The sequence below is a fragment of the Calypte anna genome, chromosome Z, assembly GCF_003957555.1.
Source record: "Calypte anna isolate BGI_N300 chromosome Z, bCalAnn1_v1.p, whole genome shotgun sequence".
NCBI lineage: Eukaryota > Metazoa > Chordata > Aves > Apodiformes > Trochilidae > Calypte > Calypte anna.
Window position 1 is genome coordinate 57913482 of NC_044274.1, and position 239926 is coordinate 58153407.

At 38.1% G+C, this 239926-nt stretch overlaps 3 protein-coding genes and 1 long non-coding RNA gene across 9 annotated transcripts; 1 reads left to right on the forward strand and 3 right to left on the reverse strand.

Moving 5' to 3' along the window:
* Nucleotides 1-4439: 4439 nt before the first annotated feature.
* Nucleotides 4440-56634, reverse strand: HSD17B4 (hydroxysteroid 17-beta dehydrogenase 4). The gene is made up of 24 exons (XM_030466899.1): nucleotides 56503-56634; nucleotides 53250-53303; nucleotides 49586-49693; nucleotides 49035-49094; nucleotides 48024-48045; nucleotides 47867-47913; nucleotides 47025-47109; nucleotides 45585-45772; nucleotides 44257-44348; nucleotides 43649-43673; nucleotides 41866-41994; nucleotides 37340-37446; nucleotides 36417-36650; nucleotides 35940-35991; nucleotides 34501-34572; nucleotides 32902-33005; nucleotides 30180-30245; nucleotides 22962-23031; nucleotides 19753-19859; nucleotides 19377-19463; nucleotides 16933-17022; nucleotides 15136-15274; nucleotides 7808-7935; nucleotides 4440-4871 (listed from the first exon to the last, which is right to left on the reverse strand). Exons 1-24 carry the CDS (start codon nucleotides 56558-56560, stop codon nucleotides 4782-4784), a joined length of 2214 nt encoding a protein of 737 aa, XP_030322759.1. The 5' UTR covers nucleotides 56561-56634; the 3' UTR covers nucleotides 4440-4781.
* Nucleotides 56635-69324: 12690 nt separating this feature from the next.
* TNFAIP8 (TNF alpha induced protein 8) lies at nucleotides 69325-128750 on the reverse strand. Of its 6 annotated transcripts, XM_030466901.1 has the most exons (3): nucleotides 128687-128740; nucleotides 116940-117007; nucleotides 69325-71157 (listed from the first exon to the last, which is right to left on the reverse strand). In XM_030466901.1, coding segments are annotated over exons 2-3 (567 nt in total). In that variant the 5' UTR covers nucleotides 116941-117007; nucleotides 128687-128740; the 3' UTR covers nucleotides 69325-70591. The 6 variants fall into 6 exon arrangements, with proteins under 6 accessions (XP_030322761.1, XP_030322760.1, XP_030322763.1 ...); XM_030466900.1 differs by lacking the exon at nucleotides 116940-117007 and having other exon boundaries at nucleotides 128687-128750; XM_030466903.1 differs by lacking the exons at nucleotides 116940-117007; nucleotides 128687-128740 and adding an exon at nucleotides 128458-128511.
* A 132-nt stretch (nucleotides 128751-128882) lies between these two features.
* LOC115599878 lies at nucleotides 128883-143188 on the forward strand. The gene is made up of 3 exons (XR_003988657.1): nucleotides 128883-128969; nucleotides 133768-133877; nucleotides 143044-143188. It is a non-coding gene; the product is annotated as an uncharacterized LOC115599878 (long non-coding RNA).
* Nucleotides 129677-217472, reverse strand: DMXL1 (Dmx like 1). Its single transcript, XM_030466930.1, has 45 exons — nucleotides 217327-217472; nucleotides 208462-208587; nucleotides 202429-202506; nucleotides 200353-200431; nucleotides 199613-199745; nucleotides 196901-196967; nucleotides 192666-192841; nucleotides 191709-191898; nucleotides 190387-190555; nucleotides 187163-187375; nucleotides 186291-186541; nucleotides 185511-186195; nucleotides 184764-184885; nucleotides 184123-184212; nucleotides 183721-183823; nucleotides 181469-181585; nucleotides 179996-180220; nucleotides 177702-179354; nucleotides 176867-176977; nucleotides 174396-174565; nucleotides 173075-173172; nucleotides 172277-172442; nucleotides 170218-170467; nucleotides 167568-168646; nucleotides 167116-167307; nucleotides 165787-165863; nucleotides 164623-164750; nucleotides 162642-162890; nucleotides 162250-162363; nucleotides 155940-156103; nucleotides 154848-154990; nucleotides 154426-154511; nucleotides 150045-150246; nucleotides 148752-148869; nucleotides 147017-147079; nucleotides 143413-143499; nucleotides 142654-142775; nucleotides 142403-142544; nucleotides 137926-137986; nucleotides 137270-137397; nucleotides 137005-137097; nucleotides 136476-136567; nucleotides 135644-135696; nucleotides 133748-133965; nucleotides 129677-133330 (listed from the first exon to the last, which is right to left on the reverse strand). The coding sequence occupies exons 1-45, from the start codon at nucleotides 217411-217413 to the stop codon at nucleotides 133106-133108; spliced, it is 9195 nt and encodes a 3064-aa protein (XP_030322790.1). The 5' UTR covers nucleotides 217414-217472; the 3' UTR covers nucleotides 129677-133105.
* Between the last annotated feature and the right edge of the window lie 22454 nt (nucleotides 217473-239926).

A 239926-nucleotide genomic window follows, 5' to 3' on the forward strand; every position in this document is an offset into this window, starting at 1 on the left:
CGCCATTCTAAATCTCAGCATACCTATAATTATGTGTTACACATATATATTGGAATCCCTACACTTAAAATCCTTAGATGGAAACCAGTGACCAAGTTTGGGACAAGGAGTGGGTTCAGCAGCACCTAGATTCCTCTCTGAGAAGGCATTTTCTCTGAACCTTGTGACTCAACAGGAGGGCTTTCCTCATTCTTTTCCCCAATCCCTGTTCAATCTGTTCCTGATTCAGTTTCCTGTATCCCTGTTTATTAATCTTTCCCCTTGATTCCTGTATAAATCACTACCATCCATTCCCAACCTCTGTATGCCCCTTCCTCACAGTAACAGAGTGAACCTTGAGTGAATTCTGTTAATTCACTTTTTTGTAAATCTGTATTAAAAATCACCATTTCCTATGCCAGTGATTCTTTAAGTGACCTCAAGGCATTCTTGCCAGTGACACCGAGGTGTCAGGCAAACAAATGGCCCTTTCCAATCCAAGGTAATGACACTTATTCCTAGCAAAGAAAAAAGATGCAAAGATCCAGCTATCCCCCTTGGGGAGTTAAAAAAAAAAAAAAAAAAAAAGGGTTGCTGTTCCATGTGTATAGGTCCTGTGTGGAAAGAGACACAATTACAAGAAAGGATAAAAAAACATGGATAGGATTGAAATGTGAGCCTCTAAAACAGAATGACACCATTTTGGAGAATCATTAGGACTGAACAACCATCTTATCAAATGGGTTAACATTCCCTGTATGGATTTTCTTTCAGTATCCTTATACTTACGTTTGTTACTCTTTTCAGAGAATGCTCCTCTTGAAACCTAGCAACTACAAAACAGGAGACTTTCACATAGGAAGAAAACAGAAGCCAAAGCCTCCAAATCACTTCAGATATATGCTTAGCATACCTAAGTGGCCTTACTTTCAAGAGAAATGGGTTAAGACCCTAGTTACTGTGAGTTAACCAGAACATTCTGAAGGTAACCAAAATGGAATAGGGATTAAATCAACATACCAAAATCATAGAATCACAGAATTTCCAATGTTGGAAGGCAACTTTAAGATCATGTAGTTCCAACCCCACTGCCATGGGCAGGCACACCTCCCACTAGATCAGGTTGCTCAGAGCCCTGTCCAGCCTGGCCTTAAAAATTTCCAGGGATGGGGCTTCCACGACCTCTCTGGGCAGCTGGTCCACTGTCTCACCACCTTCATGAAGAAAAACTTCTTCCTAACATCTGATTTAAATCTCCCCTCCTCTAGTTTTAATCCATTCCCTCTAGTCCTGTCACTACTTGACATCCAAAAAGTCCCTCACCAGCTTTCTTCTAGTCCCCCTTCAGATACTGAAGACTGCAATAAGGTCTCCCTGGAGCCTTCTCCTCTCCAGACTGAATAACCCCATCTCTCTCAGACTGTCTTCACAGGAGAGGTGCTCCAGCCCTCTGATCATTCTCTTGGCCCTTCTCTGGACATATTCTTCTCTGGACATATTCCAGCACATCCATGTCCCTCCAGAACTGGATGCAGCACTCCAGCTGGGATCCCATGAAAGCAAGAGTAGAGGAGGAGAATCACTTCCATCGACCTACTGGCCAAACTTCTCTTGATGCAGCCAAGGATCTGGTTGGCTTTCTGGGCTGCAGGTGTACACTGACAGCTCATGCTGAACAGCTCACCCATCAGCACCCCCAAGTCCTTTTCCTCAGGTCACTGCTCAGCCTCTATCAGTGCTTGGGATTGCCCTGACCCAGATGCAGGACCTTGCACTTGATCTTGTTGAACTTCATGAGGCTCTCATGGTCCCACCTCTCCAGCCTGTCAAAGTCCCTTTGGATGGCATCCCTTCCCTCCAGCCTGTCAGCCACACCACACAGCTTGGGGTCATCAGGGAACTTGCTGAGGGTGCACTCAGTGCCACCGTTCATGACACCAACAAAGATTTTAAAGAAGAGCAGTCCCAGCACTGATCCTTGAGGGACTCCACTTGTCACTGGCACCACTTGGACATGGACCCATTGACAGCCACTCTTTGGGTTCGGCCATCAAGCCAGTTCCGAATCCACCAAATGGTCCATCCATCAAACCCATGTTTTACCAGCTTGGAGACCAGGATGTTGTGTGGGACTGTGTGGAAGGCTTTGCTCAGGTCCAGCTAAATGGCATTGGCTGCTCTTCCCTTGTCTATTGTTGTTGTGACCTTTTCATAGAAGGCCACAATGTTTGTCAGGCACCATTTGCCCTTGATGGAGCTGTGTTGATTATACCCAGTCACCTCTTCATCATTCTTCTGCTTCAGCAGTGCCTTCAGGTGGATCTGCTCCACGATCTTACTGGGCACAAAGGTGAGACTGACTGGCCTGTTGTTCCCTGGATCTTCCTTCTTTCCCTTTTTGAACCTTTTCCAGACAGTGGGGACTTCACCAGACTGCCATGACCTTTGGAATAGACAGCAGCTTAGCAGCCACATGTGCCAGTGCCCTCAGTGCTGTGGGTGTACCCCATTGGGTTCAGCTTCCTCAGATGTCACAAACCTGATCTTCACTTACAATGGGATTCTTCTTTCCAGCCCTTGCCATTGTCTTCTGTGACTTCAGGAGTGTGGCTGGAGCCCTTGGCAGTGGAGACTGATGTAAAGAAGTCATTGAGAACCTCAGCGTTCTCTGTGTCACATTTCATTAGTTCATCTGTTTCCTTTCTGATGGGGCCCACACCTTCCTTAGTGTTCCTTTGGCTGTTAATATACATATGGAAATTTTTGCTATTCCCCTTGATCTCTCTGGCTAGATATAGATCGAATGGAGCTTTAGCTATTCTAACCAGTTCTCTTGTTGCTCATAGAGCTTAATAAAATCAATAAAATAATACAATTGAAATTAATATTTTATTAATGAAATTAATAAATTAATATATGAATATATAATAAATTAAATTAATAAAAACATTAATGGCTGCTCAGGCCACAAAGCAGAAAGTATTAAACACCTGAATTATGCTCCTAGAAAAGACTCTACCACAATACTTAGTGGTGTGCTCAATTAACTTTGGCAAGGAGAGAAAAAGGACGAGCCTTCAGCAGTTAAGTAGGAAGGCGTTTCTGTCCCCCTCAAGATTAATACCTATGACCAAGCCACGATGCAATGAAAACCTCACATCGGTCTAAAGTCTAGGGGATGTATATCAAACAGCAGTGTAACTTTGGGGTGTATCCTCTCTGTTTTTAATCAAGGCCAGTACTGGGGATAAAACTGGAGCATGTGGATTTTATGTTCAATTGAAACTACGCAGAACATAGATCATAACAAAAGTAACTATACTTTACATGGTTCTTGGGTTATTCTTTCATCCTTGTCCAACACATTTATTAAACTGATGTTCTTTAGTGGACTAAATTCCAATCTGTTAAATTACAACAGCTTTCAGCAGCACCAACTTCCCTTGCCCGAATATATTTGCTTTCAACTTTCAACAGGGAGAAAAATAAGCTTATTAGCAGTCTGTCCTTTCCTTGGAGAGCAGTGCTTTAAGGTAATAGTCAATCTATGGTGCTGAGAGAAAAACTTGTCAGTAAATATGATATTCCTAAAATGGGTGTATTGATAATTGCTTTTCCTCGTTAGTTAGTTAGTTTCTCACAGTTCTTTTTTCTTAATACACATTTTTATGGCATTATGTATAGATTTATCAAAAGGAGATATAGGCTGATAACTTTTGGTTTTGGTGTAGTATGTGCATGCATAAGCATGCATAAGCAACCAATTATACAGTTTTTTAGGGGAAAGTACCAGAAGACACCTTTATCTCTGTCACAGGATTACCCAGTAAACAGAAAAAAAAAAAGATTTTGTTATACTGAGCAAAGAGAAATGCCTTGGACAATCTTAATTCTTCCAAAGGTAAAAAACAAAACCAAGCATACAAAATGTCGGTCACATCAGTGAAATCAAATTTCCAGATGTTCATGTGACAATCATAATTAAGAGCATACTTTCTTCAGGAAAACATATGGCTGTAGTGGCTATTTCAGTTCTGGCCATAGGTACAAAATGAGCAATTCATTCTTTTATGTTTCCCTGCCACCATGACCTTGGCCCTCTTGGGAATGGATGTACATGAAGAACAATTTTGCTGCAGTGGCAGACTTCAGTGCAGTGTAATACCCCTCAGAGGAAAAAAGTTTCCTCAAAATACTTAATGCTTACAACTTCCCATGTAGTTTTCATGGAAAGGTAAACTTAGATAAAAATGACTGTCTATATAAGATGGGTGGAGCTAAAGCTCAAGGAATTTTTCCGATACAGAAACAATTACTTAACGACATATGTAAATAAATAGAACTGAATTTCATCTTCCAGTTGTTTTAAAGGGATCATGAGAACTTAAGATAAAAAATGTTAATAGAAATTAGACAGTCTATCTAAGGCAATATAAATGAAGACTGACATACACATAGAAGCAGGTATCAAAGATATGTATTGGTTTAATCTTTCTCAGAATTAATATAGAAATATATGCATCTTTGTAAGAAGTACATACATTTTATTTAGAATAAGATATGCAATGAGAAAAGTAGGATTCTTTGCCACTGCTAGGAAACAAAAAAAGTACAATATTAAAAGTTATGTTAATTTCATAACTTTGTCTACAGCAATTAAAACAGATCAGCAGGATATTAATATTATAATGAATCAGTACATTGCTGTTAAGTGGGTGGGTATGTTTCATTCATTGGTTCTGAACTAACTGAAGTTTCTGTCTTCCCAGGTTATTCACTGCTCTGGTAGGCGATCAAGCACTTCAGAGCTTGGCATAATCTTTCAGGATCATTTCCAACTTCTGGCTTAGCATGATATTCCCCTTCACTTTTAGTTTACCAGAAAAGAATGCCTACAAAAAGCAGAGGAGGAGAAAACACAAGTGTCAGGGGAAAAACAAATACACAGCAACTAGAGTGGCCTCCATTCCTTTTCTACAAAGGGCACAGAGCACTTTTTCTGGTATAAACTGAACTTCTTCACAGTATTTGATGGCACAACTTCACCAGGGCACAAAAAAAAAGCTCCCAGTCCTCCCCTCCCTATACTATAGATATCTACAGATCCTCAAATGAAGTGAGAAAATGGAATGAGAAGAACCATTTTATGAAAATTAAAGGCCTCATGAAAAGGTCAGCTACTCAAGAATTCAAATAGGCACTTTCATAATATATGCATGCATAATCCAAATAAATGTACTGGCTACATTGAATACTACAAAGAAACTAAACACAGAGTCATAAATCAACCAGTATTTTCACTGAAACACAAGTGTATTGCATTTTTATTGTCCCTGCTTCAAAGAGCTGTAGACCTTGTCTTAATGTAGTTCAGAAGTTTTTTAAACTAGTTTTACTTTACCGTGTCTTTGCCATTTGAAATCTCTTTGAAAGCTCTGAAACAATGTGCTTTTGCATAATTCCATTATCTTGAAATAAATTAAAATAAGGAACAGAAAGAGCTAGCAGAGAAGAGTCTAAATAGATGCTTTGAGCTTTTTTAGATTAAAAACTTGACAGAAAGTCGAAGGAAATACTAATGTCTATGAACAGATAATGTTCCTGAATTGCTGTCACTGTTCTTTATCACTCTGAAGATACATCAGACATCTTGTTTATGCTTTATGGCTGCTATATAAAGGGTCACAAGGGATTTTACTCATGTGGTACATAGGACTTAAAAAACATTTGCCACCACCTTTAGTCTCCAATTTTACAACCAAGTCTCAAAGATTCTGCTTGGGATCAAAGGAAAGGAACTGTCTGATATATGATGAGCTTAATTAAAGATTTCATTTGCTCAAGCTTTAATCTGCAAGCTGACATATTACATTTGTGAGAGTTTAATTTACTTTTACACAAGGCATTTCTATTCGTAAAATTAGTAGTTTTAAGGAGTTGCTTACAGAATCACAGAATTATTGAGGCTTGAAAATACTTCTGAGATCAAGTCCAGCCTATGACCTAACACCACCACATCAGCTAAACTATGGCACTAGGTGCCATAGCCATCCTCTCCTTAAACACCTCCAGGGATGGTGACTCAACCACTTCCCTGGGTAGCCCATTACCATGTCTGATCATCCTCTCCATGAGGTAGTGCTTTCTAATATCCAACCTGATCCTCTCCTGGCAGAGCTTTGGGACAAGAGAGCATGTCCTATCACGCGTTGCCTGGGAGAAGAGCCTGACCCTCACCTGACTACCTCCCTTCAGGTAGTTGTGGAGAGTGATAATGTCCTCCCTGAGTCTCTTCCAGGCTACACAATCCCAGCACCCTCATCATTTTCTCATAAGACTCTCCCCCTGGTCCCTTCACAGCCTTGTTGCTCTCCTCTGGACCCACTCCAGCACCTCAATCTCCTTCTTGAAGTAAGGGGCCCAGAACTGTACAGGGTACTTGAGGTGAGGCCTTACCACTGCTGAGTACAGGGGGAGAATTACATCCCAAGTCCTGCTGGCCACACTGCTGGCTCATGTTCAACCAGTTGTCAGTCAGTACTCCCAGGTCCCTCACTGCTGGACTGCTCTCCAGCCACTCTTGTCCACATCTATAGCAATGTGTGGGATTATTGTGGCCAAAGTGTAGGACCCTGCACTTTGTCTTCTTGAACTTCATCCCACTGGCCTTGGCCCACTGACCCAGCCTGTCCAAATCCCACTGCAGCACCTTCCTACCCTTCAGCAGACCAACACTCACCAAACAATTTGGTGTCACCCACAAATTTACTAAGGGTAGACTCGATCCCCTCATCTAGGTTGCCAATAAAGATGCTGAAAAGGGCTGGGCCCAGTACTAATCCTCGGGAGACACCACTGGTCACCAGATGCCAGCTGGATGCAGCATCATTCACCACCACACTCTAGGGCTGGTCATCCAGACAGCTTTTAACCCAGGGAAGGGTGTACCTGTGCAAGCCATGGACTGCCAGCTCTTCCAGGAGGATGCTGTGGGAAACTGTCAAAAGCTTTGATGAAGTTGAGATGGACCACATTCACAGCCTTCCCATAATCCACAGCCTCCCCCTCACCGACTAGGCAGGTCACCCAGTCATAGGAAGAGACAAAATTGGTCAGGCAAGACCTTCCTCTCCTACATCCATGTGGGGTGGGCCTGATCCCCTGGTTGTCTTCTACGTGGAACTTGATGGCACTCAGGATGATCTGCTCCATACAGGCACCAAGGTCAGACTGTCAGGCCTATCGTCCCCATGACTCCAAGAAGTTAAAAGTGCAGACCCCAGATTATATACTTTTCTCTCCTTGAAAATCTACATTGTTTGAGTGAATTTTGACTATTCCATGGATCTACATACATACATAATCTGAGATGCTCTTTGCTGCAGCAGTAGGAATAAATCAGAATACTGTAAACAAACACCAACTTCCTGCAGTACGGTAAATCAAAACTGCCTGACTGATCAAACTGACAAACCCTAGCCCTGCAAATCATACTGTGTCAGGAGACGTCAGGAACCATATGAACTTTGCTTTGTATTGCAGCTTTGTACTGTCAGACTTTATGTCATTCAAATTATCTTTGTCTCAAGATGGCCAAAATTCCTCATCATGTCTTCTGACTAATACCATAGAAGGCAATGATGTGTTCATACCTCTTCTGACTCTGGTTTGCACCATCAAAACATCTGGTGTTAGGGATTTCGGATGGACCAGAGCTTGATTTAAGGAAATACCTAGTGTTGCAGATTTCTGAATGAATCAGAACTTGATACAAGACAAATAGAATGTCCCTGTGCAACTGAGTATGTCTGTGACACACATGTTTTACCTTCTGTGGGTTGGTCTTTTGTTGTACCACGTCCATGAAATCCTCATCTGAGAGAGTGAAGGTAGTATCAGCAGAGCTTCTTGCAGGTCCTTGATACACTGCTCCAGAGCCATTCTTTAAGTCAATTGCTGAGAAAAAGCACAAATGACAGCGTATTTCAAAATACAGACAAAATTTTCAGTCTAGAGAACACTACCCTCCTTATCTACTATTATGAATTATTCATAAACTTAAAAACTTGAGCTAACACTCACTAATAAAATAAAGGTGTTTTAATTCTTTAATGAAATAAAATATCTGAAATTAGAACAGAAAAAACTTATTCTTGTATGAAGGGGTAAAGGGTTTACAGCATGGACTTCCATTCAAAAATTCTATCATGGATGGCAAAACCTAATTTTAAACCTTTTTGATTCACATGATACTAATTAGTGCAATTTGTGCAAAAATGTTAAAGATGGTAATAAAGCTCTAATGTTTTAAAATAGCATCCTTTATTCAGAGAAAGCAACATGTTGCTGCATTTTCCCTGTTCTACCCAACAGGCAATAAGTGGTTCTGCTACATGCAAAAAGCATTTGAAGCCTTGCCAATTATCTGTCTGTCTTTCTCTTCTGGAAAGCCAAAAATTTCTCAAAGTGTCTGGAGCTTCAGAGTATTCTTTTCCCACACCAACTGGCCTGCCAAAATAATCTATTACAAGGCTAACACTGCTCTGTCATTTGTTTAGAAGAATACTTTGACAGGATGCACTTCACTGAACCATTCTCAGATGCTGAAAATTCTCAGTCTTTCCCATTACACCTTTTTCCTCATAGTCCCCCCCCTAATTTTTAAGCAAAAAACACACATTATTCAGGTGGATGTTCCCATAAGGAAATGACATCTCTAATCAAGGCATCATGGCTGCATAGCCAATACTAATATTGTCAGCTGGTTCCTCTTACCTGCCAATTTTAAGACACTCGCCTCACTAAGGAGTCTTATTTCTGCATAAATTATTTCACATATTTTTTTCCCAAATTGTTTTTCTGAAAGGGTAAGATGAACTACACAGACTGCAAGTAGCTTTGGTCTGTTTGACTTAAATCTTTCAGTTTTGGAAATCTGCTCTAACTAATATTGTAACAAAACCAGGAGGGGAATTAAGTACACAGTGATGCTCAGTTAGAAGCGACATGTTGGATTATTATCCACTTGATTTGAAGGTAAATTATAATTTCAGGAACAGGTTTAATGGACATCACTAACTTGATGCATTAAGAGAAACAGAAAGAAAAAAACAAAACAATGAACACCAGATGAACAATCCACACCTTCTATGTTTGTGGGTGGAAGCTATATAACACTCTTGTGATCCAAAGGATCTAATATATCTAATAAACTTTAAACATTGCTCCTGTGAGAATGCCTTCTGGACCATGACCATTCATGTCTGTTATAATTCTCTTTTTTTTTTTTTTCTTTTTTTTTAAATTCTGATTTACAGAGTGTAAGTAACTGCAATACCAGACTTGCTCTCAAAACAAACAGAACAAAGTGTCACCTGCTCTTCATTACCTGAAGTCATATTGCATCATAAATTAAGCAGTATCACTGTAATTTTTCAGATGCTCACAATCTACTGCATAAAACAAATTCTCTCATATTCTCCTAACAAAGTTTCCTTCTTCTGAGGACTGCAAAGAATCAGCAGTGGCTTCAGAGCGTGACAAAAAAGCAACAGATGGGTAAATGCTTCTGAGTACTGCTCTAGAGACACGCTATCAGCTAAAAAATCTCAATGGCAATGCTTTCTCTATGGAAATAACACTTGAAATTAAGTAGCTTAACTCTGAGATAAATATCTTACAATCACTGAAAACAAAGGCAATTGTACAGTAATAAATATACAGGAGAAAGCAAAGCATTCTTTAGGGTAGTGAACCAACAGGAAAAGTCAAAGCTGGAGGGCACCCAATTAAGTGTGTTTGCAGGGTTATACCTGTAGAGGCACCACTGAGATACTGTTCCTATGACTGGAGTGTTGAAATGGAAGGACACAGGCTCTTTGGAATGGACAGGCAGGGGAGATGAGGATGGCGTCACCCTCGACGTCAATGACTAGCTTGAGTGTATGGAGCTCCAACTTGGACTAAAGAACTTATGGGTCACAATTAAAGGGAGGGCAGGGACTGGGGACATTACAGTGGGGATCTTCTATGGACCACCTGACCAGGAAAACCACACAGATGAAGCCTTTTACAGATAGATAGGAGCAGCCTCACATTCACAAGCCCTGGTCCTCAGAGGGGATTTCAATGACCCCAGTATCTTCTGGACAGACAACACAGCAGAGCATAAGCAATCCAAGAGGTTCCTGGAATGTGTTGATGGTAACTGCCTTCTCCAAATGACAGAGAAGACAATGAGGAGAGGTGTTATGCTGGAACTTGTTCTCACCAATGAGGACGTGCTGGTGAGGAATGTGAAGCTCAAAGGTAGCTTTGGCTGTAGTGACCATGAGATGGTGGAGTTCAAGATATGTAAGATGGGCAACAAGGAGGGAGATCATCATGCTGGTCCATCCTTGGACCTCAGGAGAGCAGACTTTGATCTCTTTGGGGATCTGCTTGGTAGCGTGGCATGGGATAAAGCCATGGAGGGAGCAGGCAGACAAGAAAACTTTAGTATTCAAGGATAACCTTCTTGAGACCAAGGAGCAATGAGTCTCAACATAGAGGAAGGTGGGCAAGGTTGCCAGGAGATTTGCATGGATGAACAAGGAACTCCTGGACGCAACTAGATGTAAAAAGGGAGCAGCCAAGGATCAGGTTAGGAAAGATAAAGGGCACACAGAATTAAATCCGGCCAGGGACATTAAGGGTACAAGAGCAGTTTCTCTAGGTCCATTAATGATAGAAGGAAGACTAGAGAAGATGTGGGCCCTCTCCAGAAGGAAACAGGAGACCTAGTCATGTGGAATATAGAGAAGGGTGAGGTATTCAGTGACTTTTTTTGCTTTAGTCTTCCCCAGAAAGGGTTCTGGCCACACCACCCAAGTTGCCCAAGTCAAAGGCAGGGACTGGGAGAATGACGCACCACCCATGGTAGAAGCATATCAGTTTGAGGGTGATCTAAAGAACCTGAAGATGTACAAGTCCACCTTTTTGTCTACCTAAGCCTTTTCCACAGGGCTGTTCTTAATCTCTTCATTCCCAAACCTATACTGATACCAGGGATTGCCCTAAACCAGGTGCTGAAATGCTCAGTATGAGCCAGCAATGTGCACTTGCAACCCTATCCTGGAATGCATCAGAAGAAGCTGCACAGAAGTCAAAGGAGGTGATTTTCTCCCTCTGCTCCATTCTTATGAGAACCCATCTAGAGTGCTGCATCCAGTTCTGGAGGCTAGAACACAAGGAGGACATTTGAGCTTTTGGAATGAGTCTAGAGGAAGGTGATGAAGACAATGACAGGGCTGGGGCACCTCTCTTACAAAAAACAGGCTGCGAGAGTGAAGGCTGATCAGGCTGGAGTAGAGCAGGCTCCACGGAAAACTTTTATCAGCCCTCCAGTACTCAAAGAGGACAGAAAGGAAAGTTCAGGAGGGACTTTTCAAAGGGCATGTACTGATAGGATGAGGGGGAACAATTTCAAACTGAGACATTTAGATTAGATGTTAGGAAGAAATTCTTTAGTGTGAGGGTGGTGAGACATTGGCAGAGGTGGCCCAAGGAAGTTGTGGCTGCCCCCTCCCTGGAAGTGTTCAAGGCCAGGTTGGAGAGCACCTTGAGCAACCTGGTCCAGTGGAAAGTGCCCCTGCCCATGTCGGGGGGTTGGAACCGTATGATCTTTGAGGTCTCTTCCAACTAAACTCTTCTACATTTCAGTGATTCTATGATTTTGTTAAAAAACACAAGAAGATAGCTCCAGTACTATCAGGATTATTCCTTAGGTTTTGATACAAAATCTGTATTGCTTTATCATCTTCAAAGTATTTTCAGCACCCACTTAAACTAGAACACCTGGCTGCTGTAAAGAAATACTGCTAATTCAGACCAGTTGTCAGTGGCTACACCTCAATGTAGTTTAGACAGCAAACAAGCTGTCCAAAATTTCACATTCTGAATGCAAGATCAGTCGTTCTAAACCTGTCCATGTCTTCACACTGACCACAGAGAACAACATAACAGGTCATTGCTAATTAAACAGATGTGTGTTTCTAATATTAGTGCTACCATGAAGAAGCTTGGTCTGTAACAAAAAAGAGCCAAAACCCAGTTCACAAATCCCTCTTCATTTAAAGTAATAAACAAAAATTTTGGCTTATTGCGAAGAATACAAATCCCAATATTAGAGATGCAATTAAAACAAAATACTAAAAATAAATACAATTTCTTAAAAAAAAACTTTTGGTTTCTGAAAGTTCGGAAAACACCAGAACGACTGCTTACATGGGAACAAATTTCACACCTGTCTGTAATACTGCTTCTTTCCCTCCTTTGCTTCACTCCCTGCTTCCTCGCAGATCTTAAGAGGCTTAAGGACATCAACAGAAGATGTTGGAGCCGCAATAACTGGCTAAGACAGTAGATTGTTTTTAGTGCTGTCAGCTGCTGCAGTTTTCATAGCAGCACAAAGCTGTGCAAAGTGTCAAGTCAAAAAATTAAAAGACAAGCCAGCACAAGTACAAGACACATTTAACAGGGGGAAAAGGCCCAGCAGGTAGCTCAAGAGAACCACAAACATCTCCTGTAAAGGGCTGGGAGGCCCTTAGAAACAAAGATCCAAAATGAAGATAGAAAATGAAACAACTGGCATCAACTCAAGTTCTAAAACAATCAAAGAACTCCCTCGAATTAATCTACCCCCTGTTGTACACAACATGTCAGTTGTTTCAGTGATAACATGTCGAAAATTCTGACTGTACATTGAAGGAGCATGTGGTATTTATCCACAGGAACCAAATTCCAAGTCAGTTTTCACTTTGCTTTATTGTGGCTATGTACATATAAGAAATAGCTCTCAAAACAGCATTTTTACTTTAAGAGATAAAGAAGTGAAATTGTTTAAACCAAACTTAGCATAACATTTACAAAACTGATTAAAAATTTCTGTCCACAGGAGATCACTTAATAATCAGCAGGCCAAACTTGAAAGCAGTGTTAAATATATGCAATTCTACCTATTTGACCAACATTGAAATTTGAAGCAGATTTGAAACTAGTCAAAATAGTGACATATAATTAGATTCAAGCTACAACAAAAGTAACATTGTACCATCATCTTCAGTTTCTGAAGTAAAAAAAAATACTTTCACAAAGGCTAAAATTTCTAATTAGGTACAGAACCTTAAATTCATTAGCAATAGAAAAAGCCAACATCCAAGTCAGTAAATGGCATTGGCAATGTTACATAATCTGATTTGTCATTGTTTCTGTGTATTACAAAAGTCTAGGTGATGATGATATAAAAATCTGTCAGAAGTCTTTTGGGTTATCGATGACAGCATAACTGCACAAAAGCTGTCTTTAAATGGAAAGCCTTTATGTCCTTTATTAATTATTAATGTCCTTTAAATGGAAAGCCAGAAACTTCTCTCTTGTTCCATACTGGCCATGTAAAATTAAATTATGTAAAATGAATTATGTAAATGAATTATGTTAGCATCTGGTACAAAAAACAGTACATGCTGATGCTCTTGAGTACCAAACAACAATGTATGCAAATAAGTAAGAATTTATAAGGCATTTGCTTATACATCTTGAATATTTGGCTGTAGAAGACCTGGTTTTTTGCTTTGTGTTTGGGTCATTAAAGAAAGCCCAAACAAATACTGTTTTTTAAAATCCCCAAAATAAAAATTCCATCATGCAGATATATGTATCTTGCCATTAGAAATCGGCCACTAGAGTAACACAGACAGCAAGAACAGTATGTTATTAATCCCCATGCAAACACTCTGCAAGTGAGTTTGGCCAGAACTTTGAAAAACTGATATGCAGGAGGAGTACTTGCATACCAACAATCCTGATGAGCAAAGTAAGCAGCATTTTGTATAGACACCCTTCTTGTCACCTAGATATTTACATTCAGCCTTGCATATTTACTGTAACACAGATTATAGTAATTCGCAAATGCTAGCCACTGCTTTGACACCTAAACTTGAAGGAATTGATCACTGTACAAAAATGTGCAGTAATTTTTCCAAGATTTTGAAAATGTTTTATTCAAATTCCTAATACCAGTCAGTGTTAGAAAACATTATATTACCTCTTCCATTCTGCATACTGCATTGAGTTTTAAGATTGGTATAAAAGTACAGATATTGTTCATTACAAGCAAAGCAAACAGGTCAGGACAAAGAAAAATTATGTTTATTTAATACCTTTTAACTAGGGAAATAAGCATTGGAAGAATGCACTGCTTTCGTTCCACCACTTCAGTAGGAAATAAAAGAGAGGACAAGCTATTTTTGGTAAACAGAATTTTGGTTTACCCAAAGCAGGAGTACTTACTGAGGATAGGCATGGGAAAGACTTATGTGAAAAAGTCACAGCCAGTAGGACAAAGCACAATGTTAAAATGTCAGTCTACCCCATCAGCCTGTTGGACAGCCCACCCTTCATCATTATCTCCCCCAGAACTGCTCTAATTGGATCCAATCACTCAGATCAATCAAAAAAAAAAAAAGCATCTATGAGATAGACTTGCATTTTTCCACAAAAGGAAAAACCAAGGGCTTGGAAGTTACAATATGACTATGGTTTATCCCTTTGGAAAAACTTCATGTTCTTTAATAGATCATTCAGAAAACCTCAGAAAAAACAGTTCAATAATTTAAAAAAAAAAAAAAATCCAGTTACTAAAATACACAATGGAAACAAACTGGGCTATATTTTCAAGTGACAAGAACAACACAGTAGAAACAAATAGTTATTTGTTTTACATTACTTAGTGTCTACATCAGCATTAAGCTAATTACTTTAATAGAGCTCCTAGTAGGTTAATTTAGCCTGCTTTTCTAAGTGCAGTGGCAGTCAATTTGGGAAAATGTAAATAGACATTCACTGAAGTTCTAGAGGCTGGTTTGCCTATGCCTGCATCTAAATAAACAGGTAACAGAAGAGTATTCCTAGAAAGGTTAGTAACTGCCATTATGGAATTTGATCTGACCAACTTGTCACTTGTGCATTCACTACGGAAACAGATTTTTTGGTTCCAGGTGAATATGTGTCTATTACCTGATATTTATTTTCAGTATGTCAGTTTAATTAGAATGAATATAATTAATCTCGTGCCATTAAAAAAGTCATCAAAGCATTACAAAAAAGCTACAAACTTACTCCACTGCATTGCTGTTTTTCCATCTTTAGTTATGTCCCATTGGAACACGGCATTTACTTTCTTTACCAATTCATTTCCAATCTCTTTTACACGACGACCAATCTCTTCAAACACAAGGTCACTCTGCAGCACTGCAGTCTTGAAAAAGAAAGTGAATTTCAACAATTTAGAATAGAAACTTCATTTTAAAAGTACTACAGTTTAAAAGAAGTTTAAAAGAAACTACATTTTAAAAGTCTATAGTTCAAGCACTGTGTTCAGGAAAGTCTACTGCAGACTTGTTAAATGCAACTGAGATTTCTTCCACTATAAATAATCAGCTCTAGCAACTATCAACATTGGAGTACATTTCAAGCAGAAAACACTTCATGGACTCTTGATTGAAAGTTATCAAATCTTGCTTTAGCAATTTTTATCATTTCTCACTAATAATTAGGGTTGTAAGGGCTTCTACATTGCCGTCTATTTCCTTCAGAGTTAAGCTATCATTTTTTTCATGATGAATGGCATGATTGTTTTGAGAACACATAAATGCTTTGACAAGTTTATTACTTTAATTTTACATGGAAGATGTGCAAAACATACTACTACGACTACTGTCAGAAGTTGAAACTTTGTGATAGACACAATGTGTTTATCATTTAAGAGTGGGATTTTCAATTTTTCTAAACACATATTACTTTTCAAGCCTTTCACTGTCTTTATTCAGTACAAATATTTGTTAAAGAAAGTGTTACATATTAGCAATCTGATCCAGTGACATTTTTGATTTAACTGAAACCAGAGCAAGGAAGCTCTCATAGCTTTATTTGGTCAGCTATACCTATAGGTACCTATATATACCTATATAGCTATACCAGGTAGTACATAGATGTGTGATGTCAGAGGACTAAACATTACCAGCAAAAAGAAACCAAGTCCCAGGAATATATCACATGCTTTATGCCAATACCACTACCTCAGTATTTCACAAATTTCAAGGCATTTACATTTCATCCTTTGCAGGCAGGAATCAATGAGGGAAAAAGTAATGTAATTTATTAAAGCAATGCACAGTGCACTGATGTCTTTTAGATCACATTAAGAACCCAGAATATCCTTGGTATTACAATGTCTTTTGCTGCAAGTTCAGTACTCAAGGCTTAATGCAAACATGCAGAGGATTTCTTAAAATATATATATAGTACAAAGCATATATCATGTGTTAGGCCTAACCATATGCACAAACAGCTGTCAAGAGCCTTCTTTGAAAATGATTCAATGACAAACCTTCCTTTTCTATGAGTTCACTCTCTTATTTGTTCTGCTCTTTAATGCCCTCCTGCCACTGTCCCCCTGCCTATCTGAAAAGCATTGAGAAAGGTCACACACTTTTATAATTTACATTGAATTTGATTTGCAACAACCACAAAATAACAACAAAAAGCTTGCTCTACCAGTACAGCCTCAAATTAAAAGGACTAATTTCAATCTCAAATTCTGCAAGTACTCAAAACAAGTTGCCCTCATCAGTGTATGCCTCACTTGTTTTGTTACATACAGCACAATGCTTAACCTAAGAGTTCAACTGGCATTAAGCACTTCAAACTTCACCAGCCTTTCTGTGTATCTTCAAACATCTGTATGTTGCTCCTAAAATAGATCCATGAGACCTCTGTGTGTTAAAAAATGTGTATTCAGATCTCTGAACTCATATACTGCAAAATATAAGTGATGCAGGTATTGTCCCAAGTTTTTCACAAGAATAAAGCCTAACTATGCTCTTTGCAAGTTAATAAGTTTATTGCTTTCCCCACCTTCAGATGCTCCTGAGCAAAGGGCTTATCCAAAGCTGGTACTATGTCCACATAGCCCCCTGCAATAGCAACTTCTCCAGTCTCTTTGACCTGTGGTGGGGGGAAAAAAATTGCATTAAAGAATTAGTACGTTCAAAAAAATTCACAACAGTAGGGCAACCAAGGAGTATGCCTTACATTTTAAAATCAGAGACAAAGAAAAGAGAAAACATAGAATTTCCAGAGTTTGAAAAAAACACTCCTTAAACATGTTGTGGTCTTGAGAAAAGTTAGTATACCCTGCTTTGTGAACACCTACTTGAACAAAATAACTACTCACTTCTGGAGGAATTATAACACAAATGTATTGCTGATTTTCTGTGCATAAAATGGTAGAAAAAACTCTTAATGTTACTGTTAATATTATTCATAAAGAGTTCTGAAAATTACATTGCTCTAAGATATTTTTTTTCCAGGAAGTAGATATGCTGGAGTTCATCTAGACAGTTTCACTATCTCCAGGTGGCTTACACTGAAACTTGCACTAGAAGCAACCTTTTACAAATTGTAAAAATCAGATATACTTCACAATGAATAATGAAAAATACCCGAATTCTCTTCTGTTTTAGTTATTTGAAACAGTTAATTCAGACAAGAAAATAGGTTCCACTTAGGCCTTGTCTCTTTAGGGTCTGCCAAACCATTCTGACTTACAGCAGGAAACAGTAGATGGCAAAGTGATTCACTGACAATGCATAGTTATATAATGAGCAGTCAAAGTGGAAGAACATACAGTAACTCAGCCTAGCTTATTAAACAAGTGAAACTAATACAGGAAGACTCCATAATGACTATTATTCTAATCACACCTAACAGCTTGTCACCTGCCACCACTGCACTTTAGATAAGGAAACCAGAATATAAAAGTTGTACCTCTCCTTTTAGTTGGATTTAACTAGACTTCATTGTAAGTACAAAGATTAATTCAAACTAATTCAACATGCAATAAGAAACAGAATTCTGTGTAATTCTTAACTGTTGAAACAATGTGGTTTCTTAGAATCCTGCCAAACATTGTAATTTCTCTCCAAAATAAGTTACTGCACACTGGTGGAAAAAACTTGTACCAAAATCCTCCCCAAACTCTGCATATTAGCTTGACATATGCTCTGCATATGCTTGACAAAAACAAGCATAAAAACAAACACAGCCTTTAAACACAACAAAACATCTCTCTTTGTTCACAGACTCCAAAGGGCCTGAAGGCATATGATAATTTATATTAATTTACACTGTACATGCAAATACTCAGAAGTAAATACCTGAACTGTAAATTTTCTGTGAGGACTGGGTGGCAGAACCTTTTAAATATAGCTATGCAATCTCCAATACAGTAATTTTGAAATCTTATTTGAGGTAACATACTGTCTTGTTTACTACTAGTAACCAGAAATGGAGTTTGTACATAGTAGTCTTGTTGTCATTCTGAAATTCCATAGCTGCCAACACTCACCACATCTGCAAACAAAATTTACCTCCTTCTGTCAACATTTATTACACAAAATTGTAACCCTGTGGAATCACCAATCCTATGACCTTATCATGCCCAGTCTTCCCTGCAGCTACAACTATGTCTGCATCTTTACTCACTCATCAACAGCTGACTACATTTTTATAGAGATGGGGATACAAAACTTCCACCATCCAAAGCAGTGTAAATCGTATTTGCATAAGCCAATACATATTGACGAATACCAGTAGCAACTTAAAGTTTAAGAAAGTAAAAGTGTTACAGGATACTACAGCAGATGTGATGAGAACGTACTTTGCTTCAACATGTAGTATTTTACCCGTAGGCTTCCAGTAAGTATCCTATCAAATGTAGGAGAGGGCTACAGCATATCCTCACATAATGCTAACAGCAATACCAAACAAAATAGAGAAATCAAAAACCTGAATTTATAAACACAGTTTTATAGTAGTTATTATGTCAAACTGCTATGAAACTTCCATTTTTAAAGTATTCAGTTCTGAGTAAAGGCAGTGTTCAACTTAAGCAGAAATTGTGTAAGTTTACCTGGTTAAACTAACTGTCAGGAGTTGATTTAAGATAAACAAATGTTAAAGAAAGGTTAGGTTATGATTAACTGCAGAAAACAAGTATAAACTATGCTGACCTGAGAATGACTGCTTCTTGTTCTTCCACAGTGGACAAACACAGAAAATGCAGTACAATAAAATGACTGTTTAACATTAGGAGTGTACTATGTCCTATGAGTATACTAGTATTTTTATTGGAACATCATAAAATAGGTATGACTATTTAATTCTATTAACTTAATTTCTTTACATGACATTCTTCAATGGTATGTTTGATAAGCCACATTTTTTGTTTTCCCCTTATATTCCTAGTCTTTAACACAGACATCTTTCTCCAAACCCCATAACAGTGAGTGTGTTCTAACCTTTGTCTGGAAATGGATTCTGCTTCCTTCCTTCCACATTTCTGTTTGTAAAGTTTGCCCTGGGAAGACTGGTTTTGCAAAGCGAACCTGAAAAAAATAATTTAAAAAGTAGGGTTGTGAACAGATCTGTCTTAAGTAGATGAAAAGCTTAAAAGCATAGGTTCTACTTAAATGAGAAGAAGCCAAGAAAAAGTCAACTGGAAATGCAGAAACCCTAAATATTTAAGTAAACATACAGACAGAGGCATTAAAATCCGGGCAGCAATAAAGTAAAAAGCAAATGTGGCACTTAAGATAATATCCATTGCCCACCCTAAAGAATTATTACTAAAACCAGAAATAAAGAAAATTAACTGCAAAGAATGATCATGCAGACCTTGATTGCCTTGAATCTGTTGACATCATTATTTGCAAACTGCTTCAAAACGTGTCTAGCAGCAAACCCAAAGGAGCACAGTCCGTGAAGTATAGGCTTCTCAAATCCTATTTCAAAAAGTAACATTTTAGTGTCAGCAATATTAGAAGTTTGCACGTTGCTTCTACAAATATCTGTATCTTACTGATTGTATTTTCCTCTAATAATGTTCTTAATCTTTTTTTAATTTTTAACCTGATTTACCTCACTGAAAAAGCATGCTTTACCATTTATTTTTTCTCTACTTTGAGGCAAAGGAAAGTGATTGCTGAGAAATGGCACTTCAACACTGCCTATGCTACGTAAGACCACCAAGTCTTGGTTCCACCCTGTGTAGGTGAAAAAAAAAAAACCAAAACAAGGAGACTGGCTGTTTCTGTACATCAGTTACATAGTAACACAGAACTTTATCAACAGTAGGAGGTATTTGTAATAATTAAATATGATGATATCAAAATTATTTGAGGCTTCCTGGTTTTAATTCTCAATTGTGAAAAGTCTTCAAATGCAGTGCACACTTTAGGATTAATTCTTCTCTATTTAAAAATGGAAAAAAATCCCAACCTGAAAATATTTCAGACATTTTGACCACATCTAACAAAGAAGAGGGGAAAAAAGTGTTTTGTTTATACTGACATTTTTTGTCCCGTTTCCTTGCAGTTTGGAACAGAAGTTGAACCTTGGCAGAGGATCATCTTTGTATTAGCACTGAAACTTTTCCCAGTCTTTCCCAAGTCTGACAAAATAAACCTTTGAAAACTGCCCTGAGATTTCTTGAAGTGCAACAGATTTTAATTTTTTTTAAACATACTGCTTGTACTGAGTATGTTCTGATCCCTTACACTTAACAGGTTGCTCTGACCTGACAGGGCTTGTGAACAGTAATTGATCACACTTGCAACAGCCCATGCATTTGAGACAGATCTGTCCAGCTTTGGCTCTGAAACCAGTTGCTTTGTCTGGAACTGCTTTGTCTGGAACTCTGCCACTCTCAGCTGCCAATCTGTTTTTCCTGAGCTCTAAACAACTCATAGCATCTAGAGAGCAGGAAAAGTTGTGCCAAGAGAAAAAAAAGCTGTGAGAAAAAAGCAGAAGCAAAAGCAAATCCAAACAACTGAAAAAGAGACAGAAGAAAGTCTAGACTGCAGAGAATCAGTAGTAGAAAAAACAACCACCTTCAAGACAGAGACAAAAAACCTAGTAGGACTCAGTGCTGGTAAAGATGGGAATTCAGAGACATGGCCAAAAGGAGGGAGGATAAGAAATTTTGATTTGTTAGGTTGGGAGAGGAGATGTGACAGAAGGACAGGTGGAAAGGAACATGAATCTGTTTTCTTGCTGTATATAACTGATCATTCTGCCATTTCTTCCCTGTAAAATATTTGAATATGCTCATTTTTAATAGCACTGTTCTTTCTACACTGTGCACAGAGTATTTCTGAAAGCACAAAGACACCATATAGTCCATTTTTGAACAGATTACTGGCATTATAGTAACAGTATCAGTATTTGGTATCTCTCATACAGAATGTTACAGTAACATTTAGCTCTTCAAAAGATTAGCTAAATTCCCTGTGCACGAACCAAAACCTGCCACTATTTTCAGAACTCAGAAACAGTAAAGTGTGTAAGATCCTATTCTCCTTGGCATTTTCTTTATAAAACTAGGGAAAATCCACAAGGCAATCAGGTTACTTTTTATCTAGGCTGAAACAAAACCAAAATAAATGTTGCTTAGACTTTCTAGTATCTCAGATATACTCACAAACTATAGGAATAGAGGCACAAGAATGTGAACAAGAGTTTTCATGCAGGGTATCTCCTGTGAAATATTACCCACAGAAAAGTTTAACAGTAATCCTGTAATAACTTGAGGTAATTATGCCAAATGCTTGCTTCCAGTGCACATTGGTGAAACAATGTCAAAGAGAACACTTAAAGTAAATAAAGACAAAAAGGTGTGTTAACATGCCCAAGCTAATAATTTTTTTATAACTATAAAAAATATTTTTTTAATATCTCTACAGTGATTTATTCTTTGTTCAAACTTGCATTTAATATAGGTGTTTGAGTAAGAGACTGCCCCAGATCCAAAATCCACTGGGGGCAGTTTTCATTTTTCACCGTGTCTAGGTGCCAGTGCTCTTTGTGTACCCTGTGGAAGACTGCTACTCCTTTTCTTTTGTATGGGTGAGAGTCTAAATCTTTATGGACTCTAGTATTTGATTATCATTATTTATCTCACAAATTTAAAAAGAAATATAAAAAACAAAGTTAACCAAACAATTAGGATGTATTTATGAAGAGAGACAATATGTGTAAGTATGAACTGAACAATGACACATAACTCTGCTCTGTTTATTTTATATATCAAAAAGAAGTCACCAGAATACTGCAGACCAGTTGCTGCAAATAACAAAAAAAACAGATCACTATATTCATGTAAAGCTTATGATGACAGCATACATATTTAAGAAAATTTCTGAAGTAAATCCAATTGATGTCTGCCTGGAACAATCACACTATAGTGCTTGCAAAGCCTACTCTGAAAGGTACCTTTACAACAGAAATTTAAGAAAACAGATCTGTCTTTATTAATCAGATCTCTGTAGGAATTACTTAATGTGGTTGCTTTGGCATGTACTCATTATGCAAACAACCAAGCTACTCGATTAGCAAGAGGAACAGTTCAGCATTTTTATATATAAAAAAAATAGTGCTAACATACTCCCTCTCTCCTGCACTCCTAAGAGCTACTGGAATTCAGAAGACTGATAGATGTATAAAAAATTCTATTGAGACCAACATAATCTCAAAATTATTTAGATGGAAACAATTATCTCCTAAAGAATTTATGGAATTCCCATGAAGCTTTTGATAGTCACTTTTTTCTGCTTATGAAAGAGATTTTAAAGATGGTATAGGGGTGAATAGGTAGGAGTGCAAGCATCATTCTGCATTCGTAGCTACAAGAAGCAGTGCTTTGAAGGGAAGCGACACACAGAGCTTTGAAGACATCTAACGGTGACTCTAAGAACGGCTATGAAAAAAGCACTGTTTCCTCCAGCTTGTTAAAGACTCTCTAAGTAAAAAAGAAATACAATAAAATTAAAAATACATTTACATCATCCTTTGTCCAGACATCAATACAATGGCATCCCCAAGCTCACCTCCAAGAGCAGCAAAACTTGGATCAAGGTGTAAAGGATTCAAATCTCCACTCAGACGATATAACGCAGCCTGCGGGAACAGAGAAACAAAAATGGGTGCCTAGCTCTGCTTGGCAGAAACAAGCAGGCATCTCTCAAAACATTTATGATAGTTTAGCAAACTTATCACTATTTATTTTATTACTCATTAGATTACATAAACACAAACCAGCAGAAATTAAATGTTGTCCAAACTAAATGTCCACGCTCCAGAGAGATGTGCCAAAAACTATGTATGGTCTTGGTACTTTAAAAAATACAGCTGCTTAATGGGAGGAAAAAACAATGGTGATGCTCTGAGATATCTCACTTAGTGAGAAGAATCAAGTCAAGATCTCCTGAAGGCAGTCTCCTGCAGTGCTAGGACTCTTAAACTAGCAAACTAAAAGCCAAATCAAATCCAAAAAAGCCTGTGCCAGAAATCCTGTGCCACAGAGGCCATTCCATAGGGGGTACCCAAGGAGTGTGTGGTGAAACACACAGTGCTGGTTAAGGGTAGAACAGGAAAGTAAAGTAAATATTTGCACTCCACTACACTACTAAGGCAAATGGAGTGAAGTGATGAGTGGGAAGAGACAGGTGGATATGGGCTACCAATTACCACCCATAGAGAGCCCCTGCTTCCTTCACTTACTGTTCTCTCTTATCTCAATTCTCATACAAATAGAAAAAACAATGGGGTACCGAGATGGCATCACATGCCCACTCACACACATAAAATCCCCACAACAGCAGGGGTTCAGCGAACATGCACATGCTACTATTCTGACTTGCTGTGCCTTTATTCAGTCCCATTCTTCCCAAGTAGCTGTTAAAACAGTGTTTCACTGTCAAAAGGCAGAGATGAGCAGCTCTGATGTATCACTACCTTCTTTGTTAGGAGCTGCCTAAGGTCTTACTGCCACCATGATCAAAGTTATAACACTTTGAAAGAGATTTCTAGTGAGGACCATACCCTTAGTGCCCTTAAAAAAAAAAAAAAGAAAAATCATATTATAGCTGACAATTTAATGATAGAACTCCACAAAGTAGTATATGATCCCTCTTCACTGAAGTTTTGTTTTAGTCTAAAATCTAAAAGTCTAAAATGTAAATCTTCTAGGTCTTAAAACCTAGAAAATAAAAATTACCAAATATTAGTAAATAAATTAAATAATAAAATAACTTTTATGAAATTCTAATGTCTCACTTTAATTCTTCCATTAACTTGGCTTTTTAAGAAAGCCGACAGGAGGTTATTACCACAAAGGAGCTGTTGTAATAAATTTCAATTCAAACTACATAACATTTCACTGCAAAATGAAAAAATTCTTTTTATGAGGATGACATTCCCATATAAAAATGACATTTCTGTTTTCAGCTCAAATCTCAAACCTGTCTTTGCAGTGTGAGCTTACTGAAGTTGTAATAAAAACTAGCCAGGTATCTGCTGTGATAATAAGCACTACTTGGGAGACAATACCTCTCTCAAATGCTTTTCAAAACATGGTGAAGAATACTTTTGCTTCACTAAGAAAATAAACATAGCATTTAAGAAATATCTAGATTCAGATAAATAAATGTGATCAATGTATTTCACTAAAAGTCTGATGCATGGCTATGGTAAACAACACTCATTTTTTCTGTGCCTGCAACAAGTTGAGTTGCACTAGTCATGGCTAGAAAACACACAGGCTGAACTGAATAAAACACTTCCAACTTCCATAGCAGTTACTTGAGATTCAGTGCAGTCACGTCAGGTCTGCCAAAAACATTCTTTTCATTTACCATTCTTTGGTATTACTTCATTACATAAATTACATTCCACATGAGGAAAGAATTGTTTTAAAGCCTTGTTGGCTCTACTTTCTATATCCCTCAAATTCTGATATTTCCTGAAGGCCTGAGTGATAGCAAAAAAACAACAACAACAAAAAAACCACCACCCCAAAACAACAAAACAAATAATAAAAACACCACCAAAAAGAAAAGAAAAGAAGAAAAGCTATGTATATTTGAAGGATGACAAGAGTCAACCGATGTGGAGCATTAGATTTAAGTCAGTTATAATATGGTTAGATTAACACATACTGTCAAGTCTCATTTCCTAACAATTTAAGAGTTCTGCCAGACCACAAAAGAAAAGGCAATATCCAACCTGTCTCTGCCAATTTTTCAGTCTTGCCTGCAGACTGCAATAAATGTCAAAGGTAAAGCTAACAAAAAAGGAACTCAAATATCCATATATTTTCTATTCTAAATGGGGAGAGAAAAATGCTCTGGTCAAAAGATTATCTTACTTTTATGTGTATATATAGGCACACATGTACATATGTGTGCGGGTATACGTGTACATATGTGTGCGCATACACGCACTTCATCAAACAGCTTATTTAGAAGCAAGCAGTCAAATAATCACATGAGGAGATACAAAAGTCAAATTACTTTGGTTTGGGGAACTTTAACTTTTTATATGCTTTACTAAGACATGAATAGGTGGAGGGAAGAAGTAAACTTTTGTTAATGAAAAGCATTTTTTAAAAAATTAAATTACTTCCAGGCTAATACTTTTTCTTCTTTTACCATCATACCACACAAAATTCTACTGTAATCCAAGCCCTCAGCTATTTTTCCAAGTTGCCACAACTAGAAAATTATATTCTGATCTTCCTAACAGAAACAAACACCATGTGGGTGAGTGCATAAATGTTGAAACTAGCTTACTAACATGTAACAAAGTTTTAAGGTAATTACTATTGCTCACTCTAAAGTGAGCAATCACCAAAGGCTCACTCACTACACAATATCAAGACTTCTGAGAGTATCATCTCTGCATCCTGAAATCTCTAGACAAATTAGGAAATCATTATGAAATCCTTCCAATGGCTGGATCTCCCTTTGTTTTGCTTGTATTATCCTTTGCTGTTAAACACCTTTTTTTCTGGCATGTTCTCCACATCTGTGAACCTACTGCAGCACTTTATTTTCTCCATCACGAAACACATTATTTATGCTACAAATAGAAAAACATCACTTTAGGCTCTCAGGAAGCTAACTTCAGAGAACAGCACATGAGAATATAAATTTATGTGTTTTCAGGCAACACTGTACTACAGTCCTTGCAGCTCAGGACATGAAAAAATACATTTGTCCTGTAACCATATTTTCCCCATCCCTGCACGTTTCCCTCATCTTCTCTTATACGACTCTACTGCACTCATTCAATCACTGGCCTAAACTCAAAACACCAAAACACCTTCCTACAACTTTTTATTCTGATCTGTTTAAAATAAGCATAAATTTTCTCCAAAAATCAAACAAACTAGATATAACTAATTTTTTTCCAAATAGAATATTAATGATTAAAATTCTATGTGTATGTTCTCTAAATACATGCACACGTATTTACATATTCTCAAATTGTAAACACAAATTAAAGTTGTGTAGAATAAAAGATGACATTCCACAGTTAAGTATCAACATGCCAATTACACAGAAGCTTTTAAGTGTTTTATTTCACTATCTTCAAAGTAAAGAACTAAATCACAAGACTGAAACTGCTGACAACAGGCAGAAAACATTTTACAGTGGGTTTTAGTTTAGTAATTCACTAGACTGTTAAATGTTTCTCATTCACCCTTTTTCTTTCAGGATGTCTGTTTAATAAGTTGGTATTGCCAAGTCCAGTCTTTTTACGACAAACTACATTAATGCATCGTTGCCTCCACAACTGTTTCCAGTAACATTAAGAACTGCAGTTTTAGCTTAACTTGACACAGTGAAAAACTAAACTTAGGTAGCAAGAGCACAGCACTATGAGACAGAGGACCTGTAGGACTGAGAATGGCTCAGGAAGGGAAAGACACTCCTGCAGACCTAATCACAGGATGCTGATGACACTACTTGAAACACAGCAGGTACCAATTATTTTCCCCTCTTCAGAGAAAATGCAAAATAACTGTATCTTATAAAGAAACCAAAACACTAAAAAGCAGCAATTTCTTAAAATCCTCAGTCAATGCACGGTCAGATTTTAAAGTGGGAGACCCTGATGCAAGCAAAGATTTCATCTAGCCACCAATTCTTAAAACTATTAGACACTTTACTGAAATGATCTTACAATTACAAAAAATCCCAACAACTTAGAAGTCCTGCAAATGTGTTATGTTACAAATAAAAATGTTACAGTTTTAGTTTTTCCACACAGACAAACAGGACAGGTAGCTTAAAGAAGAAAGTGGGAGTAAAATACCCTCTTTGCCTCCCTTTTTATTAGTCAGACCTGCTACCAGCTACCCTCATCCCCCTAAGATGAAGATACAACAGAGAACAGAACAATCCCATCATAATCCAGAAGGAAGCAGTTAAGGACCTGCTACAGCATCTGGACAGTCTATGGGGCTGGATGAGATCCACCCAAGAGTATGGGGGGAGCTGGCAGAGGAACCCACCAAGTCTCTCTCCATCATCTACCAAGTCTTGGTAAACAGGGCAGGTCCCAGATGACTGGAGGATTGCCAGCGTGATGCCTATCTACAAGAAAAGCCAGAAAGAGAATCCAGGGAACTACAGGTCTGTCAGCCTGGCCTTGGTGCTGAGACATATTATGGAGAAGTTCATCTTGATTGTGCTCATATGGCAAGTGCAGGACAGCCAGGGAATCAGGCCCAGCCACCATGGGTTCAAGAAAGGAAGGTCCTGCTTGATCAACCTGATCTTTGTCTATGACCACATGGCCTGCCTAGTGTAGAAGGGAAAGGCTTGGATGTTGTCTACCTGGACTTTAGTAAAGGCTTTGACAGCATTCTCCTTAAGAAGCTGGCAGTTCATGTTATAGCCAGGTGCACTCTTTTCTGGGTTAAAACTGGCTGCCTGACCAGGCCCAGAGAGTTGCAGCCAAGAGAGTTAAATCCATTTGGTGGCTGGTCACCAGTGCTGTTTCCCAGGGTTCAGGTTTTGGGGCTGGTCTTGTTCAGTATCTTTACCAATAATCTAGATGACACGATTGAGTGCTTCCTCAGTAAGTTTCCAAATGACACGAAGTTGGGTGGGAGTGTTCGTATAATCACAGAACATGAAAATTTCGAAGGGATCCATCAGGACCATCAAGTCCAAATCCTGTCCGTGTGTAGAGTATCCAAATTATTACACCATAATTACACCTACCTACAGAGGGTAGGAAGGCTCTGCAGAGGCATTTGGACAGGTTGGACCAGTAGGCTGAGGCAAATAATACCAAGTTCAATACGGCCAAGTGTCAGGTCCTGCACTTTAGTCACAACAATCTCAGGCAATGCTACAGGCTTGGGGAAAGTGGCTGGAGAGCTGCCAGACAGAAAAGGACCTGGGCTGCTGGTCGACACCCACCTGAATATGAGACAGCAATGTGCCCAGGTGGCCCAGAAGGTCAATAGCACCCTGGCTTGTATCAGGAATAGCGTGGCCAGCAGGAGAAGGGAAGTGACCATGTCCCTGTACTTGCCACTAGTGAGGCAGCACCTTGAGTCCTCTGTCCAGTTCTGGGCCCTTCACTACAAGAAAGACATTGAGCTGCTGGAGCAAATTCAGAAAAGTACAACCAAGCTGGTGAAGAGTCTGGAGAACAATTCCTATGAGAAGAGGCTGAGGGAACTGGTAATAAAGTTTAGTTTGGAGGAGGCTGAGGGGAGACCTTACTGCTCTCTACAATTACTTGAAAGGAGGTTGTAGGGAGGTGAGTGCTGCCCTCTTTCCTCTAAGGGAAATGGCCTCAAGTTGCACCAGGGGAGGCTTAGACTAGATATGAGGAAGAATTTTTTTACTGAGAGAGCAGACATGTGCTGCAACAGGCTGCCCAAGGAGGTGGTGGAGTCACCATCCCTGGAGGTACTTAAAAACCTCAGGACATGCTACGGTAGGCGTGTTGATATACATATTATTTTGCTGGAGGGGTGGATATTGATAGATGGATTCAGTGATCTTAGAGGTCTTTTCCAACCATGCCAACTCTGTGATTCTGTGAATTCCAGATGTAAGAGTAAAAGGCTCAGAAACTAAAATTACTGTATGAACAAGGGGATCATAAATATCATTTGAAAATCACAGCAGCTGTAATCAATTCTGATTTAATCAGGCAGAGAATCATTTGAACAAGGTTTTCAATATCAAAAGTAAATACTTGTAACTACTGGACCATTAAGGTCTCTACGTCTTACCTAATAAAATACCAGCTGCTATGGAGCACCTTCCACTGCATTTAACCATCTCCCAAGAATGAAGTACCCTCACAACATTCCCTTCTCCTTGGTCATCTTGCCAACTTTCATTAAAGCTTATTGAGAAGAATGAAAGACATCTCCTAGAGAAGTTCTGTGAATTTCAGGATGCAGCAAGTATATTAATAATAGCAACAGAAGTGCTGATATAAGCTCTTTCTGGGCTTAAGTAGGCAGGGCTACCTTGGACTTCAACCACTTAAGTTTAATTACTCTGTATCTCATCAGAAGGTAAGCACACATCAACAGTTGATGATAAGCTTATGCTCAGCATTTTAATTGTATCTCCAAATGCTCCACTCTTCTGCCATGACTGCGCTGCTTTCAAAAATACTTCTCAGTGTCTTAATACAGGTAGCATCAAACTTTCCTGGTCTTATTGTTCTGACACCTGCCATATGTTTACCTTCAGAGAAGGATATACTTATTTATTCAGTTTTTTGTCTACGAAAGTAGATGCCTGTGAACCTGTAGGACTGTGCATCCATGGAAAAGCACCTGGATAGACATCTATTTGTATTTCAACTTTCCTTGACTACTACTACAGAAACTTAATTCTTCCAAAATTGTGAACTTTAAGCACTTTTGTTTGGTTCACAATGTGTTTTCTTGCACCATTTGTAAGTTTCATATATTTTGAACCTGTTGGTTTTCGTTTCTTTAAACCTAGGACAGAATACAAGCATACATTTCCTCTGCAATAAATGATTATAAAATTGCATCAGCCTTGTTAAAAGAATGACTTAGTACCTTGAACACATGGTCACAACTTAACCTACCACAAACACTACCGTCATGTTTTACACATATATACCTACATATACATACACACAAATATAAATACCTGAGGTATATAATAAAATTTGAACTATTAGGTATCACCACATAATACTCCTTTCTCCAAAAAAACCAATTATTTCCACACCTAAAGCATCCAAAATTTTACCTGATCAACCGTTGTGACATCAGAAATTACAGCATCAGGAGGTCTCTTGGGTGGATTCACTGTTACCTAGCGCAAAAATAGTAGAATTATTATTTAACTCTAAAAATCTTTTATCTGTACTCGTGCCAGAATACATTGGGTTATGTATAAAAAGAATACATTGGGTTATGTATAAAAAGAAACAGCATCTACAGAAAAATACCTGACTTACCAAGTCATTAAGACATTAAAACTAGTGAACAGGTGGATAAGTATGAATCTGCCAGTAGGGCAAGAGCACCTCAACTTAAGAGAAGGGACATGATTTACATGTTTTGCTCATCACAGACCTAAATTTGGAAATTCTAAGTTTGCTGTTTAACGTCATAAAAAGACAGATCATAAAATATAGCTCGTCAGTTTGGGATTTCTTTTTTGAGCAGAGGGACATGTGTGTGTTTTTTAGAAAGGTTTCCATAGACAAAGCAGGAAAATTTATGAATTGAAACCAGCCTCTTGTATGCAGAGGCCTCTGTGAAATTCACTCTCTCGGTGTGGTCTTTACTAGACTACATTATGGGGATTTTTTCTGTCAGAAGGGCTACTGTCTGTAAAGGCTATTCTTTATGTTTTAAAATGCAAAATCATTTATATAGCATTCTTCTACTTCATTAAATAGTGGAGTGAAGAAGTTGCAATTGCATAAAGTGCAACATTTAACTAAAAAGTGCCGAGGAACTATGCTAGACTCACTGATGCCACCATTATAGATTTGCAACATTTCATTTGAAATGTAATTCTTTTACACAAACTACTACAAGATCTTATTATAGAAAATTAAAGTTCCCAAAGACTTTTATACACAATCTGAAATAGTATATGTGAATTTTTTATACCATTCAGAGGCTTTTCCCCATTTTTCTTTAACACAGGAGGCATTTCCATTTGATTTGTAAAGTGACATACGGAAATACTTCTTTACAAATGGTACAGATTTCAGTAAAAAACCTGGTATGATTACATCCAAAAATCCCCAAACAATACCTACAGTATTACAGATGTATAAAACCTAGGTATTTAATTCTAAATTTTCTAAAACACAGAGCTTAAAACAGCCTTTATTCAATAGGCTGCTAATTACTGTATGTAGTGCCTCAAGACTAGTTCACAATAACAACATTTGGCCACAGGTGGCACTACCTTAAACACAGTATGAAGGAGAAAGTAGTTTTATGTACCTGAATACCTATGTCATGCATTTGGATTGACACACTATGTGTTCATGTGACAGTGTTTGTCATTTGCTATCTCCTTCCTAAAATACAGTTCCCCTCTTCTGAATGTGAGAAACTATACGCTACATCTCTTTTCTTCTTCCTGCTTTTAAAACATCTTTCACACGAATATCTAGATTTATAATGAGTTACATGTAGAGATCTCTTCTAGAAATTGTAAGTTCTAACTTAACACCACACATTTCAATACTTCTCAGCTTTTTACTAAGCCAGTAATTATAGTAGAGCAACATTTTGCAATATTGGCATATGATCATACCTATTAGCAAAAATATAACACATGAAAAACAAGTTATTAAACTAAATATGAAAACTCTCTCTAATATATACACACAAAATTATCACTAAGTATCCATTTATTTTTTTTATTGAATTGACACAATCCAATAGTGGTAGGCCCCTAGACAAAGTACCTAGAATCTCAGCTTTGTCACTTCCCTTGCTGCTGATGCTCTATCAAGAGCAACCCAAGAATCTGCTTTAAAGCTACATAACAGAGGGAAAGCTCCCCAAATCCACTTGAGGAAACCACATTTTACAAATAAAAGCCACTTCCTGTTCTGATATAAAATGTCCTCTATAAGATTTCTAGCTCAAAAATAGATAGAAAAAATAAAGCCTTTCCCAAGATGGCTTTTAACAAGAACTTTTACTTATGGAGGGTGTGACTAGAAGTCACACAAATAAATAAATAAATAAATTTCAAACCTGTAGTTTCTTTTGGTTGCAAGCTTATGTTTGGGTTTTTCAAAGCCAAGAGTCAATAAAAGTCTTACCAAATAGGACAGCTGAACACTTGACCTGAGAATAGGATTTTAAGGAATTTAGATCAGCCAAAAGTACAGCATGTAGCATCTTCTATCATTACTATGGAATTAATTCTGTCATGTTGGGCCAGATAGATTCATATTGGGCCTCCAATACTGATGATTTCAGTACCTTCTGAAATTCTTCTGAATCTTCTAAAAGATTTAATAAATCTTCTAGAGGTGCATTTTTTCCACATCACCATTAATTCTGTATGACTTTCAGTTTCAATTATTTTAACCTCAGGCATAATTTTCAAATTCCAAGTCCACAGATTTTTTACACTATAAACATATTCCAGAGAATCTCCTGTTCTGTTTTCCATTATGGTATTTTATACCGTATATATATATGTCATTTAAAATATTTTAATACAAGAGTATCTCGTTAGTTGCATGTTTAGCAATTCACTTTTCTCTATAAGTGGCAAAACAAACCCACTGATCTTCCAGGCCCTGAACAGTACACTTTCATTCAGGCTCTTGAATGATGAGAGGTATTTAAATTTCATCTGAGTTTGTACCACCACTGCTTAATGCTAGTTTATCCTTCCTTGTTGACACAGCAAATATCTTTTCTCACAGTGCTGACAGCAATTTGTATGTGGGGTTTTTTTTAAATACGAATATGTGTGAATTTACCTTGGCCTTTTCTGATGTTCGTTTTCCACCAAATCCTCCAGCTCCAACAAAGAACAACGTGAACTGGTTATAACACACTAGGTCCTTACCACAATAGGTATTCACTGAAAGACAACAAAAGAGGAATGACAGCTATTGTCTTCAATCACTTCTTTCATATAGATAGCATGTATTCAGCTTCAAACACAAGCAGGTTTATTTAAACAACTGAAAGGACTACATTCACACTGCCATGTTGTAATGTTGCAAGAAACTTCCTCACTAGTGAAGACTACGGATCTGTTTCTAATAACATTATTATGAATTTTATCTATATGAAAGCATTAAAACAGACAATGAGCTACCAAAATGGTGATGATATTCAAAATACTAAATATGTTTCACAACAGAACTAAAATCAGTATTTATATCAGCATCTCACAATGCATTAGCAGTTTATTTCAATGTGATAGAACTGTATCATAAAATATGATGCATTAAAAGCTATTAAGAATCCCTAGTGGTTAAAACACATTATCACCTCACAGAAAACGTGGTGCCAGCACCTCAGCCCATAAGCAAGCTTTAGTTTAAGGTCACCTATGCTTCTTTTAAAGAAGTTAAACTTGTTACTCCAAATCAAGATTCAGCTTCCTTTTTCCACTTCACGTCTATTTCATTCCCTTACACCTCCAACTGAAGTTTGAGGCATTGTTAATGCTCATTTCCAATTCCAGAGGAAAGTTAAAACCAGTTACGACGTGGCTCATGAAAAGAACCGCTGCACACTGCAGAAGCAGACAGACTTTGCTAGCCCAGCATGCAAGCAAAACACAGCTAGGAGGAAAAATGGACAGTAAAGACCTTTTTACAACTTCATGTGTACAAAATGAAGCTCAAGAGTGTTTACAGATTCACTCTCCATTAATCTAATTTGCATTCTAACTTCAGAAAAGACCTTGGTATAATCTCAGATAAAGACAACAAAATTCTGAAAACAGTTCAGTGATTTCTGGATGCAATTTGATCCTTTAACTAGGACACAAAGGGATGGTTTGAGTTTTTTTCATTCAAAAAACAATAACCTTGGCATAAAATAGATATACTCTTAAAGATGGCTTCTTTGTATCCGAGTCTGTGCAACATAAATATACATGAAAAACTTTGCAAAACAACCCCACAAAACACAGGCACACATTTGCAAACATGCCCACTTGCTGATGGGTGACAGAATCTAAAATGGCTGCATTTAGTTAGGATTAAGTATTACTATTAAGGATTTTTATATTACATATATTTTATAATTATTAAATATATCGAAAGATTTTTTCAGTTTGTGTAGTTCACTATACCTCATAGGAAAGCAATCAAGCCTTATCTGAAATCCTTTTCCAAGAGGAATGCTTATTTCAGTACATTCAGTACATTAACTGCCCAAGAACAATTACTTCATACATTTAAACAGCTATTAGCTAATTAGCTCGTATCCCAGCTCTCACTGAGATTTAATAAACTAACTGTCCTTACGGAGTTAAAACTGGCAGTTATTGGTACAGCTAGTTTAAAACTGAGGCTGTAAAATTTTACTGCATCCCCTCCAAAAATTATAAACCCTCTTACCATCTATAAGCAAGACCGCTCCTGATCCTTTGTCAAGAATATCAGCAACAGTTGAAACTGAAGTTAATTGCCCTGTAAGTAAAGAACATACACATGTTCTAAGATTTTCCTTCAGGATAGAAATCTGCAGATCACCATACTTCCTTACTAACAATAACAACAGTGGTAATAATAATCATAGTACACAATTGGTTTGCAGATGTGAGGACTTTTTAAATTCTTTTACATTTTGTGGGGTTTTTTCTTAATAAAATCTTGCTACAGTTTATTTATTCGGAGCAATACACAAAGCACATTTCAGACACAAACACATCAATAACCTCAAAGATGGCTCAAATCCTTTACAGATTACCCACAAATTTCAAGACATTGTTGCTCTAGACAGATATCTAACCATATATATTTACTTAATGGAAAAATAAAAACCTTTATGAAGCAATCAATTACTAAGTATCAGATTTCTTTGAAGTTGATAGAATTTTCATATATCCTTTTGTTTCAGCAAGAAATTACACCTTTTTTTTTTCCCTTCTACACCCTGGAAAAGTTAATTTTTAAAAACTACTAATGAAGAAACTCAGATACATGCAAACATATTCTGAATGAATCTAACAAGCACCTTTCAAGAGTTTTAAACTGGGAAAACACAGCCATCTGTGAAAAGAGCTTGTAACTGCAGCAACTGATGTCTTGAGAATTTTGAAAGGAAGCAAGCTGGTTTTTTGGCCTCCTCATGAGGATATCCATTTCTCCTTTACATGCAGAAACAAAAACCATGTCTTCTTAAATCTTGTCCTCTTACAGGCACCCAGATGCAACCAGTGGTGAAGAATTTTTAGGCAAACATTGCAAAAGTTCTATGAATACAATCTTACAGAAAGAATTAAAAAGTTCTTCTAGTTAGAATAATTGAATCATCAAGGTTGGAAAGGATCTCTAAGACCATTGAGTCCAATTGTCCATCCTACCACTAAACTATCCACTGCAGCTCTTCATCTATCCTTCTTTTGAACACCTCCAGGGATGGTGCCCCCACCACCTCCTTGGGCAGCCTGTTTCACCACTATTTCTATGAAGAAGTTTTTCCCAATATCTAACCTGAAGCTACCCTGGAGGAACTTTAACCCATTTTCTCTTGTCCTAATATTAGTATCAAACTACATGACTGAAGCACCAGCACACTGTGTATTTGCTTATTATATAAAAGATTAGGCATGACTTAAGTATACTACAGAAAACCAACACCTAATCCCAACAACACAGAGGTGCAGAATTTCTTCAATAATATATCAGGTTCTCTCTTTTTTTGACCCTTTCCCTTGTCAAAAAAAAACCCAAAAAATCCTGCAGGAAACAGAACTCCCCTATTTCCATTTATAGTATGGCTACATGAACTTTTGTCACAGTGAAAAGCACATCAGCAGCAAAAAAGGACTGACCTGAGGTTGGCAATGGTTTATATAGTTCCAGATACTGCTCACCATGCAGCATCTGTGTAAAGAAAGGCATTGCTGTAACAATCATTGTCTTGTATTGCTTCCCCAACACAACTGCTAGGAAATACAGCTGTTTTAGAAAGTGGTCAGACCAAACAAATAAAAAAGAAAACTGCAAGTCTTTTGATTTGTATTTCCAATTTCATCCCCCATAAAAAATACTTTGTTTTAAAGTTTCAAACCCTAGTGGTTTAATAACAGCACATTGAACACAAAATTTAACAAAAAACCTGACCATTCATACCATCTTGGGAAAACAGGAGTTATACAAGTGAAGTAAATGAACAATTTCTCAGGGCGTTAGACTAAAAAACACTAGATTTTATTTTTCTACACCAAAGGAAACATATTAATATTACAAACATATTCATTAAAGTCACTTTATAGTTATATAAAGTCAGATACTTAACTCTACCATACCTTTGCAAGATCAATATTTAGTCCTGGAAGAGAAGGAACACCATCAAACATTGAAGTCTGAGCAGGAATGACTCCAAAACTAGGTAGACAGCAGAAATCTTCACTTCCTTCAAAGAGAAATTTTAGGTGATCTGGATCCTTTGTTGACATTCCCACACCCAGGGCATACATAATAGGTTCCAAGTGAGTATATTTGTACACTTGGGTAGCCAATTCCCGGCCAACAATGCTTGCCTGGAAATTAAAAGTTGGTATAAAATAAACTTCATAATAGTTAATATTACACTTGCATTCTTTCTGTAATTCTTGTATCTAATAAAGTTCACATTTGAGCATTTTCTTTATAGTCATTTGTAAACATAAAGTATGAGCAATAAACATACCATAAAATTCTAATGGATTTGTTGCATTACAAGCTACTCTAATATAATGCATTATATCTTACTGCAAGCAGTTTACTTCAAGAATAAGTAGTATAAATTTATATAGCTTTGCTCCCAGCAACATGTAAGAATTTTTCAAGAACAATGCATGAATGAAATAATGAACACTATAGTAAGACTGATGCGAGAAAATATTATTTATCTGTAGAAAAGGAGCCAGAGCAAAACCACATTGCCCAACAAGACCCATCTCCTGCCCCTTTTCTGAATAATATTCTAAGAGGCTTTCCAAATTTACAAGCATTATTCAGTATTCAATCTGTTCAATCAGAATTCAATTCAGTTTTCCCATTATCAATAAGAAAATAGTTATATCTAGAGATGCTTCTTATTCTGTTCCCTCACTTTACAGTTCAAAACAGTTTGAAACCTCTCGTTTTCCAGACAGCAAGCCAGAGGAGAAGCTGATCACCAACACAAGTCTCTCTGCTCAAGGTTTTTACCTAACTTTGAATGCATATGACAGAGAAAGGTACTTACTGTGTCAACAGATGAAGAGACCACAGATCTAGAGCTTGTTGAATTTAGAGCAATATTCCCTTGAGACTCTATCTGACTGAGAGCATCACTCAGTACACTTATGGACTCTAGAGTAAGGAATTAAAATAAGAAAAAACAAACAAACAAACACAAACAAAAAACACAAACAAAAAAAACCACAAACAAAGAAAACAAGCACTTATAAATAGCCATAACAGAGACACTGCAAATAGACACAAAACAAACATGCCAGGAAATGAGACTCAGCCTGGTACTTATTATTAGGTACTTATTATTTTTAAGCACAATAAATATACATCTGCAAATTGAGCATAGTGATGCATTTTTCAAATATCTACGTAAGAGTTTATAATATGTGATCTTTACACCAATTCCATCAGTTCTGCACCCAGCAGTGAACCATGACACCTATCTAATTAACATGCCTGACTTTTGTTTGTGTTTTGTACGATATGTCACAGTTCAAGCCAAGAGGAATGTGTCAGTAAATACATTGTTTTATTCCCCAAACCACAGTGTTAAGGAGAAGATAATAAGCATTGTATTCTGACTGGCTCAGAATTAAACACCTCAAAATTAGTACTATTTTTCTTATCTTGAAAATTATTTGCAAGAGAAGTAAAAGGTCTAATATCCTGTTGGTTACTCTCTGTCTGAAGACACATAAATAAGTCTGAGGTTTGAACAACAGCAAGATGGTAAGTGATGTAATACATGGCTGAGATACAGAACTATTGGCAAGGTAGGCCATCAGAACAGCTTGCTCCTTGAAGATCAATATGGCTAAAATCAATATTAAACACTTCTGTGTTAGAAAAAAAAAATCCAGAAGTTGGCAGAATCACAGACAGAAAAATTCAGAAGTATTTATATTACAAAAATGGTAAATCATCATTTAACAATCTTAATCTTGGAGCTACTCCCCTCGACTTCAATACCCTTATATTTACATACTGACTTCCACTTTTGCTTGGACTAACACCCTGTTGCCTTATAGGGCAGCATTAGCCTAGATATCCTGCAAGTTATAGTTAAAATTCTACTTTCTTGTACTTAGCACTGTTGAAATTCATGAAGTTTGCACAAGCCCACCTCTCAAGCCTATTAAGGCCCCCCTGGATGGCATCCCTTCCCCCCAGGGTCTCAACCTCACCACAGTTTGGTGTCATCAGCAAACCTGCTGAGGGTGCACTGAATTCCACCATCCATGTCTCCAGCAAAGATGTTAAACAGCACTGGTCCAAGCATTGGCACTTGAGGAACACCACTCATGACCGTTCTCCATTTTGACACTGAGCCACTGACCACAATCCTTTGAGTGCAGCCATCCAGCCAGTTCCTTATCCACTGAGTGGTCCAGCCACCAAATCCATATTGTTCCAGTTCAGACAGCAAACCATGGAATCATGTTACTGTGACAAATACGTCAGCTCTCTAGATCCAGCTGCAAATCAGAGCCTTATCAATTCATTTCTAGTAATTCTTAAGCCAAGCCTCATTATTCTGCAAATGTTATTGTCTAAGGGCATACAAAGAGCCAGTTACAGTGACTCACTGATGTACACTGTAAATTGATTCTGTGCCCTAACCTTAAGGCTCTGATTATGCTCTGCTTATCTTCTTGAAAGATTTGTAGATTGTTCTGAAGTGGTATAAAGTAAGCTGAAACTATTAGTTTGGTATAATCATTAGTAAGAAAATAACATCATCTTACAAGTCAGGAAAAACTCTTAAGTTGCTGCAGTTTCACTGCTGCCTCTGAGCCAGTAACATTTTTCATGTTGTGTTAAGTAAATTGCTACCTTTCTCTCATGGGAAGGGGAATACAGGAAAATGCATCCCAACAAAATTGCATCTTCAACTTCTCCAAAGTCCTAAGGCTTAAGCTCTCACATAACTTCTTAAAAAAAAAATGCAACTTTGTTCTCAGATTCTTCTGTTGTTAAAAAGACACAGTGTAGTAAATACACATTTAATTGTTTCTTTTACTAATTAACAACAGGATTATACTTGAAACTGTGCAGGAGTACAGAAGAATTGTGAGAACTTCTCCAAGTATGTTAAGGACTGAGCATATAAAGGTTAAGGAATAATTAGAGGGAACCTTCAAAGACACTTGAATTAAAAGCAAAGTGAAAAGGCATGCATAGTCAGCTACATTAACCATGTCAGATAGCTCTGGAGGTAAAGAAAGAAAGCTGGGCAAGACTGTACTGAACAATCAGCAGCAGCTTGTCTAGAAAGATGCAGGGCAACTAAAAAGAAGGATTTCTTTACTGGGCACATTATCATGATATCTATGAAGCTTCAATAAGTTACTAATTATCAGCAATTGCCACATCAAGTGACAAGCAGCTATTTCCTGTCAATTAAAATTGCACAAACTCAATAAAATCATATGCTAGTACACAAGAAGGATTTTTTAAGTTGTGCCAAGAGAAACACATTAAGCCTCCAAAATTAAAAAGATGCTTAAAATAGTAAAAAAATTTTTTAAAAAAACAAAAAAAGGAAAAATCTGGATGTTATAGCTTAAGCTGGTTTTGAGAAAAATAATTCAATGTTTTCATTCCTTGAAAGACCACAACTAAAACGAAGATGAGGGACAGCACTTCCATTTAGTCTTAAAGAGTTCAGCATCATCAGCAGAATGACCTTCGCTAAAATACGCAACTATGAATGTGCCCTGGTTAAACAGCAAATGAGTGCTCTGCTAGACACAGCTCTAAATCCATGATCATCCAGACATTGGATATGCAACATTTCATTTGCCTGTCTTCAAGAAAATTACTTTTTCCTATGCTTACCAAAAGGAGAATTCTAAGTAAAAAAGAAAGTCCAACATGCAAGTATTCAGTTAGGTATGACTGCTACATGTGTAAAAAACCCCTACTTTAAAAAAAAAACACCAAAAACAACAAAGCATCAACCAATATATGACACTTCAAATTTTTCGTAATCTAGAAGTAGTAAAGTCAAGCTTTTCTTATCAGTTTTCCCAAATGATGAAACACATCTCCAATTATGGGATGTTTTGTTATATTACCACAAATACTTTATCTAACTGGTATTTTTATATAACTATACAAAATGGTTAGTATGTGATTGCCCTTCCCAGCATCAAATAAATTAATATCTGCAAGTTAAAGCTCTGTTGTAGTATTTCATTAGGTATTGAAGCTTTTAATTTTTAATAAAAGTACTCTAATTACTTTACCTTATTTAGCAGTTGAGTACCTTCAAACAATAAAGTGGAGACTGCAGTAGTAGAAAAAGGTTTTAACACAGAACCAAAAATTCTGTGCAGCTAACTTCTTCAAGAATTTTCCTGAACCCTTCTGCTGATTTGCACATAAGATAAATCAATGCAAGAGTTTTCATCCAGCCTGGGATTATCTACAACTTGCTGTCACTGAAAGGACAATGCTATGGTTTGGTTAAGTTCATAACAAAATGGAAGCTAAGGTATGCACACTGCATAGGAGACTCATGCTAATATTCATAATTTTCTGACCTACTATGTTGTATTACAAGCATGTTTACTATAGAAGTCCAAAATCTTGTCCAGTTTTTTCTCCCAACATCATAACAGGCAGATGTGAAATATCATATGTAATGCTGAAGCAACTTTCAAAAGAAATTTCCATCTACAACGTTTTTCTGCTAGTAACCCATAAAAATAACACAGTGCACGTGACTGGCTGGAGAACAGAGAAGTTGCTATAAAGGTGGAATTATGTTGTTATAAATCTCATGCCATAGTAGGACAGAGAACATTTATAAACTGACACAGATTTGAGAATGGGACAGCTGTAAGTCAAAGATCAGTGAAAACAGTAAGGTGATATAGAACTACTGAATGGCTGGCTGCATTCCCCTACCAAGATCCAAGAGAAAGGACAAAGTGTGTTCTATTCTGTGTTTGGTTTGAGCATCTAAAAACATATCCCCAAGGTTTTAATGAAATACATTAATGGAATTCAGGACCAACAGCTTAAACTTCTGCTGTGTAATTATCTTTCAAATTCAACTAGAACTGAACGTAAGGTTATGCCACTATCTCTCCTCCCTTAAAACATTTACATCCTGGTATTTCCTACAATGGCAAATACCAAGTGATTTAAACAGATAGCATTTTGGAATGGAAATGTCTACCAAAAAACAAGATTTCAGGACTGAAAATACAATATCTCTATTACAATACTCAAATAAAATATTACCCTTAGTTTGGCTGTCGTACATGAAATGACAGTGATGTCACTTACCTAGACACTCTTAAGAAAGGTAAAACTTTCTTAATTCTACATAATACAAAAGGTAAGAACACAAAAGTTTCTTTAAAAAGACTGAAGTGACTGAAACAGTAATATACTAATGTTACATGTTTACAAAAGAATTCACCAGTTCTGTGAAGCTCCTGAAGTTGCAGCAAATGCCTGAAAATAAAGCATGCTCTTCTAAGTTTTGCTTGCCCAAACTATCCACCTTATCAAAGTCTCCTTTACCTTGGATGCTTCTGGGTTTGCTGGCATTATCAAAGTCACAGACCTTCTCCCAGTTATTTCTCACTGCTTCAGGAGTCATTGGCTGATTCTTTCCTCTTACAATAGCACCCAAGGATCGCTCCCAGCGCACTAATGGGAAACATGAGCCAGTCAGTTCAAGTGACAAAGCAACAATTTATTTATACCACTTTCATTCAGGTCACTACTTTCAAGATGGTGCAAGTAAGGAAAGGTTTTAAGAACTTCAATTTAACTTACCAGTCTAACTTCAAGCTGGACCAAAGGGCTCATTGCTTTTAACATTTAGAAAAGGAACATCACCAGTTTTAAATTTCATTACAGCCACAGACTGATTGCTCTTCTAAAACATTACACCAGTTTTAGAATTTCGTCTAGTGGGAAGTTGTAGTTAGTATGTATCTACAGACATGCTGTTTGACATGACTTTAGCTGCTAGTGTTTAAAAATCTTCTGAAAGCCTTGGAAAATTAGAGGGGAAATGTGAAAGACATTTGTTCGCTATGAAAAGCTGCTAATACCAGCAGCCAGCATGCCCAAATAGTCCTGAAGCTGTACTTCAATAGTTATTTCAGAGGATTCTCTGGTAAGAGGTGAAATTGGTTCTGAAACAATGCTGATAATCCGGATTGCAACTAATCGTCAATCCATCATGTTGGTTTTGCTCTCAGATTTTCAACAGAAAATGAATAAGAAATACTGGTACCTCATTCTATAGCTCATTCTAAAGACTTCAACAGTAGCCATTAAAATGATGAAAAATTATATTTACTTTTGACCAGAGAGAAGCCACAGATTTTTGTCTGCATTTAAAAAATTGGCTGTATTAAAAAGAAAACTCTGCAAGGTTTTAAAAAAAACAACTAAAGACATTTGACACTGTTGCCATGATTTGTTGCCATGATTTGTTTAATCAGTTTAATATACTACTTGAGAAAAGCTGTCCCAGTGCCACAAGAGCAACTATATTTAGTTAGAAGTATATTTAGTTAGAAGCATACAAAACCTTTATCAAGTGGGCAAAAAAGATGTTTTGGAAGGAGGGTGAAATACTTCATGAACTGATCATCCTACTTCCAAGCAGCTGGTGATATTCACATAAGTTCAGGAATATAATGTCAGTATGACAAGCAACATATTTATGAGACAAGTTAATACATTTCACACATTAAATTAAGTTTTCCATCTCGCAAGACCTCAGTTTTGATTGTAAATTTCCTTTGTGTTCTTACTTAAGCTTATTACTCTGTTTACTGGAGAAATATACTCAGCTACCATAATTACTAGTTAGAAAGAAGGCTAATTGTCTCTACATGTAAATGCTAATCACTAGCATTTTTTATAGAAATGTAAATAACAGTGGAAAAGAAATAAAACACAGTCTGTTTACCAGTATGTTCTAATTTTATACCATGAGAAACTGAAGAAAAGGCAGCAATGTATACTTAGCACCAAAAATGGAGACCTTTCTTAACCTCAATTATATCCTCAGGATCCAAGAGTTAAGGTCACTTAAGCAGATTTTCAGTTACTATTAGTCAGCTCAAAAGCATAGCAAGGCACATACCTTACCAGTTTCCCCATGTATAGTGAAACTTGTGACTTCTACTTAAAATAAACGGTCTCCTAAGAACCCTATGGCTCTTGCTAAACTTCTCTCCCCAAACAAAAATATCTTGAGCAAAGGCTAACTGCTCAGATGATCTGCACAGTTTTGTTGTCATTACAAAAAAATTTAATCAATGCTACAACACAAAGTACTTACATTTTCCAATCCACCCAGCTCCCACCTGCCAAGAAAAAAGAAATTCATCAGCTTCCCACATTACAAAGCAACATTCTGGTAATCTAGGGAAGCTAAACCATACTTCAGAAAAAAGCTCAGCACAATAAAAAATACTGTACTACTGCTAGTTATGCTTAACAGTTAAGCACTGGAACATGAGAAAGATAAAATTCCAAAATGAAGATAACAGCTTCCATCCAATTTTTGAGCTAGCAGTTTGATGCAAATTTCTATACTGTATTCCATAACTAATTCATCCTATGAGAGAGTTACTTTCTGTGTTTAAATGATTTAGAAACAAAAAACTACTTTTGAAGTAGTTGATTTGTTATCTTTTGAAATTTTTAGGAGTACATTAAGAACTGTAACAATCAATTCAGTCATATTTTGAATACACACCAGAATTCAACAAGGTTGTTACTGCAAGATGTCAAATATAACACAACAGGGTAAGCATTTACTCTGTCCTGAGTATGTAATATCTAATGTGATAATTCAGTTTCAGCAAAAAAGGTTAAGACTGGACTGGCTAAATCAGAGGAAGGAATAAAAGGAGAAAAAGAGGGGAAGGAAAAATAATCAATTACCTCAAACAGACTGCCATTCTCTGCACAGGTCTCGTGGCAAAGCCAAAGAACTAAGGGAGCAACATACTCTGGTTTGAAAGCATCAACCAGATCTAGAGCAAAATGCAGAAGGGAATCAGAAAATAGAAATACTGTATAATTTTACCAAAGTTCTTATTTATACCACTTTCATCACTTTAACACCTTCTGACAAATTGCAGAGCAAGTAACAAGGACTATTTGATAAGACGTGAAAATTTTTTCAATGTTCTGCTGTTCAAACCTTTGAACAGAATCTGAAAAACTGTACAGGGAGGGAAAGGGGAAAAAAACAAATGATCAGGGATGTCTTATACAGAGACCATAGGATCTCACTCCTCTTACAATGACCAAGAACGAAAATTAAGAGGAACCTACAACCTATGGAGACACTACATTTCCTGATCACTTGGATTATTTAGTCCTAACACAGAACTTCATTAGTCAAACAAAATTACGCATTTAAGCCATACGTAGCTGTATTCATTACTTTTCAACATCTTGTATGTCAGCCTGAAAAATACTATTCCCCTGGTTTAAAGCCTGTCTATCATTAGGAAATAGAAGGGCAGGAGAGAAATTAAACAGGCTGATTCTAGAAGACTTTCTGAGAGTGATTTCCTTTCACAGACTCCTTTTTCCATTTTTTTAATTTTGCCTTCTTTTTGTCATTTGCCAACGTAATTAGTAATTTACTAGTAATTAGTAATTTACCCTAAATTTACAATTTATACACAGTTGTCTCCTACAACATTACTTATAGCGACTTCCCAATGCAGTGCTCCGTTAAAACCTGTTCAAGTATTCAAAGGTTAGTAACTGAGCAATAAACATATTAGGAAACTCATTTCATAGTCATCTCCTGATGATCATGGGATGAAGAAATACATATGTGATGTATTGTGCAAAAAGGAGTATTTTGCAATTAGACAATATTTTAACAAGTGCAGATACCTTATGCACATACTTGATTCCACATCTGATGGAATAAACAAGCTTTTCCACTAGAGAAGGAGGATCTTGGAAGAGACTAAAATTAAGAACTCTGCCATATGGCATTGCTTCTGTGACTTAAAAAAGCTGCTTCTACCTTGTGGCACAAAAGAATTCCTTACAAAAGACAAATACTTTTAGTATTTGAACAAATAGTTCAGAGACCAAAAGGCAGTAGGAATAATGAATTAGCACTATGAATAAGTCCATACAATAAGTGTATGAAGTGTAAAGCATTTGAATTTTATAAGAGATGATGTCAGGTGTGCTTGACTTCACTGAAAAATATCAATATATGTACACCTTAGATGATTCACCTTGTGGCATGACAGTCTGGGTCAGTCTGGATCCAGCAGTAGGAGCAATTGTGTTGCAGTGGATGTTATACTTCCGGCCTTCAATTGCAATTGTGTTTGAAAGACCCAACAAGCCAAGTTTTGCAGCACTGTAGTTTGCCTGACCAAAGTTTCCATAAATTCCAGCAGCCGAAGACGTCATGATTATTCTTTAGGAAGAGAAGAGAAAAAAACCAAAAATTCAATTCTTTCTTCAAGTTTTTTAAATATACACAACAGTGTTTTCCAAATTAGTCATTAAACACTCCATATTCCACCTAAGTGCGAAAACATGAAAAAAATACTTGCTCAACTAAGAGATGCTTTTTTAATGTTTGATTGATAGCAAGCATCTGTCAAATCCTGAAGTGTTTTCATAGTAGCAGAAAACTAACAAAGTCCTGAAACGTTTTGAATTATACCGCAAAACTAGAATAGATATTCTGTGACAATGAAGTATTCTCTTTTCATGTTCTAACTGTACTTAAAACAGGTGTACTCTTATAACAGTGGCTTCAGTGGTCAAAAGAATTCTTTAAATTGAAAATGACTTCACCTTAATATCTATATGGTAAAATGTGAAAATGCATTCTTACAGTATTCACACTCAAATAACTAAATTCAGCTACCAGTGTTACCTGACCACATATCCTTACTCTTAGAGTTTGCTGGGTAGTTTGCTGGATGAGAATGAATGTCAGTTTGGATACAGAATGATACAGAAGCTCACATATGTTGTTAAGATTTATGTGATTATATTAGTATTTTGATAAGGAAAAACAACAATAGTAAAAAAACTTGAAGGGTCTGAATTAACTGTACTCTTTCAATGAACAGTAACTTAATAGACTAACAAAATAAGAGTAACAAAAGTATAATAAAATAACAGTAACAAAATTAACTAAAACCACTCCTGGAACTAAGACCAAAGAAACAAAAAATATCAAACAAAAAATAAACACACACCCCCCAGAAAAACAACCAACCAGGGAAAAAAAAAAGGAAACAACCAAAAAAAACAAACCCACCAAACAAAACACAGTACTTAGAAGCAGAATCTGCCATTTCAATAACGAGTGGGACAAGAGTCCCTCAGATCTGCAGTAACATACAAGTATCAAGCAATTCTAAACACTCCTGATGTAAAGAAATGGCATTTCCATAATCCTACAGCTCTTGTCTGCATCTACATGGAAAAAACCTTTGCACATTTTTAGTTAGGAGGCAGACAAGAGGGCAAAACTGAAATGATAAGGGTTTACACATCCAGTAGGATTTTTTTATCCCAGTGACAGTGAAAAAAAAGGATGCAGAACTCCTTTATTATCAGGGTCTTTTATACACCACTGAAAATGAAAAGAAAAACAAAAAACAAAAAAAGCATGCACACACACAAAAAAATACAAACCCCAAAATTTTTACCTGCCAAATTTCTGATTTTTCATATGATTCCACGCAGCTCGGGTGACCAGGAATGATCCTCTCAAGTGAATTCTATGAATTATATCTAGGAATAAATTAATGGCATGTTAATAACTCCTGGATTTTTTTCCCAATTTGAAATAACCCGTTTATTTCTTCTTCATGACAAGAACTGCACTCTCTTCACATTCTCAAACTGTTATAAAAAGTGGTGATTTTTTTTTCTTTTTTTTATAAACCATTTTGAAGTGCTTGCCTAAACGTACACTGATTATCTCTTCTGCCTCTTGGATGGGGCTGTCCTGTACATAATTCACAAATACTCAAAATTCCTACACTTAAGTAGTCAGCCAAGGACTACAGAAGCTAGACCACCTTTGCAAACCTCTGCTCAACTGGCTTATCACCATCTACCATCTCACTCAAGGTTCCCTCTCTTTTTCTGTCCCTTGGCACATCAGCTTACTTTGCTCTGTCTTTTAAGCCCGTTTAGTATTCAGTCAGTCCGTGCTGGCACTAAGAATGTGTTCTGCTCACAATAACTATTTTGTGTGCTTCACATAGCTCTTTTTTGTATTCCACTCAGCACCTGGAAGTGGCAGCTAGATCCTTTCTTCCCCTGCGTAACTACATACACCTACCACGCACTACAGCACAGATCTGGTTTGCAAGCTGAACACAAGGCAGCTGAACCAATGCAGCTTAGCACTAAGCTTTCAGGGCACAAGATGATTCTCTAGCATTGACAGCCTTGCCTGACTTCTCTTCTTCCTTGTACCAACAGAAGGGATACACCTTGAATCTTTCACAGAGAATATACATTTTAAAATTTATAAACTCACCCCAGTCCTCATCACTTATCCGAACAAATGAACGGTCTCTTAAGATCCTAAAATGGATCACATTTAGGAGAACAAAACAAAAACAAAATATGTATTAAAAAAATTAACAGGTGTTTACATAAAAGTAACAGGAAAATAAACCTTAAAGTTTACTCACCCAGCATTGTTTATAACAATATCTGGAAAAAAAACCAAAACAAAACAGGAAATAAACTAAGAGAATGCACTTTAAAAATACAAGCTTATTCTTATTTTTTTTCTCACTTCCAAAAATATATGTAGAAAAGAACACTGCATACATACATCATACTACTATCCTATAGCTCTTTAACTCAAACAGTGGGTAATAATTAAGACAACAGTAAAATACTTCAGTACAGGCAAGTCTCAGCCTGCCAATGGAACAAAGACTTAGTAGCAAGCTATAGCTGAGATGTGCTGGCTACCTAGGAACACAATACCTGCAGGATACAGACATTCTGCAGTTTTGCAGCTTGCTTTGAATTCCATTATCTTTGTTACAGTAAGCCTAAATGATAACTGAAAGAACCACGGAGCAAGACAGCCACTAAAGCAACACGGATCACTACAATTTTTTGTCAAATACTGAATTTGGTTGGCTTTGATTATGTGTACTTTTAGCCATTTAATACCAAGCTAAATTCACATAACTTCACAATTAAACAGTGGCAATCATATGGTAAAGAGGAAAATTACTTATTAAGAAAATATCTCAAACTTTTTTGTTTATGTTAGAGTATTTCAATCTTCACATTGGCAAAAGAGCTCCCAAAACATAAGAGTATCCCTGACCTACCAGAACATTATCCTAATTTCATGCAACTGGTTATAAACCTTGATGCCCTCTTCTGTGCTCTGAGACAGAAATACATAACCATCTTGAAATACCAAAAATCTGAAGGTCAGGAAATCAAGAATCATATACTGACCTTTAAGCTTTTGCTAAAATGTACCAAGACAGAAATATTATTCATTCAGAATTAAAAGGGAAAGCCTTTAGGATCCCTTCAGGAAAGGGATTTAGGTTTCACTGAATAAGTGCATCAAGGGTTGGTTAGTTCTACTGTTGTCACACTATACTTCATACACTTGGCAAGTGCACAGTTTGTAATGCATGCAAGTTACAATGAAAATTAAGCTACTGTACCTATCCTCCCAAAAGCATCAAGTGCTGTCTTCACGAGTTTTTCACCATCTTCCACCGAATCTATAAGAAAATAGTATGAATATTATCCTGGATGCACTGTACCTTCAGACATTAACAATTTACTCCATGAAGCTAAGAAAAATAAAGTGTATGCAACTGAAAATAAATTCAGACTGAGCCACTAGTTTCATGTGGCCTATAGTAAAACCCCCAAAGTCTAAATGGCAGTGTTTGGCATTGCAAGAGAAACAAGCAAAACTAGTAAGAATCAACCCTTCCCATTTTGCCTCTGATAACTGCAGGTGGATGGTTTCTTATTATTTCAATATTAAGAAAGCACATGACAGGAAAGGCAAGTGCTATTTTAAAAAGCAATTTATTCACTTGCTTTTGCCATCTGTCTCCCTACTTCACTTTACCTTACACCTATATAATTTACATGATATTGGGAAGCTGTCAGTAGTCCTTTATTAAGCAGTGTCAACCCTTCACTCAACAAGTTCACTTCTCCTGTAGATAAAGCATGACACCAGTCTGAAAAAATAACATACCGTAATTGGGTACCGCTTTCCCTCCTTTTGCTCTGATTTCATTGACAACTTTGTCAGCAGCTGAGGAGCTCTTGCCATGTCCTTTGAAATCACCTCCAAGATCATTCACTGTGCATCACAAAGAAACAAATTTTTCATCATTAATACTCAGACTTCATGGTCTTTCCATTATTAATCTGGGAACTTGTAACGATTATTAATAAAACCTTAATAATCTCAATCCTACTAAGATTCTCAGGTAGTTAGAGAAGAACATAGGTCTTAATGCCTTTTTTGGTTTTAACAGTATAACATACACTAAATTTTTCTTTATATAACATGGGAAACAAATTCTTTTTTTTTCACCCATATGCACACCACTTTCTTGCCCTGCCCAGGCTACCTCTCTTTTGTTATTATAGTGCAGAGATTAAGATCAAGATTATATACAGATCCTGGGTGATTAGCTCTGTTCTCTTGTCTAACTGCTACAGTTATGCAGTAACTAAACTAAAGAAGACTGGGAAGATTTTGTTCCAGTTAAGAGAGTAGCTAAAATGTTACTAGTATACCTCACCACATAACAAAACAAGCAGCCTCCACAAAGGGAAAAGAGCCTGCTCTGGATCTTCTTCAGATCATGATCCTGTGGAATAAGAGGGCTACCACACACAAAGAGATGCTTTGTTTCCAGGCTGCTCTCTGTAATATGGCATATACCATTAATGGTAGCTGCATGTCCCCTGGTTTCCCAGAATTCACCAGAACAAAAACACCCCTCAAAAAATCCATACACGTATAATATTGAGAGAAAGGAATTTTAAAAATGGTAAAAAAGTATGTTTAAATGGGCATATTAAGAAACCCGCAGGTGATTATTGTGGATTTACATGAAACACTGGTATTCTGCTAAATGGCCTTTTACTATGGTGAATTCCAGTTTTGTGCCTTCTAAATTTTTTAAGTCCTCAAAAAGGTAGCCATAGTGAAATCAATGGAATATGTAAGATCGTCTTGCTGGTGCCCCCTGTTTGGTTTGGTTTGGTTTTTAAGCTATCAATGTAAAGAGGATGTAGCTTGCAGGACACAAGAAGCAGCACTTCAGAAGAAATGTAGAAACGCTGCAGAAAATCCGTATGATTAAATGAAAATACCAAAGGCCAAGGAAGTTTAGGAAAAAAAAAAGCAACCAACCAAACCACAACCAAAACCAAGAACAGTCTGAAGCAGGAAGGATTAAGACAGAACATGATGATACAATCAAGTCCAGTAACAGACCAATGCAAAAAATAAAGGAGGCAAAATCTCCAAGATAAACAGATCGATAGCCAAGAGTTCTAACACGCAGCTAGCAAAGTTCAGGTGAAGCATTAGTGAAAATTTTGAAGCATAGTGAAGCATTAGAATTGGCAACACAGGTAGACTCCGTGGTCTGCAACACTGAAGGTCTTTAGCATGACATTGAAGGAAAGTGAGTCAGGAACAGCACAAGCATTTCTAATCTGTCCTGGGAAAAGAAGAGAGGACAATTTTGTGGTACAAATTGGGAAAAATTCCAGAGGCAGCAAAGCACCTCAAGCTGAGTGCAGGCCAAGAAAGAACAGAGCTATTCCAGGCTTTGAAAATTGTAAAATAACTCTACAAATATGATAGAGCAATTAAAAAACAAACCAAAACAAACAAAAAACAAAAGCACCTCCAAACAACCCAAAAATGCAGGAGCAAAGATGCAGAGACTGTAGCAGTTGTGACAGAGCACTGCTGTAGTCTAAATCTCTAAGGCCACGAGTTCATTGCTGGCAAGTAGTGAAAGGCAGCAGGAGCACATCTATAAAGTATACAGAAGCACATCTATAAAGTGAAAGAATTGGTGCTGAGGGCGTAACATCAAAAGTACATGCTTCCTAAAATATAAAAAAGCTAATCTCTTGCTCTAATCTGGTGCCACAAGCCAAACACTCATTTAGAACAATTTACATACACTGCTAAATTACATCTTCCAGTTTGTTTTTCAAAGGAGTTCCACTCATGCACTTCAGTAACATCCCACAATGCAAACAAATATACAAATAGAGAAAATGAGGGGAGGTGATTCAAAAGTATGGCTCCAGTCTAAACTAAAACAGCATCATAGAAGATCTCTCAGGTGGACTGAAAAGGGAAGAAACATAGGCTATGAACATAATACAAAGGGAAAATTCTACGCGGGTCACACTGCTCAGGTCATTTTAACCACGCTGACAACAGCTAACTCAATAGAATGGCTTACACAAGGACAGATGTAAAGCTGGACAGAAAAAACTCCTATGCTCCCAGAAAAAACACCTACTGGTGTTCCTCCAGAGTATTTGATCCCTGTTCTTAAAAGGTAACTTCATCTCCATAACTTAAAAAAAAGAACTTGTTTTAAAAGCGACATGACATGAATTTCATACTTGCTTCAGCTAAAAAAAATATAGAGAATATTTACACAAGTAATTTCTCAACTCCTTGAAGTCAGAATCATGAGAACAAGAGATAAAATAAGTCTGCAGAGCAATCACAATCTACTGTAAGAAGTAAAGTGCAATCCAGTTTCCAAAGGGAAACAAGAAGTTTCCCTTAAAGGCAATCAACTCTTAACATACTAATTTAGCTACTGTGTAATTAGGCCATGAGATGAAGAAGCATTAGTTGTGATCATGCAGCACATCTTTTTTCAGATCATTCTGGAAAGTCAGAACACCACTAGCTACAGAGAGTCAATATATTTGAACATTTGGGCAGATTTAATGACCTAATTTTTGTTAAATGAGGACTTGAGGGCAAGTATTCATGTTCCTAGTAAATAAGGTAGCACGGCTAGCATCTACCAGAAAAAAATGTCTTTTTTTTGTTTGTTTTAGTTGCCTACAAAAAGATCTTATATTTAATTAATTATGTGAAATAAACCATTTTTATGAAATTTTATAAATGCAGGTTGGGATTTTTATTACAAAAATACTAAAAATCTGTGACCAAACTCTTGCCCATAATTAGTTTAAACATTTAATGTTGAACTCATCAACAATATCTGAACAAATATATTCATAGACAGTCAACTGGCAATGCCAATGGCCAACTGCCCAGGAATATAACTTAAACTTCAGAAGTAGCTTGTAATAAACCATTTCATACAGCAAAATGTTCCATTTAGAAAGTTCAACCGAATGATTACAAAACTATAGAAATGCCTTACTAATAGCTATTCAGCACTGTCATTGAAACCATATAGCTCTTCTGTGTGATGTGCTGCAGAAAGAAACTGTGCACTTTCAGCACACTGTGTTCTCTGGGAGCTAGTGATAGGGTGTACCCCCTAGGAGAAGGTAACATTCACATTTTCAGTCACCTCAAAATTTTATAAACCGTACTCACCTCTGTGGCCACAACTCACAGTAAAGATCAGTCTGCATGGATGAAAATCAAGTCCACAAAATGATCTGATTCAAATTACCTTTCCAGCAAAGATAAGCCCTTGGACAAACCTGGACAAACTCGTTCCATAAGAAATTTTGCTTAAGAGCAAAATTTAAATAGCAGAGATAAGACAGAAAACCATTACATAACAAAGGTTACTGTATAAAAGGGCACGGACTGTTGAATTTGAGCTATGTGAAAAGGCAAAGGTTATTGTCTAGATGAAATTAGTTAACATAAAACTTACCAACTACTGAAGCTCCTCTTTCAGCAAAAGCCAGAGCATATGCTCTGCCCAAACCTAGTTTTTAAAACAAAAGGAAGAAAAAGGAGTCAATTTGTCTCGTGGATCACAGTTTACAGAAAAAGCCACACAAAAAATGAACTTCATGAAGAAAAATACACCAAAGCAACGTAAACACCACCTTGCAGGCTTAAAGAAAAACACTGTTTGCTCTGGGAGTTAAAAAAATTCAGGTAAATTCCAAAAATAAATGTAAACAAACAGATAAATTGTAGCCAAAAATTGCAGTCAAGAAGAGAAGAAGAAAAAAAAAAAAGGGGGAAAAAAAATCCCCATGCTTACGCTTTGTCACTACACTTAGCAGAACCATCAGGGCAAGCTGTCTGCTGCTAAGTTTGTGCTTGTTATAGAAAAAATAGATTTGCAAGGCAGAAAGTTCACTGTTTTGATGTAACTTGAAGAAGGAGGGATGTTTCAGGTTAATTAATTACATTCTAAGTGAATAAGATACTTCCCTTAAGGTCAGTCTTTAATATTTGAAGAAAAAAATGAAGAAAATTTAACTGTGGCTGAAGGTGTTATGGCAAAGCCCCTCTGGTTATTTGGATACAGAAAAATCACTTAATACCACGGTTACCCAGATCCATACATCAACAGGATGCATTTTTGCCTCACATACGAAAGTAAGACTATTGTAACCTTACTTTGGCTTAGACTCTAGGTGTGCTATACAATTGTTATTTAGTACAATAAATGATTTAGAGATATTAACCACTGTACCAGTCAAAGGTTATAGAAATCAATTACAATGATCCTTTTCTCCATTCCAAAAGAATTCCAACAGAGATATGAATGATCCGAAGTTGGGTCAGCCAGAAAAAAAGTTTCTCAGAGTGCAACAGTACCTCTGTCCTCTCACCAAAACATTCAAAGCTAACTCTCACAACAAAACACAAAACAAACAAAAAAAAATGGACAACCAAACAAAGAACCATCAGTTTTAGACTGCTAATCCTATGAACCTATGTGAGGTGCATATATGTCCACTGTCTGATGTAGTAATTCAAGTACAAGAAAACTGTGGTTTTGTTCTGAAAAGCCGCACAGCTGAGAAGTACACAAAACACAGAAAATGCTGTATGTGTCATTATTGTCAATTGGCAAGCAGGGACTGAATGCTGAAGAATGAACACTAATCCTAAAATAAATAAATAAACATAAAAAAATAAGTTAGATTGAATTGCATAAACAATGACAATGCTGCATGACAGGCAGGAACAAGGCTTCACAAGGGATTTGCCCCAAAGGAGAAGAACCTACTGTATTTTTAGACATGAAAACAGGTGTCACTTTAAAATAAATTAGCAATGCAGATTTTTAGGACAGGTTCCCAGCTCTGGTTTGTTCCCCAGCATCCAATTCAGAAAAATCAGTGTTGACAAACAATGCTATTAGAAGTACAGTCTAGCTACTGTGTTGCAAACTGATAAAAGCAAGAAAAGAAATAAAACAAAGTTAACATGCCTTCCCTTTATGTTGGCTGAAATTCAATCAACCACTTACCAAAAAGCTATTTACCAAAAAAAAAAAAAAAAAAAAAAAAAAAAATACGGCCAAGGACAGTTTTCAGACTATTTTCAAGCTGCATAATACTAAAAGTACATGGGACACTGCACCCATACTTACGACAAGCAATTTTTGTTCCATGCAGTGCCTTCCATAAGCTTTGCCATTACCAGTGTCTCTGTTTTGCTATTACCCAAGACTTGTTGCACAGAGAGAACCACACAAATATAGGTGTGGTGAAAGCTGAAAAGCATGTGCAAAGATCTGGCCTCAATTATTCTCAGCTTTGTAACCTTCAGTTGACATGAATAGACTGTTCAGTGCCTTCCACAAAATCTCACAGGTTCCCTTCTCCATAAGACATCACATAATCTAAAGCCCCAGTATAATGGAGGCCCTGGATTGATCTGACAGAAGGGACATTAAAGCCCCTGGCATGACATCTCCCTCTAGATCAGGTTGCACTAAGCCCCATCCAGCCTGGCCTTGAACAGTTTCAGGGAGGGGATAGCCAAAGCTTCCCTGGACAACCTGTTTCAGAAAAAAAATTGCAAAACTTCACTGTAGGACCTAGAATCTTTCTAGAGTATGGCAGAACAAGCTCCTGTAGCAGCTCTTAACAACTGCAAACTTTGCCTCTTGCCTACACTCACAACTCGTATCCTTGCAGAGTAGGGAAAGGTCAAGGCTTCAGAGGAAGGAAAAAACCAAACTAACAACCACAAAAAAACCCGCAACACAATAGCAAAACAAGACAAAAACAATCAAACAAGCAAAAAAAGGAAAAAAATAACTGAAACCCCAAACCCAACCAGCTCTACTCTACAACAAAAAATACAAAACACGTTTCCTGGGAAAAGCAAGCATTCCACAGCAGAACCACCACCCCTGGAGAGACCAAGCCCGCAGCCCACCCACAGCACTAGCCAGCCCTGCTGTTGAACGAGACCTCACCCTCCACCTTTCCACCGCCCTCCTCCCTGTGCCTTGGAGCTGCCCACAAGGAGGAGGTCAGGGGAGGCTCATGCCTGTTTCTGCAGCAGCGCTGGCACATGTCAAACTCGTGCTGTCACAACACTTGTGCCAGACCGTGCTTGTTACAAGCCTCAATTTCTAAGTCCAAGGCAAAACTGCAAGGAAGGCGGATACCAAAACCGCGCATGGAGCAGGATACCCATCACGGACTGGTGTGAAGTAGCCTCACTCCTCCCGTGCGCTTAACAAACAGCGGGCATAGGGAGGCGGCACCGACGTGCTCATCTTCAGCAACCCTGGGGCTGTGCACAAGCTATAGTAGCCCCAAAGCACTGCGACTAACACGGAGGTGACCCCTGCACAGCCTTGGCACTGCCGCGGCACCCCTGACGGCCGCGGGCCGGCACCTGACAGGGCCGCTGCCGGGCCCGGCCTCCTGCGCGGAGGCTGCCTGCGCGCCGCGCCTCCTGCCCGCGGCCGCACCCCTCTCTTCTGCGGGAAAAGAACGCCCGTTTCTAACCAGTGACCCCCGGCAGACGTCCCCGGCCGCCACCAGAGTGCATGGGGGCACCTGTCAGGACCGTGGGCAGCGGCGGCGAGTGGATGTCCAGCTCCCCGGTCCTCCCGCGGGAAGCCCCGCCACGGATCCAGCCACCTCCTGCGGAGGACAAAACCCCCGCCATACCGCACCCCGGAGCGCAACGGCGCCGCTCACCTCCCCCGGCGCCGGTCACCAGCACCACCCGCCCGTCAAACCTCAGCCCCGCCGCCATCGCGCCTCCCGACGCGCTGCCCGCCGGACCAGCCCCCGGTAGCAACGCAGGGACAGGCAAGGGCGGGGCCGAGTAAGGGCGGGGCCGGGTCGGCGCTGCGCACGCACCGGGACCCCCGGGGAGCGCAGCCGCACTGCAGCGCTGGCACTGGAACCGAGAGGGGGCGGGGGGCGGGAGGCGGGAGGTTGGTGGTTCGTGGTTCGTGGTTGGTCCCGGGGGAGGGAGGTGTTTGCAGGCTCCATACCCGCCCATCGCTGTATTTCCGTACCTTCAGAGGCACGCGGGCTGCTTGTGTAACAGGGGCTGTTGAAAGGGGTGGTCGTCTGCCCGGCTCAGGGGCAGGATCTTCTTCACGGGTGAATGCAGAGTATACCCACAGCTGTGGAGGATGACTGCAAGATCAGGCTGGCTGAATGTAGACATCATGCCTCCCTTTGAATATAATCTTTGCTTACTTTTAAAAAATATTATTCTTTATGTTGTGTAATTTTTTGCGTTATTTACTGTTTCCCAATCCAAATCACTGCCCTCAGCTGTTGCTTCACTGGTTGTGGGAGTTCTTTAGATCAGTTAATGTGAAATCCACTGTCTTTCTTAACTCCCAGATTCTGCCTCCCCATGGGCTGCACTTGGTGTTAACGCCCCAGAGCTGGCAGGGGGGCTGCAGGGGCCCTTGTAAGGAGAGGTGGGGGCTGCCTTGTGCTAGGCACCCTCAAATCCCGTCAACAGCTGAACCCGAGTTTCAGCTGTCTCTGCAAGAACTTAAACTTGAGGAAGTACAAAAAAGGCCACGTGGTGGTTGTGGAAGACAAGAGTGAGAAATGTGTGAGAGACACAGCACCTGAAGACAACGAGGCCAGTGAAAAAACTCCATGTGCCAGGGCAGAGTTTCCCTTGCATCCCATGGTGAGGCAGGATGTGTCCCTGCATCCCCTGGTGAGGCAGGATGTGTCCCTGCAGCCCTGGTGAGGCAGGTTGGTTGTGTCCCTGCAGCCCTGGTGAGGCAGGATGTGTCCCTGCAGCCCCTGGTGAGGCAGGATGCGTCTCTGCAGCCCTGGTGAGGTAGGATGTGCAGCACACAAAGGCTTGCAGTGGATCAGGATTCTGTCAGGAGCTGTGACTCCACGGGAAACTCATGCTGGATCAGTCTGTTCCTGAAGGACTGCACCACACGGAGAGGACTCATGCTGGAACAGCAGGAACTGCTGCCCATGGCAGTGACCCCCATAGTGAAGCTGGTGAACAGCATGAGGAGGAAGTAGGAGCAGAGTTGATTGTATTTTGTGCAGTCAGCTGGCAGGTTAAGCAGGAATGAATATGCCTGTAATTATGTCAGTGCAGGTAAGGTGTAGTGTGAGACTGTGACATTCAGAATAGAATTGTGTTTTAGTTTCACAGGGCCACTGCTTTGAATCTCAGCAGTAGATCTAGCTATCACTTTCCAGTATCACCCTCCTAATTCAGATGATGATTAGATTTACCAGAACTACAGACAGGGACCTCGTGGGGCTTTTTCCTCTTGCTCAATATGACAGCTGACTGAGAACACTATAAGCCTGAGCTTCTGGGAGCTGTAAACTCTGTTACTTTGCATCGTCAGTCTTAAGTCTACAAGGTTCTTAGGGAACAGAGGATGGTGCAAGGTGTGCTCAGAATTCAGAGCAGCTGACTAGACTTTTTTGTTGGGAAATCCAAACATACTCCCTCTGTACAGTTGAATGTTAATTAATGATCAAGCTTTCTCATACAGTTTGTAAAGTTTGGTTTATTTCTGGACCTGTGAGAAAAAAAGTCTTAAAAATTACTGCAGATTATCTCCTTGGGTGTTGGTCCCTTACTGTCTATGCTAAAGAGAGGTGATAGTTACCTGAGTGATAGCTATTTGGAGACCTTCAAACTAGCAGAAATTAGGTTTTGCTTCTTTCCCTCTACTCTGCTTTGGTGAAATCCCACCTGGAGTACTGGGCTCAGTTCTTGGGTCCCCGACACAAGAATCACATGAAGCTGTTGGAATGAGTCCAGAGAAGCACCACAAATATGATCAGAGGGCTGAAGCACCTTCATATGAGAGAAAATTGGGGTTGTTCAACTTGGAGAAGGCTCTGGGAAGGCCTTATAGTGGCCTTCCAGAACTTGAAGGGAACAGTATAGGTACAGAGGGACTTTTTACAAAGGTATGTAGGTATAAGATTAGGGATAACTGGCTCAAACTGAGAGCATAGATTTAGGTTAGACATTAGGGAGAAATTCTTTCCTCTGTGGGTGGTAAGACACTGGAATGGGTTACACAGGAAGTTGTGGACACCCCTTTCCTGGAAGTGTTCAGGGCCAGGTTGGATGGGGCTTTGAGCAACCTGGAGTAGTGAGAGGTGTCCCTGTCCATGGCAGGGAGGTTGGAAGTATATGATCTTTAAGGCCCCTCTGATCCAAACCCAATTTTGACCTCAAGATGTCTGTATCATTGCCTCCTGTCTAAGTATTAGGAATGGAGATGTATTGGTTGTGACTTTGAGGGGTGCTGGTTGACAAGAAGCTCAACATGCACTGGCAATAGGCACTTGCAGCCCAGACAGCCATGCCCTGGTCTGCATCAAAAACAGCATGGCCAACAGATCAAGAGAGGTGATTCTCCCCTTCCACTCTGCTCTGGTGTGATCTCACCTGGAGTATTGTGATCAGTTCTGGAGCCGCAAACATAAGAAGCGTGTAGAGCTGCTGGAGTGAGTCCAGAAGAGGGCCACAAAGACGATCTAAGGGCTGGAGCACCTCTCCTATGAAGGCAAACCATGAGAGCTGGGATTGCTCAGCCTGGACAAGAGGAGGATCTGGAGAGATCTTCTAGAAGCCTTCCAGTACCAGAAAGGGAATGCAACAAATCTGTGGAGGGACTTATAGGGGTATATCATGACAGAATGAGGGGGAATAGCTTGGGACTGGAAGCAGGCAGATTTGGGTTGGCTATTAGAAAGAAATTCTTTCCCATGAGGGTGGTGAGGCACTGGAACGGGAAGTTATGGCTGTCCCCTCCCTGGAAGTGTTCCTGGTTGGAACGGAGAGATTACATTGAATTAAAGACTGTAATTGCAATTTTTCGGATTTTACACTAGAGGGAGCACTATCCTACAATACAATTTTCTTGGCTATCTGCCCATACCGCACCACAAGTAATGAGATTTTTCTACGCCGAACCTAAACTAGGCCTGTGTACAGGGTTAGTAGAAGGGACACTCCTATTTGATACACACTGGTTTTACTTAGCCCACAGACTGACTGGTGTGGTGGCTGTAGGCAAGTTACGTGTATTGCACTGGAAACCACAAAAGGTTATTCTGCAGGCAGGTAAGGCAGTAACAGGGCAGATAGTCTGCAAAAAATCATGGGATTTAAGTATGGGAAATATGTTGAATGTGTGCAGAAGCAATCCCTTGCACTGGATGTGTGTTAATCTGGCACTAAAACACTCAAACAACTAATTTTAATAACTTTGCCTAACTCATTTGAATGCAACCCAACACGAGCAAATTTCCCAGCACAGAGAGGCCCGTTGCAGATGTCTGTGTGTCACAGAGTGAACCATCACTGAAAGCAATTTGTTTGCTCTGTCCTGCAGAGCAGAGGAAGCAGCTTCCTGGAAGGGCTAAACAGTAAATCAGTTCCCTTGCCCTGTGAAAAGCGTCAGATGGAGCTCATAACCCTCTGTGAGCCTCAGCACTGGGGGACTGGGCTCCCACCTGGCAGAAGATAGAGGGAAGTCTGCAGAAGATCAGTGCTGGCTCCTATGGAAGCCAACCCTGCAACATGACTGAGACACATGCTGTACTTTCCTCTAAAGGTACAATGCACTATGGCAGCATGTGGACAGTGTGTGATGAATATTACATAGTCTTATTCACTCCCATGTGTTTACCAAGGGGGCTATACAGCTTCTGTATTGTCCAATAAATTAAGGATGTATTTTGTCCAGGTAGGGGAATCCATGCAAATAAACAGCACAAATACCCAGCTTAGTCAAACATGTATACTTTTGGAAACATCTAGCTCAGACTGGAAATGCTTACTGGAATTAATGTTGTCATCCTTACACCACCAAATTTATTGCAGTAATCCCTTAGATAACTGTATCTATCTAAACCAGCATAATTCTGCTTGCATGACAATAGATGAGTCCTAGGAGAACATGGTTCACTTTGGGTGCTGGCTCTGGCCTCTTACATGATCTTAAACAGACCATTTCAGCCCTAGGCTTTCAGGTGACACAGTCTTGCTGTGGTCTCCTTTTTTATTTTAGATGATGGGCCATTCAAAGAACAGACTTTACAATTGAATTTTCCTGGAAGCTAGTGGTTATATGCCATGAGTAAAATCAGACCCCGAGGTACTTCTACAGCATAGTTTGTTCTTTAGGCAGCTAACAAACAGGCCTTGTGAAAAAGCCAGGAACTTTTATAGCTTCCTCATTCTGGTGCATAGACTGGAATTAGAATCAGCAAAGAGATCACACTCCAAAGCAATAAATAAAATTGGAGTTTCACCAGCAGATTTTTTTTTTCTTCTGGAAAAGAAAACAAAAAGTGCACTGGAGTAAAAGTACATCACTTATAAATTTTATGTTTTTAAAGTGAAACCTCTGTGTACTAAAAAGATATAAAATACAGAGAACCACTCAGTAGTGAAACGCATTTGATGGGTTCTCTTAGCAGTAGTAATTTGTTCCAAATGCCATACAGCTATCAGAACATACTTGCATCACTCTGAAAAAAAGGTATGAGGGTAAAACACTACCACTATCACCAAAGCAGGGTGATGTTAGCTGGAAACTCAAATAAAGTAGGTGTCAAGCCACAGATCAATAGTAGGTATCAAACTGAATTTGATAGTCAGCCATAGTAGAAGATTAATAGAAAAATACTCAGATTCTAAATTCTGCCAGACAGGGTTTTCAGTGGTTAAAACTATTAATCTACTTTGTCTTCTAATGAGCGGTGTGAACTAACATACATCTACCATCATATCTTTTACCAATGCATCGTTTATTCTTTTACTATTTCCTTCCTAAACCAGTAGAAATTTACCAAAGAAGCACCTTTAAATTTGGAGTATGATTATTGGGTTTTTTATGTTACAATTTATTGCCTAGGGCAGCTCAGATTTTCTGTGAAGAGTGAAATTTCACACTTTGCACTAAATGTTATGAAGTAATTATTTTGAGTAACGGGTTTGATAATTGGGTTTTGGTCTTGTCTCTTTTAAAAACTTGGGGTTGCATCTGTTGTAGATACTGTAGGAGCTTTAATCCCATTGAATATGTTTTCTACTGTCTGCTGTAGATGGTGAACACTTTTCAGCTTTTTTTTTCAGGAAAAATAGAATAATTTACTGACTTGCTTTTACTTTGTATTTTTTAATATTGCTAAAAGATCTGCTTGGATCATAAGGCTCATTTTCAAGTACTTTATTTGCTTTCTGAATGGTCCTGCTTATGAAGATTTATAGAATGGTTTCACTCATGAAGATTTGTAGAGGCCTGTTCACCGTGAACAAATATTTCTCTACAAACGTGACAGAAGGTGGCAACAGATGTTTCTTGCCACAACCAACAACTCGATACTGAATCCATGCTAAAAACTGTGGCACCCTTCACTGAACAGTACAAAAACATGATCTGCAAAAGATGGTACTGCCCTCACCCCAGCCTTAATGCTGCAGAAATCCCCTGGCTTTTGAAGGCAGAAATTTTCTATAGTGATCAAAAAGGCCTTGCTGACAGCCAGGTCATCGTCCCCATTTCCTCTCTTTTGGCAGCCACCCTCTGGCTGCCAGCGCAGAGAGATCAGAAAGCTGTTTCAGCCCTGAGCTGATCACACGTGTTCATCTCATACAAACCAACTGTATTACCTAACTCACCCTACTAATTACCCTCTTAGTGAGAGTGGTTAGAGAAAATGGCTTATTTTGATTAGGTGTACACATTCATGTATCAGAAAATGATACTGAGGAATTCTTCATATCTAACACATGGAGCTTCTATAGATAGCTTTTATCTGCAGAAATAGCAAATAGTATTATTTCCATTCAAACTTTAATTTTTTTCTGTGTTCCCACAGCAGTTAGTAAATGTTTTTTTTCTTGCCATTGAATCAGTTGTTTGCCACCCTCAGAACTTGAAAATCAGCTTCCCTGATGAGATGTTGAGGAGCACCCTACTGTGTAGATGACAGTGGATACATTGTTATGAACCAGATGAAAATGTAAATGCAAATCCAAAAATTTTTATAGTTCTTGTCAACAACCCACATCACAGGAGGACTCATGTCCCTGTCTTGGCAAGAAACATTAATTTTGGCATTTGTTGCACATACCCCACTCAATTAAGTGGAAAATCCATGCTGGGTACACAAACCGAGTGCTATTGAAGCTCTCCATTTGATTCCATCAGAGACTTCAGGCTTAAGGGAGGTTGAAGACCTGGGTCAGTTAGGCCTTGGTGGACTGCTGAGTTGGTATGTAGAAACACATTAGTAGAAGAAACTCATTAAACACAAAGTTTACGAGTTGCTTATACACATCTACAGCTTTGAAAATACAACCTACGGAGAGATGTTATGGAGGTACCAGCAAAAGCTTCTAGTGTGGCTGCTGTAGCAAAACTCCTCATTTTCATCTTAAACAATTCTTCATCAAAAATCAACTAATTTTGTCCCCTTGAAGGAAAAAGTGGACTAAAATAAGACTAGCAAATAACTATGTCACATTCTGTGGAAATCAGATGCATATCAACCATACTACTAGTTAAGGGTAAGTAGATTCTACAGATGAGCTGAATCTTTAATGAATACATAGGACACTTGAAAACCCTCCTGTGAAAACTGAATCAGTGGTTTTGCTTCCTAAGTTAACAGTCATACTGGGCTTTAGAACAGTCAAAAATTCCAAGACATTTTGCTTGTGGAATAAATCCAGGCAGCTCCTTAAATAAACAGAAATTTTGCACAAAAGAAAAGGTACTTTTGAACTTTGCTTCCTCAAATGGCCTTTTCTCTCAGGCTGCCACCAAAAACATTCTGGAGTTTTTAATCCAAATGTTAAAGAGCTTTTTCTGTGCACAACAGCACACATGTATGCAAAGCACACATTCCCTTCAAACAGCAGATTTCTAGCTCTCAGACATACCTGTTATTCCAGCTTCCACCCTGACCACCCCAAAATTCAAATGAAAGCCAAAGACTAGAGGTTCAGATTTACTATATTCTGTGGTGAGAATTCCTCCCAAGCCCGCAGTAAAGAGCAACTACAATCAAGAAGATATGAAGCATGGAATATCCCACTGACTGAGAAGCAGGATCAATACTTGAAAAACACCAACAGTCAACTAAGAAAACATAGAAAACCATCTTCCTGAAGGAGCTTGTTCTCCTCTTCATTGCTTTTTTTGTTAACCAGGAATGAGGTAGAAATCTGAATTCCCCAGCTACATTCTTCCAGCTACGAAGAGTAGTACAGACTGGTTTTTATTTCCCCTACTCTGTTTCCCTATTTTGTAGCATGAGCTTCTCAGTTCTAAATTTAGAGTAAACTGTAAATTGCTGTTTTATAGGATACTGTAACTATAATTTAAACGTACTGTCTTACATAGCCAAAGTCAAATGCCTGTGCTTACAGCAGTAAACCTTATCACAGGGAAGATGGCAAAGAAAACTTAATGAGATCTTTGTCTAATCTCAGCCCTTTCTCCTATTAAAGTGATGAGCTTTCCTTTCCACTTCTCCCTAATAGTTTCTTGTATGATAATGGCACTGTAAATGTACCTTTGGGAGTGTCCATCCCATTGAAATCAGGTTAGGCAGCCTGTAACTGAGACAGCAGACAGCTTTTCAGTTGGGCCAAATGACGTGCTTTAGTTGCCAGAATGGGATCATTTTTCTGTTGCTGAACTGTCAAGATCCTTAAGATACAGAACCAGCTTTCTGCAACATAGCAGTTGATCTCATATCATGTCCTGGGCTCAATGCGCTTATTCCCCCTACCTGGCTCTAAGCACTGCCTCAGTCTGTTTTCATTTCTGCAATGAAATAAAACCAAACCCCAAAGAAAGAAAGGAAAAAAACACAGCAGCTCAAGCTCAGACAGTGAATTATCTGAAACCATCAGCTAAGTCCTTCTGCTATGGGGAAATGATATCTTAGCCTATAAACAGCCAGGCGACTTTCTTCAGAGGACCCATGACAAGCTCAGCTACTAACATATATTTCTCAAATCAAAGGAGACTAAGTTATGCTCAGGACAGAAAAAAAAGATGTTTTCTACACTATTCCATAATGTAGTAAGCCTGGTGCATTGCCATTCCCATACTAGAAAAAAAGGGTTGGTGTTAAATGGACCCTGCTTGGGCTGATTTATTCCAGCTATACCACCACACCCTCAGTATCAAAATGTACACAACTGAAATGTAACAGCATTTTCTTAATCAATTATTAATTGTGGCTTGGCCAGAACAATCAATGACAAATTAATTCTGAAAAAACATAATTCGAGTTGTCCCACAAATATGTCCCAACAAGTATGTTGCAAATTAAGAGGTTTAGGTTGCCATGTTTAAAGACCAGTGAGGCTGATACACTGAAAACGTGTCATCAGGAACAGGAGAATAAGTGGGTGAAAAGCCATTGATTTTCTTTTGTAACAGCCTACATTTATCAAACCTCCAGAGCTATACCCACCAAGAAGTTTTTTTATAGAACACAAAACACCTACTCACCGTAGAAAAAATCAGATTACCCAGTGAGAAAGAAATGATGCACACGGCCGACTTGTTTTGTTTCAGCTTGTAGTTATGTGAATAGTAAAAGCACACATAAAACTCAAGTATCTAATACAAACTGGACTAGGAATTAATTTTTCAGGAAGCCAATGGGATGTATGATTTTGAAATTCAGTGTTTAGATTTTTAGAGTAGACAGTGGAAGGTCTTACATTTGGTGGCAAAAATAATTTATATTTAAAACACAGTAACTCTAGGAAGCTCCACCCTTATCCTCCACCTACCACGCCAAGACTTTCCCACTGGGGACAACAACAAATAGCAAACAGGTTTCGGTTGCTTGGGAAAGCTGGGCAAGTAATTTACCTTCTTAATTCCATTATTCTCAATCATTATACTCTACTACTTTGCTTGACACACAGTAATTATGGGGCATCCCAAAGCTATAATCTGCCTCCTTTCGATTTTCTCCCTAGTTACAAGAAATGCTATGAGGAATGTTTCTCCAGGAAATGGTGTTGTGATAGCAAGCATAAATTTACAGCTTGTTAGAAGATCCAAGTCAGTTCCTGTATTTCCTAAGCTCACAAGATATAATGGGTATTGATTCAGAAATCTCCTGCCTATAAATATCAGCTTTAAAATTGGAAACCAGAACTCTATATATTATAACTGAGAGTGGTCACTTCAGCAATTTGAGGTTTAAACATTAAGAAATCTTGATTTGTGATATAAACCAAGCACTACTGTAACAGAGAGAGCTGTCAGACACAGCCTTTAAAGAGATACCACTACTCCTTTATTTTCATGGAGGGAAAATAAATCACATGATAACCTAGAATATTAGTCAGATAAAAATGCCAAACACGCAGTGTCATTTCAGCTGCAGTGTGGAAGTTTCAGCACATTTTAGATCTTGTTTCCCTCTAAGAACAAATGTGAAGGTTTGCTGTTTTGGTTTTTTGTCACAACTTAGAAATAACAACTACTTTACTTACTCTAAACTATCTAACAGTGTGATTAATTTTAAAGATGAATTATTTTTTTTTAAGATACACAGAAAAATTTATTGTCTACAAATGAAGTTTCATTTCCTTGCAAAATATAAAAACAAGATATTAGAGAACCTTTCTGGACAACTATAACCTCATTTGACAGTTGTTTTATCCAGGGCACAGATGTTTGCCACTTAACCATGAATGTTGGCTGACCTGCCCAAATCACAATGAAAAACAGTTGTTACAAGTAGGTTTCTCTGAAAAAGGCTATGCAAGTGGGAATCTGTTTCATGTTGAAGCATACCATCTGTAATACATTCAAAAGCACGATTTCTGTTTTCTTTTCTTTTCTTCTAGAGGGATGGAAGAACATGTATTAAAACCACAGCTAAATGTTTACTGTACTGATGAGGGTACAGATTATATCCAAAACAGTACTAACAATTTGGTCAAGATGTAGATTATTCTTTCAGATTTCAAGCTACTTTGCAAAAATCCTGGAGAATTGGTATTCATCTCTATTTATTTTGGTTTTATTTTGTTAAGTGAAATAGGTAACATATGCTATCTACTGTTCTCCCTAGATGCATACACAATGTAATCTAATCTTAGGGCAAAAACAGTAGGGAAGGAGTAGACCTGTCTGAAGAGCAGTTCTGTGGTTGAAAGGACAGGAAAAGCATATAACAAGGCCAAAATAAAACTGTGGTAGAAAGTCACCAGATGTTGAACACTCATCATAGAGGTGATCATCTAAACCCATACAATATGCATTCTACCCATTCTCCTCGTAACATTGTCATCTTTGACAATGATGGACTTATTAGTCCTGTGGACTCCTCTCTGCTAGACTATGAAAAGAAAATTGTTCTGGTCCACTGTAGAGTGACCTTATAGCTGCTATTGCTACAAGAAGGGGCTGGAAAGCAACAGCAGGCAACTGCCATCAGATTTAGTTTGCTACTTTGTTGGGACAATGCAGTATTGGAGGGAGAGATGTGAGAAAGCAATTGGTCAGTCCTTTCTTTTTAACAGGACTTTGCATTATGTGTGGGGCTGAAACTTCTTTTATAGAAGAGGCATGGTTTAGTATTTTCCTAAAGAAAAAAACCCAGTAACCCCACATCAGCTGCTGAAAACTTCCAGACTCCTGATAAACTCTGTACCTTATAAATAGAAATAAATCTCAGGAGAGCTTAAGAACAAGAATAAGGCTTTTGACTAATCCAGTTAAGTCTTTTTGTTTGTCTGTGCATGCACACAAACACATCCTAAGGGTCCAAAGTTCTAGTGAGTCCGTTTAAAGGTGGCACATACAAAATGGCTGTGATAAACTCCCTATATCTTGTTTTCTTTGTATGGCTGAACTCACAGTTGTTTGATATGTCTTGCAAAAGGCATCCGAGGTCTGACTTAACACATTTACAATGCCTCTAGAAGGCTGTAATATCAGTTTTAACTTCGACAACTTCACCAACATACATTTTGATAGCACTGGCCACTACATAATAATGAAATGACACTACAAATATGAAAGTTATTTCATAACTCTATGATTCATAAAATTAATCCATGATATCTTAATTTTAATACAGTAATAATTTCACCCTAATATAACAGTGTTGCATCAGTTTTACAGCACAGAATAATGACATTATTCTATCCATAGCTTAAAAAGTACTACAATAATTTTTTTAAATTCTTGATTATGTAAAGTTTCTGCTAAAGGGTTGGTGCTTTAAGATGACTAATATATTACAAGGAACAGTGCTATCAGTTTAGTTCTGAACTTTGATAATTAAAACCAACATTTATGTATGCTGCAGGAAAAATAAATTAACTGCAAATGTATACAGCTTGAGTGCTCTATTGTGTTACTTATATAGAACTTTGGAAATCCAGTACAATTGTGGGGTTTTTTTCTATCAGCACAGAAGTCGCTTCTTTATAACTGAAAATGAATGCCAGACAAGAACTATCATTACAGCATCTCAGAAGAATGTAACTAGATTGTGAGCTAAATATAACTTCTTCCAGTTGTCAAGCTTTTATGGTTATAAGCGGATCTCCATGGGCAATTTTCACGTTTTCTAAAAACTAAATGGCTAGATAATGCAAAAGAGGAAGAAGTTATTTTGTTACAGAATACTTATATAGTTTGGCTATAATATGGTTCATACACATGTATATAGGTGTTTGTTAACACTGTTCAAAGACCATGTAAGAAATTTCTGTTCCAGAGAAAATACCAATTCGAGCAGTCAAAAATATTGTGGGTCATGGCTAAAGAAAAACAAAGTACATTAATATATTATGACTAGTTCTAAAGAACATACTGCCCTATCCTCCTCCTTTCAGTAACTTTTATGATACATTAAAAAACATCTTATTTTAGAAAATCAGTACATGATTGAAAACCAGGATTTGTTAAGACAACTGTTTCAGTTTGTGTAAGTTGTGTTCCTATTTATTCACACCTTAGACAAAAGACCTGGGAAAGAAATCAAATTACTTTCTAGGTGGGAAGAGAAAATAAATAGGTGGAGCAAATATATCAGAAACTATAATCCTTACAATTTCTGGGATTTTCCTCATAGTATTGCATTCCAACACATGACTACTGATGGACAAAAGTACAATATATTTTCTGCTTAACTAAAACATAGGAAGGAACCTTAAATGATGCACCTTCAGATGCAAAACTAATAATCAACTTCTTGTCAAATTCTGGTGTACTATCCTTGCATCAGTTCCCTGTTGCTGCTGGACACTAGCAGCTTGTAAAAAGTGAGTTCACATTTTGAACACAGATTTCTCTGTTACCTTTTTGGGCATATTCAGAGCTGAGTGACTTAACAAACATGGATTAGAGTGAATTGTCTCTCTTAAAAAATCACAAGTAATGCTGAAAACATATGCCAGAGGCTGTGATGCTTTCATTGCCTGCACAGGCCAAGTTTGGCCTTCTAATTTAAAATGCAAGACAGGAGAAAAAAAGAGGCATGTAAAGTTAGGAGTGCAAATATTCTTTGGTTTACTCATTAAAACAAAAGGACACAGCAAACAGCAAAAACAATAGCAATTAAATAAACAGCAAATTCTTTATATGCATCCTAACAAAAAAGTCTTTAGGTATTTGAAATGTATTAACTTCTTACTTTTAAGTACATTACAGTGTCTAGAAAGTCACATTTTTTATCCCCCGATTATAAGGCAGAGAGAAGATGAAGGAGAAAAAGAAGGGTGAAGAGCAGGAAGGGAGAAAAGAAGAAAAAAAGAATTTATTCAAGATTCCATTTTTCCACTAGTTAAATAGTATATAACACAATGATAAAACTAATTTCTATTTCTAGTTTCATTGTACACAAAGCAAACTGGCTTGGAATTTACTACCAAATCATCAAGCTTTTTGAATTCACATCATCATACACATCAGCCTAGTGTATAAGATATACAGACTCACACAATTTTAGACAGAATTGCGACCTATTAGCAGAATTCTAAGTATCCTAAGGAATTGCACACGTAAGTCACTATGTTTTACCTTATTGTAGGCGTAGTTAAATTATGTACCGCAGGAGGTTTCTAGAGAATACTCTTCCCCAGTAAGGCTATGTTACTGTAGCTTATTCCTCAAATAATCCCCATGTAATCAAAGGAAGCAAGCATTTGTGCGGGTCTATCAGGATCTATACAGACAGAAAGCCTTGCAGACAGAAAGTTTCCACCACTGAGCTGGAGATGAACAAGCTTGTTAAGACTCTACATGACAGAATCACTGATATTTAAAACTGAATGCTTCATAAGGGCATAACAAGGAAGCTGTGATCTGTGCAGAGAGCATGAAGTACTATAAATGAATCAAATATATGTATTTTACAAGTGAAAGAAATTCTACCATCACCATCATAGTCTGTGGACTCTGATAGGTTAGAAATAATTCTGTAAAACTATGAAAGATGTGAATTATCTGACAGCATACTGGGCTGTATATCTATCTTTGCAAGACTTCTACTCTACTGGGACTGTTCTGTTTATTGTCTTTATCCCCCTGTTTCCATAGGCAAAGCACAGTAAAAAAAGTCATGTGCAGTCTTTCTTCCAGATGTACTATGAATAGCAACAGATAACTCATCAAGGAGAATTAGTTTAATGGAGATATTATGGAAAAATCTGACATACTGTAAAAAAACCTTTTTGCATGCTCCCTTATTCCTTCATAAATCATCAGTGTTCCATCTACAAATAATGCATAATCAACTTTAATACAAGTACTTATATGTTCCCCTCATCTAGCATTTTGTTGACACCATCACAAAGTTTCTGCAAATGGAGTTTAAAAGGTCCAAAGGGATTGTACAAGGCAGCCAAAAATTCACAATCAGAGAAGTGATCAAAGACATTGTTGACACGTCCATGTGACTTTGCAGTTAGGTGACGCTGAATGATTTCATGAAGAAGCTCTCTACAATCATTTAACAATTTGGACAAAAAATTCCTGTCGAAGGTATAATCCACCTGATGGAAACTGACCACGGTCTTAGCCAGCTGATGAACTTTCTTCTTGAATTTCTCCATCAGTGCTATTTCATCCTGATTGAACTGGTTGTTCCTGTAGAGAATTGCCAATTTGAGGACTATTTTAATGAGATTTTTGATTATTTTCTCTGCTTCCTTTTTATTTTGTGTATATTCCTTGGTCACTCTGTAGAGCTCATCTAAAACATCACTGCTTGTATCATCAATCAAAGTGGTTGCAATAGATTTGGACACCATTTTTCCAAGGATCTTCTTCTGTGCCTGAATGGCCAGACTTTTCGAGTTGAATACATCTGTGGCCACTGTGGAGAGAAAAAAGAAAAAGAAAAAAAAAAAAGAAAAAAAGGAAAAAAGTATTAAGTATGCAGTCAGTATTTCCTAAGAGATACACTATGCACAGTAAATAGGGAAATATTTCCAAGTCTTTCCATTCATGTTAGTCCTACTAACTGCCAGAAAAATAACGCGAACACAGGTATGTAGTTGCAGCAAACCACATATTTTAAACCCCTAAAACTCTTGTCTTTGGGCATGCATTCTGGCAGGTTGTTTTACCTGGAAGAAAACATGAAATGAGGCAGAACTTGGTAAAAAATGGTTTTAAAGTATATATATATGATGGGATTTCTAACTGAAACAATGCCCCTACCCTATTTGATCAGATGAGTTGTAAGTCTGATCTAATTCTCAAATTCACAATGGAATCTGAATCCATGTGACTATCTCAATGTCATGACAATTACCACTGCTACTCAGAGATAGTAATTCAGTGAACTGATTATTGTAAAACTCTTTCCTCCTTAGCATATTACATGATCAGTGAATTCAGACATGACCCATCTATTTTATATATATATATATATATATATATATATATACTATATATATATACCTAGGGTTATATGTATATATAAATAATCCAAACACAAAAATCTTTTGTCAGCAAACAATATAGAGGTTCTCTGGAGGAAGTCTTAAGAAGCTAATTTTCAGATGGAAGGCAAGTATAGAGTAACATTTCTAAACTTAATGGAGAAATAGACAAAAATTAACAGTCTGGGATTACCACAGCACTTGATAATATAACCTTCTAAAGAAATCCTTCTGTTACCAATAAAGAATATCTTAGAAGACATTTTCACCTCCCAAACCATGCTTGTCTGAACCAAAATACCCAATGTCTGTCATTTCTTCAAATAATTAAAAGACTCCAAATGTTCATTCAGAAACTTGCTTTGTTAAATGTTACAGCTCATGTTCTGTTTCCAGTGACAACAATTTACAGCACATTCCCTTTGCAGCATGCTCTCCAATAAAGTACATGCAAATTCCCATTTCCAGGTTGAATGGTCTGAGAGGCCTTTACACTGCAGCTTCCCTGGAGTCTCAGACAGCCTGAAGGAAAGCTTTACAGATGCCAAACAGTAAGTCCCTGAATCTGGGAAAGGCTTCCAGCTGTTTGTACCAGGCAGCTCGGTGAGTTCAGACACACAGTGTGTCTGGGGTTCTGGGGTTCCAGCTAACAGAAGGAACTTGTCCTTCAGGACATCTGAGACACAAATTTGTTTTTTTTTTTTCAACAGTACCTTTGAGAAAATTAGTAAGAAGCTCCTTTTTTGTCATCTTGGTTTGTTTTGTAACACTTTCACTAGATTTTGTTTTGAAGCATGAAGTGTTTGTGTGTATTTTTAAAAATCTTTACTACACGAGGCCACTGAAAACCAAAGAACCCATTGTTAACTATCGTGAGCAGAGCAGTCAAGATCACAAGACAGAAATGTTTCTAACCACAAATATTAAAGTTGCTAAGTAGTCAATGTGAAATGAAAATATTTGATTAATTTTTTGTGTTTTTAAATACAAAACTGCAATGGCTACTGTGCAAATGAAACTAATCAAAGTTTTTCAAAGGCTGGAAGAACAGTAGAAGTTGACAGCCAATATTTTACAAAGATCTACAGAATAATAATAGTTCTTTCCTCCACAGCACAAATACTGATTGTTCTTTCATACCTTTACTTTGCTAAAGTCTTTCAATTTACTTCCTATAACTTCTTTCTGACACTCCACAAAGATAGATTTATGTTAGTACTAATTGCAGTCGCTGTGTGGAAATATCTTCCATAAATCTGCAGAGAACCCTCTCCCCCCCCGTATGATATGTATTTATTTTAAAATATTCTTTCCCAAGATGCTGTAGGTTCCAAAAAAGGAAGCATCGGTTTGATGAAACTGAAAACAAGGAAGTTTTCTAAAAATTTTACAGTTTTGCAACCAAAAAACTACCTTTCCACTGTGTAATTTAACATTTGACAAAGTGGAGTTCAACATGTAATTATCATTGCTCACTTACAAGAAGTGTTAAACCCTTAATGGCATTTCTTTACAAACTGTCTGAGTTTTGGAACTACTCAGCACGAAATAATTTATATCTACTCTGCAGCACACCAGAAGTCAGCTATGTTCTCCCTGTTTGATTACATGGGTTCTCAATTGATGGTTAAGCAATATACTACAGTATTTCAGTGAATCCAAAAGGGAGCTTGCAAACTATTTTATTATCAGGATTTTACCTCAATACTATTGACAGAGTTAAAATGCACTTCCCAGTCAATTGTTTAAATAAGACTGAGTTTAAGCAGTAAGATCACAGAGGTCCTTCAGACCTCTATGCTCCCTCGTGCTTCCTTAAAAGACATTAAAATTATTACTTACTTGTTCATCAAATGGAACAGCAATTGCTAATGCTGACAGCTGAAAAAAGAGGCAAAACCCCCGAGGTGCAGACTGGCCTGAGGTTTATTTATTCCACTGAACCCAGCACACACTTTATCATGAGCTTTGGAATGCTGTCAGAAGCTATCACACACTGAACTCAGGTTTTTCCCCCTCACCATAACTGCAGCTTTTCTCAGCTACCTTTCTCCTCTCCTGCCTCCAGATCTTCATTTTTCTTTGGCAGCTCAGAAGGCAAAAATACTTTGCAGTGGTTTCACTTCCTTGAAAAGAGAGCTGAAAGGAAATTGCACTGCTGAGCAAGCAGTGCAAGAGCAACAGTGGTTACAGATAACGGACAGCTGGAACCAGCAGCAGAAAGAGAGGGAGAAAAAAGGTCCTGTGACTTGAAATGGCAGGGAGGTGGCAAGAAGAGGTTAAAACATTAACCTCTTTGTTAAAGTCTCCCAGTTTATTCACTATGCCTTGTGAGCACACCTCCCATGGCGTATGGGAGACACCTGATACACAGGGTGCTGGTGCTTGGTGGCTGCTGGCTGCCTGCATCACCAGCCCCGAGTTCCCAGCATCAATCAGGACAGACAACCAACCCCTTTCATACCTCTGACAACAATTTCAGGAGCAGGCACTCAAAAACAAAACTGTAAATCAACAGTGAGACAACTACTTAAAGCACTGTTGTTTTCTTAGGCTTGAAATATGCAGTCACCATTAAAGAGCAATGGCAGTAGCAGCCAGGGTACAAAAAAGTCTGACAGGGCCTCCTGCACATACAGGTCCCTTCCTTGCACTTTAAAAACTGAAATAATGCCATTTCTCTGGTGACCTATGGCAGACCCAGAATTTGGGCAAGTTATCCAAAACAATTTTAAGCACCACACAGTTTTTCCTCATGATTGCTCTTCATAGCTTCTATTTATTTTCATTGCAGTTTTACACTCCACTTTTTGAAATGTATCATCAAATCATATCCCTTTGAAATCAATGGGATGTCATTTTCTGTACAGCCTATAAAAACAAACACGACTGTGTTCAGTAGAGCTGCTGCTTGGCAGAAGATAGCAGTCCAAGTGGAAAGACTCTCAAAAGCAAAGCTGCCTTCATTACTTCAAAATTCACAGGATCTTAGGGATAAAAGGAACATCTGCAAACTGCTAATTTATGATATAGAGGAGCAAACAAGATGGTGGAGACTGTCTCCTGTGAAAGGTGGAGCTTATTAATTATGAACCTTGCCTAGATGTGAGGTGCCTATGGCAGGGAGGCTGATGTAGATGATGTCTAAGGCCCCTTCCAACCTAAGCCATTCTATGATTCATTTTCCCAAGCTGTATATGTGTTTACACAGGCATTTTGTATTAAAGTCAGTAAATATTGGGCATGTAGCAGCATTCCACATATGTTTTTCTAAAAATTCTTCATGTTACACTTGCTTTCCTTAAAGCTACGGTGGAAATACAAACTTTCAGTGAAAAATTAGAACTGTGGGTTAATAAACTCTCAGGAGACTGGCATAAAAGTACAAGCAACATACCATTTAAGGCTCTGATGGTGATTTTTCCCTGACATGGAAGTCAGTACATCTCCCTCCATACTGTAGCAAACTACCTATTACCAAATAACCTATTACTCAGTTCTATATATAATAATAATAATAATTAAAAAAATAAAATAAAAAAAGTTGAGTCAGGTTATTTCACTGCCTTAAATCAAGGCAAAAAGTTTTTTCCACAAGGTAAGTTGATGGTATATTCAACATCAATTGCAGTTGCAGTTGAGTATATTCCATCTGGTGTACACTGGCAATGAATACCTGAGTCACTGAGTATTTGTAAGCTTGCTGTAATAAAGAAGGATTAGAAAAAAATAATCAGTAAAAACTTCCAGTGAACCATGCTAAATTCCATGGGCAAGTCAAAGCTGAGCTTTCTGACATGAGCTGCATTTCTAGCACACTGCTCCAGCAGAAGAGAAAATGTGACTGTGAAGCAATTAATAAGGCTGCCGTGGGAAACCCGGATCTCGCGTCAGCCTCTGACACAACACGTTCTGCACTGGTACCTGGTGAGTGCAAGCTCTGAAAATGAGAGGAGTATTTGGGCAAGGCACAAGGAACACTTACTTGTGATTAGGAGAGTGACAGTACTGAGGACTTCAGGCAGCATTTAAAAGACCTTTAAAAAAGCATTTAACAGTAAAGCATAGCCTTGAGAAACCAATTTCCTGCCAGGCATCCTGTGTGCACGAGGGTGTTTGCTTCTCTACAGACCGTGGGTGAGCTGAAAGTCCACACACACCATGTGAATTGTGGGTTCAGTTCAGGCTCCTGGAGTGAGAGACCATCATTTTCCTGGGGGGACGAGACTTGAAATTAAGAGGCACTGACAGCACAAGGCTTTCCCAGCATCTCTGACCAAGAGTTATTCATCTCCAAAATCAGAAGATCAGCTAGATATCAAGAGATAAAAACATTACTGAATTTGGACTTGTGCCTTCTGATTTCTGGGTCTCTAAAGAACTACCCCTATCAGGAATGATACAGGCCAGACACATTAAAAACCTACTTAAACTGAAAGGTGTAAATATATGACCTCATGTATAAACACACGACTTCAGTAAGATAAAGCTCCAACAGTGATAAACTGCAAGAGAACATCAGGGAATGAACAAGTCTTGAAGCACAGAAAAGGCAGAAATAGAGTCATAAACTCGTTAGTAAGGCTGTAACAATTTTCACAATTGTACTTGCTATGTGATAAGATTAAACAATGAGTGGTAGGACATAGACTATGAATTCTTCAGATATGAGTAAGGTAAGCTGATTTTTCTAGCTGGCTGCATGATTTACAGCTTCTTCTTAAGAACCTTCTGAGAGAGTGAGTCACAGTTTCAAAGGATGTTTTTGTTTTTGTTGTTTTTTTTTTTTCTTTTTTTTTTTTTTTTTTTTTTTTTAACAGAAGAGTCAGTGTTCTGATTCTTATCTAAGTGCTTCAAAGTTTCCTGGGTGAAAGGTGAGATAAATTGAAAATTTTTAAAAGCACAGATAAAGTCCCTGCAAAGTATAATTCACTCAAAAAATTAAGGAGTCCACTTCAGCATATTAGCTGGTTTCTGTGTTTGCAAGCATTTGGTCACTTCTTGGCTTTTCAAAAGCTGAAGAAAATTTGTTCCAGACATGCAAGACCAGGCAGCTCTCTGACAGCTTTCACTCTTCAACCTCAGATACTGGGACTGCAACTTCTAAGCTGGCTGCTGGCAGGAGTGAGAGAAGGCCAGGGCAGCTGCAGAGTTTTTTAAGAAAAGGACTACAACATAGCAGACAGCTTGGGCAAGCATCATCAGGCAGTGGAAAAGCCAGAGGGCAAACGGCTAAGTGCAGAAGGAAAAAAAAAAAAAAAAAAAGCCCAAAAACCCTATACAGTATGTAGTTTTTCCACTTAAGTCGCTACTTCTTTTGGTGCAGATATACAAGGTCCTTATTTGGAGAAAAAATGTTTTGTTCAGCATTTTGTTTTTAAAAAGGAAAATTTATATACAAGTATTAATTTTAACTAGATAGCAGTTTAAACTGAAATTTTCAACACATACAAAGGATTTGTTCATAAAGGTAAGCAACTTTTCCCTACAGTTTTCTTCATAGGTACAGTAAAATGTACTAAATTCTCACTTATGAATTCTCACTCTTTATGAATTGAGCATGCCATGAGAATGTTAATTAGTCATGCTATGTTTACTAATTTTAACGATCCCACTGGAAGACTTTCAAAAGAAAAAATACCTAATCTGAAGGCAAGCCTAATGCATGGCAAATATTTCATTGAGGAGGCTTATTGATTTGGAAGTCAGTTCTGAGGCTGCTTACTCTGAAGCAATAGTTAATCAAGCAATTTTGGGAAAAAAAATCTGGCTAATGAAGAATTTTTTGAAATACAGACTATGTCAAATCTGCATACTTACACTGAAAACATGCAGGAATACAGGAGAGATTAAAGAAAAGCTAGCAAACACTGTTGGGAACACCCGATTTTTCTCAATAAAATGCTGAAGAAGTCATTGATAAGAGGTTTGTCAAAACCTTGCTGTAATAAACATAAAAGATACTGTTACATTCTTCCTGACTTTGCTATTTTGTTCTAGCCTTAATTTCCAAATGACCAAAATTTGACCAATAGCAAAAAGATGTCACACTTTCTAACTGCAAAAACAAACCATGAAAAAACCAGAAACCAAAATCTTTTCTTGAGGGGAGAAGAATTACCAAAACCACTGGAGTTTAAGGCTGGGTAGCATGGAGAGATGCTATTTCCAACAAGAATGTATGTGCAGATTTTTGAAGCCCCAAGAGAGCAGTCTGTGCCAACAGGTTATTCTGGTTTTACATGCCTGTGCTTCCCACAGCCACCCTGTGCATCACATGATTATATAGACTGTAGCTGATTTAGAAATTTAAAAAGCATTCTTAAAAAGCCTTTTTCCTTGATCCTCTGCATGTATTTCAATTAACACTGCTGCTTTAATAATAAAAATATAATCAGATTAACTTCTGACATCTTCTGCTATAAAAGTGTATTTTGAAATATATTGGGGATTAAACAGAGAAAATGGCAGTCACACTGTGGTTGTCCATAGACTGGGGTCACAAACTTAATTTGGTTATTCCTTTGCTGCCATTTGCTAGCCTTGCTGGAATGTAAAAACAGGTGCTCCAGTGTTAAACAGGCATCGTGTGTATTTCAGCTGTTGGCCATTTCAGGGCTACATCCAGTTCCTTTATATCTACCAGGTGTCCATGAGTACTCAACACTAATACTGCACAAATCTTCATAGGAAATTAGGTTTATCTTATGTCACTCCTTCCAACCAAGCAATTGCAAACATCAGTACTACGTTCTTCTGTCCAGACTTAGAAAACTAGAGCCAAACTGCAGGAAGGAAGCAGTGCCAAGCTCCCTAAACTAAGTGGCACTTCCAATAAAACAGTCTGGGTGATAGAATGGCATGTTTTACCAAAAGTTGTTGCAAGTTTAAAAAGAAGTATCTAGTTTATGTTACAACCACCTTGGCAAAAGAAACCTCTTATGAAAAAGAGACTGGCTGTAGGCACAGAAACTAGAGTATAACAGAAGAGCTTCTGGCTTGAATGGAGAAGAAAAAAGAGGGGAGAGAGAGGGAGGGGAGAGAGAGAGAGAGAGAGAGAGAAAGCACGAGCAGTAACCCTGGGGAAACTTGAATCCATTGGAGAAACTTACATTTTACTTGGAGGTAGTGGGGTGGTGGTTAATAGGAGTTAACAGGAGGTTTAAGATACATGTGGCAAAAATACAGTGAACTGGAAGGTCTAGACAAGATGGCAATCTGGCATGAGAAGAACAGGGAACTCAATTACAAGGACAAGGTAGCAACCTGGCTGTCAAAATGCAAAGGGTACATATTTTGAATAGCATGTGAAGAAAGCCACAGCAGGGGCATCAGAGTGTTTAAATGACTGAAAGGCTTGTGAGTGATATTACAATTATTTTGAAAGTAGTTAATAACGTTTTTCCTGTATTTCTAGTTCTGTTTTCTGTTCTTCTCAATGCTGATCTGTATGCCACCCTGCCTGTTTCTTGCAGACAGGACAGGAGTCTCACTGTAATGTTGGAGGAAGGCTAGATTGATAGTTTGCAAATTGTTTATATATATTAGTCATAGTTTGCACATTGTTTAAATATATTACTCTTGTATCTTCTACTGGTTGCACTGAGAAATGCAACAACATCATTACCACCCCCCAGAACTTGATTTCTCTCTTCTCTTTTCTAGAGAAACTTCTGACACAATGAAGATTGTCACAGCTACAGACCAAAGAAAGAAAAAAGACTCAATTGCCCAGTAGCAAGTCCCAGGGCACTGAATTCTTAGTTTTCTGGTTTGCATATTTTCAATATCAACACTAAAACTCAAATACAAGAAAATGTGCCACTTAAGAATTCTATTTATCAGATAACTGGTTCTTCCTTGGGCCTGGAACACTACTGACACCTTTCATCTCTTGCAGTTTTTAGTTTTTCACTACCTGTTCCCTGTTTTCTAGCATGGAGGGTAAGATTCCTGTTATGAAACATGCAGTTTTCTGCCTGCACATAGACTATGTGACTACGTGTCTATTCTTCTGTACCAATCATATTACCTGTGAGTACAGAGGGCTACACTTGGTACTCATAGTGGTCTTTTCAATTGTCACTACTAAAAGACATTTTTCATAATTTCCTCTTCCAAAAGGAGAAAAATAAATTAACCCATCAGCTTTGCATTTTTTTCCCCACTAATTAGCAGCCACAGCCTGTTCCTTCTGTATCTATAGTACAACTACCAGGACTTTCATCCAAATTTCCATGCATGAATCAACAGTTGAGAGCATTTTCCCTCCTTTCTGCCCTTGCTCTCTTGAAGCCAGTTTAGAACAGGCTCCCCAAGACCCAAAGGCACAATCTGTTTTTTTTGCTCTTACTCCTGTTTCTTTCCATTTCATTTGCCTTATTCCTAGAATCTCCAGTTCAAAAACAATGCTCAAAACAGCTAAAAAAGTATGCAAAATACTCTATACATAAAATCCACTGGGGAAAAAAAAAACAAAAAAAACCCACCTTGAAAATCTTCCACTTAACAACACCCAAACTATCAAGCATAAACTGAGACTGTCAGAAAACAGGTCCACCTTCCCATGTATCTTAAGAATTTGGATTTGCTTTCATTAATATAATTAAATCCTAGCAGCGTATAAAGCATAAGTGAAAAGAAAGGTGTTCAGTACTGTTAGTAACTTGTTCTATAAAATTAAATCTTCTGGTTAAACATAATGAGTGTGACACTGATGTTGTCTTTTATGTCAGGAATCATTATTACTTGGATACAGAACTTTGACACCTAGCAGAGCACTAGCAATCCAATTTATTTTTAAGTGATGCAAATATATTTACTGACTTAAACTAGACAGCTGAGATCCCTTTCAGCCTCAGCTGGTCTGTGATTCTGTAAAACCTGCATCTATTTTGTAATTCACTCCTCAGGGCAAGGCACAGGAGACAAAGTGCACTGCTTTTAACAGCTGTTGACTACAGTGGAATTGAAATGACCAAGTTGAAATGTCCAATTTCTTTATGTTGTGCTGGACTCAAATAGAGTATTTGAATAGGTGATGAACAGCACTGATGAGCTATGAAGGGATATCCACTATTAGGAAAGGTTGTAGTAGCTTGAGATTTTTAGGTTTATTACCCAAAAAGTAAGAAATAGGGAATGCAAATTTGGACCCGAAGAAGGAAAGAGTTCAAGTGTTGAAAATAAATACCATCAATCTAAATTCCAGATTTTTGCATTAAAGTAAAAATGTCAACAGTTTCTCTTTGCTTCACTGTGCTACTCCTACCCTCTCCTCCCATACTGCATAGCATGATGAAACAAGACCACAGCAAACTGATCCACATCTAGATCCACCAAAATCTGCATCTCTTTCAATTGGTTATAATACAAGACAAACATGTCTTGTAGCAAGGACATGTTACTTTAAGCATATACAGGATAGTGATGTCCTGCAGCACAGACTTCTAAATCTCTGATCTTCAGCATTGAGGACAAGGTTGTGAACTTAAGAAAGTCATCACAGATGAAGACGCCAGAGATGAACTTTATTCTTACTCCTATCCACTCTTTCTGTTCACAGCTCCAATTTTGTGAATTATAGTTTCAAGTTCTTTGTTAGTCTCTGAAGCAAAGTCAAAGCCACTATTTCTCAGTGAATACTTTTAACACAAATGTTTTAAGTGAGCAGAAATATCCATTCATTCTCTCTTCACAAGCCTCTTTGGCAGCCAAAAAATTTGCCAATGTAATTTACTTGCTTTTGCTAATTAAACCAAAATTTTCTTCTTTTTATAAAAAAAAATATGTTTTTAGAAAAGCTTGGTAAAGGGTACACAGCAAAAGCAAAAAAAAAAAAAAAAAAAAAAAAAAAAAAAAAAAAAAAGCAAAAAAAAAAAAGCTCATGAGACCTTTAATTTTTAATATAGTGGAATTTCTGTAATTTTACCAAAGTCAAGGAGTCAAGGTTTCCTGAACTGGTTGATGAAGTGGATTAAGTGGAAGTTTGTCCATGCGTGGACTGATTCAATGCTTTATTAATTCCTGTATGAAGAGAAATGTAAACATTTTGGGATCCAGACTTAAGGGTAGCATATTCTTGGAGGTCCACTGAAATCACTGCTACAAAAGCCTTAGAGAAAGCTGCAAGTATCGACCTTCACAGATATGTAAAATACATCTCAGAATACATCCCTGGATTCAAATTACAAGTCTTTCAAGAATACATGCTCTCAAATACATGAAATGCTAACTCCCGCTTTACTGCAATTTATTCTGTTTAGTGTAAACTGCTAGGAGGAACAGGATTCTCTGCAGACACCAATATTTCTATATAGTATGCCAAACTGAAATGTAGGTTTCCCCTTCTGCTATGCAAAACAGATTCTTTGATCTTTCATTACTAATCTGCATAGTTAAAAATATTGATATCCAATTTAACAAGGGATAAAGAAAAGTAAATTAGTTTATTTAGTGTTCATTCAATCCTGTATGTTGCTTACAGTGAAACCAATCTCAGGTGACGATTTTGGATCCCAGGTTCCCCAGACTGAATCTGCCATGCCCCGCAGAGGTGTGGGTTCTCTACTTCTGTTTGCTAGCAAGTCCAGTACTAGAAATGAAGTAAAATAAAACAAAACTGTGACAGGAAAACAACCGATGAAACTGAATCAAACCACAATCCAGCACAGGCAGGGGATCTTATGAAGAAACCCAAAGCTTAAGATAAAACACTCTAAAAGGATGAAAGCAAAATGAAACTCTCAAAGGACTGGTTTCCTGGTTTCTCCCCTCTTTTCTGAAAGTAATACTGTGACCAATTGACAGCAGATTTAAAGCTTGTACTTTTTCTTTATCGTGGTTAAAAGCTGCTGTCACTTGCATTTGCATCGCTAAGCCCACAGTGTATCCTGCCCAGCTGTCATTATAGACATCTTTGCACAAAAGGAAAAATGTACATCTGCTATTACAGAACACAAGTAACTCAAAATCTACTGATGCAGACAGAGAAAACATGAAAATCTGTAATTTCTGGATTTCCCACAGCACAAAAGAATGCTCATGTCAACATGCATAAGACATATTCGAATTGGTGCTATTTATTAATGCAAGAATTGTCAGTTTAAACATTAAAAGTTGCTCCTAAGACTACTACTACTGGATACGGATGGACCTATGAAGCACCCACCAAGTAAGTAAACAAGAAAATTAGCCTTTAAGTATTAAAAAAGTAATTTTCATAGAATCATAGAATCATAGAATTAGCCGGGTTGGAAGGGACCTCAGAGATCATCTAGTCCAACCCTTGACCCACCGGAGCAGTTGCTAGACCATGGCACTGAGTGCCACATCCAGTCTTTTTTTAAATGTCTCCAGGGACGGAGAATCTACCACCTCACCGGGCAGTCCATTCCATAGCCTAATCACCCTCTCCGTGAAGAAATTCTTTCTAATATCTAACCTAAACCTCCCCTGGCACAACTTAAGACTGTGTCCTCTTGTCTTGTTGAAGGTCGTCTGTGAAAAGAGTCCAGTTCCCACCTTGCTACAGCCTCCTTTCAGGTAGCTGTAGACAGCAATGAGGTCTCCCCTGAGCCTCCTCTTCTTCAGGCTGAACAGCCCCAGCTCTCTCAGCCTCTCCTCATAGGGCCTGTGCTCGAGTCCCTTCACCAGACTGGTTGCCCTCCTTTGGACCTGTTCCAGGACCTCTACATCCTTCTTAAACTGAGGGGCCCAGAACTGGACACAGTACTCGAGGTGTGGCCTAACCAGTGCTGAGTACAGGGGAAGAATCACCTCCCTGGACCTGCTGGCCACGCTGTTCCGGATACAGGCCAGGATGCCATTGGCCTTCTTGGCCACCTGGGCACACTGCTGGCTCATGTTCAGTTTCTTGTCAATGCAGACTCCCAGGTCCCTTTCTGCCTGGCTGCTCTCCAGCCACTCTGTGCCCAGCCTGTAGCGCTGCATGGGGTTGTTGTGGCCAAAGTGCAGGACCCGGCACTTGGCCTTGTTGAACCTCATCCCGTTGGAATCGGCCCAGCTCTCTAGTCTGTCCAGGTCCCTCTGCAGAGCCCTCCTGCCTTCGAGTTGGTCCACACTTCCTCCCAGCTTGGTGTCATCTGCGAATTTGCTGATGATGGACTCAATCCCTTCGTCTAAGTCGTCGATAAAGATATTAAACAGAACTGGGCCCAATACTGATCCCTGGGGGACACCACTAGTGACCGGCCGCCAACTGGATGCAGCCCCGTTCAGCATCACTCTCTGGGCCCGGCCCTCCAGCCAGTTCCTAACCCAGCACAGGGTGCTCCTGTCCAAGCTGTGGGCTGACAGCTTTTTCAGGAGAATGCTATGGGGGACGGTGTCAAAGGCTTTGCTGAAATCCAGGCAGACCACATCCACAGCCTTCCTCTCATCCACCAGACGGGTCACCTGATCATAAAAGGAGATCAGGTTGGTCAGGCAGGACCTGCCCTTTCTAAACCCGTGCTGGCTGGGTCTGATCCCTTGCCCATCCTGCAGGTGCTGTGTGATTGCACTGAGGATGATCTGTTCCAGTCAGATTTTGGCTTTAAAGTAATTAGGAAATAGATTAAACTAATTTTATCCTACTACTTCTTCTATTGAGTGTGCTATACAGAAGAAGAAAAACAGAAGTTGTTTAGTCAAGTAACATAAAAATTGGTAGCTATGCACGAAATGCTCTGCTCTTAGCAAATAATGTAACTGCAACAAATAAGGCAGCCCAGAAGGTTGAAATAACACCTTGATATAGTTTTCATTTGCTTTATATACCAATTGTGTTTACAGAGACTCTAAATGCCTGAGGAGAGAGGGGGGAGAGGAAGCAACTCCCTGCAGTATTTAAGAACCCTTACAAAACTGTTACATTTAACAAGATTTGACCAAATGGTAAATTGCTATTGATGAAAGGAATGATGTGTGCTTTTGAACTAAAATTATAATTAGTATCTAAGGGTTACATTTTCCTTACATTATCCCTGAGGTATGTATTACGGAAGATACAGAAGCCTCTCTTTTAGCCTGTTTCTACACTTGGAAATAGTACTGATAAAGAATACAGCCTTTCTGAATGTAGGTGTAAGGTCTTTTCCTTACCCAGCTACTTCTTTTGATTCTCCAGAGATTCACTGACCTTTGCCCCCTGATCTCTAACCTCTGCCTCATTTGTGACAGCACAGTTTGCAAATTCGTAAAAAAAAACAACCAACAAACAAAGAAACCCACTCAAGGGTCTAAGATGTTCTGTAACATAGCAAATGCTGTCATCAACAGATATACAGAAGGACGATGCGGAAACTAATTCTCCTGTAAAACAATCAATTATGTAAGATGAAAAAGACCAGTAGAATTTGAAGACAGTGATGTCTTCCCACGTATTAAGTGCTGTGTCCAGTTTTGGGCTCCATAATAGCTTTCCAAAAAAAGGAGCTGACAAACTGTAGCAAGTCAAGCAAACAGCCACCAAGATGGTTAGAGAACACACAATACACAGGATAGGCTCTTGAGAGAGCCAGTTTTGCTGAACCTGAAGACTGAAAGTGAACCTAATGGATACATCTAACTTTTTACTAAATACTTAACAACTTAAGCAAAGCCAGGCTCTTTTGGGGCATACATTGCAAAAATGCAAGGGGCAACAGACAAAAGTAAGCAGCAGCAAGGCACATGCTTACTCAGAATGACCACCTTCACATCAAGGGCAACAAAATATTGAACATGTTGCTAGAGAAGTGGTGAGACCACCACTTTGAAGACATCATTGACTTGACTAGAAAAAGCCTAAGCATTGAATTTGGTTCCAACTTGAAAGCTAGTTCTGCCGTGAAAGGAAGGTTGCTCCCAACAACCTTCAGAATTTCCCTGCAGCTGCAGTTAATCTATGTTTCTCTCTATCAACCAGACAGCTTGAGGGACTGTATCTTACTTGAAATTAAACATGTGAGTCTTGCAGTTTACTATAGATTAAAAGATCTGGTTGCATAATTATATTAATGGAATTTTTTGAAAGCAATCTAGCATTGAACCCAACAATCACAGCTAAATTATTAACCTGTGAAACAGTTTCAGTGATTCTCTGAAGTAACCTACCAGCTACAGCTAGTGCTTATCTGCTTAAATTACCACCTAGTTTCCTCATCTACTCCAATTGCACAAGATTGGCTAAATACAAGGAGTATGAAAGTGTTCTGTAGAAGACCAAGACTCCAAATGGACTTCCAAACATGGTAGACAACAACAACAACAAAAGCCCAAAAAACAAAACAAAAAACCCAAATCAAACCCAAATAAAACACAACAAAACACACAGTTCATCCCATCAGATACTGAGTCTGCAGAAGAAGCAAAGAGAGCAGCCACCTAGTACCATCACAGAGAACTTAACTTGAAAGTTACCATGATTTGTCCAGGAAAGTAAAACCAATCAGTCTTCTAATTTTGAAGGGAAGAGAGGCAGAGGTGCTTCTAGAGTTATGTCATCGAGTCAGTGTTCTTACCAAGAGATTCAAGTCCTTGTGTCTAGATGGAGCTGTGGCAGCTGTACTGAAAACCAACTTTGCTCCTGTCTTCAAAGTCCTTTATCTGCTTCCTGTACCTTGCTCCATTAGATGTACAATCTTCCAAACAACATTTTAAAAAATCCAGCAGTTCTGAATTGCATGTGTGCCATAGTCTTCTTTCCTCCAAATATCCCATTTTTCCTTTTTCATTAAGGTGTTAGCTTCTTCCTTTTCCTTCCATGCCCATTATCTGTGCCTCTAACAATGCCTTCCCTACGGATATGTGATACAGTATTACATTGTTTGGTTTCCTAGTATTTCTTGTATCTCATAAGCTTACTTCCTTTTTTTCCTTCTTTCATGTACTAAAGTGATACAATTTGTATTTAGCTTGTCATATGAATCATGGATTCTAATAAGATATAGAAAGGATTACATGAAACACCAAATGGTTAAGCATTGCTCTGATTTACAAAACTGTGCTCAGATTTACAGAGCTGTGCACATAATACTTAAGACCCCAGTAATCTTTTCACTATCTTTATCAGCAGCAGACAGGTTATCTATAGAATAAAAAAATCCTCAGAGTGACTAATCTAGATCTCTGACACATCTGCTGAAGACAGATGTTCTTCCTCCTGCTGAACTGAACTTCTCAGGCTACTTTGAACAAAAGGCACATTTTCTGCTGGCCTTAAGTGTATTATTGATACTGTTGTTTTGACAAGAGAGGGCAAATGAAGTGCAGGTGAAATACAGGAAGGTCACATTTAGTAGTCTTCAGGGTGAGAGTAGAAGGTGGATCTAATATGTGGGGGTAAGCAGGAACTGCTTATGCTGCTTCCCTCTGGCTTTGTATGGAAAAAATGAGCTCCACTAAAGAGAAGGGGACAATCTCTATCTTTGGCAGCTGTCAAAGCTATCACAATTCACACAACCCCCTTCAGTCCAAAAGTGGACACCGAGACATCCCATTTTTGTTTAATCTTATGTTTTTCATGAAATTTATTCTAATTATGCATGTAAACAGTCTGTAACTTCGTAAGTTTACATGAAATGGGACTGTCACCACCTGGTACATGCTGCCTTTATGTATGGATTATGCTCTACTTGCAATACTTCATTTGCCACCATAAAAGCATAAAAGGGTCTAACAAATAAGAGTTTTCGAGATAGTGGGATGGAGAATCATACATTACAGACCCCAGTTGCTGTTCTGGAGGGAGTAAGTGGCCTGTAGGAAAACAAGAGCTAACAATTTGTAATCCAAATGAACATGATTCTAACCTGGAAAACTTTTACATAACAAGAGATGACTGCAAACTGTCAAAGCAAATCCAAGACTACTTGCAGCATGGAGTACTGACTTCTCAAAACAGCGAGTGCCTTGTGATTTTATAACCCCTGTGTTTTGTGTTCCTAAACCAAAGAAAACAGGTGAGCTCATCCCTCAGTAATCTCATTTGGATTAAAAAAATGCTAATTATGTCTAAAAAAGATCTGAGCGCTGGTAGGAATGCAGAGATATCTCTCTCTCATGAAAAGTGGTACTTAAAACTAAGTATCATGAAGATGAAATGCAGGCTCTCACTGCTTTCAAGTTTGTAATATAATATCCATCATTTTATATTTTATGTATTACACCTATTCTTGTATCTGTTATTATTTTAGTGCTCCTTTGAGACATTAGATTTATCTCATCTTCAAAATACACAACATCAGACCTGTAAAATGGAGTTGAAGCTTTCTGAAGCATTACATAAATTCCTCTTTTCTTCTACTGAAGAAATAATATGTAAAGAATCTGATAATAACAGAATTATCTTAATCAGTTTTGGCATGTATTTAAAATGGTATATATATGTGATACATATTTCTAATATGACAGCATTAAGAATATTTCCTTCAGATTTCAGAAAGGAATTAAATAACAGCCTTCCTTGGCATATGGCATGCCATGACATACCACAGTGTAACACCAAATTGAAATCATGCCAGTTTAATGCTATTGTTATTCTTCTTTAGCACGGTCTGTGTTCCATCCAGTGCAAAAGTAACTGCAAGAAACCATGCCAGGGTTATTTATATCATGACAGTTGTTGGAATCTGTAAATGCACCACAGATTGATACACACCAACACAGACACGCACAGACACAGATTTACCACAGCATTTTGGCATACAGATGAGTACAAAGATTGTTCTAATGTTACTAAGCAGCATGACAGAAGAAAGAGAACTGTTTCATGGAGCTGGGTCTCTTTAGTTTGGAGAAAAGGAGACTGAGGGGTGACCTCATTAATGTTTTCAAATATGTAAGGAGCGAGTGTCAGGGAGATGGAGTTAGGCTTTTCTCAGTGATTACCAGTGATAGGACAAGGGGTAATGGGTGTAAATTGGAGCATAGGAGGTTCAAGTTGAATATTCGAAAAAATTTTTTTACTGTAAGAGTGACAGAGCCCTGGAACAGGCTGCCCAGGGGGGTCGTGGAGTCTCCTTCACTGGAGACATTCAAAACCCGCTTGGACACGTTCCTGCGCGATGTACTCTAGGTGGCCCTGCTCTGGCAGGGGGGGTTGGACTAGATGATCTTTCGAGGTCCCTTCCAACCCCTAGGATTCTATGATTCTATGATTCTATGATTATGATTCTAATGTGGATCATGCAAAGATCAAACACAGAAGCTGAAAAGCCCCCATACACTGCTGCATACCCCATATCCAGCAATTAGTACAAAATACAATGAATTAATGACTGTCTTCTAGCAATGCCTTTTTACTCCAAGTTTCTGCTGGGAACAAGATCTGACTTGAGGTCAAAGACTCCACCTTCATTCAATTAATTATAGAAAAGAAAATTTTCAGGAGTCTACCATTTAAAATGGACCTTGATTTTGTGTTTCACATTAACAATGGGTAAAGCTCATTTTTACAGTAGTAAAATGTATGGTCTTCTATATTTTTAACGTAGATTTTTAAAACCAAACAATGTTGACCCGTTAAATTTACTTTCACAGGCATCCCAACATTCTTCAAACACTGCAATTGACATGGATATAGTAGCTGGATATGAAGTATTGCTCACTTCAGCATTAGATAACTGTCAGAACATATTACATATTCGATGTTCATCCTTAGCCTGCCTTTTCATTCAGGCTGATCTTCCAACACATGGTCCAAGAGTTACACCTGGAAGCTGAAAATGAATTTCAGAGAGCCTTGCACAATCCTTCACTACGCCATCGCCCCTGATGCTTCCCTGGCCACCTAAGCATCTCTGCTTTAAGCAAAATCAAAATATCGCTAAAAAACACCATTAAAATAACTTTTTTCTCACAGCTTTCTCCTCCTTTCACTTTGTAGCATGTAGCAAATTAACCACTAAGCTTTCTTTGCTAGGTCTAGCCTTGAAATGTACAGAAACTGGTAAAATAACTTCTTTTAATTGTCCAAGTGTACTCTCTACCTCTTCCATAACCAGTCACAGACCTTTCAGCTATTAATTCCCTGGCTAGACCATGGAATTTATGGGTAAATCAGAACTTCTCTTTTAGAGTATATTCAGTCTTACACTGAATGGAAAAATCAACCACCTCCTCTTTGGTAACCACTTAAAATATTACATATCCTTAGTGTGAAGAGTCTAAGCTCCAAACTCAGTCTGACTTTCTGAAACATCAGTGCTCTTTATGCAAAAAAAAAGCATTTCCTGATGAAACAGAACTAACTAGCTGAACAACCCTGAGACCCTACACAACATACACCATACCACTACAAATCAACAGGTATTTGACTGTATTTTCCAGTGTTTTGATTAGCGATCTTTCACAGCTTATTCAATCAGACTAGGAAAAATAGTGTTTACCTGCTAATCCCAGTCTTTATTTGCATATACCCTCTCCCTCCTTTTCTCATGCATCTTTTGCATTATTCCCTCACAGATGAGACCATATTACCAGGATACATTTACAGACCAATTGAAAAAAAGCCTTCATTGACGTCTGTATCTAATCTGCCCACAATAGCAACAGCCTTTATTTTCCTTTCTAACTAATAAAAATCACAAAACAACAAATCCCAAATCTTTTCTCAGCTAAAAATAACTAACCAAAAAGCTACCCAAGTCTTTCCTGTCTCAGCCACCTGCTTCATATTCTTTTTCCCACATGAAGACCCTGGCACCCCAAATTGTTTCCAAAAAAAATGAACAGAAAGGCAAAATATTTTCAGAGGATTTTAAGAATCTTAATCATCTAAGAAGGTAAGGTTTATTTAAACAAGAAAATTTACATTTCAAATGCAGTCAACTTGGTAAAATTGTCTGGAGCTTCCCATAGAAAACCAGAGGTTCTTGTATGCTATAGCATGCATGTTGATCTCTCTCCTGGTGTAAAACTGAAGGAGAATGCCCACATTGCCGTATACTCTGTTTTTCAAATAGTTCCTCCAGAGAAATACTTTTTCCAGTTACGTTTTTTATTAAATCTGTCCTACAGAATCTTCCTGGAAAAAATGCTGGCTTTTAGTTCACCTGTTAATTCAACTGAAGAAAGAAGAAAAAGGAAAGAGAATTGTTGTAATTCTTATCTAAGCATAGGATATCATGCTTCATTACTGAGAAGGTTCTATCACCATTATTAGCATTAAGTTTGACCCAGTCCAAACTAACTTCTGCAAATCAACAAACTATTCTTATATGCATGTAAGCAGACAGAAGTCCCTGTTAGTGTTACTTTTCAAGTGTGGGAAGTTGTTTAGAGTGTAAAGGGGAAACCATCTGAAACAGTCTGAAAATTTCTTGTTTTCACCAAATACAAAATGCTTAGGTTGCCTTACTGCTTGGTTATCTGTTGGGCTTCTAAGATTATTTTTCTAAGTCATACTGGATCTCTGTACGTTTGAGTCTCCCTAAGGACTATTTGTAACCATAAAACGTCAATTCTGTTCTAAAAAACCCAGTGCATAACCCCACCACTGCCCTGCCTTCCTCTTCTGCATAAATGCTCTTTTGTATATAGGCACTTTCAGGAAATTGCCCTCCTCCTCCCCCACTTGCTCCCTACTGTCCTACTGGGGCTCGTACCCCCTCCCGATCAACAGGACGGAATAATTGTATTTTTGTTGGAGCACTTCCAGCTCCTCCACACGTTCCACTTGAGAAGCAGTAAATGAAACCCTGTAGCTTTGGCACACTCTTCTCAGATTTAAAACACACACATACACACACACACACACACACACGCACGCTCGCTCATGTGGACAAGGAAGTGAACAACATCAAGCTTATTCCCAAAATAACCTTTCACTTCTCCCCCGTGCAAGTTCCTCTTTTGCTGAAAAATACAAAGCTTCCAAACTGAAAAATCTTCCTCTTTCGATATTCTACTACCAGTGTTCTGAAACACTGTTTCTTCCACTTATCAGTATTCCACATGTGGGTGCATTACCATTGCTGAGACAGACTGTAATCCTCAAGTGCCAACACCTCGGTCATTTCGTAACCAGCAAAACTGTCAGAACTTCAGATGATCCTACCAATGTATTTTCCCCTTCCCTTTGAATACCTGAGAGCTAAAGCGAGCAGAAACGCTCCTCCATGCTCACAAAAGCACCGCTGGTGATGCAATCGTGCACGTTCCCTCTCCTGTGAAAATAGTTAGAAACCATACCTTCCTTGGGGTCATCAGCCTCCAAACTCATGGTGTCAGCGACAGGCACTGGGGACCAGATTACAGCTGATGTGCCCACTGAGAAGCAGCGGCAAGTCAACTTCTCAAAAAAAAGAAAAAAAGAAAAGAAAAAGAAAAAGGGAAAGAAGACGAGAGGGTTGGGATTTTAAGGGGAAAAGTCTATGAATTCAGCAAATCACAACTAAGCTACTTGAAAAGGATCCCTCCCCTTTCTCAGCTGCACCGCAGCGACTGTCTGGAAAACCAGCACCTCCACAGAAACCCTCATTTCACTCGCCAGCAGTCGCCTTTTATGCATGTTATTCTCCCCAGTCTGTAGGAAGGGTGGAGTTTCACTTGTTGCAGCTTGCCAACGTGGTATGAGAAAGCAAGCAGGGGAGACCAAAAAAAGCCCTGAGCATGGAGCAGTGTCTGATGATCAGATTGGGGCTCTCTTAACTTGTAGAAAAATCTAATGTAAAGAAACTACTTTTTAAGACTAAATTGTGCATTTCAACACTAGTTACTATCTGGAATTACTTCTGTAGCCTCCATAATTACACTGACTAACACAGTATGACTAAATACATGCTTAAAGGATGAGAAGCAGCAGCTTTCTTTCAGGGTTGTTTAAGCTAAATAGTTATATTTTCTTTCACTCATGCTCAGTGCATGGTGCTATGTACCCTGAAAAGAGGCAATTCACCTTTCCTTCTTGGAAAAAATACCTGATTTCTCTGTGCAGATCTCCCTGCATCCCAGAAATGTTTAACTATTATACTATATTGTTTTAGAAGACAGCAAAAGAACTGTGCTCTTTGCAGCCACCCCCCACCTCAGCATGTATCATACACGCCTTCGCAGTAAAATCAGGGGAAATTACTTGGAAGTCTATTTTTCCACTGGCACAGCCTCCAGTAAAATCACTGTCAAAAGGAACCATCTTTTCCTACTTACTCATATATTTTCAGCACAGTGAACAGGACAAAACCTCTGTGAAAACGTGACTGCTCACACAAGAAGAGAAGTATGATCTCACAGAAGTCCTGACAGTGCTGCCAGCACCAATATGCCACCAAATTCCCACCTAAGTCCCCCTCCCAGGGTTAAATGCGTGTGCCTGAAGGGTTGTCAGGGTCTTTGTGGAAATAACACTATTACCAGCAAACTTCTTACTGGAGTCAAGTGTAAATAAGTGTATTTCAGGATGAAGTCAGAAACAGCAAAGCTGTCAGCTAGACAAAATTAGGGCATGCAGGAAAAAAAAAATTATCTTTACTGTAACATTCAGCTGTATTAATTAAATTTTAGGGGACAGCTGTAAGTAGCTAGAATGGTCTCATAAGTAAAAGGTATGAAGTCAGAAAGGGTGGTGTGAATTCTTCAGCCATGGCAAAGTTGCTTTGGGGTGTGGGGTAAATAATACCTCAGAATGTGAGCAACTTTTCTCCTATTTTGAGTGAGTTTATTTATGATAGGGACTGTCCTTTGCCATGTACTTTTCCCATGCCTAAGAAAGACAGACATTTTAGCTGAATGCTCTTGGTGACACTAGCAACTTTTTTTTTGCAATAGACACAACAACATGGGTCAATTAAGGACATTCCTTGAGAAACTGTCTTCTACAGACTTCATCATCTCCTGCAGTGTGGCAAAGCACAGCAGCTGCATACTTCTAAACGGAGAAAATTAAAGTGTGTATTACCCTACATCTTATCACAGAATTAAAATTACAACACTAAACAAGCATGTAGTGATGGGACAAGGGGTAATGGTTTTAAGCGGGAAAAGGGTAGATTTAGGTTTCACATTAGGAAAAAATTGTTTCCTGTGAAAGTGAAGAAACACTGGACAGGCTGTCCAGGATTGAATGGTCCCTCCTTGGAAGTGTTCAAGGTCAGGCTGGATGGGGTTTTCATCAGCCTGGTCTAATCAGAGGTGTTCCTGCCCATGTAGGGAGGCTGGAAATAGGTGATCCTTAAGGTGCCTTCCAACCCAAACTATTCTATGATTTTCATACTAAAAAGAACTTAAAACATAAAAAAAATATAAAAATTAAACATTACTGGTTTGGGGTAAGTACCGTTCAGTAGATGGAAGCTACTGAACAGTCAAGAAGCACCACACAGGAAAGAGGAGTAACAGGAAGAAAAACAGTGTTATTTAAGATGAACTATGATAGTTTTGGGGGTCCTTTAGTCAAAGGGAGTGTTGGTAGAGGGATAAACCACCCAGAATACAAACCAGTATCAAGAGCCCTGCGTGAAGAGATTTACACACAAGATGACTGACTTCGGTTATTTAGATGGCAGACAGACACAGAGATAATCCCAGAATTACAGAATCATAAAATGGCCTGGATGGAAAGAACATTAACGATCATCAAGTTACAACCACGTGCATAGGAAGGGACACCTCCCACTACACCAGGTTACTCAAAGCCCCATCCAACCTGGCCTTGAACTCTTCCAAGGAGTAGGTAAATGCGCTTCCAATGCGCTTGTAGGTAAATAGCAGCAAATTCTGCAAATTAAGATTTCTCAAGGTGTTCAGAAACTTCAGACCTCTCTGGTCTAATAACAAAAATCTGATTACTTTGCTTTGTTTCCTCCCTACAGAGCCAAGATCACATCTACTCACTCAGCCCTGTTCCTCCTGCACGAAGGGGCTCAGTTCAGACTCCAGAATGGTAATAAAGTAAAAGTGTTGCACCAGGTTGTCCCATGGAAGGAAAGGACTGGCTTTCACAGTAATACCAGAAAAAAAGGTTTTCAACCATCTGTTTTCATGGAGTAACACAAAGATACCATACTTCAGTGTATAACCTGGGTATTATTTAGACTTTCCCATTTAGCAGCTATGCAGTAATTAAGGAAAGCTTACAGTATCTCTCTTCTGTAGCCCCAACAAATTGTGCCTATTACTCATACAAGAGGTTTGGGTTGAAATATTTTCAACTTTGGACACTCTTCCATGTGTGTGTATTACAGGTACCTAATCCAAGTTTTCACACAGATCAAGAGCAATATTGTATGCTGTCCTGAAGCACTCATCTATTATTTCTTCATATATATAATTTACAAAATATAATGAGAAATTATGTGATACATCCATTATTGTCAATGCATTTCACCAGTTCTCAATTATTTCAACTTTTCTCCAACTACTGTTTTGAAAGGGAAAGAGATCAAGGTTGTTTTGTTTTGCTCCAAAATATCCAAAGCAGAAATAAATGCAGCAGGTCATGTCTGCACACTTTTTGGGAACATTCAAAGACATTGCCTTATCAGAAAAGCAGCAAGACATTTATACAGTACCTCAGAAAAACAGTACAAGACAAAAAAAGAGAGGACAAATTGTTAAATTCAAAAGCATGGAAGCCACATTTTATTAAGAAATAAAGCATAGCTGCCTCTTCTGCAAGTGGTATCTTGTTAGCTTGTAGATTTTACCAGAAAGATCTTTTTATAGAAGTTATTGATTGACTACACAGCTAAAGATAACACAGAAGTGTGCTCACAACTTGCTCCATTGGTCCTTTTCTGCATTTCTTCTAGTACTACTATGACCTTTTTTCTGGTAGGCAGACTACAAAAACTTTCTAGATGCACAATTTTTTTTATTTCTTCTTTATGAATTGAGAGTGGTGGATGAGCTTTTTGTCATCCCTACAGAGCACTGAAATCTTGCATTACAAAGAAAGGCACTCTGGACTTCTAGGGTGCAGAAATACACCTGGCAGGCACCCACCCAGGTGTCAAACAGAGCAGCCCTGACCTGCTGCCTGTTCTTTCTGCTGCTGCCACACACAGATGTCATGTGTGTGCCAAGGTGCACAGAGACATCATGTGTGCACGGGGGTGCACAGGGAGAGAAAAGGTGTCGGGGGGGGGGCATAGGAAAAAGGTAAAAATTCTTCTTGCATTCTAAGTTGTGCTGCTTTCAGTTATCCACTTTAACAGTTAGACAGAGATTCAAATTAGCAAACCAAGAAACTGTTTTAAGCTATTTCCTAACCCAGAAGTAGAGCAACTCCATCTGTAGTTAAGTTACTCCTGTTATTGCAAAAGAGAGTGCAACATACAGTGCGTATACTGTGAGCACACCAAAACCAAATTCCAGCACTCATGCAATTTTTTTTAATTTGGGGTTTAATTTTAAATTACAGTAAAGAGAAGACTTGATTAGCTGTGTGATTTTCATAGCACTGTTTATAAAATCCTGTAACTAAAATAGATACAAAAGCCCATCTGTTGTTGCTGTATCCAGACTTCACTCCTTATTTCTATTTATTATCTTCTAACATAAACACATATATCAGTATAATCTAGATAGCACTAAACTTCTGATCGATGTCAGAAATACATTTTCAGCACACACAATTAAGTGTTTTCATACAACAACACAGCTATAATATCTCAGTTATCTGTGGTGAAGAATTCTCAAGCAATTTATCTCAGCATGCAAAAAACTCATAACAGGTATGGTTTTCACCGTGGGAAAATTCAGTCCACTGAAAGCTATAGAGATAAAATAAACTCAAATATTACCAGATTGATACATAAGCCAGATCTAAAAAATATGGGTAAACCTTGTTTTGGCCTGATTGTCACTGCTTGGTATCCTTTACCACTTAATTGTCTTTCCCCTTTGCACAACAGACTTCAGACCCAGTCAGATGACGCTTGCAGTAACTGTTGAAGCACTCACAATACTTCCACCTACTGGACAGACCCACAAACATACTCAGGTCCATGTTTCCATCACGTGGTTAATGAATTATAGGAAGTCCACCCCGAAGGGCACAGGAAACTCTTCAACAGCTTCTGCACCATACTTGGCATCCAGCACTTCATCCTCTTCTCCCTCCTCCCCTGTGCTGCCCTTGCCTATTTCTATATACCTGTGCAGTAGCCAATCTCCACCCGAGAGTGGTTTATTGAGGTCTTTCCATTCTTTAATTTCCAAATTTAATTTCTTTAATTTGATTTTCCAAGAGCAATATATGGCTAATCAAGTGCCAAATGAACCCAAAATGCACTGTTGGTGTGGTCTTAAGTCAAAGAGACACTTAGGACTTCACCACAGAGTAAACTGTACAGACATATGTCTACAGACCTCTTTTCTGATAATGAACTGGAAGAATAACCTGCGGTATAGGGTGACAAAGGATTCACAATGATCTCACCAAATTAGGGATAGGAAGAAGCTGTATATATGGGACAGATACTGGTTTCTACATGGATGCACTAGAACTTGCTCCTCACCTCAGCTCTCCCCATTCAGACCAGACAGGGTAGGATGATACATGCACAAAAGACTTCATGAAGATGGACCTGCTGAATACTGAACATAACTGCTGTGAAATCTGCAAGCCCTGTTAGTCTCATCTGTACAATCTACACTGCCCATCTATACAATACCCACAATCATGCCTGTTTTTTCACCACTGGCAGCCTGAGATAATAGTGCTCTTGGAGTGTATGATTAACCAGGTACTTCAAGTATGGCAGTGATGCCAACAGAAAAGAAAACTTAATACTGCCTTAAAACGAAAGGGGTTTGTTCATATACTAGCAGTGTACATATGGGAAAACACGTGTCTCAGTTTGCAAGGTCCCAAAAGAATGATCCAAGTGCTTTTCTAATGCATAATAATCAAACTGTGCCCTTTTTCTTTTAGATGCCAAAGCTATTAATCATGCAAACAGTCAAAACATCACTTGCATATAAAATGAAATATGATCTAGATAAAATCTTAAATCAAACAAAACAAGCAAACAAAAAAATCCAAGCTATGAGAATGATCTTTTAGTTCAAATGTAATTAAGAGATTAAAAGAAGGATTTAAACGGCTAGTAAACCTAAGCAGAGTCTGCTCTATAAAAATTCAGTTCAGGGATCATTTACATTCACAAGCCAGATGTACCTAATTATATGGCGCTCATTCAAAAAAACACATTGATTTCTGTATGTTCCAAACTGGTTTGAAATCGGTTTACTATCTGCCTAAAACTTAGACTGAAGCCATATTAAGAGTCCGGAAAAGCACTTGCAAGAACAGGATTCCTTTTGGGAAAATATTAACTAAGACTATGCTGAACAAGTCAGTTCCTCGTACCAGAAGCAAAGAGCAGGCAGAAAAGTTGAACAGCTGCATGTGTTACCCACTTAAACACTTCATATTGCAGCTCATACAAAAAGATTGAAATTGTGTTTTATTGGTACGTGCTGGAGGTCAGGTTTTTAGGTACCTGTAAATCACTTTTCTGGCTTCAAAGTCAGTAGCAGCCTTTTCTCTCCACAAGACAGGCATGATTGTTTTGCACGCAGGCAGTGGACAGACAAAGAGATAGTGGGTAGTTTAGAGAAAAAGTGGATGAAAGAGAAGTCAGGACTGGAGAAGGTCTTCCCTATTTCAGGAATTCACATAGGCAAAGGGAGTCTCTTTGTCCTGCAATCATCTTGTGAAGAAGAAGTCACACTGATTCAGGTCCTAGGTCCCCAGCAATGTACAGACAGGGTGAAAGAGCCACGGGGGAAGTCAGCCTGGGAAAGATGAGTCCCAGATTTTATCTAATCACTGGAAATCCTGGTGGCCTCTTGCCTGATGTCTAACAGTGATATGAGGTCTGATGACAAGAAGTTACGAACATCACTAGTACATAGAATTAAAATGCTCATTATAACCAAAGAATGCCATGGATAAAGATTGCAGGCACAACCTTCACTAAGCCTGCAAAATATCCCTTTTAAATTTAAGAACTAAAATGGCAAAGTATGGCTTACCTAAAATTAGACAATATTAGTTATGTCTGTGAGCACTGTAAGCCTGTGTTTATCTGGGTAGATCCTCCATAATCTGGTCTTCCCAGGTATTAGTCAGTTTTTATTTTTTCTGCATGTCAATTAAAACCTTACTAGACACTTTTTTAAAATGCTGTTGATTTATAGTAACAAAAATCTAATAAGGCAAATTAGAATATTCTAGTTTAATGAGTGTTGGGTAGAGACACTTGACTATCATGTTTTTCAGAAGTTTGAGAAAATAAACCAAATACTAAATCTAAGTTTTTTACTTCCAGGCTGCCTTGAAGCATTTCATCCTAAATGTACATATAAATGCAGGCACATTCCCCATGGGAAAGCATGAAGCAGGAAACAATGCAATATAAGCACATAAGGTTTTGCCCAACATCTTTATCCATATTTTAAGAGAACATAGCATTATCAACTTTTTCATCTCTGTAAGTGAAACTGGAAAAAATAAATCTCCATTCTTTATCAAATACCAGACTTGACGTGCTCGCCTTAACTGTGAAACTAGAAGAATCGTACTAAATACATTAACTGAAAGCACTACTACATCATCTATTCAGCAGAAAGCTCCTTTGCTCACTTGGCTATACAGCTGTTCCACTCAAAGTGGATTTTTATATCCAAACAGGCTTACTTGTATCTCAGAGCAGTTGACTGCAGGTAGAAAACAGCAGCAAGTCTAGCTGAAGAACAGAAGAGCAGAGGTGAAATGTATCATTATGAGGCCAGGCTACAAATATATTTGACTCAAAACTGCAACACCTTACCAAAACAAACCATTCCAACACCTATGTAACACAACTTATTTTCAACATCAGGAAAAAGCCAGCAGAAGCTTACCTAAGAGCAAACACTGAATGTGTTTGGGCAACATAATACTAAAGCTATCATGTTTCCCCATTTCCTGAGAGTTTGGTTTCACAATCCTGTGTGGTTTTGACTCCACAGTTTATACTGTAAATGTAGACTGACCTTCAAGCTCCAAGAGAAAGAAAGGAAAAATTTCACTGCAAAAATCAAAGGCATGACAAAACACACAAGCATAGCCATTCCATCAGTATTTACAGGATCTTGATCCCACTGACTGTAAGGTAGAAATGGAAACTCCTATAATGGGTTTCTAGTATTTATTCCAGTTCTAATCAGAAACAGGTGAAATACTAACACTTTCCAGTGAATGGGTAGTGAAATAATGAAAAGGAAAAAAAACCTCACTTCATGAAAATATGCAAGTATCTGACACAAATAAAGAAATATGTTTCAATATAATGTTTGAATAGAAACACTGTCCACATTTTTTTTAAAATTGCTAATCAAAACTGGTATATTGTGATAATTGTTTTCTGATGAGCAGTGGTGCTTTGGCTTAGAGTCATGAACAGGATAAATTTTTGTATTTCTCAGTAAGATTTCTTCTTCTGGTTGAGTATGAAAGTATATTCAGCATGAAATGTTGCATTTTTAAGTGACAGTGTATGTCTTCTGCATCACTCCAGATTACCCATCTTTCTGTGGAGCCTCCACTGCTGATGCACAGATGCATACATACACAGATTACCTGTGGGGTGCCTACTGAGTACCTATTTTTCCAGATCCTTTGAAATACAGTATTTACAAATATTTACCTTTCAAAAAGTGTTACACATTGATGCCACCTCCTTCCTTTAAATACAGCTTAAAAATTCTTTGCAGAATTATAGATGTACATGGGCCATTCTGTACAACGAAAACCAGAAACCACTCATAGCTAATGTTTGTGCAACAGAAATCTGGAAGAAAGGAATGTATTTGATGATCACAGAGATTTATGCTCATCTTAACCTGATCTCCAACTCCAAGCTATCTATGGCTTTTCATCAAATGATTTCTAAATGAAATCAGAACTGAACCAAGCTTGAGATTCTCAACTTAGACAAGACTAAGACTTGAAATAAGAAACTTTTTATCATCTTGAAGCTATTCCCAACCTCATTTTATAAATTAAAAAAACCAAAACAAACCCCACAACTGATACTTGGCCTGTATTAGCAGGTTCCATGCATTGGAAGAGGTTGTTTCAGAGGTAAAATCTCCAGTATACAAGTTTTGGGGTGACACAGGCACTGCCTTTCCTTTTGAAGCAGGGTGCCTCTCTACAGAGAGGAACTGGGGCCTCATTTGATGCCAACGTCTCCTAGTGATGTTCAGGCAAACCCTTCCCTAAACCAGTGGCTTTGAATCCTACATTAGTTGGCCAGCTCCCTCCAGAGGTCCTGACATCCAACCTAGAGCTGTGGGCTAAAATCCCTCAGTGAGTAAGACAGAAGTTTTTTCCTCCTCAAATCTCCTATGGAATACTTCCAGGTATAAATCAACAGATTCCCATTTTCATACAGTACTGGTTTCATAGGGTAAAAACTACTGTAACTACAAATACGTACTCTAAAATTGCCAGTGCTGTTAAGTTAATAATTCACAGGTATTTTATACTAAAACTCAAGCTAGACATAAATGTTATTTTGACTAAGTAAGACAAACAAAACCCTATCTTCTGTATCTGAGCAGAACTGCCAACCCCCAACAAATACATAGTATGTCTCTGCATTAAATCAGAGACCAGCTATTGATCAAAATGTCTGATATGCCTCCATCAAAAACAAAGTTAGCAATATTATGGAAGACAAAGGTAGAAACAGGTAGAAACAAAAACCACCAACATGTTGCTGTGCCTGTGAAGGCACCTGCGAGGCTCTTGTTTAACTGTACTTGTGATGCCTGATGTTCCTTAAAAATCAAATATGTATTTCTATTTTTACATGCAATTTAGTGACTACAGAATTTGGGGGATCAGATGCATTAGAGAAATTAACAAATTAATTTTAGGCCAAATGCCTGTATTAAGTGTTTAAACTCAGTGAATGTACACAGCATTTTCTCACAATCCTGTGCTATCATTCTGGTCTGTATAAACCTTGATTCATTACAAAATGACATAGCAATATTAAACAATTGCCTGCTTTGTTATATTTCAGAAATAATCCTGGCATGCACATTTCATCCTATACTATACTATAGTGCTTTCCAAATCCCACTCTGCTATATGCCAGTCTTGAAAGGCTCCCTTGCAAAAGAAATTAATGCATGATTAAGGTGCTCTGTGAAACACTATCCCTGATCTAAAAAATATACTAAGGAACCCAACTGACCCTCGGCAGGAAGACACAGGTTATCATTTGCATTTAAACACTCAATTAAATTTAAACACTGCTTTTCAAATTGTCAAATGTGCCTCATGGGAAAACCATGAGAAACCCACACATCCATATGGCTGGAACAGACCAGATGACAAAAGTGGGAGCATTTGGGAAGGGAAGCACTTCCAGGATTCCTGAGCTTTTTTGAAGAAAAGGAAGAAATGCCCATCAGAAACATGCACTTCAGACTGAGCATGAAGGAAGGCATCCAGTTCCAGTGCTGGGAATTAATGGAGTGAAAAAACGTAAAAGTCAACTGTTTTAAAAGTAAAAAGAAAGGTAAGCCTTAGGCATTCTTAATTCAAAACATGTTATCCTTAAACTTTGCCCTGAGCATCTCACTAGCAGCAAGGATTTTTAAGTAAACTGAGTTATGTAAGATAACCTCTCAAAAGTCAATGACTTACAAAGGGGAAAGACCTCCTACTTCTGTTCATGCCCATATATTGCAGTTGTCAACTGTCAACACTAAAGCATGACAGCTGTTGATTCAGAGGGAAAATTCTAGACAGCCCTCTGTACCACATGGAGCTGCTGTGCAGAGGTATACAGGAATGCTCTGTCCTAACCACTTCCGTGTCATCAGAATCTGGATGGACAGCTCTCCAGAAATCTTGTCTAGCCTTGTGACATTCAGAAAGAACTAAAAATTCTGAGAAAGACAGCTATCTTGAGGGACTGCTGATGCCTTTGATCAATTTATGTGGAATATAGCATGAAATACTATGTCAGGAATACTATTGCATCACACATACCCCTATAGTTTAGGTGGAATGTCATACACATAAGAAGTGATGTTCATGATCACACCAGCGCTGGTGAAATTGAAAATTTACAGGCTGGGTTAAAATGCAGAATGAGAGGAAGAATAAAAACACATCACTTCTGGCTGGTGTTCAGAGACGTGATAGTGAGATACAGTTGGGCGCAAAGGCAGGAAACAGTCTCTAATAGCAACAGACTGTTTCCTTTTCTGAATATATAGATGAGTACACATGGTCCTAATATTAAAAAACAGCGGCAGAGTTTGCTTTCTGTTTTCTGTTTTACTACAGAGGCAGTAGCTTGACAAAGTTGAAACTCTTTCAGATTCTTTCAGAGACAGCAGAAACTGAGGAGAAACTCCTCCTAGTAAAGCTTTAAATCCTTGCTGTTGTGACTCCAACATCTCTTGCAGGAAAAATTCAAAGCAAGATGAACTTCTGGAAAAGTAATGCAGCCAGCTTACCTCTTTGAGAAAATGCAGTTACTTTAAGCATTAAAGTCCAGTAAATTTAAACTGCTATGCTGACAGAAACAATTTCAATTTACGGTGCTAATCTGTACAGTAGCTTGGAAATACAAGTTTTACCACAAGCATAAAGATACATACAGATTTTGCCAAAAATGCAGAATAAAGCTGTCAGTTATTTTTCATAGTCAACAGCAATTAGAGAAACCAGTTCAAGACAGATAAAGAAGTCATCACTGGGTTAAGGAGTAAAACCATGTGAAACTCATTTTCCAGGAATTTTATATATGTAGAGTATGGTGATATTCATTGCTTCTGACACTTGACAGCAGCCTACACCAACCCCCATATCAGATACCAGGCAAAAACCTCAGAGCTTTTATCAAATTCCACAGACATGTTACCATATATTTCAACACCTTTGGGCCAGTCCCCAGGATCTTTCATGACAGCAGCAGGTGCTGGAAGAGTATGCCAGCCTTGGCTGAGGAGTCAGAGAGGATGCTATTTGAAATAGCACTCTACTGCAGCAGTAAGGGTAAGGAAGTATGGTTACCTCCTCTCTTGTGTCTGTATAACCTCAGGATAAAGCATCTTGAGGTTCTATGAATACAAATAAACTTTAAAATTATTTATTTATAAAATTATTTTTAAACAGAGTGAGGCAGACATACTTCAATAACAATAATACAGAAATTATAACTCTGAATGATTTGTTCACTGAAAATTTCACTATGGAAACATGACTGTTTCTAGAGATTACAGGGTTTTTATGCTGATGTTCAAATGGCCAACTTAAAATCCTTTTTTCACTTAAAAGAAAATCCTTTTTCATGAAGGAGGTGAAAGATAAAGGCCTGATTAAATTCTAAGATGAGTTGTGGTAAAATAATGTACCAGAGTTTGTTCTACTCTTACTGTAACAGTCATCAAAATCACAGAATTGTTAAAGCTGGAAGGGATCTGCTGAAATCACCCAGTTCAAGCCCACGGCTAAAGCAGGTTGTCCCAGATCACATCCAGTTGAGCTCTGAACAGTTCTGCAACCCTCCAGGGCATGCCATGCCACTGCCAGACCACCTCACAGTACAAAAGTGTGTTCCTGTGTTCCTGTGATGCCTTATACATTTCAATTTGCACCCAGGGCCTATTGTCCTGTCATGGTTTGAGGGAGCACAGGTTAATTTTATGATATTTATACGAGGGCCTAAAGAGAGGATGTTTAGGATGTCAAAGGATCCAGGGGGCAGAGCAGAGAGGGGTCAGTGTTCCCTCCCATTTCCAGCCAAATCCTCAAAAAGCCAGGAGGGAGGGAAGTCTCCACCCTTTCTGCTCCTTTCTTCCTTGCTGCTTTGCTGCACTTGTAGGTCATAGAGAGATGATCCTTCTCTTTGTTATCAGCTCACCACATGCTCAGCAGGACCTGAATCCAGCCGGAGCTGGGAAGAACCTTTGGCAATGGACTGGCAGCCACTTTTATCAGCAATCATCGGAACTAAGATTTGTATATATTTGTGTATTTGTTCCTTATCCCATGTGTTACAGTCCCTTCCCTTTTCTACTAAATCTGTTCTAGTTTTAACTTCCAGCTTCAAAGTTTCTCTTCCTTATTGCCCTTCTATCTTCCCGTGGAAAGGAATAACAAAGAACAGTTTAGTTCTCTAGGCTTTGGTTTGCCCTATTTAACTGGGACATCCTGTCACTGGCACTCTGGAGAAGAATCCAAGTTCCTCTTCTTCATTGTTAATATTTTTCTAAGGCTTCTCTTCCAGCTCTATTTCCCCACATCTTCCCTCTCACAGACACAAGTGGCATTTGCTTTCTTTCAGTCTCTAGGATCCACTTTCAATTGCCTTAAAGAAGTTAGATGAAAGTGGCCTTACAATGGCATCAGCCAGCGCTCTCAGCACACACAGGAGCCAGACCCCATCAACTTTTGTACATTCAGTTTAAGTCCTCCCTAACGCTAAGTCTGGGCCAAAGGTAGTGTATCTCAGCCTTTTCTTTGTCACCAGTTCCCCTGCTCCATCTTTGCTGCCTTTAAGAGAGCTGGAGAATCTTCTCATAAGGCAAAATTTCATTATCTTCTTTTTTTTCATCTTATGTTATGTATCAGTCAGCATCTGTCTGTCACTGGAGAAAAATACTGCCAGAAGGCAGGCTTTCCTTTGTACAGTTTCCTTGCCCTAAGTTTAAATCTCAGAATATGTTTGTCTCTTCATTATGAAAAACACACATTGCCTACAGTACTAGAAACCTTCCAGTTTGTGCACTGTTTCAAACTTGACAGTCTGCCTGGGTAAGAAAAAGCTGACTTCCAGTGAGGCATATGCATTAGCAGGTTTTACCACTGGGAACTTACACTTTTTTTAAAACTCAGCTAAAAAATTTGCCTGCTTGAAGTAGTCACTTGTGAATATAAAGACTAGCTGCATTAGACCAGACAGAAGGTCTCTTTGTCTCAGAACTCTTCATTCAGCAGTGGCCAAAAGCAGGAAGAGCACAAGAAATCTCTGGTGATACTGTTGCCAGCCACCCTCCTGAAATTCCACAGCTCAAGGATGTTTGTAAATAATCAACAATGGTTTGTAAATAATCACATACAATACCTAAGAACTAGAGAAAGCACTGGAGTTAATAGCTAAAAATATAAACAAGAAGTATGAGGAACACCTCTTGAGAGTAGGAGTTGACAAATACGTAGCTTGGGAAATACATTTCCTAATTCATTAGGTTAAAGCTTTTAGCTTGTGTAACTAATATGTAAATAACAGAAGGAAGCATTAAATCATGTTTTCATGCTTTTGAATTAAAAATGCTTCATTTATTATTTGCTGAATCCATTCCCAGTATTAACCTATCTATATTTCTTTAATATTACTCCTCTTTGGAATTAGGCAGACCTGCCAATTAGAGTACTAGACAAAACCTAGTGTTTAACAACCAGCTCTTCATAATTTGTTTTCATTTAAGGTAATTAAGGGTCCTAAAAAAAGAAGTTACCAGTTTGTATTGTAAAAGTAAAGGTAAAATTATAACAAAATTTATATTACCTTGTAAAGCATTCAAAAGATCTACTATGGTCATATTTGCTTTTTTGCTTTAAAAAGAAAACTGGTCCAGACGCTTTAATGAGGTTATATATGAATCATAGAATCATAGAATTGGCTGGGTTGGAAGGGACCTCAGAGATCATCAAGTCCAACCCTTTTACCGCCATTGCGGTTGCTAGACTATGGCACTGAGTGCCACATCCAGTCTCTTTTTAAATATCTCCAGGGATGGAGAATCCACCACTTCAGTGGGCAGCCCATTCCAATGCTTGATCACTCTCTCCGTAAAGAAATTCTTTCCAATATCTAACCTAAATTTCCCCTGGCACAACTTAAGACCATGCCCTCTTGTCTTGTTGAAAGTCGTCTGGGAAAAGACACCAACCTCCACCTGGCTACACCTTCCTTTCAGGTAGTTGTAGAGAGCGATGAGGTCTCCCCTGAGCCTCCTCTTCTTCAGGCTGAACAGCCCCAGCTCTCTCAGCCTCTCCTCATAGGGCCTGTGCTCGAGTCCCTTCACCAGACTGGTTGCCCTCCTTTGGACCTGTTCCAGGACCTCTACATCCTTCTTAAACTGAGGGGCCCAGAACTGGACACAGTACTCGAGGTGTGGCCTAACCAGTGCTGAGTACAGGGGAAGAATCACCTCCCTGGACCTGCTGGTGACGCTGTTCCTGATACAGGCCAGGATGCCATTGGCCTTCTTGGCCACCTGGGCACACTGCTGGCTCATGTTCAGCTTCCTGTCAATCCAGACTCCCAGGTCCCTTTCTGCCTGGCTGCTCTCAGCCACTCTGTCCCCAGCCTGTAGCGCTGCATGGGGTTGTTGTGGGCAAAGTGCAGGACCCGGCACTTGGCCTTGTTGAACCTCATCCCATTGGAATCAGCCCAACTCTCCAGTCTGTCCAGGTCCCTCTGCAGAGCCCTCCTGCCTTCCAGTTGATCGACACTTCCCCCCAGCTTAGTGTCATCTGCAAATTGCTGATGATGGACTCAATCCCCTCATCTAAATCATCAATGAAGATATTGAACAGAACCGGGCCCAACACTGATCCCTGGGGGACACCACTAGTGACCGGCTGCCAACTGGATGCAGCACCATTCAGCACCACTCTCTGGGCCCGGCCCTCCAGCCAGTTCCTAACCCAGCACAGGGTGCTCCTGTCCAAGCCACGGGCTGATAGTTTTTTCAGGAGGATGCTGTGGGAGACGGTGTCAAAGGCCTTGCTGAACTCAGTTTGTCTGAGGGTTGTGCTGTAAATGTTAATATCAACCTCCCTCTCCTAACTGCTGATTAAGCACTGTGGACCTCCACAGCACCACTGCATTTTTTGTTTTGCTAATGCTTCTGAAAGGCTCCAACAACCTCTCTTGATAGCTAACGAACAAATGTGAATCTGTTCTACTCAGGTTTACTTTTTAGGAACAGCATTGTGAAATAATGCCAAGTCCCAGGGGCTTTGGGCTAATTCACTAACAAATCTCCCTGGATCCCCGAAGGACTTTCAGAACCCCTTGGCTGCTTACAACTGCATCTATCTATGGAAAACCTTCATGACAACAGACAGGGATAAGAGCTATTTTTTGGAGGATTTATATTACCTACTGCATACCTGTTCTGAAAAATACAACTACATTTTCCAAATAACTTAATTCATTAATTTAGTTGTTCATAGCAGCTTTCATTATTTTAATGTAATGAGACTTCAGATGAGAGGTCTGATCTTATGGGGAACTAATGGATAACTAACAATAAACTCCAGAGAAGCCACTTTGGGCATCAGAATTTAATCCTTAATTTGAAAGTAAAGTTAAAATGCTTGTCATGGAGTGTTAGAGTGCTGCCTTTACCATACATTTGTAAAATAGTTGGATTTTCAAAGAAATGCTAGTAAATTTACTAAGATCTAGTGTAATTCCAGCTTTACAGGTGAGCCAATAGACATCAGCTGGGTCTGGCTGAGATGGAGTTAACTTTCTTCATGGCAGACCTTAAAGTTTACATTGAAGTGTTCAAGATTTGTGACCATAGCAATGATGGTAACACCAATGTTTTGGCTTTTGCTGAGTCAAGACCTTCCCTGTCTTTCACTTTGCCCCTCTCCCCCTGTGTAGGCTGAGTGGCCAAGAGGTCGGGAGATAACACAGCCCAGACAGCTGAGCCCAGCTGATAAAAGGTGCTTTCCATACCATGTAACCCTGATCAGCACTAAAACTGGGGTGGGGCAAGGTTAATTTTTCCTAACTAACCATTGTTCTGAGACTGGCTGATCATTAATCTTCTCATGGAAAATCATTGCTTTTGCCTTACTTGTTTCTTCGTACCTCCCACCCCCTTCACCTATTAACCTGTGTGTATCTTGACCCATGATGTACTTTGCATCCTCTCCCTTACCACTGGGGAGGAGGGAGCAGGGTGGTGACTTACCTGATGTTCAGGGTTACCCCACTTCAAGAAGGAAAGTTGGGAAAGCTCCATTAGTAAGAACTCATTTTACTACTAACTTCCATCCACTTCCCCTGCTACATCTCAGATTCTCAGGATTCTGCTTTCTAAGCCAAAATTCATCCAACACAGATCACTACTTTCCAGAACCTCCCTCTCTAGGGCTTTTTTTTCTGTAATATTTTTGACAGGTAAGTCTGGAGCAGGGCAGATCAGGATTGCCAGGTCAAATCAAGTATATATAAAAAGGGAAGAAAATTTTCAGAACAATATTATGCACTACCAGCTAATTGTTCTTTAGAATTATGAAGAAAAATACACAGGAAAACACCTCAAAAAACCCAGACCGGTTTAATCACCAAAATAGGTTTTGTTATGGCATTTTTTAAATTATTCTTTTTACCTGAGGTGATAGATGAGGAAACTAGTAGTGTGAGTCTATGCAGCTGCATGAACAAGTATACATGTTTAATCCAACTTCTTGGTTCTGTCTGACCACTTACATTAGACACTTCCTATTTTCTTTTCCACACAACATTATCAGGTCAAAAACCACTAATTTGGAGTTTGATTTAAGATTACATGATATAGATACTCATTACTAGCTACAACTGTTTGTGCAGTTTCCTCTTTTTTTTAAATAAAACCATCTGTCATTAGTAAATAGTCTTCTCAATAAACACATAATACAAATTTCTAAAAAATGTACTCTTCAGCTGCCTATTGAAGAATTTGGAAAAAAACCCTAGAGAGTAAAATCAGACATCTATGTCTACCAAGCCTTCACTACTCTGGTTCAACAGATAATAAATTACAACTGTACAGAGAAGTGAGTCACAGTATCTTGACATCTTTGTATTGTCTTGATTTGCTTAAATATCTCTGTAACAACTAATTCTATTTTAAGTGAACTTCTACAATATGACTTTTACAGAAGCAGAGAAGTACACCAAATAACTCAAGATTCAGTCTAACCAGCTTAAGAAATAATACAATTTTTAATTTTTTCATATATTTTGAAAAAGAGACTGTAGGAGACTACTACCAGTTTTTCTCAGTTATGTTTTCTTTTTTTTTAAAACCCAGTGCTTCCTTTGCATGCACTGAATTGACATTTGCACTGAAAAGCTATACAGAAATGATTACACAATGGCTAAAGAAGGGTATTATTAAAACTCTGCATGGTTACTGGCATAAACATAAAAATATTTCAATATGCATGTGTACATCAGCTACATGTTTATTTACTGAGCTTTTTATACCACAAAGGGTTTATCTGAAACACAATACACATATGTGGATTGGAAATGGTCCATTGGCCCTTCTCATACACATCTGGAATGAAATCCTACCACTGCTGACACTAAGAAGACAGATATTTGTAAGAGCTATCTATAAAATTAATCTAGCTAAAGACAGTCTCAGATTAAAGACAAAATATCAGTGTCCTTTTGTTTTCCTTATGTTTTCCATACATCTACTGCACTTTGTACATTCTTGGGTCAAATTTTCCTGCATTCCAAGGTCTATCTTGTACTACTACAGTAAGTTGCACTAACATATGCTGAACACTGGCACTATATACCTATTATGGATAGGTATATTGTTACTCAGAGACAGCTTTGTATGGTATTCAAGTTTACATTTGAGAAAGGAAGCCAAGCTATACTCAAATAGTCAATCCTCCAATAAAAAATATACTTTGAAAACTGGCTTAAAGAGAATAGAACACCTTTCCTAAAAATATTTCAGAATCAAAACCCTCTACAAAATTTCCTAAGAAATTCTTACTTGCTGATGTTGATTATTTTGACTTAAGGCTGAATAAGTTCTGTAATTTAGGAAAACTATGACACAACAAAGGGGAATGGAAAAAGGAAAACAGTGACCTGACCAACTCTGTTCATTTTCCAGGTTAGTAAAAGCTTTTTAAAAAAAGAGATGCAAATTGAAAGGAAACATTCAGAAATGGCTATGCAGAAGTAGGTCATGTGAAAATAACCTATTATCATTTCCGCTCTAGACTTACCATATGGAAAACTACCAGTGAACAATAGATGGCTATTAGTGTGTAGTTGGAAAGTGGACCTGCTGAAGGAAAAATGGTATTGGAGTACTGGAAAGGTAGATACCAGGCTAAAAGAACATTTCTTCTACAGTCTAGGTGTGGCCAAACCTCACAACATATTTAACCATAACTTTAGAATAAAACTGAGCTGAAAAGAACATGAGAGAATTCCTGCAAAGCTTCCCACAAAGCTGAGGGCCATCCTCAACAAAGAAAGACTGAACATGCAGGAGAAGAAAAACAAATCTTAGTGAGGCTAGCTTCAGGGAAATGTGATCCAGACCAGTATTCTGAAGTGCCAAGTCAGACTCAGAGATTTTACTAACAGGAATTTTTAAATGGTTGCACAATTCCCAACCCTCAGACATGATACACCAACTCTGCCTTTCTCCTCCTACCCCAGAGCTCTCTGTGGTTGCATAAACATCTGTTTAACTGTGCAGCACACTGGATTACAGAATTGATTGTCAAAAAAAAACTGCTGCAGGAAAATAAAGGGCAACCAATCTCGTGATCGAGTTGCTCAGTCTGATGAATATGAATGTTTCTGCTGACGCAAGGAAGGAAATAATAGGAGCATGGGAGCAGGACTGAATAAACATTTTTGGCAGCCAAAGATGTGTGTTAAATTAGTGCTTACTTGCTTGGATCCTTCAGCAAAGAAAGGGTATCATCACAAGGTCCTGTGCCAGAAGATCATGACAAACAAAGCAACCTGCTACTGCTCTGAAAAAGATATGACAGTAATGGCTGGCTGCAGACTCCTGCCTGCATACAAAGGTATGACAAACTCACAAAAGGCACAAACTGTGGGCTTAAGGGTGCCTTGTTTCTTACCTTGTATGCAGTGGTAAATGAGAAGCATAATCCCTTAAGCAATTAAGAGACCATGTGGGTCAGAAAATAGTTCCAGTAATTTCTGTTTTACTCTGAGGTTGAAAATGTATCAGCTCACATTTCAGTACTTCCTTCAGTTATTCAGTCCTTGACCATAGCTACCAGTAGAGTGCTCTAGTTGTATATGTCATGCCTAATCCTTCACTGCTTCACTACACAGATACTCTTGCCATTGATGCAAAACTCAAAAACAATGCTTTTCCAAAAAACCCACTCCTATTACTGAGCCCAATTGTCTACTAAGTTCACTGAGACATTAAGTGTGCTTGGAAAGTAAGGGACATTACCATCCCTGAAAAGCTTTTCCTATGTGCACCGCATTTCTTTCTATTTACTCACCCTCCAACCCACCTGCCAGCATTTTGACCATCTCAAGACCCAAATTCAGGCCTGCCATGATGAACATTCCTAGCTTGGCTGTCATTACATCACACCTGCCTTGTCACATCAGTGACTGATCCCTTTCATTTCAGCAACTACCTCTTGCATTGCACAACACCAAGGTTTCCCCTTGCCCACCAAGGTGGAGGTGGGCAAGTAGATGACAGAGAATCACTCCCTCACAGCCTGGGATCACACCTGCAAAATGCTCACTCCACAGCCTTCCTTTGAGGCTCACACACCCACAAGATTGATACCTATTGATGCTTGAAATGTTTCATTTTTCAACATAAACATCACCGAGCTTCTCTCTTGGTGACTAGGTATTTATCTTACTAAACTGGGTCCTCTTCAGCCTCAATCCAGCTCTAGATGAGCAGCTACCTTGGCAGTGTATACACAGAACAAATAGTGTTTAACCTTCTTTGCTTGAAATAAGGATAACTTCACTTGCTCACAGATATTCCACCATTCTTGCAATTAGCTCAAGTCGGTGAATCTTGCCAACATCTGCTAATTAAGTGGTCCATACTGTTTCCCACACACAGAAAGTGAAGAGGCCAAACACACAGCACCTCTTTGTGCTTCAGTCAGGATTTCACAGCCTTGAGCACGCTCCAGGGCTGAATCAATCCAGGATCTCACACCCTTATACGCCCTTGAGCTTCAAAAGCATCTGCTACGCCATCACACACAGTGCTCTGAGCAGCTTTCACAGCTAAGCATGAAGAAAAACGTCTTGCCATATGTTTGCTAATAACATGCATGACAGTCCGATGGTAACAGAGCCAGATGATCCTGTATGTTGATGATTAGTCTTTCAAGCTGCACCAGAAATGCTGCCTCAATACAAAGACAGTTAACAACAACATATATCTGTGCCTATGGCACCATGAAACCCTTAGCAGAGAAGCCGACCAGTCTCTCTCCAGTAAGCACAGAAAATAAAAAGTCATGAGAAATAATTTCAGCAGAGGCGGGACTTTAGAGATACTATTTATGACAACCATATGTGTATCTATGTGAACAAAAGTGTCTATGTACCTACAGAGTTCAAGGGTACAGAATCCAAGCCAGATCAAATTCAAAGGAAGAGCGTAGAGGTCAAAGGGGAGGGAGTGCCTATCCTGCAGAAGAGTTACTCTTTCAACAAGTAAGCTCATTACAGAAGACCTCAGTAAATAAAAAATTCCAGGGGATGAACAGCACATAACAGAAGAAATTATTTCAGCTCACCAACTGATCTGAAAACACGTGAGAATAGACCAGACACAAAACATGAAAAAATTTAAACATCAGATGTTGCCAGTACTAGAATAGTCCCCCACCTACCTCTGTGAAGAGTTCAAACATCCATGCAGAATTTAAATTAGCTTTGAAGGCAAAACAAGACAGTTGCTTGCTAGAGATGGACCTGGAGCCTATGATTCAGCAGGCTTCCTCCAACTTCTTGAAACACAGACACTAGTAGCCTAATGAAATTGGTATGAATTTATAAAGAACTAGAACAAAAGCAGAAAAAGTCTTTCTTATAAACTCTATTTTATCAAAAGGAATTACGGAGATGTCTTAAATATTAGAGGGAAAATTCTAGCATCACCTGAATTGAAGCTAACAGAATAAGCATTAGTAAAAATATTTAGCATGCATACCAAGGTGATAAGTAATAAAAACTAAATCTTCTATGAATTAAAGTGGATAGTATTCAATATTGTTTGATGACCATGAGTGAAATCTATGTCCAGAGACATTAGTTTTATTTTTTAAAATTGCACAGCCAGCAGAACTAACAAAACTGCCCACCATTAGTTTGATTCTGATTACCTTGGTATTATGAATATCACTTCATATTTCAATTTATTTTCCTACTAATTTAGTGAAGTCATAGAAGCTCCTGTGTTTCTGCCTTGTCAAAAATTATTTTAGAAGTCTTCATATACTAAAATTTTAGTTACTTCTGTCAGGAAAGAAGCTTGAGAAATAACATTTTTTATGGTTTTAACTTAAAAAACAATGGGAGAGAAGAATCTGAGTGATAGTGGAAGATGACTGCAGCATGAGAGCTGGTTTCAGTCCCTGACTGGAAATGCTTATGCTGGTTTTAATGATACATGCATCAGCTGACGAAGTTTCTTAACAGTTCAGATTCCTGGCTTCAAGCTCTCCAGTAAGGAAAGCAGTATCAGTCACAAAGGGATTTGGCTCCTTGCACAGTCTCTGCAACAAATATATTCATTATTTTGCAAGAGGGCAAGCAGCTGCACTTCCTGGAATGTGCTGTAACTAGTCAACTTTACCAGCAGGTAACATAAGCAAAGCTTTCTGCATTCAAAGCAAAAACTTACATTATTCGTAGGACACTATGTAAAAAATCCTTATTTTATGGCCATTGATGAAGTATGCTTCCTTGCAGCTATCTTGTGCCAGATGTCATAGTTAACATGATGTACTTTAAGTGCTATTCTGAGTTGCTGTCAGAATCTCATTCTAGCAGAGAACTTGTCAGGAGGGTTAGAAATTTCCATAATTTTAACTCTGAAGAACAGGTTCCCAATCTACATGTGTTACTCAAGCAAGTTTTAAAGGCTGAAAGTGTCTGCTTCTCATGGCTGATAAACAAAAACAGCATTCTGTCAAGAGAGGAGTGCTGCACTCGCTGAAGCAGCACCTTCTTATCAAGACTATAAAAAGGAATCTGTCAGTGCCATACTTCAAAAATTACGGCAATTGCTTCCACAATCAAGCTGTGCTTTACACATAAACAAGAACTGTAGGAAAAAAACCACAGCAAAATAAAAAGAAATATACATACACTGTTAAAAAATACATTTTCTGAACATGAATTAAAAAAAAAAAACAGTTGCTCTGAAAGGTGTAGTACCCACCACAGAACTGATTCTTGTTTCTAAATGGTCTCAATAGATGAAACTTTTCAAGCTTTTTAAGTTTGATGTAAATTCGAAATTTTTTCACAAAACAAACAAAAAACCAACCAAACAACAAAAAAATGCAGCCCATTACAACGCCTGATTCTTCCTAATATCCAACCTAAACCTCCCCTGGCAGACCTTAAGTCCATGCCCTCTTGTCCTACTGGCAGCTGCCTGGGAGAAGAGACCAACTCCCCCCTGGCTCCAGCCTCCTTTCAGGGAGTTGTAGAGAGTGATGAAGTCTCCCCTGAGCCTCCTCTTCTCCAGACTGAACACCCCCAGCTCCCTCAGCCCTTCCTCACAGGACTTGTGCTGGATCCCTTCACAGCCTCCTTGCTCTTCTCTGGACCTGCTCCAGCATCTCAATCTCCTTCCTGAACTGAGGGGCCCAGAACTGGACACAGTACTCGAGGTGTGGCCTCACCAGTGCTGAGTACAGGGGCAAAATCACTTCCTTGGACCTGCTGGCCACACTGTTCCTGATACAGGCCAGGATGCCATTGGTCTTCTTGGCCACCTGGGCACACTGCTGGCTCATGTTCAGCTTCCTGTCAATCCAGACTCCCAGGTCCCTTTCTGCCTGGCTGCTCTCAGCCACTCTGTGCCCAGCCTGGAGCTCCCCATGGGATTGTTGTGGCCAAAGTGCAGGATACATATCATATACTTACATGATAACAGAATGATCTGAAGTTTCATAGCTAAATATTAAATGGTTTAAGCCTCATATAACCTCTCCATCTCCTTTTCTGCCAGCTAGGAATATCTAGTTTTGGAAATGTGATTCTATTCCATGTGTAGGTATGTCCCCTGAACAGGTGAAATTGTATATATTATTAATTTTTATTTGAAAATTCTTACAGCACAGAGATGTAGAAAAAGCCATTGAGGATAAATGGTCTTTTTTACTGTTTTCATTTACTTGTCTTTCCTGGAGGATTAGGGCACATATTGCTTTTCAGAAAATTACATGTACTTTCTCTGAAACACTACAGACTGGCAGGTTTTAAAGCAGAATAAATTGTGACTTTCATGACAGAGCCATTCTTTCTTTCTTTTTGGAATCAGCTATTGCCTGTCTGTAGCATTTCAGATGCACGTTAAGGACAATGGAGAGAACAGTAAATACCCACACACACTCAGGTGTATTGGTAGGGGAAAAGCTTGACATGAGGCTGCAATGTGCACTGGCAGCCCAAGAAGCCAACCATATCCCCAGCTCCATCATAAGAAGTCCGACCAGCAGATTGAGGGAGGTCACTCTGATTCTTCCCCTGCACTCTACTCGGGATGGACCCCAGTGGGAGTGCTGCATCCAGCACAAGAGGCTTACAAGAGGCTTAAAAGAGGCTTAAAAGAAGGACTGAGAGAGACTTTTTACCAGAGCCTATAGTTACCAGACAAGGGGTAAACAAGTTTTAAACTGAAAGATAATACATTTAACTAGATATAATGACAAAACATTTTACAGTGAGTTTGAGACAATGGAACCGGTTATCCAGAGAAGTTGCAGCTGTCCTCTCCTTGGAAGTGGTTGAAGCCTGGCTGGATGAGGCTTTGAGTGAAACCTGTCTAGTGAAACATGTCCTGACCCACAGCAGGGAGACTGGACCTAAATGATCCGTGAAGGTTCCTTCCAAGCCAAACCATAGTATGATTCTGACAAAAATGGAAACATGCAGTCAAGAAAAATAAAAACCAGAATGACAAGATGCTGCAGCTAGCTATATGCTAGGCATTTTCCAAGAAAATCCAGGGCTTAGATTTTGCTAAAAAAAAAATTATATTTAAAGAGCTGAGAATGCAAGTGCAGGTCTGAATATCTTGAGGCACTCTTCAGTACTACAGTGACACATAGAAAGAACAAAGGAAGGGAAAAAAAAACAACAGGTTTTGAGAAGCAATTCAACTTTTGGTCCCAAGCACTGAAAAGCATTAATCACAATATTTATAGAACACTATTCAAACATACTACACTTACTTGAGGTACATGTAACTACATGCAGCTGTTACACAGAAATTTAGAGAAACCTGTCTGGATTTGGCATTCTGCAAAATAATCAAGAGAAGAGATATGAATCATGAGGAGAAGATAGCTTTTAACACACTACACATTTACTTAATCAATTCAATAAACAAGCATTAAAACCAGGTGTCTTGGAAATGTTCCTGTGTCTAACAAGGCTTAGTTTTGTATGAAATTACCCCTGCAAAATGTATAAAAATGGATGTGTGTTATGTAAGAAAACTATTTCAAATTATGCTTGTTCTCAAATATTACCAGTTACTAAAAATTCACCTAAAGGATTGCAAAACACAATAAAATACTTCTATCCGGCAACATGGAAGGAAGTTTTATCTCAGTAGAAAACTCTGAACTCTTCCACTCATACTGAACAAAAGGAGCTTAACATTTTACCAAAATGCTGTCTTCCACCAGACTCCTTTCAGCTTGGTTTAAATTTTTCAAAACAGACACACTCCAACATCTGTAAACATATTATAACCAGCTCTAGGGCTACCAACAGTAATTCACTTACACACTTCTACTGTCAATAAAAAATTGTGTGCTCAAATAGGAACCCGTTTTCATTTTATGACAATTATTTCTTACTCTTATCGACCTGCTTTCATCTTACTTTATTCAAATATCTCTGGGAACTTCCTGGAATACAAAAGCTCAGTAATGAAGAATTTAGACTGAATTCCTGAATGGAAGGATCATAGAAACAAGAAGTGCAAAACTTGCTAGACAGAGTAAACACTTATATGCATTTATGTATATGTATAGCACTGGAGGTACTACCAGAATATATGGGTGTAAAACTAATTAGTTTACTTCCTCTAGAGCACTGAAAGAAAATAGGGTACTAAATAAGCAGGCAAGTTATTAACTCTTTCCACAGTTTCTGAATTTGACATTCTTATTTTACTAGATGATGTCAGAATAACTACATATGTTTGTCTTCCTGTTTTCTCTCAGTGCTTAAGCTGGGCTGCCAAAACACCACTGCTCTTTTTTCCTAAACTATAACAGATTTAAGAACAGCCTCAGGATTCCACTTTAAGCATCAGAACTACTAAACATTGACATGACTGTTTATAGCTAAAAATTATATCATACCCAAATACAACACCACAAAATAATTTCAAAGAAAAAAAAGACATTATGATTTTTAAGAACTTGAGTAACTTTTATTCCCTCAAAAACGCTTGCACTGAAAGTTTCCATATTCACGTCTGAAATATGATTTAGTTTTGCTATAGCTGCCACACATTAAGTACTACAGAATAACTGCTGCACAGTAATTGCATCTGTACAGACAACTATTTCCTATTTCAATCCTTATGCTACTCGGCCAAAGTTTTCAGATACAGCAGCATAGCTTCTGGGACACTATCATCCATCACTGTGTTCTACTGTGGGCTCAGTGCATACCTGGAGTCACAGAAATAAAGATGTAACAGAAGTTGTGGGGCTCCATCATGATCAGGCATACTATCAGATATACAGAGATACAGCTTTTGTGTCGCAAGTTCTGAGAGTATGTCTACAGCCATGCTGGTTAGACATAGCAATGCATGTACCAGCCAGAGAAACACCCCCAAATTGCTGTTTGCAAATTATTTGTTCCTCAGGGATATCCATTTAGGTGATATAATCTTCAGCTGCTTCTTAAGGTCTGTGCTTGCAAACCAAGGTGACCAGCACGGGTGACTTGAACAAGTGGGCTTTATGAACCAATAAGGAGCTGTATGGCCACATATAGAGAATAGAGCAAACTATCTCAAACTAAACTTTTTAACAGAAAATTCTAGCATAGTCTAAAAGGTCTTTCTGTGTTTAATTTTGGAGAAAGTTACTGCCTTCCTAGTACTTCCTTTCAATAAAAGGGGCTGCAGGTAGTATGGTGGTTGTCAAGGTTACAGGATTTCCCCAGCTCTGACTAAGAAGGGTTTCTGCTAACTGGACACAGCTCTCAGAAAGCAGCACTTGCTCCGCAGCTTTAAAATATTAATTACAATATGGTCTTGCCTAAGGTATAAACAAGCTTAAGGCATGTTGTTTCCAGGGTTATGCTGCAGCAATACTGAACAAATTGCCTTCAAATTAGCCAGGCACAGTAGCACTGCCCTTGAGGAAATTCAGTTGAATTTACCTGAAATTAAGCAATGGTCACTGCTCTTCATGCTCTGCACGCTCTTCATGCAACTGTGCAATTTCTCTCAATTGTACAAGATAACCTCTGAAGTTTTGGCCTTGGTCATCTGACTGAATACAGGAGATGCATATAGCCCAGTCTGATACCAGAGCATTACTGAAGGTGGATGGTTATACTGGGTAACCATAACCTCGTGACATGTGTGACAGCTTAGCAAGGCACTTCATGTGATGCCCTGTCCCTGCACTCCTCCCTCCAGAGCACCCCCAGAAGATGTGGGCTGCTCACAACAGCTGTGGCACATAAGGTGTTTCTGTTCCATGTGTCCCTGTGATCCAAGGCACAGCTACTGGTTCTCACAGAGAGCTCTGTCCCAGTTCTGAGCTTCAATTACTATTACAAATGGACTCTGCCAGCTTTCCTTAATGCAAGCATGAGTTCTAAAGTCAACATGCTTTCAATACTGATGCATTTTCAGCTCATATATGCACACAAAACAGAACTAATTTAATCCATGGAAAGGTGATAGAGTAGCTCATTCTGGAGGCCATCTCTAAACACTTGAAAGAAAAGGTTATCTGGAGTAGTCAACATGATTTATAAAGGAAATAGTGCTTTGACTAACCTGATATCTTTCTACAGAGGAATCAGCAAATGAGTAGATGAAGGGAGAGCAGTGGATATCATACACCTTGACTTCAGTAAAGCTTTTGACATGGTCTCCCATACTATCCTCATAACAAAACTCAAGAAAAAGGGGACAGATAACTGGACTGTGAGGTGAAATGATAACTGGCTCAACAACAGAGTTCAGAGGGCTGTGATCAGTGGCAGAATCAAGTGGGAGACCTGTGGCCAGTGGTGTTCCCCAGGGATCAGTACTGGCTCCAGTTTTGTTCAATATCTTCATCAACCACCTGGATGAGGGGACGGAGAGTACCCTCAGCAAGCCTGCTGATGATACAAAGCTGGGAGGGTGACTACATCTCCAGATACACCAGAAGGCTGTGCTGCTATCCAATGAGATTTGCACAAGCTGAAGTGAGCTGGGCAAAGGTCAGCCTCAGGAAGTTAATTAAAGCCAAGTGTAGACAGTACTAGACAAGTGTAGAGTCCTGCACCTGGGGAGGATTAACACCAACCACCAGTACACATTAGGGGGCATCCTTCTAGAAAGCAGCTCTAAAGAGAAAGACCTTGGAGTCTTAGTAAATTCTCCATGGGTCAATAATGTGGCCAAGAGGGCCAATGGTATCCTAGGGTGCACCAGGAAAAGTGTGTCCAGAAGATCTAGGGAGGTTCTCCTCCCCCTCTACTCTGCCCTGGTGAGACACATGTGGAATACTGTATCCAGTCATGGGCTCCCCAGTTCAAGGGAAACAGCGATCTACTGGAGAGAGTCCAGTGTAACACCATGAGATTGATTAAGGGACTTAACATCTCTCCTATGAAGAATGACAGAGAACTGGGGCTGTTTAGCCTGGAGAAAAGAAGACTGGGAGGGGATCTTATTAATGTCTATAAATATCTGAGCAGTGTGTGTCAAGAGGAAAGGGCCCATCTCTTTTCAATGGTGCCCAGTCGTAGAAAAAGGAATGATGGGCTTAAACTACAACACAGGAAGTTCCACCTCAACATGAAGAGAAACTTTACTGTGAGTGTGAAAGAGCACTGGCACAGGCTGCCCAGAGAGGTTGTGGAATCTCTTTCTCTGGAAACTTTCAAAATCCACCTGGATGTGTTCCTGTGTGGCCTGCCCTGAGTGATCCTGCTGTGGCAGGGTGGGTGGGACTAGATGATCTCTAGAGGTCCCTTCCAACCCTTAAAATTCCATGATTCTAATTCAGCTGCTGAAGCAAGTTCAGAAAAGACCAACCAAACTGGAGAAGCATGTGGAGAGCAAGTCCTGTGAGCAGAGGCTGAGGGAACTGGAATTGTTTACCTTGGAGAAGAGGAGCCTGAGAGGAGACATTATTGCTTTCTACACCTACTTCAAAGGAGGTAGCAGAAAGGTGGGTGTCAGCCTCCTCTCTCAAGTGAAAAATGAGAGGTATAAAGGAAATGGCCTGACATTACACCAGGGTAGGCTTAGACTAGATTTGGGGAAGAATTTCTTATACTGAGAATTGCTAGGCATTGGAATGAGCTGCCCAGGAAGGTGGTGAAGTCACCATCCCTGGAGGTATTTAAAAACATGTAGATGAAGCACTTCAGGACATGCTCTAGTGGGCATGGTGAGATAAATAGTTCACTGAGCACACAAAAAACCCTGCAGTGTTCGAATAGTTTCAGGCTGTCTTGTTTGCTTTCTAAATCACTTCTTCTGTACCATAAAGAGCTTTGAAGAGAGATCTTTCTTTTGCATGACAGAAGAAGGGACAGAGAAGTGCTGGAACAAGTCCAGAGAAGGGCAACAAAGCTCCTGAAGGGACTGGAGCTCAAGTCCTGTGAGGAGTGGCTGAGGGAGCTGGGGGTGTTCAGTCTGGAGAAGAGGAGGCTGAGAGGAAACCTCATGGCTCTCTTCAGCTGCCTCAAGGGAGGGTGGAGCGAGGAGGGAAACAGCCTCTGCTCCTTGGTGAACTGTGACAGGACCAGAGGAAATGGATGGAAGCTGTGCCAGGGGGGGGTTAGGCTGGATGTTAGGAAACCTTTTTTCACTGAGAGGGTTGTCAGGCATTGGAATAATCTGTCCAGGGCAGTGGTGGAGTCACCCTGGAGGTATTTAAAAGGTATTTGGACCTGGTCCTTAAGGATATGGTTTAGTATTTAGAATATGGTGCTGGTCAGAGGTTGGATCTTGGAGGTCTCTTCCAACCTAAACATTCTGTGATTCTGTGATTTTCTCCTATCCAGCCTAATACCTGAAGTGGAAGACATGTACGAACTGCCATTCGTATGAGATTCCATTTGACTGGAGGTATAAATAAATAATGAAGTAGATAGTATTTTACTGCTTATCACTGCCTTTACATTCAGTTCTCTTCTCCATCTATTCTCCAGTTATCCTCTGGGTATTACAACAAAGTTCAAATTTCAAGCTTTAAAACATCCACCTGCATATTGAAAGCAACTCCTACAGTAAATTCTGCTATTAAATCTGCACAAAAGCATTTGGTTGCAGTCAGCATACTTTCTGCATCATTGACCAGTGTGATGTTTTGCAGACCAGTACAATGCAAATTCGTAGCTCTGCAGATTTCTCTACAATTCAGAGATTAATCACATTTCCACTATTATTCAATGCTACATGTAAGTACGAGTAAGTTTTATAAAAGCTCCAAGCAAGAACAAATTTGCAGATTTCTTTAACACGAGGGTAATCTGACACAGTGAAGTATTACAACAAACATTTTAATGGGTAACAAATTAGGTGGATATGTCTGGAAATAATCTATTGAATTCACATCAAGGGACAGATAAAATCCTGATATAGAACTGATGGAAATAGATGAGTATTATATAAATTGTTTCTAGAATGACATCTCCAAACAAGAAAGAATGCAGTCTACCAATATGCTGTGGCCTTTGGGGGAAAAGACAGCTGGAAGCCAAAAAAAACCCAAAACAAACCAACAACAAAACAAACAAACAAGAAAACCAAACAAAAACCAAGATTCCTATCACATTTGTTCATAGTAACAGATCTGTATTATCTTATTTCATTATTTCATCAGACAGGAGGTTAAAACATTTTGTCATTATCCATATTATTATTATTGTTAAATAGTACTCAGTGATACAAGAATACTGTAGGCAAGCAGAGAAAAAAATTAGCTTCCCTCAGTGTGTTTAAATCATTCTAAAACTGCAGGAAACCACAGGCAGATGTTAAAAAAACACTTTGCTATACTCATCCTGAATCCACTTGAGACTTCAGCAGGAGATATCCCTACAAACTGAACTTCACCTATTTTACATAGTTGCTTTTATTATCCTAGAAGAAGGTAAGGGGGGAGAAATATAAAACCAGTTATCTGACCAGTGCAGATCCTTTACCCAAAATATGAGAGAGTCAGTTTGTATCAGAATCTTTAACAAAATAAAACACTCTTGGTTTTGTTGCATAAAAATGCAGTGAAGATTTCTGTTACATAAAACTTTGAAGAACGGCATAAACAGCAAGTTCTTGACCTGTATTATTCCCATTTCACCATAATAATAGCCATAACTAACCAGATAAAGACAAAGGTTATCAACTTCTCTCTTCTAACTAGAATTGCAAAGTGCAGCTGGTAAACGCAGTTTGTGTACCCAGCTAAGGAGGAAGTGGGATGAGCTGAAGGTGGTGGGCAAAGGTTCCTCCTCAGCACTTGGAAAATTATTGGAATGCACTAGAGAGAGGTTAAACAAATAAAACAAATACCATTTAACAGAAAGTGGAAGGATACAATAAATACACACATATGTAATTTTAAAAATTCTGAATTGGCTCAAGCATCGGGGCTTAATTAGAGGTTATTTAACTTGACTTACTTATCTAGGGCTTTTTATGCCTGTGCACATTCATGATTTGGACAGTAATTTCTGCAGTAGATGAGTCAGAAAGTCACAGGTATTTTTCAGTACCTTCCAAGTAACAAATTCTCCACAACATTCCCAGTAATCAAAAGAAAAACTACAAAACACTTTGAGAAAGATAGGGTTTTGCTACTTAACTCGGTATTAGACAACAACAACAGGCCAGAGAACACTAAAAACTGCTTCATATATACCACGATGCTTTATTGTTACTAAATAACAGAGAATAAACTTTTTCATTCCCTTAAAGCAAAGCAGCTCCAAAACCCCCTTCATTACTATTCACATAAGAATAACATTGTAATGCTTTCTGTAAGTCAAGACGCAATTATTTACTTCAACATTGTAACAAAAATGTTCAATTGTATTTTAGGAGCACTTGGCTATATATGTCCAGTGGGGATAAGGTTTTCTGCTACACAGAGGACCATTTATGGTTAAAAAGGATCTGCTGCACATCATGTTTTGAAATCAGAACAGCAGGAAGATTTATGAGTCCAGACAAATATTTTTTTTTTTTTTAGTGCCCACTTTCTATTATAAAAGTTGACATTTTCAATACCCATGATGGTAAGAAAACATTACACATAACTTTGTGCCCTCCACCCCTCCCCCATTCATTACAGTGACACTGATGACTTGGTTATGTTTTAGATTCCTGCAGAACTGAAAGTCAAAGTTTTGCTTCTTTTAAGGACCAAGTGCTAGTTTGCATATCTACTCAGCAGACTTCTGACAAAGAATGCTCCTCATCACCTCAAACCTACTTTTTGGAATCTTTTTTTATGATTTCCATATTCATTTTCAGAACTTCAGCTTGTCTAGTTTTGTTGATCTTATAGTATAAATTCAACTTCAAACCTAGATATGTTAAAATGAAAAACAATATCTTGATTAAAGGCATGATTCATACTAAAATTCACTTACTAGGAGATAGACTTTTACTTATGAGGAAGCATTGAAAGGAATGTAAATTTTGGTACTTGTATCTTCTGGACTTAATCCTTATCATACATCTTATTAACTTACCAATGCCAACTAATGCTTTTATCATCTAAAAGGCACGTAACACCTCTGAACTCTGAAAAATGTTTGCTCAAGAACTGAGACTCTTTTCACCACCCGAGTTTCTAAACAAAAACAGAATTTAAATTAAGGAATTGGTTTCACTTACATCATTTAAAGGGTATTTATTTTTTCCTGATACTCCATCTCACACACCTCCCTTACTAAATCAGAGCCTGCTGCAGGCTCCCGGGAACCATGAGAGTGAAATAAAGAAGGAAATGGTGTTTTATCTCCAAAAAACAGTGTCAATGATCAGGTCAGAAAACAGCACATGATAAACGATATTATTAGCTTCCAATTTTCAGTACTCTTCCCCTTCTTTGAGACTTGTTAAAGATGCTAATGAAATGGGCAAGTGCTACTGCTCTACAAGTTACAGACCTCAGTCTCAGGGCACAGAGCTCATATGTCTCGGTGGGGGTGAGGTCTTGCTGAGAAAGGAAATTCTTGTTTAAGAAAGCATTACTCAAGAAAGAGAGTGTAAAAATGCCAAGTGCAAACTGTTGCTTGCTTGCCTAACTGGCAAAATGGCATCTTAACTTCTGCTTGACCACACAAAACACTTACCCTAGGTCTTATGATCAGAAGATGCTGGAGGCATAAGGGAAAAAATATCCGTAACTAATTTCAAACCATACTTACTTTCTTTGATCATGAAAGCAGACTCAAATGAAGACTAGATTTCCTGCTACATCACAGTTGAAAAATATTGCAAACATTTCTATTACAGATCAGATACACAACATGGCTGCTCATGGTTGTGAGCCTACAGACACCAAAGCCAACCTTAAGAAGTCCTTAAGTTATTTTGTCATTAAATCATCAGCTCCTGGGACACCACATTCAGTGTATTGATACTCCAAAGAACAGACATACTGTACACAAAGTATACTTCTCCTGTGAGAAAATTCTTCCAATGTACTTAGTTTTCAATTAAATTTCAATTGATCATCGTATCAATCTGATCCCCAAAATCTAACTTAAAAAAAGCATAATGGCACATGGCAGGAAGATTATAACAGCATGAAAACATAAAGGTGGGAAAAATACAAGAAATGACAACAAACATACCTATATGAAGAAAAAAAAGAAGTGAAGTTCAGTCCAAATGCTTTGTACTACAGTTCAGTGATGCAAGAAACAATAAACCAGATTTACCCTGACAGTCAAAACTGCTAGAAAGTAATCAACCTAGTATAAACTACGGAAAACATACTTCCAATCATTGGCATTAAAGTGGGTAATTTAAGTGGATATATGCAATTTTAAGATCATGACAAACATTGCTTGGTAACTTCTTCTTTTCCTTTTTATCCTGATACTGCTCATGTAAAAGCAGGAAATAAATAAAAAAACTGAAGATAAATTCTAGGCCAAAACTTCTATTAAGAGGTGAACCCAAGGACAGACATCTCTACAACCTGGAAGAAAATTCATCATCATAACATCTCTCAAACCAGCTACTGTTTACATACCATAATTTGTTATGCAGTACTTTTTTAATTTGTTTTGTAATAGCCTGTAGGGATGCATTATCTGCTTTAAAGATTATTAGGCATTTTAACATGAATCACTCAGAGGACTCATCTTGACATACTGAAATAAGAAGGTGACAAAACATGGTATTTTTCAAACATTTTATTACCTCCTCAGCCACCTGAAGCAGCAATTCTTAATTTCACATTAAGCATGTCAAAGCAGACAAATTAAGCCACAAAGTACACTGAAATCTAGGTTTGGTCACACTAATCTAGTTACTATTTAATGGAAATGAGCAGCTTCCTGTTGTCACGGCAAACAGGGAGTGACTTCCTTTTCAAGCCTCAGTGTCTTTTACTCCTGCACAGACCTTTTATTTTAGTAATATTCCATGTGAATTTTGCTTCCATAATAAATCAGGGAATGGGAATGTACTAGAACATTTTAATTCCTTCCTCCTGCTTCTAAGCATGTCCAAGGTCACAAAATTTTGTCTTTCAAATAAAGGTCTCAGACATCCTTTCATTGCAAAATTCTTGCTTTCTGGATTTTTTTTTTCCTAACAATTCCTGTTTAGAGTTTCAGCTAACTTTTACCTTTTTTTTTTTTTTTGAGACAGCAGATGATTCCCACCTCTTAGAAAAGATATTTCTGGGATGAAGCAGTGAGAAACACCCACACACCTCCTTGTACTTGATAAGCTGACTCCCTGCAGGGTGTTTTATCTCCTCCTCAGTATAATTTTTTAAAGCAGGAAAAGGAAAAAATGTTCATGTAACATGTGGTCCATGCATTATGTGCTTGTTAAAACTCTGAGGTCGGTCAATGCATTACATCTTTGCACTACTAATACATGACAACAATACAGGTAGCATGAGGAAAAGAATGCATTCAGCTTAGTTTCATGTTATAAAAGCTCAGACTCTTTCTCCTAAGTTTACTAAAATGGTGATTAATTACAGGTAGAAATCACAATGAGAAACTTCCACCACAAATAAAGAAAACTTTCATCCAAGGGCCATTGAATGAAGAGTTACAAGCAATACCAGGTGCCAGTAGATTGTCCCATGTTTTCAAAAACATCTTCTGACTCTCAAGGTTTTGTGGGAACAGAAACAGTGTAGAGGATCAGGACTTGGTCTAGGACGGTGCCTTTCCAGATATGGCACAGCCTGACCTGGGCTTAGACAATAAAGGTCACAGTATCAGTGATGCTCACAAGTGATATGGTTCAGAGACACTTTTCAGACCACACCTGTGGTCTGTGGCAGCCAAAAGGCTGCAACCACTGTCACAAGGCCTGCAAGCACTCAACTCTGCTATTGGCACTCGTCGTTTAGAGCTGACCAGAGGCAAGCAGAGCTGGCAGCAGCCAACTCAGCCAGCAAGTGCAACCAGCAGCTCCTCATTTGGCACAGCTGGCTGCTGGAAAAGTCCTCACCACCCAAGAATAGTTTCACTCATCATGTTATGCAAAATAGTTTGCAAAGCTGCACAGCCAAAGTGAGACACGTGTTGAGTGAAACATCATTTCAACTACGTTTTGCTTTTCTGGTGTGGTCAAGACTGCGAACATAAAGTCCTACAGACCCACAGGCCTCCTGAATGGAAGGTCTGACCATCCAGCCCACACTGAAACCGCGATCTCGTTTGTTTAGCAGTTAGTAAATACAGTACAAACTAATTCTACCGGCAGAATTTTTGCAAGTAGTATTTCAAAACCAAGCTCGCCTGTCTCAGCAAAGGCGAGCAGCCGTGCAGCAGCATTCGGCTGCGCTACCGCACTTGTTGCGGCTGCTCCCGCTCAAGATCTGCCGATGGCTCTGGGCGTGCTCACTCCGAGCGACAGCAGAAATAGTTTTGGGAAAAAAACAAAACAAAACAAAACAGAACAGAAAACTGCCGTGTTGCACAGGAGAAACAACACAGGGCGGGCAGGCAGGCTGGCATGCTTCCCCGGACAGAAACCCGACTACAGCTTTCACTCAGATAAATTCCTGCGTGACGAAAAGCTTAGCGTGAGCGCCTCTGGGCTGCACCCACCTGGGCCGCTCGGAGGCGGTGCGGGGGCTCCGCAGCGCCCACACCCTCCGGGACAGGAGGCGGCAGCGACGCGCCTCAGCCCCCCGGGGGCTTTCCGAGTTGCCCGCCGGACACCGAAGTTCTTCCCCCGCGCTGAAACCTGAGTAACTCCGGGGCGGCGCTGGCAACCCAAACCCAGCCCTGCCCAGCCCAGCCCTACGCAGCTCAGCCCAGCCCAGGGTCCGCTACCTGCAGCTGCCGGACACTCAGACCCCCACGGCCCCCCTGGGCGGGGAGGCTGCCGCGGCGCCGCTGGGCCGCCAGGCCCCAGCCCGCCCCGCCGCTGAGGCGCCGCGGAGCGCGGGCCCGCCCTGTGGCGGTGGGGCTGCCGCCCTCGCCCACTCCTTCCGCTGCTAGGAAGGGGGTGACCGGTGCGGAGGGGGACCAGAGCTCCGCGACGCGGAGCGGTGGCACTTACTGTGTGGGTGCGGAGCGGGGGCGGCGGCGCCTCCTCGGGGTGGCGTGGGGGGGGGGCGGCGGTGCGAGGCGGTGCGGGCGCGGCAGAGGCAACCCCGGCTCCCCACGCCGCGGGGCGGGGCGCGGCCGTGGCGGGCGGAGAGGGGCGGCTCTGCCAGCGGCGGCCCGAGTGGGGAGGGGAAGGGGGAAGCCGAGCAGCCTCCCGGTACCTCGGGGGCCGCCTGCACCCGGCTGGGGGCCGCCCGTCCTTACTCCTACTCGAAGTTCTGCCGATACCTCCTCAGGTAGGCGAGGAGCTGGCACAGCAGGGGTAGTAACGGCCTTTTCCCGGGCACACACAGAGGAAAGCACCAGGTGGGAGGAGGGAGTTAACTCTCAGAGGACATCGCTGTCTCGGTGGTGGACTTTGGGGTACTTTTTTTTTTTTTTTTTTTTTTTTTTTTTTTTTTTTCTAATTTTATTTCCTTCTTTCTCTCCTTTGCTGCCAAAGGAGGAGTTAAAAGTATGGCAAGGACAACCCCCAAACAAAACTGTTCTTTCTACTGAGTTGTCTGCTTAGGTACTTTTGATTTTGGCAGCAGCTCGTTGCCCCGTGTGTCACTAGAGCAGGGACACTCTACTTGGTACTTCTAGAGGTGGGAAAAGTAGAGGTGAAGTTTCCCAAGACTTTCACAAGCTTTCAGGTTTAAATAAAACAAACAAGGGGTTAAGAGTTAGTCGTGGAAGCAAATTACAGAAAGCACTGTTACAACATCAGCCTCCTTCCACTGAGAACTGACTCAAAACTGATTGTAACTGAAGGTTATGCATTCAATTAATAACGAAAAGATGAAACAAAGACAAACCCTCTGAAAACATCAGAAAGCTAGTACAAGGAAAGCTAAGGCATGAGAAGCTAACACATTAAAAACAAATACAGGATAGGTGAAAGCTCAAACCCCATGAAAATTTTTGAGTTAGGAACAGGGAGGAATAAGAAACACCAGGAAACTTGGTAAATCAATCTCTTTATTTTATAGAAAGTAATTTGATCAGTGTGCTGAACCTGCCATTAGAGGTGGTTTTGCTATTTTTAGTAAAAATAAACATTTGAAAAAATTACCTCAGAACACATATGTCTCCAAGGTTATTTCATTTTAATCATTGTTGCTTTTTTAATACCTATTGCAACTATCTAACACTGGGTGCTCTTAAGAGGAGGGGGAGTGGTACTTTATGTAGGGTATCTCAACAGTTTATATCCTGCAGCTGGTAGTTACGTTCGTGAAACACTACAGAAGATGTATAAACTCACCTTGGCCACAGCAGCATGATATAAATCTGTATCTATTCCACTCTCCCTTCTTCATAAACTTCCTGCAACATCAGCTGTCAGCTGAGAATTTTCTAATGTCACACAGCAAGCCAGTTTAAGTACCCAGATGGCCAGAGTTTTAACTCCCACAGGTTACTAAAGTAATAGCAAAGAACTTGGATCATATATCTGTTTGAGGTAAATGAATCAATTAGCAACACAGGAATTACACACTCTGATTGCATTACGTATTGCTACATAGACAAACACAAGTCACAACTGCTAGTCTATGATATTTAAAAGGGACATCATCAACTATAAGCTAAGTTACTTTGGACATGGAGTTATTGTCAATTAAGCGCTGGCAAATGCAGATTTTATGTTCAGTTTGTGCACATGGCTACTTCAAGTACAAAACACTGGGTAACCACTATAACCCTCCAGTCTGAATAACTTGCATAGCAACAGGGACAATGTATTAATTAATGGAGGAAACAAATTCAGTGGAAATTGTTAAGGGCAACAGCTGGAAGAGTTTGAGTTCAGGTCTTCCCAAGTGACTAGATTTAAAGCTGAGTGTCCTTTTAAAAGTTTCAGATACAACAGAACTCATTTTAACTCATTTTCATTTAATCATTGTAAGAAAGCTACTGATAATTTGACTTGCAGAAATTGTTAAACATCAATTAGCATTATACTAACAAACATTTTACTAATTTTTGAATGAAGTAGCAGCAACATAGAATTCTAGGGAGTTGAGTTTCTGCAGTATTTATTGGGATGGTGACAAAGGTCTGGCAAATACACTGTAATTTTACATAATTTAGTTTTGAGAGTAGCTTACGTTAACTATAGATATAATTGAAAATCCCTATCACAGTCAGTACTGCGCTGGTGTAAGTTTGCCAAGATTATTCATTGTGCAGCTCTACTCAAAATTGACAACATAGTATGTCTTAGCAATTACACACAGAATCTTCTCAGTAGGACAGCTTTTTGTGGTTGCCAGTACAATAAACTGAGCTTGAAATATTAAAACTAATGTGATAAATATTTAAGGACAAAATATCAAGGACATCATTATGTAATGTTGCTGTGAATTTTGCACATTTTTTTTTTTTGAAATGTAACTTTGATAGTTGACTTGGGTGCATGAATCTAATTCACGTATATAAGCAGTAGCCTTCCAGTACCAGTCAGAATTTAAGCTGATCCTCAAAGACTGCTACTGTTAACTGTTGTTTTTCTTGTTTTATAAGAATAAGGGATATTGGAAACTCAGCCACTGAAGAGGCGTGACATATGCATTGGTGTTTTTGTAAGGTGTTGTCACTTTTAGTCACTCTTCTGGTCCATCACTGTACTTAAACTGTTTTGATATTAATTTTGATTTCAAGCTTTGAGTATTGTGGAAGAACAATTATAAGTGAATCACTGAACAGCTGTACAGTTTGTAATGCTGTCACAGGTTTCTTCATGGCAAAATATTCACATTTTTTTATTGCACAATTTGAAAATTCAGGTTATGTGCAGAAAAACCTTCATAGCGTTTGCACTGCAACTTGCAAAACATACATTGAAAATGACCTTAATACATTTTACAAAATCTTTTTAAACAATTTTATATTCTTAAGATAAAAGCATCCTGAGAATGTTAAAGTTCATTTTACAAGCCCTTCATTTCTGCTATGCTTTATTTATCCCCATAATTCCTAGTTTGACAACTTTATTTTACAGTTAATATCTTGGTGCTATAATTCACAAAATATATTTTAGCAAAAGTACACCATTGGCATTCAAGTAATCCAGCCTTATATCTAATTTACAAATAAAACCTCTGTCAAGCTCTCAAGTCAGGAAAAGTAAACTAAAACACTAACAGAAACAGTCTTTAGCTGACTGAAAAATGTAAAGGCTTTGTGCATTAATAATTTGGTCAGACATTTAAGTTATGCAGTTAACTATTTTGGCAAAAAAAAAATTTACCCTTTTCAAAATTTTTTCTTTAATTTTGCACCAAATGTAAACCTACAGTACAAAAAGTAACAATATTAAAGTACTTTGCTGTTGAACTTTTTTCCTTTTTCCTTTTTTAAAGTACTAAGGAAAATCAGACAAGAAAGTAAGTGCTAAGAGTGAACTGACTATCTTTGGGCTAAATAAAAGTCTCACTGGAAAAAAATGAAAAAATTAATTAGGTGGGGTTTTTTCTCTACAGACATGCACATAAAGTCTTAGAAGAAATTCTAGTGCCGTATCCTAAAGCAAACAGTATCTTCCTGTATCTTTTTGATCACGACTAAAACATCTCACATAATCTTGACTATTTCCCTAGGAAGATATCCATTAATATTTACACATTTTTTTAATGGGAGTGTTCAAGGTTAAAAATAAAGTTATTTTTTAAAAGTAAGCCTGCCATCCTGATGGCAGTGTTTCAAGCTATAGAACAGATGACAAGTTCCAGAATATCCTTCAGTTTCTTATACCCCAGATGAGACAAAGGAGATTAGGCAACTTAGAAAGGTAAACAGCCTGGATTCCAGGAATGGAGACAGACAGTGCCTTGCTATATGAATGCTTGCATGGCCAGGAATATCTAATCATACATGCTTTGTTTCTCTTCTACACATAGGTATAAATTTTTATTGTCAGTTGACTAAACAAGTTGAGAAGAGACACAGTTATGGTTGACACTGTGAAAGAGAAACATCTAAGGTTTCCATCTGGACAAACTTGATATTAGAAGGGTGTTGAAGATAAGCAGAGGCCATGCCCAGATGGTATACTCCAGGTGGGAGTGTAACTACCTCAAAAAGAAGAGTAAACTACTTCAGCAACATCTTAATAATATTACAGGTATATAATTCAGAGTAGTGTATAGATTTAATTTAGGCAATGAACAAAATTTGAAGGACCTTGTTAATCTTTTAAGGCATCAGTGCACCAGGGACTAAAAGCTCCAGGTAATAAATATTAAGGGAGGAAGAAAACTAAACAAACCAAACAAAAATTAAACTTAGTGGCACAAGCTCTCATTGTGTATCTGCTTTGTTGGCTAATTCCAGAGAAAATATTTTCAGGGATGTCAGAATGGGAATGTTATACACTGTTCTGAGGGAAATATTAGATCACAAGTTTCACATCATTTTTTAACACATCATTTAAAGGGCTGAATCTATCAGGCAAGATTCTCATCTTTACTGTTCCATCAGCACCACAGGAGAATATGTGATTTGCTGGTCCTGTCTCAATTTGCATGACTCCTGTTCCAATGTTTCTGAAGAGAGACTGTCGAGCATGCTCATTGATGAAAGTGTGAAGAAGACTAAATGTAGACAGACTCCATACCTGAAAAAGCATCAGGACATCAGTCTCTAATAAGGATAATGACCATCATCTTATCATTGACCAATAATGAGAACGGGGAAAGGAGATGGAGAAACTGAACTACATTTTGCATTAATTTTTCTGACACTAACTGTAAAAGAAATGTAGAAATCTGTAATGACAGTTACAGAATATTAGTTTTCTATAGTAAGAAATATGAGAACTAAATTAAAACAAACTAAAAGAGGACTGCAAGTTATGGCTAACATTTCTTAACTACATTATTAAGTGTGAAAGTCAGGGTTGAGAACAAATGCCAAATATATGCACAGCTGATCACTCCACACCTGTACAACATTCATCAACATACCTGTACAACATACACCTGTACATACATCATTACCATCCTCATTTCTGCTCCCTCACCCTCTTTAGTACCTTTATGTTGCCCTCAGCAGATCCTGTAACAAAATACTCTTCTGCTGGATCAACAGCAATTGCTTTGACTGGAGAATCATGACTCTGAAGTAATTGTTGCTGCTGTCTTTGGCGAAGATCAATTATACAGGTAAAGCCTTTTCTGCCTCCAGATATTAACAGCTGATGTTTTGGAGCATATGCTAGCACAGTTGCTCCACTATCATGACAGATAAAAGCTGAAAAACAAAGCAAAGCAATTCAAATAAACACAGAGCACTAACCTCATTTTTACAGTAATAACTTTAATTATCCATATAACTGATTATTTGAGAGAGGATTATTTGAGATGCCATAAGACAGCTGACTTCAACCAGTCCGTGTATTGCAGTACCATGTATATATATTAATTTAACTACAGCCTCAGATGAGTCGTCCTGAAGTTGCAATATTCTTAAATTAAGTATGTACAATCTCTATGAGAAAAAAAATACCCTTTTGCCTATCCTTATATAATCATAGACTGTTAAGACTTGACCAGAAACAGGTTCCCTTCAAACTCTCTAATGATTATTTTGAAGAATATATTTCACATATGAAATGTCCTCCTAAATTACCTGCCCAAATTTCTAATTTTTACTACTTCTTTCAATTTGCTGTTTTTCACATTTGTGTGAATTATGTTTACTCCCTCAAAATGAGTAGAGCAAATGAATGAAGATTACAATTACCAGTACAACCTCAATATGTCTGTGTTATGGTGGCTTGCAGTATATTGTAGCTGAAAGGGTACACTAAATTTCAGTCAGAAATTCCACACGTCTCACACATACCTGTAAGCATTCACCACACTTCAATTACACAGAGCCTAATTCTGTATTTCAGACATTGAAATTAATTTCCACTCAACAAAATACTAGTAATAAAATTAATGAAACTCCACTAAGTATTTATCACATCTGTTAAAGCATACTTTGAGAAATAATTCTTCTAAAGCATTTTTGTAGTACTGTGTTTGTGTGTGTATGAATACATTCACACAAAGAGAAAGCATTCAAAACATTCTGATGCTTGGCATAATACATAGAATAAAAGTGCCCTAGAACTGCACAACCATTTAGAGCAAAAATGCACTACTTTACAAAAGTAGTTATCTTCCAGTTCAACTCCAAAAATTACTATATGAGGTCTTAGCTGTACATCTGCTTGTTCTCTATATTAAAAAAAAATTCTAGTATTTTCTAGAAAATCTGTTGCATTTATTCATATTCAACATTTATTCATATTTTTCAGAGAACCATTTTATAATGATTGGCTTCTCTAAGGACAGGATTTTCAGAAGCAATGTCCTCTCATATACTCCCAAAACATAATGTATCCACAAGTGCCCAATTCTATTTTTATAGTACCATTATTTGGTCTAAAACTTAGCTGGCCAATTTTGAGGGGGACCTTTCTGATTTATGAGTTCAGACACAGCTATAGCTACTCTGAACTGAGGGGTGTAGACACATATCTTGCAAAAAATTCTCATAACTGTACTAAAAACTTAGTTTTGACAGTGTTAACAGCTATTGTCTTAACACACTAGTCACGACAATCTGGAATTGCTCAAAATCTTTTAAAAAGAAACAGAAATTAGAGATGTCTGGCTTTCAGTGGTAGCACTTGAGGTGCAAAGATGAATGCCAAGGTATGCCAAGGAAGGTGCTCATGTCCATGAAACTCATCTTTTATTCAAGCACTAAAACATTTCTCAATAATCTGTTTTTATATTCCTGCTGGTGCATTCACACAGGACAGTGAAATATATTTTACTGCTACTAAACTTACCTCCCACAGTAACTTTTCCATAAAGACAGACACAGACATATTTTTTACTGTGATCAAATATTTCGCTGGTTATATTTTACTTACCATGCACCAAACTATTTGTAGGTGAAACCAAAGTATCCCAAAGACAAATATTTCTGAGGAAAAAAAATGTTCCAATTCAGTGACAAATCTTCTAAAATATTTTGAACACTTGAAAAGTCATCTGAATCTTAAAAGGTTGGCTTAGGCATAAAAATCAATGTAAACAGGTCTGAATGATTATGTTTGAGAAGACCTCAAATTACTTTTATAGTTATACTGCAAGAACATGCCCTCTACACAATCATTCTATGACTGGTTATTCTCATAAAAGATTCATACTGCTATTACAATCTTTTGTAGCTGAACTCACCTAAATGTCAGCAGTTCTTTCTACTTTACCAAAAATTTAGTAAAAAACCAAACCCAAACAGAAAGAGCTATACACAACTCTCTACATCTAAAAAAATAATTTGACAGACTCATAGAAATATAACACAACAGAACTGTTTTAGTTGGAAGGGACATATAGAGATAATCTAGTCCAATTGCCTGATCCTTTCAGGGCAGACTAAAAGTTTGTTATTAAGGGCAGTGTCCAGACAGACTTGAGGACTCCTTTCTCTGGGTACCAGGAAAATGAGCTCAGCACCTCCCTTCTCATACAGCAGCTGAAAGGAGGAACTTCAATGTCCCTATGGAACCTCCTTTAATAGGCACATGGAATTTAGCTGCAAATGTTGCTTCTCCACCTCTACCACCAAGTAAGACAGTAGAACCATGCATGTTGCTCTTAAACTACTTCAAAGAAGTTATTAAAAAAAAGAGAGGTGAAGGGAAGTAAAGAAGAGAAAACATGGGAACGGTTCATTTTTATGATCTCTGCAGTTCTCACCTGTTGTCAGAAGACAATCCTGCTGTGGCTATCAAAGATGATGAACTTACGAAAACAAAGTCATTGGCTGTTTTGTTATGACACTGCCACGTCTGGAAAAGTGCAGTTTAGAAATTATCCATTAATTAAAATCCAGATTTTGTCTAAGCCTGAAAACTTAAAACTTTATCAAGAAGGTAAGTAGTTAGTTTAAAGAACACAGGCTATAAAGGTATATGTATGTCTTCTGACACTCTTATATTTCCTTGGAGAGATTCTTTCAAGTTCCAAGTTATTGACAATTAATTAACAACTGAAAAGTATTAACAAGCCTCAAAGAGCACTACAGTAATTCCAGATCTAATACTGCATTTTCTCCAGTTTAGTATGATTAGGATTTAAGAGCTCATCTGCCACATAGTTCACAAGATTTCATTATTATATCTTGGTTGGTTACAAGCATAATCCCTGCTCGCTCCGAACTATTCTAAAGGAGAAGGAAGTAAAGTACAATACAAGTTTATGAAAGTAAATTTACTTCTGAGCTTACCAAATATGGTTTAGGTGAAGTTCCAGTAAGTGGGCAACATTTCCAATTTGTTTGATATAAACTTATATATCCATCACCGTCAACAATTCCAAACTGGAAAAAAAAATTATTGTAAATATATATGTAAGTATTACAGAAATATTATCTACAATTCAAAGAAAACTGCTTTAGACTTGAAGAACTTGGCGTTTCTGCTAATTTACAATTAAACTGGGGGGATGGGTGGAAGAGAAGATGGTAAGTTCAGAGGCACCCTTTCAGTTACCTTATTTCCTTGGTAATTGAATCTCATTCGAGTTACCCTTGAGTTGCCACCAGATCGAAAACATGTGATTTGCTGTGCATGACCCCATTCAAACATTCTTACACTACCATCTTGAGCACCTGTCAGGTCTGCAACAGAAAATATTTATCAATTTTCACAGGTGTTATAGCATCTGAACAGGAATGTTGCTTCCAAAATTTTAAGAAATCTCACACCAGCTTACAACATCCTCAAAATAACTAATGCCAGAATATGTGCCATAGTACCTGGCATACAGTAGGAGTAGGGGGTGCCACTGAAACTTAAACCTGTGCTATTCAAACTTTATTGAACTGTACGTACTTATTATTCAATTAAGAACTATATTTAGGTGGTGCTAAAATAAGAAGAATCTTATAAAAATAAGAAGTATCTTCTTCCTATTTTCTTTCATGTAAGTCATAAATAAAACAAAGCACTTTTGCTATTAAGAATGCCACTGTTTCTACAGAGTATTATATATCACCCATTATGTATTTCTTTAAAACGAAAAATAGTTTCAGTAATATAGGGCTTATAATTAAGTTTTAAAACACTAAGAAAATACTAAGAAACCGGGCCCATTACTAAATATATAATCTTTAGATTTATTTTTTTTTTAACAAAACTCAGCTTACAGTATGGTAATGTTGGATGAGAAGCCATTCGTCTGACGTTATTAATAGCCTTCTTGATCATCTGTTCAATATAAAAAAAAACTATTAAAAACTACTACTGAAAAAAGTTACTGAATTAGAGTATTTAGTGATTGCTGAGAGCTGCGTCATATGAAAATTCCTACTTGAATTGGACTGGGTTTAGAAATTCAGAGAGAAGTAAATTTCTTTCAAGACTAGTGTAGATGTTAATACTTTTGATCTTTATACATCTAGGTAAATAATAACTTATTGCTTCCGAGATTTATGGATCCAAATATAAACACTCTTTAGACTGCAGTCTTACCTCTTTTCTTGCCAATTCCTTTCTGATTCCATTAAATTTATTGGAATATTCCTGAATATTGTAAGATAAGCAAGAGAGAGGCAGAAGCATGTAAAGAAAGAGGTAAACAAACTTTTAACAGGAGTAAAAAGAAAAGGAAGGAATATATTTATTTTCAAGTTTAGTTAATTTATTGTAATTGATTGAAAAGTGAGTATTTGTGGACATCCAAAATAAGCAATATACCTAACAGCTGGCAGATAAAAAATTCTTTAAAAGTGTTTATAGTTTTGCAAATAATGATCCAATAGGTTTCCAGCACCACTTCTGTTCCTAAATTCCAAACTTTGCTTTGATCAAGGTTCGTTACCAAGAATACTGTGTTTCTTAGTTGACTGATTTCTAAATAGAAAGTGTTCAATATATGAAGAAGAGGACTGGAGACATTAGGACTATTAGAATAAAACTGCCATCTAATTAAATTATAAGTCCAACCCACAACAGGAAAGCAGCAATGCAATTCTATTTTCCTTACATGTCTCTTCCCTTCTCATCTTTTTATTAATGCACACAGAAACTAAGTTTCCATTCCTTTATCTCCTGTTAGTTCTCCTCAAAAGCATCTGGCTGTTGTGAGGACTGTAATTCTTCAGAAAATTGTTGGGATTCAGTTTGCTCAGGCATGTATTTTTCACCTGAACCTCAGAGAGAAGAGGGTGAAAATTTATATTCAAGCCAGGTATTAACTTTAAATGGCAACACAGATATTTTACTTCCAACACAGCAGCTACCGTCAGTAGCAAACTGGTAATGAACTACTTACATACAATTATCCAGGTTGGAAAATACTTTTAAGTTCATTGACTCCAATCATGACTTTCAACTGCTATAATTTTGTACAGTATTTTGCTGCTGCTTTGTCACTGAAACAGTAGATGGCTAATGAAGAGTTTAAAGTATGCTATTCTACCCTGGCCTCCAATCATATTAGGGTGTCAGCTGGAATGACGTATGAATTGCAAATGTTTACTTGCTTCATATTTCTAAATATGATCTGGAGAGTTGAAAAGCAATGTTCTCCAAATTCTCAGATTGCAACCAAAAAGAAGGAAAAATCACTTGGAAAGGAAAGAACTGATATTCTTGCTAAATTTCCAGAGACTTGCATCAGTGGAGTAATTGCTATCCTCTTGACTACATTTTGGAAGCAGACTGAGATCTTCCTATTCTCAAAGCTTTACTATATGTTGAAGAGAGGGCCTTACACCTCTGTGTTACCCAAGCTTATTTCAAAACATTTTCCTAAAGATAAAAAAGATCTTCAAATATATATTTCTTCTTTTTTCCTGCAAGTACTTTAAATTACAAGGAAAAAAGCTGAATGTAAGACATCGGTGAATAAAGCCTTATATATGCTGTGAGATTTAGGGCAAGACAGAAGATAACAGTCTTCAAACATTAGTGCATATACTAATCAGTAAACAATTGCAATACTTTGCTCTCTAACCTTACAGCTTATCCCTGTCTGAAACTGAAAGAACAAATATTCATGTTTCTTGTGTTTCTTCACCAAAATTGAAGGGCTGTGTTGAATTTTAAAGCCACTTTTACCCAGAAATCATCTTCATTCAACAGATAAACATGCATCATTGTCTCCTAACCGCTACTCAATTATGCTTTGTATAAAAGCAAGGTTACATAAACATGCCTTTGAAAGCATATTAACATGAATCTCTGGATCAGTATTTTTAATCTGGAGCAAATGCAAACACTTCCATTATGAATGAAACTGACATTTGATGCTAGTAACCATCAGTTTCCCTTTCGTAGTTGGTAACTACAAAACTGGAATGCTCTGTTGGAGAGTTGGGTGTTTTAGGCCTAATGTTCAATAGGACCAAAAAATGCTTAAAATTCAACCCATCAGTTATTAAACCGGTGTCAGTGATTCAAGCTGTTTAACATGACCCCAGTTTCAAAGCTGACAGTATATACTATTTATTTCGGTAAGGGCTTCCTAGAATTCTCTCTTTTAAGAACTGTGCTGAAGGCTCTGGTGGTTAGCCTTACTTACCTTGCATGAACTGTGTACCAGCAAACAATGAAAAAGAGTAACAGAAAAAACTTAGAGCTAATAAAACATGGTTTACTGAGTATCATTAAGTCTAATAGTTTCTTCTGTTGATGGAAATGCAGCAAAGACAGTCAGACTAAAAAGCCAGTAATGGTAAAGAACAGCGGACTGTATCTACTAAATCGGCTGCAAATTATAGAAAAGCAAAGATGGGAACAAGGATGGAAAGCAGTGTCCAAAGGACCAAAGTAAAAAATAGCAGCAAGAACAAGATTTTGGAGTTCCCTCCAGACCTAAGTCCTTCCACAGTAATATTAATTTCTTCCCAATGATCTCCATTTCTTCGTTCATTTACTTTGTCCTTCATTCAGTACCTTTGTCTCTCCTCCCTAGTGGGCAGGTGTTGTTGTGTGCTGCTGTTGGTTCTCTACTCAGCCACAGTCAAACAGCATGTCAGACAAAACTTAGGTCCAAATATTAACTGCAGATGCATTCAACATAAGCATAGCATACATCTTTAGGTATTACTACATTTAGGTATCTAGGTATTACTACATATTAAAGTAGAAGGTAACTGAAAAACAGTTTAGATTAATAGATAATGTAATTACTTTAAGAAACACGCAAACACATAAATTCTATACATAAATATATGCATAATATATGTGTAAAAAATGAAACGGAGAGGAGAAAGTGGCAAAAATGTCAAAAACATATTTACAGAAGAAACCTGATTGTGGTACTAGAGCTAAAAAACTGGCAGCTAGTAGGATTAGTAGTTCTAAACAGAAGGGAGAGGTGTGGAGACTGGCACATTACCCACTTCGAAGTGTGAATAACATTACTGTTCTTATAACATTCGTACTTTCTTTACTGCTAGTCAAAGTATTTTAAAAAATCAACTAGAATATGAATTAATATAATTATGGACTTGCCCTGAGCTCTTAAATGCAACAAAGTGCAGCCAAATCAGGAGAATTATTTAATTTGGTTACCCAGGAAAACTCCATGTCAATCTGCAGACAGGCTGAGAAATATGGACATCTTTTATGACCTGTTCAGCTATATTACATGGCTCCAAATAACCATCTGCCAGCTAACTAATCAACAGATATGTATTATTAGAGAACACGTATGCTGCACAGGAACAAAGAATAAGTATGCCAATGAACTGCCTAGAATTACCATTCAATCTGAATAAAATCTGAGTTAAAAACTTTTTGTTCACAGCCAAACTCTACTCCAAACATTATTTCTAGAAGAGCTACCCTTGCACAGATGTCACCTCTGCGATAAGAAGGCTCAATTCGTTCCTGTGGACATAGTCACTTTCTACTGTGCAATCCTCACTCTACTTTATGTCAAATATGCCAAGCAGTGAAGATTATCTCCTAAAAACCAAGATCTTCAGAACTGTTAAAGTGTTAAAGCAAAACTGTAGAGCACTTCAAAGAAAACAGCTGACAGCAGCCATTGAGATAAGCAGCCATACATCAGCATAATGTGTAGTTCAACATACACATGATGTCTGTAGTGATGTTTGTAGCCAGTGAAATCTGCTTTAGTTCATTTGCTATCACTTCTATCACAGGAGATCATCCTACTATACAGTGTACTATAATGGTACCTTCTACTAGAGCAGAAGTTGGTATTTACTTTTCAATAAAAACAGGAATAGAACTCAGAATGAAATTTAAGATTAGGCTTAAAAGCTAGGTTGATACTTCACACAAGTATTTCTACCCAGTCTCTAGAAACTTATATTCTGAAATCTCCTGAATATGTATGCTTTTTAGATACACTATTTGGTGTATTTCAAGTCATTAAAGAACAATGCAAGCTGCAACTACTTCCCTGAACACTGATTCCTCATTTCTAAACACTGCCTATATGGCCTGACTAAAAACTTGTCTGCCTTACCTGGTGTACCTTAAATTCCGTGCAGTATTTTAACCTATTAATCAGATTATTATAAACAATTCCAGCACACCTTGATTACACAGAATAACTACATTTACTTAAATGCTAATTTTAAAATATAACAACAAAGGAGAGAAGCAGGCAGAATATACAAGACTAATCTTTGACAAGCAACTTACCACAGATGCACCCCTGCCAGTTTGCGTACTACCAAGCCAAGGCATGTTGATAGGTGTGCCAGGATTACTATGTGTATAAGGAGTGGATCCCTGAACATTTACCAGATCATCACGAGCATGTATAACCAAGAAATCATCAGCCCTATAAAACAATGCTATAGGTTAGATATAATACAACAACATTAAACACTATGCTCTGTTATACTGATTTATACAGTCAAGTTTTGATACTGGCAACATAGAAAGTATACCCTTTATTTTCTATTTCGACATCGTCATCAACCCAGGTGTAGATTTGTGTAGACAAAATTGCAGAAACATCTAATTCTTGAATGTCATGACTTGATGCTATTGCAATGCAATTCCGATTTGCCTGAAAAAAAAATACAAAGGCAGATATAAAAGGAACACTTAAAAAAGTGCTTTTTTTATTTTCACTTGTCACAATACCGTTATTGACAAAACCACACACTTAATAAATTTACAAATCCCAAACATTTGTGTCTACAAATCTATGTATGTGGACTCTCTAAACTTGGCATTATCCCCTTAAAAGTTTACTTGCATGTGAGATAGCACCATACACAATTTGTATTTTGTACTTTTTTCAACCAGCTTTTGCTTCTCCTTTCTTTCCTCAGATGATAAAGATGATGTAACTGTACTACCATGCTTGCAACCAAGCTCACCTCCTCCACTTTTTAACGCTTAAATGGCTAAACAGAAGAAGAAAAGATGACTTCCTGGTTGTCTTTGACAGAGACGGAAAAACAGTACTATGGACAAGCTTCAAGACAAACTAGAGGCCACCTTTCCCTTTTCTCAATGCATTGCACAGTAGAAAAAAAAATTAATTATCAGAAAATTAATTATCAGAAGAAAATTAAGGAGTTCAATCTGTATCAAGATGGATGGCAAAGGATATTTTGCTTAATTCAAAGTAGGACTACCACCTGTTTATGGAGTGGAACTACAACACGATTAGATTATCTTACCTCTTTCATACTCACCTTATTGATGGCAAAAGCAGTAATGATGTCAGACTCCTTATGAATTATTCGTGCCTTGCCTCCTGGGTAACACAAATCTGTTTCTATCTGTATTTAAAAAGTAAGCATATTTAAATGTAAATGTATATGCAGTACTACTTTTTACCAGAAGTATAGAAACAAAACAATGGATCATATGAAATGTCATGTATTTTTTTCTTGATTTTAATTAGTTCCAAGAAAATATTACAAATATACCCTGTAATCAGGGACACTGAAAACCTGTGAGGCAACATGCATACATAGGGGGTGTTGATTAGAAAAAAAAGTCTAAATATTTTCTTCTTGAACAATTTGCTAAGTATTTCCATGCTTTTAGCAAACACTTTTCATCACTGAAACTGATTAAGTAGTCCAACAAATTTCAGACAAGACCTTGAGCAAGAAAATAAATTTGGATTTTGTCAACTTAGTTCTTCATGTTCTCTGCAATTAAATAAATCTGGAATTTTGCATGTGACAGGACCACAAGCCTTTTTACTACCCCATTGACTTTTCTTTCCTTAATGTGACCTAGTTGAATCTTGTCTACCTTTTTGTATATTAGAAAGGCATCCAGACATACACCAGCTCATCAAAATTCTAAAAATCTACCAGCACTGTAGTACTCATTAAAAATTTAAGAGCTTAGCATTTCAAATATTAACCTGACAGAATACAGACTCCAGTCTGTTGCAGATATAAAGTAATTTTACCATAAAAAAGGGCATTGCAAATGAAATGGTGACATAAAAATTGAAACCTGAATTATAAATGTAAAATTTTGTATTTTCTTCAAAACAAAAGGTGATTAGGCTATGGAATGGACTGCCCGGAGAGGTGGTAGATTCTCCGTCCCTGGAGACATTTAAAAAAAGACTGGATGTGGCACTCAGTGCCATGGTCTAGCAACTGCTCCGGTGGGTCAAGGGTTGGACTAGATGATCTCTGAGGTCCCTTCCAACCCGGCTAATTCTATGATTCTATGATTCTATGAATTATTCCAGAACAACCATTTCCCAGACTCTTCCCTTCAATTTCTTAATTCTCTTCAAAAGGTTTATACAAAAATCTTTTAGGGGGAAAAAAAAAGATGGTGATTTTCATCTGTCTGAAAAACTCTGGAAAATCTGTAGCTATTATAAACCACAAAGCAAAATACCTCTTTAAATATTAAAACAAAACTGGTACCATGGTAATCTTAGGTACGTAAAACTGCAGTGACAAACAGATACAAAACCATGACCTATGTTGTGAACAAACCTGCATGAAATTAAGATTTATTTTTTTTCCCTCCCAGTCAGTTCCAATTACCGACTGGCTAATATTCCTCTATCACATAAATAACAAGGTAGCCCAAGGACATCATAGGGTATTCTTATAGCTGTCTTCTCACTATTTCTGTGAAAGAAAGCCTAAAGAATACAGAATTTGTTGGCATTATTAGGCATAGGAATATAGCTTTTTAGTTTCTCGAATCCATCTTTCAAGAAAGTTGATACCAAGTTGTTATATGGCTTTACCACTGTAATAACGAAGGCTCAGTGAAAATTACCTGTGCAAACTAGTAATATGCTAAAAGTTTGCTCTAATTCCTTATGTACTGTGTTCTCAAAGTACTTCTGAATTTTTATCACTGGGCAAATGGCAAAAAGCCTGAGCTCCTCACTTGGCACAGCTGTGGAACTTGAGAATATGTATTGTTCTTACTTGGTTGTTTCATCTAGCTTCCCAGGATACATTTAGTTTCATAGAATCATAGAATCATAGAATCCTTGGGGTTGGAAGGGACCTCGAAAGATCATCTAGTCCAACCCCCCCTGCCAGAGCAGGGCCACCTAGAGCACTTCACATAGGAACGTGTCCAGGCGGGTTTTGAATGTCTCCAGTGAAGGAGACTCCACGACCCCCCTGGGCAGCCTGTTCCAGGGCTCTGTCACCCTTACAGTAAAAAAATTTTTTCGAATATTCAACTTGAACCTCCTGTGCTCCAATTTACACCCATTACCCCTTGTCCTATCACTGGTCACCACTGAGAAAAGCCTAACTCCATCTCCCTGACACTCACCCCTTACATATTTGAAAACATTGATGAGGTCACCCCTCAGTCTCCTTTTCTCCAAACTAAAGAGACCCAGCTCCCTCAGCCTTTCCTCATAAGGGAGATGTTCCACCCCCTTAATCATCTTAGTAGCTCTGCGCTGGACTCTTTCAAGCACTTCCCTGTCCTTCTTGAACTGAGGGGCCCAGAACTGGACACAATACTCCAGGTGCGGCCTCACCAATGCAGAATAGAGGGGGAGGAGAACCTCTCTTGACCTACTAACCACACCCTTTCTAATGCACCCCAGGATGCCATTGGCCTTCTTGGCCACAAGGGCACATTGCTGGCTCATGGTCATCTTCTTGTCAACCAGGACCCCCAGGTCTCTTTCACCTACACTGCTCTCCAGCAGGTCAGCCCCCAACCTATACTGGGACATCGTGTTGTTCTTCCCCAAATGCAAAACTCTACACTTCCCCTTGTTGAATTTCATCATGTTTCTCCCTGCCCAACTCTCCAGCCTGTCTAAGTCTCTCTGAATGGCAGCACAGCCTTCTGGTGTGTCAGCCACTCCTCCCAGCTTAGTGTCATCAGCAAACTTGCTGAGGGTACATTCTATACCCTCATCCAAGTCGTTGATGAAGATATTGAACAACACCGGTCCCAGCACCGACCCCTGAGGGACTCCACTAGTCACACACCTCCAACCAGATTCTGCCCCATTGACTACAACTCTCTGACTCCTTCCTTTCAACCAGTTCCTGATCCACCTCACTACCTGATCACCAAACCCATACTTGATCAACTTATCTACAAGGATGCTGTGAGAGACGGTGTCAAATGCTTTACTGAAATCAAGATAAACCACATCTACCGCTCTTCCATCATCTATCCACCTAGTAATTTCCTCATAGAAGGCTATGAGGTTAGTCAAACATGATTTACCCTTGATAAAACCATGCTGACTGCTCTTGATGACCCCCATGTCCTTGATATGCCTGGAGATAGTGACAAGAACAAGTTGTTCCATCACCTTTCCAGGGATGGAGGTGAGGCTGACCGGTCTATAGTTACCCAGGTCTTCCTTCTTGCCCTTCTTGTAGACTGGAGTGACATTTGCTATTCTCCAGTCCTCAGGCACCTCTCCTGTTACCCATGACTTACTGAAGATGATGGAGAGTGGCCTAGCAATGACCTCCGCCAGCTCCCTCAGCACCCTTGGATGCATTCCATCTGGACCCATCGACTTATGGATGTCCAGATTACTCAGCTGATCCCTAACCCAATCCTCATCTACCATGTCAAACTCCTCATCTATCTTGACTACTTCTGGGGCTAAATGAATCTGGAAACCCTGCAGGAGTAAAGACATATGGGCTCTCTAACAGTACGAGTTTAACTCAATCTTTTTGGAAAACTGAATTTTAAATTTTGTTTCTATGTCAGCAGACATTTAAGGGAGACCAGGAAAGGAAAGATTTCAAAAGGAAATATTTCATAATGATGTAAGGTCTAATTAATTTGAGCCTTACTACTGCGTACCTTATTGATGATGGGCTCTTCCACCACACAATGTTTCATGGTTTCATTGTGCTCCTCTAACGACTTGACCAAGGAAAGAACAACCACAGAAAAAAAAAAGTAAAGATAAGACTTGCAAGGTATCATGGAAATCCTCATTTCCTTGTTGTTTACTCCAATACAGAAAAACTGAAATACAACAGCATGTTTGCAAACACAAGCACACACACACTTAATTTATGTCGTAACAGATATTATCAAATTATGAACACCATATTAAGTACAAGACATTGATTTACTCATTCTGTACTGTAACAGCATTTTGTCCATCCTAATAGTCAAATTTTTCTGTGATAAGTCATCTTCAATGACACCAGAAACAAGAAGATAACAAAATAAAGCCAACATACCTGTGCTGTGTAAGACTAAAAGTGATTCTACTTGGAAACATATAAACTACATCTAAAATATTCCAAAATACCTACTTTACTGGGGGCTGTTCAGCCCTGAGAAAAGACAACTGAAAAGAGATCTTTTATTAATGTCTATAAATATCTGAGGAATATGTGTCAGGAGGAAGGGGCCAGTCTCTTTTCTGTGGTGCCCAGTAATAGGACAAGGAATAATGGGTTTAAGCTAGAACATAAGAAGTTCTACTTCAACATGAGGAGAAACTTCTTTACTGTGATGGTGATGGAGCACTGGAACAAGCTGTCTCTCCTTGTGGAGTCTCATTCTCTGGAGACTTTCAAAATCCCCCTGGATGTGTTCCTGTGTGGCCGGCTCTAGGTGACCCAGCTTTGGTAGGGGGTTGGACAAGATGATCTCTAGAGGCCTCTTCCAACCCCTAAAATTCTGTGATTCTATGATTCCATACAGCATAGGAACATTCCTGTATTATTAGCATAAGATGATTAGCATTTTCGAAGAACAAAACAAAAGGAAAAATTTTCCTTTTAACTGCAGTCTGTAGTAAACACAACTAGCCACAAAGACTTAAAACAATTGTGCTAGTATTCTAATTGTGACCAGACAAAGATAACTTCATACGGAACTCTTCTGTCTTAAGTTTACTGAATACTCTTTCTCCCTGCATTTTTAATTTGCTCTGATCTGCTTCTTACTCCTATATTTCTGCTAGTCCACACCTTTTCTATAATGCAAGTGTTTCTTTCAAATTATTGGGAGAAAAAGTGAATCAGAAAGGAGCAACTAAGGGAGGAAAAAACCCTCAATTGCAGAATCAAAACTTTAAAACATTTAACTGAATTTGGAAACTGGAATCCAGCTAGACAGTGGGACAAGTTATCAGAAACAGAAATATGACCAGTTGTATGACCATTTTTCTTATTAAAATGGAATTATACCATGCTAGAAAACAATGAATAAGCCCAAGATTAATTAGGGAAAAAAAAATTGTAGGGACAAACTCAAACTTTTAGAACTTTGACTGAGTAGGTCACTGGTTTTAATCTTTGAAATATCAAAGTTTGTCATTATTCTGGAGCAGCTTTTAGATTGATCTTAATGAAGAGGCTGACTGTAGCTTGTCTGTCTACAGTCAAAGACTGATTATTTTTTGTTTTTCATGACATAATGGAGACAGAGTTTTAATGTCAAACACTGTAGATGTAGAGACAAAGCCAAGTATATTAACCCTTCACTCTTGAAAGAAGAAACAAGCCAACTAAATAACTTAAGTAAAAGCTGATAGACTGACCAGCAATATTTTATGTATTTTATATACCATACCAACCTCATTTAGGCATCGCTTCTTTGTAAAAATATTTCTGATAAAGGTTTCCTGGACTTCTCCCTGTTTGACCAAGTACTGCCAGAGCCTCTTCACAGATCGTGCAAGATGACTGTTAGATCTATAGAATAAAGTTAAAATAACATTGTATTCATGCTTCTAAAAGACCTCAGCATCTAACGTTCTAATCAAACTATAGTTAGAAGAGATGCTGAAGCAAAACTAAAGCTCTCTAAATGCTGGTACCATCTTTCAAATAAAATGACATGTGAGAAGAGGTGCAAAAGGAAGTAGGAAAAAAAACATGCAGCATTTTCTCCTCCAGTCTTGGGACAAGTGTGAAAAATCTCTGAGATTACACAAAAATAAGGTTATCACACAAATTATTTATTAGCCTCCATCATTCTTCACAACATGGATAATTTCTGCTTACTGCTAATCAGTGCTTCTTTCACATAGACAATGAACGACCAACACTTCCTGCTAGAAACACATCATCATCTGTGTAGCATCTCTGAAACAACCATGAGTTTTCAGAAATAAAATTTTAAGGATTCTATAATCAGATCAGACTTCAAATGATTATGATTGTCCCTAGAAATAGTATGCTCAACTAAAATTTATAAATTAAAACGTAGGTGTTTATGGCATAGCAAAACCCACAAATCCTAATTAAAAAATAACACCAGGCAACAGATACATGTTGTGTATTTTTAATCAACTCAAGTAACTAAAACTAAGTATAATAAGTGTGAGATATTTCACAACAAAAAGACATCTTCTGCTGATAGGCAGAAAACTGTTTAAAAAGTGACCTTTTAAGAAACTGAGCACACTTTTCTGATTGAATATGCAATTATGTGGAGCCACAACTACTATAAATAATAAACATTTCTTCTCTGGTTTTAGGAAAAGATACTGATCATCATGTAACTTCATTCCCTCCAAAGGTGGGGCAGTTGTTTAAGTCATTCACCTTTAATTATCTCTCAGGGTAAACTGTGATTCTTTTAATCTAAACCCACAGTTTTTCCACAAAAACATTCAAAATTGTTATACTAAGCTGTAATAAAAGAAGTTGAAAAACTTAGAACATTTCTATTGGTTTTCCTTATCTTGCTTTGGACCAGATGGATTAATTTTGATGTGTATCCACAATTTCACAGTGAATTGGAGTATATATAGAAAATGGCTTTATATAGTTACTGACATTTTGGTCTATCACGTACACCAACAACATCTTGCTTGATGTATATTAAAGATACTATAGTCACTGTTTACAGAAATTAGATTCACCTGAATGGAGTGTTTGTAGGTTCAAGTAAAGCTTTATGGCGAAGCAATGCAGGACCAGCAGCTAGGGCATCTTCAGAGGCATGAACTGAAATATAATGTTGAGGTGGACCCCCATACAGCTCAAGACGTCGGAAAAGAACTTGTTCCCAGCGCTGTAGTGTTTTCAAAACTGCATGGCATATCGGGGAGCTAACTGGAAGCTCTACAAAGACAAGTAAACAATAAAAAAACTTCCTTCTCCATTATAATCTTGACAAAGATAGTTCCACAGCAGAAGGCTAAAGTGTATTTCAAATAGCTTCAAATAAGCTTTATTCAAACCTATATTTTATATTTGCAACTATAAAATTATGAACTGCTTTGTGCCACTCTTGCTAAAGACAGGAAGAGGCTTCTCCAACACTGACAGAAACTAAGTATCAAGGAATAGAATCTCCTGGAAGCAATGTCAGAGAATATGGATGATAAGCAGATGATGAAGGAAAGCCAGCATGGCTCCACAAAGGGCAAACTGTGCCCGATTAATCTAGTGGCATTCTCTAACAGCTTAGCTGCCCAAGTGGGCAAGGGAAGATCAGCCACTGTCATCTACTTTTTCATCTGTAAAGCCTTTGACACAGTCCCACACAACATCCTTACTGCTGAATTGGAGCAACACAGGTTTGATTATGGACATTGATAGTTGACTGTTAATGATATTGATAATGACTATTTGATTGGTAAGAAATTGGATAAATCACTGCACCCAAGTAGTTGGAGTCAAAAGGTTCAATATCCAAATGGACATCAGTAGTAAGTGGTGTCCCCCAGGGTTTTGTACTTGGATAAGTACTGTACAGTATCTTTGCTAATGACACAGAAAGTGGTAGCAAGTGCATCTTCAGCAAGTTTGCAGACAACACCAAGCTCAGTAGTGCAGCTAGAGAAGGAAGGCCATCCAAATGGACCTGGACAAGCTTGAGAAGTGGGCCAAAGAACAAAGTCCTGCATCTAGATCAAGGTAATCACCAGTATCAATAGAGACTGAGTGACAAATGGATTGAGAACAGCCCTGCAGAGGAGGACCTGGGGGTTGTGGTGGTTGTAAAATTGGACATGAGCTGGCAATGTGCACATGCAGCCCAGAAAGCCAATAATTGCATCCTGGGGTGCACAAAAAGAAGTGTGGCCAGCAGGGTGAGAGAGGTGATTAACTCCTTCTAGTCTGTTCTCAAAAGGCCCCAGCTAGAGTACCACTAGGGTACTGGTGCTCCCAGTAAAACAAAGACACACCTGCTGAAGCGGATCCAGAAGAGCATCACAGAAACAGTCAGAGCAATGAAACACCCACCTTTCCTATGAAGAAAGGCTGAGAGACTTAGGGTTGTTCAACCTGAAGAAGAGGAACACTGGAGACCCTGTACTGTATCCTTTCAGTACTTAAAGGGGATTTAATGTAATTAAGCTAATTTGACCCACTGTCTAGACAAGTATGCTGCCTACAGGGGGCTCATAGCAAGGATGCCACCAAGAGACTATCAAAATTTGTATGTCCCTCTATTTGCTGCTGCTGCTGTTTCACATGGACACCAGTGGTAAAGTAAGAAACAATCTGAAGACTATCACGAAGGATTACAGAGCCCTGTGAGTACCTGTGAAGGATTCTAGAGTAAAGGCAGTCTTTCATCAGCCTTCCTGGTGAAAGAGACACTATTTAAAAGGGCCAATCTAATTGGGAAAATCAATATATGGTTAAAGGAGTGGTGTCACAGTCAAGGCTTTGGCTACTCATATCATGTGACTTGCTTTGAGAAATCTGGTCTCCTAGGGGTGACAGGGTCCATTTGTCAATGAAGGGGGCCATTGACTTGCCAATTTAGTAATGGAGGTTTTAAACTGCATTTGCTGGGGAAAGGGATTCTCAGTCCATCCCACAGCCACCACTTTGAGGCTGGTGCCGGTAACAGATGTCCTGGACCTGAAAAAGGATTCACAGGTCAACAGGAGAACACCTGAAGTTCTGTAGAATGTAATCCTAGGCAGTAAAAGAGCTTCAATGGGGACCCAACTTAAAAGACCTGGTCACATGGGGTATGAAGAAGGCTATGGTACTTTTCTCTCAGTCTTCACCGGCAAGGGCTCTCGTCACACCACCCGTTGCAAAAGGCAAAGAGACTGGAAAAAAAAAAACACCCACTGTGGGAGAGAACAGGTTCAAAACCATCTCAGGAACCTTAAAGTGCACAAGTGCATGGGCCCTCATGAAACCCATTTGTAAGTCCTGAGGAAGCTGGCTGATGAAGTTTCAAAGCCACTTTCAATCATATTTGATTAGTCATGGCAGCCTGGTGAAGTTCTCACTGACTGGGGAAGGGGAAACAACTCCCCATGTTCAAAAAGAGAAAAAAAAAGACACTGGGGAACTACAAGCTCGTCAGTCAAAGTTCTGAGCCCAACAAGGTCCTGGAGCAGATCCTCCTGGAAACAATGCTAAGACATATGGAAAACAAGGAAGTGACTGGTGACAGCCAACACGGCTTCACCAATGGCAAATTGTGTCTGACAAATTTGGTGACCTTTTACAATAGGGTCACAGTGTTGGTGGACAAGGAGAGAGCAACTGGCATCATGTACTTGATGATCTATCAGTGTTTGACACTATCCCACAACACCCTGGTCTCTAAATTGGAGAGATACAGACTTGACAGACAACTCTGTGGCTGCAGGGTCACACTCAGAGTTGTGGTCAGTGGCTCTATGTCCAAGTAGAGACCAGTGATGAGAGGCATTCATCAAGGGCTGGTACTTGGAACAGTGCTGTTCATCATCCTTGTCAGCAACACGGACAACAAGATTTAGTGCACCCTCACCAACTTTGCCAGCAGCACCAATCTGTATGGTGTGGTCAACATGCTGGAAGGAAAGGATGGCATCCATTAACAGACTTCAGAGGTAGTCCCACACCAACCTCATGCAGTTCAGCAAGGCCAAGTGCAAAGTCCTGCACATGGGTCAGTGCAATCCAAAACACAATTATAGGCTGGGCTGAGAATGGATTGAGAAGTGCCCTAAGGAGAAGGACTTTGGGGTATTGGTTGGTGAGAAGCTCTACACGAGCCAGCAATGTGTACTTGCAGCCCAGAAAGCCAACCACACCCGGGGCTTCATCAGAAGTGTGACCAGTAGGTTGATGGAGGCAATTCTCCCTCTGTATTCTGCTCCTGAGACCATATCCTGGACTACTGTGTCCATCTCTGGAGTATCCAACATAATAAGGATATGGAGCTGCTGGAGTGAATCCAGAGGAAGGCTGCAAAGATGGTAAGAGAGCTGGACAACCTCTACTATGAAGACCTGCTGAGAGTTGGGGTTGTTCACCCTGGAGAGGAGTGGGTTGCATGGAAACCTTCTAGCAGCAGAAGGTCCAGTACCAGAAGTGGGCCTACAGGAATGCTGTGGAGGGACTTTTTACAAAGGTATGTAGTCATAAGACAATGGGTAATGGCTTTACACTGGAAGAGTGCAGATTTAGATGAAACCTTAAAAGTAACTCTTTCCCATGAGGGTGGTGAAACACTGGAACAGGTTATTAAGGGAAGTTGTGGCTGCCCCTTGGCTTGTCCCTTCCAGGCTACACCCTGGAAGTGTTCAGGGCCAGGTTAAATAGGGTTTTGAGCAACCTGGTCTAGTGGGAGAGGTCCCTGCCCATTCAGGGAGGTTGGAACTAGAGGATCATTAAAGTCCCTTACAACTCAAACCATTCTATGAGTCTGTGACTTACAAGAAAGATGGAGGAAGACACTTTATCAAGTCCTGAAGTGACAGGAGAAAAAACATAATGGTTTTAAACTAAAAAGAGAGTAGATTTAGGCTACAAATAATGAAGACATTTTTCATGAGGACAGTGTAACACTGGATTAGCTTGACAAAGAAGCTGTGGATGCTGCCCCTCCCTGGAAGTGTACAAGGTCAGGTTGAATAAGGCTTTGAGCAACAAGGTCTAGTAAAAGATGTCTTTGCCTACAGCAAGGGGGCTGGACTAGATGATCTTTAAAGAGCCTTCCAATAAGAATCATTTCATGATTCTATGAAACAAGTTGTAGGAATGATGTATCTTGAAAGCAAAAAAAATACACAAAGAAATACATCTTGTATGACCAAAGGCAAAGAAAAAATGAAGTATACAGATATTTGTTAATGGCTGCACATTCCTTCTTACCCACCACTCTCAATATTATTTCATAAATGTACCAGGATGATAAACAGAATCAGAGCAATTATTCCCAGACCATAGAAATTAAGAATTTTTGCACTGAATATAAAACTACACAATATTACTCAATACATTACTGATTTTAACTGTGGTTATTAAGTATGAAAAGACAACTCTGCTGCTTATTACCTGAAAGATCATGTCCAGCCAAAGGGTAGAAAATCTTCAAATTGTGAAGTACCAGCTGAACCATTGCCAATCTCATCAGTGACCAACTAACAAGAAAGCACTAGTAAGTCATTTACTAATAGGAAAATCAATTTCTAACTTATTCAGTATTAGGATTTAGATTCAGAGCTTTAAATCCTCAATATAAACAGCTGAAAACTACTAAACAGTATCTTAGACTATTATGGATACTTTGAATTCAAAAGTCATTTTATCACGTGTTAATAAAACAAGTAAGGGAATCATTGTGAAAAACTATCTGCTATCTAAATAATGCACTGCCATGAAATGACAAGAAACCAGTGCATTATATGAAAAGTTTAAATGCTAAAAACTCAGGTCTAGCCATAACAGATCATCTTGCATTCTGAGGAGCTACTGACCTGTATGAATTTGAGTTAGAATGCTCTTGATTGTGCGAGTTTGGTGCAAACACATCATCATCAACATCATCATTATCATCTTCACCACTTTCCAGACTCTCTTCTGAATCATATTCCACTCTACTTTGTGATGGAAGAAAAGGCTAAAAACATAAACAAATGTTCCTTGAGTATCTACTAGCCAGCATCTAGTTTTAATTATTTTTTATAAACACACAATTATAATATTTAATGCTTTTTATTAAAAAAGCAGTCACATTATCTTTATTTATTACTTTTTGGAGTTTGTACCTCATGTAAATGGTTAACTGTCTGAGCACACATACTTTAACAACTTAACTATCTCTGACATTACTCAAAATTCTAATGCTGAAAGGAAAATAATAAGCTTTCCAATTCTTATTTTGCTTTACTTTCATGTCAGATCTATCAGACCTCACACAGGACACACAAGCTTGTGTGTCAGAGAGAAGCCAAAGCACCAGTGTATTTTTAATCTAGTTCTTCCAAGAGGTCAGAGGACTGCTAACCCTGCCTACAGAGTTCAATATTTCTGGAAAGTCCATCATCAGTGCTACTCTACATTATTCAGTATTTGCATTTTTCTCTCTCCTTGCTCCTAAAATATGAGTTTTATATTTATTTTACTGATATGGCTAATACTTGATATAGCAATGTCCCATAAAACACCACACAATTATTTAGGTTTCTACAAAAAAAGATCTGCCACTGCAGACATGACAGAAGGCAATATAAATTTATTTCAAGTAATCATACATCTTCACCCATTTAAAACAGATGATAAACTTTCTCACACTTCCTTGTTTGTCTAAATTGATGATCCATGACTGATACATTTGTATTCTGTAACTGTAAAAAGCAACATTAAAAAAAATTCATAGCAACAGTTTAGGAAAGCTGTTTCAAAAATACTCAGAGCCAATGTTTTAGAAAAAGTTAAATATGAGGAATAAAATCAGGGTGCTTCTATGACATGTCTAAATCAATAGCTAGAATAAAGACTAACAAGAGAAAAACTACCATCCAGAAATTTTAGAAGATATTTAACTGTTATACAGTGACAAAAATTACCTTTGCAATGAAATAATCCCATATGCTAAGCTCAGGAGGAATAAATCTTTCTTTGTAAGATGGAGATTCTTGGTCTACCAATGGCAACACCGGCAACTGAGAACTCTCTTTTGGAGAGGTTTGTGATGAAAGCCTGTAATGTTTTTGCTGTTTCTCTCCATCATCTGCAGAGGAAGAAAATACAGTTAATGTAAATGTTGCTTTAAATCATCTGCTCCACCTCTCCAATGCTTTAAAAAAAGATTTCCAACAGAGTTAAAATCTTGCTCATGACAAGTTTTCAGAATTTTGTCTTAAGATTTCTTTAGCAAACAACCAGAGGGAATGTTAGTCCTCAAATACTCAAAACTAGTATATAGAAACACACAAGGGACCGCACTCCCTCAGCAAAAATATAGAATAGTAAAGAATGGCATTCTAACTGCATTAGAAGCTTTCTTCCTACAAGAAAAAGTGCAAATACTCTTGCTCAAGTATCAATACCATGAAACTAAATTACTTTAAGAAGCACTACTGCATACTATGTTTTCTTTTGAAGATAAGCAGAGTGTCTTGTCTTTCAGAATATGTAAGTGAAAATGTCTAACCTTACCACTCCTACTCTCTCTGTGTCTCCTTCCAAGGAGGTCAGTACTTTTTTCTAAATGGTACAATTCTCTTAAAACCATACATGCTGGCAATGTATTTCTCCAGCAAACACAAAAGGCCCCACTTTAACTAATACAATCCAATATATGCTTTAAGCAGGGAAGAATTATTTATATTAATTAATTGTTTGTAATACTTTGTAATTTTAAATCCTAGGAGTTGAGGAATCCCCTCATATCCTCCAACACTGACTTCTTTCAGAATAAGAAGAGTCTATAGGAGACTTGTTTGAATTATGTTCTTGATAATTACAGTACTCAAGAAAACAGATTATCCAAGCTATCAGATACATCCTAGTGTGGTTATATCACAGAAGAAAAAAAAAAAAGCCTCATTTCAGATGCTGGTTCTTGGTAGATAAACTATTCCAGTACAGCCTGTCAGGTAAAGGAGGAACATTGTCAGTTGAATTGTCACTGTCTTTGAGATGTAAGTTAGTGTTCTAGCTCTCCAAAACACTTCTGAAGTGGAAGGGACAAGGGAGAAAGGGAACTGCATTTGCAGATTTGCTGTAATGCAAATGTGGCCTTCATTTCCCTTCTATTACAGGCAAAATGGACTTGAATCCATTTCCTACTTGACTATAAAATTTATTTTCAAGTAGATACATGTAATGCATGAGATTAGTTTCTATAGCGAAACAAGTGAATGGGTTCAAGACGTATATAAAATAATAAAGCTAAAACATGAAGATTAAAAGGGAGAAGATATTTTTGAAATTTTTTTGAACTGCCTTTTGATGTCTCCAAAACTTTCAATACCTATTTAACCAAGTAGCGAACGTTTATTCTTTTTTTAAACATTTCAAAAGGGTTGGACTAGATGATCTCTGAGGTCCCTTCCAACCCGGCTAATTTTATGATTCTATGAAAATCTCCCTTGGCTTGAAAATTATGACACCACCAAAAGATACCACAGAATACATTAATGCTTCATGACAGCTCACTTACTTTTTTTGAAGCCTAAACAAAAAACAAAACAACAACAAACCAACCAAACAAAAACAACCAAAAAAATCCAGTTGGGGTACAGAAAATCTTTCAAGTTGTTTCTTGCTTAGTTAAGTATGTTTAATGCTGGGCCCGTAGGAAGAACTAATATGAACATCACACATGTAAATGGGCACTCTACGGTTTTAACTTTCCTTATTCTCTTCTGCTACCAAAGGCCCACAAAACTAATTTCCACTGAATCTTGTCAAATTGTCTTGTTAATAATGCTAGCAAGACAAGAAAAAGGGCCAGCATCCCTACATGTCTGGGGTGAGCTACTACAAATATGTGTTTCCTTTTTTGTTGTTGTTGTTTACAGGGTTTATGGAAAGGAGAATTTTGAGTCTTGATAGATGTTTGAAAGAATATTTCCTTCAAAACTCTTATGGGTACTCTAATCACTTGAAAACAGAAGGTCTGACATTGCACAAAAAAACCCAGTGCTCATTTAAGAACTTATATTAGACATATAAGACTTACATGTTTGTAATGCAAACTGAGGTTACTGTAAACCCCAAGGAAGCTAAGATTCAAATTCTCTTAAAGAAACAAAAATCTTTCAAGTGTTACATCCCTCACAACTATGATTTTTAATTTTTTTTCTCTCAAACAGGCAAATTCTCTGATGAAATTTTTTTATCATTTTGGTCATTTTTGAGACAAAAACCCTCATGTTTTTCAAAGGATTTTCAGAACCATTTCTCACCATGTGTAAAGGTGACCATTGCCACTACAAGCAGCTGAACTGAAGAATATTTTTTCAATAGAATCTAGTCAAAGCTGAAGACAACATCTCATCTTTCATCTTGAAGCTGGGACACTAGGTTTGTGTTGCACTACTGTACTTTTTTTTCCCCCCCACTCAGGAATATTAGTTGCAATCTACTTACCTGTACTAAAAGTCACAATATAATAGCTGTAGTATAACAAATTTTCATTTACTTATTTAAAGCTCATCAGTTAAGAAAGAGCATGCACATGCATCACTATGAAATTTTAGCAATTGCTTAAAAAAAATTCACTGGGCATGAAGTAAGGAGCAACAGTTGCATGACACAGAAATAAGCAAGTATATACTTGGAAGTTGTTCTAAGCAGAAATCAAAAAACAAACGCTTTATTTTAAAACACTATTTTTTCTGTTCTGCTGGATTGTTCTTTGTATTTTAAGAATACTGCCATTGGAAAAAATTCAATATTTAAGTCAAATCAAAGTACAACCATTTAAGTGGTTTGAAAAACATACTATTAACAGCAATTTTTTTCTCCTATACACCTTTAAATAAATTAACAAATTCATTCATTGAAATCTGACTTTGTAATTTGGAACTTAAGTTAGCCAATTATATACAATTTCAAATTGCTCTTATTTCTACTTAAAATTTTGCTTGTTTTTTCATTCATTTCATTTATATGTTTCTATTTCTGCCAAGATCTAAAAGAAGGAATGATATTTAAAAAACATCTTGCTCACATCATCTTCCTTACACTTTCCCAGGAAGAGCTAGAAGACAAATCTGTTACCATTTCCAAAAAAAAAAATTGGAAAATACTAATCAAAGTTACTGTGCTTTATTGTAAACTGTGAGCAGGCATGATGCATCAATAGCCAACACCCTATGAAAAATGGAAGTCCTTATTAAGAGAGGTTAAATTATGAAGTACTTTTCTTACATAAGCATCATTCTTGATTGCAGGCATAAAAAGTACCAGCACTGCTGAACCCTGAATACAGTGGAATGACAGAAACATGACAAAGAAATACTGATTGAGTCGCATCTTAAATAATTTCAGAAGTATAAAACCTCTGCACAGATTTTTTAAATTCTTTAGGAAGCTGTGAAAGCCAACCAGAATAGCAGCCCAGTGAAAGCTTGCACCGTTGGACATTTTTATTTCAAACCTGAAAAAAATGTTCACTTTCCATGGTTACAAATCCTGAAGATTTTTATGTGATATTATGCTTACTCATGGGCAACAACTCACATGGCCAAGGTAATCAATTTAATGAATTAACATTCAAAAGTACCAATTGCAACCAAGTTCTGTAAGCTGCAGCTTAATTACTATAAATACACAAGACCATAAATTCCTTGGTGTATTTATGTACCATTTTGTAATAGTGATTCACTAAGAGGCTCAAAGGAAGTATATACTACACTCTCAGATGTTTCTGAAGACATATACATTCTGATCACTTCAATACATGGGGAATGGAAACCTGTCAAAAGTTAAACACAACAAAATACTTTGTGACAAACTCTGTTGACATTTCCTGTTCTGAGCATCTAAGGCTTCTACTGAGCCAAAATTACTCCATCATTCAGTGCGAACACTTCCTGTCAAGACTTCTAATCTACTTCAATGGCTGACATAAACAAGAATAAGACAGTAATAATGAGGAGATGAAGGCTTTAATATACAATAGAAAGGCCATGCAAATAATGAACTACTCAGTACTCTCAAGTATTTTAAGAAAAACCCAACACTGTAGTCTCTGGGAGACAGATTAAATTGAAGGCAATTATTCTCACTTTGGTATCAGTTTCCATCACTAACTATAACGCAGGAAATTCTGCTCTAGAAAGAAGCAGTTTGGCATGGCTGTTGTAGCTTCTTACATGAGCATGTAGCCTTTAATACTTGAAGATTCTGTATCCTTTTAGCTCTTCTGAGATTAAGCCATTCCTGGAGATAGTCTAACTATGAAGACTTCTGACTGATGTTTCTGATTTGCTGGTGAAATTGAGATGGAACTGTAACATCTAGTCTGAAGCACTACTAATGAAAGTTCAATTTTTGTTGTCATTGCTTTGCTTTAGAGTCTGGATGACACCTACTTCACAGTAGATACAGAGCAAGCACACAGATGCAAGAATTCTAAGGGTTTCTTTTTGCTTTACGATTGCCTATGCAAAACTTGTCCAAAAATTAAATTACTCTTCTGCTTAGATGTCCTCTATAAGAGTCAGATATTTAGAAAATCTGTAATGGCAGTATTTTTCTAGAAGGGCACAAGCAGTTTTGTATTTAATTTACTCCTGAAGCATGTAGTAGTTGACAACAGGAAATTATATTATGGATTTCTTACTATTAAAACAAAATTAATAAGAATAAGCAAAAGATAAATGTAAGGGCAAAAATATAGCTGATTTAGTAATCTGATTCCTCTTTTTTTTTTTTTTTTTTTCCCTCTTCTTTAATTTCAAGTGACAGAGAAAGGCATATGTTCAAAAATCCTTCCCAGAAATTTGCTTTAGATAAGCACAAACTGAAATCAAATAGACCTACAGACTCCTATAATTACATAGCTTGGAAGGTATCTGGCCCAACCCCCTCCCTCAGAACAGGAATAGCCTAGGTAATAACCTAGTTTGTTCAAGTTTCAAGTAACTCCAAAGATGGAGACTCCACAACACATCTAGGCCCTTTCTCCAGTGTTTGATTACCTCTACAAATTAGTATTTTAAAAGATCACTTCTTCCCCTAAATTTTTGTTATCACCTTCTTCATTCTTCCAGCAACAGTTTACTAATTCTGCGATTTGACACCCAGCATAATTTTTAAGGAAAACATGGAGTGGATAAGCATTTAATATACATTGCAGAATACATTTCTATATAAAAACAGTTATGGTATAATTTTGAAAGAGTCGTAGCAGCAGCATTAACACACCTCAGTATACAGTTACCAATACCTAGAAAACCTAGACTTGCAAAGAAAAGCCAGGTATACCTTCCACTAATGTTGATATAGCAAATATATTTACCTTAGTGATAATAGACATTTGTTCAATTCAGATATAAGTGATCAGATCTACAATAAGAATATACTTTATCAAAAGATCTCTACTCTGAAAATACTTTTCTAAATGTAATAAAAAGTCTGTATTTAAACGACCTACATTTTCCTTAAATGCAAGGTAATACATTTTAAAACGTTACATGCATGTAACTGGAGTAATAATAAAAATTATATAGTTTAAGTTAGTTTTTCATATATATATATATATACACACACACATATTCAGATGTGATATAGTAACTTGCTGTGATTTAAGTTCTTCTTTACAAGATTTTATTTTTAAAAACTAAAATATAATCTCTAGGGTTTTTGCTCTTGATTTTTAAAAAATCCAACTGAATAACAAAGCACAAAATTGTACCAAAAAGAAAGCATTACAGAATTCATTTTGGACCTCAGCATAATTCATAATAATCTGAATTTAAAATTTGGAGTTTGGTTGCTTTTCCAAAGGGATATCAGTCCATCAAAACTAAGTATCAAGACACCGTTTCTTTGTAATGTTTAGAATGAACATTTAGAAATCCACATGCATAGTAATGCTTATATTCAAAAAGCCAAACAAGCAGCTGCCCAAAGATCTGAAACACTTCTGATTCTTTCAAACCATGGTCAAAGTCAGTTTATATTTAATATTGACTTCAAATGAAGTGTAGTAAGAAAGCAATAGTATTTCTAATTTTCTTTTTTTAAAAAAGGCCCAATTCAACTGCTGCTTTAGTTACAAAACTTTGCTTTGAATTTTAATGTCATGGCTTGCAAACAGAAGTTTTTCTGTCTTTCTACATATGCAAAAAAAAAAAAAAAAAAAAAAATCACACATTGCAAACTGCATGTAGAGGCCTAGTACTAAATCTAGCATCTTGCCTGAAGATTTGGTAGGACTATGAGAACTGAAGGCAGTAAGGGATTTGGAAAACCCCACGCATTCCATGGAGAATACTACTACCTGATGTGGGCTAGGCATTGGGAAGTGCCTACCTGCCAAAGAAAGAAAACATACTGTATTTGTAAAATGGGAATATATTCCTGTTTTAAGAGAACTTGGAACACATTAAAAACTAGGCTGTAATAGTACTGGAAATATTATCTTAAAATTAACTTAAACCCCTCACATTACAGCAGTTGTGCCTCTTGAAAATCTTACTTCAATAGCAATCATCTCTGTTAAAGCAATTACTCTTAAGCTTTCAGAAGTCACACCATTTTCTTAAAAAAACCCTGAGAAGACATATTATAAGTAAAGCAATAGAGCTTACCAGTTTTTGCCTTTAACTGCTGTTGTCCTGTGGCTGGTGTATGTGCTCCTCCTCCAAAGACAGCAGACCACATTTTGTTGTTAAGTGGATGAGCCATAATTCTATACAACTCATTACTAGAATGTGTTGCTAGACCATGGATAAACAGGCTCAAATAGACTGCAGTTAGAATTTCACAAAGCAAAACTGTGAGACCTGGCTGTGCTTCCTCACCAGCAGAATTCAAGAGACGTATTAGAGCTGTTATTCCTGTTTATAAATAAATTAAAAAATAAATATTTTCAGAGGTGTGAGGGCATACTCTGGATTATCACTGGTATTTTGACTGGCAATCTACATTATTTAGTATCTTCTAGTGTAGAAAAAAAATCTAGGTTTTGGAGGAAACTGAAAATTCTACGGGAAACTGTCATGCTACTTATTTTTACCAGTTCATTATAGCTTTTCAGCTTCATGTTTTGGACTAACAGTTAAAGAAATACACAGCAACTTTTCAAGAACAAGACGGAAAAAGCACTCAAATTTGGGAATATATCTTACACAAAACACCGGCAGTTTTAATTCAGCTCCCTGCTACTGAAATTATAATACAACATTCATTTAAAGTATTTATATTAATTTTTCTTGCATTCATATCTCAAGCTCTCTTTTCTACCTCAATTCTTTTAGCAAATGGTTAGTTCTGTGTTTACTCCAGTACCACACAGTATATTCAATACATAGCATCCAAATCTTACAGTTAAAATCAAATTACAAATCTTCTCATTGGCCTTCCTTAAGTGTCTCTTCTGGCAGTAAGGTTTTTAACTCCAGCATAACACTGTAAATTGAAATGCTGTATTCTCACTTCACAGTGGCAAAACCAACCAAAAACCATGGTATCAACTGCATTGTCTGACAAGTGTTCCTTCACCTAAGTACTAAACATCTTAAAGTGTTTTTATGCTCCCAGAAAAAGTTGTCGAGATTTAGACGTGGTGCCAACTGTGTCAGTTTGAGCCCATAACTGAAAATACAAATAACAGTGTACAGAGAATTATGCTGTCAGTCATACTCTCACATCTGCACACAGAGCATGTGAAGCACTTATAAAAAAAAAAAAAGAAATCAGTTTAAGGAATCAATGTTAAAAATCACTTGTTTTACTCTTGAGAAATTTAACTATGCAACTGATGAAATACAGAGAAAACAGATGAATTTTTTATTTTTGTCTAAAATATATAGAGTCACTAACAGAATGTTTTGCAGAAAATAAAAAACCAGGATAGTATAAGCCATAAAAACTGCTTAAGGTTCTCTGAAAGGCTTTATAGTGCAAAATTTACTTATGGAAAAAACAAAACCTGTAATATTGAAGTATATATCTTGGTAAAACTTCCATTAAAGTTAGTGCTGTAAACTGAAGCTCATAGAGAAATATATTACATAGCTTACACTCCCACTAATGCGACCAGTGCAGCTTCATTAGGATAGATCATAGTACACATTAACAATGATATGAAATCCTAACTGGATTTTAGAGCTACAGGAAAACAATTCATTAGACACTTCTTAGTTTCAAGTTAGTTCAAAAGTTGTACATAAGCAAGTATCATCCCAAGATGGAGCACAAACTTAAGATAGCTTTTTAGTCCTTTTCAGGAGTAAGGAATTAGAATAATGGTGAGACTGATTTGTTGAATGCAGGTGGATCAAACAGCACAGGACAACACCCTACTTCCCATTTACTTGCCCTTTACACTAGAACCCCACTAACATTTATTAGAACAAGAAAGCAATATAAATTAAATTGACTTTGTGAGTAACCGGAATTACTACCTTACAGCTTTTGAAAAATGATTATACATTTTTATTGTAAGAACTTATTTTTAAATGTAGCTGTTACAAATGCCACTCAAAAGTTCAAAAACATAGCAACATGCTCTTACAATGGATCCACAAAACTGAATTTCTCTTAAGAGGAATAAAACATATTAGATACCTGGCCACTGAGCAGGTGATGTATTGGGAGTCACTGTTTCTTCTAAGCTTGCTGTTCTTAGAGAATGGCGACGACTTAATAGCACTGTCTGATATACTGTTCCAGTGAATTGATTTGCTTGAAATGAGCTGTGAAACAGAAAAGTGGGATGTTGAACTTAAAAAAAAGTTATGTCTAAAACTATTCAGGTGATAGCCTTGTGGGCAAGTGTGAACACTGTCTTCTGGTGCACTCTCTGTTTACACCATCATTACAGAGACAGAGTATTGACAAGTTTGCTGATGACACAAAGCTGGGAGGAGTGGCTGACACCCCAGAAGGCTGTGCTGCCATTCAGAGGGACCTGGAGAGATTGGAGAGTTGGGCAGAGAGAAATTTAATGAATTACAGCATGGGAAGTGTAAAGTATGGGACAGAATAGCACCAGATACTAGTATGGGTGGGGGACTGAGCTGTTGGAGAGCAGCATAAGGGAAAGGGATGTGGGGGTGCTGGTGGATGGAGGGATGACCATGAACCAACACTGTGCCCTCTTGGCCAAGAAGGCAAATGACATCCTGGGGTGCATTAGAAGGGGGGCAGTTAGTAGGTAAAGAGATTTTCTCCTCCCCCTCTACCCTGCCCTGCCACATCTGGAATATTTGTCCATTCTGGGCCTCTCAGCTCCAGAAGAATCGGGAACTGTTTGAGAGAGTCCAGCACAGACCAACCAAGACGATGAAGGGAGTGGAACATTTCCCTTATGAGGAAAGACTGAGGGAGCTGGGTCTCTTCAGCTTGGAGAAGAGGAGATTGAGGGGTAACCCCATTAATGTTTATAAATATGTAAGGGGCAAGTGCCAGGAAGACAGAGTCAAGCTTTTGTCAGGGGTAATTAACAATAGGACAAGGGGTAATGGTTATAAACTGGAGCATAGGTAGTTCTGCATAAATATTAGAAAGAATTTTTTCACTGTGAGGGTGACAGGGCACTGGAACAGGCTGCCCAGGGAGGTTGTGGAGTCTCCTTCCCTGGAGACATTCCAAGCCCACCTGGATGTGTTTGTGTGACCTGCTCTGGCTGGGGGGGGGTTGGACTAGATGAGCTTTTGCGATTTCTTCCAACCCCTAACTTAATATGATTCTATGAACATTCTCTAAAAAGCACCTTTGATAAAACTTTACCTGTAGCTGTGGCCATCACAAAGACACTGGTAGATGCAAGCAGAGAGTGATGCTGCTAAGGTATGCATTACATATATCTGTAAGACAGTTTTACAGAACATATTACACTTAAGATGAACAGTAGTTAGTATCATAGCCAGATATGCATACAGATTTGTAACAGTGGAACAAGCACTGAATATGGAAGGTACAAGTTCTTATGGCAAAAATACCTTAAAATACACCTTCTCTTCAGAACTTATTTCTGATTAGTCACTGATTAGTTGCAATGAAAGGGATGGGGAAACAATTATACCACCAACACATAGATCAGATCTCAGTGCAACGTTTTCAATTAAGAAAACGTATTTAGCCTCTATACAACAGTTACGAGTTGTCATACCCCAAGACTGTAGCAATATGCTGCTCAGAATACAAAAGCTTTGCATCAGAATGAAAATTATAATGCAGCTTAGTTTTGACCAGTTCTTGCAGAGGTCTCAGACACACAATATCCTGAGTATCACATCGATTACTATTTTTATCGTAACAGGTAATTTTCTTGATGAACACATAAATGAAGAACTAGAGAATTAGATGATCAAAAAGGTTCAGTTAAAAAAATTCTCTTCAGTCGCAAAATTAAACACAGACTAGGAACTTAGCAACCTATTGATAAATCTGTAGCAAAAGTAAACATGATTTGGGACCCAGAAAATTTCAGGAGAGATGCAGCCTAGCATTTGAAGTTTGCTTTCCAGTCCAAGATTAAATAAGGAAGAAAGTTTACAGAAACATAGCTTTAAAAATAGGCTGTATTTTACTGTATGAACACACATAATGTTTCACAAAAAGAAGTGTGAATATACTGCATGTTGCTGCAATAATCCTTTATACTTCAGAACTTAATTTTGCCTAGGTATAGGCTTCAAATACAGAATTTACCATTGTTAGAACAGAAGTAATTATCATATTACCATATCATACTGCCATAAAGACAAATGTCACATTGATAGCGTAGTAGAACATTTTCCATAACAGATGTCATCTTGGACAAATATCCAGTTCTGAGAGAGGCCTATCTGCTTCAGCTTCTTGAAACAGATGGCTAGCATCTCTGCAGCAAGACATTGCTGGACAATTGGTTAATAAATTGGTTAAATTGGATAATTGATGGACATTATTTTAGTCCTAGGTAAGTACCTAAGAAAATACCTAAGTCCACAGTTGTATTACTTGTAATGGGTAGACATGCCAGAAAGTTTTTATGCTGTCAGAAAAAGATTAATAACTTAAGCAAACTGGACAGTAACAACAACTATCCCAAAATAACCTTTAAAAAATACACACCTTGTTGCTCTGAGTATCTGGATGAGGTGGTGAATCAAGATTTATTATGGCATGTAAGATGTCATGAGTTAAATTACCAAGATGTAACATGGGATTAGCCACCACTGTTTTGGCACTAGCTGTGCAAGCAAATAGGAGAGGTATGGAGCTCTGCTCTGGTTGAGGGTGGAAAGGTATCTGTACTGACTGCTCCTAAAAACAAGCAAAAAAACAGACACAAAGTAATAGTACAGATTCCTAAAGAAACAGAAGAACCTCTGAAAGAGGGGAATGGGATTCAAAACCAAAAAATGCAAAACTACAGAAAACATATGGTTAAAAATAGTGCCACATTTATTATAAAACAGGTGCATACTGCAACAGGAAAATGTCAACAATAGGAAACATACTTTAAAAAAAAATCCACAACAAAGCAGAAGCAGAGAAAACACAAACTAAGATCTCCCACATACCTGCTGAGATTCCTGCAATAGCAGAATTAATTCCATTCTGACAGATGCCAATCCTCCACCATGAGAGCCATGAAGTATACAGTAACTAAGGAACATTCTTAAGAGAGACTGGTGTTTCAGAAGCCATTGTCGTCTTTTATGGAAGTCTTTCTGTAGCATATTTTTTTGCTGGTCAGCTAAGTTTTCAGAGTTTTCACGTAATGTAGCTTCCTTTGGCATCACATTAATTCCTGACTGTATCTCCTCAACACCATAATCACAAGTCTTTTGAAGAGCTACCACTTCTTTTTCAAGCCACTGATAAAGCTGATACCTCAACTTGCCACCATCTACTTCATAACCAGTGGACAGTGTACGAAGCTCTACAGTAAGAATTTTCAGGCATGCTCTAAACTTCAGCTGTACCCAAATTATATCTTCTGATGGACTTAGAATATCTTTGTCATCAACTGCACTAAAAGATTCTCTGTAGCTAGGACTTGTTTCATACAATTTTTCAGTTTTCCTTGGGGATTTTAGCTCTTTCACTACCAGGGAAGAATCTTCACTCTCATCACTTTGATTATCATCTGAGTGGAGTTTCAAGTGTTCATCTTGGAACACCACACTTGGCTGGCTCCAGTCAAAGGAAAGGGTTGAACCTGAATCTTTTCCTGATGAATAATCTGAAGATGACCCCAGATCATTTAATACTGTCTGTGACCAATCAATACTTGAAGATTTGTCTTTTGTTTCCAACTCTTTAACTGGAGAAGGGGAGAGATCTTTACTAGTATCCATTAAGCTAGGGGATCTGCATAACGATTTTGATCTCTTGACAACTTTGGGCATCTTTGATAACACTTCTAAGGCCAACATAGGACAACCAGCTTTCAGGTGAGCATATGCAGTGGTGAAAAACAACTGCCTTTCACCTAGGTTGATTTTGTCAGCCAGCCCATTTTCCACTGTTAGACAAATGTGTGTGGAAGATGTATCAGAAGAGCCAAAATGACGTCTCAGCAGGAGAGGATGTGTTCTTAAGAAGTTATAGAAGTTAAAAACCGCAGGATTACAACTTGACGAGCCATCTCCTTCATCTGAAAAGATATTGAATCATGAGGAAAATCTACAAATTTGTATGAAATAATCCATCTGCAAAGTTCTAAATTCACCACTAGGCTATTAGGTCTCAACAGTCTCCTGCTTACTTCATTGAACCCCCATTTTCACCTTCCTCTGCTCCTTTATCATCTGGCTATTTTGTGATGAAGGACATTGCTAAACCTAATTACTACTAAAAAGAGATGCTATAGTGGGACAGTAGGCAAAAACCTTAATTTAGAACAGCAGTCACTTGTTTTCCTTGCAGTCAGGTCAACCCTACTGCAGTCAAGCAAAATCATGCTTAGTTTAGATTTCTGAAGTCTCCATCACTAAATGACAATAAGATATTTCATCTTACAGAAGGATTTTACTTAAAGTATTTTTTTAAATTTTGGATTAGTACTTTTTGCTTTGTCTACCTCATAACAAAAATGCAAATTAAAATAAAATTAGGGAATCCAAAACATTTATACATACTGATATCAGTATTACATAAAAATAAATCCATTATACCTCAGTGCAGCACCTACACATTTTACTGTCATATTCAAAAACATGATATGAAAAACTCTGAAAAGACACAAGCAACAGCGTAGGATAATTCTCACAGCTTTCAAAGCTGCTTTCCTCTATCACCATTATGGCACAACCAACTAAAGATAATAGGAAAAGGTACATGAAAGAGCACCTTTTAAGTGAGAAAATACAGCAAAAAAACACAAAAAAAAATGCAAACAAGAACAGATTGAAGAAGAATTAGCAACATTTAGAAATTACTTTACACAGGAGGATGTGAGCTGAGCAAGACAGAAAAAAATGAACACTGTATCCCTCATTTGCTCAAAATTATCCTGAGGTGTGTAACTTCTACTGAAATCAGTTTATAAAATTAATTACACAGTTCCAGGGATTTGAATCTTCATTTATCTCTGTCAAGCCAGATAGCATGATAATGGCTGAGGACTTGAAACTTCCTTGAGAACACTGAATTTAGGAAATAAAACAACTGATTTTTAGATGGCATACAAAGCTAGTAAAGAGGGAAAATAATAACTTTTATTAGACTTACATCCTATTTCAGACACCACATGAGCCTCCTGTATCATAGTAAATAGTAATTTTTTTTTTATGACAGTTTATCATTTTGGTCAACCATTTTTAAGATGGACTAAAAGCTACAAAATACCATGTCTTCCATAATCTGCTAAGTAACTCTGCAAACAGAAATTTTTTTCATTTATTCAAATTAATGTAGTTAATTTGTTTCTTCATCCTTAAGTTGAGGCTGGAAAAAACATCTTCATCACTGCAGGAAAAATCTCATTATCCTGTTATTCATATACTTACAGGATAAATGAAGTAATAATTCATAGGATACAGAATACTAACAATTGTTAACATATCTACTATAAAACCTGCATACATGATTACAGCAAGCTATTTACTAGCACTAGTAAGCAATTGTGCAGTACCTGGTCTTCTTCAGACTGTGCTTTAAGAAACTACTGCTTAAATCGAGAAACAGTTAAAATCAACCTAACAGGCAAAATACTCATATTCTTACCTTCATCTTGAACAGAATTTTTAATTAAAGTGTCAAGAGCCTTGCTATAATCTTCCAAAATCCAGTAAGCCATACTTCGTAGAAAAGGGTCACAGTGCATGTTTCCTAAGCTCTCTTTTCCAGCTTGCACACTTCCCAAAATTCTATTTTGTAGTATAGATTTGTAAGTACTAGATGCTTCAAATTCTGACTCATAAAGTCTTGATATTACAAGAGCTAACTGAATGTCATGTAGTTTTTCAAGGCAGACCTAACAGAAAATAAATATAGTCATAAGATCAAACATTATTATTTCTCTTTTGGTTAAAATGATCATAAATCAGGGTGTGACATGAATCGGCTTAGATTGAGATATGTAGTTGCAACAATTCCATAAAAAACCAGCAAGAACTATGTGGCATAGAGGTGGCCAACTATTACATGCACGATCTAATTTGCAATTTATTCAAGTCTGAGACGGCACCAGATCTTTTAAAAAATTAGCTTTAATAAATCATTGTCAGTGTGCACATGCCATCTCTTGAAGAGAGGGTTATGAATCTTTACAGAACAATTCTTTCATTGGAGATGAATGCCCAGCCAACTTTTTAATTCAAACGCATCCAAGAAAGAAATTTTCTGTGTGCAAGGATTTTAGGAGCCAATTCATACCACTGCCAAATAGCCTTCATGCTCAGATCTGGAAGTCACTAATGAAAAGCTATTTTAACTTCATATATGACAATCTGAAAGCAACTTAATAGTAACCAGGTTTCATAATCTTGTTATGGAGAAATTAACCATGTGACTTTTAAGTATTAGTGTCTGAAAGAAAAAATAGAGTTAAGTGTGAAAAATCAAGGATTTGCATTTGTAATTAATTTGGGAGGGGGGAGAGCAGGGAGGCAAAATGCACAAAACCACCAGAAACCTTGGGGGGAATACTAATGCAAAATACAACTTAGATTCAATATATTCCATAGAATCAGAATAGCTATTGTTGGCAGTGACCTTAAAGATCATCCAGTTCCAACCCTCCTGCATGGGCAGGGCCAACTTCCACTAGACCAGGTTGCTCAAGGCCCCATCCAACCTGACCTTGAACACTTCCAGGGAGGGGGCAGTCACAACTTCCTTGGGCAACCTGTCTCAGTGTCTCATCACACTCAAAAGAAAGAATTTCTCCCTAATGTCTAACCTGAATCAACCCTCTTCAAGTTTGAAACCATTTCCCCTTGTCCTCTCACTACACACCCATGCAAAAATCCCTACCTCATCTTTCTTGTAGGCCCCCTTCAGATATTGGTAGCTATTTAAGGCCACCTCAGAGCCTCCTCTTTCTTCTCCAGGCTGAACAACCCCAATTTCCTTAGCCTGTCTTCAAAGGCTCCAACAGTCTGATCATTTTAGTGGCTCTCCTATGGCCTCATTCCTCTGGACACAATCCTTCTTACACTGGGGACTCCAGAACTGGACACAGTACTCCAGATGGGGTCTTACAAGAGCAGAGGGGGAGCATCACCTCCCTCAGCTGGTCCTCAATGCTTCCTTTGATGCAGCTCAGGACACGATTGGCTTTCTGTACTACAAGCACTGATGGTTCATGTTAAGCCTCTGGTCCACCACCAACCCCAAGTCCTTCTCCTTAGGGGTGCCTTTAATTTTTTCCCCTCTCAACCTGTATTTGTGCATGGAATTGCCTCAACCCAGGTGCAGAACCTTGAACATGGCCTTGTTGAACTTGATGCAATTTGTACAAGCCCACTTCTCAAGACTGTCAAGGTCCCTCTGGATGACATCCCCTCCCTCTTAGCATGCTGACTTCACCACACAGTTTGGTGTCATCAGCAAATCTGCAGAGGGTGCACTCGATTCCACTGGGAGTGTCCCCGACAATGTTAAACAGCACTGGTCCAATTAATGATCCTTGAGGAACACCACTTGTCACTTTCCATTTGGATACTGAGCCATTGATCACAACTGTTTGGGTGTGATTTGTAAGTTTGGGATAATGTAACAGTCTAAAAAACATAAGATAATAAAACAATGTAAAAAAGAAAAAAGTTAACTATTTTGTTACCTCTACTGCGTCTTTTAAATGTCCTGCCAACAAGAAAAATGCTGCAGCATGTTCAAAACGCTGTTTGCCAAGCAAAGAAAAAGCATTCTTTAGTGCTGCTCTACGCCATCTGTCCTCAGTGAAGTTATTCCCAAAAAACTGCATCATTTTAGTGTCTTTTTGGGACCTGAATATAGAACATAATAAATATATTATTTTGTGGTTTTTATTTCCTCAGATGTCAATAGACACACATTTTATCATTTGGAAATGCAGATGTTCTCACCATGCAGAAAGCATAGAAGTCTTACTATTTAAAAATATTAAAAAATAATAAATACAAAACCAAATGATATTTTCAGTTAACCTGCTACAAATTAAGAAAACCTCATTTTTTCCACATGAGCTCTCAAGAGTAAGTGGTGACAAAAACCACTTTGTAAAAAGTTTGCAATGTTGGCTGCTGCATTATGAAATGCCAGTTTGAAAGATGGACTCTTAATACAGTTTTCTGAACTTTAGGGAAATTTTGTAACATCTGACTTTGCTAAAAGATAGCCATGTCATTCCACACACTACATAGGTATTCCTCAAAAGTTCTAAAACTTAAATTATCTACCTTCAGAAACAGCAATTAAATTACTTCTGTAATTATAGAAAGCTTAAAAACCACCCATTTAATACAGTGACTAATGTAGAAATCAAACCTCAATTTTCAATTGTAATATTTGAGCTCTTTTGGACTACCACACTGAAATTTTTTCCCAAAATTATACCAGACAGTATGAAACTCCATGTAAAAGCTTTCACATTTCCAACCTGTATAATCCCCAGATCACAGCCTTCTTCTTCATTGCAAGGTAGAAAATGGCTGCATCCAGTGGGTCATTATTTTGCTGAAAGGCTGCTTTAGCCACCTGTGAAGAAAGTTCAAGAGCAAACAAACAATCAAAACTGAAATACACCTCAAGTGGGTATTGTGTTGCTGCTGGTATCCCATACCCCACACTGCTCGGAAAAAATCTCTTTAATATAGGATCCCTCTTCTCACTACAAGTCTCACAAGAGAATACATGAAGATACCAAAACTTCAATCTCTTGGTTTAGTTTGGTATCATTTAAATAATGCTTTCCCAGCTTTGAAGCTTTTTGGCAGATCAAATGGGAATGCCTATGTCTGAAATCAGTTCCTGAAATCCTAGTAACATTAATTAAGTACTTTCTTTGGTAATCAAAGGACAGATAGTCTTGAAGAACAGGCTGGAACCAGTCACAACAGGAGAAATGTTGTTCTGAAGAGATTGCTCTTCAATGTTGTAAAGAGAAAAGGAAATAAGTAGTAGAAAGATTAATCAAAGACCCATGTAAGGTAACCTTAAATGCAGGCTCAGGGTACTCACAATTTTTTAAATGCAGGGCAGGTAAGTTTCATAGAGTGATGATTAATAGATTAAGATTGAAAAGCACAAGCATAGACATGCACTTAAGCACTCTGTGCTTCGTAGTCTAAGTATCTTGTGCGTGTAATTTTCCAGATCAACACACTTGGCCTTTCCATGAGCTTAAAACGAGTGATAATCATAACAGATGTGGTCTAATGTCATTAAAATACGTACTAAAAAAAAAAGTAAGCAAGCCAAAATAAAACAATATAATATTTTATCATGGAAATTATAAAAGGCATTTGCAACACATATATGCAATATCAAAGTTGAGCCCATTTGGGATAGGTTTCTAAGGAGAACATTTTCCAAAACTTGTTTCTTGATTTTACTATAAAAACCAACTATAAGCTCAAACTGTACTTTGAGCAGCCACACTAAGCACTGCACACCGACACCTTCAACAGGGACTCTCTAAAGGTCCAAAATGTATTTCACACCAGAATCTGAAAGTACTAAAAAAACAGTAAGGTATTAAAGTAATAAAAAAATAGTACTAAGGTACAAAAAAACCCCAGTTAAATACGGAAGCTCGTATTCCTACAATAAACTGTTTAGGTGCAAGAACATACAGCACAAATACATTTGGAAACACTGAACATATCTAAAAATTTGAAACCACATAAATAAAAGGTAAAAACCAAAGGACAGCTGTTTGGAAAATGTTTGGTAACTTTGTTTCAGCATGCTATGTTTACCTTTTCTATGCATTTCCGAAGGCTGTGGATATTTCGAACCCACCATCCTACACCCATGGCTCTGAGTTCTGACCATGTTAGATCTCCTTTCTGTAATGCAGGTAACATGCTCAGTAGCTCTTCTTCTGCTACTGAATGAAATGCCCAAGCAAAATGACTGGTAGATAAGCCTACATAATAAATCATTAAAAAAAAAAAAAATTAAAATACTGCAGAATCGGAAGTCAAGAGGTGGAAAAGGGAGAAGAAAGGTTTATTTATTTTGGATTTTTTAAGTGCATTGTTGATGAGGCAACAGAAATTCACTGTTGGCACTGCTTATACATATGAAAACATGTTTACCTGCATACTCTCAATGTAAGTTTGTGAAGAATGGAGTTAGTGAAGCTAAAGATATACTTACAGAGGTGGCATTGAGATTAGCCATGATACAAAGGGCAAAATACTGGTTAAACTTTTCAGACTTTTGAAAAGAAGGCTCAATATTTTGAATTGGATTAAAAAATCCTAAATTTCAGGTAATCATAGTAAAACGTGGGTTTAATGACAGGGATACAAAGGAAAACTGGAAGAAAAAAAGAAATCACATGATGAAGATGGCTAAGCAGAAGCATATCTGGCTATGGATAATCACATCACTAGCGAGAGACAGAGATGCTTCTTTGTGCTTAGGCACAGTCAACCTCTGCACATGTCCTGGAGGAACTTCTTACTCTCACCAATTTCTGAGCTCAGCAGATGCAGAAATAACTCAACTAAACGTACTCCAGAGAGCTCCCTCAGCAGTATTCTGTTGTGGCAGACATGGAAAATTCTGATCTCTGATGTAGCTGAGGGGTGACACACCATGAGATTGGAACAGCCATCAGCTGCCATGATGAATAATGGAAGGCTAAGAAGCAACCACAACCAGTCCTTCAGATTGGATCAGGCCGAATCAAATCTATCTCATCCTGCAACATCAGGTGGAACTATTTAAAACTACACGAAAGAAAACCTTTGAAACAGTTCACTGGATAGTTACTGTAGCATATAAAAAAACATTTAAAGTCTGAGCAGACTATAAGTAAGAGATCTTTATGCATGTATTAAAAAACTAAATAAATAGGTACTCTGTTTTCTATTGCATTATTTCTACAGAAGGTTATTGGAACAACAAGATACTAGAAGCAAAGACGACATTTTGTGGGGCAAAATAGAAAAAAAAATAAAAAAAGGAAAAAAAACCCACTTTGGTTCCAAGATCTCTAGCTAAAACAATATGTTGGGGAAACAGTTCAGAAATATACAGATTGTGAGCAATCCTGACTTACTTCAGCTTAGGCTACAGTTAGTTAATGGTTATTGAGGCCTAGTTACAGGTTTCTAAAAAGGAGCTAATGGGAAAGAGGTAACTAATTGGCAGCAGAAGAGAAAAATAATTATGTGGGAAGAGTGGTTCCGTGAGAATGGAATGTGTAATTGGAATACAAAGCCACCTGCATGATATGATTGTGTAAACAAGGCTTCTCTATATGAGTGCAAATTATTAATAAATGATTTCATAGGATCATATTGATGTGTACATGGAATCCTTAAGCCTCCGCAGACTTTTTTCCACAACAATACAAACATTTTCTGCTCTGGCATACATTCATATTGAGTAGCATGAAAAAAACAAACCACAACACAAACAAAGTACTTAATTGATTCTGCAGGGGCATGTCAACAGCACAGCAATCATATTCACCTCTGATGTAAACACTTTAAAAATACAAAATATGTCTCTTGAATCAGGATTTTTTCTGCTCTTTTTATATGTACCACACATTCCCAATTAACAGATTTCTTCCCCAAACTTAACTAGCTTCTGTTTTGTATCATGCTTGACAGGCACCTAAAAGATAAGACTGCTTATCAGGTCACCTCCTGGTACACAGCCCAAAGATAATAAATTTAGCAAGGTAACAAGGACTGAAAAATAGTAATAAATAAAAAAGAAGTTCTTGGGATGGCAAAACTTGTGTTATCTTTAGCAAGTCTGTGTGCCAGTGATTTATGAAAAGACAGAACCCCTTCTACAGTATAAAACTCTAAGAGAAAACGGAGAAGCGGCGGGTCTTCTTCCCCCCCCTTCTCTCTCGACACTTCGGCTACGGGACAGCAGCAGCGGAGGAAAGGAAAAGCGGAGAACATCAACCCCCCCCACTCCAGCCAGAGACCAGGATCTGGGACGGTGATAAAATCTTAATTGCCCCCTCGTTTTCTTTTTTTTTTCTTAACAACCCTAATCGTGTTTACCCTTTATTAACAGTGATATTTTGTTTCCCCTTTCCTAAAATAAATCCTTGTCACTTGCTTAAGTTTCAAAACGCGTTAGTGTGCAATTTCCATGGTTTTCTCTGAGTAGTGGCTGCATTTTCCTCATAATCAAAACATTAAAATAATAACTCGGATCACGACAACCTCATCTAAGAAAACACATCAGTTACCTTGGTGAAGCAGTTGAGCTCGCTGTACAGGAGGAAGTGAAGTTGATAGAAATGTGTGCAGACGAACAGCCAACAAAAATTTTAATCCACACTCATCAAGAGTTTCTCCACCTGGAATTAAATGTTTTTATACACACTTTAGAGAAAATATTCAAAGCAGAATTATAGAATTATAGAATCATCATGGCTGGAAAGGACATTCAAGATGATCAAGTCCAACTATCAATCCTACATCAACATAATCACTAAATCACCTCCCAAAGCACCACATCTACCCTTTTTTTTTTTTAACACCCCCAGGGACCTCCATGGGCAACCTGCTCCAATGCTACAAAGTAGCTGTTGAAAGCCTTAACAGGAAAACTGCTTTAGAATTATGTAACTAATATCTAATATATAGAATATATGACTCAATGTATAATAGCTTAATTCTTTCCTTCAAAGATAGAGGAAAATTTCACATATAAAAAGCTTTGAGGTTATTTTCTCTTAATTGAAGTAACAGGAAGTATTATTTCATTAAAAAAAACCCAATAAATATATTTCTCAGTTTCTCTTCATAGTGTAATAAAAGGAGACCATTAAGAAAGCTGTCTCGTCACTGAATTAGAAGCAATTATGGTATATGTACTGATGGAGTAACACGGGCAGTAACAGTATTTTATGAAGTTAAGTCTGGAAATTTCAGTTAGATGGCACAGTAAAGTACAATTTATACCATGAAATAAAACTATGAAATACTTTCATATGCCACAAAAATATTCCAGAACAGGAGAAACTCCCCAAAAAGCTTTTGAAGAACAGCAGTACATTTAACTTGGAAGAGACAGCTTACCCTGATTTCTGTCTCTGCTTTCTCCAATGTCAGTACTGGTAGTAGCAACTGTATCTGCCAAAGCCATCAATGACATTTGCTCCATTCTAGTGAGACCTGGCAAGCTTGAATGAAGCAAGTGACGAGAAAGAACTTGAGCATGTTCTGGTCCAAAGTAAGTTGGGCTATACTGAGAAAGATCAATGACATTTGGTTTCAAACTGTCTTCATCTCCATCAAATGTAAGTAGTTCATCTGTACTTACAATAGTACTTTGAAAGAGATCTTCATAACTGACATCAGGCATATCTTTTTTATTTTTACTATTTTGATTATTAGACTTCTCAGAAAAGGAATGTGATGAATCCTCATCTGCAGCAAGCAAAGCATACAAAGGCAATGGTGGAACAGAGTCTATTTCAATATAGTCTGTAGTCTCAGTTTTGCTGAATGTTTTGGGATCTCTTGCAGTACTTCCACTAGCACTGATGGTCAGGGATCTGAGCCTCTTATCATGATTAGTTTCAGATTCATTTATAGCAACAACTTCTCCAGCAACGCACTTCACCAGATGGGACAGAATGGCTTTGGCTCTACGTACTTTACCAAGATCCATGAGTTCCAACAGTTGATATGGATGATACTGAGGTAAAGTGGGAGATAATGTGTGAGCTGCTTCAAAAAGACCAGAATCTTCCATTTCTGTAGACAGATCACAGGCAGATCTTTTACCACTAAGCTTCTGTGCAAGGCTGGTCATAGATCTGGTCAAGGTTCGCTTTGGTGGATGCAGACCTGAGGAAACTGACTGGCTCTGTTTCATTAAGCTAGTTATACATGATGCACTTGCACCGTAGGAATCTGTACTATCTAGTTCCTGCTTGGAAGGAGATTGCCACTGGGAATAAACATGCATTTCACAATCCATTCCAACTACTAGAATGCCATCACGTACCCAGGACAAGGAGACTGGAAAAGGAGGTGACCCCTCTACAGATGAAACCAAGTTGACACAACGCAGGAGAACAAACCTTGCCTTTGTACTGACACTTTGGGAAACTGCTACAATCTCCTTACCACTTTGTTCCTGCATTTTTCCAGACAGCTGACCAAACATATAAAGTTTTGATCCAATTCCCACTGTCAGAATATGTGAACCATCTTCCCTAGACATCCAATCTAGGTGTACCAAGTGCTTAGTGCTGGACATATGTTGGTTATATGCCACTAAATTACTATCAATAATAACACCAGATTCTAACATGGTGCCTCTCTCATCTAAACGAAGAGTCTGTTCTAAAATCCAAGAAGAACCCCCTGTAGATTCACATTCAAAAATACTAATGTGCATTACAAAATCATGAGAAAAATTACTATTTTTAGCTGTTACCTGTTTGTATGCTACAGCTAATCTGTTTGTGTGTGCACAGCTAATTTCAGTTGGCCTTCCTGGAACACTAACGGCACTACAATTAAGTCCATTTTCAATCAGTAATGGCCATTCTTCCCATACATATATAACATCACTATTTGCACTATAGTCTGGCATGGACAAAGCTGATGATTCAGTGGAAACTCTGCATCTCCAGAATCGAACTTTTCCATCAGAGCACGAAGTAGCCAGCAGATACGGAGCACGACAAACCGGATATATGGAAGAACTACTCAGATGTCCTAAAATTAAATAAAATACACTTTTACTATGGGAAATATTAAAAAGCAAGCAAAAAAAAGTAAAGATGTGTTTACTCAGTTATTTTATTATCAAACAAAAAAATATCATCACTTCCTCACAAAGAGGGTTGTTTGCAGGGAGGGTATCAAACACAAGAATACAACAAAAATACTTCAAAACTATTTGCTGTTTCCATTTCATGCTGTAGAGAGGAGTTGTGATTTAAACCTCATCTGTATCATCTCTACCATAAAACAAAGGTTTCCCATTCAAAAACCTAAAAATCTTTATAAAGGATTGTTTGAAAGACTACTGAAGAAAGCCTTAAATTTAAGTGTTGATACTACCAAAAATAATGAATTATTGTAAAACTAAATTCATGTTTCTGTAATTCCTCTTATGGCAAGAAGATGGAATTCAAGGAATATTATGAGCAAAATAAAAGCTTTTTTTCAGTCCTAGGTTCCACGATCGAGGTATAAAGTCAGAACAAGATTTAGCAAATCTTTTGGATCCACCCACAAGCATTTTAATTTTAACAAGAAATATGAAACTTACCAATCTTATTTTGTTTATATTTTAAGATCAGAGACAGAAAGGCAAGGATCCCTTATTTTATTCTTTAAGAAAAATTACAAACCTGCTGATGGCTTTACACTAATTATCTCTACTCCTTCTGGCAAATTCAGCTGTTGACTATACACCATTTTGGAAGACAGAGTAAGCCAGCTGGTGCTCTGAAGGTTTGCTCTACAGGCTTGATACTTCTGAGTGAAAGGTGACTGAATCTTCTCTGGATCTGGTGAAGAGTACAATTCTTCTGCCTGTGCTGTGGCTTCAGGTGGGTTTGAAACTACTTTTTCATCTAAAAAAGTTTGCATTATTAATTTGAAAAAGTCAGTGATTTCTTTTAGTCTAAGAAGTATTTTTTCTCACCTTAAAAGGTCAAAAAAAGACAGAAAAAAAACCCCTTAAAATTTTACTATTATTTTAATGACATTAATTTCTTCATCCAAATTTATAGAGAAATGCTAGCACACCTCAGATTAAACTACTAAGAAGCTCTAACATTAAACTTAGACTTGAAGCAGTCAAACTGTAACCAGAAACACTAAAACTACAGATGACAGATATGGTTATCCACACAAATTAATACTTCATTAAGCACAAAATACCTGTATCTACCTTTATGTCTTACCCTGCAAATGAGGAAAAGGCATTTTTCAGAAGAAAATTTGCTAATCTTTTTTTCTAAAGTGTAGCATCTTGGAGATTGTGATTTGAATACATCACCACGTTTTTTTATTTTTAATAAAACTCAGCAGCTGGAAGAATGAATTAAGTTAATTTGGAACACGAAAATAGGCAATAGGTTGGTGGAAAAGCATTATTAGCAAAGTTTTTGTAATTTAAATAGATTAGAAAAATTCTATCTTTAGCTTTCTCACCAACTTATAAATTAATTGTAACAATATTTAAAACCACTGAAGAAATTCTGTCTTTGAAAGCAATAACAAGGCAAATACCTATTTGTTTTAAATTATTATAATTGATTCCCCTGATATGTGGTGAACAACAGATGTATGTTTTCTTGGTCTTTGAATGTTAATAGAAAACTACTGAAGTTATGTTATCTTACTTTAAAGTTTTATAATTTTTTGTGGTAGTTTGGTATTCTTAAGGAGAACCGGCAGATTTCAGAACATAGAAATTGTTCATAATTGTAATTTTATTTCTGTTATATACATATTTAAAACTAGTCCGACTTAGAATTCATGTGTAAATTCAAAAATTGCAGAGCAAAAACTTCTGAAAAGCAAAACCATCTGGTCTGTTAGGCTGTATTAAAACCAGATAAATATATTTACCATTAGAATGCACAATATATATTACACTTCAGGGTCAGGCTGAACTCAAAAGTTTCAGCGTTCTGAAGATTATGTAGTAATCAAGAACAAACGGGCTGTGATGAAAGCTTGTAATCTAAGGTCTGCAGATTTTAAAAAAAAAAAAACTGAAATACATTTTAGAATACCCTGAACAGCAGATGTATTCACAAGACAGGGACTTTTTTTCTTTTTTTAAACAGAAAACTACAAGAAAGAGGGCTTACCTACTGAAACAGGAATTGACTTCAAATGTAGATGCCACATATGTAGTAATGAGTGGTTTTGAGTATACTCTACTACTATTAAGTAGAATTTTTCAGAGAATCCATTCTGCTGGTCTCCTGATGAAATTCAAAACAGGAAGATCTTAGGGGTTATTCACCTGAAAGTAGAACTAAATATTGCTGACTGGCAAATAGTCACATTAAGCTATCATTAACTAATACCCAATTGCAACACTCTAATTATACCCAACACTTGTTATGTCAGTTTTCTTATTATCAGAAGCAATAGCCACTATACTTATACATATATATATATATATATATATGTACATGAAGAACTGTCTGTTTTTCTCTAGAGAGGACAACATATTTGGCTGAATTTGCCGAGTCTAAATCTCAGAATGTACTCTCAGCTCTACACCTTTGCCTTGCATATGCTTATCTCTCACACTTTCTTAACTGTATGTTACTGGCAAGTGTAACAATTAAAACAGTGAACTAGACAGAGGTTTAACCTTTAAGGGATAAGTACACAAATTTAATCTGGAGAAGAAATGCCATGTCAACACTTTGGAAAGTCACATCCTGGTCTAATGGACAGCCTTATGGCTCACAACCCAGCAATATTGACTCTATAATCTGGAATGTACAAGAAATATAATGCTGCTTCTTACAAAATTATTTGCTGTAATTTCATATTAAGAAAAGACAACATGAGTTCTAGTATCAGTAGGAGCACATTTCTGTAGGGTGCACCCAGCCATTCTCCTTCTGCAGCAGCAAAGTAAACCCATTCAGACCCAGAAGGAACAGATAGTTTAGTGTTTATCTTTCCTTCATGACTGCTCTGACTCATCTTTAGACCCATCCACAAAACATCATTAAGAATATGCTGTATTTGCCCTGTGGCCCTGTGTTTTTGACACTGGGTTGCTTAAGATATTGTAGAAAAATGTTTTCCTTTTTTTTTTTTAAAGATGACGAGCTAAATATTTTCATATTTATTAAAGAGGAAGGAGTGAGTTTTTTTAAAAACTAAAGACCTTTAAGGTACTAGAAAATATTTCCAATTTAGAATGTATGTGAATTACAGGCTTCAAGTTTACAATTTTTCAAAGGGTCTGATTACCCTAATTTCTAACATAGCAGCAAATCATACAGAACTTCAACAGCTCTTTTCTAAGATCAAATAGCTTCCATGTTTCTTTTAAAGCCCTTCATGTATATTAAAGTCAAGATGCAAATGTACAACTATTTTATGCTGTATTACTTTTATTCTCTATTTTATTCTCTATATTCCTGATTTTCAACAATCCACTTGCATTTTTTGACCTCTACTGAGAGTTGGATTGACATTGTCATATGTTATTTCCATTATTCCAAATCTCTTTCTCAACTAGAAACAGCTAATTCAGAATTAATCACCATGTTTATACAACTCAGGTAATATTTCCCTAGATGGCTCCCTTTTCTTCCAACAACAAAAAAATTTGTGTACCAAGTTATTATGCAAAACTGTTTCACACTTTGCTTCCTTTTTTTCCCCAGCATTCACTTCACTACCACAGATAACTTGGTACCACAAACTTTACGCTGGCTCTTTCTCCCCACATGATTTTATTCGAACGGAACAGAACAAAATAGAGATGTCTATATAAACACAATCACTGACAGTCCACCAAGGAAAATTGATCATTTATTCCAAAGCAAGTCAGATCTGCCCCAATGTGAAGTTGTAGCATAGTAACAGTATTGTATTTCATAGCCGTATTTTGCAGGATTTGTTTGGCCCATCATCAGCAGTACCACACAAGACTTAAGGAGCAGTATTTAGCTGACCTAAAGGATGAACACCCATCATAAAAAGGATGCAATAAGCTTTGCCCATGTCATATCTTACAGCTACAGGCTCTACATTTAAAACCCTCTCATGTAAAAAGCCTCTCATGTAAAAAGCCTCTCATGTAAAAAAGGCATCAACAATGGAATGCTTAACAAATGCTTAACAAAGTAGATAGTGGGCCTCTTATGACTTAAAACTACTTCATCTAAAATTTGGTTGCACACTACTTTTAAAGCAAGTGAAACACCCATGAGTTTCACAAGACTAGATTTTCTTCTTTGGTATATAAAAATCTTGAAGTATGGTATTTGACCTTAAAATGCTAAAAGCTATAAAACATGTTTTTCCTCTGTGGAATGAGAAGTGTACTATTTTGTCTTCCATATTCTACAAAAACAGAATTCTTTACCGGATTCTGACAAATTTTTCTTCTTTTCAGGTACTTCTTTCTCCTGGTTATTCAAAATGAAATCTTCTTGAAAAACATGGAATAATTGTGTTTTCCTGCCATGCTAAGAAAGTAAAAAAAAAACAAAAAACAAAACACAACACGCAAACACATTTGGAATGTATTGTTTAAGATTGCTAATATGCTAGCTTTTAACTTGATAAGTTATACACCAATGAAACATTTCCCAAGAAAATGCCCCTTTGTTACTCTCATTCTATATTTACAAGAACTACCAAACCAAAAGTACTACCATATGTCAAAATCAGTCTTTAAGTACCTCACTTTTATCTGACAAAGAGCGACATGTTTAGATGATACTATTAATACATTTTATACAATGAGTACAGAAAAAGATCTTACAAGCTCTGTGATAGCATCCAGTTCAATGATACATCCTGGGCGAGCAGTAGATTGCTGACTTACGATGTTAAAAACTTCACCAACATATTTCTGTTTAAAAAGAGTCAGAGGGATGGTCCTCAGTTTTGTTAGTTACCACCATTCTATGGCACAGCCTACTAGGTAGGTGCACTATTACGAAGCAAATGCTAACTAAGGCACTGAGTATATACCGGCTAAAATCCACCAAGGACACAGGTAACATTCTCAGTTTTATCAAGAGCCATATTGGTTTTGATAGCTGAAAAGTGAAGTTATCTACAAAGCATCACATTTAGCACTTTACTGTACTTTCCCCAAGCTCCATTATCATCTCAACTCTTCCTTATTCTGGGCAACATGCACACATAGCTAGTTGCTCTGCTGCTATTCCTTGCAGTGCAAGTGTTTCAGAGGTACCTCCCAACCAATTATTGACCTGGCACAATATGCAGTTTGAGATTAAATGGAATACAGTATGGCTACAATGTTAAAAAGCTTTGCCATAAGAGTTTTTATAATATTTGAAACCCTCAGTAACCAGCTTAGTTATCAGTAAGTCTGAAAATATTGTGACTGAATGAGTTCCAGCCTCCCAAAACCTGACACAGCTTTTCACTTACAGATATTTCTGGATTGGAGAGCTCACAAAGAAGCTTCTTGGCATCTATTACAGCTTGATATAATCTCAAATGCTGTCCATCACTAGCCACAAAGCAGGCACTTGGAGAATTACAATATGCACCTAGAAAAATAAGAAGGAGAAAAGTGCTCAGGTATTCAAAAAACTCACTGCCCCTTTTTTTGTTTTGTTTGGTTTTGGTTGGGGTTTTCTTTTATTTTTTGTTTTGGTTTTTTGTGGGGAGGGTTTTTTTGGTTGGTTGGTTTTGTTGGGTTTTTTTGTGAGAGGCAATTTTGAAGTTACAAAAAAAACCAACATAGCATAAGAAAAATTCTCTTTTGTTGATTCTGGTACACAAGCAAAAACTGTAAAATTTAATGCTGTGCTGTGCAACCAAATCAACGTATAAGAATGGGAATGCGAATCCCATTTGCAAATTACATTAAAAAATCTATGGCCATTTTTAAGTGTTCTACGTGCTCTGAATATGCACATGCATTTAAGAGCTTTAATACATAAGCTCTTAAAATACCACTTACATAAGGCAAAGCAGAACACTACAGCAGTTCTTCACACAGAAAGAAACAATTTCCAAGTATCAGTCTCTTGGAAAGTTGTTAAATAAAGGACCCATGCTATACATTTTTTCCAATACATACATGTATATCTACGTTAGCTATTGTGTGGTATCAAAAGGTTATACTGCCTTTAATCTAGAACATTTCACAAATCAGGAAATAAAACTCACCAAGGCAATAGCTGGGTATAAGTGTGGGCAGCCATGCAACATTAGAGAAAGCTGAAACATGGAGAGAATTGATCCGAGCAAGTTCAGAAACTCCACCAGAAAAGGACAAAGGCCCAACAGGGTCAACTCTCCAAAGAATAAGTTCACTGTAAACCGCACTGGGATCCTGGGATGTTGTGCTTGCATTGCCTCTGCTCTGAAGTCTTACTGGTGATTCCTGAGACTCTAAAGAATCATTTGCCTGTTTTGTGTTCTCAACATCTGGTGAAATCAGAGCATTGTGATGTGAGGTTGTAAGCAGCAGTGGTAATACTGAGTGGCAAGCCAAGTCATTAAGATGAAAACGGTGACCACAATATCGGGATTTATGTGAAATACTGAGTACAGTTGAAAAAGCAGATTCCTCAGCAAAACTCACTAGCCACTGGTTCAATGACCCATCTGCATGTTTGGAAATCATCATAACATTGGGTGTGAAGATACTTAGTTTTAAACTGTTGGTTGATTTACTGTGTCCAGAAGAAATAAGCATAGATGCAGATCGTGTAAGGCCAGGAGGCTTTTGTTTGCCTTGCTCAATAGCTAAGTCAACATTTCTGGTACAAGCATACATCACTATACTTCTGCAAAGAGAGTTTGCATCACCCGTTGGAAATGCAACAGGAATTCTTGAGACAAAGGACACCTGGAATTTTAAGAAAGGAAGAAAGACAATTGATGCTATTTTGTCATCATACTTCCAACAGAGTAACAATGTGTAAAACATTAAAAATAAAGTACCTGCACCTGGCGAAACATGCCAGGCTGGTATTCATCTAGCCAGTCCACATGCCATACCAGCAGTGAACCATCCATAGGATGTATACTGAATAGCATGTCAGCATTTTTATTCCATTCAGAAAGGAGTAATTCAATTTCATGATCAATGATAGCAGAAGATAAAGGAATAAGGCTTGAATTTAGAGTTTTCTCTTCACCCAGTTCTTTCTTTTCCTGGACCCCTTTCTGTTCATCTCCATTTCCATCCACATCTGAAACGGATACAGATATATACAGATATATATATTATATTCAAAAGCCTACGTATAGCAAGTACTGTTTAGGTATTGCAGCACCTTTCGGGGCTTTGTAAGCCACTCATCTAAGTACAAATTTAAAATGAGTTTTAAGCATAAATCCTTTAGCAGACCTCAATCACTAACAAACCAAAGCAGCTTATATATTGCATCTTGAATACTTTTATTTTCCCCATTTTATATTTTTTTGCAAGCACTCATCTTCAAACTCTATATAGTTAAATTAAGTGACTATTATCTTATATAATAAAGTTAAAACAGGTGTGCATTTAAAAGTACAAAGGAAGTGAATTCTAAGGTTTTACCTTCTTCCTCAAACACATTTACAGCAAAGCACTTTCACTCAAAGGTATCCAGGTCAGCCCAAGTAAACAATAGTTTTCAGCATAAATAACTCACAATCATTGAAAGATAAAAAAGCTTTTTAAAGCTACTTAGGTATTTCCAGAGTCAGGGAAGTAAATGCATAAAAATGCTACTGTGACCTGTCTTTATCCTTACAAACTGCCTGACTCTTACTGCAACTGAAAGAACATTACAAATTACTTTGTAAAATAAAACCTGTAAGACACTTACCGTCTTCTGATCTGCCATCCACCTGATTAGCTTCCTCAGTGTTAGTCTCAGGAGAATGACGTTCAAAACTCTTTTTAAGTGTTTGCAAAAATACTTCCATAGATAAGGTAAAATGAAGTTCCTTATTATTTAACCAGTGCACAATAAAAGGTCCACTTTTTTCTTCATTTCCACCAAGACTCAGAGAAGTGATAGAAGGGAGTAGAGGAATATCTATCAGAAAAACATGTTGACATTTTTTAAAACCAAGTAGTCTCGTAAAAAAAAAATAAAAAATTAGTGTAATTATTTTTAAGCAGAAGCCCTACCATGAAAAAGCTATACTAACTGTACTGTCACTTGTCATTCCTTTCACCAACTACATCTCCTTTCTGTATTAAATTGCTTGACTGCTACTACAAGAGATGTTCCATAGGGAGGCTCTTTAGGATGTTTACATTTGTATTACTCTATGGCCCTGAGCTGTTACATCTTCATGATGTAATACTCTCCATACAGGTTTATTTACCTTGCCTTTTGATACTACAGCTCAGTACAAACCAAATAATTTAAGCATAATTTCCCAATATTTAGATCACAATGAACACTGCAGTATATACACACTGTAATCAAGGATTATGTATGGCAGGGCTTACACTAGCAAAAACTAGTACAGTGACCAGATGATGTTCTATGTAACTCCATCATCACATAAAGTCAGGATTTCTGATTACCATGGATTCCATTATTATTTTACATTGCCCTGTGACACTACTTGCCATCCCATGTAGCTGGAAGAAGAAAAAAAAAAAAAAAAAGAAAGAAAAAAAAAGCATTGATCACAAAGTGACAGAACCAAGAACTGATCAGAGAAACATTGCCTAAATTAATTGTGCCTAAACAGCAGCTAAATGATTTACTGCACTTTCCTCTGATGAGCCATACAAAAACATGTTAAAGGCTCAGCCTGCATTTAAGTCCCACTTAAAAGTCTCCATACATGTTTTTGTCTCCCTCTGTTCCTTATTTATGCTACATAACTTAAATTCCACGCCCTGGGATAAAAATAGTTATTACTCAAATTGTTTTCTCATAACACCAGAAATGGCTTTGAACTACTTACCCTGCAGTCTAGCCTAAGAAAATTATTAGCTGAGACCACACAAAAGAAAGACACACTTTCAGCAATGTTGTTGTGGGGAGGGGTGCACCAAGGAAAGAGGGCAAGAAAAGCAAAGAGTTGTATTTCCTAAAAGGTTCAAGTAGTGTCAAACACAAAAATATCATAATACGTTTGGCAAAATCAGAAGTTGGAGGGAAGAATTCTGTTGACCTCTCTTTGGAAAAAGCAGCTACAATAAACATAAAAATGAAGGTGAATTAGGACTTTTCATATTAGATTATGAATCTAATGCCCTCCAAATATATATCAAAAGATTGCTAAACAAATAATTTTTTTCCCATTTTCCTACCTAAAAACTAATAAATTTTAACTTGGTGCTCAACTCTGAAAAAATTCCTTAGTGAATTTCTATTTGCTTCATATATCACATTCACTATTTTCTGAAAAATTCAATAACCTTTTCTGGATTTGCCTAGAGATAATCTTATCCTAAGATATTGCTAAGGTAATGCTTATTCCATTCACTGAACTCCATCCAGGCTAAATGCCAGGTTAAGTAACACTCTAGTATAAAGTCTGAAGACTTTGTCGCCATAAGAAAATGAGTTTCAAAATTAACAGAATGAAAATTCAATAAAATAAAAATTTTTAAAAACCCAATCATTTGTTCTTCTTCAAAAGTTGAAGTGAATGAAAAATAAAGATCCTGTGGTCTAGGGTTTTATCAAGTACTCAAAATGTAATAACGGTAAGTTTTCAAGTGAGAGATCATAAACCGATTTGGTTTAAATTAAATAAAATACAATTACGTTTTCAGATTAAGCTTAAATTCAAAAGAGCACACTAAAAGGACTGCTTGGAGAATCTGGTTAGGCTGAGGTACTTAAGGACTTGCCCATGAGGAAAAACAGCTATTTTCTCAAATTAAGATTCAAGGTTTGAAAGTTACTTCAAACGGAGATTCTACATTAAAGATCAGTCATCCTTTAGACTACTGAGACAGTATCAAGATAGAAAATACAGACAACATAGATGGAATACAAGATTAAAAGTGTTAGACACATAGGAAAATCTTTTAATTGCTGACTTAATTTTCAGTATTATTTGTATTCTCATTCTGTGAGTTTGCTTTGGGCACACCAATATTGCAAAGACTTCTTAAAGTGTAACTCAAGCTTACTTAGGTATAATGTATAAGTGAAAAGTCATTTTTAGTCAGATCTATTAAAAGAAACATGAACCAATACCAACAAAACACGAACAGTAATCTTGCAGGGAAAGTGTCTTCAGTTTTAGTCCAGAAACAATAGTGAAAACCAACAGTTCTTTATAAAGACACCAAAGACTGTACAGTTCCAAATATGACCTAACCCTGGCTGAACAAATAACAAAACTGGCCTTTCAGAAAAGAGACAGAAAGAACAAAAAAAAAAATTAAGGCTATTACTTATGAAACTAAACTTAACTAGTTTGAGAAAAGGATTTCATAGCTTGCTCATTATGTTGAAAAAAAAAGGAAATCAAATCATGGCACTAAAATCTTAGCAAAAGTCCATTTCTGTTTAGTTTCTCCGTGAGTAGACATGGACTTCATTTTCTCCATACACAAATAATTAAGAAGACAGAAGTTTTAGTAACTACAGTGATTTTTTGCTTAATGCCTATCAATGTTTTGTGTGAGTGCAGGCAAATATTAGTTTATGGAATACAAGATGAAAGCATGTTTTGCTTTGTTCTGAGACAGAAGTACAGGGATGTGTGGTTACTGCAGACACTTAGTGTCAGGTACTCTTTATGAAGTTTGGAAATTTTGTATTTGTGTGCTCCCAACATCATATACAATCCATACAACAAAATCATACAGCATCTCATATCACTGTGAAGTTCAGCTAAAAGATAAAAAATGAAAGACAGGATTACTGTGGTGGAAATTTATTCAAATAATTTCATTATTGTAGGAGAAGGTTCTTTCATGCATTAAATGAAACCAACAAACTAGTAATTTTGCATGATCCTGTAAGTAATGTACAAATACATCTAAGCCAGTTAAGCTTACAAAGACAGCAAAGACCTAACAGAAATTGTAACTCACCCTGTGGCAAGGCTTTACCACGTTTCTTACCTGTGGCTGGATTGATACTGGCAGCAATATGGAAGTGACAAAGTGCATTTGCATGAAGAGGGACATTCCTGTGAACTTCATGGGGATCTTGCTGATGCGGAGCATATCCAGTATGTGCTACAACAGCGCCAGACCTCCTCCTTCCTCGTCTAAAGTGCCTCAAGCTTAACTGCATGAAGAATAAGGTATAACTTTAATTCTTTTCAAAAGGAAAAGGTAGATTTCTTCTGCAAGTGGTTTCCCAGATACTAGCGTATTAATTTTTTGTGCTAATTTTTAATGCTATTTTAAAGCATCAGCAGAATTTCTTACAAAAATTACACCGTTTGGGCTGCGTCTGCAGTACAGAAATACTAGTGCTTTCAGATTCATTTAAGGCTCTTCTAACACTACTGTGCTTCAGAAATGTATACCATGCTTAAAGATCCTGAACAAACAAACCCCAAAAAATTAATAATCTCATTTTGGAGGCTGAGAAACAGTCTCCCTTTTGAATATATTTTCTTTGCTGTGTTGTGCCTTTCAGCCTGTCATACTTTTCATTTATGCCACACATACTAAGAAAGCACCATGATCATGCTAAATGTATCATTCCATTTGAATAAAAGGACAATTTCTAAATACTCTCTGCACAGCTTTGCAGGACACTACTAATGCTTCACCTTTCTCCTGCTTCCCATTGATTACAAAACAGGTCTGGTAGGGATCACTTGCCTTAGGCATCCAACTTCCAAGCAGTCTGCTCTATTTAATAACTACAGCAGAAAGGCAACAAAGGCTATCTTCCCTCCATATTATTCTAGAATAGTTTTGGTTGGAAGAGACCTTAAGCATCATCCAACCATCCTGTTACAGGAAGGCACACCAGACAAAGTCACTCTACACAAAACTTGCTCAAGCCTCTACCCAACCTGTTTGTATTGTTAGTTTCTCTAGCTGCAGAAAAAGCTGTTTCACAGTTTCAGAGGTAACAGAATATATCTTAAGGCAGCATCTGTAGTGGATCTCACATAACGTATAAAGAGTATGTGCAACATCGTGTTCCCAGCTCTTTGAACTTGATACAGTGAAGAACTTCGCTTCAGTCAAAGCAAAATAGGCAGAAGTGATGCAAGAACAGCATCTTCTAACGTGAAAGCTCAAGAGAACAGCTGTCAGCTTAGTCTTCCTAAAGAAGGCTAAGTAAATTCACCCTTTCATAACACTTAATGCACATCTATGATATAAAGGATTTTTAATTTCACGTCTGAGTAACTAATTACAGCCCTGTCTAAAACTGTGTGTACATGTGTTTATCATCCCTGTTCAATGTCACTTCTTACCTCTAAAGCATTATGCACTTTTTCCTTACTCGAAGTATTTCTCTTGAAGTTATTTGTGAAGTTCACTGATTCACTCCAATTGTTGTATCCTCCACCATACAATAGACTGTCGTTGGGTAGCAAAGTCTCTGCCCAGAGACGACAAACATTATCCTTGCAGCAGGTCAGGAGTACATTGCAGACAGCACCACTAGTGAAAACAAAATGAAATGTGTAAAGAAGCTGCTTACCATCACATAGCACCAAACTAAAGCAACAGGAAAAAACTTTTCCATTATCAGTTTCAAAATTACACCAAGATACTAAGGAAAGAAAAATTTAAAAATACAGTTTTTGAACAAATTATGTATGAAAGACTTTCAGATCTATTCAGGTACCTGAATATAAATTACCTCAAACTTTATTACGCAGCTGTGCAGCACCAAACCACGGATTTCAATTTACAGAATATGGTTTTCTTTTAGAAGTCCTTCAGATGAAAATCATAATTCTGGATAACTGTTCTCAATTCACCAGGTCTTATTGTTACATAGTACTTATAAAATGACATTCAAAACAAAGAAACCAATGTACATGAATACAACAGCAAATTTAAAACTATAGACTTTTCTTAATTACTATTTTTCCAAATGCAATGTGTTATACTTATTTTAAAAATCTTATTAACCTAAATTACAGTATTGAAAAAAACCTATTCAGATCATCAGGTTTTCCAGTTCATGTCAGTTCACAATTTAGTTCTAGCTACGACTTAAAAACTAAGCAAGGAATTAAAGAAGGAAAAACTAGGTGAAGGAATTATACAAACACACACAATAAATATACTAGGTGTGCAAAGTCAATTATTAACTGAAGGAAACTGCACAACTTGTGTGACTCTTGACAGTACAGCTGGAAAGACTACAGATCGACATTTTTGGGGCAATTTACAAACCTCAGGTTACTATAAGTACTGACCGTGGCATGAATTTACTGGTCTTCCTCCACGAAAATGTGTTTACTGATCGAGGATGAGACAAATAAACAAATGAAAAATCAACTTCTTGTGCTTGTTTTTCTGGACTTGCACCAGGTGGTGTTATGGCTGATCTCCAGCTGTCTGTATTGTACCATACTTTCACAAGACAATCATCCTAGGGAAAAAAAAAACAGTAATTAAGAATGCTTTGCATTGGAATATGATGTATTTCAGTTATCTCTGGGTATGTCTCCTGGGTTTTCATTATTCTTCTAAGTAAAATATTTTTCTGGTGAGAGAAAGCCAGATCAGTAAACAGAACTTCAAAACCTGATGTTAAAAAAACGTGGTAGCTAAGTTTTCTTTTCATCTCTCTTGCCATTAATAACCTGAATTTTGCTGCTCCTGCTGCCAGTTTTAACCACAAAAATACAAGTTTTACTGGTTTGAACTGGTATTTGTGTTAATATAAATAACTGGATTTTGACGGAAAACCTCTAAAACTGACACACAAAATTAAGCATTAGGAATGCAAGCGAAAGCCAAAGATGGCAACTCAAAAATCAAACTCAGTACTGATCTACCTTCTCTTCTTAGATATACACATACACAATAAAGTGGAAAAATACTGTTCTAGTATCCTCATGCCTTTAAGTAACATGTAAATTAATACAATGCAACAGACACCTGCACTGTGAACACAAAGCAGGGTACAGCAGAGGAGTGTATGCAGGGAGGGCTCCAAAGCTCAACTAGGGAATGATAGTATCCAGCAAGCAGAAGCCTGTGACATCCCTCAGGTCTGCACACTCTAGGGCTGACACAGCTTCCCACACTCTGCTCTCCTGGGATAACACTACTGCCCAGCTATATGGCAGCAGGGCGTGCCCTACTCACACACCATTATCAGGTGTGACCAGGAGGCAGTCTTCTGGGAGATGTGCCCTAGTGGAAGAACTCTGCCTAGTGATGAAGCTCCTGGAGGAGGTGAGTAGATTCAGAAGCATCAGGGAATGCAAGGAAGAGACAGACAACTGGAGCCCCAATTCACCCTCCCACTTCACCCACATGAGCTGACGTGGCTGAGAGCAAGGGGAAGTCCCCAATCCCTTTGCCTGGATGACGTTGATAGCGAAGAGCAGCAAGGTCCTGCCTGACACAGCAGGCACTGCAGGTTCATCTCCCCAGCAACTACCACACCTTGCCAGCTGTCATTACAAAACAGGTACAATGCTTTGCAAGGGGAACTGAATGCTGAGAAAGACGACAGTTCACCTAATTTGGAGAAGGCACCAAAGTTGAGTCAGACTACACCCCACATCAAAACCACTCCAGTAGAGAAAAAAAGCAGGTCACTGTCAAAGGCAACTCACTTCCGAAGGGAGCAGAAGGGTCAATATGCAGACGAGATCCACTTCCTAGGGAAGTCTGCTGCCACCCTGGGGCGAGGGTTAAGATGTTCAGAGGAAGCTTTCTTCCCTAGTACAATCCTTAGCTTACTGTCTGTTATTGATCTTTCAGGTAGGCAGTGATGACAGAGCAACAAGAAGTCCAAAAGAAATGAAAAGACTTCAGGGACTACTGGGTCATGGATCAGGACTAGGGATCAGGAACACAGGTGGTGCTCTCTCTATCCCTCCAGTTGTGGGACTGATGAGAACAAACAGGAAGAGCCAGCAGATCAATACCTGGCTTCAAGACTGGTGTCACCAGCAGGACTTCAGGTTCTTTCCCCATGGGCTGATTTACATGACACTAGGCCTGCTGGCAACAGAATACACCTGTCTGAAAGGGGGAAAAGGACCCTGGCACAAGAGCTAGCAGGGCTCATTAAGAGAGCTTTAAACTAGGTTTGAAGGGGGAGGGCACCAAACTGAATGTGCCAGAAATAAGCCTGAGGCCAGCACATGAATATTTGAGGAAAGATAAGAGAAATATTTGAGGCAAGGTCTTTCAGTCTGCCATTTCAGTGGAGATGGATATTCATTTAGCAACAAAGAAGGAAGGGTTACTGGTTAGGGTTAGGGTTGGGGTTATTATTTTACTACTGGTTGATTAGGAGGCAGTCCTTAAGGGCAAGAAAGTCCAGGAAGGCTGGTCATTCCTCAAGAATGAAGTCTTAACCATAATCAGAATGATTCTGTGATTTGCAAGCTGTTAAGCATTAAGTATGAATGGTATTGAAATACTGCATTAACCTGGGTATGCTTATCATGGGTATCCAGGGTTGGTTTTTTTCCTGACCATCATCTTCTCATAAAAAAATTAAAAGAAACAAGATACAGAAACAAAGAGGTGTTTTAAAAATTCTACAGCTGGTAATCAATTTAGTCATTTATGATAAAAAAAGTCCATTGCTGATTTTCCTACTTAATCAGTAATTTTTCCTATTTAGCTTTGCATGAGCACAATTATAATGCAAATGCAAATATTTTAATGCAAAATAACTCAACAGGATATAAGACATTCCAGTCAAAAACTGGAATGACAAAATACGATATCTAAAATAAGCAAAATAGCAATGGTACATGAGAACTGGTTGCTTTACTATTACAGGGAGTATAGTTTCTCATCAAGAAAGCTCAGCATTTCATTTCACATGCTGGAAACTAGTCAACTGTAATACAGTTTACCTAGAAAAAGAAATCTAGATGATTTTACACATTTGTTACATCTTTGTCTCTTCCTTAAAGACAGCAAATGCCTTAAAAGTTAAGGATGCATACATCTAAACATGCATAACGATCTGAAATGGCAAATTGCATAGGGAAACCAAACACCTACAACTTTAAAAAAATGTTATTCATCTGTTCTCAATGCATAGAAATGAATCACGAAAATACATATGACAACTACATGTTAAATGCAAGTTTTATTTGCAAACTGGACCATCCTTGAATCTTTGTGTTTTAAGCATGTGTTAAGGGACATTATGATCCAAACAGCAACATCAAAGTTCCACACACTACTAGTAAATCAAACACTGTTCTAACCAATCTTTATTGTACGTAGATAGCAATTAATGTTCATGCTTCTGATGCAACCTAGAACAAACTGCACAAGTATTTCATTTTTGAATCTGGAACTCATTCTGTCAAGTTAATTCTGCTCTGGGTTCTGTGACACACCTTTTCATTAGTCTCAGCAACAGCATTAACTGAGTTGACCTTACATTCTAGCATTTTGTTTCCTTCTTAATAATTCTGCAGTCGCTGTTGGGTTCTTTAGTTGGTAGCACAAAGTTGATGTCTACTTGCATCTGTTTATCTGTGTTGAAACTGCTTGTACTGTTAAGTTTTACATATTTTTTTTTTTAAAAAAACAGTAATCTGAAAACATTATTTTCCACAATCTACTTTGAGAATTCCCCAAATTCTCACAAAATGGGTCTGGATATTCTTACCAGAGCTTTTTGACAAATGTCCTGTGACTCTTCCCTCAAATAAAGACAACAGTGTTATTTGTAGAAAACACTACTTATTTCACATCCTTTAACAAGTAATATACATTCTTGTATGGATCCTTGACTTTTCTCTGCTTTGACATTTTAGGATGTTATTCTCTTACAAAACCTGAACAATTAAGTTTTGAAGCATAAATACAAAGTGTGTCAGGAAGTAAAAAGATGTGTCATTTTGATTTGATTTTTTTATATTTGTTTTGCATATTTTGCCAAGAGACTTCATTGCTTTTGCTGATAAACCATTCAGTGCTGAGTACTTCAAATTAATCTGTAAGACTGGACATAAACACTGGCATGAACTGTGTTCAAATACACCCTTGGAGGGAAATGTGAATTCTATATAACCAAATAGGCATGCAGATACATTTACACAAAAAGATATTAAAGTGCTATTTTTGAATAATGGTGCCACAATAACAGCGAAACACTGAATTAATTTCCTCACTGGAAAGATATCCATTAGTGAGTTTATCCACATATCTACCCCCTTCCCTGAAACTCCTCTCTTTCTGGTGTTCTACAATTTGGTACTGATTAAAAATTAGTATTTTAAAACAGTAAGCAGTGAATATTTGTTGTCCCCCACTCCCAAAGCCTTATATACCAAAATATAAAGATGCACAGAGGAAATAATAACTGGAAATACATAAAAATAAAAAAATAAATTTTACATTAAAAAGTACCTTTTTTTAAAAAAAGGTGTTCTGTTTTGCTTCTTTGCTTTAATAGTCTATCTGAATCAGTACACAATACTTAGAAATATATACTTACCTTTCCAGCAGTAGCAAAAAACTCCCCGTCTGGTGAGAATTTCATTAACCAAACTTGAGAGGCAGTTCTATGAAATGAATAGAAAGTTCAGAACTTTTTCAGAACTCCAGAAGTTTTTATCCCTTGAGCTCACAAAAGAGATTTAATTCTTACATCAAAGTATCCATTGTACTATGTAAAACAAGCTTTAACAAAGTCCACACAGACTAGGAGGTACATGTGTGTTTAACTGCATGTGGCTGTGGTTAAACAGGAAAAAAAATACCAAAAAGTCATTTCTGGAGGTGCTGCGATGTCAAATATTCCCAAATATAAAGAGAAAACCAGCTGCTAACAGATTAAACTGTATCTAGATATGTTCAACCTCTACAATGATTCATATTTCAAGTTGAATTTCTCATGTTCCTGCTTATCTAAAAGACACTTCCACTTCTCATACTCCCAGCAGTGGTAACTCAAGAAAACAAAAACTCAAAAAGAAAAAAAAAACACCCTCAAAAAAAAAAAAAATGTAGCTAAGAAGTATCTCAAAGTACCTGTTACATTAACAGTCACACTGTTTTAAGATGCCAAAAAAAATAATCTAAACCTAAATACAAATCTTTCTTTCAGTTTTTTACTTTCATGTGGCTTCTTTCACAGGTTTTAAAGACCTGACCTATTGCCTAAAGTGACGGGCTTATTAAAGACAAAAACATGCAAGAATTAAATTGTGCAGCACAAGTACCATGCACATTTTCATCAATGAGTTTTAGACACATATAACAAAGACCTAACTTTCAGAAAGGATTAGCCATCAGGTCAACAAAAGCATGATGCATTTAGTGTGTGCAGTAACAACAGCAAGCCAATTACAGAAGCTGTGCACCAAAGAAAGTCAAATTCCACCCAGGTCTAAGCAACATTCTCTTAGTAAGGTGTCCTGGTTTGGGCCAGGATAAAAGTAATTTTCTGTCTTGTACTTTTGCTTTCAGCTAAGTTTCTTTTAAGTAGCTGCACTTGCCAAAATTAACAGCAAGTTTCTCAGTCAGTGTCTGTTTCTGGGACTGATAACACTGGATGTTTATAGTTACTGCTAGAAACTGATGTGCAGAACCAAGGACACTGCTCAGCTCTGAGGAACAGAGCTTGCCCTCCAGAAGGAGAAAAAGGAGTAAAGAGATCACACCTGCAGCCCTCTTTCAGGGAGGGGTGGGCAAGATAAATGACCAAAATTGACCAAACAGAGTATTCCATCCCATACATGTCATACTCCGTATAAATTTGAGGGACCACAAGGGTCAAACCCCTTCCTTCTTCCCCTTCTTCACCTGTCCCTGTTTGCTTCAGCATCCTGACAGGATTCCATCTGTTCATCTGCCTGAGGTCCTGATCCATGCCAGCCTGAATCTGTGTGTTCCTGCCTCCAGCTCCTGGCTGCTGCTGACCCCAGGAGTCCAGCCTGGACTTTCCCAGGGCTGCCCTGCAGCCTCAGTGGTGATGTGAGAGTTATTGGGGGAAAGGAGGAGGAATGCGGTATCAATTTTCCTGTATATTTGTATATATTTAGTAATATTTTCTTTTTATCATTACTGTTTCATTAAAGCTGTGTAGTTTAGTTTCCAACCCATAAATCTCTCTCACTTATTCTCTCTCCTTTCTTTATCAGGGAGGGGAGGGGGGATTAATAGAGAGCATTTGTCACTCAGTTTAATTGCCAGGCCAGCATTAAACCATGACATAGGGCCAATACAAAGACATCCAGGAACATCTCCTGTGGATATTAAAAATTATTCTGCAAAGTTCTGTTGACTCCTTCTAGGACCTACTAGCTTAGTAGGTCCTAGTAGGACCCTACTACTGAAGGTCGGAGGAAAAGCAGTATCTGTATGATCTTGACTACTGTTACCACAAACCCAGATTTCTAAGGGCACATCCATGGCATTCTATCTACATGCTGAATCCTCTCAGTCAGTTGAGAGATGAAGGTTAAAAGGTGTTTAAATAAATAGAGAAAGTTTTAAACTTCTTTTATTTAGAAAGTTCATTGTATTCACAGGAAATGTTTTCAGTTGCACTTGGATGATCTTGGGATTTTCAACACATCCTTGGTTAAAAGAGAGTACAGAGAAAAAGGAACAACTGAGGGATTAAAAAGGGATTTTTTCAAGGAACTACCCCACCAATTCCAGCTCCTTCATAGTGAATAATTTCAGGTGGGTCCCTACAGCCAGCCACTTTTGGAGATTTTATTAAGGAGGATTCCATAAAGTACACTAGTCCCAAGTGAACAGTGCAGCTCAAGTATTAGAAAAGTCTTCCTATGGCAGGAAGGAATGCAGTGTAAGTTGACTTATAAACTGAAGCACTAAACTTAAACTTTTCTGAAACACAGACACAAAGATTAAAATCAGTGGACATATAAGAAGAGAATACAGAGATTAAAAAAAAACAGAATACATCCATCTGAATTACTATTCCAACTATCCAGAACAAACACATAAAAAGTTAAAAATGTGTGAAAAGGGGGAGAGAAAGAAAAGTGCATTATATCATAGAAGGAAGCTTATTTTCATCAGTCCTGAAAGTACAGAACTTTTCAAATGTGCAGCTTTCATGTTACATCTTGTAAAAAGAACAAAGTCTACTAGGACAGCCTCAATAGCAGCCTTCCCTCAGTATTTTACTAGTGTTCAATTAAATTGAAGCATTGTCTTTAAACAAGTGTCTTACTTGCATTGCCAGATACATCTCCATTCTCCAAGTCCAACATCTCTTCTTTCAGTACTGTCATTGTCAGAAGGTTTTTCCAAAGGAACATTAGACCAAAGCTGAAGACAACTGGAACCAGTCAAAAGACGAGTGCCTAAAACAAATATTTACAATATATCTACAACAATATATCTACAAAACAAGTAGCAAAATACAGACTTCTAGATAGAGAGATAAAAAATTTTGCAAACCTGAAAGTGCAAGAGAAAACATGCCAGATATAACCTTAACACATTTTCTATAGCAAAGTTACTACAGTAGCAGTGTTCCTTTTACACATTCCCCTACATGGGTTTATCTTGAGTTTATCTTGCATGATATTCTCATATATTATAATACATTTTTTAGTATCTACAGTTCAAATTGTGAAAATTATTCTCATATCCAAAGTAGCTATTATCTAAAAGAAATATCTAGAACTACTGTAGACATCCCTCTTCCACAACAATAGCCTACTATTTAAGCCATGTTTTTAAACATTAGATATTACTGAGATTGGGATAAATGTGTGAGACACTACAGACACACCTATTATTTTGGCTCTCCTACAAGTAACAAAAGGCAGATTTCATTCTACTTTGGTGTTCTCTGTCATGCTAGGTCAAAACAAAAATCTCTTCCTTGCCCTAACCTGGTGAAATTTAAGTAATAAATTAGATTCTGTATCAAACAGATAGGTGTTTATTTTGCTCTAGTCATACCTGTGGGATCCCATGTTAGATTATGCGCTATGGCCTCCAGTGAGATTTGAGCATTCTTCTGCCACTGATAATGTAACACCTGAAATTTTAAGTATTCAGACATTGGCATGAAACAACCTCCTTCCCTTCGCTTCCCTCTACCTTTTATTACAGAAACAGCATATCTTCATATGTCTAAAATAAACAACTGCTTATGTAATGAAAATTGATTCACTGATTTTGAAACAAAACAGCTTTCCCTTAATCTAAAAGTAGAAGTTTCTAACCTATTTTAAAAATACAGCTTGAAAAAAAACCAAAACAAAATCAGAATACAAGATTTTTTAAGAGAAAAAAAATTTTTACTTTTAGAAAATGAATATATGAACAACAAAATATATAAATGCACTTAGTGTTTGACATCAGTAGTATTTTTGGATTAAAGTATTTCAATAAGGTCAAGATAACACATCTTTTATTGTTCCCCTGCTTTGTTTTTAATACAGAAAAGAACAGTCAGCTATCATCAGATCTTATATTATTTAATTCATTAAAATAAGCTGAGCATTAAATTCACAAACTGTTTATCTAGTCTGTTTGCATAACATGTTGCAAAGTTTTTAAGCTCTGAATTATAAAAAGAAACTGAAATCATTACTGAAAATAATATTAAGAGCTAAGAGTTTTTCTTAAGCACTAAGATAGGCAGTTTTAAAATAATCATGTCTCACTCAAAAAAAAAAAATAAATCTAACCAATAGATATGAAAGTTGAAATGAAAGTAAATCTATCAGAAGTTTGGTACAAGAAAGAATTACCTGCAGATAAGGATATAAATTATGTATTTCTAAAGCTGGTTGTTCTGTTTTGTTTTGTTGGTTTCTTTGTTTCTTGGCTGTTTTTTTTTTAAGATCCTGAATACTATAGTAAATGAAAGACAATGGCAGTCTTTCAACAACCTAAATATACTGGAAAATATTTTGTAGAGGTCAACAACAAGAATGAAATAACAGAGTATTTCCTCAGTTATAAGTATCTGAAAGCAAAACATGGAAAGTTCTTATTGCTTGCAGTTACTACCCTAACTTTGAAGTTTCAAGATAGGTATGCTGCTTACCAGAACAGAAAAATAGTCATGATTGATTCAACAGCTCCAATAACAAAAAATAGAGAGCAGTATTCTAAAAGCATAAGCATAGGAAGTTACATTTTATCATTGTTTTATTCCACTACTTTCCAATGGTATAAATTATTTTTACATATTCATTCCAAAATACTTAACACATACTACTGGTGGTTTACAAGTACATCAGGAAACATACAACTGTGCTGGTTAGTTTAAAGAAATTAATTCACTATACAGCCCTATAAACAACTAATACAAATAGAGTTCCTAAAACCCTGAAGACAAGGACAGAAGCTCTTTGAGCAACTGTTGTCAAAACTCTTGTCAAATTGACTTTAATTTGACAATAATGCTTCTAATTATGAGAATAATCCTCTCCATGTAAGAAGGATGGCTTCTAGATCATACCACTATCCAGAGATTCTGGCTGCTAATGCACTACATGAGTTTCATCAAAACTAAGCCATACTATCAAGACAACAAATATTCTTCTTATTCACCATTATAACACTGAATTATAAGCATTTAGTAAGGTACTCTAAAAAAGCCACACACCCTCTCACAGATTTGACCAAGAAGCTTCAGTTTCATACACCAAAGTTAAAATAAGAATTGTAAAACGTCTGGACAACAGCTACACCAGACAGTTCAAAAAGGAATTTATACTGTGGTGGCTCTTCTCTCTGGAGAATGGGGTTGTGCACATCATTTGAATTCTGGAATATTTCAGGTACGAGCTGTAGGGTTAAATAAATCAGTAATATGAAGTACAGTAAAATCTATTTTAAAAAAAAAATATTTCAAGTAATTTGTCTCTGCTTTCCTCCTATAATTTTCACTTCCCAGTAATCAACTTATGTCCCAATTTTATTGTAGCATTAGAAGTAGACACCAAAAGAAATATCCAAACAAACAAGAAAAAGTAGTCAGGTTTTATAACGAGGCGAATTAAGGAGTGATGAATTACTTACATCATGATGACTGCTGTTCTGCTTCAAGATGCTTACTGGCTCAAAGATACAAATCACCTTTCCGTAAGAAGCTGCAATCTAAAGCAATTCATATTTATGTGCACATAAACACACATAGAAGAAACAAGCTATAGAACAATAAAGAATAAAATGCAAATTGTTGATTCTACTTTTAACCCTCCTTGGAGATAAATTTTAATCTCATTCTGAATTGCTTCCTGAAGTAATGCTTGATGTTAAAAGCAGTTCTGATTTACTGTATTAGTCAATTTCTAATTTCTATGAAATTTTGTCTCAAACTATTCACAATATTAAAAAAAGTCAGAGTCACTTTAGAACATACATTTTATTCCAATATTGGTCACAACAGCTTTAAGAAAAAAAAACAACACTAAACTTTCTTAAGTTGTTTGTATGTAGATCCATTAACTACACATGTACACGATCTGTACAAATATTGAGATGAATAAACTGATCCTAAAATGCACAGACCCATAGCTTCAAGAGAAACAAACTGAATTAAAGAGAACATACAGTAAAATAATTTTCTACCCGATTAACAACGTTAACATCAGGCTGACCCCAAAATGCCACGAATAATTTTGTCACAGTTGCAAAATGCCCAAAGAAACTTTTTCCTTACATCTCAGACCAGTATTTGCCCTCTGTAATTCTCTTTACCTTACTCTTTTACTTTTATAATTTAACTCTGCACTTCAGCAGCAAGTAGTTTATACAAACCCATAGTGATTATATTTTTTCTGATTTCTGAGTGTGAACAGTTCTTCCATTTTTTTATTGCTTAGTAGTTTTGAAGACAAACTAACATGCCAAAATGCTAAACAAATATTGTCCAGAGCAACTTCTAGCCCTTGAAACTTTCTACAGGCTTCCACAATCACACAGCCACTCAGGCTACTCTTCACTGAGCAGCACGTCACCAAAAAGAATGTAAATTTGCATATTCAATAATTTCCCCAACTACCACAATAAACACTCAGCCATCACCCAAATGTCTATTGTAGTCACAAGTGCAGTTATTAGAAATAAGAGTGCAGAGAAGTTCTAATGAATTATAATAGAGTTTACAGTCATCACAATACACAGTGGTAGTGAGTCCACTCTCAGGTAGCTTGCAAACACCAAGCTCAGGGGTGCAGCTGATTCACTAGAGAGAAGGGAGACCATCCAAATGGACATCAATGAGCTTGAGGAGTAGGCCCATACAAACCTCATTAAGTTTAACACAGATATGAGCAAGGTCATGCACCTGGCTCAAGGCAATCACTGGTAAGTATTTCTACAGACTGAGTGACAAATGGATTGACAACAGCCCTGCAGAGAAGGACATGGGGATACTGGTGGACAGAAAGATGGATATGATTCAGCAGTGTGCCCAGAAAGTCAACTGTAGCCTGGGCTGCATCAAAAGACTAGTAGCCAGTAAGTTGAGGGAGGTGATTCTTCTGCTCTAGTGAGACCCCATCTGTAGTACTACATCCAGCTCTGGTGTCTCCAGATATGGACCTGTTAAAGTGGTCCAGAGAAGGGCTACAAAACCAGTCAAGATGAGCTGAAGTATCTGCTATGAAGATAGGCTGAGAGTTAGGGTTCAGTCTGGAGAGAAGGTTCTGGGAAGACGTTACAGTGGTCTTTTAATAATTACAGGGACTCGTAAGAAAGATGGAGAAAGATTTATCAGGTTTTGTAGTTACAAGACAGAGTAATGGGTTTAAACCAGAAAAGTTGATTTAGATTAGATATAAGGAAGAAATATTTACACAAGGATGGTGAGACATTGGAATAGGCTGCTCAGAGAGCTTGTAGTTCCTCCATCCCTGGAAATATTCAAGATTGGGCTGGATGGGGCTTTGAGCAATGTGATCTAGTGACAGATGTCGCTGCCCACAATGGGGAGAAAGGTTCATCTTTAGATGTAATTTCCATTCTACGACTCTAACTCTTCCACCTAAGAATCAGAGAATAAAGTATCAGTCCTTGAGGCAACAACCTTGTCCACCATAACCACTTTGTGAAAAGAAGAATATAACTGGCAGCATCAGGTTTTCATTTTTCTGGTTCCTTCTGAAGGTTCTGCTAAGGCAAGTGGATAACAAAGGGGTGAGGTGTGACAGCCAATATGGCTTCACTAAGGGCAAGTCCTGCCTGACTAATTTGGTGGCCTTTTATGATGGGATCACAGCTTCTGCACAAAGGTAGAGCAATAGATATCATCTACCTGGACCTGAACAAAGAATCCAATACTGTCCCACACAACATTCTAATCTCAACTGGAACTATATGAATTAGAAGAATGGAGCACTCATTGGATAACGAAGTAGTTGGATAGTCACAGCCAAAGAACTGTGATCAGGTGGCTCAGCATTCAAATGGAGATGTGTGATGAGTGGTGTTCCTCAGGGCCAGTGCTATTTAACATCTTTGTTGGTGACAGTGGAATCAAGTGCACCCTCAGCAGGCTTGCTGACAACAAACTGTGTGGTGAAAACATGCTAAAAGGAAGGGATGCCATGCAGAGGGCCCCTGAGAGGCTTGGGAAGTGGCCTTATGCAAACTGCATCAAGTTCAAAAAGGCCATGTGCAAGGTTCTGCTCCTAGGTCAAGGCAATCTCATGCACAAATACAGGTTGGAAGGAGAAAAGATTGAGGACAACCCTGAGGAGAAGGACTTGGAGGGGGTGGTGGACCAGAAACTTAACATGAGCTGTGAATGTGCGCTTGCAGCCCAGAAAGCCAGCCTGGGCTGGATCAAAAGAAGCTAAGCAAGCCAGTCAAGGGAGATGATTCTCCCCCTCTACTCTGCTCTTAGAAGACCCCACCTGGAGTACTGTGTCCAGTTCTGGAGTTCCCAGTGTAAAAAGGACTGAGTCCAGAGGAATGAGTCCATAGGAGAGCCACTAAAATGACTAGAGGGCTGAAGCACCTCTCCTTTGAAGACAAGCTAAGGAAATTGGGGTTGTTCAGCCTGGAGAAGAAAGAGGAAGCTCTGAGGTGGCCTTAAATAGCAACCTTCCAGTTTCTGAAGGGGGCCTACAAGAAAGATGGGGTAGGGATTTTTCCACAGGTGAGAGGAAACAGGGAAATGATTTCAAACTTGAAGAGAGATTCAGGTTAGACATTAGGGAGAAATTCTTTCCTGTGAGGTTAGTAGGACACTGGCACAGGTTGCCCATGGAAGCTGTGGCTGCCCCCTCCCTGGAAGTGTTCAAGGCCAGGTTGGATGGGGCCTTGAGCAACCCGGTCTAGTGGAAGTTGGCCCTGCCCAGGTAGGGGGGTTGGCTCTAGATAATCTGTAAAGTCCCTTCTAACCATAGCCATTCTATGTTCTGTGAGTTTTTGACATTTCAGTATAATCTAAATACTTTCTTCATACACTTAGGGCTTTCCCTACCAGACCTCCATACTTAATAGAAGCCCTCAACATTTTTCTTATTCATCAAAACATCTGTAACTCATACTATGTTACATTACTACTCTGTACCAAACAGCAGAAAACAAAACAATCAAAGCTTCTTTGAAAAAAAAAAAAAAAAAAAAAAAAGTCTTATTTAAAAGTTACTTAGTTAACCAACTTAGTGGTTTTACATGTGAGATCTTCAGTTTGACTATTAGCATGTAAACTAAATGAAATTTTTAATTGGTACCTACATTTTTATTTTGCATCAGTAAATAAGTTTGTTCCATACATTCACAAGACATGACGCCAACAACTTTAATTAAATATTTCAAATTATCTAAAGCTAGAACCACCTTCAACCCTGTTAGATATTTGTACAACCCAAACCATAAAAACAATTTTTGTTCAGATTATCATTAAAAATTTTGGCCTTAATCCTTATGATTGCTACAGGAAATGGAAAGAGGCTTTTAACTTATATTCTGTGGCAGACAATTAAGTATAGTATTTACAAATAAACTGTGGATTAGCAAATTGCCTACAAGCAGAGGCAAGAGAGACTGGATTCACTCAACTAAGATTAAATTGTCCTGCTTGTGAAACTAGTCCTTGCAAATTTAAAGGAGACTTTGTAAGCTAGGTTCATATACATACACATACAAATACACGAAAATGTAAACATACATGTAAATACTTTCTTGGGATAATTAAAAACTCCGATCCATTTTTTCCCCTTGAAGGGGGGGAAGACAAATAATTAAGTCCAAAACTAGAGGAGGAAGAAAAATGATGGTGCCATGTTTCTGCCACCTATGAAAGCCAAAGGTAAGATGGGTCATGTATGAACTTCTAAATTGCTGTTACTTCAAAGTAGCTTCACAAGGCACTAGTTTCCCAATAAACTAGATTTAGAGGGCAAAAAGTGGAAAAAAAAAATCAACCCATTGCTTTCATAACTAGAAAATAACTTTCACAAACGAGCTCTGTCAATCAAAGGGAAAATGACAGAGAGCTTTCCAAAGAAAGCAAAGGCTAGCAGTTATGGAGAAAATGCTTGATAGCAGCTCCCCATAAAGTAAAAGCTATATAATTCATAAACAACAGATTATAATTGAATGCCTTCCAGAAGAGTTCAAAATAGCAAGTAAAATAAGCTGCATTATTTGCATTCTGCTTCTTCCTTTATATTTTAAATGACAAATAAAAATCTGAAAGCAAACTGAAGAGAAATCTATAGACTAATACTGATGAAGAAGCTGTAAGAAGAAATTCCATCCTTGCAGCAGTGAACTGGAAATGTATTGATCAGCCTGGTCAATAAGTAGATTCTTAGGCACTCACTGCTTAGTATTCAGCACTCCGCAAATGCATGTACTCTAATTGCTAACAGCAAACAATAACTTGCAGAATCAAAGTGATCACTATTTAAGAATCAAGAAATCTTCAAAGTTTAGTAAGCTTGATAGCTTGACAGATTCACATGTGTGAATTCATAATTCAAGGACAGTCTGTCATTTAAAATGCTATCATGTAGTCAAGATAAACTCAAATTTGAAGAAAATTTTTATAAGATTAACTGTGGTATGGGATCTGCATGTCTATTTCACTATTTGTTAATTTATGGCCAGTGAACTCAAAAGCCTTTGCAATTAACAACAGTCAATACACACAGGATGTATGCCTACAAGGTACCAGAAACACAGAAGAGAATATTTCTTTATGTTCCTTCACTACTATTATAAGAGTTCATCACTCAAACATCAAAAAGCAGGAATGGAGAGTGGCTGGGGATCATCATCCTTGACTTCACATGTAAACATGAAATCATTTCCACATTGAAGTCTTGTCTCAAGATGGAAATCAGAGTCTAACCAAAGCTCTAATCAACTCACAAGGCTTGTAGTGATGCGCAGAAGGCTTACCTTACCTCCTCACTATAACAGGCTTCAAGAAAGCAACAAAGTAAAAAAAAAAAACCTCTTAACATAAGCCTACATGTAACCAGTTGATACTGACTTGGCTAACAGCCTGATCACACAGTGACATCCCCATGACTAGATGGAGTTATCTGGCTATTTTTTACTGTAATAAAACAGTTACGACAGACTTTGTAAACAGGACCTGAAACCTAACAGTGCCTAAAACACACCATTTCTGATCCAGTTTACCCACGTAAGAAAAAGAAAAGATGAGAATTAAAGAACTCTTACCGAAGAGCAATTTTCAGGGTTTATGAATTGATTGAAAGACATACAATTTTTCTGGATTTTCTGAAAGCAGTTTTTGTGGGACCACTCATCTGCTGCCAGCCACTAACATGTCAAAGCATGTTGATGACACACCCAGTAGTGTGAAGCCATACTGAATTAATTATTTCTTCTTAGCAGCTCCTCTATGCAGCCCTGTGCATGTCTGTTTCATCCTGTGCAATCCTACTTATCATCTGCAATCTCTCATCTATGATTACTATTTCACATTCACTGCGCTGCTTACCACAAAGACATGAAGCAATCAGCCATTTTACTATTCATCTGTGAATTTAACTGTTAACAGCCACACTGTTCAGAAGATGTATGATATTGCTGGAACATTATTAAAAACACTGCTCTACATACCTTCCCCTGTTGCATTGAACAGTCCACACATCCCACTTGAATGTTTCCATGTTTTGCTCCAGGGATTATCTGTAATCTTTCAAAGTCAGTGCCCAATACCACAATATCACATCCGGACGCGTATGCCTAAAAAAAGAGAAAGAAATTTGAACTAGCAATGCTTTAGCCACTTACAGCATAATGATAAGGTATGAAACAGTATAATCCACATATCCTATTCACGTACAACACTATAGACAGAAGTACAGTGGTATTTGCAGAGATCAAATAGATGTACACAAATTAAACCAAGCAACAGAAGTGGCAAATTACTCTTCCTCTATTCCGAGAACTGCATCCCAACAGTTGTGTAACAAGCAAACAGTAGGCAAAAAAGTAGGCAAAAGTAGGCAAAAAGGATGGAGTCAGGAAAACATTAAAAAGAAAAGAAAAAAGCATGAAGAACAAGGTTCAATATGTGTATTCAAGGATCAAAGTCCTAGAAAAAGAAATGCATATCCATTTGGAAGTTAGAGCTAGGAAGCTAACACCAAAATAAAGAGCACAAACAACAGTATTCTGTCGGAGAGTGAGAGAATTATAGAAGTGCCAAAAATGCCATTTTAGTGGGCCAGGATATTCGGGAGAAGAACAGTCTCACAATAAAGTAAAACCACTTTGACTTGGAAAAAAAAGCAGAAAAATTGATGCTCAATTTACAAATTTGAAATCTGATTATCATATTTTCAGGCATTTCATGTGAAACAGTATCTTTACCAAGCCTGGCCTAGACTATCATACCAGTACATACATTAAAAATAAATAAAGTTAAATAAAAATAAAATTGATATTTCGGATCAAAGACTATTTTGTCTGTAAAGGATTCCATGATACTTCACAGAATAATCTTACCTAGAAGAGTCTTTTCACCATTCTCAGAAAATATTTAGCTGTTACTTTCCAACCTGCAGACCGTGAGTCATCCTTAAAACAATTTGGTAATTGAAAATGTTGTTTATAATGCTTCTGCAGATTAAATACAGCCATATGTTTATTTTATTATTGGTCAGATTTAGAGCCCCTTCCTGTTCTGCCCCATCTCCAGCTCCAGGAAGAAGTTCTGACAGTGCAACTCCTTCTGTTAAAAGAGCAACCCTTATTAAAAATTGAGATATTCTACCACAGTCCAACTTAAAATTCGTTCCAAACCAAAAGATTGAGTACTATTTATAGTCCAAATGTTCAAGTTATTATTTGATATTGCAATAACAAGAACTTTGGACATGTTCCTCACATAACTTTTTTTCCTTAGCTAAAAACTATCTCACCTGGTGACTCACTGATTTAGTCCATAGACCAGCAGGGAAATGTTATTCAGAGGTATCATATTTTAAAATTTCCCCAAAGCCATTTTATTGAATATAGTGTTATGTATGGATGCAATTTTAAGAAAAATAAAGTGTCCTAAAGTCCTTCACTTTAAAGAGGTAACATGGATTTACTAAAAATGTCTTTAAAAGGCTGAAGTCCCAAAAACTGTATGAAGACCACCTGCTCTTCTGTATGTTCCTCTAGGCCTCATCACCCTTTAGAGACTTTCTGGATTTTTCTGATTTGTTTCTCTCCATTTCTACCTTCATAGCCAAGCCTGAGATCATATGGCATCACAACATTATAGTATTTCCATCATGGTGGAAATTCCAATTAGCAAATATGACAACACACCACTGGCAGATATCATGAATTTCATACACCAACCACTTTAATGATATCAAAAACTCTTTAAGGTTTAACATATAAAAGAAAATTAGTACCCTTGGCATTTTTCATTGGATAAACTGGCTTTATATTGTAATTGGTCCTTTGGGTCATCTACCATTTTAAGTAGGTCCCTTCCCACTCAAATTATTCTATGATTCTATAATCTGAAGTAACTATCAAACACTACGCACTGGAGTCTTTAGGATGTCCTATATTCAATGCTTTATGAACAAAAATTTAAAATAGTATCAAAACTCAGGCTATCTCCTGTTATGCTGGGCTGTGATGGAGAGCAGTAGCTCAGGTGTGCAAACATTCTACACTTGCAGCTTCCTGAAAATGTGCCCTTTATGAATAGAAACTCTCATCCAAGAGCTACAGATGCTCCTCCCTTTTGCTATGTTTACACATGGCTATTAATTTATGATTAAAACTAATTTATTTCCCAATTTCACATGATTTGAGTTTTTAAAAAAAGATTGTCAAATCAGGGATGAACATTCTGAAGAAAACTTGGGGATTATCTTCTTATCCTAATGGTTCTCAGTTGTAACAATACAAATGCACTCATAAGAATCAAGACTGGGGTGGGTGTGAGAGCACTACCCTTTTAAAATCTTATTCTTGAGAGAAAAACATGGTCATCCCATTCTTACGCTCTGGTAATTCTCCATGTTACCTAAAACCCCCTGACATTTGGGGAAAAAAAGAATAACTTTTGGCATCAGTCTGTTCAGATGGACTTGAATCATACTTGGTCACATTGTCTTCTCAATTCCAATAAACCGCAGTACTGCTGAGTAGCTCTTAAGCCTGTAGAGCTGACCTGTCCTCAAAGACTTAGAAAGGAAAAAAAAAGAAAAAAACCCACAACAGAAAAAAACTCATAATATTTTCAAAGCAATTCCAAATATAACTACAGTCAAGTAGAAGGATCATGAATTGAAGGTTATTTTTGACATTTTGTCAATGACTGCCTGCAGGAGAACCACAGTTTCAAAGATAAATGGCAAGCAATGCAGAAGGGAAGGAAATTATGTATCTCCCATTTCAATGAACGTGTCTGAACAGAAGCTGTGTGGCAAATGAAACTGCAACGGGCTCCCTTTTTATACTGTTGCCTGTTATCACACTCCCATTACATCTAACAAAGACCAGACACTGGGAGAGAAGCTTGAGTGCTCCCCTCCCCCTAAGGTGTCCTTCCTTTGTTTCTTTGCTGGCCCCACTGTAGTTGGTCCATTCACAGCCTCTGTTCAGAGAAGTTACATTCCCATACACACTCTCTGAAACCCAGACTCCAGTTTTGAATGCGGTTTCTAAGCAGCAGTACCCTAGAAAGATGGTTTTCTAAGACAAGAACTCAAAGCTAACCACTGAACTAATTTTACACTTACCATTTTTTCACCTCAGAAAAATGTATGACATTTTAGTGCAGTGTAATGAAGGTCAGTACTCAGAAATAAGGGTTACTTTCTATACCCCATATCTCTCAGATTAAATGAAAATTAATTCTGCCCAACTTTATCTTTTTATGACAAAACCTCTACACAAGAGTTAGCATGTCACTTTTTTTTTTATTTGGACAGAAGCTACTGAGATCCCATTGTTATAAGGTATGGAAACTGTGGGGGAAAAAAAAAAAAAAAAAAAAAAAAGGTAATACAAGTATTCTATTACATGTAAGGGAAGAAGCCATTTGAGTATAAGCATTTCTTGTATCTCTGCTCCTGCCTACATGACCTGGCCCTTGGTAAGGGGAGGGAAGTACACAAAACGCTGCCATACAATTCAGCTAGGAACTAATTAGTAAATACATATTACTATTAAATAATTGAATCCCAACATGCCTTTTAAAAGCAGACAGAGCCTCTAAGATTTTTTTGGCAAGGCATAAAAAACATTTACCTTAACAATGTTCTAGAATATTTACAAGAAAGCTGTCTTTGCACAAGGAGACAACCAGATAACATATTATTATGTTCTTGGAATGTTTAGTAAACAATGCTTTGTTCTTCTGTTAAACAAATAAACAAGATAGAACTAGTTTGAACTGCATGAACATGGATTTCTCTAGCTGTTGACATAGCAAAACAACCATTTCAAGCCTGTGAAAATGTGATTTTGCATGCAATACTGGGTTTTCTTGCACACAGTTTCTGTCCATCCTTTAGATCAAATGTCAGCTCTAATTCCTAAAACACTATTTACTTGGAGATTAATAGATATTTTAACAATAACCATGCTTTAGAAGCATGTCCATTTTAACAGAATACACTATAGCCAATTATATGAACACTTCTAATTTATTTCTAAACTGAAAGCCTGATATATATATACATGTCTTATGAACAAAGAACAGTACTGTAAAATTACTGCTTTTAAAAGAAAAGCAAGTGAGCAGGAATCTTGCCCTCTTACACAGCACAGCACCTCTAAAGTAATTATTTCCCTTGTACACGACCCTCTTGATACATTATTTTATGTGCTGACACACAGTAAGTTTTTGCTACTGCTCTATGAGCACTGACACACTATCTTGCACAATGTGCACAGACTTTATTTAACCTACATCTCTTACATGAAGGGCACCAGTACACCAACTGTAATTGCTAGCTATTATCCGCAGGCGAATGCAGCTCTATGTGTGCACATACATGCATTTTATAAAGTATACAAACACATATAAATTATATAATATATATAAACACATACAAATACATACAGGGTGAACATACAGACTAGGATAGTAATGCAGAACTCCGTCCTGGGCTCAAGGTCATACAGAACCACCCAGCTGAGGCAGACCAAGGGACTGCAATTAATAGCTCACAATAAGTTCTTTGGAAATGTTCTCTCCCTGCTATAGCTATACTGGAAGCTTACCCAGTACAACAACTCACATTATCTTTTACTTCTTGTGTTCTGCACCAGGTTCAATTATTGTACTGGAAGTAATTCTCAAGCCACAACTAGCTGATTTTTATCACTGATGGCTCTCAAGAGTCCTTATGTCCCTTGCATATGACCTGAAGCAGGTCCCAAAGGTCATGACACCACAACTCAAAATCAAACTAACCAAGTAAAAAGATTTTATCAAAATTCTGTAACAGCTAAATGATAGTTCTATTGTAGGTTTGAAAGTGGAAGTTTACAATAGGTATATGTGAGCTTTACAACCACAATGCCCTAAGGAAGATTAAATTCCCATGGCTTTGTTGTTTTTTTTTTTTAAATAAAATAAAATAAAATCTATTCCAAGGAAAAGCATTATAGACTAGGAAAAAGAATTTCTTACCAAAAAAACAGGAAAATTAATCTGTATTAATTACATCAGATACTTGTCTCTTCTGCTGGACTGAGCCCATAAACAATGCACATTCTTAATCTGCAAGGCCTAAATACTAATTTGCTAATGTACTAATGTTACTAATACAACACAAATAAACAAAGGTGGATTTCCTTGTGTCTCACTTCTTGTATTTCCCTAAAACTCCTCTTGGCCTCTCTTTCAATAAAAAATTTACAACAAAGTTTATTCTTATAAAAATTAAAGCCAAAACTTATAGGCAAATAAATCCATTATGTGGATGATACTGAATTAACTTCTGTATCCTCCTTTGTACATAATGGTAAAAATCAAAAAACTCAGGAACCTTGAATGATATGGTGCCTTGCTGAATTACCCCTTAAAAAAAATAATTTATACACATGCAGCTATAAATTTGCCCCAGTCTTTTTAGCTCTCCACTCCCAGTACTCCCAGTAGCCGAAGTATTGCATTTAAGTATCTTATTTTTAAAAACTAATTATTTCCTTGGGAAGATCAACTCAATTTAAGAAATACCCTTTCATCATCCTTGGAAAATAAAAACAACTTCCTAATCTATCAAAAGTACTTGAACTAATACACATCTTTAGACAGCAAACTGATTGGCCATGCAATTAGAATCAAATCCAACTCACACTGCAGTTTTCATTGAAGTGTATAGGTTTTGTCCTATTTTCATTATTAAGATTAATTTATGATATTTTTTAAAGATTAACTCAGTTAAAAAACCAATCCAGATGGAGAAAATATCTCCATGAAATATTCTGGCTAGACTGAAATAAATCATGCCATTTATCTTTCTTTACTACACTTTTCACCCTATAAAAATTGTTCTTTCAAGTCTTCCATCCCCAGTCCTGGGACTCATGTTTGCAATGGTACTACTGCTTAGTGATTTTTTTCCTCTCTTCTAATACTTGGGAGAAAATAAAATAAACAAGCTGGGAGAAAATAAAAAGAAAAAAAATTATAGAGCAGAACTGTATAAGCAAAAATGCACAACCAATCACAAAAATTGTATCAGCACTGGCTAGCCAATAACTTAAATACAACTTGAGTAATACCTAAGACAGCAATATCACATGTGATCAACACTATGAAAATGATTTATTTACTCAGACAGTTCAGGTCTGCCAAAAATGAAAGTAAAGGATGTACTCCATTGTAGACAAATACATGTAAAATAGAAAAAATCAATTTCAGAGAAGCACACAGAGAGTAAATAGTTAAATTCTGACTTATGAGGGCTGAGTTCTCATTCTTTTAGCATACCATATGCTATTACCACCCATTCTCAGCAGATAACAGGCATGTTTTTATGATATCTTGATGCTTATGAGCCTTTTTCTATATATAAATAAAAGACATGCCAAAAACTCTTCATCAGTGTTCTCTCTAAGGAAGCTCATGCTCCACTTGACACTTCACATCCTAAAAAAAGGACAGAACAACAAATCTACACCATTAAGACAAGTATCTCAAATACCATCTTAAACCAGAACTGCACACGTTCAAAAAGATGCATACAATTCTGTGTCACTTTTTACAAGTTTCACCATTTATGAGAAGAATCACATTTTTAGCTTAAAGTGGTAAAGCATTTCAACTTAAATGTTTAGTACAGCATATCAGATTATACTCTGGGCCATAGTGTATGCAGGGGGAAAGAAAAAAAAAATCAAACAAGGTATTAGAGACAAAGTTCTCGTCAGTCAAAGGCAACTCAGTCCACCTGTACAGTACATAACCCTCAAATATCAACTGCTATTTGACTGCAAATATCAACTGCCACAAAAACTGGCAGCACAGAAATTTGTTGAGACATGTTTTTTTTTCCATTTCTAAAACATCATTCAACAATATTTACACTTACTAATGTTTATACAATGATTTCAGATATGTGAAAGCAACTGTCCGTTTTTATTGCTGTATTTTCTATAGGTTAAGGCTTTTCCTTCTTTATTTCAAAAAATGGAGAAATTACCTTTAGTACATTTCTATTCTTAGCCCTTCTGAGCAATCTTGTGGACTTAACATAGCACTATGAGTAACAAAACCAATACAAATAAACTAATAATAAAACAACAAAACAAATAACCAAAAAAACCCAAAACCATAATAGCAAGGAAAAAGCCTTGAAACAGTAATTTCCTTCTGTTAGTAGTATTAAACTGAAGAAATCCATTAATAACCTGAGGAAATGGGCAAGAGTAACTATAGGATACACTGTTACTATATTTGTAGCAACAGTTTGTAAAAAGAGACCATAAAAACAGTTACTGAAAATTGGACTTCCCTATGATTCCTTTCTCCCTAGAGAAAGATTCTTACACTTGTTATCCACTGGGGAGTTCTCACACTTTTGATAAGTTAGGCCGCAAGAGGCAAGAGAGTGCTTCCGTAACACTGATAACTCCAAACATTTCCCTCATAAAAGAACAAAAAGGGGAAACACGAGGCAGTGCTTTGAAAGCTTATCAGCGTTACTCTGTAAAGCAAATCTCCTTGTCTCTTACCAAACAGTTTCTCACCACTGGAGGATCTTTAATATTTCTGGATATGTAAAATCCAGAAAATTGAAATTTCACGTGCCAGTTGCTGCAGTTTAAGAAGTCTTCCAACGTGCATTTATTTACAGAATTCATATTTTGGCAAACAAGCACACCACTAGACAAGGCTGTACATAAGCAGCATCCTTTGCAGAGCCAGCCTAACTCTGGGGAAGCATCTCTGGGGTGTTTCACCCTGAAGCCCATCTCTCCAGCACTGGCAGAGCACTGCTGCCGCAGAGGGAAGCTACAAGTAGTCAGACAAACGTAACTGTGTGCAGCACTCGGGAGAGAAAAAAAAAAAAAAAAAAAAAGTATCTTAATTCTTGCTTTTCCGACCATTCTAGCCTTATCAAAGTCAAAACGACACTATGCTGTAATGAGGGATAGTCAGAAAAGGCAAGGTTAAAAATACCCAAACGTGGTTCACTAAGAAACTTTGCAATCTTACTTCACTCCTCTTCAGCCCAAGAGGGAAGGCAATAAGGGTGCACTTGGGAGGGAGCGTGTGAATAAAAACTCAGAAAAGTCTGCTTACAAAACAGAAGTGAAAGGGAGGAAAACAAATACCAATAAAAGGCTCCAGCCTTTACTAAATACTGCTGTGGGTTGTTGTTGGTTTCTTTTTTTTTTCCCCTCCTCTCCAAGTACAACCATCAACAGGGAGCTCAAAAAAGCTTTTCAAATCTAAGACACGGGATTTCTAGATCGTTTTCAACTATGACCACTACGAATTTTCATTTACTTGTCTGAATGCGAGTCCTGAAATTCCCTTCCACAGCAGGTCGCACGTATCGGCTGACGTTTATGTAATCTTTTATCAAAGCCACCATGTTCCTGCGTTACCAAACCCCCAAACAGCGGCATGGGGTTGCCGCAGATCCCGGGCTCGCCCCGCGTCCCTTCCACCCCTGCCCGCCTGGACAGGCCGCTCCTCCCGCCCACCCCCGGCGCTGACCGCACCTGCGGGCTCAGAAACCGCCGCCGCTACGGGAAAGTTTCTCACGCCTCCCCCGCCCACCTCCCCGCCACTCCGGGCAGGTGTGCCGCAGATCCTTCGCGGAACCCTTCCCCCGGCAGCGGGCACCGCCGCCACCGGGCATCGACCTCAGCGGGGTCGGGCCGCCCCGCTCCGGTGTCCTCCTGACGCCGCCGCGCCTGACGCTGCCGGCTGAAGCGATGGGGAGCAGGGGGCAGAGGGGCGCGGGCCGGGCGGAGGAGCCCAGGCCCCGGCGGAGGGCTCACCGTGAAGGGCTGATCGTGGAGGCTCCCCACGGAGAAGCAGTTGTCCCCGGGGTTCACAGCCCCCGTCAGCACCTGGTGCAGGTTCATGACGAAAGGGCGCCGTCGGCCGCCCACCTCCCGCCGCTCGGCCGCCCCTTATCCCGCGGGTGCCGGCGGAGGCAGTGGCACATCCCGCGGGGCGGGGCGGGGCGGGGCAGAGCCGCGCCGGGCGGGCGGGCGGGCGGGAGGGGCGCGGAGCCGCGGGGTGCCTTACACCCGCCTGGCCGCCAACCCCGTCCCTGCCGCTGCCACAGCTCTCGCGAGAGCGCGCCTCGGAGGCCTCAGTGCGCGGCACCGCCCCGCCCCCCGCGGCACCACGCGTGCGCACGCAGACACGGGAGGTGGCGAGGGCGGGAGGGGAGGTGCGGCGAGTCACTGCTGCGGGTATGCGGGGCGCTGCGCATGTGCGGTCACCGGGCCAGGGGCTTGGTGAGGGTCTGGGCGGGCGACTGACAGAGCAATGGTGAGGGTGTATCCCAGTGATGAGTTTAACTTGATTATTGGAAGAGCTTTGAAAAGTGCTGCCTCGGCCCGGTGGCCAGGGAAGCGATGTGGGTGGCCGAGGGAGTGAGCTGAGGGAGGGGAACACGAAACATGACAACCCTGCGCTTCCCCCTTCGCATCTCCAAAGGGGTCACAGGTGTCGGTAACTCTTGGAAGCATCCCCTTGTAGCCTACAGAATTTCACAAAAAGAGGGACTCTGCAGCAGGCTTTCCACAGGCCCTTGCAGGAAGAAGCCTCTGGGGGTGGGAGACACGATTCCCTTAGACTTAGGAAATAAAGAAAGAAGGCATTTTCCTGAGACATCAGATGGGCTGCAGGCAACTGGGTTTTACGCTTGCACATAACATGAGGAAAAAGAACGTGGGAGCCCGCTACAATGGATATTGCTTTACATAAAATTTAAGAGCAGGATTAGCAGAATCCAGTTAGGTCCAACAAGATGAGATACGGTCAAGTTTGGCCCAAATGCAACAGGAACTACAACCAGCAACCTCCTGATCAGGAGGTTTCATAACAATGAAAGCACTTGTTATTAATATTTCTTCCCACTGCAACTAATTTTTAGAATTCCATTCAATTTCTCATAAAAACTCATGTTTTCCTTTGTAAATTACAACTCCCACATGGATTTTCATCCTTACAGTTGCATTATTCCAGTTTCAAATATTAGAGACTCTGTGACTACCAGCTGTTACAAGAATCAAAATATTTTTTTATGTGTAGTACACATTTTGTGTATCACATCTCACAGTATTTACAAGGTATTGTAAATACTTATTGCAGATAGGTATTTACCTTTCTGCATGGGTAGTACCTTTTCTTCTTGTGTTCCTTTTCCCGTCCTTGTATAATCAAAGGTCAACCCCATAACTTTTGAGGCATGGCGTCACATTATTTTTGTAAGCATAAGCCTTGCATCCTTTGCAAAGCGGACTTAAAAGCATCTCACCACAACACTAGTTGCTGCAATGATTCGTGCAAATGAAATAAAGACTTATCCTGTTTTCTAAAACCTTATAATGTGAGAAAAATCCATCAGATTTGGCATTGTTTGTGTATAGATATTCCTGCAAAGAGCCATCGTTTCCTCATGCTGGTGATAAACTGCAGTCACGCTGATCACCATTGTTTTGCAAAGGATCAAAAAGCTTATCGAATTATCCTATCAATGAATAATGATCTTACCCTTGACAGAAGTGCTGAGCATTGGTAAGCGATCTTATCCTTCTGCCAGCTCCAGAATCTCATAGAGCAACATTCTTTGGTAAATTTCTTAATTAGTAAAAATTATGTTCCTTGGTTTCTAAGCAAGAAAGTGAATTATAACTGAAAACAGTAAGACACCCTTACTTAAGATTTTCAGAATGGTGATCTGTTCCTGGGATCAGCCTGTGAACTGCTCCAGCTTTGGTTTCAACCAGCTAATACTTCAGGTCTGCTCTGGAATACGCTGGACAGAAAAGGGCAGTGATCCTGCTGAACCACATTGATTGTTTAAGCCTGACCCAGTACACAGGTATAAAGCATGCAGGGTTTGCAGTGTGATGAGGTAGCAGAGTAACAGTAGGCCGTAGACCCAGAGCCTGGTCTGAGGAAGAAGAGGTAACTCAGGACACCAAGTAAAAGAATGAAAGGAAGAGTTTAACCAATAACTGCTTTTTCATCTATATCTAATTACCACACAATGTGATATGTTTGCAAATGACACACCCTACTATGGTGACATGGTAAGAAAATACAAAATTTCTAATTTCCGTATGAACTAGATTTGCTCTTTGTGACTATTCAGATTAATACGTTTGTCTTACTTCACAGCAAAAAGGACATTACTTTTAATCCTGTCTTCTGTGGACAGAGTGAGAGCCTATGTAAGGACTTGCCAGGTGCATACACCCATATTCTGGCTCCCATCCCCAAGGGGATGAAGCACTACCTTCCCTTTCCCACATCTGCTGTCAACAGTGAGCTCTAGTACAGAAACTCTCACTCCTTGCTACTGATTCCTGACATTGCCTCTGTGCATTTTCCACTCAGCCTGGAGTGTGGCAAAGGACAAACTTGGGCACATGTCCTTCAGTTTGGTGTTGATGCTCATGTATTCTCACTTCTCATGTAACATCTATGAATTCAGCTACAGACAAATAATGTACTGTGCATTTTATTATTATATCAAGGTAAATAAACTGTTGGACACGGACAAATGTCAGGTCTGGCCTATGCATTTTCATACCTCAGGCATTTAATAAATAATCTTTAGATGATTTAATACAATTAAAAGCATATTCCTATAGAAAACAATGGATATTGGTTTTGTTTAGAATTTCAAAACTTGACAGAAGGTAAAAATATTATCTCATAAAGCTAATAAACCCCCACAAATTTGTTTCCTGCACTTTTTGTTAATTTTGTATATTTTTCTCACCTTCTCAGTAAGCAGCTTTTTGCCAAAAAGCCCCTTGTTTAACCTTTCACTTAGAAGTATCTAAAAACCAGAAAAAGCCACGTGTTTGCCCTACAGGATTACAGTTTACAAGCTCCTTTCTGTTGTTTTGCCCTGTAACACCAGTAAATCTTCTTTGAGTCTTCCATGAGCTGTAATTCTCACAAGCTGCTGACTCCTGTCATTCACCACCGCTGCTCAACATGCTCACTCAGTCTTTGCCTTTGACTTTTTAAAGGGGCACTATACACAATATTCTCAATATCAGAATAGTAGAAGACAAGAATGATGATAACTTCCCAATACTTTAACATATAGTGGCTGTGGGTATTCTGAAAGTCTGCCAGACAATTTTCACCTTTGTGCATGCATTGAAGGACGTGGAAGTGAATTATTTACTGCTCTTGGGTTATTGACTGAAGCATTACTCTTTCAATAACAATTAGGGCTTTGAATGCTCCAAAAAGTAATACCAGGTACAAACACACACATTTTTCATTAGTAAATCCTACTTGTATTCTGTAATAGTGTCAGAAGTCCAAATGAGAATTCTAAATCACATTCCCACAAGTGTCTTCTAAAGTGAAGATTGCATCTCTGCAAAGTAGATACATATTAACAATTTTCCTTAGTGTGAGCAGAAGAAAACTGATTCATATTTGTAAATTATTTCACTTGCACAATGACATATTTTGTGTTCTTTCTGTGCAGGAAACATCCATGAGTCACTCATTAACAGCAATGATTATGTCAGTGATACACAGGCAGCTTTTTACGTGGCATGTTCAAACTTTGTCTACAGTACTAGAAAATGTTGCTTTATTCCCTGATTTCTTAATACTAAGCTACAAAAAGGTAGCATTTTTTTTCCTCTGAAATAAATTTTCATATGAAATTAATTATAGTTCGACTTGTCTCTTACAAAAACAATGCAGTGCAGCCATGACGTTCCACCTCATACACTCTTCAGCTTTGTCTTCGCTGCCCTTGATCCTTCTGCAGGGTTTCTTTGGTTTGTGAATACTCAAGGTGTAAGTCTGGCTTTAGTGAGGTCAACAGAAAACAAATATTGTTGATCTCCACAAGATCTTGAGTTCTCCCTCAGTGCCCACACTTGGAATCACTTAAAGAAGCATTTGATTATATTCTTGAGATTTTATGACTTTTAGCAGCATAGCAAGAGTCAAAATACAACATTGGCATCTTAGGAAAACATGAAAGGCATAAATACATAAACACTGACACTTGGTAGTAAGGTCCTAGGTCGTTGTGAAATCTTTCTTTGCAAAAAGGTTGCTTCCTTCATGTCTTCAGTAGCCCGTGTTTTATATCTTTACCCTGCAGGTTAGAATGGTATTTCCTTCTTTCTTTGTACCGTTTTGATTTACTGAAAGACATTTTGTAACAGTTCAGGTTGCTGTCATGTCTTTTAATATATACATTGCAACACCTTCTCTTTCACTTCAGTGGTCTGATAACAACCTTTTGGTGAAGGAGACATATAGTGACTGGTATCCTTTCTTACAAGAGATTAGTAAATATGTTGTGATTTATTCCATTAATCTTTTATTTTGCTTTGGTAATACTGAAAATTAATCTTTTATTTGGTGATACTTACATTATATAAGCTCATGATATAAGCTATTATCTTCAGTAATTCTTTCCAAGGTAAAAGCCAGCCATTATTAGATCCTTTCAGACTGCAAATTAACAGTTAACAACCTTTTAAAATTTCCATTAATATTCCCAGTTTTACATTCACATCCTGAGGTTAAAACGACTTTAGAAGAAAACCATGAAAGAGCTGCTGGAGAATATATTAACTGTCCCCTCTTTCCCTGTATATTTGCAAAATATTCTGTGATGACAAATAATTAAAAAAGAAATATTTTTTTTTCTTTGTATAATTTACTGAGCTCTGTATCAGTAAGCTTGTGCTCACCAGTTCAACTAGAACAAATGAGCTTTTGTTTCTTTTTTGTTTCTTTTTCTGTGTGCTAACTTTCAGTAATGGAGCCAGGTTCCTCTGCTCAGATATTCATATGCATATGCAGAATGCTTGATCAGTAAGGCATACTTGCTTTTTAGATATTAATAATACTTTATTTTTAAAAATAATTGTTTAATCCTTCAAAGTTGAAAAGAGAAAACAAGACCAACCAAAAAAGCTTATCTTTATATTACTGCAAATTACCTCCACCATTTCATGACGTATTCATAGCTCTGTAGAAATATAGAAAACAAAAATGCTCACACTAACATTCTAGCCTGATGCTAGATTCACAGTTGACTGCTATATGCTGAGTAGAAAATGGGATTGCAGCTACAGATTTTGTGTGAAACTAATCACACTTAATGAGGCATGAAAAGGGTTATTAAGTTTACCATCTTTTTCATCATTTGACCACCTGTATGTCACTTGTTTGACTGTTAATAAAGTGGTTGTGCTTTTGTGGGACAAAATGGTATTGAAACATCTTTCACTTTAGAAGAAAAACTCAAATTGTAAGATTTTCGACATAGTTGTTGACAGGATCTAAAACATATATGCACATTTGAAGACATATTAAGTGTGGTGGTTTGTGCATGGGTACTAGACTTCATCTGTTTTGCAACTAAAGGCAATAACTTTTTTACTAGATTTTTTTTAAAGAATAATTTCCTTGTTTAGATTTTGCTCTGAATGTAAAGTGTCACTCTTTTTTATGAAGACTGTGACTTTCCCAAAACAGAATGTGGTTTTGTGATGTAAACTGTTTAATGTGCCCAAGAGAGGTAATACTCACTTGTGACTCTTCCTCCATTACATGTTGTACACTCTACCTCAATGGACTGGTTTTATTTACTGCTGAGTCAATATTTCCACTTGCTACTGCCTGCAGCAGTTTTAATCTGCCTAAGCAACTGAGTGGTACCAGGAGCTTTTAAAAGTATTTAGGCCTTAATCCTGTAATATTATTGAATTTCTAATGAAAATCAAGGGTGCTCAACACCCCAAAAGGCTAGAATTGGAAATCTGACTGCACTGAGAAATACCATATATTTTTCTGTTTAAAGTTTAATTCTTCTTGTGGTATAACATTGTTTGTCTGCAAGTGAACTTTACTATTTCAGCACAAAGACTCATTGGGAAATATTTTTGCTGTATAAAATCCTTGATTTCACAGATTTGTCACCCACAATGTCAGTATTCCCTCATCTGTTCTAGCTCCCATTAGCAGGCAATTGCAAAAGTGCATTTAAATGCAATGTGTAGGGGAATGAAAGGTACTAGACAAAAGTACTGTGGCAAAGCATTATCTCAGGTGGTTTGGTAAGATAAATAGTTATTTGATATTGCTGATAATCACACATCAATAGTTATTAGCTAGAGGAGGCAGCAGCATGACTGAAAGGGGGAAAATACAGTCATGCTTACAGGTGCAGGTGCCCGTGTGGCAGGTTTCCCTGCCACATAGGGATGGTGGATGTGAAGGAAGTTGGTTATATTTTATTTGCCTGTGCCTTGTGCTTGTGTTGCAGTAGGCCTGTAGGATTTGGCCAGGCAAGCGGGAAATGACATCAAAAAGCAAGTGTCATTCTCTGCTTTTAAATAGTAGATCATTTTCTATACACTAAACTCAGAGCCAGCCAAGGCTATTTCTGTTCTTTTTTCCACATTAGGTATAATTTTTTGTAAGCAGTTTATTCTGTCAGATTTTCAGGCAAAGATAAAAACCACAAAATCTGCTTGAATCACACAGATATTAAAATGCCAGCAGGACAATTAAAAAATGCTGTGCAAAGCTTTATTGAATAAATACAGTTAGCTCACATGTGAAAAAAAAAATTTAACTGTTTGGGGTAGAGAGCTGTATTGTGGAGATTATGCCCTTAAATACATTTTGGAGAATGAGGATTAAATTTCTCTTCTGCAATTTCAGTGTCTTAATATGTATGTGAACTGCTGAGGGTCATCACAAAGGTCATTGTGATTCAGTGGCATTGATAAATAAAGCGTAGTTCTTTGTCAGTACCATTGTCTATCAATAATTTTTGTTTGAAATTTATATTAAGTACATTTTCTTTATTTTTGCTGGGGAGTTTTGCAAAGAAGCAGGTAGCAAATACAGTCCCAAGGCAAAAGAGAAGCCTGCTATGCATTTCTGTGCCTTTTTTTACAGCTTACTCTGTCTCCTTCTTAAATAAAAATAGAAAGACCCAGCCTTGTGTCAGGAAAAGAGAAAAAAAGACTGGTAGTAATCACATATTTTATCAAGTTCTGCATTTAAATATGCCAGTCCAGAGAGGAAAATAAAATAAATAAATAATAAAAAAATAATCATCACTGAAAAGCCCCAAACTGGCAGTAGGAGATTGGGTTTTGATCTTGACTTCCATGTAAGCATTAAACAGCCCTGCTTACCGTGAACGAGTGTATGTATGTGTCCACACATGTGCGGGTTTGTGTGCTAGGGAATACTGCTTGGTAAATTTTCAGATTGCGAAGAAACCAGCAAGAACTGCTTGAAATAGCATGAAATATGAATCTTTGTTTCATTGCTGGATGATTACACCAAAAACATTACCCATTGGTTTACTAGATTTTTACCATTCCAAAAATTCTCAGTGTTCATATTACAGAACAAGTACTGCCTAACAGAAAGTAGATGTTTTTCCTAGATTTACAGCTTATGCATTAACACCAAAGTTGAATCACCTTTATCCTGGCCCAAGCCAGGACAGACTGACTGGCCTGTTGTTCCCTGGATCTTCCTTCTTTCCCTTTTTGAAAATGGGGCTATTTCCCCTTTTCCAGTCAGTGGGGACTTCACTAGACTGGCATGACCTTTGGAATAGACAGCAGCTTAGCAGCCACATGTGCCAGTGCCCTTAGTAGTGTGGGTGTACCCCACTGGGTTCAGCTTCCTCAAATGTCAAAAACCTGATCTTCACTTACAATGGGATTCTTCTTTCCAGCCCTTGCCATTGTCTTCTGTGACTTCAGGAGTGTGGCTGGAGCCCTTGGCAGTGGAGACTGATGTAAAGAAGTCATTGAGAACCTCAGTGTTCTCCATGTCACATTTCATTAGTTCATCTGTTTCCTTTCTGATGGGGCCCACACCTTCCTTAGTGTTCCTTTGGCTGTTAATATACGTATGGAAATTTTTGCTATTCCCCTTGACCTCCCTTTTTCATGCGAGAGCAGGTAGAAATAGATTTCTACACTCATTCCACCTCATGTTTGGTTTGCCAGTACTTATTCTTCCTTCATATCTTTCACTGAAGATGAAGATTGTAATTCAAAATGTTGTAATTCATAGGGATATGAGCTGTTTCTTCAGTAGCCATAGCCCTTAGAACTCATCACATGTGGTATATATAATTTGGTGGGCTCAAAGGGCTTGTATACCATTGTGCATGTATACTGTACACCATCTTGAGGCTTTAGCTTCCTGGAATTGGGGAACTGTCTGTATTTTAAGACACTGTTTTCAAGTTCAGCAGAGCCAATTTTGGGTCATTGTCCAAATTTTAGAAAATCTGTATGCTCTTTTATCATGTTTTCCAGTAAACAGTTCAGTGGATAATATCTGGCTATATGTAATGTTTCTCATTTAACACTTTAATCCTCCAGTATTTGTTTAAAATCCTGAATACTTACAATAAACTGTTAGTAGATCAATTTTAATATTATACATTTGGCAAATAGAGATTTATGGTGTCCTGTGACATGATCTCTTATTGTAGTCTCTGGTAATGTAATTTTAGGTTAATGACAACATTGTAATATCATCTTTGCCAGAATATTCCTACTTCAGAGTTTGTCTGCTACCTGTCCAGAACTGCATTCATTTACTTCACTATTTTTCACAAGGTTTCTACCTCTGGCACTTTTTTTCCTCTGTACAGACTTTTATTTCATAGTTTGTTATACCATATGACCTCCACATGTTTTTCTGAAGCCTGATATAATACTTGCACTGACATAATTTTATTACCTTGATCAACAATATGTATATCTCTAAATTGAGCTGGTAATTAGGAAATCTGTGTAGCTCCCTGGCTGCCTTACTAGGATGACCTTAATGTTCTTCTGCAAAGTCTCATCTTCTGCTGCAATTGCTGCAGATTTATTCATAATTTCTGAGACTGGATAATCCAAGAAAATTACTTTTGTTACAAAAGCCTGAAATTTTCAAATGCAATTGTCAAATACTTTGGAAACACTCATCAGATGCTTCATTAAATTTTATTTTCCTATTTACTCCCTATTATAGAATCATAGACCAGTATCTGGTTAAAAATCCCCACTCATTGTATCTTGGGAGGCAGGTCCACTTATTTGCACTTTCCTATGGATATTGTGACTTTCTAATTTGTTTCTATCACAAAGAATATACCGAAAGAAACGTTATATATTTGATTTCCCCAAAGTGCCACAGTCAGAATCTGTCATCCTCTTTTCTTACATAACTAATAGGATCTTCTGGTCTTAGAAATTACTTCAAGTTTAAAAGTGGATTCAGACAGTTCTTTGGGTATCTTTCCTCTGCTTTCCCTGTGCCTCTTAGAAGAAGAATAGCTATATAGTTACTTGGTATTCCACAGGGTCCAAAACCAGTCCTAATCTGCTACTTATATACTGATATACTATTTCTTCTGCTTCTGTTTTTTTCTCTTGACAACAAATTCTTGCAAAATGTTTACCTCTTTCTGCAGCTGCTATAGAATTTTCAGGTGCTGGACATTGTTAACAGCTATGCATCCTCTCTGTTTTGTTCTTCTGAGCAAAATTCATATTCATATGAATTCCTCTGAAAATTAAGATTCATAGGAATTAATATGTAGGGATTTGATACTTTTTACCCTTCGGTGGCTATGGCCAGGTATCCCTTTTATCCCTCCTGAGCAGAAGCAAGCACTCAAGTAGGCATCCCTGCTGGATAAAGTCCAGCACAGCTTCTAGGAAAACTACAGGATTCTCAGTGATCAAAACATGGGACTAGCCTTTTATAGAATACAGTGATTGGCTGCTGTAATTAAATTACTTAGCCATACCTACAGCACCTTCTATTGGAGAACAAAACGGAAAAGAAGAAAAAGCTAAGGAAGCCTTTTCCTTTGCTATGTAACTTCTTATGTTTATCTGTATTTTTCAACACAGGAGAGAAGCTGGCACAACATATAATAACTTGGCCTGGTGATAGTACTTTGAAGACTGTTACCACATCATAGTCAGCTCTGCCCTTTGCTTTCTGCTACACTGACCATTATCACTCTACAGGACAATATTATCAAATACAAATACAAACCTTAAATTCACAGCCAGGGTGTTCCTTAAGCACGGATTTAATACTGTAACATCCACCTATTTCCCTGCCTCCCTTCATGCTTTTTATAGTGATTTTTCTGGTCTGGCATTTATAGTACTTTATATAATAGCCTTTCCCTCCGGCTCTGTCTTTCCTATTTCTCATTCGCAGTCTCACAACTAAAATCACACCTGAAAGAACAAATCCATTTCCCAGATAGAGCGATTCCTGTTTAGGTGTCTAATCACACTCTGTAACTCCAAGTAACCCACTCACACTTTGCAGAGATAATGTCAGAGAAATAATCCCAGCAATCTTTTAAGAAAATCCCTGTTATGACTAGTTACAAGAACAATGTTTTGTAGGCAGCTAGAAGTCAGGTAGAGGTTGCAGATGAAAGAGAATATAGATACCATGTTCTTGTCTGGGCAGTGCTATAGGAAGTATATTGTAGGGCCATTATGTCTACATTATATCAAAGTTTCTACTGAGATAATTATTTTAGGCAATGAGCTGGGCCTCTATATTAACTTTCAAGCAGATGGTAAAACTGCAGTAGCACAAAATTATCTGCACTACCCCAGCTATTTACTGTGCAAGGCCACTCCAGGGAACCACATATTTAGGTTATTTGGCATTGTTTACAGTCTTCTCTGGGACTTAAAACTTCTTGGGAAGAGATTCAATCCAGTGTAAGGAACAAAATTTGGTTGGGGTCTGGCAAAGCATTCAAATGGAGCTATTAAAAAAGAAATGGACTATTCAATAAAACAGAAAAATCTCTTAATAAATAAGGCAGTTTACTTTTACACCCTCTGATCTGCTGTCTCCTGGGAGAAGCAGAATGTCTTACCTGTCAGTACTTTTTATTATGTAAAGAACTTCTTGTAGTGGAATCAAATCAATGCACTTCAATGTAAATAACTTAAATGTCTGATATCTTTAGCAATATTGTTCAGATGATAAAGGATTAGCAACTATATTGCCAAAGTAAGCAAAATGATCAGAAGCAAAGCAAAAAACGATGTTATAAATGCCAAGATATTTCAGCAGAGATAACTAAGGGGTGCACTGCTACATCATGCATCACTGCTCACATTTTGTCTCAAGTGATCTTAGTTCTTCATATGCACCCATTTAAACAATTCAGGCTTAACCACAGGAATAAATACAAACTATAAATATAGCTGTGATAAATTGCTGTGTGTCTCATCATGGAAGACAGGACTGATTTATCCTGTGAAAGAGAGCAGGAAGCATCCAAGAAAGGTCCTGACCAGGATGAGGTGGCACCCTGAATCACTTCTCCTAAGGAACTCATCCTGGTTCTCCAAGTCTGGACTTGCTAGTTCAGAGGAGAAAATTATCTGTGCTGTATGCTCTGCTGCCTAAGCTCAGTTTTGTTCAAAGTTCCTTCTGATGAAAATGTGTGCCCCATAAATACACCCTTATTTACATGCCACACACTATTTTCTCCTCTCATACAGTATGAAGTTCTAGTTTATATTTTTGTGCCTCTCACAGTTTATGGTGGTCTGTGTTCAAACTGCAGTCTAGTCCTCTAGTGAAGTGGCAGACACCCAGATATACTATTTAATAGTAGTTTAGGGTTTGGTCTATAAATCTAGGACAATTGTTCTGCATGAATACTACTCTGGATGAAGAAAGCTTTTCTGGCTTGCTTTATGCTTTTGCATCTGTCAATAATTTTCTTAAGCAGTCTAGAGATGAAACAGTGAGATGCTCACATTTTAAAGACCATTAGTGTTATTTCCTTGTACTTTACAGGAAATTTCAGCTGCATCTTCTATGTTAGTGCTTTAATTTGAGGCTTTCACTCAATTTGGTGTAGGATCATCTAGAACACTGTTTACAGAACCAGAAAAAACAATCTTAAAGAAATGTTTTGTGCATCTGTTCTGTGAAACTGTCGAAACTACAGTTGCTAATCACATGGGCACGAGTAAAGTTGCCCTAACATTTACCCTCTGCATTGTCTTATTTTCCAAATGACCAAAACCTCTTGGGTTTAAAGAGAATGATAGTTCTCCTTTTTATAGGTGCATTATTCTAGCCAAGAATAAATCATACTGGTTACCCCCATATAGTTTGGGCTTCAAACATTCCTTAAAGCCTTTTGCTTGTTTGCCAATACCAAAAGTAGTGAAGCTACACTTGTGGAAGGTGAATTAAAGAAAAGGGAGCAGTTTCCACAGATGTGGAACCTGCCTCCTTTGACCACCTATAGCATACCATTACTGAGCCTAGAGAAGGAAACCTTAAAGAAATACTGTAATTATGATGTTTGACCAGATTCCCGACACAAGTTGGTGAAACATAGTCAGGTAATATTTTTGTTCTGACTTGAAATGACTTGCTGATTGCAGATTTTCAAAAGGAGTCTGACATCTCAGAGTGCCCTTTCAGTAGGGAACGGAACACTGACTTCCAGAGGCTCACAGTTAAAGAGTTCAGTCAGTGTTCTTTAATCAGTGCATTCAGAATCTTTTTTCTTCCCATGATGTGGCACCTCTGCATTAGCAGAGGGAATTATATGTACATACAAGGGAATTATATGTACATGCCTGTCAGTTCTCCAGAGAAAACAAACACAGAGGAATGTCCACTGTGTAGTCCTGAAAACAGAAAATGTCTAGTATAGCACTGAAGTTACAAAGCTGTAAAGGATACACTGACCTTTAGTTCAAAGGTTATATGTTTGGTGCTTATTTTAATTCTCTCTAACACTGAATTTTACCTCTATTGTTTTACACCTGCTCTTTGTATTTTCAGCTTCATTTTGCAGATGCCAAATGACACGCAGCATTCCAAGACTGTATGAAAAACAATACTTGTACCAATACAGTGCATAGACTCTGATTTTTAAATCTGATTTGAGGGAAGGATTTTAAAATTAGCAAGAAGTTTTCCATTTCCTATTACTGTAATGTGCTCCAGGTCATCAGAGTTACAACCACAGGCTGCAATTACAGGCTTAGTGACTACAACTGCCTCTGTTGTTAGCCCACTATCATGAGTAAGACTATGACACAATCTGAAGCCTTGTTACTAATCTTCTGGATCAGTACATAAAGGACTAGTTGAAAATTACATTTTACAATTTACATGTTTACATTTTTCAAATGTTTCTTATTTTATAAAGGAAATGAATGGAAGTGAGTGATCCATCACACGATGTATTTCATCTACACCAGATGTTCTGGTGTAGCTTTTACAAACATAAAAAAAAACAGAGTCATGAGACTCATGTGGGAAGTGAAATAGTACTTGAGGGTATTTTTCCATATTATCACATTTTCCACAGCTTTCATAACTAACCAGGAACAGCAAATTGAAGAACCGAATTTGCAGATTTGCTAAATTACAGAAACACAGCAAATCTGATGTGGCATGCTGGCAGAGAGTGTAACCTATGCAGAATGCTGTCATGTTTCTTCACAGCACACTGAGACACAGACAAGATGAATGGTGCAGCAGAGCAACAGGAATGGGAAAGTGGCAGCTCACAAAGGAAGGTTTGCAGAATAAAACACAGGTGAAACTGTCACAAAGAGTTCTTTTCAGCTGGCAAGACTGGGATATACTGCCATTTTCCCTTCCAACAGAAGATGGCTGTTCCCTGCACATACCCTTGTCCCATTCCAGGCAGAAACCAGGAACTGAGGCCAGGCCCATCAGGAGGCAGCTCACATAATACAGAAACATAGCATGGTTTGGGTTGGAAGGGACCATTTAGTTCCAACCGCCCTGCATGGGCAAAATCACCTCCGACTAGATAAGGTTTCTCAAATCCCCATGCAACCTGTCCTTGAAAACTTCCAAGGAGGTGGCTTCCACAACTTCCCTAGGCAAACTATGCCAGTGTTTCACCACCCTCACAGTCAAGTCTAACATAAATCTACCCTTTTCCAGTTTAAAGCCATTACCCCTCATCCTATCACTATATATCCTTGTAAATCCTCCCTCTCCTGCTTTCCTGTAGACCCCCTTGTGGTACTTGAAGGCTACTAAGTGATCTCCCTAGAGTCTTTTCTCCAGGCTGAACAACCCTTACTTTCCTAGCCTGTCTTTACAGGAGATGTGTTCCTTTGAAAAGCTCAAGAAAGCAGCATTTTTTTCCTAGTATTTACATTTTTTTCACTGACACCATAAATCTGAATGGAAAGACGGTCTTCATTCCTCCTTCCAGAACACTTATGCCAGCAGAAGTGCCTGGCTAGCCACAGGGTAAATTAAGATGGTCTATCAGAGTGAAAACAAGAGAAAGGAACTTCCAGGGTGGTTGTGTGGCCACATGATGACTTGTATTAACATCGGGACAGATGAGAAGGGTGTAAAGAAAGCAAAGATCATCACCTTCAGCAGCAATGACTATTTATATATATCTTTGCATTATTTGCCACATTTAGAAATATGCTGTGACTTTTGAATTTGTAAATATATGTAGGCTTGGACAAAATACTGATTTGAGCTTGATAAAAGTTGGCTGGAGGCAGCCTGCAGCAGCATCATATAACACCTGCTGCACTGCCAGCACTCACCAGTTTCTGGAACAAGGAAAAATTATTTTAGGAGAACTCAATATGCACATGTTGACAGTTTTTGTTAGGTGATAGGACACCATTAAAAGGACCTGCCTTAACAGGCACAAATATCTGCAGCACCATGGGCATCTACCCACCAAATGCAGAATGCTGAACTGCAGGCAGACTGCAGCCATGCAAGTACTGCAGTATTTATTAAATCCATTTGGAGTAGTAACTTCTCTGTCTAATTAGTAACACCTTAGAGTAGCAAATTTGCAACAAACACAAAGTGCTTAAAAGTTACCTCTCAGTAATATCTGCTGACATAATTGTATGCCAAAGGCTTTGGATGCTGGTAGTATACCTGTGCTAGGTAAGATGTATTTGCAAGTGATGAATGATGCCTGCAAAAGTACATAGTTGTGAATCAGTCCTCATCCTCCTAAGGGATTCCCTCTCCCAAAGGGGACTGAACTACCTAAGCCACCTAGACTAACTGTGGTCACACTTCAAAAGCAAAGCTGCAGTCCACATCAGTATTAGTCCTGCCCCTGTACTTTCCACCTTCTTGAAAGAAAAATACTATAATGAAGGTACCTTTACATAACTTAATTGAAATTAGTTCCAATGCAGACACCATAAAGATTTCAATGTTTTAAGAGTGTGTAAAGAAATACGGTTCTATGCTATTATTTCTTTAAAAAGTCAGATAATTATCTCTAAGTGGGAGAGAGAAAGGGAAGGACACTTCTTGGTATTACTGAATGTGAAAACATGCACACTGACAGCTTTGTGGTGTACCAGTCCCTTGCAAAGTCACACCCTCATTAGTTCCTGGTAACTCATTTATGTAGTTATAAAAAGAAATATAAGTGTATATACATGTATAATATCTTAGCATAAGATAGTTCGTATGGAATAGTTATTTTGAGTGACTTTCTCAAATAGAATAATTTCTCAAATAGAATTTTTGTAACATTTTGTTACAGGGTATCTCAAAGCTGTGGAGAAAAAAAGTTTTAATGGATGAAAATTATTACCACCCAAATCCTGTGATTCTGTGAAACAAATGATTTTATAGAAACCATGTCTCTTCTGGCAGACACTGTAGAAGAGAGGCACTAAAGAACACCAGTCAGCTCTGCAGAAGAATTTTCATCAGACAGAATAAAAGCAGAAAAACCTTTTGGACACAACTGTACAAATTTCAGTTCTTACATCAACAGAAAAAATGTAGGTGAAGATTGAGAAACTGATAGGATGTTTTTCTGGTTTACGTAAAGGACATTTCCAACCACTGTGGGAAAACAATCTGCGGAGGCTTAAGGATTCCATGTGCACATCAATATGATTGCAGGAAAATCGTTTATTAGCAACTTGCACTCACTTTATATAGAGGAGCCTTGTTTACATCATCTTATCATGCAGGTGGCCTTATACTCCAACAACACATACCATTCTCACGGGACCTTCTTCCCACATAACTATTTTCCTCCTCTGTTGCCGATTAAGTTATCTCTTTCCCAGTAGCTCATTCTCAGAAAGCCTCTAACTAGGCCTCAATAACCATTAACCCAATGTAGCCTAAATTGAAGTAAGTCAGTATTGCTCACAACCTGTATATTTCTGAACTGTTTCCCCAACAAACCACCCAGTATTGACTAAAATATCTAAAATTAATTCTATGTTTTTCATATCCATTTTTTGTCAGTTTCTACAAAACAGAGAGTTATAATGACTGAGAAAAATCCAAAGGCTTTAAATAGTGTGGGTACTGATGAAGCCACAGGTTCAACAGATAGGAGACAGCACTATATGCTGTGCACCTCTGTTAACACTGTTCTTACCATACTATCTGTTTTCAGTACTAGATGGCTAAATCCTTTACACTGGGTTTTAGGTGTTTTTTTATTTGTTTGTTTATGTGGGTTTTTTTCGTTGTGTATTTTTTTTTCTGCTTATCTCCAGTTCTTAGCTGCCTAGGAAAACAAGTAAGATAGGATGTTTTACTCCCAGCTTTTTTACTCCCATAATAAATAAATTATGGCACCTTTAGACAGAGACAGCCTCAAACAGCCTTTGCTTTTGAGTCTCATAGCATTTCTGTGCACATGGAAGTCATGAAGTCTTTGGCAGGTTGGTGTGTTATTCTGGCCAGCTATCTTGTCTCACTAAAGCACTCCTTTTGCTTCAAAAAGGCCTGCCTCAGGAAACAAGTAGGCTGGCAAGTCACGTCAGTGCATGCTTGTGTCAAACAGAAAACAAGTTCTTCCCCAAAAGCCAACAACAGTTCCTGGGTTTGAGTTCAGCCACCCCCAAACTTGAGCACTCTTGCTATCCATTGTGGAATAGTGGCATTCCCTAATATTGCTCATGAATGCCCTTACTCAATTTGCTGGCCTCTGTATGCCCACATTGGTTTCCACTAACATGTTGCCAACTAATAAGGTGCTTTGTTAGTACCAATCTTCTGTACAAGTAGCAGGATGTCTGACCTGAGGAGCTGAGACAGAAACAGAGAACAAAAATATCATCTCTTCTTTTTTACTGCAATCTTTGTATGAGCATCTTCCCAGCCCATCTGTCTCCAACATTGTTTCCCCTTGGTTCCCAGGCCTCAGTGCTAGTCAGTTTTCCAGGTTCACTTGTGGTGCACTGAAACAGCAGCTTAGCCTGTCATGGCATTCGCACTCCCATCTCTGGCTCCTCTTATGCAGCTTCATGCTGACCCCAGTAACTGCGGTGAGCCAGTTCAGGCAGTTTGCCCAGCTCAGCTGCTGGCTTTTGGATCAATTCCCTCAATGTATGGCCAAGTACAGGATAGACCATAACTGGCCTAGAATCAACATTTGTGAGCACATTCTGTATGAGGATACAGCTTTTGCTGGCAGGATTTTAAACTACTTACATTTGCATTTGAAACCACGAGTCAAATCAGGGAGTGGAAACATGGCACTTTGATCAAACTGGCTAAAGCCACTGGGAAACTACACCTGACACTTCTTTGAGAACAGTCAGCCTGACAGAGTCTTCACATCTCTAAAAACAGAGACATTAAATTTGAACTTCTCAAAGTAGGCAATGGGACAACACACTTTTGTTGGTGCACCATAGGTAACAGCAAGAAAGGTGACTTGTTTTTACTTAGTAAGGGCTAATCCTAGAATAAAAGAGAAATTGTTCACATAATGATGCAGGAGAGAATGGACATGCATGTTGGGAGTTTTTTGGAAGAAAACGGGCATGTGAACAATCCTGACTAATTAGCGTTAGCCAGAGTGAGCTAAGGGCCTTGAGGCCCAGGTGCAAGGTTATTAAAAGATCAGCTATGTGCAAAAGATAAGGGAATTGGCAGCAGAAAGAAGAATAATAGGCTGGGAAAGCATCACATAGACAGCACATAAACAGTTGTATTTAACCAGTTCTCAGCGCCTGAGAAGAAGAAAGTTACGGCAGATAAAAAGTTGCAAACAGGATGCCTGCGATCAACAAAGCAGGACAAGGACAATAAGCAATACCCTATCGCAACGTGACAACAGGTGTGTGAACAGTAACACGCAGCCAATCAACATAAGCCATGAAGGCACTAAGACCATATAAATGTAACACTTTGCTTAATAAAATTGAGCTTATTTGCTAACTCATATTGAGTCGTCTCTTTGCTCTGTAAGCCCGTACCCTCCGACACATGCAGAGGCATGGTACTTTCCATAAAATTTAATGGACTTTCCGTACTACAGTGAGTCACAGAGAATCACTAAACACATGACCATTCATGATCCTAAAAAGGGAGCAGTGCAGTACATCACAGAATATTAAATGCAAGTAAGAAGCTCCCCATAATGCTGTCAATTAAGTCAGTAAATTCACAAATCACAAACACTGCTCCAGAGAGATGCTGGGAGTTCTTCCTGTTTCTAATATGATGGTGAGGGGAGGGTCTAAGTATGGGTCTAAGTATTTGGGTCTAATTATGTACATCAAATACTCAAGGTAGTCACATATTAAATAGGTAGTATGGTTGTATCTACATATTAGTCTGCAAAAGACTGCCTATCAAGATCTGCCATAAAAACTATTTTATTTTTTGCCTCAAGTCTACAATATTTAGGTATTTTTCCCCTTAAATACGTTAAGACGTTTTGGCCTAGAAATCGTGCTTCCATGCAGTGAGAGAAATGTTAAGCTCTGTTAAGTTCTGGAACAACACACATATAGCAAAATCTAGCTCTGATACAAAAAATGCTAGGGCTGAGCTGGCTTTTAAGAGCTTTTGTTGGTAGTCCGAAACAGCAGCGTTATGGTAAAAGGAATCCTCTATCTTCAAGCTTACATTTTAGCTACAGGCAGCTTATCCTGAACTCATACCAAATTTTTCTTCAGATTAAACAGTTCACTTTGCTTTGTGGACATACATACGCAGAGAAAAGCCACAGCACTATCTCTCTGTTTAGCCTATAGCAATTCCCTGATACATTTGCCTGTGCCTATTGCCTTGACAATAAAATTACATCACGTCATGTTATTAATACATGCATCTCAGACATCTACCTGCAGATTAATTTTCTTCTTCAGTGTAGTCAGGCCAGAACTGTTCACAAAGGTTTACTTTTAAGCTTGTGACTGAAGCTGATTATACTTACCACAACAAATAAAACCTCAGCCTTTGAGGACTCTTGTGGGAAGCTGTGAAGGCATGCCCAGGTTCCTGTCCACAGCAGTGCATGGCAACTCTTTGCATTAAGGTAGAAGTAGGAAGGTGACCCTTGAGTAAGTCATCAGCATGCCTTCTCCTATTCACTACAACTGTGCTACTTCTCATAATAAGCCTAAATAAGTTCTTTGTAGTTTATACCAACTCACACTCATGTAGTTTATACCAACAAGGCTTTCAGTGTAACAAAAGTTTCCCCTCCTCTGTTGGTCCCCCTGTCCCAAATTCGGTGATATATAAATACCTGCAATATGTATTTTAAAACTTGTGTAGCGCTGTTTTGTTCTTTCTTAACTCTTCTTTTGTAATTTTTGTAACTTTACAGCCAGCTTCAGAATTTGTATTGAGTAAAATGCATCCTAGTTGATAGAAAATTAATTCATTTGTAGCTTGAGCTACAAACACAAAACTACAGTACACAAATGCCAAACATGCATGATTCTAGTACCAATTCTTGCAGGCCTCAATTACATCAAAAAGCTGTTAACAATGTAAATATATGAACACAATATGTATTTTTTTTGGAGGAAGAGAGGATTTCTTGCATGGAGACTAACAATATATTTCAGTACATTTCCAGTTAATCTGAGACAACCTTAGAGCTCATTTTCATTTGTTCATTTTTTATAACAGACTCAACTGTATTCCATTTCATAGAATCATAGAATCATAGAATCCTAGGGGTTAGAAGGGACCTCGAAAGATCATCTAGTCCAACCCCCCCTGCCAGAGCAGGGCCACCTAGAGTACATCGTGCAGGAACGTGTCCAAGCGGGTTTTGAATGTCTCCAGTGAAGGAGACTCCACGACCCCCCTGGGCAGCCTGTTCCAGGGCTCTGTCACCCTTACAGTAAAAAAATTTTTTCGAATATTCAACTTGAACCTCCTGTGCTCCAATTTACACCCATTACCCCTTGTCCTATCACTGTTCATCACTGAGAAAAGCCTAACTCCATCTCCCTGACACTCACTCCTTACATATTTGAAAACATTGATGAGGTCACCCCTCAGTCTCCTTTTCTCCAAACTAAAGAGACCCAGCTCCCTCAGCCTTTCCTCATAAGGGAGATGTTCCACTCCCTTAATCATCTTAGTAGCTCTGCGCTGGACTCTTTCAAGCACTTCCCTGTCCTTCTTGAACTGAGGGGCCCAGAACTGGACACAATATTCCAGGTGCGGCCTCACCAATGCAGAATAGAGGGGGAGGAGAACCTCTCTTGACCTACTAACCACACCCTTTCTAATGCACCCCAGGATGCCATTGGCCTTCTTGGCCACAAGGCCACATTGCTGGCTTTACAGAGTATAACTTGCTTCTAAATCCTGGTCTACAGTTTATTTTCTTACATCAAGTCCCACTAAGGTAAAAAGACAGTGAGAACTTATGTGTCACCTTACCACCCTCATACACTAGACCAGCTTGTGCTGCAGCCTCACTCCTGGAGTTGTGTGAACTGAAGGTATAAAAAATACCTGTACATATGGCAAGGGCCAAACGTCTACTCTGAAGCACTTCAAATAAATTCAACAATTTAAACTGTTAGGTATGCACTTAATGACCAGCAGTTAATTTTTTAGCAAACAGAATCCATTTCCATCTCCAACATTACCGTCAGTAAAACCACGAGGTCCAGGAGGGATGGGCGTACTTGCGATGAGCAAGTCCTGAATGCACAGGAGCAGCCTGTCCCTGTGTGCCCAAAGGCAACCCAGAGGGGAAGACGAGTGCTCTGGCTGAGCAGGGAGATACGGAAGGAAATTAGGGTAAAAAAGAGAGCTTACAGACTATGGAAAAAAGGGCTGGCTACTCAGGAAGAGTTTAGGAATATAGTTAGGTCATGTAGAAAGAAAATCAAGAGAGATGAAGGCATGATTTGGACTCAATCTTGCCACTTCCATTAGGGATAACAAAAGTCTTTCTATGGATACATCAACTGCAAAAGGAGGGACAGGGAAAACCTCCATTCTTTGTTGGACATGGGAGGAGACATAGTTACCAAAGATGAGGACAAGGCTGAGGTATTTAACACTTTCTTTACCTCAGTTTTCAACAGTAAGACAACTTGTCCTGAGGACAGCTGCCTCTGGGGCTTGTAAAGAGAAATAAGAAGCTGAGCAGCCCCCTGTAATGCTGGAGGGAACAGTTTGTGACCTGCTGAGCCACTTGGATCCTCACAAGTCTATGGGACAGATGGGATCCACCCCAGGGTGATGAGGGAGCTGGCAGAAGAGCTCACCAAGCCTCTCTCCTTCATTTACCAACACTCCTGGCTCACTGGGGAGGTCCCAGGTGGTTGGAAGCTGGCAAATGTTACAGTAATCCACAAAAAGGGACAAAAGGAGGACCCAGAAAACTCCAGACCTGTCAGCCTGACCTCAGTGCCTGGCAGGGTTATGGAGCAGATCATCCTCAGTGCAATCACACAGCACCTACAGGATGGACAGGGGATCAGACCCAGCCAGCACAGGGTTAGGAAGGGCAGGTCCTGTCTGACCAACCTGATCTCCCTTTATGATCAGGGGACCCTCCTGGGGGATGAGGGGAAGGCTGTGGATGGAGTCTCCCTGGACTTCAGCAAAGCCTTTGACACCGTCTCCCACAGCATTCTTCTGGAAAAGCTGTCAGCCCAGGGCTCAGACAGGAGCACTCTGTGCTGGGTTAGGAACTGGTGGAGGCCACCAGAGAGTGGTGCTGAACAGTGCTGATCCAATTGGTGGCTGTGGTGTCCCCAGGGATCAGTGCTGGGCCCAGTTCTGTTTCATATCTTCAGAGATGATTTAGATGAGGGGATTGAGTCCACCATTAGCAAATTCGCAGGTGACACTGAATTGGGGGGAGTGTGGATCAGCTGGAGGGCAGGAGGGCTCTTCAGAGGGACCTGGACAGACTGGAGAGTTGGGCTGATTCCAATGGGATGAGGTTCAACACGGCCAAGTGCCGGGTCCTGCACTTTGGCCACAACAACCCCCTGGGGAACTCCAGGCTGGGCACAGAGTGGCTGAGAGCAGCCAGGCAGAAAGGGACCTGGGAGTCTGGATTGACAGGAAGCTGAACATGAG

What these genes read in the sequence shown, in the direction of transcription:
- TNFAIP8 (XM_008495836.2), bottom strand. Translation starts at nt 91,934, where the DNA reads ATGAGTTTGGAGGCTGATGACCCCAAGGAAG. An exon ending in GGCTGATGACCCCAAGGAAG is followed by an intron (nt 71,158 to 91,903) that starts GTATGGTTTCTA and finishes TTCTCTCCACAG; the next exon opens with TGGCCACAGATGTATTCAAC.
- DMXL1 (XM_030466930.1), bottom strand. Translation starts at nt 217,413, where the DNA reads ATGAACCTGCACCAGGTGCTGACGGGGGCTGTGAACCCCGGGGACAAC. An exon ending in GTTCAATGCAACAGGGGAAG is followed by an intron (nt 202,507 to 208,461) that starts GTATGTAGAGCA and finishes GAATTGCTTTAG; the next exon opens with ATTGCAGCTTCTTACGGAAA. An exon ending in AAGCAGAGACAGAAATCAGG is followed by an intron (nt 176,978 to 177,701) that starts GTAAGCTGTCTC and finishes ATTTAATTCCAG; the next exon opens with GTGGAGAAACTCTTGATGAG.
- HSD17B4 (XM_030466899.1), bottom strand. Translation starts at nt 56,560, where the DNA reads ATGGCGGCGGGGCTGAGGTTTGACGGGCGGGTGGTGCTGGTGACCGGC. An exon ending in ATGTCACAACGGTTGATCAG is followed by an intron (nt 23,032 to 30,179) that starts GTAAAATTTTGG and finishes CTGTTCCCGCAG; the next exon opens with GCTGCGTTATATCGTCTGAG. An exon ending in AAAAACAGCAATGCAGTGGA is followed by an intron (nt 7,936 to 15,135) that starts GTAAGTTTGTAG and finishes GCTTTTTCTCAG; the next exon opens with CAATTGACTTAAAGAATGGC.